We start from the raw sequence: 288,358 nt of genomic DNA on the forward strand, positions 1-288,358 counted from the left end.
TGTTTATATTCACTAATTATGAATGTAACAAAAATCTAGAGTACATCTAGATTTTTGAGACACTCAATAACTTTACTTTAAAATTAATATGAAATAAAATTCTGCAAATAGCTAAATCACCTTTGGAAAAGAAGAACAAAGAGGAGAGTTATCCACTCAGATATTAAGGCTTACTGCAAAGCCATAGTAAGAAAAATATGTTGTGATACTGGCACAAGAAGAAATAGACCCACAGAATGGAACAGAGACCTCAGAGATGGACCTTGTATATGTGGGAATTTAATATGATGAAAATCACACCAGAAATAAATGGGAAAATGATGGGCTGTTTAGCAGATGGTATTAAGAACACTCACTAAATGAAGAAAAATAAAATGGGGACCCTACTTAATACCATGTTCAAAGTGGACTCTAGATGCATGAAAGATGTGAATGTGAAAGATAAAGCCATAAAGTTAATGGAAGATAATGCTGGAGATTTCTGTGTGGCTAAAAGGGATGGGACATCTTAAACTCAAAAACAAACAAAAAGATAAATTTGATTATATAAAAACTAAGGATTTCTGTTCAATGGGGAAAATATGGACAAAGTAAACAGCTGATAGACTGGGAGAAAATAAAACTCCTGCAAATAAAGAAAAAAATACTCCAGTAGAAAAATACGCAAAAGGAAAAGAAATAACAATTCACAGAAGAGGAAAAAAAAAGACCATATCCGGTATATGAGGATATACTCTTAGTCATTAGTAATTAGAGAAAAGCAAACTAAAGCAAGGCATATCATTTTGCACCTATCTAAGGTTAGCAAGCATTAGAAAGGTGGATCACATCAAGCTTGTGGGAAAATAGGAATTATTATTATACGTTGCTGAAGGGAATGTGGAGTGTAGACTGTTGTGACCATTCCAGTGAACAATCTGGCAACATTTAGCTAGACTGTAAATTAAAAATCTGTATACATTGTAACTCAGCAATTCCATTTCTAGTTAGGTATCCCTGCGACATTCTCACAGAGTTCTGTAGGGTAACAGTGTTTGGAAGATGCCCATCACAGCATTATTTGTACTAGTAGGAGGAGGGGGCATCCAGATGTGCAGCACCAGGGACTGAGTAAGTAAAATGTCAGGGGTGCAACTCACAGAATACTGTGCAGTGATTGTAAGTGTCTGACTAGTTGTACATAGTCACACAGATATCTTGAAAATATAGTGTTGAGTAGGAAATATTAAGGAGGGAATATGAATGAGCATGGACACTAAGACTAAAGGAATAAAAAAATCACAAGAGCTGGGCTTTGCATGGACCAATGATGACAGCATGCCATGAACACAAGAATATAATTAACTCAATCCTCCCCCACCAATGTCCTTAGCCGAATGCCTACTGCCAACTTCTCTCAGCCCCACTGCCTCTGACTTTGTTCCTCTGCTGAGCTTCTATGGGAAAAGTCTCCTTGAAAGGTCTGTGCTTTTGCTGGGATTGGAAAGGGTTAGAATTTCCTAGGCTGCTCAGCTCTTTTGGGTGTCACTGTCAGTCTGATCCAATTGAATTTACAGCTACCAGATATTTCTTTCCTTTTGGATCTATTGCTGACACCCATCACTGACTCCCAACAGACTGTGGAATGATTATTTTGATATTTCTTCTTCAGTGGTTTTTGTAAGGAGAGGTAAATGTCTGTGTTCACTCACTCAATTATCTTGAATCAGAAGTCTGAAAGATTTATTATTTACTTTTTAATTTTGTGCTTCAACACTCCTAATCTAAATTTCAAACTCAGGGTTGTTGAAATAGCTTTCTTAAATATTTTAAGCCTCGCCTCTGAGAAAATTGCTTTAAACTCAGAACTCCAACAAGTTTAGAGAGATCGACTATTTGTGAATTTTCACTATGCCCTCATGGTTAACATCCTAGGTGCAAATTTGAGAAAACTAAGCTATCTTTAAATTGTTTCAGTACTTGAAGTGAAATTAAATTCATAAATCAATACAGAAAAGAAAAATGTGCAGTAACTGTGATTTATTTATGCATAGATGCTAATTTTGACACATCTTACACTTTTTTTAATTTCAAGAATTTTCTGCATTTGATTATTTTAATCTTATTGCCACTGTGCTTGTAAATTTAGTTTTTATAAATTAACTTTTAAATTAAAATATAGCATTTTAAAAGGTGCACGAATTATAAGTACACAGCTCAACGAAGTTTTAGAGTAAACAGACATGTACAATCACCAACTAGGTCAAGAAGTAGAACTTTACTAACACCCTAGAATAATGGAATCAAGTAATATATATTCTTTTGTGTCTGGTTTCTTTCATTCAACATTATGTTTGTGAGATTCATCCACGTCACTGTGTGTAGATGTAGCTCATTAGTTTCCTCTTGCTGTGTAGAATTTCACTATAAACAATGTGCTGTAATTTGTCTATCTTTATAACATTAATAAATATTTGGGTTATTTCTAGTGTTTTGTTATGAAAAAATGTGCTGTTATGAATATTATTCTGCACTTTTAAAATTAATATTATTTTCAATTGACAAATTATAACTGTACACATTTATGGAGTATATGTATACAATGTAGAATGATTAAATCAAGTTAATTAACATATCCATTACTTCACTAACTTATTTTTTGTGGTGAGACATTTCAAACATACTCTTTTAGCTACTGTGAAATATATGGTTCATTATTATTGTCTATAGTTACCCCACTGTGCCATAGATCTAAAACTTATTACTCCTGTCTAGCTGAAACTTTGTACCCTTTGACCAAAAATTCCCCATTCCCTCTCTACCCCAACCTCTAATAACCACCATTCTACTTTGTACTTCTGTGAGTTAGACTTTTAAAATATTCTTGACATGTCTTTTGGTGCACATATGTACTCACTTCTGTTGGTTATGAACCCAAGAGTGGAATTTATGGGTTATAGAGAATGCATATGTTCAGTTTTAGTAGATGCTAGTTTCCCAAAGTGATTGTATCAGTTTACAGTCTCACTAGTAGTGGATGAGCAGTTCAGTCTCTCCACATTCATGCCAATACTTGATATTAAATGTTAGTCATTTTATTGGGTGTTTAGTTGTATCCCATTGTGGTTTTAATTTGCATTTTCTGTTGACTAATACAATTGAGTACACTTTTACATTTTTTTTTTTTTTTTTTTGAGACGGAGTCTTGCTCTGTCGCCCAGGCTGGAGTGCAGTGGCGTGATCTCGGCTCACTGCAAGCTCCGCCTCCCGGGTTCACGCCATTCTCCTGCCTCAGCCTCCCGAGTAGCTGGGACTACAGGTGCCCGCCACCTCGCCCGGCTAGTTTTTTTGTATTTTTTTTAGTAGAGACGGGGTTTCACCGTGTTAGCCAGGATGGTCTCGATCTCCTGACCTTGTGATTCACCCGTCTCGGCCTCCCAAAGTGCTGGGATTACGGCCTCCCAAAGTGCTGGGATTACATTTTTATGTTAATTATTTGACTATATACTTTTTGCAAATGAGTATTCAAGTCATTTGGTCCATATTTTCCATTATATTTTTTCTCTTATGAATTTGTAGAAATCTTTCTTTTCTTCTCTCACTTTCTTTTCTTGTTTTTTTGTCTTCTAAAAATATGCTTTGGGTATTAATCCTTTACCATTTGTGTGTGTTGGAAAATATTTTCTCCTGGTGTGTGGATTTCTTTTCACTCTTTTAATGATGTATAAATTCTTAATTTTAATGTAGTTCAATGTATGGGTAGTGGGTTTTTTTTTTTGGTTATGTTTAAGACATTTTTTCCTATTCCAATGTCATGAAGATATTTTTCTATGTTATTTTCTGGAAGGTTTATTGTTTTATCTTCAACATTTAAAATTACAATCCATTTGAAATTGTCTTGTTTTGTGTAAAAGTCAAGTTTTTCCCTCCCTCTCTGTCTCCATCCTTTTTTCCCTGCCCTTCTCCCTTCCGTTTTCCTTCCCCTCCCTTCTCCTTCCCCTTCCCTTCTCCTTCCCTTCCCTTTCCCTTCCTTCCCCCTCCCTTCCTCTTCCTCTTTCTTCCCTTCTCCTTCCCTTCTCTTTCCCTTCTTTCCCCTTCCCTTCCTCTTCCCCTTTCTTCCCTTCCTCCCCTCCCTCCCTTTTCCTCCTTCCTTCCTTCCCTTTCCCTTCCTTTTTCTCTCCCCTTCCCTTTCTCTTTCCCTCTCCTCCCTCCCCTCCCCTTCCCTCCCTCCCTCCCTCCCTCCCTCCCTTCCTTCCTGCCTGCCCTTTTCTTCCTTCTTCCTCCCCTTTCTTAATTTGGATATTCTGTTGACCTGAAATTATTTATAAGAATATTATTCCATCCCCATTTCTTTGCATGTAACTTTGTCATAAATGAAGATGTGTGAGTCTATTATGCCCATTAGTTTTTGTCCATACTTGTATATAGCACACTGTCATAGTTGCTGTAACTCTATGATACATCTTGACATTCATTAGCATATATTTTTCCATTTTGTTCTTTAACATTGTCTTGTCTATTCTTAGCCATTTGTATTTCTATAAAATTTTATAATTTGCTTGTCAATTTCTACAATAAGTCCTATTGGAATTTTGGATTGGAATTGCATTAGCTATTGTTCAATTTGTTAGATTAATATTTTTATAACATTGAATATTTCAATCCTTGAATATAATTTATCCTCCACTTATTTAGCTCTCTAATTTCCCTGGGAAAAATTTTGTAGTTTTCTATGTAGAAGGCTTGCACATCTATTATATTTATTTCTAGTTATTTGATGCTATTGTGAATAGTATCTTTTAATATTTCATTTTCTTATTGCTTATTGTTAGAAATAATATTAGCTATTGTACATGAATCTTGCATCCAGTGACTTGCTAAATTCAGTTATTAAATCTAATATTTTTATTTATAGATGTTTTTGGGTTTGTTTCTAGGTACAGGGTCATCTTGTCTTCAATTAAGTACAGTTTTGTCACTTCCTTTACAATTATAATTTTATTTTTTCTTGCCATCTTGCACTGGCTAAAATTTCTAGTACAAAGCTCAATTGAAACAGTAACAGCAAGAAACTTTATCTTGTTCCTAATCCTAGGGGAAACTTTCAATATTTATTAAGAATGATATTTTTGTCCAGCTTTTGATAGTTACATTAATAGGATTAATCAAGGTCTCTTACATTTCTTGTTTGCTCAGGCTTGTTTTATCTTTTAATCATGTGGAAAGTTTGCATTTTTATCAAATGCTTTTTTAGTGTGTATCATTTGAGATTATTATATGATTTTTTTCCCTTTTTCTGCTAATGTGGTAAATTATATAGACCGATTTTTGTAATATTAATGAAACTTTGCATTCCTGGAATAAATACAACATTTCATCATATATAATCCTTTTTACCTGCTGCTTGATTTATTTTGTTATACTTTTATTTAGAATTGTTGCATTTATCTATAGAAGAGAGATTAAGCTACCATTTTTCCCTTAAAAAATGTCCTCATCAGGTGCCATGGTTTGAATGTGTGTTTCCCTCCAAATTCATATGTTGAAACCGAATACTCAATGTGATAGTATTAAGAGATAGGCCTTTTGGGACGTGTTTAAATCATGTGTGCTCCACCCTCATGAATGAGATTAATACTCTTATAAAAGGGCTTGAAAGAGCAAGTTTGGTCCTTTTACTTCCACCATGTGAGGGTGAAGTAGGAGCCATTTTGGAAGGAGAGAACATCCTCTATCAGTCACTAAATTTGCTGATGCCTTTCTTGGACTTCCCAGCTCCCAGAACCATGAGAAATAAATTTCTGTGCTTTACAAATTATCTAGTCAGTCTCAGGTATTTTGTTATAGCAGCACAAATGAATTAAGACAGAGATTGGTACTGAAAAGCTGGGTGTTACCATAACAAATCCCTAAAATGTGGAAGCAACTTCAGATCTGGATAATAGGTAAAGGCTGGAAGTGTTTGGAGGTGCATACTAGAAAAATCTTGATTTCTGTGAATGGAGTATTAAGGGTGATTGTGGTGAAGACTCAGAAGAGAGCTATAGGGAGAGCCAGAGCCTAAATCCTCTTAGAGATTATCTATGTAGTTGTGAACAGATTGTTGGTAGAAATATGGACAGTAAAGGCAATTCTGATAAGGTCTCAGATAGGAATGAGGAACAACATACCATTGTTAGGTAATATAAACTGGAGGAAAGGCCATCCTTGTTAGAAAGTGGCAAAGAACTTGGTTGAATTGTGTCCATGTTCTCTAGTGTTTCATGAAAGGCAGAATTGAAGAGCAATAAATTAGGATATTTGGCAAAAGAAAATGCTAAGCAAAGCGTTAAGGGTGCAGCACTGCTTCTCTTGAAGGCTTATAGTAAAATGTGTGAAGAAAGAAATGAATTAAAGACAGAATTTATAATCAAAAGGGAAGCAGAACTTACTGAGTTGGAAAATTCTCAGCCTGGTCATGTTGTAAAGAAAGAAAAGGCATGTCTTGGAGAGAAAACGAAGGGTGTGGCCAATAGAATGTTTGATAAGGAGATTGATATGGATAGAAGGAAGCCAGATGCTATTCATTAATACAATGGGAGAATAACCCAGAAAGCATTTATAGATCTTTGAGGCTGCCACTTGCATTATAGGCCCAGAGTGTCAGGGCCTTGATGACAGAAGGATTTAAAGGAAAGGGCCCTGGGCACTGGAGGGGCCCAGGGCACTTGTGGGACCTTGGAGCTCACTGCCTAGGGTCACTTCAAGTTTCTGTTCCACACATTCTGGCACAGTGCTCCCCAGCTGCCCTAGTTGTGACTCAAGCTGGCCCAGGTGCATCTCAGGCTGCCCTTCCAGAAGCTAGAAGGGGTAATCCTTGGTGGTGTCAACATGGTGCTAACTCTGCAAGTGCACAGAGTTAAGAGCCATGGGAACATGGCTACCTCTACCTAGATTTCAAAGGTTGCCCTGTAGAGCTTCAGAAGCCCAGGGAGAGAACTGCCACATCAGATATCAAGGTTATGCTGGCCCCTTAAAAATATATGGGTGTAATATTGTTATATTTTCTTACTACAATTTTAAAGATTGTGAGATCTGTAGTAATATCCCACTTTTAATTCCTTATGTTGGGTATTCATGCTCTTTTTTTTCTTTTTCAGTCTTGGTAGAGGTTTATACATTATACATTAGTGTTTTAAAGGACAAACTTTTTGTTTTTGATCATCATATTGAATAGGTGCCTGTAGCCTCTGTTGCCCCTGCTGTTTCTGTTTCTCTGACTGCCACTGCAGTATTGTCTCAGGGCTGGAGGGTGTGACAATAGAGACAACAAGAAAAATGGGGAATTTCTTCCTTCTTGTATAGTGCTATGAATAGGTTCCTCTCATTAAGCCAGAATTTAAGGGATTCTCCTAGAGCTCATTCTGTCCATTCCTGGGTGCCTACTTCCTGGTTTCAGGTTGACTTGAGACCTCAAGAAGGGACAGCAAAGGCAAAAAAGGGAGAACTCACTGCTGGTTCAGTCGTACTTTTTTTTTTTTTTTTTTTTTTTGAGACGGAGTCATGCTCTGTCGCCCAGGCTGGAGTGCAGTGGCCGGATCTCAGCTCACTGCAAGCTCCGCCTCCCGGGTTCACGCCATTCTCCTGCCTCAGCCTCCCAAGTAGCTGGGACTACACGCGCCCGCCACTTCGCCCGGCTAGTTTTTTGTATTTTTTAGTAGAGACGGGGTTTCACCGTGTTAGCCAGGATGGTCTCGATCTCCTGACCTCGTGATCCGCCCGTCTCGGCCTCCCAAAGTGCTGGGATTACAGGCTTGAGCCACCGCGCCCGGCCGTGTTCAGTCGTACTTTTAACTCTGATCTTTTTCCTCCATCCATCTCCCAAAATTTACTTTTCAGAGTCTTCAAATAGCTGCTGAATGCATTCTGTCCAGATTATATAGCTTCATTGAGAGAAAAAGACAGGATGGAGTGTGCTGACTTTATCTCACCCAGAACCAGAAATGCATAAGTTTCTTTTCTGTAGTTTCCAGTTCCCTATCAAATTTCGCCACTCGTGGTTTAATTTTTGAACATATTATTATGACCATTTTAAAGTCTGTGTCTGTTAACTCCCTTCAGTGGATTTCTTGTGGGTCCTTTTGCTATCGTCTTTTTTTATAAAATCTTGCGTTTCAGTTACATTTTATCTTCTCAAATGCCTGATTATTTTTGATAGAGTGCCAGATATTTGCATTAAATTTTGACAGTTATTGTGATGCAACTCTAGAAAGTAATGAAAACTTTTTAGAGAGAGGATTAATTTTTGCATTTGTTAGACAACTAGACATGGGGATGATCACCTTTATCTGGTCAGGAATTGAGATGACTTAAAGCTGGGTTTTAATCCTTTTGAGGGCTGTTATATTTCTAGTTAATCCTTCCTCCTAGAGTGCACCCCTTTGTGGTCCTCACTGAGGTATTTACCAGGGCTTCTTTTCCTTGGCGGTCTGAAGTTAATTTTTTTGTCCTCTTGTGCTTTGTTATGCTTAGCTTTTCAGCCTTTGCACTGCTGCTTTCACTTTTTAAATTGGCAATTGCCTCAATGGTAAAAGTATTCCCAAGTGCCTGTCTCAAGTCTCTTGGTTTCCATTTTCTTCTGGATCTCAACTCTGCAAATTTTCAATGCCTTGGTAGTTCTGTGATTCATTCAAACTAGGGTTTTTTATGTTCCCACCCCCTCACCCTGCAGCCTTTCTAATTGTTCTCAGAAGGATTATTGGTCTGAAACAACCTAGTCAGCTATTGCCCCAGAGGGAATTTTTAGAGGTAAAAATCTGATCATGCCACTTCTCTCCTCAGAAACCTCTAATATGTCCTAGTTTCTACCCTACTCCTACTTTGATGTTGCATCTTTTTCTGAATGATACAATTTTATGCTTCTATGACTTTTCCTATAGTTTGTCCCTTTACGTAGAGTTCTCATCTCTTCTCTGCCTCAAACATTAAGTATCTTTCTTCATAACCCATGTTATATTTTATCCCCTTTGTTAGACTCTCTTTTGTGTTTGGCCTCTGTATTTCATACATGCTATTCTAGTTGTAACTCTCACATAGCCTTATAGTTACTTGTCTACACATCTGTCTTCCTCACTAGAATGTGAGCTCTTTTGTGGCTCAGACCATATATTACTCGTTTCTTTATTTCTGAGTGCCAAATGCAGTATTTATTGCCATAGACGTTTTGAATAAATGTGTTTGGACTGAAATGGAGTGAGCTACAAAAACATGTTCAACTGTAAGCATGGTTTGGCTCTGAGGTTACCTCCCAGTCTGTCTTATCTCAGGGATTGGTAAAGGCCTTACCTAGGAATGACCAATTGAAATGCCTCAGGCTTCTTCCTTGTCTAGGTGGTTATCTTCTTTTATAGTACTGGTTAATTACTGTCCCTCACTATCTGTTGTATCTAATGATATCACAGACTGGGCAACACTGAATACCAGGTCTTGTATTAACTCTAGCAACCTCACAGCCTCTATCTGAATTATTCAAAATTTAAACTTTAATTGTAGAGCCCTACTTGTATTTCTTTGTTTCAAGCCAATTTATTCTTATTAGATCTCCCAAGTTCTTCACAAATATTCTTAGGCCATCCTGGTTATAAGCAGAAAATGGAGATCTTCCAGATTGAGTGTTACCTGAAAAAGTCTTTCCTACTGTGTAGATGTTATTTTCTCTGTTCTTATCCCCAGGATCTTGTTATTAAATGTGGCCTCCTGCACCCCTTCAGCCTACAACCATCTGGGTGATTTGCTATTCCATTGTTTCATGGCATATAAGCAACCCTGCTCTTGAAAATCTTGGATATTCATCAAGACAATAATAAATATTGATGTTAAAATGTGGTTTAATATTATTCTTTATTGATTCATTTATATTCTCCTAATCTTCAAAAATGGTTTGAGGGAGGCTGCATAATATTATAAAACAATGATCACAAAATAGAAATAATTTTCAAAATCAGAAAAGAAGAAAAACTCCGGCAAGAACTCCTTGCTGTAAGAAGCTATAGATTTCACATACCAAATTTAGCTCTGTGCCTCCTGGTGGCTAGGGAAAAAAAGAGAGAGAGAAAAAAAACTCAATAAGCTTTATAACTTGCATTTTTTTTTGTTAGAGCCACTTCAGTTTCTCCAGAGAAACTAACAATATCTTTCTGGGCAGAACTGAGAGAAATTTATCACTGGATTCCTTATGCTAAGGGGATTTTTGGTAACAGTAGAAAAATTTGTTTAAACATTTTATTAAAAATGATAGGATTTCTTGATTTATTTCTTTTTTAGCACTCCATGAAAACCAATATTTAGTGTTAAAATATTATTCTATACAGACAGCTCTAGAGTTGGAGGAAGGTAGGCCAAGCATGTATGTTTCTGATGATTTAGCATAACCCAAGGATGGAACTCAAAGAATTTTGAGAAAGGCCTGTTGACATCTTTCAGTCCATTAGTTTCTAATCCCAGATAAATCATCTGAGTTTTTTTTTTTAAGTTACAAATGTTACAAATATCCATTTTTGGAAAAAGTGATATAAATATTTACATAGGTGACTTTAAAAAGCAATTGAGTCAAATCATAATAAATTAATTTCCTTCTCTTGGCACGACAATGAATGATGTTAGATATGGTTTGGATTGCTATTGTGCTTTCTGTAGGGTTTGAATTAACATTAACAACAACCATCAGCACAAACAACTAGGCAGATGGCACTGTGACAGATGCTGAAGATGGGGAGGTGAACAGGACATTTGGAGCCTACAGTCCTGTAGTTAAATATAAGAACATATATGAATGTTAAAAAGAATGTACAGTGTACTAGTTTACTGTTGACACTGTAACAAATTGCTACAAACTTGGTGACTTCAAACAACACAAATTTGTCATCTTACAGTTCTGGAGTCTGGAGTCATCTTACAGTTTGGTCAGAAGACCAAAATAGGTCTCAGTGGGCTAAAGTCAAGGAGTTAGCAAGGCTGCATTCCTTCTGGAGGCTCTATAGGTGAATCTATCTCCTTGTGTTTTCCAGCTTCCAGAGGCTTCCCACATGTTTTTTGGCTTGTGGCCCCTTCCAGTATTGTATTGCTCTGACTTCTGCTTCTGTCATCACATCTTCTCTGATGGACTCTATTTCCTCCCTCTCACATAAGAATCCTTATGTGAAAGGATTCTTATATGGGCTTACCTGGATAATCTAGAATAATCCTTAATTGGTCACACATCTCAAAGTCACTTTCACCATTAAGGTAACACATTCACAGGTTCCAGGGATTAAGACATGAACTTTTATCTTGGGGGTGGGTATTATTCTGCCTACTACATATTATAAGCATACAAAAGTGGGCATGGCCTTTATAAATGTGATCACGTTATTTAAACTCTAATTTTCAAAATTTTCATCTCTAATGGGACAATAATGGCCCCCTAAAAAGATGGTTAAGAAGCTTAAATAAAGTGTGAACACTATTGCCACTATAGCTGGCACACAGTAAGTACTCAGTAAATATTAGTTAAATGAGAATTTAAATCTAATACCTAATACCTGTATACTGCAGAAAGTTTGAATCCAACTTATCAAACTCTTTGGACAGAGAAAAAGTTTTTATTCTTCTTTTAGGTCGGTGTACATTTTCAAGAGAAAATAGAAAATGTGGCTCCAGATAATACTAGCTTTGTGTCCCTTATTTGAGAACTAATCATATGGTGAAATATCACATGCTTTGGCATTATCTTCCACAAAACATAAGGGAGAAAACTTAAAAATAGAAAAATAGAAAATCTCAACAATAATTCTGGTAGAAATGACTTGTAACTATTTAGCACCTTATTTTTATTTCTGGAACACTTTCCGTTTGAAGAGCTCAGATTGCTTGGGACATGCTAGCTAATTCTTATGGTACCAGATGTATCTGGTGCAATGAGGGGGTAGGTACTAGCAACGAAGGGAAAAGGGGGAAATGGGGCAGGTGTGACAAGCTAGGGTTTGTGTTTGGAAGCAGTTCTTGGCAAAGGTGAGCATATTTTTAGGTAATCTTTTCTTTTTCCTGTGAAAGTCTGTAATACTCTAAAATTTGCTCCATTCTTACAGCCTAGAAATAGAACCCTGGAAATAGAATGACTGCACTTTGGTGGTTATTGTGGGCTGGGAAGTGAAAGCCAAGAGTGGTGGTTCTAAAACTTTTACTTTGTAATTTCTATCCATCATCCTCTCTGGCTCTTCTGAGGCCCAGTGGCACATAGCAACAATTTTCTGCTTCTTTCCACTTTTTTTCTGATGCCCCTCCCCCATGGCAAAATAGCTCTCTTTAAACTAATTTGGACCCACCACTGCCGACACCAGTTCAGAGTTTTATTGTGCTGCTTTCCTCTCTCATAAGATCTCAGCAGATTTCAAACCTTGGTCAGAAGACAGTACTGGTGGATGATTCAGATGGCAAAGGAGGCCCATTTCCTCCATTCTTATCGTCTACAAATTGCTACTTTTGCTACTTTAAATCATTCGTTTAAAAAATATTTATTAAGAATCATCTCAATAAGCTATTAGTGCTAGATGCTAAAGATATAGCAGTGAACAGCAGTCTCTGCTGTCATGAATCTTGTAGTCTAGTGAAAGAGACAAGTAATAAATAAGGAAACCAAATGTAAATGGGATACTTATGGTAGCCATAAATACAAAAAATGAAATAAAGTAATGAGATGGAATGAGCTGAGCAAGTTTAGAAGAAGTGGAGTCTCGGTCTAGCAGAAGAACAGAAAGAAGGCCAGTGTGGCCAGAACATGTTCAGGTGGGGTAGAATTTTATGAGATGAGTTTAGGGAGATAGACAATTTTTAGTGATGCTAAGTAGTTTGGATTTATTTTAAAAACAATGGGAAGTCGTGGGAGAGTTTTAAACAGGACAGTAACATCTGATTTATAGTTTAAAAATTACTCTGACATTCTGAGTGAAAAATAGTGTGGAAAAGAGAAAGAGTGGAAAAGAGAAATCTGCTATGAGGTATTGATGGTGAGAGATGATAATGCTGCAGGTCCGGTGGAATCAGTGTCGATGGAGATAAATGAACACTTTTCAGATATTTTTGATATAGAGTTGGAAGTACTTGCTGCTGGATTGGTTTTAGGGGTTGATGGAGAGAAAGAGCGATCCTAGGGTTTGGCTTGACCAACTAGGTGACTGACGGTGCCATCTACTGAGATGATAAAGACAGGTAGATAAATGGGTTTTGTTTCCATCCACATTAGTAATTTAGAGAATCTTTTAGCCAGCAGCCTACCAAGAAGAGATGTCATGTCAGCAGAAGATATAGTTTGGGAGTCATTAGAATATCAATGGTATTTAAAACTATAGCACTGCATAAGCCCATCAAGGTAAGACAGAGAAGTGGACTCTTGTGTTTACAAACATTTGGAGATCAGTTGGAAAAGGAGGAACCAGCTAGGGAAAGTGTGATGTCACTGAAACCATGAGACATAATTATCTTAAGAAAGAGTGATCAACTGTGTTGAGTGCAGCTGACAGGACATTAAGTATGAGGACAGAGACCACTGGATCTATCAAGATGGAGATTATTGGTGAACTCGATAAGAGTGATTTCAGTGATTTTGTGGGGGAGATAAGCCACATTCTGGAAGAGTGAATGGGAGAGGAAGAAATGAAAAAATCAAATATAAACACCATTTTTGGCCTTCCTACCCTTAATGCTGTTACTCTGTTGAAGTTTATTAGAATATCTTGGGACAATCCTTGGGGGTGGATGATTATAGAGAAGGAAGGTTTTATATTCCCAATTTGAGCAACATTTGTCAGAAAACACAAATTATCCTTATCAATCATATTTCTATTAGGGGCTCTCATTACCTTATTTTTAGGGTGATGAGTGAATCTTGTCTTCTCCCTTTACTTTCCTCTGTCTTCTCTCTTTACTTTCCTAAGTTTCCCCAGTCATCCCTTGAATAAGTTATTTTTGTCATGTTCGCTCTTCTGTGCTCTATACTTCTTATAACTACTCTGATTTCTTTTAACTATTCAGTTTTCTTCTCCTTTTATAAACCTAAATGCAATTTTCTTTCTTGTGGTTGACTTTCTGTGTAATCTTTTGTCTGATATTTTTCTTCTTAGGTTTTGTGCAGGGTTTCCTTTGCTAGGTAATTTTTCTATACCCATTGTATTGCTCAAATAAGTCACATTTTCCCAAACAAGAACACAATGCTGGAGTAAGTAGCCATTTGTGGAACAGACTGTAGGTGGTTGCTAAAACTAGGGTGACTATTATGTTTGATTACTACCCTTTCAGTCAACTCTTGCCATCATGGTCAGTGATAAATTACACCTTAACACTAGAACAGAACTGTAAGAGGAGAATAAGAGCTTTCTATGGCATGTAGAAGAAGTTCTGGTTTGAATGCTGCACTTGAGACCTCCTTGTCTTTTCCTCCCAGGCACACTGCTAGATTACATTTCCAAGCCTCCTTTGCAGTTGTATGTAGTAGCCATGGTTTTGAGTTCAGGCCAGTGGATTAAAGGTGGAAGTGAAGTGAGCAAGTTCCAGACTTGACCTATATAAATGAGAATGCTGTTCTGGGTTCTCTCTTTCCTTGTCTCCTGGCAAGTTTCAGAGCATCCAGCAGTACACCTAAAGACTTTGGAGCTAATAAGCCACAAGATAGAAGGAGTCTGGGTCTTTGAAGGCAACCATATACCCAGGAACATAGTCTCAGAAGTCTTTTTGTTACAGTTGCTGGTGTTGCTGACCCTAACTAATAGACATTCCTTGTGTGAGTTTTCTCTGTGCATTTGGTCATTCCTCCTCACTGTCCTGGAGTGCCCTCTTCTCACTTTAAGAAATCTGACAGCTACTTTGCTGACCTGTTTTCTATTTTTTTCTGGTATAAAATATTTTCTGACTAACCCAGCCTGGGGCAATCTCTTCCTTTAAATTTCTAAAGTGACTATTAGCTTTGTGGTCTACTGAGTGAATGTTGAAAAGATCATAATCTCTTAATATCTGAGTTATTTTGGGTAAGGTAGCTAACCTGTTTACTTTTCCTTAAAAAAGACATAACAATCCATACCTCATAAAGTTGTTATGAGGTTTAGATGAGGAAATATATGTAGAGAGATTAGAACAGTACCTGGAATGTAGGAAGCGCTCTATTATTAGACTCTGTCTCCTATTAGTTTACTTTTTTTTATATACTGTGCTCCTATGTCAAGCCCTGGCCTAGTGGAATGGAGATCACAGTGAGTGATATGCTGTTGTTCTTATAGTTTTTTCATCTGTAACACTTATTAATACATAATGTAACTTGCCTTCAATGGCATTTATTGAGTATCTACTATGTGCCAAAGATTGGGTAACATATTGTTGGGATATGACTATCCCCAAGGAGGTCAATTAATTTTACTATCTCTATAAGTCAGCAGATCAAATTAATTAATACTATTTGAAGCAGTGCTTAGGAATATTTTATTTTCTTCTTCAAAGCTGGATCCCTGGAGTTTAATAAAACTTCTTACCTCATAGGGCTATTTTGCAGATCAAATGGTAGAATATGTGGAAGTGCTCTGCAAACTTAAAGTATAGAGCAAATGTTTATAAAGATGTCAATTTCCAACTCTTCACAGTTTTTTAAAATAAGTTTTCACCTTTGTATGATTTTTCTCTTCCCTCTAAATTGAATATAAGTTTGTTGATGGTGAGGTTACGTATTATTAATCTCTGGAAATCCCTAGTATCTACCTCCATGCTAAGGGCAAGCACTAAAAACACTTTTATGGTTCAAAATTTTGCACAATGTTTACCATGAAAACCCTTAACCTCTTCCCTTACCTGGTGGTTTTCTGCAAAGTTGTACTTATGTATTGGGTGAGAGATTTGGCTATGGTGGTTTCAGAGAAGAAACCTGTTTGAGGCATGTTGCTAAGTGGAAAATATACTTTAAAAATGTATATTTAGTTCTCTGAGCAAAACTATCTTGAGTTTTAAGCACCAATTTTCAATGAAGCTGACAGGCAAGAAATGATTATTGAGTTGTTGGTCTGCTCTGTGCATCTGTACACACAGTGTTGAATAAGCTGTTAATCTTTCCATCTTTACAGGATATTTTAGGAACGCTCATGGTGAGGTCATACATATCCATTTCTGTAGTGTTCTCCCACTCTACCCACTCACCATGTGTTCTGGTACTGTGATATTTTTGTCCACTCTCATAGTACTCTCTTTTTCTTACCTTACTTCCCTCCCCCAAACCCAGAATAAAGAAAGTTGATTCTTCAAATTTTTCCCAAATTGAAAATGTGACTTAGATTAGGAAGAAGGGCATTGCTATTTTTTTCTTCCCCACTTCAGGTTGGTGTTGAAATGACTCAGAGTAAACAGTTTGATATTCTGTAAAAACAAGTCTTCAATCGAAGAAAAAATTATATCAGTGATAAAAAACAATGTTTTTCTGGAAGAGGTTTCCTTGTATTTCTAACTTTCACTTCTAAATTCTGCTGTTACTGCCTTTCATGCAATTTCAGGTCAGCAGAATGACTTTCTAAAGGAAAATATGATTAAGTCATACTTTTTACAATGGTCCAAGGTGTGATTTTAATTACAATATACTTGTATTGAATTTAAGAAAATCTTTGTTGTTGGTCCAGCACCATGGACAGAGAAATGGCTTCTATTCCCCCTAGGTTAGCTAGCAATTCACCTATACAGTTTAGGTCCTCAATTCATCTAAATACAAATTTAATTTGCATTAAATAATTTCATGTCATGTCTTAACCCAGGACTACTGCCTTTTAACATTTACTAATCTTTTCTTGAATATTCTAGGTACCATGTTTCTTCCATAGCTATAGGTAGTTTGAGATGGTCTAGGCTCCAGTTCCATGAGCCAACTCTTTGCAAACTCTACTCTCGCACTTTTAAAAACTACTATTTTTTAGCTGGGCATGGTGTGCGTGCCTGTAGTCCCAGCTACTTGGGTGGCTGTAGCAGGAGAATCACTTCAGCCCAGGAGTTCAAGTGATCCTGGTGAGCTACGATCTTGCTGCTGCACTCCAGTCTGGGTGACAGAGACCCGATCTCTAAAACTAAAATTCTGTTTTGAAATAATTATAGATTTATAGAAAGTTACAAAAGTGGTACAGAGAAGTCCTGTTTATCTTTTACCCAGTTTCCCCCAACATAGGGTTTCCAAATAAGATACAGAATACTTTGTTAAATTGGGAATTCAAACAATGTATACTTTTTAGTAAAAGTATTTTTAATATAAACATGTCCTATCCAATGTTTGGGACATACTTATACTAAAAAGTGATTTTTATTATTTATCTGAAATTCAAATGGGGCTTTTTTGTCATTAGGATATATCTCAGTAGGGATGAAGAGTCAGATTATAGTGTTTTAAAGTCACTTGGAATAGTTCATCTCTGTCTGATTATGACACCTGGATACATAGTTATGTTCCTTTGTGTCATTTTACTTTTGAATATTTTAGAAATTGTTTTAAAATTGAATTTTGTTTTATAGAATATTTACATGGTTCTAAAGTCAAACTTACATGAATATAATTTTAATGCATTTTCTCTCCGAACTGAAATTAGTTTGCTTATTTTAATTTTTAAAAACAGACGCAATATTGTTTCCCTAAGTACCACTCTTTAATGATTATTTCATAAAACATCTTTCTCAAACAGAATAATGCCAGAAAGACAGTCTGTATAACACTTGGTGATCTTTTTTGGGTTGCTTTAAAGCAAAGTCACCTCATATTCAACCTAAAGTAGAGAGAAACTGGAATTTCATGCTAATTAGCCTCCTAGTTCCTTTCATTTTGTACATGTATAAAAATATTTTCATGAAGTCCCTAAATGGAAAATCAACAAGGGAGTTTTGCAAATGTAATCCTAATTAAGGTACTTGGCTTTTATTTTTAACTCTATATGTAGATTTTATATTTTGGAATTTTGAAAACAAGCAATGAATTAATAACATTTCTTTAAAAAGCTATTTTGGGGTGGGAATGAACTGTTATTCAATGTTAATTCAATTAAAGAAATTAAACATGAGTTGTTAGTACAAGTCCTTGGGATATTTATGAATATCTTAATTTTAACAAGAGAAAAATGACAGTTTAGGCCAAGCCAATGCTTGCTATTTTCATTTTGGTGTTAGTTTTGTGTCTGTCTATATTCTTGACTTCCATCTTTGCCTCTCTATTTTTTCTGTCTTCTTAGAAAGATAAATCTTAACTTTAACAATAAAAGTATATTTGTAGTTTTCTGGTTATTAAAGTAATATATGATTACAGAAAAATTGGAAAGTCATGAAAAGGGAAAACAAAATCTCTTACAATAGTTCTATTACCCAAAGAAAATCAGTTACTATAGATGTAATTCTAATATTTTTCTATGCTTATTTTACATAATTGGGATTACATTTTGCATATATTCAATTTTATTATCTTTTTCTGTTTAACATTAAAACATAAGCATTTTGCATATTATTAAAAACTTTGTAAATAATTTATTGGTTATTTAAAGTTCTATCATGAAACTTGAATGAACATTTTAAATCATTCATCTTTTGATCCAATTACTATAAACCAGGTGTAAAATATTTAAAGGCATTTTAAAATATGATTATGATCTTCCAAAGAAAAATTCTAGGGGAAATATCTTTACTTATTATTTCCATCTGGGGTTTTTATAAGTTGTGAGGAATTTGTGGAAATTCTTGTGTCATTTTACATTATGTAATTAATCCATATGTCTTTACACTAGTGGTTCTCAGTGGGGTCCTTGGACAAGAATCATCAGCATCATCTAGGATCTTGTTAGAAATGCAAAATTTTGGGCACTATTCCAGGCTTACTGAATCAGGAACTCTGAGGGTGAGCCTCAGCGATCTGTGATTTAAGAAGTCCTTCTGGTGATTCTGACACATGCATAAGTTTGAGAACTACTGCTTTAGAGTAATTCTTAACAAGGGGGTTCTCTTTTATCATTTCTTTAAAAGGTATTAATTAACTAGTCAGTTAATTAATTCACCAATCATTTACTGTCTATAATGACAAGCACTGTTCTAAGATATACAGGAGAAAACAGAACAGAAAGAGTCCCTACCCTCATAAATCTAATACTCTAGTGGTGGTGGTGGGGTTAGACAATAACCAGATAACTAAAATACACAGAATGTCAGTGGTAATAAGTGTAATAGAGAAAAATAAAACAGGAAAAGGGGACAAGGAGTGCTGGGATGGTTCACAATTTAAGTGGAATGGCCATGATAGGTTTTACTGAGAAGGTGATGTGAGGCTGCCAATGATGCCTAGATTTTTGGAAAAATATTCTAAGCAAAAGGAGCAGTAAGTAGAAAAGCTCAGAGGTGTGACAACACTAACCTGTTTCAGGAATGGCAAGGAGATCAGTGTGGCCAGGAATAAGGAGGGTAATTGGAAATGGGGTCAGAGGTGAGGGAGTGATGGGAAAAAATAATGCAGGTGGTTGTCGAGTAGGATACACAAAACTGTAATCATGGAGGGGCTGTAGAGTGGATGCCGTGGGTGCCCCATCCAGATCTCCTCTGCCAGCTGATACATCTATTCCCGAGCTTCTGGGAGTGTTGCTTGCTAACAGCTCACAGCTGCTACTTTTTGCAGTGAATTGACCTTGGCTGAGCAGGACCACCTAGGAAGCTTATTCTTCTCATCTCCAACCAGGGGTAGTCTACACAGCTAATGACTCACTGACACACAAGTACAAAAAGCTAGCCCCCTAGCTTCAAGGTGGAACTAACTTTATGGTACTACTTATGCTTCAGAACACCCTGTGGGATCAGGCTGAAGCAAGTTTTCAACTCAGAATGCATCCTTGCATAGTGGTGTTTCCTCCTGTTCCAGCCTGTTTCCCTCACCTCCTTTCTCCTGAGAACACTTCTTTAATAAATTCTGTGAACAACAATCCTTGTCACAGCTTCCAATTCTAGAAATACCAACCTAAGCAAAGGGAGCAGTAAGTGCAGTTGGTACTAACAGTGGTCCTAGAAAGCAGAATCTATGAATGGGATTCTGGCATTGGATCATTCACTGGTTCAGTGGTAATGGGGACCTCATCCCTGGTGGAAGGTGGAGTATTGACAGTCCATGGCATGCTGGAGCAAAATCTTTAGCCTGAAGTGAGCTGAAGCAAAATCTTTAGTCTGAAGTGAGCTGGGCTAATATACAGGTAGAAGGGGATTCCCTTGCTTGTACAATGTGTCTGGCACTTGGGAAGTATGGGGAAATAGAAACGATAAGAACTGGAGTTGCTAAGCACCACTGATGCATTGGAGAGAGAACATGACAAACTGAGATCCCATTAATCAGCAATTAAAAGTAAAGCGTGAGAGTCACAGGTCTTCCTTGGCAGCATTTAAGAAGAGCCTCATACCTGAAGCTGAAGAGCAGATAGCCTTAAAAATCTGGCATAAGACATAATTGTAAGAGTGGCAGAACTTCAAAGGAGGCTGAATGTCAGCCTAGGCAAGTCTCTTATGCCAAAGTTAGGGCCTTGACTGGGAAGGGGCTCTGAGACTTGGCATGGAGATAAGAAACCCTGAACTCTCTGAGTCTGCAGAAGTGCTGTACTGCATCTTGCTGGAAGATAGAGTTACCTTTCTCTTGAAGAATATGCAGAGGGCTCAAATGAAGCAGATGCCTTACAAGTCAAAGCCTATCCTCCTCATGATCTATGCCTACCAACCCTAATCACCACCAGACCAATAACTAGGGTCAAATCTCAACATGACCTAAGAGGCAGTGCTGAGCATATTCAAGGAGGAGAGGGATTGTATATGAAAGGAGTTGCAAGATTAGCTAACATGTACCAGCAGTTACTGAGAGAGTATGCTTGGAAGTGATCCTGGAGGTGCTGGTCCAGGGAGGCAGACTATAAAGCTGTTAAGGAAAATGTGTTGATTATGTTATTATATATTATATATTATTAGTTTTTTATTGTTATGTAACAATTATCACAAACTTAGAAACTCAAAATAATACCCAGTTACTACCTCTTAGGTCAGAAGTCCAAGCATGACTTGAACTCTCTGTTCGCAAGTTTCAAGACTGAAATCAAGGTGTCATCTGGGATTGCAGTCTCATTTGACAGTTGGGATCCTCTTCTAAGCTTATTGGTTTTTGGCAGAATTCAAGTTTTTGCAGCTATAGAATTGAGATTCTCAGCTCTTAGAAGCTGCCCACTGTTCCCTGATACTGTTCCTACTGTAACCCTCTCCACAGTATAGCACTTTGCTCTTTCAAGGCCTACAAGAAAGTGTCTGCTGCTGCTTCTTATCTCTTACCTTCTTTAAGGGGCTTACCTAATTTTGTCAGGTCTACCCAGGATGAACTCCCTTTTGATTACTTCAAAATCAACTGATTAAGGACCTTAATTTAATCTGTAATAGCCCTTCACCTTTGTCATGTAACATAACATAATCACAGGAGTTAGATCCCATTATATTCACAAGTCTTGCCCACACTCAACTGGAGGAATTACATAAGGCATGAACCTTAGGGAGCCAGGATCTTAGGGGCCATCTTGTAATTCTGCCTACATCATCAATATGGGAGCACTTTCCTGTGACACATCTTTTGACACCCTAGTGTAGTTCCAGGGGAACTTTTTTTTTTTTTTTTTAACATGTTCTTGGGATAGCACTTGGAGACTTGTAAAAAAGTGATAGTCTATATTAAATAAAGTAGAAATGCCAGGATTGCCAAGCAACTGTGGGGAAAGGGGTCAAAAGGCTTCCAGAAGGGGACATTCTAGAATGGCTCTATTATATAACACAAAAAGATCCAACAAATTGATTATGTTATTTGGGAGGGACTTATTTACTAAGGCAATAAGGAATGCACTGGCAAAAGGGGTACACACTTCATTGATAAGCTTAATATTGTCTGTTCTCTGTAGGCCAGAACTGATAGTAGAAAATGCTGTTTACAGAACTAGCTCTCTAGTAGCAATGGGGATGATGGGATCACAGAATAGCAAAGGACAGATGGCAGTGCTTAACCATCAGAAGGTGAGCATAATGATCATAATGGACAGCAAATTCAGAATGGTAGCTAGGGGATCCTGACTTTCAGGGATCTATGGAGATGGCTAATAGAACATGTTGTTTTCAGAGGTATCATAGATAGGCAGCCAATTTGGGTATTGCTTACCATATACAATTAAAAGAGATCAAGAATGGATGGTCAGAAGGCTGCTGTCAACAACCCAGTGGAAAGTCACAATCCTATGACGAGTTTCAAGATCCAAGATAGTTTTTAGAAGAAATTGACTGAAGACTGGGTGCCCATGAGGAAGGACCTTACCACACCATAGCAATTATATACAATAGTAATTCCCCCCAATTCTTATGGGGACTTAGGGACATTTCCTTGAGTAACCATGTGTGGGGGAAAGGGGAATCCTCAGATGTTTCGAGATTTGTTAGATACAGGGTCCTAGTTGACACTGATACCCCAGGACCCTAAATACCATCATGACTTCCTCATGTTAGTGTACAGGCCTAAGGGGCCAGGTAATAAATGGAGTTCTAGCCTGCTTGGGTATGACTCATAGTGGGTCCATTGGGTCCACAGACTCACCCAAAAGTATAATCAATATGGACCTACCTAGCACTGGCAATCTTCATATTGGGTCTCTGACCTGTAGAGAACCCCTGAAACTATCCCCACCCCCACACCCCAGCCAAAACAGTCAATCACAGACATTATTGCAACCTTAGCAGAGTGGATCAAACTGTGGGGAAAGGAATACGAGTCTTTTTTTGATCTTTTTTTGGCAGGTGAGACTGTTTTATTTTGTGAGGAAAGCGCTGATAGGGCATCAGTTGCTTTTTCTCTTCCTTTCCCATGATCCATCTGCTTTGTACTTAGCTGCAACAGTAAGGTTCTGCCAATTTTTGTTCTCTATGGTGTGTGGGTATGTGTATGTGTATATATATGTATGTTCCTATGTTTTCATAGATATTTTCATGGGAACCCGAAGGATGCTGTCTACAGACAGGATTGTTAGCCGGATGTCATTTAAAAATATGTAACTGAAATAACTGTTAAAATAATTTAAATTTGACAGGGTGCAGTGGCTCACGCCTGTAATCCCAGCACTTTGGGAGGGCAAGGTGGGTGGATCACTTGAGGTCAGGAGTTGGAGACCAGCCTGGCCAACATGGTGAAACCTCATCTCTACTAAAAATATAAAAAATTAGGTGGGCATGGTGGTGCACACCTGTAATCCCAGCTACTCTGGAGGCTGAGGCAGAAGAATCGCTTTAACCCAGGAGGTGGAGGTTGCAGTGAGCAGAGATCGCATCACTGCACTCCAGCCTAGGTGACAGAGTGAGACTCTGTCTCAAAATTTTTTTTTTTAAATTTATTATTAAATCACATAAAAGAATGAATTCTGGCAGGTATAAATAGCTGTAAAATTATATTTGACATGCCCAAACAAATCTTCAGGGGGCTTAATTCACCATAGGGTAGTTCCTGTTGAATTCCTTGGGCCCACATTTACCTAACATTTTTGTAGGACTGTAACAAAATGTCTTAGAAATATGGTCAGAAAGTCAGTGATTATGCAATAACACCAAATGTGGGGGAATATATGGACATTATTTTGCTGTGACTTTCTACTTGGAAGCAGCTTGGACCTTGAGTCATTCTCATATGACTTCCTATCCTGGGTTGGAGGTCTTCCTTCTTTCAAAATTGCTGAGGGCATGGCTATGACAGATAGTCTGTACTTAGAGGGTAGTTGATCCTGTGTGCAGACTGTGACCAAACAGAAAGTATAAGCCTTTTTGAAGGTGATGATTTGCTGGAAATAGAACTTTATAATTTCTATGTGAACATGTGACAAAATGTTTCCAGGTCGAGTGCCTTCTGTGACTCTATTCTTGGCATTTAGTCAGTCACACCATGAAGTTAATGTAACATGGTTGTGAGGCCACTTAAAATCATTATGAATCTGTATTGGTTTGCTGGGGCTGTCATAAAGTATCACAAACTGAGTGGTTTAAACAACAGAAATTTATTTTCTCACAATTCTGCAGGCTGGAAGTCTGAGATCAAAGTGTTGGCAGGATCATGCTCCCTCTGAAGGCTCTAGGGAAGGATATGTTCTAGGCTTCTTTCCTAGGTCCTGATGGTTCCTTGGCCAATCTGTACATGATATTCTCCTTATGTTTGTGTCTCTGTCTGAATTTCCCCCTTTTATAAGAAAACCAGTCATGCTGGATTAGGAGCCTACCCTACTCCAGTATGACCTCATCTTAACTAATTGTATCCACAACAGTCCTGTTTCCAATAAGGTCCCATTCTGTCATACTAAGAATTAAGATGTCAATATATGAACTTCGGGAGGACACAATTCAATCCTTCTCTATATTTGGGCCAGTAGTTCTCAATCTTGATTGTACATTAGGACTTGCTTGGGAGATTTAAAACTCCTGATTCCCAGATTGAGCCCAAGACCAAAGACATCCAGAATATGTGTGGGACCCAGGAATCAGCACTTTAAAAACCTCTCTAGGTGATTCCAATGTGTTGACAGGGTGAAGAACCACTCTATTTGGGCGTTCCTCATTAAGAATGAGGAAGAACAGAAATTCACCCAATTCTACAGACAAAATGTTAGGAAAATAAAATTCCAGTAACATTAAAAATTTTCTACTTGTTAGTAGTATGATTAATTTTAGAATCAGGACAGCATTTTTTTGAAAACTGGAATTATAGATGAGTTTTTTTCTTTTCAATTTTTTCTTGTGCTATTTAGAAAATCTTCTACAATTAATGTGGAATTCTTGTACAAAAACCCAGCAATAAACTTTTTTAAAAATGGAAAACACATCTCTTTTTCTTATTCTTCACAACCATGGACTACTATATAGAAAAATATGGGAAAGCATTCCTTCTGGATTTGGTGTCATAAAGGGGCTTGATAAACTCTTGGCCATCATATTTAATTACTGTCAAGTCAAAGAACTATAGGTGGCTCCTTTTAAAACAAAATGGTCATTTATGGTGGCAATTCACCAATGTTTAACTGATTTATCAGTAACAAATGTGTCGCAAATTAGCTCAGATACCTTGACATGCATTTCAAAACCAATTAATCTTGAAGGTTATGACAGAAAATGATGTTGCTCAATCTTAAACACTCTAAGGGTGCTCCACCTTAAGTGGTTTGGGATTTTTGTTAAATCCAAGGTAGGGTTTGATTACATACTTTAAATTTTTAAGGATTTATTGTGGTCTAGAATTTGGGACATTTTTGTCTTTTCTTTCTTAGTTAGTGGTGACCCAATATTATTTCTCAAGATAAATATTGGCCCTGCCTGTGGGTAGTCCCCTTGGCCGCCTATTCACACTCTCTAACTTTCATAAAAGGTTATGAATCCCTACTATCTGCTCAGTTGATTGTTAAAACACATTGCCCTAACACTCAAATGGCAACATAGGATGTACTAACACCAAGATCTCATATGGAAAGAGGAATCTCAAACCTGCTGTCACTCAGAACTTATCTAAAGCTTGGTTGGCTTCTGGCAATTGATCCTTTAGATATAATTGCACACATGTGGAATGGCATATGTTCCAGGTTATGCACTACAGCAATTTTTTAAATATAAAAGATTGAAAACCAATTCATCATTTTTTTCTTTTGTGGATCATACTTTTTGTGTTGTATCTAAGAAATCTGCCTTACCCAAGGTCACAAAGATTTTCTTCTGTTTTTTCTTTCAGGAATTTTAGATTTTAGGTTTTATGTGTAGGTCTATGATCTACCTTGAATTTTTATATACGGAGTATATTGTGGATTGAAGTTCATTGATTTTGCATATGGACATACAACTGTTTTAGGAAAAGAATAGTCTTTGTACCTTTGCCAAAATCAGTTGTTCATGTGAATCTATTTCTGGATTCCCTGTTTTGTTCTGTTGATCTGTCTATCTTGATACCAGTACTACACTGTCTTGATTACTCTAGCTTTATCAAAAGTCTTGGACTTTATTAAAATTCAAAATTTCTGCTTTTTGAAAGATACAATTGGAGAATGAAAAGAGAAGCCACAGATGGGAAAAACATTTGCAAATCATATAAGCAACTTGTGTTCAGAATATATAAGGAATCCTAAAATTCAAAAAGTAGGCAAATGATCCAGTAAAAATGGGCAAAAAATGTGAATAGATATTTACATCACCAAGAAGATATAAAGATGGCAAATAAGCACGTGAAAAGATGCTCAACATCATTAGTCTTTAGGAGAATGCAAATTAACCACCATGAAACACCACTATTCTTCCTGTAGAATGGCTAAATTAAAATGACTGACCATACCAAGTGTTGGCAAGGATGCGAATGAACCAGAACTATCTTACACTGCTGGTAGGAACGTAAAACAGAACTGCTTTAGAAAACAGTTTAATAGGCCAGGTGCAGTGGCTCACGCCTGGAATCCCAGCACTTTGGGAGGGTGAGGCAGGTGGATCACCTGAGGTCAGGAGTTCAAGACCAGCCTGACCAATATGGTGAAACCCTGTCTCTACTAAAAATACAAACATTAGACAGGCATGGTGGCATGTGCCTGTAATCCCAGCTACTCGGGAGGCTGAGACAGGAGAATTGCTTGAACCTGGGAGGCAGAGGTTTCAGTGAGCCAAGATCACGCCACTGCACTCCAGCCTGGGTGACAGAGCGAGACTCCATCTCAAAAAAAGAAAAAAAAACCACACACACACACACACACACACACACACACACACACACACACACACAGTTTAATAGTTCCTTAAAATGGTAAATATATATCTACCATATGATCCAACTGTTCTACCTCTAGGTATTACTACCCAAGAGAAATATCTTGTCCATAAATGTTCATAGCAGCTTTATTTGTAACAGCCAGAAACTGGCAACAACTCAGATGTCTGTCAACAGGCAAATGGATAAACAAACTGTGTTATACAATGGAATGCTAGTCAGTAATAAAAAGGAATATTCGATATACATAACATGGATGAATCTTAAAATAATTAGTCTAAATAAAAGCAGACCTACAAAAAGAGTACTCACTGTATGATTTCATCTATATAAAATATCTGGAAACTTCAAATTAATCTATAGTGACAGAAGGCAGATCAACGATTACCTTAGGAGGCTGGGAAGAGACAGGCAGGGAAGAATGGGCAGGAGGAATTACGTAGGGGCTAAGAATGGTTTTTATATTTTTAAATGGTTGAAAAAAATCAAAAGAATAATACTTTGTTGATATGTGGAAATCATATGAAATTCAAATTTCAGTATGCATAAAGTTTTATTAGAACATAGCCCATTAGTTTATGTGTTATCTGTGGTTGCTTTTGCACTCTATTCATGGAGTTGAGTAGTTGCCTCAGAGGCCATATGGTTTGCAAACATGAAAATATTTACTACTTGGCCCTTACAGAAAACATTTATCAATCCCAGCTCTAGACAATGCATAGTTTTCCATTGAAGCATGCTTTCCCTACAAAAGATATTAATATTCCTAACTTTCTCTTTCTTCCTTCCTTTCTCACCTTTCTTCCCTCCTTTCCTTTCTTCAACAAACATTTATGGAGTGCCTACTGTATACCAGTATGGTGAGCCTTGGCAGTAGAAAAGGAAGAGAAAACATCACCTCCGTGCTAACACAGTTTGTAGTGTTACGAGAAGAGAATCATTCATCAAATAGTCACGTATAGATGTATAATAATGGGCTGCGAAGTTCCCATAAGGGAAGGAATAGGGTGTTATAACAATATGTATGAGAGGCCCAGTCTTGGTGGAGTGGAATTGGGGCAGGGAGAACTTCCCCTCAAACAACTGAAGATGGAACTGACTGATTACTACGTAGGGTTTAAGTGAAGAAGGAGTGGTGACCTATGGCAGGGGATGTATCTTTAGTTGGGGAGAAGAGATTTTCAGACAGAGGGAATAGCACATGTTTCAAAGGCTTGCTGGCAAATCAAGAGCAAGAAGCATGAATGGAATGTAAAGAAAGCCCTTGAGTCTGGCCCGGCCATGGTGAGTATTTGAGAGAGTAAGATAAGAGATAAGGCTGGGGAAGAATGTAGGGGATAGCTCACACAGGGATCAGTGGGCCTTGTTAAGGGTTTCAGTCTTCGTCTTGATGTCAGCAGGTGACCACTAAAGAGTTTTTAATGAGAGTGATGATATGTCACTTGGACCTACAGAGCAGATAATAGATAAAGGGGCAGAAGTGGATGTAGGAGATCAGTTGGGAGGCTACTGCAATAGTGCAAGTAAGTCCAGGATTTTTGTCTTACAAATCAAGGCATGTTTGGTTTCTAGGATGCAATGCAAAACTATGCTTGTAACAGTGCCAGCGGCTCATGAGAATTCTTTGCAGATTTTGCTTGGAGAGATTTCCTTTATAGGTCTTTAGTGGAGATTCATAATATGACTTTTTCTTTGTAAAAATGATTCACCTAAAGAACTCTTCTTTTGAGTTGCAAGGTTCTTCTACATCCTGTACACACACACCACCACCACCACCACCCCTCCCCTCCTTGAGAGCAAAGGGAGTAAGCACAGCCTTTCAGATAATGATCTTATTCCAGCTTGAAGGCATGCTTGAAAATAACTGTGAAGCCTGTTACTTCTTTTTCTGCAAGACTAAAACATTTATATAGGGTTTTATTTGTTTTTAATGCTTTACAATTTCCTACTGATGGTGCTTCAGGCTATGGGGAATGCTTTTAATCATTAGCATTCTCACCTGCCAGGACTTTTGAAAAAATTAATTTCTGTGGGTATATAATAGGTGTGATGGTTAATACTGAGTGTCAACTTGATTGGATTGAAGGATATGAAGTACTGATGCTGGGTGTGTCTGTGAGAGCATTGCCAAAGGAAACTAACTTTTGAACCAATGGGCTGGGAAAGGTAGACTCACCGTTAATCTGGGTGGCACCAACTAATCAGCATGGCTAGAATAGAAAGCCGGCACAAAAATGTGAAAACAGAGATGACCTAGCCTCCCAGCCTACATCTTTGTCCTATGCGGGATGCTTCCTGTCCTTGAACGTCAGACTCCAAGTTCTTCAGTTTTGGAACTCGGACTGGCTCTCCTTGCTCCTCAGCCTGCAGATGGCCTATTGTGGGATTTTGTGATCATGTGAGTTAATACTTAATAAATTCCCATATATATATATACACACACACACATACACATATATCTACCTATTCTTCCATCAGTTCTGTCCCTCTAGAGAACCCTAATACAGTAGGCGTATATATTTATGGGGTCCATGAGATATTTTGATACAGACATGCAATGTGAAATAATCACATGATGGAAAATGGGGTGTCTATCTTCTCAAGCATTTATCCTTTGTGTTACAAACTGTTTGATTATACTCTTTCAGTTATTTTAAAAGGTACAATTAAATCATTATTGACTATAGTCACCCCATTGTGCTATCAAATACTACGTCTTATTCATTCTATCTAACTATATTTTTGTAACCTTTAAATATTTCCACTTCCCCTACCCACCCTGCCCCAGTTACCCTTCCCAGCCTCTGGTAACCATCCTTCTACTCTCTATCTCCATGAGTTCAATTGTTTTGACTTTTAGATCCGACAAGTGAGAACATGCAATGACTGCCTTTTTATGCCTGGCTTATTTCAGTTAACATAATGACCTCCAGTTCCATCCTTGTTTATGCAAATGACTAAATCTTATTCTTTTTAAATGGTTGAATAGTACTGCATTGTGTATATGTACCACATTTTTTCATCCATTCATCTGTTGATGGACACTTAGTTGGCTTCCAAATCCTGGCTATTGTGAACAGAGCTGCAACAAACATGAGAATGCAGATATTTCTTTGGTATACTAGTTTCCTTTCTTTTGGGTATATACCCAACAGTGGGATTGCCAGATCCTATGGCACCTCTATTTTTAGTTTTTTTGAGGAACTTCCAAACTGTTTTCTATAGTGGTTGTACTAATTTACATTTTCACCAACAGTGTACAAGGATTCCCTTTTCTCCATATCCTTGCCAGCATTAATCATTGGCTTTCTTATGGATATAAGCCATTTTAAGTGGGGTGAGATGCTGTATTAGTCCATTTTCATGCTGCTATAAAGAACTTCCCAAGACTGGGTAATTTATAAAGGAAAGAGGTTTAATTGACTCACAGTTCAGCATGACTGGTGAGGCCTTAGGAAACTTACAGTCATGGCAGAAGGCAAAGGGAAAGCAGGGCACCTTCTTCACAAGGTGGCAGGAAGAAGTGCCAAGCAGCATAAGGGGAAAGAGCCCCTTATAAAACCATCCTGAGAATTCACTCACTATGAAGAGAACAGTATGGGGGAAACTGCCCCCATGATCCAATTACCTCTACTGGGTCTCTCCCTTGAGAGACCGAGATTGAAGATGAGATTTTACAATTCAAGATGAGATTTTGGGTGGGGACACAGCCAAATCACTTCAGATGTTATCTCATTGTAGTTTTGCTTTGCATTTCTCTGATAATCAATGATGTTGAGCACCTTTTTACATAACCGTTTGCCTTTGGTATGTCTTCTTTTGAAAAATGTCTATTCAAATCCTTTTCCCATTTTTAAATTGGATTATATTTTTTTTCTTATAGAGTTGTTTGAACTCCTTATACATTCTGGTTATTAATCCCTTGTCAGATGGATAGTTTGCAAATATTTTCTCCCATTCTGTAGGTTGTCTGTTTACTTTGTTGATTGTTTCCTTTGTTTTGCAAAAGCTTAACTTGATGTAATTTCATTTGTCCATTTTTGTTTTGGTTGCCTGTGCTGGTGAGGTATTACTCAAAAAAATCTTAGCCCAGACTGATGTCCTGGAGAGTTTCCCCAATATTTTCTTGTTATAGATTCATAGTTTGGAGTTTTAGATTTACATTTTTATTTCATGTTGATTTGATTTTTATATATGGTGAGTGACAGGGGTCTAGTTTCATTCTTCTGCATATGGATATCCAGTTTTCCCAGCTCTATTTCTTGAAGAGACTGTCTTTTTCCCAGTGATCTTGGTGCCTTTGTTGAAAATGAGTTTACTGTAGGTGGGTGGATTTGTTTCTGGGTTCTTTATTCTGCTGCATTGGTCTATGTGTCTGTTTTTATTTCAGTACCACACTGCTTTGGTTACTATAGCTCTGTAGTATAGTTTGATGGCAGATAATGCAATTCCACCAGTTTTATTCTTTTTGTTTACGATAGCCTTGGCTATTCTGCGTCTTCTGTCATTCCATATAAATTTTAGGATGGCTTTTTTTTTTTTATTTCTGTGAAGAATGTCATTGGTGTTTTGATAGGGATTGCATTGAATCTATAGATTGCTTTGGGTAGTATGAACATTTTAACAATATTGATTCTTCCAATCCATAAACATAGAATATCTTTCTATTATTTGGTGTCCTCTTCAATTTCTTTCATCAATGTTTCCTGGTATCCATTATAGAGATATTTCAACTGCTTTGGTTACTTCCTAGCTTTTTAACTTTATTTGTGGTTGTTGTAAATGCAATTACTTTTTAAATTTCTTTTTCAGATTGTTCACTGTTAGCATATATAAATGCTACTGATTTTTGTGTGTTGATTTTGTATCCTGCAACTTGACTGAATTTGCTTATCAGTTCTAATAGTTTTCTCATGCAGTCTTTAGGTTTTTCCAAATATAAGATCATATCACCTGAAAACAAGGATAATTTGACTTCTTTCATTCCAATTTGAATGTCCTTTACATCTTTCTCTTTTCTGATTGCTCTAGCTGGGACTTCCAGTGCTATGTTGAGTAACAGTAGTGATAGTGGGCATTCTTGTAGTGTTCCAGATCTCAGAGGAAAAGCTTTCAGTTTTTCCCCATTCAGTATGATACTAGCTGTGGGTCTATTGTATATGGTGCTTATTGTGTTGAGGTATTTTCCTTCTATACCCAGGATTTTGAGAGTTTTTATCATGAAGGGATGTTGAATTTCTTCAAATCTTTGTCAGCATCAATTGAAATCATGTGGTTTTGTCCTTTATTTTGTTGATAAGACATATCACATTGATTTGTGTATGTTGAACCATTTTTGCATTTCTGGTATAAATCCAACTTGGCTATGATGAATGATCTTATTAATGTATTGTTTAATTTGGTTTGCTAGTATTTTGTTGAAGATTTTTGCATCAATATGCATCAGAAATATTGGCTCAGAGTTTTCTTTTTTTGAGTTGTCTTTGTCTGGTTTTGATATCAGGGTAACACTGGCCTTGTAGAATGAGTTTGAAAGTATTCCCTCCTCTTCTGTTTTTAAGAATAGTTTGAGTAGGCTGGGTGTGGTGGCTCATGCCCGAAATCCCAGCACTTTGGGAGGCCGAGGCGGGTGGACCACGAGGTCAGGAGATCAAGACCATCCTGGCTAACATGGTGAAACCCTGTCTCTTCTAAAAATACAAAAAATTAGCTGGGTGTGGTAGCGGGCACCTGTAGTCCCAGCTGCTCGGGGAGGCTGAGGCAGGGGAATGGCGTGAACCCGGGAGGCGGAGCTTGCAGTGAGCTGAGATTGCGCCACTGCACTCCAGCCTGCGAGACTCCGTCTCAAAAAAAAAAAAAAAAAAAAAAGAAAAAGTTTGAGTAGAATTGGTATTAGTTCTTCTTCAAATGTTTGGTAGAATTCAGCAGTGAAGCTATTGGATACTGGGCTTTTTTTTTTTTTTTTTTTTTTAACTAGAAGACTTTTATGGCTTTGATCTCGTTACTTGCTATTTAGGGTTTCTTCATGATTCAATTGTGGTAGGTTGTATGTGTCTAGGAATTTATCCATTTCTTCTAGATTTTCTAATTTATTGGCATATAGTTGCTCATAGTGGCATTAATTATCCTTTGAATTTCTGCAGTGTCAGTTGCAATGTCTCCTTTTACATCTCTGATTTTATTTATTTGGGTCTTCTCTCTTAGTCTAGCTAATGATTTGTCAATTTTGTTTATCTTTTCAAAAAACCAACTTTTTCTTTCATTGATCTTTTGTGTATTGTTTTATTCATTTCAAATTAATAGTTTCTGCTCTGATCTTTATTATTTATTTTCTTCTACTAATTTTGGGTTTGGTTTGCTCTTGCTTTTCTAGTTTTTTAAAGATGAATCATTAGATTGTTCATTTGAAGTTTACCTCCTTTGTCGTCTTGGATAAGATCCAGAATTGCCTGGATTACCAGGCAGAGACTTTTGTTCTTTTCCATTACTTTCTCCCAAATAATGGAGTCTCTCTGTCCATGCTGAGCCACCTCAAACTGGGGGTGAAGTGATGCAAACACTCCTTTGGCCATCACCACTGGGACTTTGCTGGGTCAGATTCGAAGCCAGCACAGCACTGGACCTTGCCCAAGGCCCTTCCCTTCAGGGTGGCAAGTTGCCCCCAGGCTCTAGGCATGTCCAGATATGCTGTCTGGGAGTCAGGGATTAGTGTCAGAAACCTTAGCAATTTACCTGATATTCTGTTCTACTGTGGCTAAGCTGGCAGTCAAACCACAGAACAAAGTCCTTCCTGTTCTTCCCTCTTCTTTCCACTGGCAGAGGAGCTTCTCCGTGTGGCCACTACCAGCACTGGTCCACTGAGGGTTCTGCCAGCTCCCTGCCGATCTTCACTTAAAGCCCAAGGGCTTGTGATGAATGCTGCCAGGTCTGGAACTCACCCTGTTCAAGGAAGTGGGCTTCTCTTTGGCCCAGGGCAGGTCCAGAAATGCTCTCCAAGAGCCCAGGCCTGAATTTGGGGTCTTCAAGAGCCTACTTAGTGCTCTACCTCACTGTGGCCGAGCTGGCACCTAGTGTAGAAGAAAAAGTCCCCTTTAGTTTTCCCTTTGCTTTTCTCAGATAGAAGGAGTCTTTCACTGTAACCATCACAGCTGGGAGTGTGCTCGGTCATCCCTGAAGCCAGCACTTCTCAGAGCCCCAGGCCCATGGTGTACTCCCTGGGTATCACTGCTGGTTATTCGGGGCCCAAGGCTTCTTTAGTCAGCAGGTGATGAATCTTGCCAGGACTGTGCCCTTCCCTTCAAGGCAGTGGGCTCCCTTTTGGCTCAGGATGTGTCTAGAAATGTCATCCATGAGTGAAGGCCTGGAATGGGGGCCTCATGACTCTGCCTAGTACCCTATTCTACTATAGCTGAGGTAGTATCAAAGATGCAAGAAAAAGTTCTCTTTACTCTTCACTCTCCTTAAGTAGAAAGGAGTCACTTTTACTGCTGTGAGCTGTGCTGGCTGGAGTTGAGGGAGGGATAGCACAAGCACTTCCTTAGCTGCACTGGCTGGTGTCTCCCCAGGTCATATACCACCCTAGTCCACTAGCTGGCCTAACCTAGCACTAGGAGTTGTATAGGAATTGCAGTCCTTATGTTCTACACTGCCTTTCAAGTTTACCTAGGTCCCCAGAGCACTTTAGCCTGCCATGGCGAAGCTTGCTGAGAAACTCAAGTTTTGACTACTGGGATGTATGAGTCTTTTCTGGCTAGGGCTTCTCCAAATGCTCCATCTGTGTGTGAACACTGGCTGAGCCCAGCATGGCTTTATGCTCCACTGTGACAGGGCAGCACTGAGTTCAATGTAAAGTCCCCCAGTCACTGTTCTCTTCCTCCCCAGCGTGTACAGATTCTCTCTCTGTGCAGCAAGGCCACTGCCAGGGAATGGGGGAGGGGTGGTATCAGTAATTGAAGACAGTCTCTCCTGTCCTCCTCAGTGCCCCTTTTGGTGATAAAAAGTTAAACCCAGGTAGTATGATTGTTCACCTGATTTTTTTTTTTTTGGTTTTTGTGACAGTGCTTTTCTGTGTACAGACAGTTGTTAAAATTTGGTGTTCCAGGCTGGGCATGGTGGCTCATGCCTGTAATCCCAGCACTTTGGGAGGCTGAGGTGGGTGGATCACGAGGTCAAGAGATCGAGACCATCTTGGCCAACATGGTGAAACCCCATCTCTACTAAAAATACAAAAATTAGCCAAGTGTCGTGGTGCACGCCTCTAGTCCCAGCTACTCAGGAGGCTGAAGCAGGATAATCACTTGAACCCAGGAGGCAGAGGTTGCAGTGAGCTGAGATTGCACCACTGTACTCCAGCCTGGAGACAGAGCGAGACTCCATCTCAAAAAAAAAAAAAAAAAAAAAAAAAAAAATTTGGTGTTCCAACAGGGGAACAAAGGGTACAGGCTTCTACTCTACCATCTTGCTCCACCCTCCCCACCCACCTGCCAGGATTTTATATCTTTTAAAACCTGGCATTTGCTTTCTAGGCTGGATCTGATTCTGCAAAACTAGCATGGCTAGTGAGATTTCTACAAGACTCCCAAACAGTTTCATTTTTTCAGAGGGAATCTCCAGGTTAAAGAGCAACTGATAGAGTATCCACTTCACTCTTTGGATTTCAGATTGGCTTGGCCATTTGGATCTTTCTTTAGCAAGAACTGCCTTGGGGACCTTACATTAGTAAAACCCTCTGGGTATGTCTTAGTGATTCACATTGGTTACTCCTAGTGTTACCAGTCAATCATCTTATTTTGTCCATGAATGAGAGATGTTCAAGGATATGGGACTTTGAGGGCTAAAACTGGACAGTCAGCCACCTGTTGTGCTAAACCCCTATCAACACCAATGGGGATGGCACCAGGTTCAAAAGGCCAAAGAAGAGACAGAGAGCCAGCAAATGAAACACGGAATTTTATTTACTTACAGGGAGAAAGTCTTGCTGTGGCAGCCTGGACAGGAAAACCACATGGCCCAGTGGCAGTGGGCTGGGCAGGATAATTGCAACCTTCATTCAACCCAAAGCTCTGGACCTCAATCCCCTGTATAGCCGGTGTTCCATGGGGCAGGCCGAGGGCTCAGATGTTCGTCATAGACATGGAATGAATCTCCAGATTAGCTACTCCTGGGTTCCCTAGCTCAGAACATACATTCAGGTGCATCTGCCATACAGGGTCATTCTCAGGGTATGCTTAAGTTATTGCTATCAAGTGCGTTTAACCTATACCACCTTTCTTCCTTTGATCATATAATCACCTTGAAAGGCAAAAGTGATATATAAGATGATGTTTATTTGAGAGAAGACAAAACCAAGGCTCAGAGAGGTCACACAGAGCATTCTGGGTAGAGACAATAGGACATAGTTTTTTGGCTCTATCTATTGAGGAGGCATGAAAAGAATATTCAGGGATACAGGTCCATGTCACACCCAGGTGGCTGCTTAAGGAAAAGCACTTTGATTTTTTTTTTTGATATGGATCCCTGCTGTGTTGCCCAGGCTGGAGTGCAGTGGCGTGATCTCAGCTCACTGCAACCTGTCTCCTGGGTTCAAGCGATTCTCCTGCCTCAGCCTCCCGAGTAGTTGGGATTACAGGCATGCACCCCAAGGCCCAGCTAATTTTTAGTAGAGATGGGGTTTTGCTATGTTGGCCAGGCTGGTCTTGAAGTCCTGGCCTCAAGTTATCTGCCCACTTCGGCCTCCCAAAGTGCTAGGATTACAAGCATGAGCCACCGCGCCCAGCCTAGCACTTCGATTTTTAACTGTGAATTTAATTAACATACTTATGATGCCCATATTTCATGGAGAGAGAGAGAGAAAATGATAACCTGAGAAACAACCCTTCCACTCTTACATACCCTAGGTCATAGCTTTCAAAACTGACTCCATCAGAAACACCTGGGAGGTTTGACAACCCAGTGATAATTAAGTCCCACCCACAAACACTGATTTAATTACTTTGGGGGCGGGACCTAAATATTCACAAGATTAAAAACTTCAAGTAAGTCAGATATGCAGCTAGGATTAATAATTACTGTTCTACATCAGTGTTTTTAAAACTTCCACGAGCATATGAATCAACTAGGAATTTTGTTAAAATGCATATTCTGACTCAGCAGGTCTAGGGAAGGACCTAGCGTTTGTATTGCTAAGAAGTTCCCCAGAGATGCCGATGCCCATAATGATTGCATTATTGTCGTTCCTTAAATATAGTCTGAATTCATAGTAATTGCTGAGTTCCTGGGCATTGAGTCTAGTCAGAAGTAGTGCCTTCCCATATATATTTAAATGGATGGGTTCAAACCCCCTCTTTGTAGCCTTTAAATTGAATTTTTAAAGCATTCTGTCTTTAAGTTACTGGTAGTTCCAACATGGTGTCCATTGTTCTTTGGATTCTTGTGTATGTAGAGTCGATTCTGCTTTTGCTACTACTGAAAAGCATGTGGAATTGTACACATTGCTGAGATTCAGAACTCCTGCTTCTCATTTGGCTAATTGTCTCAGAGTTGGCCTTTTCCCCTGGATACCACAGAGATGCTGAAGATCCTGGAATGAATTGTGTTAACTCTTCTGAGACTAAAATCTAGGGTGCAAAATTTGATCACTTGACCCAGATGCCTTCTCCCAAAGACAGAATTTGTTGGCATTCTCAGTACTGTAGACATCCTTTCCCTGTTCTTGGTTCCATAGGGAACTTCAGGGGCCTCTCACTCCTCCACCGGGTCTTTTAGAATAAAGCTATTGGGGGGTGATTCAGAGTGGTGCTTTTCATTTTCACACCTCACCAGTATATTTGCATAATGGGTGTAATTCTGAATATGTCTAAAAAGAGAAGGAAAAAGTGAATGGCACTGCATTATAATGGAGGTGCAGCTCAGCCATTTGGGAATCCTTCGACCCTGTTATGTATAAAATAAGAATTGAACTCAATAATGTTTACTTATTAGTAAGCTAACTAAAGTTAATCACTATTTTCCGCTTAGGCTTTCATTTTAGTATCTTCTGGAATATTCAGTATGTTTGACATAGAAGCATTTGCTAGTTTGCCCGGTGATATACATAACAATTTCTAATTTGGGTTAATTTAAATCTCTATAATGCTATTCCTTTGTGTCATCCTCCCCCACCTCCCATACTCTTTGCTTTCTATGTGGGACAGGGCTCATTTTGCTCAAATCTTGCTTTTTAAAAGTAATATTGCTCCCGAGTATGTTGGTTGATACCAGTTTCAGGGCTTGACCTCTGCCAGCCATTTCCAGGAAGCACAAACACCAGCAACAACTCTCTGCAGTGTCTATTTTCCTCTTGGCTGAATCATAGCCAGATGTATATCTTCAGCTGACATTTAATAACAGCAGAATGTTCTTATGAGTAGGAGGAGTAGGTGACTGCTTCTGGGGACATGACTCAGAGGACTGGGAAAACCCTCCTTTTACCAAAATGCTTCCTACATTCTGTCTGATGCCTATAATTCTCACAAGAGAACACTCTTATTGTGGTTAAGGTTCTAGTTCTTGTTAAATGCTCTAGGAGGGGGTAATGCTCCAAACCAGAGCTTTCCAAACTTGAACATGCATATGACTTACCTGGGGATCTTGAGAAACTGCAGGTCTGGTTTCAGTGGGTCTATGGCAAGGCCCCCGAGTCTGCAGTTCTGAGAAGCTTGCAGGCACTGCTGAAGTTGCTGGTGGGTGGAGTGCATTTTGGGTAGCAAGGCCAGATCAGCATTCTGAAACTTGGCTGCACATCAGAATCTTCCGGGGAGTTTTACTAATCCCGAAATCCAGGCTGTACCCCGGACCAATTACATGAGACTCTGGGGGTGGGACCCAGACATAAGTAGTTGTTGAAGCTTCCCAGGTGATTCCACTGTGAGGCCACATTTGAGGAGAAGTGCTCCAAAGCAGTGGCTTTCGACCCTAGCTGCTGATTAGAATAATCAAGGGAGCCTTTAAACATACCAATGCCTGGCTCTACTCGAGATCAATTAAATCTGAATCTCAGCTGGTAAGGTTTAGGCATTTGGATTTTTTAAAAAGCAGCCTGAATGTTTCTGGCATGCAGCCAGGTTTCAGAACCACTGCTCTGCTAATCAGTGTTTGTAACTTCATGTGGATGAAGTTTCCTCTGTGTGAAGTTTGGTGAGAGGAGACAGACAAGAAGTGGAAGGTTCAGAGAATTGGGAGCCCCAGGAAGAGCAGAGATGTGAAGAAAGCTGTGAAACGGAGGAAGATGGGGAAGCTGACCATTTTGCACACTATGCAGTTTTGCCCAGGGCTATCCTGGAGAGTGTCCACATCAGAGGATTTGGGAAGGTCTGATCATGACACTGTCTCAATGACTGATTGGCCTGAGTAGTGGGCAGGGTGCAATGTGAAAGCCGAGCCTGCTAACTCTTTTCATTGTTCTCTGAATTAGATGCCTCAGTGAAGGTGACCAACTGCTCCAGTTTACCCAGGACTGTCTTGGTTTTAGCACTGGAAATCTAGCATTCTGAGGAACTCCTCGGTCCTAGTTAAACTGAGATGGTTGTTCATCCTAGTTTTGCCTCTCCTCTGAAGTGGTGACCCAGATCTCAGTGTGTGGCCACCACAGAGGAGCAGGTTTGTTCTTCTGGCTGGTCAGTTGGAAGAAAATGGGCCTCACTGAGTTTTTAAGTGTATTTCATTCATTGTTGGTGAGTAGGGTCAGGTATTGTGAAGATGGCAGAGAATTTGGATAAACCTGATCCTGGATGCATGGCTTAAGGACAGTTTGAATGGCTTCTCTTAATTTGTTTTTTAAACATGTGGTCCCAATATACCCCCTCCCTCCACACACTCATGCATGCACACATATATGTATATCTCTGTTTGATTGGCAGAGCACTGACCTACATAGGTGCAGAGGCCAAATAGATTCCAAGGAAATGAGAAAAATCATGGTCTGTGCCGAGCTCCAATCTGACAGATGGATGTAACCTACTCAGAGAGTATTTTCAAAGCATGTGGCTTGAATGCAGATTAATGTCATGCAAAATGAATATGAAAATGTTAAGGCACCAAGTCACTGAGTAAAATGCCACATCAGAGGAAGATAGGGTTAATCAGGAAAGACCCTTTTGAAGATGTGAATGTCTTTTTATAAAATGAGGATAATGTCACCTTTCTATGGGAGAAAAGAAAAGGCCAGAAACACCAAAACCCAAAACCACTCAAAGTGCTCATTTAAAGGGAGGAGTGAAAACTGGATGATTCAGTGGTCCATGTTCTAGTTCACAGACTTTAGAATATAATCTCTGAGGTAATCCACTGTCAGCACAATTGAAATCTGCTTTTGAAGCTATTGCAATTTGTATTATCAGGCCACTGGTAGCTGGTTTCTTTGACTTAGAAGCCATCAGGAGTTCTTTGCCTGAATCAAGACTTTGGATTAGACTCTTGAGCAGTGGTTCTCACATTTAAGCATGTGTCAGAATCATCTGGAAGACTTCTTAAAGAGAGGCTGATCCCCCGCCCCCCAAGTTTCTGATTAAGGTCTGGGGTGGAACCTGAGAATCTCCCCTTTTAATAAATTCTCAGGTGATGCTGATGTAGCTGGACCAGAGATCACACTCTGAGAAAGAATGGACTAGAGTGTTGTCCTTGAGCAGGTTTATAGACATAGTAACATGGCTCTTTCTAGAACAGACCTTGCCATTGAGAACATCATGACCAAAACCAAAGAGGTCAAAGGGATGAAAATTGGAAGCCAAGAAAGCTAGATGCCATCTGGGGAAGCAAACAGAAAACATCCCAGTTTTTCTTTGTGGCTAGCACTACAGCTATCCACTAAAAACATGGTGTTTCTGGATTTTATACATGTGCAATTAAAATGAATCCTCACCATTGTGACTTAGAGAGAATGCTAGTCTTTGGAATGAGAAGACACTGTTTTCTCATGAGTGATAACAGTCACCAAATTCTATTCTGAACATAGCTGTTAGAATATGTCATGAAGTCTATTTTCTTCCGTGACAGGGTCATCTTATTGAGTAACCACTGGGACCAATGAATTTCTTAGCAGTTTAGCTATGTCGATGGTGTAATTCAATCAGTGGCTTTAGGAAACACTGCCCAATGTGTTTTAGTTAAAACTGTGTATTTTGAGTTAATGCAAGATAGATAGCTCTACTTACTTTCAAAGGCTAGCTGAACTACAATGCCTAAAGCAAATGCTTCAAACTTCTGCAGGAGAAATGCAAATAAGTTGTAGTGGACTCTGTTTATGACTGATCCATCAACCATTTTCTCTTTTCTTTTTATTCCCAATAGCATCCCAATTTTGTTCGGGTATCTGCAAGTCATTTATTTACCAGGTAATCTTAGCAAAAAACTGTTAGGCAGTGGAGAGAAGGGGCAGGGAAGCGAAATAAGCCAATGAAAGGTATGTTATGTGAGTTACCACTGTGGGCTACGGGAGCTCAGGCCTGCTGGGGAAGTGTGGTGATATTAGGTATGCTGCTGGGAGACAATTCTTCATGTCTTTATACCTCTTGTGACAGCTGTTGTCCTCATCTATGTTTTCAAGGATGTTTGCATAGCAAACAGCCTTGGAATATAGACATACTGTCTCCATTCAAGGGCAAAGTGCTGATTTGTTTCCTGACCAAGATGATAAATATAATGTCTTTCTTGGGAACAAAGGTTGGGTAGGTTTGCTACTAGCCCTTATAAGATTGAACGTTTCTAAGCTTGGAGTCTTTCAGCTATGACACAGATCTACTGTGTGCATAACATCCACTGAGACTCCTCAACATCACCCTGTGAAAATTGGGTGTCAAGGGGAACAAATAAGGACATGAAGCTCACGCCGCCTGCTATGCCATGAGTAATAATGTCCTTTGTCGCTGGCCCTGAGGTCTACTATCTTCTGCCAGCATGTATGAAACTGTGGCAGTCTAACCTGCTGGTTTTCGGGCGGTGTAAAATCTCAGAACCTTCACGTCCTTGACAGATGTCTCAGCCTTATTCCTTTTGAGGGATGATGAAGCTGGGGTATTTAATAACCATTGGTCATTGGTTGAAGGCTACTCCCATGAGGCATTAAATCTCCCATGAGGCATTAAAACATTTCCAGCTTTCTGCACGAACAGGCTGAGTGACTTTCCGCAATTTTGTTGAAAGCTTCCAGACAAAGAGATGTAGATGCTGTCATTTAGAATTGACAAGGGCATACTGTGAAATGGTAAAGCCTGAAGAATATAGGCAGGGCACAAAAAAGGTCTACTATTTCTTCCCTGGTGTCCATGTGCCTCACTTTGGAGACTACTAGTGAAGATCATGAGAGGGACATGTTACAAGATGAAGCCATCAGAAGTAAGGGGCACCAGATCACTGAAGATCTTTAGGGCCATGTTAATTAATTTGAGCGTGGTGGGGAACCACTGGGTTTTTAAAGCAAGGTAGTTACTATTTATTGAGCATCTACTATGTATTAGGCATCATGCCAGGGACTTTAAATGTATTAACATAAATCTTAACCTTCATACCATTATTTTTATTATTTTATGTATAAAAAATTTTAAAGACAATTTAAGAAACAAACTCAGTATTATATACTAATATTAGTTTATCCATTTATTTGAAAAGTAAATGTGGCAGTCCTCAAGCCCAGCTGTGTTTGCTCTGAGGCCAATGGTGTTTTCATTATGCCATAGCTACTGCTTTTCTTCAAACATTTTCTACATATGAAGAAAATGCAATTCCCAGTGTGAAATGATTTATCTCAGGTATTGGATTGGTTTTTGACTTTTCATTTTATTATTGAATAAGAGAAAGTTTACATCTTCATTAAACTAGTATATATAATGACTATGAAATAACAACTTATTATTTATTTAACATAAAAATTATTAAGTTAAAGCCAAAACCAGTTTGTAGTTGATCAATAAGTTTCTTTAATTAAAGTGCTTAATGTTTTCCATAATTCAACTTTATATTTTTGAGAATCATTCCAATCCAAGTTACCTTCTAATATTTAAAAAAGTCTATAAATGAATATAATACATATTCAAGTAGAAAAACTCCAAATATATTGAAGTTTCATGTTTATGTAAGCAAATCCTGTGTTTTTATTACCGTGTAACCATATCCTATTATTTAAAGTGGATGATTATGTCCGAAGAGCCATTTGCATTTATGTTACTAATTGTTCATAAATAAATCTCTTCTCCACTCTTAAATCACAAAATAATCTTTTGAGATTAAATCTTCCATGATTTATCTTAGCTCCCATGCAACAGTATTGAGAAATGTTGGCAAAAATAGTCTAGTTATATTTTGAGCTTAGAGATGAAAGTAAAGAATGTATAATTTTTGAAAGCTAGCTAGGTGTTGATTTTTTTTTCCTGTAAACATTTATCCTAGATGTTTAAAAACAATGTGGAAATTTGAATGGAAAATTTTTCTATATAAATATGCTTAGTACAGGGATTTTGGACTTTTGAACGAAAGCCTTTCTCAATTACGAAGTATTTCTTGGAGCATTTTTTCCTCTATGTTTTCCTTAGACTGACTAAATGTCAGTGCTACATTGAAAAGGAACATGAAGAATAAATTTCAGGCCTTAAAATTAGGCTATTGAAAGAGTTATCTGATCCCCTACATATTTTTGTAAAGTCACATTCTAAAATTATGTCTAACAAATGATAATATGCCTGGACTCTATTTAGGAATATTTATCTATTTCATACTTAAATATAACTGCACATTTATGGCAGGTTCCAGCATTCCTTTGGTGACCATATTTACAGTAGGCAGGCATTAAGACCTGCCTTAAAAATTCATTCTCATAATGACTGTGTTTGACTCATCATTTCTAACTCTGTCAAGATAGGGACCTGGAAGTGATAGAGCTGTAATAATTCAGCTTTCAAGGAAGACAACATATCTATTGTCCGACTTTAGTTAAAATTTATTTAGAAATGCCTATAGAATTTGGTTGAAAACTACATCTTCAAATAAAAGTTAATAATCTATGTTGTAAAATGAAAGGTTAGAGCTTCTTCAAGAAACTGGGGGGTCATGATCAGCCTCCAAGAATACCATCTTCCTCAGATTCCCTAGGTCCTAGGAAGGAAATAAGATGGGTACTTGGGGACCTGAGATCAATTCTCCAGACATTGGGATTATCACTTCCTCACTAAAGGAAGGAAAACTAAGGCTGCTTTTTACCTGTTGGGCCAACTGTTCTGGAAAGGTTGGAAGTCACCTGAGGGAGGGAAGAGTTGAAGGATAAATGTCTGACTTTCCAGCCCAACATCGTGTTTGGGGAAGGAGGGCCATTAACTAAGAATACAAGGTGTGGCCATCTGAAGAGCATTCTAGGTGGTATCCTGGGACCCCCGGCTTAAATGCCTGAGAGATAAAACTACATACATCCAGAAGAGGGAATTACCTAGGGTCTAGGCCTGCCAAGGCTGGCCAGAGCAGCCCTGCCTTCAGAGGAAGTGTCCTTCTACTACAGAGTTATGAGTGCAGGTGGAAACTGACAGAATAGCAGTAGAGACTTTCTTTTTTTTTTTTTTTTTTTCTTTTTTTTTTTGAGACGGAGTCTCGCTCTGTCGCCCAGGCCGGATCTCAGCTCACTGCAAGCTCTGCCTCCCGGGTTCACGCCATTCTCCTGCCTCAGCCTCCCAAGTAGCTGGGACTACAGGCGCCTGCCACCTCGCCCGGCTAGTTTTTTGTATTTTTTAGTAGAGACGGGGTTTCACCATGTTAGCCAGGATGGTCTCGATCTCCTGACCTCGTGATCCGCCCGTCTCGGCCTCCCAAAGTGCTGGGATTACAGGCTTGAGCCACCGCGCCCGGCCAGCAGTAGAGACTTTCACACAGAGGAGGAGTGAATGAGTCTGATCAGTAGTGCCTGGCTAGGACTCATCCTGTTTCTTCTCTTAAGTGAGTGGAACTGTGGAGATTCTTATGCTTATATGCAACTGCCCAGTCCCTAAGAACTCTGAAATTCAACATTCTCAGAAGTAAATTGTCACCTCAATTAACTTTTCTCTTCTGTATTCTCCAACTTTCTTGGTAGCTGGCCCAGCCATCTACCCAATCAACTTGTCCATCATTCCTCAAAAATGAATTTGTCAGTTTTTCCATCCTTCATACCCCATGTCTGATACCACTTTCTTGGTTTAGGCCCTTATCTTTCCCCACATAACATAACTATCAAGTTTTTGGATGTAAAATACAAATCTGGCTGTATCACTCCATTGTCACTGCTAAAAACAGTCAATGCCCACCCCTCTTGCTGCCTATGGGATTAAAAAGAAACTTCTCTGCATGGCAAAGTGGTGTGCTGATAAACCAGTTTATCAAAACAAGAAGGCCCTGATTTTGACTGTTTGCAAATTTCCATGGTGTAAATACCTCCACTATGGCCAATTCCAAACCACAGTTTATCAACCAAATCACACAATTTCTGAATAATTAACAATTAGCTGCTAGCTGGCTCTAGCACACCAAATGCATCAAACTCTTGAAGATGTGGTGCCTGACCACTTCTCTCCTCAGTAGCCAATCCTTTCTCAAAGCTATGCTCTGGGATGTGCTTGTAGCTCCCTATGTATTCCAGGCTGCTTATTGCTGGCATGCTTTTGTTCATGCTGTCTGAAATGTCTGTCCACAGCACCCCTTTTCATCACCTCCTTGGGTCGAAACTCTTATCTTCATCTTGCTAAATTCTTCCATCCTGGCTTAGGTAAACTTTCAAGGAAGACTTTTTTCCTTCACTTTGTCTTCATTTGCATAGCCCAGAAGTAGACTCTGAGTTGAAAATTCATGCGTAAGTGATTTATTAGTAGATGTTCCCAGGAAAAAGCCAATAGGAGAGTGGGGAAGAGAGACAGACAAAGAAAGGAGGCCAAGCAAAGATGTGATGTTCCCATGGAGAGTAACTTTGGTGCCTTCTCATAGGGGACTTTTGCGGAAAGTGTAAGTTACACATTAAAGTTGCCTTGATCAAGGGCAAAGGAGCTGGCGTATTTATATTGCTATACTTGTCGGTCATAAGAGCTGCCCCGGGAAAGTAAATTCCCAGGCACTTCCAGCTCTCTGTGCATGTGCACAGACAAAATGGGCTCTTGCAGCCTGAGAGCTGTCCTCCAACAAAGAGACACAGTGCTGGCTGCTGGGAATGAAAGTGACCTGAAGCTGATATGCATGAAAATGCAAAGGGGTTCCACAGTATATGGGCAGGGCACTGACAGTGCATGAAATATACCCTACTCTCCAAAACACACATGCATGTGTGTGGGCACATGCACAAACACACACATATCCCTCAAGCTGGTTTGGGTTCCTGATATGGTTTGGGTCTGTGTCCCCACCCAAATCTCATCTTGAATTGTGCTCCCATAATTCCTACATGTTTTGGGAGAAACTTAGTGGGAGAGAATTGAATCATGGAGGCGGCTTCTCCCATACTGTTGTCGTGGTAGTAAGTCTCATGAGATCTGATGGCTTGGTAAGGGGAAACCCATTTCACTTGGTGCTCATTCTCTCTCTGGCCACCTCCATGTAAGAAGTGTTTCTCACCTTCTGCCATGATTTTTGAGGCCTCCCTAGCCATGTGGAACTGTAAGTCCATTAAACCTCTTTTGTAAATTGCCCAGTCTCTGGTATGTCTTTATCAGCAGCATGAAAATGGACTAATACAGTTCTCCTCCACAGTACTTCTGTCTCACCACCATTGCAGTTACTTCATGGTTTAGAATAATTTCTTCATGTATCAGTGTACTTCATTTTACATGACCGCCTTGAGAATAGGGGTCATTCATCTTTGTACAGTGCCAGGCATACAATACGTGTTCAATAAATATGTATAGATTAAATGCATAAGGGAAGAGACCACAGTGACAACTAATGGGAGCAACTGGGATGAGGGAAGGGACATAGGTGGAGCAGAGTCTCAGAAAGACTGGATAGGAAGTTGAGGCTCGTGAATTTTTGAGTATAGCCCAGGTCTTAAGCTTTCTTGTTTGCTGTAGTCTGCAAAGATAGAATTAGCACAACATAATCTTGCTAAAACTGGGAAATGGTTCTTCAGACCCCCTGGGGATTAGCTTTTTGCTATTTTTCCTTTTAAGAAGCATTCTAAATTATCAGAGACACTTAGAAATTACGGGTAAAATGTTGGCATTACAAAAGAACCTATGCCAGGCCTCCAAGCCAGAGGTTAGAGGATGCTTGAATGCATTGTTCGTAGGGATTTCCCTGAAGTCTAATTAGCATCTAAGAACACTTCAGACTGCAGCTCCATTGCTTGCAACATGTAATTATGGATATTACTAGCATGTCTAATTTGACAAGTAACGTAGAGGGCGAACATTAAGTGGGAGCTGTAACATTTGGCAACATATGCTGCAGAGTTCAGTTTTGCACTGACACCAGAATCATCTGTGTGTGCCAAACAAGCCTTTTGAAAATGACAGATATTAGGAAAGCAACAAGAGAGTAGTATTTCTTCCTCCTTCTCCTCTCTCCAAGTTAATAGTTCAATGCAATTAGTTAAACTATATGATCTATGAGGAAAATGGAATTCTAATTAGCATTGATAACAAACCATTCACCTGCTGCTCTTGAATATTAGAACGTTTGTTTCTGGCCAAATCTGTTCCCTTAGAATTCAGGGCATTTGAACCAATTGGGGTAATCAGTGGGCAATCGGTTTGTTTCTGGCCAATTCTGTTCCCTTAGACTTCAGGTCATTTGAACCAATTGGGGTAATCATTGGGCGTTTGAGTCCAAGAGGAAGAAAAGGAGGTATGATACTTATCTGGAAAACCTTCTACATATCCTAAACAAGAAAGGACTAAAAACCATAAAAGAGAAATCTGAGATAAGGCCTAAGAAAAATTACAGTATTATTAAAGTGTTTTGTTAAAATAACAACCCTGCATTTAGTAAAGATCCATCTCCTTTGCCTCAGTCTTTATGATTTTCTCAAGAACTCAGGGTTGAACATTTGAGGTCATCCACCTCTTTTAGCCCCTCTATCTGGTTATGGAAGTTCTCTTTTCTTATACCTTCAGAATGTCATGTACACGAACCTGTCTTTGGGATAGATGGAGCAGGTGTCTGTTGACGTGGGTTTGAGGAATTTCAGGGGGCACCATTGATTTGGGTCTAGAAGATTATTCAATCTTTAAAGAGTAGACAATCACATTCAGTTTCCTTAAAAGAGGACAACAAGTCAATTGGTTGCCACCTATAGGCTTAAAGGAATTGATTGACAGATCACACCAGGGGTTTGAATGTGGGTTGGAGGAGGCAGCAGGAAGAGAGAAAGAAAGTCAGAATGCAGAGATAGGATGCTGATAACAAAATATCTGTTTCAAGTTTTGATGAAGTCTGATTCTATGCATAGCATCCTCCATCCTCGATGATATTTGTAAGACTGCATCCCTCTTTAGCTTTTTAGACCCATCAACCTATGCAGAGATGTTGAGCTAATTTATCTCCATACTTCTCTTAACACCTTTCATAATTTCACTCCCATGTTGAATGAACCAGTCTTCCCCTGGTTCTTTAGCTGGGTCTCTGTACCAGGCACTGGCCACTAAAAATAAAAAAAGATGCCTTCAATCTAGAGGAGCTATCTACCCTACCTCAAGATAACTCTTTAGTCCCACCCTTAGTTCCTTATTAAGACCATACCCCTGGAAATGTAAGTTAGTACAGCTACATGGAAAACAGTATGGAGGATCCTCAAAAAATTAAAAATAGAAATACCATACAATCCAGTCATCCCACTGCTCAGTATATATACAAAGGAAATGAAATCAGTATGTCAAAGAGATATCTGCACCCCCTCTGATGTTTGTTGCAGCACTATTCACAACAGTCAAGATATGGAATCAACCTAAATGGCTATCAACAGATGAGCTGATAAAGAAAATGTGGTATATATACACAATGGAATACTACTCAGCCTTAAAAAGAGAAGAACTTCTGTCATTTGTGACAACATGCATGAACCTGGAGGACATTATGCTAAGTGAAATAAGCCAAGCACAGAAAGGCAAATACCACATGATCTCACTCATATATGTGGAAGCTAAAAAAGTCTAACTCATGGAAGCAGACAGTGGAATGTTGGTTGCCTGGGCACTGGGAGTGGGGTGGTCAAAGGATACAAAATTTCACTTAGGATGAATAAATTCAAGAGATCTATTGTATAACACGGTGATTATAATTAATAGCAATGTATTATATTCTTGAAAATTGCTAAGAGTAAATTTTAAGTGTTCTCAGCACAAAAAAATAAAAATGTGAGGCAATGCATATGTAAATTAGCTGGATTTAGCCATTCCACAGTGTCTACCTGTCCCAAAACATCATGTTAGATACCATAAATACAAGTTTTATTTGTTAATTAAAAATACATTTTAAGAAATAAAATAAAAATTAAAAAGACCCTACCACTTGGCGTGTCTCTGGTCCCAGGCACCTGGTAATGTGTTACCCTCCTTCCCCCTCTTGCAGTTTTGTGCCCTTATGTTCCCTCTGGCATTCATATCTTGGCACCCCTTTTCTGGTTTTAGTTTTGCTTACTCCTGGCCTCAGAAGTGCTCCCTGCTGCCTGCTCCAGCCCCCATCCCTGCATCTCAAAGGAAAGGAAGGAGAAAATGTTCTTGTCTAATTCCCACTGCAAATCTGGGAGCTGATTCTGCCAAAAGAACCATGTGGCATTTATGGGAAAGATTAAAAGCATGAAGGGGAAGCATGTAGTGTTCAGTAGCTGGTCGTGTTGAAATAGCCAACTTCATAATTAGAGCTCTGGTCCTTGTAACACCTGCCTTTTGATCTCGGTACAGAATATGTTAGGTTTAATAAACAGCCATTTTGCTGCCTTGTTTTCAATATTCACTAAAAACTTCACATTTTATGGTTCGTATTTGTAGCCCTGTTTTATTTCTCAACCTGTTTCCTATTAAGAATAGAACCTGACGTAAATGACCTCCTCAAGAGAGAGGATCTAGAGCAGTGCTTCTCAAATGTGAAAGGGAAATTCCAATCACCTGTGGGTCTTGTTAAACTGAGATTTTTGGTTCAGCAGGTCTGCCTGAGATTCTGCATTTCCAACAAGCTCTCGGATGCTGCTGATGCTGTTGATCCAGGGATTACCCTTTGAGTAGCTAGGATCTCAATGATTCTTGATGCTAGATTTTTTAGCCATGATTAATGAGCAATAATCGGGTTAATAGAGGTTGGGTTTAAGACCCAGCATTTTCCACAAGCATGTACATTATATATACTTCATTGTAAAAAGCATCTGGTAAAACTTTAGACCCTCAGGCAATAATGGTCCACTTACAATTTTTTTTTTGTGCATCTTCTTGGACACCTCTTCTGATGAGTCTGAAAAAGTGGAAAGAAGATCAGAATCTTGATCCAGAACTATTCCTGTCTGTAGTAATATTTTAGGTTCATGTTGACTGCAGAGCTAGCACTGAACTCGAGGCTTCCTCAGGGGAGGTGTTCAGGTGTTGTAGATCTGAGACCCTAAGATACAAAAATAATCAGTATCAGTTAAAGCTTCCTAAATGCAGCATTCTTTCAAACTGTAAAACCATTCATGTATAATTAACACTGGTGGCAAATAAGTCAGTGACTGCTTCTCATCTCCTATTTCTGATTTCTCATCTCCTCCCTTGAGATGCTTCTTTTGATTTCAGTTATTGATGCTTTATCACAGATGTTTTCAAAGTCACTGCAGAGAACCTAGTAAATCCTACCTTTTGTTAGTAGTAAAATTAGCCTTAGGCTGGTAACTGCCCTAGCAAGGTGCTAGCTGCTGTCACCAGGTGAAAGCAATGGAAATTCCAGGAGACAGAATATGACCCCAAGCTGGCCACAGGGCCCACTGGTCATGACATTGTATTATAACCGTTTTTCTCCACCTAGCCTCCCCTTTTCTCTCCTCTTTTCCCATCCCATTCTCATTTCCAAGTTACCTTTCTCTTTTTATCTTCTTGATCTCCAGCAGATAGCACAGATAGCACATTGAAAACTGACTCAATGAAAGTGTGATGGCGAAGTCAGGGTTTTCCTCCAAGTCCTTGCCTAAGGTGCCTGAGAGTGCCCAAGGCAAAGGTGTATTGTGCAGCACCCAAGTAGAAACTCCTCCCTTGTTTCTGCCTTTATCCATCACTGTCAAGAAGGGGCCTCATAACAGTTTCAGCATTTGTGTTTTGGTATTTAGGTTCATATTTGTCATTTAATGAACTGGTGTTCCCTGCCAGAGCTTGAGCTAATAGAAAGTGATAGATACAGGAAATAGAAAAAATAGCAACTCTAGTTGTGGGCAGCATAAGTGAAAGTTGAGAAGCTTAGAATTTAAGGTAGCTTTGCTGATCCAGCTTTCAAAATCCTAGCAGTGATTTACAATTGTAACTCCCCCCCACCTCCCTCCAGGTTGCTTTATCTGTTTTTCTTTTTTTCTCCCAAGCTTTAAGCAGGAGACTGAGACAATATGAACTCACAAATATTTAGCTTATTATTTTCCATGACCATGACTAAAGTCAGTGGAAGAAGATGCCATAGGTGTGCAATACTCAAAGAATTCCCAAGTAAGCAGATCCTGTTCAATTCAGATTCTTCCCTTCCTGAGCTCATCTTTTATCAAATTTACAAAGCCCTCCAAAACTTCTACAGAGATCATTGTTCCATGCCTAGTTATGATTTAATTCATTTGCATGTGACAATTCTATTATCATCTCAGTACCACGAGGAGCAAGTCCCAGGGCAACAAGAAGTGGTTCTATCTTTAAGGAGGCCTCAGGTTTACTTGCTCAATTTCCAGCCAAGTTATTGACTCATCTCATTGTTATAATTGCAAGATTACTATCTTTCTGTAGCATTACACCTGCTGTTTCTAGATCCCTCAGACCCATACATTTATCTCCAAATCAACTTTATTTATACTAAATAATCTTGACAAGTTCCCCTCCTTTAATAAACTAAACTCCTTGTCAGATCTGCACTCAATAGCATTCATTTGGAATCCATCTTGGACTTTTGGACCAAATGCCACTCCCTGTAGGCAAGCCCAACCCGGACATCTGTTGTGGGGCCACATAACTACATGTCCGTGCAACTCAGGAAACATCCATGATTCTGACCACTGAGTGTGTGAGTTTCTTGAATAAAGGGGCTGTATCCTTCCATAATCTGTCCTTGTAGCATTTTAGCACTGTGACCTCTTGTTTTCTTCTAAATGAAAAATGGCTTTATTATTTACTTCTGTTTATAAAAATAATCCATGCTTGGGGTAAAACTTTCAAATAGCACAGATTAATATACTGAAATAAGAAAAACATTAAATTCTACCAATTAGGGATTAATATGATTCACAGCCTTCTGGACCCTTATCTGCACATAGACACAATTTAATGCAATTGGAAGGCACTCTTTTGGCTGAATAATATATTCTTGTTGTTTCAGCAAGTACAGATCTCAAAATAGGTATTTATTTATTTCCGCTGGACTGAATTGCAATATAAACAGAAGCCTATGGCTGTTTGTAATTCTCATGCCCTTCCTTATTTTTCTCCCTGACTCCACAATTTCTCTGAGTTCCTCTCCCTCTTCTTTAACCACGGCTCTCAGCATCCCCTGAGGGGCAGCCTTGGCTGCGGCAGTTGCCAGGGAGAGGAAGAGAAGGAAGGATGTGCAGGTGGTCAGGCAGCAGGAGGGACGTTCCATGCTGTCAATTACAAGAGAATTGGCCTTATCTACTCCTGCCAGGTGGGAGTTGAAGTGATGTCAATCTCCCATTTTATACAGTCCCCTTATTTTTTATACTCCATCCACCTCTTCGCCTCCTTCCCAAGCAACAGAAGGAAGGTATCTGCACTGTCATCGAGCTCCTTTGGCAATTCTGAGTTAGAAGGTGCACAGCTACTCTTTGAGACATGCCGCTCTGCCCATTGCAGACCAGGTGCATCTTATGGCTAAATAGGAATTAACTGGGGAGGTGGTTAATAAAACAAACTCCTGCACCTCATCCCCAGATATTTTGACCTGTAGGGCTGGGATGTGGCCCAAGACACTCTCTCTCTCTCTCTCTCTCTCTCTCTCTCTCTCTGTCTCTCTCTCTGTCTCTCTCTCCCTGCCCCCCCCCGCCCCCCGTGTGTGTGTTTTCTTCTTTTTAAAAATGATCCTGATGAGCATCCCCGTTGGCACCTGCTCTACTTTCTGGCAACCAAAGTGTGGTTCATGGACTGGCTTTATCACCACTTGGGAGCTTATTAGAACTGCAGGATTTCAGGTATCACCCTAGACCTGCTAAATCAGAGCCTGTACTTTAATAAGATCCCCAGCTAATTCTATGATTGCAATTAATGTTTGAGAAGCACTGCTCTACTCCAGTGCTATGGAATGGGCAAATCCTTCTTTGTGGCATTTAAGTAAAACATTGTGACTTGATTCCCACCTACTTAACTGATAGTGAGAGTTCACAAAATGCACTCACAACCTGTGAGAACATTTTTATGAAAGAGATGGGGTAAACAATACTAATAATTCTAACCTAAAGGAAACTCTCCATCATTTTGAATCTTGGCCTATCCCTGATTTTATGCCAGGAACCAATATTTACATGAATATTTTAGATTAAAGGTTGAAAGCCAGATTTTAGCTCTTAAATCTACTCTTCTGCCCTTAGTGTTGAGTTCTTGTCCTTGGGTTTGCAAGATGGCTCCTGTGCCTCATGAAGTATCTCCACCTTCCATGAAGGAAGAATGGAAAATGGAAAGGGCCATTGTGTTTAGAAGTCTGCCTCTTTTAACAAGCATTCTAAGCAGCTCCTCCCAACGATTTCCACTTATATATCATAAGCCAGAGCTGGGTCACATGACCACCCCAGCTGAAAAGGAAACTGGGCATGCTGCTACCTTACCCCCCAAACTGGGGTTCTGTAACCAGATAAAAGGGGAACATGGACATTAGGTAGGTAGTTGACAAGACCTGCCACTATCACTAAGTTGTAAACAACTCACGAGATCTTTGCATTGTAAAGGGGAACAAAGCCTTAAGCCAAAGGAATAAATCTTGAATAGTAGAATTTCGAGCATTAGTTGCTGTGTACTTAGTTTTTGTGTTTTAGGGTTGAGAAATTCCTATTTACTCTCTTCTCTCAGTCTGCAGAACATTTGCCTACTCTGTCTGGGTTTAAGTTGCACCTTACTTAGATAAGAAACCACAGACTCCACAGTGTGAGACTTACCTCTGCCCCAACTGTGCTCTGTTCTGCTTTGGAACATGATGTTCCTAATCAGAGTCCCTAAAACAGAAACATCCTTTCAAATACCTGCTTTTATTTAAAATGGTGTTAGCATAGTTATCTTGAATTGTGTTTTTTATAATCAGTTAATTGTTTTTATTTGATCGAGATTCTAATACAATCCATACATGCTTCCTTTTTAAAGTGATGACATTTATTTAAGGTAAGGGTTTAATAGAATCAAATTATTATAAAACCTCATGTTTTAATCGAGGATGCTCTGCTTTTCTTGTCTGGACAGGCCCTTGATCTAGCACTTATGCCATCTCTGGTGGAGAGGAAGGATAGATGCCCTCCTGACCTCATGCTTACTGTTGAGAGACTATGAGGCAGGTCCTTAGGGCAGGTGAGCTTAGATATCTATGAAAAATAGTGACTTCAACTAAACTAGAGATCTATCTTTTTTTTTTTTTTTACTTTTGCAGGCCAGAGGGAGGAATATGAAGAATGAGACTGCTAAGTCCTAACCACTCGACCACCAGGAAACTAGAACTGAGAAGAATGAACGCAGAAATCTCAATGGTTCCAGGAAGGGTCAGATGGACTGAGGATGCTTTGTGTGATTTAGACAAGGTACCATGTAGAAATAGATACTGAAAATTCCTAATAGAAAAAAGTGAAAAATTATTGAGGCCAGAGTTTTTGAAACAAAACCCAGATCAGAGTTGGCCAGAGTCCTGGCTTTCTGCTCCCCTGTAACTTCAAGGGATCTAGTTGGCACTCATGGGGTCTCCATGAGCCTGGGGAACTTTGTGGGATTGTACGTTATCACATGCATACAGAATGTCTAAAGTTTACGGAAAGTTCCTTGTTCCAATTACTATTGTCATACAATATACCATCCCAAATCAGTGGTATAAATAACAACCATTTTATTAAGCTCACAAATTCTGGGAGTCAGAAATTGAGGCAAGGTACAGTGATGATGGTTTGTCTCTGACCCATGATGTGTAAGCTCTCAGCTGAGAGGACTCAGATGGTTGTGGGTGACTTGAATGACTAGGGGCAGAAACCATTTGGAGGCTTCTTTTCTCACATGTCTGGAGTATGAAGTGGAACAACTCAATGGCTGTTGACCTGAGGATCTATGTGTGGCCTCTCCATGTGGCTGGGTGAGGGGCCAAGGAGTCTCTGGAAGATGTAAATGCTCCAAGAGAGTCCAGGCAAGCTGCAGAGCCCTTGTGAACTAGCCTTTGAAATCTCACAGCATCACCTTCACTTTTCCCTTGTGGTCAAAGAATATAGAAGCCTTCCTGGATTCAAGGAGCAGAGTCATAAAGCAGCCACCTCTTGATGGGAGGAATGGTAAAAAAAATTTTGAGGCCAAGAAGCAAGCAAGCAAGCAAACAGATTCCTAGTCCCTAAACTTGGAACCTTGACTTTACATTTTCTAGCTGTGTGACCTTGAGCAAAAGACTCAACTTCTCTGTTGTCTACTTTTCTCATCTACCAAATAGTAGGTACCCATTTCATGGGGTTTGGATGACAACTAAGTGAGATAAACTTACACTGAAGCATCTAGCACATTGCCTGGAACATAACTGTTCAATACCACTTGAGCCTAAATCTGAAGAATGTTTGGCAGAATACCAAGTCTAAAGTTAGGCTTATTTTCTCAGGTTCAGAAGCAAGGATTAAGTTGAAAAAGGAATTGTGCTTTTGACAAATGTAAAGACCTACTACATGCCAGGCACGTCCTCCTAGTCAGGTAGAAATAGATACTGACAGTTCTAAGCCAGAAGCAGTTCTAATTCAAGAGTTAGACTTGCATCCAAAACTACCAGAGAGGGCATTTCAGATGATTATGGACACAAATATTACCTAAGCATCTTATCATTTCTTTGACCATAAATTCTTTCCAGAACTGAGCTTTAGAAAATCTCTCTGTACATGCTCAAGCTCTTCTCTGTGCTGGTTTTACAGATATTTTATTTGTCTATTCTTACATCTATTAAGCTTCTTGTATCCTTAAATATTGAATTGATTCAGCTGGATTTCCTGGAAAAAGAGTGAATGCTCTGTCCTTGGATGAAGTCCTCATTAGGAGATGTTCTTTTCTGAGAAAATCATTGTGGTTCCTGGGTACTGTGCCATTTAGTTGACTTGGTGCAACACTTTTAATTAATCAGTGAGAGGGATGACATGAGCCTTCTGAGGAGGCTTTCAGGAGTGTCTGATAAGACAGACAGCAGTTCTTGATGAAATATCACACACATCTTGCCCTGTGAGGAGCAGTGATCATGGGTACACAGTGAAAATTACTGACAGCAAGAGCTACAGTGGATAACAGAGAATTCTCACAATCCAACAAGTGATCTTGCTGATGAAAATAAAGGTGGATTAAGAGCTGCAAACTGACCTTTTGTTCACGGAGCAGTTGGGTTCTTCTCATTTTATGGGTTCATCATGCCATGTTGTGGATAATATCTTTCTAGCAAAGTTCATTTAAATATGTGGAAAAGGAAAGCTTAGTAATAGAATATGAAAGTATTGTGATCATTAGATTTGAAAGTAGTTCTTAAAATGTAATTTATTGTGACCAAATGTAGCTGATTCTTTTTGTGTCCCAAAGCATATTCCCTCTACCTTTATGCGACTTCAGCCATAGCTGTGGTGGCCATTTCCTGTGCATGCTGAGGGATTCTCCCCAGTGCCTGCTGCATCTTGTTCAGCTCTCACATAGAACAGCCTGGGATATGGCAAGGAGTGGGGTATAGGAGTCAAAACCTCTGGATGCAACTCTGAAACAAAGGAGGACAGGAATGGGTCCATAATGGCTTCCTCTCCTATGGAGGAATCATTCTGAGGTACATTTTACATCATTTCCAGTGTGCTCCCAGCAGGATTAGTCTCCAGCTGCCCACAGGATTAATCATTTCAAGAACATACCCTTCCTTAACTTTCTTCCTTGTCTGCCTTACTCTCCCTGCTCCTTCACTCCTGATCCCTGAGCTCACCTCCCCAGTGAGATACCTGGAACCTCCAAATTAAAATATCAAATATCCTGGCTTAGTTGGACCTGAAATTCAGATATGCCCAGAGGAGGAAGGGGGTCTCTCATTCCAACTTTAATATATATTGCCTTGCACTGATTGTCATAGGAGCCAAGGCCATATATGAACAAGGGACTCAAGTAGTGTCCTCAAAGTGGAATGGACTGGGTTAGGGAATAGGGCTTCTGAGAGAGACAGAGAGACTTCACCTAAAAGGAAGAAGGAGCCTGCTGTGATTGATTCATTTATTCAACGGATATTTATTGAGAACCTTCTATGTTTCAAGTACAGTTCTATATGCTGGAAATGCATCAGTGAATTAAAGCAACAGAAATCCTTGCACTCATAAAGTTCGTATTCTAGTGGATGAAGACTGGCAATTAAAATAATAAAAAGTAAATTTTAATAAACATGGGAGTAAAGATATCTCTTTGATATGCTGATTTCCTTTCTTTCGGGTATATACCCAGCAGTGAGATTGCTGGACCATATGGTAGCTCTATTTTTAGTTTTTTGAGGAACTTCCCAAACTGCTCTCCATAGTTGCTGTACTAATTTACATTCCCATCAACAGTGTATAAGGGTTCCCTTTTCTCCACATTCTTGACATCATTCATAGTAGCCAAGGTTTGGAAGCAACCTAAGTACACATTGACAGATGAATGCATAAAGAAAATATGGTACATATATACAAGGGAGTACCATTCAGCCATAAAAAGGAATGATATCCAGCCATTTGCAACAAAAAGAATGATATCCAGCCATTTGCAACAACATGGATGGAACTGGAGGCCATTATGTTAAATGAAATAAGTCAGACACAGAAAGATAAACATAGCATATTCTCACTTATTTGTGGATGCTAAAAATTAAAACAATTGAACTCATGATGATAGAGCATAGAAGGATGCTTACCACAGGCTTGGAAGTGTTGGAGGGGCAGGGAAGAAGTGGGCTGCAAAGTATAGTTAGAATAAATAATATATAATATTTGATAGCACAACTAGGTGACTAAAGTCAACAAATAATTTATTGTGTATTTAAAAGTAATTAAAGAGTATAATTGGATTGTTTGTAACACAAAGGATAAATACTTGAGGGGATGGAGACCCCATTTACTCTGGTGTGATTATTATGCATTGCATGCCTATATCGAAACATCTCATATAACCCAGAAATATAGACACATACTATATACCCACAAAATTTAAAAATAAAAAATTAAAGTAAATTTTAGATTATTTTAGAAGAGGTTAAGGGCTAGAATAGAATAATATAAGGGGGATTAGCAGTACAGGCAAAAAGGGGGATGGTGTTAACTTATGAATGAGGTGGCATGTTAGTCTGCTCAGGCTGCCATAACAAAATCTCACAGAGTGGGTGCCTTGAACAACAGACTTTTATATTCTCACAGGTCTGTAGGCTAGAAAGCTATGATCAAAGTGCCAGCAAACTCAGTTTCTGATGAGGGCTCTCTTCCTGGCTTGTAGATGGCCACCTTCTTGCTGTGTCCCTGTGAAAAAGCTCTGGTGTCTCCTCCTCTTCTTATAAGAGCACTAGCCCTATTGGATTTAGTTCTCACTCTTATTACTTCATTTAACTTTTATTACCTCCTTAGAGGCCCTATCTCCACATACAGTCACATTGGGGATCAGGGCTTCAACATCTGAATTTTGAGGGGACACGATTTAGTACATAACAGATGGTTTGAGTAGGTATCCTTTACAAGGTGACATTTCAGCAAAAACATGAAGTAAGCAAGTTATCCATATGGCTATATGAAGGAAGAGAATTCCAGGAAGAGGGAATGGCCAGTACAACTGTCCTGGAGGGAAACTGGTCTATCCTGGCCAAAGTGTTCAAGAAATAGTAAAGATATCAGTGCTGAAGTGAAGGCAGCCAAGGGAGTTGTAGGAGATGAGATTGGACAGGTAAAGTTGGCCCATGTCCTGTACAGCCTTCTAGGGCATTGTAAGAATTTTTTGCCTTCTGGAGTGGAAGACCTGGAAAGCCAAACCCAGCAACAATGTCTAATGGGTGGATGAGGAGCAGTGATTTTAGGAATAGGTGGCACGGTGACCTACCTGACAGTGTCCTGATCCAAGCACCCTTGTGGCCTGATGTTGAATGGATGAAGTATATGCTAGGAAAAATAAAACATGATTACTGGTCAAAACAAAAATGAAAACAAAACAGTCATTAAACTATGTAATTAGTTGAGATCCCAGCAACCTCTTTGTGGGTGTCATGTAATAAGGACTGGAAGTGCCAGCAGAAAACTGCAGCCATCACTGAGACTGCTCAGTATGGGTGGAGCCCAGTGTTGACAGATGATCAGCACAGTGAAGGAGAGTCTTGTTGCGGATAGGATCAATAAGATAGACCAGGGGAGAAATATAGGGAGTTGAGAAATACAACCCCATGAGGCCAGATGTGGTGGCCCATACCTATAATCTCAGTACTTTGGGAAGCCAAGGTGGGAGGATAGCTTGAGCCCGGGAGTTCAGGACCAGCAACATAGCAAGACCCTGTCTCTCCAGAAAAAAAAAAAAAAAAAAAAAAAACCAAAAAGAAAATTAACTGGGCTTGGTGGTATACACCTGTAGTCTTAGCTACTCTGGAGGCTGAAGAAGGAGGATGGTTTGAGTCCAGGATATCAAGGCTGCAGTGAGCCATGATCACACCAATGCACTCCAGCCTGGGTGACAGGGCCAGATGCTGTCTCAAAAAGGGAAAGGAAAAAGAAAAAGAAGCACACCCTCACATATATAGAAATTAGAATATGTGAGAAAAGTCACATTTCAAATTAGTGATTATGCTGACACTTGGTTAATAATGAGGCAAAAAATTAATTTGGAGCTCTATTTAAATCCACATAGATTGAATATTTGAAATCAAAAAAGTTGTTGCAGAATCAATATTTGTCTTAGGTTGGGAAGGGCTTTTTAACCATTACCTCACTGGCAGAAATCAGAAGGAAAAGACTGGCTGGGCATGGTGGCTCATGCCTGTAATCCCAGCACTTTGAGAGGCTGAGGTGGGAGGATGGCTTGAGCCCAGCAGTTTGAGACAAGCCTAGGTAACATAGTGAGACCCCATCTCTACAAAAATAAAAAAACTTTAGCCAGGCATGGTAGTGCACACCTGTAGTCCCAGTTACTTGGGAGGCTGAGACAGGAGGATCGCTTGAGCCCAGGAGTTCAAGGCTGCAGTGAGCCATGATCATGTCACTGCACTCCAGCCTAGGTGACAGATTGTCTCAAATAAATAAAAAACTAAATACATGAAATTTAAAAAAGATGGAAATATTTGACCACAAAGATGTTTAGAAGTTCTATATGATAAAAAACACTATATCTGTAAAACTGAAAAAATATATTTATAACATTTATGACAGAGAAAAGATTAATAGTCTCAGCATTTAAAGAGCTATTATAGACCAATACAAAAAGAAAAACTAATAAAAAATGAATTAAGGTTGTGAATAGTAAACTTACTAAGCCTATGAACATTAAAATATGAAACAAATAAATGCAAATTAAAATAATGAGATATATTTTCTCAGAATAGTAAGGATTAAAAAGATTGCAGACACCAAGTCTTGGCTAAGATTTGGAAAAATAGGCACTCTTTCCTATAATACTGGTTGTTTCTGATGAATTATTCTGCTGAGAAATTTTGTAATATATATCATATCTAAGTATATATTATTTAGCTCAAAAATTCTACTTCTAGTCATTTATCCTAATTCAATGATTCAATATATATGTAAAGATGAGTATCAAGAATGTTTAATTTTTGTCATTTATGCAAAATAAATAGAGGGAATAGTATAAATGTCTCATGATAGAGATGCCATAAATTATGGTGTGTCTAAAATAAATATGATACAGCAATTAAGATTAATGATAAAGCTGTATATTTATTAATATGAAAGTTTTCTTTCTTCTTATCATGGTGACTAGTAGACATCACTCACAAATCTCTGAGTAAGTACTCTGTAATCTCATATGCTTGTGTGTATATACCAGCATAATAAAGTAAAAAAATGATAAGTTACCTCTGGGCAGTGTTATTATGTGTGATTTTTAAAAAGTTCTCTTTTTGCTTATCTGTATTAGTTATTTAATTGATAATGAAGTTGTATAAATTGAATAATAAATATTTTTTAAAATTAAAATTTAGGTTATGTATTTAAATTGCTAAGTTCTTGAATATCTGATATTGAAAGGTGTCTGGTGTTTTTCAAGTTAAAGTTTTTCAAGCATGGCTAATTTAATTTTTAAAACAGTATTTATGTCAAGGAAGTGTTGTATTTTACATAAATTTATTATTTCCTTTGGCTTTCAATTTCACCTCTATCTTATTATTATGACAAATATATATTCTTATCTCTGACATTTGACATTTTAATAATACTGAAATGACCAAGAGAAACAATTAGAACAGAGGCCAGGTGCTGAGACCAGCTTGGTCGGGGAGACCCTAACCCAGTGGCGCTAGAGGAATTAAAGACACACACAAAGAAATATAGAGGTGTGAAGTGGGGAATCAGGGGTCTCACAGCCTTCAGAGCTGAGAGCCCCAAACAGAGATTTGCCCACATATTTATTAACAGCAAACCAGTCATTAGCAATGTTTCCATAGATATTAAATTAACTTAAAGTATCCCTTATGGGTAATGAAGGGATGGGCCGAATTAATTGCAGCAGGAACACGCCCTTAAGACACAGATCGCTCATGCTTTTATTTGTGGCTTACGAATGCCTTTAAGTGGTTTTCCACCCTGGGTGGGCCAGGTTTTCCTTGCCCTCATTCCCATAAACCCACAACCTTCCAGCTTGGGCGTTAGGGCCATTATGGACATGTTACAGTGCTGCAGAGATTTTGTTTATGGCCAGTTTTGGGGCCAGTTTATGGCAGGATTCTGGGAGGCTTGCTCCCAATAGCCAGGATTATACTTCTACAGAGGCTGATTGAGATAGAGTCATCTGTGGGACCATGGGTTTTTTTGTTTGTTTGTTTGTTTGTTTTTTGGTAACAGCTTTATTGAGATATAGAAGGAATTCACATGCTGTACTACTCAGCTACTGCAAGTATACAATTCAATGGTTTTTAGTATATCCACAGAATTGTAAAATTATTACCACACTCAATTTTAGAACATTTTAATTGCTCCGGATGCAATCCCCAAACCCTTAGCAGCCAACCCTCATTACCCTTCATGTTTTCCAGCTTAGGCAACTACTCTATAGATTTGTCTATTCTGGACATTTCATGTAAATGAAACCATAAAATATGTGGTCTTTTTGTGACTAGCTTCTTTCATTTAGCATAATGTTTTCAAAGTTCATCCATGTTGTAGCATGTATCAATATTGCATTCCTTTTTATTGCTAAGTAATATTGCATAATATGAACACTTTACATTTTATCAGTTTATGAACCTTTGGTTTGTTTGCACTTTTTGACAATTACAATAATTCTGTCATGAAAATTTGTGTACAAGTTTTTGTGTTGAATGTAGGTTGTTTTGATTACTAATTCAATCTCTTTATTGTTACATATTTATTTAGATTATTTCTTTTTGAGTCATTTTTGGAAGTTTGTGTTTTCTAGGATTTTGTCTATTTTATGTAAGTTATCTAATTTATTGGAAACCATGGTCTTTTGAAAAATATTTGGAGTGTAAAGGGAAGAACAGGAGAATAGTGGAAGATCGTGTAGTAGCCCTGAGATCCTTCTTGTAATCTCTTAAATCTTTAATGAAGTGACTGAACTCACAAAATCTTTAGTGTGACTTGTTTTTTTGTTTGTTTGTTTGTTTGGTGTATAGCAATAATAACAACCAAAAGAAGAAACAGTAGCAACAACAACCAAAACAGGGCAACAGGGCTCAAAGTAATTTTAGATTGGGCTGAATTAATTAATGAGACTGCCCTTGCCATATATTCTGAATTCAAGCAGCCAGTTCTGTTTGTTTCGTTTGACTAAAACTTGTACTTAATGGCGGCCTATGTGAAATAAAGTTGTGATGCCAGAAATATCAATGATGTAAAAGAGGGAATTCAAAGGCTTAGGATGATAAAAATATTGGAGTGTATTTATCATGTGCAACTGGCTTACCTAACCTACAGCTATGTCTTCTGAGAGAACTTAAAAGATATTTTCCTTACCGTGGCAATAAAGAATAAATTGGTGAAGGTGGAAGCAGCATCCTGGAAAAGCATAGTATTGATGTTTTCTGTAGGCAAGGGACAAAGATGGGAAATGCAAATATTGAAATGGGGTGGCTGAGGCAGAGGCTGAGTAATAGCACTTAGTCACTAGAAGCCAACGGGTATGGTTATCATAATAGGCAACAAACCCAAATGCTTGTCATACTGGCTTGACCCACAGGGATCTTTGGCAGTAGCTAATTGATTATAGTTTCTCTAGAGCTGAAATAAATGACTAAGCGTGTGATCTAACATCTTCTTTGTCTGGTGAACAGAGACTGAGTCATAATGTTAGAGAATATGGGATCCTCTTCCAATTCCCAGCGTGAGTCAATAACAGATCTAGAGCCCCTTCAATAAAAAAGATGCTGGGCACTCTCGTGGGACTGTAAACTTGACACCTGACCTTTTTCCAAGGGGTCTGGAGCTATTTAATTAGGTAGCTTCACTAGGAAAAAGTAAAATGCATTGAGTTAATAATAATTCTTGGAAACCCAGAATACCAATGTGGTCTGCCTATCAGTGTCGGGGCTAACAGTCATTAGATGATAAATGAAGTTTTGGCCTAAGTTCATCTCACTGTGGCTCTGGGAGTTTTGTAAGCCCATCTGTCTGCTAGGCCTGCCAACAAAATATCACAGTTTGGGTAATTTAAACAACAGAAATTTATTTTCACACAGTTCTGGCGGCTGGAAGTCCAAGATCAAGGTGCCAGCAGGGTTGATTTCTCTTGAGGTCTCTCTTCTTAGCTTGTGAATGGCTGTGTTCTCTATGTGTTCTCACACATACCTTTTCTCTCTCTGCATGTGCCCCTGGTATCTCTCCCTCTTCTTATAAGGACACCATTCCAATTGAATTAGGGCCCCACAATAATGACCCTGTTTAACCTTAAATATCTCCTTAAAGTCCCTATCTCCAAATACAGTCACATTGGGAGTTAAAGCTTTGTCATCTGAATTTTAGGAGATGCAGTTCAGTCCATAATACCATCTTATTATTTCCACAGTTCCTGAGCAGATAGGTGCAAGTGAAATACTGAACAACTTTCAAAATTCTCCCTTAACCTATGAAATGAGGACACATCCTAACTTTAACAAACTATTTAATCAAAATCAAACCCCTGGGGTAACTAGATATGAGTGCTGTCCACAAAGACTTGATAGATTCAGGGGTGGTCAATCTACTCCTCTTGAGGACATAGTTGTGGTTGGGTACGCCAGTTATACATGATAAATCCACTCCAACTTTCCCATTTCACTGAGTCTTTGAATTCCTGTTATTATACTTTCTCCAATTAATTTACCTATACAAAGGCCTACGGTTGGGTTGGTGTGGTCCTAGGTCTCTCTTGAAATATGTGTTATTATGAGATCACAGAGAAAAGAAATGGATGACATGACACTCTCCATTTATTAGTATTGCTAAGGTGGGTAGAAACTGTTGGTATTTCTAGGGACTTTCATTCCACACAGAGTATTAAGCCCAGTGATTATGTATAGCCCCAAGGCCTTAAGAACTATGTTTGGCAGGTTGCTATGAACTGTCTATGATCCATGTCTTAATAACCCTGAGGTAGCCATTGGCCCACATTTTTTTTTCTGCCTATTCCTGTGCTGGAGTTTCCAGCATTGGTTTAAGAAGTTTTTTTTTTTTTTTTTTTTAAACATTTCTTTATCCACCAACTAGAGCTCAAACTGAATTCATATGGGCCAAGGGGCCAATCCACCTCTGAGATGTTGAATTTGTTCAGATGAGTGAAACTTGTCTCTGAGATACCTCTTGATTAGATGGCAGTTGCTTGGTATATCTGCACTTTTCCCATTTTTTTTTTTTTTTTTTGAATCGATGTACCACAATCTGTAAACAAATGGTAGGGACAATTTAAGTTGGTCACTTTTTGGAGCCTTATCTGTTATGGGCTCATGGTTTCAAGAGCCTTTCAATAAGACCACCTCAACATTTAACACAGTGATTTGTACACAGCGGGTGATCAGTAAATGTTTGTTAGTTCGTTATCTATTTTAAAAATTATTATTATTTTTTTGGGGGATGGAATCTCACTCTGTCACCCAGGCTGGAGTACAGTGGTGTGATCTTGGCTTACTGCAACCTCTGCCTCCTGGGTTCAAGTGATTCTCCTGCCTCAGTCTCCCGAGTAGCTGGGATTACAGGCGTGAGCCAACACACCCAGCTAATTTTTGTATTTTTAGTAGAGACGGGGTTTCACCATGTTGGTCAGGCTGGTCTTGAACTCCTGACCTCAAGTGATCCACCAGCCTCAGACTCCCAAAGTGCTGGGATTACAGGCACGAACCACTGTGCCCCTCTACCATTATCACTTTAAAATAGGACCATGTTAAAATCTTCTCAGACAACTCCAAACTTGTCCCAGTTTCAAAGTAATATATGCTCTTTTTAATATAAGGAGTGCATTCTTATCATTGAAAACTTAAGAAATAAAAGGAACCTAAGGAAAAAAATAACAATAACTCATATAACACACTGAGAGATAATTACTATTAAGTTTAAGTTTTTGGTATATATTTCATTTTAATCTTTGCTACCATCCTCCCCCAATCACAAACCCTCACAGATTATAAAGTATATTTAGGTCTGTACCCATGAATTCTGACAACAGGAAACAAGTTCCATGAAATAATAGTTCATCACATAAATACACTTTAATTTTTTTAAACGTAGTATTCTATTGTTGAACATACAGACATTTGCCATGAATTAAACAAAATTTAGATAAAAAATCTTTGGACATAAATCTTGTCCACATTTTTAATATTTTCTATGGGATAAAACTGTAGAAGGAGAATTATCTAGTCAGTGTATATAAATATGTTTAAGATCTGGATTAATATTGCAACATCATTTTCCAGAGAATTTTTACCACTTGCACTCCCAGCAATATGGAATTTCCCTAACTGTTCCTTAATTAGTAACTAGTTTCTTCTTTTTTCCTTTAATTCTTTGGTAAAATGAAAATTTCTTACATCAGTTATCTACTGTTGCATAACAAACCACTCCAAAACTTAGTAAATTAAGACAAAGATAATTTATTATTTCTAATGATTCTATGGGCTGGTAATCTGGGGCTAGGTAGTTTTTCTCCCGGTTTCAGATCATTTATGCATCTGCAGTCCTCTGACAGCTCAACTAGGGCTGAAGGGGCCCAGATGACCTCATTCACATGTCTGTCTGGAAGTTACTTCTGACTGCTAGCTGAGTCATCTTTTTTACCCCCATCATGGTCTCTTATCCTGAAATATATGTGAGACTGAGCTTCTTCACAGTTTCAAGGTTCCAATGATAAGAGTGAAAGATGTACTAACCTCCAGAGTAATTTCCACCACATTCTTTTGGTGAAAGCAAGTCACAAGGCCGTCCCAGCTTCAAGGGGTGGGAAAATAGATGGTACCTCTTCATGAACAGAGATCAATGTCATATTACAAAGGAGTATGGACCCAGAGAGGTGTGATTCATTGGGAGTCATTAGTATTACTCTCTATCACGTTTATCTAAGTTGATTTTATTTTGATTATGAATGAGGTTACTTTTTGGCCATTTGCGTTTTTTCTTTTTGTCTTTTGACTCTTTTTCTATGATGTCTTAAGATTATCTTACCAATTTTTAAGAACTCATTGTATATTATGGATATGAACTTTAGTCTATCATATTTATTACAAATATTTTTCTCAGTCATTTTGTTGATTTACTTTTTAAAAAGAATATAAATGTATTATTACCACTCAACCGTACCCTTTAAAATGATAAAGATGGTACATTTTATATGTATATTTTACCTTAATAAAAATTAAATTAAAAAATTGCTTTTAAACTTCAGAAACCTTTCTTCAATCAAAAATCAGTTGCTTATAAATAGAAGACTAGCTTTTATATGGCTTGACTATTTGTGTTTAATTTTTTAACCTATTAAAAATTTATTTTGGCATATAATATAGTGATAATTTAATGTGATTTTCTTCATAGATGTTCATTTCTATTCTACACTCCTTAAGAAAAAAATCCATCATTTCTCAACTGTCTTCTATGCCTATTCAATCATTTGGTAAATATTTATGCATTCCAGAATTTGTTCCTGTATTATTTTTTCAATTTTATTGCTCTCTTTATAAGAATCTTTTATCAATGTCTCATTGTTTCAATTGAGATTTATAAATAATTTTAATATCTGGCAGAACAAGCACTCTCATTTTTCTTCAATAGTTTTCTTGGTTTGTTTTTTGCCTGTTTATTCTTTCAGATGAACTTCAGAGACATATTATTCAATTAAAATCAATCCCCATGAGATTATGATTGAGATTGCATTACTCCTCATTTGGGAAAATTGGATATATTTACAAGATTAAATCTGCCCAACCAGGAGCATGGTATTCAAATCTTCTTTTAATTCTCTTAATACAGAAATCTGTATCTATACTATATATATATATATATATATATATATATATATATATATATATATTTTCACACACACACACATACATACACACACACACATATTTATGTATGTATCCCAAACATTTATTATTATAAGCTATTTCTATTGTATCTTCATAATATTTCTAGCTGCTTATTACCTAAACTATCGATTTCTTGATAATTACCCTGCACTCACCAACTTTTTTGAATGTGTTTATTAATTCTAATAGTTTTCTTATTGATTTTCTTTCCTTAACTATGTGTGCATCTTAATGTCTGCAAATAATACAAATTATTTCCTTTGCCTGCCAATAGTCAGACTTCTTGTTTTGGTTTAATGTCTTATTTATTGGCCAGAAATTCCAGAACAATGTTAAAAAGAACTTGTCTGTTTTTTAAGCAAGAGCAAAGAAATTTTGTAACCAGAAACTCATTCCAATGTTTCAAATTTCGTGCTGGAATATGTAATATGTTCTGTTTTGCCTATCTCAATGCCTATCCTGTTGCTTATGTCAGTTTACTAAAGTTTTATTATTCCTCTGAGTATATGGCAAATAATATTGATAAATTCTCTGTGAAAAAGCCCTACAGTTGCATGAGAAGAATAATTAAATATTTCCATAATTTCCCCTTCTTTCTTTTTCCTTTTGCTTTTCCTGTTAATCAAAGCCTCTCATATTTGTGATTTTCCTTGAGTCATTTCCAAATTTTCCATGTATCTGTTTAACTATGGAATGTGGAAATAGGCTAATCACTTGGGAAGAGGTTAAATCCTGTGACTAATTGGAAGGATTAGTCCATAGTTCTTACTAGTTACTTACGTGTTTTGTCTGATTTTTAGTGTGCCTTTTGTTATGGAAATTAGGTCCCTGTTAGATATAAAATCACATCTCCTGATTCAACTGAGATTTACTTCCCAGTGGTGACCAGGCACATTACCAAAAGCCCTTCCTGGAACTACCGTCTCCCTTCTACTCCACTTATCTATTACTCCTCACAACAAAACTTCCTGAAAGGTTAGTTTATACTCATTATCTCTGTGTCCTCAGTTCATATTATCTCTTTAACCCATTCCACCATGCCACTGAAACTACTCTTATGGATCCCATACCCTACATTGCTGAACCCAGTTGTCAGTTCTCAGCTCTCATCTTACCCAGGGTTTCAGCAGCATTTGCAAGTGTGGTCATTTTTACCTTCTCAATTGTTTCAAGGGTCCACACACTCTTGTGAGTTTTGTCCTGTCTCTTGGGCTGCTCCCTCTTAGTCTCATTTGTGGGTTCTCTTCAATTTCTTGACTTTTAAAAAAGTCATGGTAAACAAACATAACACAAAATTTGCCATTTTAACAATTTTTCCCTTTTTATTTTATTTTGTCATTTATATTTTTCCATAAGTTATTGGGGTTACAGGTGCTATTTGGTTACGTGAGTAAGTTCTTTAGTGGTGATTTGTAAGATTTTGGTGCACCCATCACCAGAGCAGTACACAGTGCAGCATATTTGTAGTCTTTTATCCCTCTCCCCACTCCCACCCTTCCCTCAAGTCCCCAGAGACCATTGTATCCTTCTTATGCATTTAAGTCCTCATAGCTTAGCCCCCACATATTAGTGAGAACATATGATGTTTGGTTTTCCATTCCTGAGCTATTTCACTTAGAATGATAGTCTCCAATCTCATCCAGGTCACTGCAGATGTTGTTAATTCATTCTTATGGCTGTGTAGTATTCCAGTGTGTGTGTGTGTGTGTATGTGTGTTATATCACAGTTTATCCACTTGTTGATTGATGGGCATTTGGGTTGTTTCCATGATTTTGCAATTGTGAATTGTGCTGCTATAAACGTGTGTGTGCAAGTACCTTTTTTGAATAATGACTTCTTTTCCTCTGGGTAGATACCCAGTAATGTGATTGTTGGATCAAATAGTAGTTCTACTGTTAGTTCTTTAAGGAATCTCTGCACTGTTTTCCATAGCAGCTGTACTAGTTTACACTTCCACCAGCAGTGTAGAAGTATTCCCTGTTTGCCGCATCCACGCCAACATCTACTGTTTTTTTTTTTTTTTTTTTTGATTTTTTGATTATGGCCATTCTCGAAGGAGTAAGGTGGTATCATATTGTGGTTTTGATTTGCATTTCCCTGATCATTAGTGATGTTGAACATTTTTTCAAATGTTTATTGGCCATTTGTATATCTTCTTTTGAGAATTGTCTATTCATGTCCTTATCCCACTTTTCGATGGGATTGTTTGCTTTTTGCTTACTGATTTGTTTGAGTTCATTGTAGATTCTGGATATTAGTCCTTTGTCAGATATATAGATTGTGAAGATTTTCTCCCACTCTGAGGGCTGTCTGTTTTTGCTGACTCTTCCTATTGCCATGCAAAAGCTCTTTAGTTTAATTAGGTCCCAGGTATTTATCTTGCTTTTATTGCATTTGCTTTTGGGTTCTTGGTCATGAAATCCTTGCCTAAGCCAATGTCTAGAAGGGTTTTTCCAATGTTATCTTCTAGAGTTTTTATAGTTTCAGGTCTTAGGTTTAAGTCCTTATTCCATGTTGAGTTAATTTTTTGTATAATGTGAGAGACGAGGATCCAGTTTCATTCTCCTACATGTCGCTAGCCAATTATCCCAGCACCATTTGTTGAAAAGGGTGTCTTTCCCCACTTTATGTTTTTGTTTGCTTTGTCAAAGATCAGTTGGCTGTAAGTGTTTGGGTTTACCTCTGGGTTCTCTATTCTGTTCCAATGGTCTATGTGCCTATTTTTATACCAGTGCCATGCTGTTTTGGTGACTATGGCCTTATAGTATAGTTTGAAATCAGGTAGTATGATGCATCCAGATTTGTTCTTTTTGTTTAGTCTTGCTTTGGCTATGCAGGTTCTTTTTTGGTTCCCTGTTAATTTTAGAATTGTTTTTTTCTTTTTCTAATTCTGTGAAGAATGATGGTGGTATCTTGATGTTGATTGCATTGAATTTGTAGATTGCTTTTGGCAGTATGGTCATTTTCACAATATTGATTCCACAATATTGATTCCACAATATTGATTTCCACAATATTGATTCCATGAGCATGGGATGTGTTTCCATTTGTTTGTGTCATCTATGATTTCTTCTTTCAGCAGTGTTTTGTGGTTTTCCTTGTAGAGGTCTTTCACATCCTTGGTTAGGTATATTCCTAAGTATTTTGTGTTTCTTTTTTGCAGCTATTGTAAACGTGGTTGAGTCACTGATTTGATTCTCCACTTGGTTGCTGTTGGTGTATAGAAGAGATACTGATTTTTATACATTAATATCATATCCAGAAACTTTGCTGAATTCTTTTTATCAATTCTAGGAGCTTTCTGGAGGAGTCATTAGGGTTTTCAAGGTAAATGATCATATTGTCAGCAAAGAGTGACAGTTTGACTTCCTCTTTACCGATTTGGATGCTCTTTATTTCTCTCTTGTCTGATTGCTCTGGCTGGGACTTCCAGTACTATGTTGAAGAGGAGTGGTGAGGGTGGACATCCTTGTCTTTTTCCATTTCTGAGAGTGAATGCTTTCAACTTTTCCTCATTCAGCATTGTATTGGCTGTGGGTTTGTCATAGATGACTTTTATTACATTAAGGTATGTGCCTTGTATGCCAATTTTGCTGAGAGTTTTAATCATAAACCGATGCTGGGTTTTGTTGAATGCTTTTTCTGCATCTATTGAGATGATCATGTGATTTTTGTTTTTAATTCTGTTTACGTGGTGTGTCACATTAATTGACTTGTGTATGTTAAACCATCCCTGCATCCCTGGTATGAAACCCACTTGATTATGGTGGTTTATCTTTTTGATATGTTGTTGGATTTGGTTAGCTAGTATTTTGTTAAGGATTTTAGCATGTATGTTCATCAAAAATATTGGTCTGTAGTTTTCTTTTTTTGTAGTGTCCTTTCCTGGTTTTGGTATTAGGGTGATGTTGACTTCATAGAATGAATTAGGGAGGGTTCCTTCTTTATCTTGTGGAATAGTGTCAAAAGGATCAATAGTGTCAAAATTGGTACCAATTCTTCTTTGAATATCTGGTAGAATTCTGCTTTGAGTATGTCTAGTCCTGGACTTTTTTGTTATTGTTGTTGGTAATCTTTTAATTACCATTGCAATCTTGCTGGTTGTTATTGGTCTGTTCATGGTATCTAATACTTCCTGATTTAACTAGGAGGGTTGTATTTTTCCAAGAATTTATCCATCTTTTCTAGGTTTTCTAGTTTATGCGCATAAAGGTGTTCATAGTAGCCTTGAATGATCTTTCGTATTTCAGTGGTGTCAGTTGTAATATCTCCTGTTTCATTTCTTAGCGAGGTTTTTTGGATTTTCTCTCTCCTTTTCTTGGTTAATCTTGCTAATGGTCTATCAGTTTTATTTATCTTTTCAAACAACCAGCTTTTTGTTTCATTTATCTTTCATATTTTTTTCAATTTCCTTTAGTTCTGCTCTGATCTTGGTTATTTCCTTTCTTCTGCTGGGTTTGGGTTTTGTTTGTTCTTGTTTGTCTAGTTTCTTGAGGTGTGATCTTAGAATGTCAGTTTGTGCTCTTTCAATCTTTTCAACGTAGGCAACTAGTTAGGACTATGGACTTACCTCTTAGCACTGCCTTTGCTGTATCCCACAGGTTAGGCAGATTGTGTCATTATTGTCATTCAGTTTGAAGATGGAAATTTTTAAATTTCCATCTTGATTTCGTTTTTGACCCAATGCTCATTTAGGAGCAGGTTATTTAATTTCCATGTATTTGCATGGTTTTGAAGGTTCCTTTTGGAGTTGATTTCCAGCTTTATTTCACTGTGGTTTGAGAGAATGCTTGATATAATTTCAATTTTATTAAATTTATTGAGGCTTGTTTTATGGCCTATCATATGATCTATCTTGGAGAAAGTTCCATGCACTGTTGAAAAGAATGTGTATTCTGTGGTTGTTGGATGAAATGTTCTGTATATATCTGTTATGTCCATTTGTTCCATGGTATAGTTAAATCCATTGTTTCTTTGTTGACTATCTGTCTTGATGATCTGTCTAGTGCTGTCAGTGGAGTATTGAAATTCCACTATTATTGTGTTGCTGTCTATCTTATGTCTTAGGTATATTAGTAATTATTTTACAAATTTGGGAGCTCCAGTGTTAGGTGCATACATGTTTAGGATTGTGCTATTTTCCTGTTGGACAAGGCCTTTTACCATTATATAATGTCCTTCTTTGTCTCTTTTAACTACTGTTGCTTTATAGTTAGTTTTTTACTGATATAATAATAGCTACCCTTGCTCACTTTTGGTGTCCATTTGCATGAAATGCCTTTTTCTACCCACTTTAATTTTATGTGAGTCCTTATGTGTTAGGTGAGTCTCCCGAAGGCAGCAGATAGTTGGTGGGTGAGTTCTTATCCATTCTGCTGTTCTGTATCTTTTAAGTCCAGCATTTAGGCTATTTACATTCAATGTTAGTATTGAAATGTGAGGTACCGTTGCATTAATCGTGCTCTTTGTTGCCTGTGTACTTTGGTTGTTTTTTGTTTTTGCTTTTTAACTCACATTTTTGTTTTATAGGTCCTGTGTGATTTATGCTTTAAACAGGTTCTTTCTTGATGTGTTTCCAGGATTTGTTTCAAGGTTTAGAGCTCCTTTTAGCAGTTCTTGTAGTGGTGGCTTGGTAATGGCGAATTCTCTCAGCATTTGTTTGTCTGAAAAAGACCATATCTTTCCTTCATATACGATGCTTAGTTTCGCTGGATACAAAATTCTTGACCGATAATTGTTTTGTTTGAGGAGGCTGAAGATAGGGCCTCAATCCCTTCTAGCTTGTAGATTTTCTGCTGAGAAATCTGCTGTTAATCTGATAGGTTTTCCTTATAGGTTATCTGGTGCTTCTGTCTCACAGCTCTTAAGATTCTTTCCTTCATCTTAACTTTGGATAACCTGATGACAATATGCCTAGGTGCAGATACTTTTGTGATGCATTTCCTAGGTGTCGTTTGTGCTTCTTTTATCTGGATGTGTAGGTCTCTAGCAAGGCTGGGGAAGTTTTCCTTGATTATTCCCACAAATGTTTTCCAAGATTTTAGAATTCTATTCTTCCTCAGGAACACTATTATTCTTAGGTTTGGCCATTTAAGACTTCTTGGAGGCTTTGTTCATATTTTCTTAGTTTTTTCTTTGTCTTTGTTGGATTGGGTTAATTCAAAGACCTTGCCTTCGAGCTCTGAATTTCTTTCTTCTACTTGTTCAATTCTGTTGCTGAGACTTTCCAGAGCATTTCACATTTCTAAAAGTGTGCCCACAATTTCCTGAATTTTTTATTGTTTTCTTTTTTTCTCTAAGCTATCTATTTCCTTGAATATTTCTCCCTTCACTTCTTGTATCATTTTTTGGATTTCTTTGCACTGGGCTTCACCTTTCTCTGGTCCCTCCCTGATTAGTTTAATAACTAATTTCCTGAATTATTTTTCAAGTAGATCATGGATTTCTTCTTGGTTTGGATTGATTGCTGGTGAACTAGTATGATTTTTGGGGGGTGTTGAAGAACTTTGTTTTGTTATATTACCAGGGTTGGTTTTCTTGTTCCTTTTCATTTGTGTAGCCTCTGTCAGAGGGAAAGTCTAGGGCTGAAGGCTTTTGTTCAGATTCTTTTGTCCCATAGCGTGTTCCCTTGATGTAGTACTCTCCCACTTTTCCTCTGGATGTGGCTTCCTGTAAGCCGAACTGCAGTGATTGTTGTCTCTCTTCTGGGTCCAGCCACCTAGCAAGTCTACTCAGATCTGGTGTGGTACTAGGGGTTGTCTGCACAGAGTCCTGTGATGTGAACCATCTATGCATCTCTCAGCACCTGTTCCAGAGGAGGTGGCGGGAGGGGGTGTGCAATGGACTCTGTGAGGGTTCTTAGCTTTGGTGGTTTAATGCTCTATTTTCTTGTTGATTTGCCTCCTGCCAGGAGGTGGTGCTTTTCAGAAAGCATCAGTTGGGACTGGCAGTGAGTGGGGCCCTAGAACTCCCAAGATTATGTGCCTTTTGTCTTCTGCTACCAGGGTGGGTAGGGAAAGACCATCAGGTGGGGGGCAGGGCTAGGCATGTCTGAGCTCAGATTCTCCTTAGGCAGGTCTTGCTGCGGCTGCTGTGGGGGATGAGGTTGAGATTCCCAGGTCACTGGAGTTGTGTACCTAGGAGGATTATGGCTGCCTCTGCTGAGTCATGCAGGTTGTCAGGGAAGTGGGGGAAAGCGGGCAGTCACAGGCTTCATCCAGCTCCCACACGAACCGAAGGGCTGGTCTCACTCCCTCTGTGGCTGCCCCCACCCCCCAACTCCAATAGCCCTGAGTCTGTTTCCGGATGGAGGGTGAGATGGGTTTGAAAACTTGCCCCAGGCTACCGTCTCCCAGCTGCGAAAGAAAAGGGCTTGGTTCTTCCCTCACCTGTGGAGTCTACATATTGTATTTCCACCCTCCCCTAAGTTCTGGCCGGGAGGCTTCTCACCCCGTTCAAATTGTTACAAAGTTCAGCTAGAGATTTCCTTCTCCCTGTGGAGTTTAACCACCTGCTCCTCTGGCTGCCCTCCTGATGGATCCCTGTGGTATCAGGCAGGAATAGTTTGCTAGGGACCTAGCGAGCTCCCAGGGCCTTTCTGCTTTCTCTACCCCTGTATTTCATTGATCTCTCTAAACTGACGCAGCCCCAGGTGAAGTTGGAAACTTTTCCCACAAACAGACCTTCAGTTTCTCCAGTGGGCGTGTGTGTTTGGGAGAGAAGAGTCTCCCTTTCCCACTTCTGGAGTTGGGGCACTCACAGTATTTGGGGTGTCTCCCAGGTCCTGCAGGAGCCATCTGCTTCCTTCAGAGGGCCTATGGGTCCTCTTAGGATTGCTGGTTTGTTCTTGGAATTGATCTGGAGCTAAAATTCACAATGTGAGCCTCCGCCCACTGCTCTGTCTGGAGCTGCAGTTTAGTCATGCCTCCCGTCCACCATGATGATCCAATTAAAGATTTTTCATTTCTTGGCTTCAGTGGTGTACTGGAGTCTGAGCTATGAATTGTCCAATACCAGCAGGTCACAGAGCGATGGAGGCTGAGGCTGTGGCAGAATCACCAAGGCCTCCTGAAGCAGAGGTCCTGGTGCAGTGAAACCCTAACCCTGACCTCTGACTGGAGAAAGAGACTAAGACTGTGCCAGATCCTGGAAGCCACCCTTCCTCATTTTTAACCATTTTTAAGCATACAATTTAATGGCATTAAGTATATTCACAATATTGTGCAGCCATCACTATTATCCATTTCTAGAACAATTTCATCATCCCAAGCTGAAACTCTGTACCCATTAAACACTAATTCCCCATTTCTACCTTCTTCTGGACCCTGGTAACCACCCTTGTACCTTTTGTCCCTGTGAATTTGCCTATTCTATGTACCTCAGATAAATAAAATCATACAATATTGTCTTTTTGTGTCTAGCTTAATTCATTTAGCATAATGTTTCAAAGGTGTATCTACGTGTGGCATGCATCAGAATTTCTTTTCTTTTTATGGTTGAATAATATTCCATTTATAAATGTATATGTATATATATCAACATCAGTGTATATGTATATATATCAGATTTTGTTTATCCATTCATCTGTTGTTGGACATTTGGGTTGCACCTGCCTTTTGGCTATTGTGAATAATGCTGCTATGAATGTTGGCGTATGAGTATCTGTTTGAGTCCTTTCTTTCACTTTGTTTGGGTGTATTCCTAGGGGTGGAATTGCTGGATAGTAGAGTAACCTTATGTTTAACTTTTTGAGGAACCACCAAACTGTTTTTCAAAATGGCAGCAAAGCACGAGGGTTCCAATTTCTCCACATCCTCACCAACATTTGTTATTTTACTTTTTTAGTATAGCCATTCTAATGAGTATAAAAGGGTAGTCATTGTAGTTTTAACTTGTATTTCCCTACTGACTAATGATATTGAGCATCTTTTAATTGCCATTAGCCATTTGTATAGCTTCCTTAAAGAAATGTCTAAGTCCTTTGCCCATTTTTGAATTGGGTTGTTTGTCTTTTGATGGTTGAGTTGTAATTTGGTTGCTGAATCCCTTACATGATTTGAAAACATTTTCTTCCATTTTGTAGGTTATCTTTTCACTCTCGTGACAGTGTGCTTTGATGTAGAAAAGTTTTTATTTTTATGAAGCTCGGTTTATCTGTTTTTTTTTTTTTTCTTTTGGTTGTGGTCGTTGTTGGTGCTTCTGGTGTTATATCCAAGAAATCATTGTCAAATCCAACATTGCGAATATTTTCTCCTATGTTTTCTTCTAAGAATTTTGTGATTTTATCTTTTAAATTTAGTTCTTTGATCCATTTTAATTTAATTTTTGTATATGGTGTAACTAGTGGTCCAATTTTGTTCTTTTACACATGAATATCCAGTTTTCCCAGTATTTTTATAACTTTTGAATATATTGGAGTATGTCTCAGCACATTCTTTGGTCCACTTCTCTATACCTAGATGACCTATCTTGGTGATCTTATCCAGCCTCATGGCTCTAAAAACATCTATATGCTGGTAATTCCTGGATTATATCTCCAACTGCAATATCTCCCCTTAAACTCAAGATTCATATATTCAAGTTCTATATCATTTCTCCCCTAGAACTTTAGACTCAAAAACTGAATTTTACACTACCAGTTTGGGCATTAAAATTCTTTACATTTCCAAAAATTAACTTAGGACCCTCTTCCTCATGCCAAATCTACACCTCCTCCAGTCTTTCTTATTACATAAAATGGTACCACGAGTCCCCTAGTTGCTTATGCCAAAAACTAACGTGCCACTCTACTCCTCTCTTTCTCTCACACTCCACATGTAATTCATCAGCAACTTCTCTGAGCTCTACTTTCCAAATATACTCTAAATTCAACTACTTCTCACTCCTCTGCTGCTATCTTTCTTGTTCAAGCCCCCATCCTCAATTTCCAGGATTCTGCAGGAGTCTCATAATGGTTTCTACCTTCACTCCTATAATCCTATAGTTTCTTTTCTATACATCAGCCAGAATAACTCTTTAAAACTGGAAATCAGATCACATTATTTTCTTGCTCAAAACTCTCCAATGGCTTGCCATAATAGTCAGAATAGAAAACAAATTCTTAGTGTGGCCCAAGAGTGTCAGTTCCGGTTACTATTACTGTGTAATAAATCACTCCAAAACTTAGTGGCTTAAAACAACAGTTTTTAGAAACTCAGGCAGATATTGGCTAGTTAGTTCTTCTGTTCATGATGGAGTCAGTTGAGGTTACTCAGGGGGACTCAGCTGGCTGATCTGGAATGGAGGGTCCAAGATAATTTTTTTTTTTGAGATGGAGTCTTGCTTTGTCGCCCAGGCTGGAGGGTAATGGTGCGATCTTGGTTCACTCCAACCTCTGCCTCCTGAGTTCAAGCAATTCTCCTACCTCAACCTCCTGAGTAGCTGGGACTACAGGCACGTGCCACCATGCCTGGCTAATTTTTATATTTTTTAGTAGAGAAAGGATTTCACCATGTTGGCCCAGTTGGTCTCGATCTCCTGACCTCAAGTGATCCCCACCTTGGCCTCCCAAAGTGCTGGGATTGCAGGCGTGAGCCACCACGCCTGGCCAGGTCCAAGATAATTCTATTCACATCTGGCTCCTTGGCAGGGTGGCTGGAAGGTTGGGTTCAGCTGAGACACTTGACTGGAGCACCTACATGTGACCTCTTCAACATGACAGTCTTAAGATAGTTAAACTTATATGGCATCTGGCTTCCCTCAGAGTGAGCACCCAGGAAATCAGGAGGAAACTTCATGGGCTTTTTATGACCTTGCCTCAGAAGGCATCTAGTGTCACTTCCACAGTACTTTATTTATGGAGGCAGTCAAAAGCCTGCCAGATCCAAGGGGAGGGAATTTAGTCCTCACTTCTCGATGGCAGGAGTGTCAAAGAATTTGTGGCTATTAAAAAAACAAAACAAAACAAAACAAAACAAAACAAAAAACTGCCATAGCCCTGCATGCTATAACTCCTATGATGTCCCTGCCCTTCTCTCCAGTTTCTCTCCACCTTGTTCATTCTGCTGGACTTGCACTGGAACACTCCAAGCTCTCTCATGCCTCAGAGCCTTTGCTCTTGCTGCTCTCTGTGCTGGGAATGACTTTCCTTCAGATCTGTGCATACTATGCCTTTTTCACTTCTTTCAGGTCTCTGCTCCAATATTCCTTTCTTATAGAGCCTTCCTGGACTACCCTGCCTGAAATAGCACCCTCCTCTCAATGACTTTGTCTCCTTACCCTCCATCATTTTCTTTACAGACATATGCAGCCCTGTATCATATTTACTTATTTTTTTAGTTGTCTATTAGTGTCTCATTCACCAGCATGTGAACTCTATGAGGACAAAGACTTGGACTGATGTGCTCACTTGTACACCTTGAACAGAGACTGACATACATAGTTACTCCATCATATTTGCTAAATGAATGATTGAGTTCTTGTGCATGTTTTCCATTCTATCTTATAATCCTTTTTTTTTTCATTCTACTCTGAGGAGAAAATGCATTTTCCATTCCTTTCTCTCTGGGGGTTGTTTTCTGCCACTTGTGGCTCTTTATTAGCTGTTTGTTGGGGATTTGATTTTGAAAAACATTTGATGCACCCATTTAACTTTTGGACAAATACTAGATTTGAGCAGCAGACTTTATTTCTATGGTCTTTTAAATTAGTTTTTTAGCTTGTGCTTCTTTATTAAGCCCAGGCTAGATAATAGCTTCATGTTTTCTATGTGTCAAACTAAAAATCAGGAGGTGATTAAAAATTTTTCATTAGATATATGTTTACAAAAATAAAACCTTACAAGAATTGATTACATAAGACTGTGCTACTTAAGTGGCCTGGTATAGCATGTGCTTTCTCTTACCTGAAGAATCTTAGGAAAGAATGTGTATATTTATATCCTACTTCTTTTCAGAAGAGGACTTGAGGCAGAGTGTATATACAATAGAAAAAAATTAGTAAATTGTGGCAAGGCAAAAATAAGTTTTTAAGAAGTGAAGATTTCTTCCCATAGAAATATGCCAGTTCTTACATTAAAATGTGAAAAATGAGAAGCTTCCAATAGGATTTTTTTTAATTGCAAAAGTGCCATTTGAGTGTTTTAATCACAGGAGAAGGACAATGGTAAAAATGAATTTATCTGTGCTCTTCTATATTAGGCCATGATTAGAGTAGACTAATTAAAAAAATACTTGAGAAATACTGGGCCTTTCAATAGATTTTTGGGTATTTTTATTTGCTTATTCTTGGTGGATCAATTGATAACATTTTTATTAGCCTTCTGAGAATTAGCATTCTGAATATTTTGAGTGCTATCTCTGGATCCAATATTATTTTATTGTTCTGCACTAACATTTGCATTTCTGTTGTATGAGTCTTTATTGTTTCCTTTGTGCATCATTTTTTTTTGCTATTGCTCTATTTGTGGATTGAGGTATCATAGAAGTCAAAAGAAAATTCAACAAACAAACCATAGCATCAAGAATGTTTTCAATGCATTCAGTTCAACCACCATTTGTTAGATACTTACTGTATGAGTTTTGAACTCAAGCACATCTAGAGACCAAGCAGATTAATTAGTGAAGCAGGGCAGGCATACAGAAAATCAATTGCCAGAAAAGCAATCAAGCTTTCTTTGTTTCTATTGAAATATGGTGTAAACAGATAACATAATAAACACAGTTATGTGAATGGGGATTATATTTTACCATGTACATGAGGAAATGTAAATTGAAAATAGACATAGTTAATAAATTATTAATCATTTTCTTTCATGTTTCTTTTTAATTTGGAATTAGAAAATGGGTGCCTTAACTTCTGCAAAAACATTAAGTGTCAGTTTTTATATTTCACATTGTGAGGTACAGGGCACCTTAATTCAGCGTTAAATCCTCTAATTGGTTTTCACATTTAATTTATTATTTTTTATTTTTTTAATTTATTTATTATTATTATTATACTTTAAGTTCTAGGGTACATGTGCATAACGTGCAGGTTTGTTACATATGTAATTTGATTTGATTTCAGGTTCATAACAGAATGAAGCTCTTCAAAAATTGATACTTCCCTTTGAAGAGGATTGTTGCACAGTGTTTTTATAAATAGATGATGTTATTTCACTTTTAGTATTATATTGCACTGCAGTTCAATAACTTCTATTTGGATCTCTCAATTCACAGTATCAATAGTATTTGAGGAAGATTAACTGAAAAAGTCTAGCTTATTTTCATAAAATTTCAGATTAAGAAAACATATTGGAATTTGGGATTCAATTTCACACTTTCGGGAATATAAATCCAGCTATGACTTCCATTTCTTTTAATAAAGGAAAGTAGATGAGATTATTCTCTGACAAATGAAATTCCCAGAGATCCATTTTTGTGTAATTAATGAATAAAACTAATTCCTCTGTTTGCTAATGCCCTTGATGAGAGATATTCAAAATATTTAGAAGGTAATAATGTCAAGTGTTCCATCCAATTTTTGCTGCTAAATTGAGATGAGCATTTTTCCATGGGTAACATGAATCAGCGTCTATCATGAATTAAAAAGAATTCAATATCCATTTATCATTTTAAAAAAACAGACTTTCAGTAAACCAGGAAACTGTACTGAAGCAATACAGATCTCCTTGTCCCTGTAGTTCCTTAACATCATTTACATAATGCTGGTGACATTGTTACATACTAACACTGCATCATCCATCCTGCTGCTCTGGCTCTTTCTGATGTTGTAATTGTGCTTTGTTCATGATGATCAGAAATGCAAGTCCTACTTAGAGTATGTGGGAAAATCTGAATAAGCCATTTTCTGATCATGTTAAATTTACTACCCATAATTTTATAGTGCAAAGGTAGAACAGCACATCAAACAACTATGTCTTTTCTTGAATTCTTTAGGCCATCATTGCTGCATCCCTAGAATGCGATATCTTTCAATGTTGACTAAGCCCATGCTGTGCACACTCTGATACCAGTAGGGAGGACAGTGAAAGGTAGATGAAGGGCTCATGGGCTGAGCCAGAAGAGCAGTCCAATTTACACAAGGAATGGCTGCCTCTCATTCCACATAACTTTAGATTGACCTGGAAGAGCACAATGTCACCACATCAATCAAAGGCAAGAGTGGACCTGGATGGTGTTGTAGAGTAATGGTTTCAAAAGCCCTCAAGGACACAGGCAAGGCTTCTCTTTGAGTACCATTGACACATAGGTCTTTGGAGGCTTCGACAGGGGATCACACTGGATACCAGCAGAGTGACACACAGAGTAACAAATACCTGCTGCCAGTCCTGCCACCCTGAGGTGCTGTAGACTGGAAGTGGCACAGTCCAGTGGTGGACCATTGGTAGCTCAGAGCTACTTGTCCTGTGTCTGATATGAGTGAGAGCCACCCTAAACCAGCAAGTTAGCACCAATCTTGTGCAATGTAATGAGAGAAATACCATGAAGGCTCTTGGGAGAAAAATGCTTGCCAGACTGTCTTCCTAGAACTGGGACCTTAAGACCAGTCTATAGATATGATTCCTGGAGCTCTTCAGGGCATCTGGGTGCCCCTGTGCAAGGGGTGCATAGGTGAGGTAGCAGCTTAAAGAGCACCTGGAAGGCAGAAATGGCAACTGGTGACCAGGTCACACATACAAGTTCCAGTCTGGGCAAAGTAAGTGCACAAAGTAAGTGACTACTGATGCCTGAGGGGAAATTAGAAAATTTCCAGGAAGGTAACCCTGAGGACAGGTCCTCTTATATTGAATACACATGCTTTATAAAGTTCGTAAATGTAAGGCCAGGAGTGGTGGCCCATGCCTGTAATCCTAGCATTTTGGGAGGGTGAGGCAGGTGCATCACCTGAGGTCAGAAGTTCAAGACCAGCCTGGCCAACATGGTGAAACCCTGTCTCTACTACAAATATAAAAATTAGCCAGGCGTGGTGGCTGGCGCCTGTAATCCCAGCTACTTGGGAGGTTAAGGCAGGAGAATCACTTGAACCAGGGAGGTAGAGGTTGCAGTGAACCGAGATCACGCCATTGCACTCCAGCCTGGGCAACAGAGTAACACTTCATCTCAAATAAATAAATAAATAAATAGTTCCTAAATGTAAATGGTTGGTGTCAGGCAATTAAATTAATATGTAGCTGTATTTCATAGCAGCATTGTTGATTTTATTCCTATTCAAAATAAATTCTATTGCAATTGCACTCCTTTTCCAGTTCTCTAAATATTTTCTCACACAGAAAGTTGGTCAAGAGCATAAGTCCTGAAAGTAGAAGGCTGGGATACAAACCTCAGCTCTCCTACTTATTGGTTCTGTGACTTTGGGCAAGTTACTTAACCTCTCTGTGTTCCAGCTTCTTCATCTATACAAAAGGGAAAATAATAGTACCTACCTCACAGAATTGTACTGAGGACTAAATGTGTGAATATATGTAAATACCTGGAACCCTGTCAGCTGCATGATAAGGACTCTTTAAGTGTGTGCTGTTATTATTGTATGCCAGCGGTTCTCAACAGAAGTAAGTTTGTCCTTCAGGGACATTTGGCAACATCTGGAGATAGTTTGGTTGTTCCAACATGTGGTGGAGGAGGGTATGGGGAATGCTACTGGCATCTAGTGGGTAGAGGCTGGAATGCTGCTAAACATTATATAATACACAGGAAAGCCTCCACAATAAAAACATTATTCGGCCGTGAATGTCAGCAGTGCCAAGGTTGAGAAATCCTTATTATATACTATTGACAGTTCTTACTGTGGTCTGTTTCACGATGGTGTCTTCAGGTGTATACTTTTGACATAGGTACACTTTCTTTGCAAAATAAGCAAGTTACAGTCTTAGTTTCTACAGGAAATATACACTTTCCCATTTACCTTGAAGTAGATTATTATAGAAGTAGGGGGTACAAGAAATATTTCCTGATCGTCTTTACTCTATTACAAGTGCAACTGTAATAATTGAGAGCCAACCATTGGCTTCAGTGACAGGGAGAAAAGAGAGAGTAATGGGGTGATAGGGAGGTAGCAAACTGGCTTTAGGTCCTTGAAACCATCAAATCTAGAAAGAGACCACTTACTTTCTTTCCTGTCCACTCTTTCTTATGTGTCAGAGGGCACAGCATCAGTTATTGTTTGAATGGGGGAAGTAGCAGAGGAAAGGGTAAACTAGTAGACAAAAATCCTGGCAGTTGTTATTTCAAATATAGTAACTGTTTCATGCAATTGTAAAAAAAATCATGAGAATGAATTGTAACAACCACCAAAAATCGTATGTGAATCAAAAGGTTACGCAAATTTCTGGTGGGAACTGTGCTCTTGAATGAAGCTTCCTTATGGGGTTGTGGGTTCTCTATGTCTTCAATACTCAAAATGGGGTCCACAGACCAGTAACATCACCCAGAGTTTGTTAGAGAGGTGGACTCTCAGGCCCCAACCTCTTCCTGATGAATCAGAATCTGCATTTTCACAAAATTTCTAGGTGGTTTACATGCACGTTAAAATTTGAGAAACAATGGAATGCGTTTTCTGTCCCTAGCACTCATGGTGTGCAGCTTAGCTTTTAATTCAGAAATAGGCCTATTAATAGGCTGAAGGTGACAGGAGAAAACATTTTTAATCAATGAGAAAGCTATTTCTCCCTTCCATTAAGTAATTTACACGCCATTGAATTTATTTATAGATTCTCAAATGATCTGATTTTATAAGATATGATCTTTTCATTAAACAGATGTTATGGTTAATGATTTGTTTTATATATACAATTTAAAAGTTAAGAATGAAGAGTATCAAAGCTTTGAAAGGTGTGTTCTGCTATCTTTGTAATTTGCAAACGGGAAGAACCACACTTGCTATCCAGCAATGGCATTCTATATTTTTGATCTCTATAGTGTATATTCATTTGCATAAGTCTAAATATGGTAACTCTCATCTCCCACACACTTAGCTGACTGTCACAGGCTGAGACCAAAAAGGCAATTACAGTAAAATTGAGTGGTGTTAGAAGTAAAGGACACATTACTTCAATTAAGTGCACTTCCATATTAAATAAATTGGACTGGTAGGCCAGGACACTGAAAACTGTGTTTCTAGCAGAAACCCAAGTGGGAACAGAGAAAGATGTGTGAGGGAGGCACCACCCACACAGTGTCTCAGGGGCATTTGAGCAATCCTGGGATGCCCGTGTCTGGCCTCACCCTCAATTTTTATCCTATCCGCATCCCAGAGAAAGAAGTATCTTATTCTCTGTTAAAGGAGCCAAAGGGTGGGTGAGCAACTGATGTAGAGCTTTACCAGCTGCATATTTACAATTCTCGCTTTCTCCTGTAAAGTTCCTGTGAACCCTCCTGAGTCTTTTCTCATGCTACCTACTAAAACTCCAGTTGATCCCGGAGAGCTTGATACAATTGGAAAACTTAAGGCAGACATAGAACTGTGGCTTTCTCTGGAAAACAAAAACATTCCCATGCCCTTCCATATTGGGTGATTTCCAAAGTACTATAATCTGTGTGCCTTCGAAATGGTCGGGTGTTTTGGGCCACAAGCCACCAGTAGGAATACACTTCAATTTTATCTGCTGCTGGTGAAGGATAGTGAGCATTTTCTTATGAAATTTTGGGCCTTCTTTCTCCCCAGCAACTTATGCACTTCTATTGTGCCAGATTCCATATACTGTCATTATCATTATTAGACACAACAACATCGAAAATATCATCAAAATAAATCTTATCTCAAATTGCCTTCCTTAAGTGAGCTGAGGAGATTCTGGCACCTATAAACACAGAAATGTACACTGCAATGGGCTGTATGTTGTATCAGACCAAAAATGAAATGAGGGACATATCAAGCTTCAAGTTTATCAGAAGCTTCTTGATAATTCTGCCACTGTTTCAACTTAAGTAGTTTCTTATGAAACATTGGATCTCATTAGGCTTTCGGTTCTTGAACCCCAGGATGCATTGCATTTAGTTAACTCTTCCTGGCATAAAACTTCTAAGAAGCTCTAAGTACTAGTGAACAAATAAAATACTCTCAAAGGTAATCTCATAAATCCCTTGATATACATATATAAAAATACAAATATATATACATATATGTATACAAATATATATACATATATTATATATACATATATGTATACAAATATTTAAATGTCATTTACTTTTCAATATGCAAGCTCAGGTGTAGTTGCAGAGATAGAGACGTCTATAGATATCCGACTTACAGCCAATATGAAATCTGGCGTAGACAGAAATTAATCTTATTGTTGTTCAGTGGTTGTAAGCAAGATGCATGCTCACTCTTAGACTGGATTGATGGCATCAGTAAAACTTGTGGAAACACTTCTGAAATAACAGAAATTTGGGCTGAATATGCTGAAGTTGTGGTATGTCAATATTCATGGAATTTTCATCATCTCTTTGCAATGAGTTCTTTTCCTGGTTTGTCCATTTGACGTTGTCACAGACTGAACTGTTATTTGAATATGAGGTTTTTAGCAAAAATGAGCAATACTGAGCAATAATAAGCAATATAATAAAAATAAAAAACAATAGTGGTTATTTCTGTTGGCTTTTGAACCTATTTCACAGGACACAAGAGATGAGAAAACTCCCTTTTCAATCAGGGTATCTAAAGTAGAAACTTCAGAGGAGAGTGTGAAAAGCTCCCCTCCCCAAAACAATTCTTATGTCTGAACATATTAATCAATAGGAGATTAAAGGGAACAGAGTGAAGGAAAAGCAGTGGGGATGATGGTGACCTTTGGTGGGGGTAGTGACAGGAAAGAGCAAGACAGCAGCTTTTGAGATACTAGCAATGTTCTCTTTCTTGATCTGTGTGCTGGTAACGTGGGCGTGTTCAGTTTATGAAAATTTATTGTCCTGTGCACTTATTATCACTACACATTTCTCCATGTATGTTTCAACAAAAAGCTAAAACAAAAAAATGAACAAACAAACAAAAAACCCAAACATGTAGTTTGTGAAAGTGGTCCAGGTAGAACCAGGTATCCAGAAGACATGGTGAGGGTCAGAGTGGGATAATGTTACTTGAAACAGAGACAGGACACATTAAAAGGACCTGGCCCAACCAGTAGCCTGAGTGTCTGGAGGAAAGTTCAAGAGGGCTGGATGGAAGATGGTGATGGCGGCTAACCGTAAGAAGAAGGATAGTGAATCAGGATGTTAGAATCCAAAGGCAATTGAAACAGAAAGCTGACACAGGAGCTAAGTGTGTATAGATCACAGAATATTGCTAAAAGGAGTTCAGCAGGAATTAGCATAGATCTGGGCAGCAGAGGAAGTGGGGGTGGACTCTCCTCCCCAGCGCATAAAGTGGCAGAGATCCTAGACAGGCTCTTGGATGAAACCCAATACTCATTTAGAAAGTGGAATTATCAATTACACAGAAAACACTGGTTCCCTAGAGAGTACGTCCTCTGAGGTTCAGTCTTCCAAATGAGGAAGAGTCCCTTTTGAGTACTGTTTGATTCACCATCCCAGTCAAGGATTAGATTTTGTGGCCATACATAGCAAGCCAGATGGTTGAATGGATCTATGAATTGTTCATTCAACACATAGTTGTTGAGCACCTACTATGTGCCAGAAGCTGTTCTAGGTGTTGGAGAGGCAATGAATAAGCAGAGAAAATCCCTGCCCCTTGAAGCTTGCACCATATTGCTTATGTTTAATATACCAGACCTGAAGGCCTTATGCAGAGTTTTATAAGCAAAGAAAAAAATCTGTTGAGAATCATCAAAAATCATAATGGCTAAAATATACATAAGTGTGTCCAGTAGGTAACCTAGGCACATAGACACATAAAAAAGATACTACACATAGGCATGTTCTTTATTAACTCCAAGCCCGAGGAAGGTACATTTAATGGATTGAAAACACCCTGGGGTTAAGGTTTAAGAATTCTCCCTCTTTCTTGCCAGGTGAATGTGAGCAATTTGCTTTACTTTCTCAAGGTCCCAATTTTCTCATTTATGAAATGAGAATAATTTGAGTACCTATATGCTAAGGTTGTGATAAGGATTAGCATGTTTATCTTAGTTTCTAACTTACAATAATTCTCTCTCTAATTATTTAATAAAAATCAATGCATTCTGAATGCCTAAATATTTCCAAGTCTTCTAGCTTTCTTGAGTCTCTCTTTTATTTGTAAGCCATGTGAACTTTATGAAGCCCTCCTATCTATATTGTAGGATGGCCAGGGTCTGTCACAATATTTATAAGGATTGATGAGGTGGGGAGACTTCGTGTCCTGGGAATCTCTTTTTCTGAATTCCTACTCCATCTAAATTCTTGATCCCCACTCACAAGGCCATGATCTGGCCTCCTGCCACTTGGCCCCTGCACAGGTACTTCCATTTCACCTTCCTTCTCTCCATGTGTAACTAACACAGGGCTGTTCGGTGTAATAGACTTTGATGGAAGGTTTGGAGACAACCAAGGGAGCCCATGGCATTGCCCAGAACAGGAGCACCCTCTTCATGGAGATTTACTTACTGACCATCTTTCCTTCCCCAAGATTTGACTTCATCCCTCATTTCTCTTTCTCTTCATATACAACTTTTTTCAGGAAATCCTGTTGGCTCTACTTTCAAAATATGCAAAGGAGAAACCTTTAAAAAAACTTATTTTTCAAGTGCCTATGACAATGTCTGGCATAGAGTAGGTGCTCATGCATTATGTGTTGAGTGAATGAATGAAAATATGCTTACAGCAGTGCCTGGCATGTAGAAATATTATAAACATTTAAACTTATTAATATGATTGTTTATGATCTGTAGTCTAGCCTTTCAAGTGCTTATTGTGAGAAGTAAGTTTTCTCTGTAGAAAACTGACTGTCATCAACCTCACACTTCAAGTCAATTAATTAACACTTGGGTGTAGTAGCCATATCTTGCTTCCCAAGGATTGATTTTCTTGAGTATTTGATAAAGTCAGTTTCCTAGGTTTGTAAAGCTGCACAGGAGACAGTGAGCCCTTAATGACCACCATAAGGGCAGGTATGTTGTGAGGATCAGCTTGAAACCAGATGAACAGCCTCTCTGTCTTAACCACAAGTGTCATATCCCTCTATTTAAATAGCATCAGGTTGATTGAGGAAAGGGAACCATCTGAACTGTTAGGTGTTTGCAATGAAAAATAAAATTGCAACAGCCAAGAAACCATTACCACAAGTTCTGCAAGTGTTAGACATTTCAGGTTTTACTAAGTATTAATACATTGCAAGAGGTATCAAGAATATCAGAAATGTACACATTTGAATTTTAGTTCAGTGAGATGCTTTTCTTATTGCTGCCTCAATAAAAGCACAGTTTTTAGACACATATTAATATATCTGTTCTGCTTAAAATCTTTTTTATGATTCTTCATAAAATATATGAAACACACTCCCTTAGTCTAACATTCCAGGAACCCCATATCCATTACAGGGATGGAAAATACTGGGCCAAAAAACTCCAGCTGTGTTTTCATTTCTTCCATGCCCACAGTGAGTAGGTGGTGGCCTTCTTTCCTGTTGAGTCTGAATTTGGTCTCAGCATTCTTCTCCACACAGCATTCTAAGTAGTTGTTACTGATTAATCTTCTGCCTTCCTACAGTCTACTCTCAATATGGTAGGCAGAATGAGCCATTAATGTGTAAGGCAAATCACTGTCCTCCTCGGTTCAATGTCCCTACCCCAATCCTTTACCTCAAATGACCTGGTTTTCCCACTTTCTGATTTTATTTATCTCTTAGTACTCTGATTCACTGTGTCAGCTGTGCTGGCGTTCATGTTCCTTAAACACACTGGGAATCCTTTGGCCTTACAGCCTTTGCACTGGCTATCTTTTACCAGAACATTCTCCGTAAATATAGCTTTATAGGTAACTCCCTTATCTTAAGGTTTAGCTCAAATCTTACCTTAATCAATGAGGCTTACCATGACCGCCAATTGCAACCCTCCTGTGATAGCAGAATAATGTCCCCCCAGGGGATTATCCCCCTGGATTATACCCCACAGGGGGAATTACACTGGATTATCTGGGTAGGTCAGATGTAATCACAAGTGTTCTTGTAAGAGGGGGACAGGAAGGACAGAGCTAGAGAAGATGTGACATGGAAACAGATCAAAGAGCAGAGAGATTGGAGGATGCTACCTTGCTGCTAGTCTTGAATAAAGAGGAAAAGGTCATGAGCCAAGGAGTGTAGGTGTCCTCTAGAAACTGAAAGAGGCAAGGAAATGAATCTGCCCTAAAGCCTCCAGAAGAAATGCCTGTCCTGTACAAATCTTTATATCAGCACTTCTGACTTCCTAACTATAGGACAGTTTGTGTTGTTTTAAGCCACTATTTGTAGTAGTTTGTTATAGTAGCAAGAAGAACTACATCCTCCCTCCTAGATTTTTCTTTTTTCATTTCACTTACCAGCCTCTATTGTACCAGTTAACATGTTCATCATGTCGATTTTTTATTGTCTCTCTGCTGCCTTGCCCTCTGCCCATCACTATAATGTAAGCCCCATGAGGACAAACATTTTCATATATTTTGTTCATTGCTGAAAACCTGCACTTAGAATCAGTGCTCAATAGACATTTGTTGAATTAACTAACTGGTTAGTCAATTCTGAATCTATTTTGACACTCTAAAATTACTTCCCACCATGTTAAAAATGAATCTTTTTATTTGGCACCTGGTTCTTTTTCTCTCTCCCTCTGTCACTGTCTGTGTCTCCATCTCTTTCTCTCTCTCTGTTTCTGTCTGTCTGTCTCATATACACACACTCTCTTTCCCTGTCAGGGTGGGTCCAGCTCAGGTTATAGGTCTTCCATGAAGCCCTCTCTTGACTCAGTAGTCCACATTTAAATTTTCACTTTCTGAACTCCTAGAACGTCTCTTTTTATTATCCTCCAGTTTTGCACTTATATTCTCTTACTTTTTGTATCAGCTAGGTTTCTGTCAGGAAACAGAAACCATACAGTAATTAGAACAGAGAGAGTTTAATATAAAGAATCATTAACTAATAACAAGGGATTAGCTACTATGAGGTCAAGGATAATTCTAAAGAATACAGAGATAGCAGATATAGGGAGCAGCCACTACCTCTAGGGTTGAAGTGGAGCACCTAGGGAGGAACACATTTGGAAGAGCTTCCCTCAGCCCCCACCAAGGCTGAGATTCAGACCTCAGCTAAGGCTGCGTGGCTGTGACCCACTGATTAGTAGTGAACTTCACTGAGGTGCTGCAGACAGGGGCTGGCAAGCAAAACATTGCTGGCGGAAGTGCCTACTAAACTCACCAGGGAGCTATCCATGGAGATGCTGATGAGACTCACCAAGAAGTTGCCCAGGAATGCTACTAAGACTCTGGGAAGCAGTCCTCTAGGTTGCTAGTGGAACTTGCTGGGAAGCTGCCTGTGAGAATGCTGCTGAAAGTGGCTGAGAAGCTAGCTGTAGGGGTGCTGCTGAAACTCACTGAGGGGTGAGTACCTCTGAATGATCTGCATGGCCCTGGCCACCTGTGCTGCAGAGGCAGGCAGAAAACCAGAAAAGCACATTAGGAATAGAAGTCTCTTTGCCCTGCCATGCACTTCCAGTGCCTAGCACTGAACCAGCTTGCAAAGGAGAAATATTTACAGGGTCCAGCTCCAGTATCATGAAGCAGGGTAAAGAAGGGTGGATTTGCCACCAAGAGGCAATACATTGATAATTGGCACACCTTTGTATTTGTAATTTTCCTTGAGTGTTTGCAGTATTGTAAGCCCCTTGAGGGCAAGGACAATGTCACGCTTCTTCCTCTCCTCCCCCTCCCCCTCCCCACCTTCACCATGGTTTATATAGCATTTTTAACATGAAGTTGACCACATGTAGTGAGTACTTGGTCAACTGTAAATAAGATTTCCCTGAGGTCTTATTTGCTCAATAACCTGGGAAGCCAATGACACCATCCTCTTCCTTTGTGTTACCTACTCTGAAATCTAATGACAGAGAAGTTCAACCATGAGTGAACAACAGCTGCCACCAACCTAGCAATTTCCAAGTGCAAACAAGACTGTGATTTTCTCCTCAGTGATTATGCCATCTTGGATGTCATTCTCAAAAACACTGAAGCCAAGCTGAGACCAATTGTGATTTTGTTTATTAAACTCTCACTTGGTGTGAAACAGCCCTGTCAGCTGCTGGTTCTCTTAAAGTCAGCTGTCATTCAGGCTTCTGAGGCCAACCAATCAAGAAAGTACATTCCAATGTATCCCACCTTCTCTTTTTCTCATAAAGACTTAGAAGCTTCACAGATCAGTCCTTTCACAATCAGAATGACTCAAGCTGCACACATCTGCTTTGTGGCCAAAAGGAAAAGAATATAGTCTAAAAGTTGTATTCATTTTAATATATATATTTCTTGGCTTCCGTATTAGTCAGTTTTGTGTTGCTATAAAAGAATACCTGAGACTAGGTAATTTATAAAGAAAAGAGGTTTACTTGGCTCACAGTTCAGCAGGCTGTACACAAAGCATAGTGCTGGATGATGAGGGCCTCCGGAACCTTAGAGTCACAGCAGAAGGTGAAGGGGAGACAGCGTGTCACATGGTGAGAGAGAGAGAGCAAGAGAGATGCTAGGCTCTTTTAAACAACCAGCTCTTGCATGAACTCATAGGATGAGAACTCACTCATTATCTCAAGGACAGCACCATGACGTCCATGAGGGATCTGCTCCCATGACCCTAACACCTCCCACTAAGCCCTCCTCCAACACTGGGGATCACCTTTCAACATGAGATTTGGAGGGGACAAAACACCCAAACCATATTAGCTTCTAAAGGCCTTCAAAAATCTTATTTTGTGTGAATCTAAGAATTTCTCACTCCAGGGCCTCTGTTAAGAAGCCCAGCCTAAAGATAAGGTTGCCTAGCCCTAATGTTAACACTAACTCTACCCTTCTTTACTCCTCCCTGGCCTGTGGTTAATATGTGATGGTACTCTTTCCTCACACTGAATATAATGAGTTTGCCTCAAACTTTAGCCCAACATCAGTAATTGTGGCCCATATAGTTTCTTGAGAGCAAAACCAGTTCTGAGTCCTTGAGTTAGATAAATTTGTACAAACTCAGGGTCTGTTATTTGTTATTTGTGTGACCTTGGATATGTTACTTACCCTCTTTAAATTTGGATTCCTCCTTGGTAAATCAGGGGTAGATGATGAAAATAAGTAAGTTATCTTCTTTTAAAAATCATTTTTTCTCCTTAGTAAATAAATAGGGGCTAATGATGGTACTTATGCCACAGAGTGGTTATGAGGATAATGTTTGTATGACCCATAGGAAGTGAGTGTTCATTAAGTGTCAAATGTGATTATATCACAAACCTGAAAATGTCAATCTTTCTAGTCCAAGCCACAATTATCTCTTCCCTGAACTGTTGCAGTGGCTTCCTAACTGGTGTTCCTGCTTACAGTCTTGCCTAGAGTCTATTCACCCCACAGAAGCCTGAAGAATCTTTCTAAAATCAGGTCTTGTCACTCCTTAACTCAAAGTCCTATATTGGCTTCCCATCATACTTTGAACCAAATCCCAAGTCCTTACCAGGATCTAAAAGACCCTATGTGATTTGGCTTCAGCTAATGTCTCTGATCTCCTCTCTTATTGCTATCTTCTATCTCTCACTTTCATCTGGTTACAATTTTCTTGCTGTTTTTTGACCATGTAGGCATGTTCCAGCTGAGAGACTTTTTATATGCTGATTTCTCTCATCTGAATGCTCCTTAACCCAGAAATTCACATTGCACATGGCTTATTCCTGCATTTTATTCAGGTCTCCTCTCAAATGTCTTCTCATCAGAGAGGCCTTCATTGGTCACTATGTGCAAATTGGGTCCTACCTCCTATCCATTGGTCTCTAGTCTCTCACCTTCCCTTATTTTATTAATGACACTTATTGGTACCTAACATTGTCTTATATACTTACTTATTTATGAGCTTTGGTTTTCTTAAAATGTAAGTATCATGAAAGCAATACCTTTGCTTTGTTCACCATGGTCCAGTGCTTGGCGTATGTTAGGTGCACAATAAATGCTTGTTGAATTAATGAGTATTGCTGCTATTATTATCGATGACTTTGACTCTTGTGAAACTTTGAGTCTTTTGTGATGCTCTTGTTGGAGTGCTAATACCTCTAACAGTGGCTGACTCAGCTTTTTCTTGGTGATTAGTATAAATCTTAGCTGAGATTTTCAGAAATGAGATTCCTGGCTTGACTACAAGTATTTGGGGAAACATAAAGTGAAGAAACAGTAAGGAAGGGAAAGAGAAGCTCCTCGATAGGAGATATGGGAATATCTCAAATAAAAATCTTCACCCAGTTTATTATTTTGTCTAGAGCCATCTCTGGATACTTGTTCAAATCAGGATCTTATATGAGAGAAAAACTCCTTTTCTCTACTTCCCTTTCCTAAATCTACTTGTATTCAGCACACACAACATAAATGTAATGTCAATTGCTAAAGATGAGCCAATTCTAACATTATTCAAGCTGTCTGAAGACAAAATGAAAGCATTCAGTTTCGTTGTTGCTTTAGTAATGAAAACCATGCTCTATGTTATCATCAAATAAGAAAAAGTAAATACAAGGCCATAGTGAAAGTATACACCTGGACTTTTGCAAGCCCACTCCTAGGAATACTATAGCTGATGCTCAAAAGCACTTTGGCTTATAGTCCATTTTCCCAGTTAAGGAGTTTAGAGCTTCTATTTTAAAGTTCAAGTTGAATAGTGACTATTTGTTCTAAGTTGGCTCTACCATAATTTTAGGGAATGATTAACAATGACTATATGGGTGAAGGGCAAGCCGTGGGGCTACTAAGAACTACTGAACAAAATACAGTAACTATCATGATACCAAGACCTACAACTACTCAGATTTGATTAATGACAGGCACTCATTCTCCTCCCACCCTTGTTTTTCACCCAAAAGGAGGCTAAATTTATTATTCTCTCGAGAATGGGAGTGGGTGAAAAGTGTTATGAAGGGAAAGATGAGGACTGGTGGAGGAATGGCAGGCTGCCCTGTCTAGGGTAACTATGAGGTGAAGAGTGGCTGCCTTAATTTCTAATATTCTTCTGGCCCTATTTCTCCACGTTGGGGTGACACAATTTTTGCCAATTAACAGGGGAATGCTTGGAAATACCACTGCTCTATGTATTCACAGGACCCAGAATTACTCCCATGAGCTATTAAGTAGACGATGAAATTAGAAGATGCCAAAACACAGCCTGAATCAGGATAGAGATTCAGATCACACACCTGAACCCTTGGAAATTCTGGCAGGCTGGCTGCATAGGCTCACTCCAAAGTTTTCATTAATCTTGTGATAACACGGCTTTTCATTTTATACATTAGATGTCATTACCTTATTCATTTACTTGTTATTTGTTAAATGCCAGTTTCACCCCCCTTAAGAATGCGAGCTCTATCATGGTAAAGAGTGTGTTCCTTATGTCTAATACATGCCCAGGACATGGTGGGTGCCCAATTTATATTGTTGAATGAATAAATGAATGAATATCCATGAATGAATATATTGAGGTATGAAGGTGAGTTAAACAGGCTTTTCTTGCACTAATGAAGTACACCAGACTGGAAGTGGGGAACTATTGACTAATAAATGACCCTAAATGTTGAAATTCTGGAGCTAAAACCAGCTAGTGGGGCTAAAGAGAAGCTGTCCTCTTTATATGGGGGCTGAATTGTCCAATTTGCCATATCCTGCTTTACACATTATGTACCTGCCTGGAGTTTGAGGACATTTGAGTTTGTGTGACTGCTGCTCTTGTTACATAAGATCTTAGATGGCCTGAAAAACACATAAATAGCAGAATTAATCTGAGGCCCCTAAGCAGTGCACCATGGATGGCTCTGAGGATCCCATGAAAACCAAATTGTCAATCCCTTTCTCCCTGAATCTTTTGGCATGCTGGAAAAGCCTTCAAAACTTTGACATGACCTAGGAGAAAGGGAAAGGACACCAAATTACTTAAGATTAAGATTTGGTGGAAGAGCGAGGGGCTCAAGGTCGAAATTAAGTCGAATTATAGAATGAAGGTCCATTTCATGCATGCCTGAGTTTGTGGTCTGATAGTCTCAAACTTACTACATTTATATGATATATGCACTACAGGACTGAGGAGAAAGAATTATATTTTAAGATATATCCTCATTACAATTGACCATGATTCAACTTACAACTGAAGGTAAAGAGAAATACCACTGACAAAGAATGATAGTTGATATTTTGGTTGATATTAACTTTTCTGCTACATCCATTAATATTTTATGTTCGGGAATCTTCCTGTTATGTATCACCTCTTTTTCATCTTAACGAAGTCATTTTATTCCTAAATTCTTTAGAAAAATGTATGAAGTCTGAGAGGCAGACAAATCATTTACTCTCTTTGGATCTTAGTAACTTCATGTGTCAAATAAAGGAAGTCAACTAGACCAGTACATCTCAAACTTTAATGTACATCACCTGGGGGATCTTGTTAAAATGAATATTGATTAGCAGGTCTGAGGTTGGCCTGCCATTCTGCATTTATAACAAGCTTCCACCCAGGTGATGTCAGTGCTACTGGTCCGGGGGACACACTTTGGGTAGCAAGGGCCTAGTTGACCTACAACATTCTTTTTCTTTGTGTTTCTAGGTTATTTATGGAACATAATTTAATTGGCACAGAAAAACTCAGTATAAACACACACAGACACACACTCACAGTGAGTTTTTCTGTGCCAAAAATTAAGCCAACCGGGAGGCACTACTTTAGTTTTTGTAGCCCATGAACTTAATCATATAATGCGTTATGGGGATAGCTTATCTCTCTTAGTAAAATTTGAGGTCATTAAAAATATATTGGAGTCTTACATTTTCATATTGTTTAACATCCTGTGCCAAAGGATTAATTGGGTAGTAGGGTGAATAGTTGCAACTTAGTCACTAAGTGAGCAACGTGAGATTGACATAAAGCATGATGTGAATATTATTACTGTGTCTATCTCAGTTTGATGCCACAGGGAAAATAAGGATGATCTGTGTCACATTAGCCATTGTCAAATGGGAGTCATGTTAAGGGAAAGCATGTTTTAATGCTTTCTGAGCAGGACATGAAACCCTGTATCAGCCAGTTTAAACAGCCATATCTGCATATATAATATATATTTTATAGTCTATAGATGAGATTAATATCACCTTTATAGTTCCCAGACTTTCTTTGGTTCTTCCCAGTGCTACTAAGATTTATCCTAAAGGTCTCTGGGAGTCCTAAGAGAGTGTCTTAGGTTTATACTGAGAATGACACCTCTAGAGGTATCTATTATTTCCCTTCTATCACAATTGCTATGAAGAGAATAAAATACCTAGGAATACAGCTAACAAGGGAAGTGAAGGACCTCTTCAAGGAGAACTATAAACCACTGCTCAAGGAAATCAGAGAGGACACAAACAAATGGAAAAATATTCCATGCTCATGGATAGGGAGAATTAATATTGTGAAAACGGCCATACTGCCCAAAGAAATTTATAGATTCAATGCTATTCCCATTAAACTACCATTGACATTCTTCACAGAATTAGAAAAAACTATTTTAAAATTCATTTGGAATGAATAAAGGGCTCATATAACCAAGACAATACTAAGCAAAGAGAGCAAAGCTGGAGAAATTACACTACTGAACTTCAAACTATACCATAAAGCTACAATAACCAAAGCATCATGGTACTGGTATAGACACAGACAGATAGACCAATGGAACATAATAGAGAAATCAGAAATAATATTACACATCTACAATCATCTGATCTTTGACAAACCTGACAAAAACAAGCAATGGGGAAGGGATTCCCTATTTAATAAATGGTGCTGGGAGAACTGGCTCTCCATATGCAGAAAATTGAAACTGGACCCCTTCCCCACATCTTATGCAAAAATGAACTCAAGATGGATTAAAGACTTAAATGCAAAACCCAAAACTATAAAAACCCTAGAAGAAAATCTGGGCAATACTATTCAGGACATAGGCAAAGGCAAAGATTTCATGGTGAAATCCCAAAAAGCAATTGCAACAAAAGCCAAAATTGATAAATGGGATCTAATTAAACTAAGGAGCTTCTGCACAGCTAAAGAAACTATCTTCAGAGTGGACAGGCAACCAACAGAGTGGGAGAAAACTTTTGCAATCTATCTATCTGTCAAAGGTTTAATATCCAGAATCTACGAGGAACTCAAACAAATGTACAAGAATAAAACAACCCCATTAAAAAGTGGGCAAAGGACATGAACAGACACTTCTCAAAAGAAGATATTCATGCAGCCAACAAACATGAAAAAAAGCCCAACGTACTGATCATTAGAGAAACGCAAATCGAAACCACAATGAGATACTATCTCATGCCAGTCAGAATGATGATTATTAAAAACTAAAAAAACAACAGATGCTGGCAAGATTGCAGAGAAATAAAAATGCTTTTACACTGTTGGTGGGAACGTAAATTAGTTCAACTATTATGGAAGATGGTGTGGTGATTCCTCAAAGACCTAGAGGCAGAAATATCATTTGACCCAACCATCCCATTACTGGGTATATACCCAAAGGAATATAAATTGTTCTGTTAGAAAGATACATGCACGCATATGTTCATTGCAGCACTATTCACGATGGCAAAGACATGGAATCAACCCAAATGCCCATCAACGATAGACTGGATAAAGACAAGGTGGTACATATACACCATGGAATACTATGCAGCCATAAAAAGGAAGGAGATCAGGTCCTTTGCAGGGACATGGATGGAGCTGGAAGCCGTTACCTTCAGCAAACTAACACAGGAACAGAAAACCAAACACTGCATGTTTTCACTTATAAATGGGAGCTGAACAATGAGAACACATGGATATAGGGAGGGGAACAACACACACTGGAGCCTCTAGGTGGGGTGGGGGGATGAAGAGCATCAGGAAAAATAGCTAGTGCATGCTGGGCTTAATACTTATGTGATGGGTTGATAGGTGCAGCAAACCACCTTGACACGTTTCCTTATGTAACGAACCTTCACATCTTGCACATGTACCCCAGAACTAATAATAAAAATTAAAAAGAAGTAAAAGGAAAAGAAAAAAAAATCTACCCCTAAACATTTCTTAAAGCTGCTCTTTTTTCTCATTGGTTTAGAACACATGAAAACACTTGCATTTTTATTTTATTTTTATTTTTTATTTTTTTGAGATGGAGTCTCGGTCTGTCGCCTGGGCTGGAGTGCAGTGGCCGGATCTCAGCTCACTGCAAGCTCCGCCTCCCGGGTTCACGCCATTCTCCTGCCTCAGCCTCCCGAGTAGCTGGGACTACAGGCGCCCACCACCTCGCCCGGCTAGTTTTTTTGTATTTTTTAATAGAGACGGGGTTTCACCGTGTTAGCCAGGATAATCTCGATCTCCTGACCTCGTGATCCGCCCGTCTCGGCCTCCCGAAGTGCTGGTATTACAGGCTTGAGCCACCGCGCCCGGTCAACACTTGCGTTTTTAAAATGATCAGTGGTAACACTCCTCTGGACCTCTCTTCACATTTAAACCAAGAGTAGGATTGGATGATCTCTCAAAGACTTTTTCTACCTCTGTATATATTTTACTTAAGCATTAATCAAAATTACTTGATGCTTTTGTAAAGATACTTTCAGGTTCGCAGTGTTCAAAAACATAGAGTATATTCATTGTTTAATCAGAATGTGTGTCCGTTGCTGGGAAATTCAAAGAGTTCTGTCACCCTTGAGAAGTAAATCACAGTCATCAGAAGCTTCTGTAATTAAGTTTATTACAGAGAGTATAATATAATTTACATCTGCAAACTCTGGGCTAACTAAAGTAATGGGATGTCAATGTTCATGAAGTGCCAGCGAAGGCACTTTTGTTGAAACAACAATAATACAAATGAGGGCTTGTAAGGTCTGCATGTCAGACTAGAAGAGTTGTAGAGTAGCTCTTGACAGTGTAGATCTAGATAATTGGGGATGGAAAGCTAGCCAATCAAGTAAGTATTCTTTATTCTTCTTTAAAATAAAATTTTATTTTTTAAAATTTTAATAATTTTGGGGGTCCAGGTGGTTTTTGGTTACTAGATAGTTCTTTAGTGGTGATTTCTGAGATTTTGGTGCACCCATCACCTGAGCAGTGTATGCTGCGCCCAATATGTAGTCCTTTATCCCTCAACCCTCCTACCCTTCCGCTACCAAGTCTCCAAAGTCCATTATATCATTTTTATGCCTTTGCATCCTCATAGCTTAGCTCCCACTTATAAGTGAGAACATATGATATTTGATTTTCCATTCTTGAGTTACTTCACTTAGAATAATGACCTCCAGCTCCATCCAAGTTGCTGCAAAGGCTTTTATTTCATTCTGTTTTATGGCTGAGTGGTACTCCATGGTGTATATATACCACATTAAATAAGTATTCTTAATTCAAGAAATGATTCAGAAATATCCTTCTTGAAATGGGCCAAGCATATTTCTGGGTAATAGTTTATTCTCATTCTACTCCTATGCCTGCCAGCCCCCAGCCCACCACCATAGTGCAGTAAATTCAAATATCCCTCCATATTTTCTGATTGCATTCTGGGGGTAGTATAAAGTTAAAACCAAAATATTTCTGGAAATTATTTTCATTGTACCAACTAAGAAAGCAAATAATATATCTTTGTATTTCATTTTTTTTCCCTGTTACTTTCTATATTGGTTAGTAGTGCTTTTAGCTGCAAGTAATGGAACATTTGTCTAATAATATCTACTACCAATAAGACTTAGTTGTTTACAGAAGCCCAGAACTAGGTGGTTCAGGGTTAGTTATGCAACCTGTGATGGTGTCAAGGACTCTGGTCTTCCTTGGGTTCATCTGCTCTGTCATCTTCAGTGTATTCAGTGATGTCTCCTCCCATGGGCATGGCTGCCTCAGTTTTGTGTGACACCATCTTAAGCAAAACATATGGAGAGTGGTAGAAAAAGAGGCTTTCTCTTCATTATCTCTCTTTCAGAGGAAACAATTATTCTTCGAAGGCCCTAGCAGGATTTCTTTATGTTTTATTGATCAGAATTGGTCCATATCCCCACCCCTAGAACAATTACTGACAAACGGATATAGGAATGCCACAAATGTCTGAGATTAATCAGAATTAATTCTCTGGAGCTGGATACTGTCAAACCATAAATTTTAAATGGTTAAAAATATGACTCTCATACAAGCATAGGATGAGCACATGTCAAAGATAACTCCTTAATGAGAGAGCCATCAAAATAGTAAAGCTAGTTCAAAGGTAGTTAGGAGAAAGTGACAGATAGTGTCAAGGAAAAAAAGAATGCTGAAATGCAATTGCCAAAATAGATACAAAACTGATTATTACCCTACAGGACTATAAAATTGTAACCTTAGGGATTATTATTTTTTTTTTACCAGACAGGAATTCCTTGCAACTTATTAATGTTCTACAAGTTAATATCTATCTTTAATGAATCAATAGTAAATTGGAAGTAAAACAAAAGTACATTTCCTTAGATAATTAGATAAATACTCTTTGGCTGGGCCTGTTAGACATTGAAGGACAGACAGTCATTATTTTGCCTTATTTCCACATTTGGAATACTATTTCTTAACAGCATCTAGCTAAAGGACTCTAACTGAGGTTTTCTTAGCAAAGATGAAGGAGAAAATGTTTTCTGGGTAAGCAATCAATACTATCTGCCACAAACCTCTCATTTCAAATGAGTAAAATTCATCAGGTGTTTAAATATTTTTTTCTAGGTAATCATCTTAAACATGGATAACAATGCCAAGCATTTTCAAACTGTTAACATTATATCTTCTATTTCTGATATTATTAAAGCATTTTATTTTGAGCAGTACTTCAGTGTCACCAGGAATAATTTTTATTGACATTTTAATCTAGGTTCCAATGTTAGATGGATATGTGGATTTCTTCAGTCAACTTCTCTGAAAGTAAAGCATTGTCACTGGTGAAATAATTATGTCAATAGGTGGCATTTTCTTGATTTTCTCAAGAGGGTGTTTTCTATTTGTGATTTATTTTCGTTGAAGTTGGTCCTTATAATTTATCTTGAAGAAGATATTACTTCTTTCTTTTCACGAGCTTATCTGTGGGTAACTAAATCCCAATGGCACTGTAGTAGACTTGTTTTTATTTAGTTATTATTATTTTTTCTATTGACTCACTAAAGCCAGATCTAGAGCTGTATGTCAAGAATACCTGTGAATTCCACAGTAAACATTTTGATCTTAGGGAAAAGCAAAGTTTGCCTCCAATTCCAAATGGCCCAAGCAGTACTGGGATACTAGCTATAAAAAGCCAATACTGTAATACATTCCATTTGGAATAAGAGTCATTGTTAAGGCATTTGTCTTATGGTGAAGCTTGGAAATAGCAGTTATAATTAAACAGGTGATGCTCTCTGAAACAGTTTCACTTGCAAGTGAGTCATGCTACAAGAGATCTATGGAAGTACATCAGAAGCAAGTCTTGTGCTCAGCATTCCCTCTGTGGCATCTCTTGGGTCTGTCATTCTTTTTGGCGGCTTACAAAGAAGATTCCAACAAGTGAGAATTTCAATCCTCTTTCAAATGCCAAAAACAAGTTAGACAGCATTTTTGGGAAGGAAACAGGAACAGTGACTGATATGGTTTGGCTGTATCCCCACCCAAATCTCATCTTGAATTCTCACATATTGTGGGAGGGACCTGGTGGGAGATAATTGAATCATGGGGGCAGCTTCTCCCATACTATTCTCATGATAGTGAGTAAGTCTCATGACATCTGATGATTTTAAGAATGGGAGTTTCCCTGCACAAAATCCCTCTTCTTCTCTTGTCTGCCACCATGTGAGACATGACTTTCACCTTCTGCCATGATTGTGAGGCTTCTCCAGCCACGTGGAACTGTAAGTGCATTGAACCTCTTTCTTTTGTAAATTGTCCAGTCTCAGCTACATCTTTATCAGCAGTGTGAAAATGGACTAATACAGTGACTATATCCTAAAATCATATGTTTATATTTACAAGCTAGGGTGTTTTTTCTCCATTGATTAAATTAAATTTCTGCCTTTAATTAACTTTTTCCTGAGATGTTTGCTGTGTTATTTATAGTTGGAACTTCCTTAGTAGGTCAGGAGACTATAGTGTAGAACAGAAGTGCTGAGAACAAAATAGTGAATGATTTAGGTTTATCTCAGCAGGGCCAAGAAAGTAAGGAGAGAGTTGACCTGGAGAAATAGTTTCTCAATTGGCCAAATCAAGAGAAATGAATGTTTAATTTGCTAGTATCTGATTTCTTTTTATTAATTATAACTATGTTAAAACCAGTATTATGAACTTAAAGCTTTCCTTTACTTCAACAGTTCTATTTTGGTTTTCTAATGTTTTACCTTAAGAAATGTATTACTTAAAGGGAAGTATTAATTTGATGTGATGGGTATGGGAAAAGGATAAATTTTAATACATTCTTTTATAAACAACATCATAAAATAACAATGTTGCTTCTGCCTTTTTATTCCAACATTTATCAAAACACTGGTTTTACTGTTTTTCCAGGTCTCTTTATAGTTCAGTATGGGTGCTTTATTTTAGTATGCATGTCAAAGAAGATAGCAGTTTGTAATTTGCTTTCTCCCTTTAATATTGTATCATAACTGTTGCATTTATTTTAATAAGCAGCCTCACTATCTATTAAGTTGCATAATAGCTTATTTGACTGTGTTTTGGACATTTATTATCTTAATTCTTTTTAATGCTGCAATAAAAACCCTTGGATACAAAGTGTTTTTTTTTCTATTTAAAATTATTTGTTATTTGGCAGGTATATTAGCCAGGATGGGCTAGCTTATGTTTCAATAACAAATTGATCCCCAAGTACCAGTGGCTTAATGCAATAATGACTTGTTTCTTGTTCATGCTACACATTCATCGTGAGTCACTGGAGGGAGGAGCACCCAGGCTGATGGAGGTTTCACAATATGATAGCTGTTGTCTGGAACGTGAGTCTAGGCAAAAGAGAAAGGACTGGAAAATTATGCACAGACCTTTCACTGCTTCTACCTGGGAATGACACATGTCCCCCTGTTAACAGCCATCAATCAGAACTAGTCTGGAAGGGGCTGGGAAATAGAGTGGAACAAATGGAGTATTCAAAGAACATTACAAATTCTTCAACAGCAGTGATGTTGGAGCAGGAAGAAAGATTATTTTCTTAGAATAAATCCATGATTTGTTGGGCTCAAACAAAGGAGACATATGTGTACTTTTTGAAACTTTTTTACAGAGAGCTTTACAAAAGGATGGGCCTTCTTCATGGTTTCTAGTGGTATAGAGTAGTGACAAAGAGCACGGGCTTGGGTCAGAGGCATATTTGTGTTTGTATCCTGACACTTAGTAGTTACATGTCCTTGGACAAATTACTTACTCTTTCTAAACCTCATTTTCCTGATTTACAATATGGGTGTGAGTGTATCCACTACACTTGGATAGTATTAAATGATTGATTATATGTAAAATATTGGCCCAGTGTGTCTGGTTCATAGTAACTACTCAATAAGTGGTAAATATTATTGTTTACCACTTTTCATATGTTTCCATTATGAACATGTCTTTCTAATTTTATATGTATCAAGTATTAAAATTTCAAATTTGGAATAATTAGTAGGGTCAACAATTAATGGATTTTAACAACATGGAGGTTCCTTTAAAAATTAACAATAAATCCACTGCATGATCCAGCAATCCCACTACTGGGTATACATCCAAAGGAAATGAAATCTATGTCTTAAAGAGATACCTGCACTCTCATGTTCATTGCCACACTATTCACAATAGCCAAGATATGGAATCAACCTAACTGTCTACTGACAGATGAACGGATAAATAAATTATGACACACACACACACACACATACACAAACACACACACACACACACAAATATTATTCAGCCTTGAAAAGAAGGAAATCCTGCTATTTGCAACAACATGGATGAACCTGGAGGACATTATGCTAAGTGAAATAAGCCAGACACAGAAGGGCAAATACTGTATAATCCTACTTATATGTGTAATCTAAAAAAGTTGAATTCATAGAAGTAGAGAGTAGAACAATGGTTTCCAGGAGTTGGGGAGAGGGGATAATGTGGAGATGTCAGTAAAAGGGTACAAAGTTTCAGTCATAAGATGAATATGTTCTGGGGACTTAATGTACAGCGTGGTGACTATAGTTAATAATACCACATGGTATACTTGAAATTTACTAAGAAAGTAGATCCTAAGGGTTTTCACCACACACACACCCACCCACCCACACACACACACCCCTTAAGTATATATATTTTTTATTTGTCAATTAAACCTCCATAAAGTTGGAGAAAAAATTAATGTGTTTAGATGTGGTAATTATTTGTATTTTCCTCTCAACAAAATGAAGTGAATGATCACACTTATTCCCTAGTAAGAGAAGATCTGACTAGGAGGCTCTCTTTAGTTTCTCATCACCAAACTCAGCATTGTCTCTATTATCTTTTCTTTAATCCTAACTGGAGATGTAGTGATGGTGGGGGCCTAGAAAACCAAGGAAGTTGTGCTGTGTGTTATCAAGATTCTGGTTCTTGTTTATAAGGCTAAGCCATTATGTGTGTATTTATGCAGGTTTTGAGTATCCCATTCATGAGATTTGGAGGAAAAACAGTATGTCATGATGGAGACAGGAAGAGATGCATATAATATTTTACAGGTTGTAGTATTAAACACATATGAGATCATTTGCTTTTTTCACAAAAGATAAAAATTCCTTATTTAAATATTTCTTTGTGATTTTATCAAATAAGTTTTATTTATATGATACACCATCTGGATGTCTGTTATTGAACAAATGTTAGTGTTCTTTCTATTTTCGTGGCACTAATAAACATATTGACAAAATAGTTTTGAGAGATTTTTATGCAGTTTCACTGTGCCAGGTGCTACAGTATAAAAAAATTATGGTTCTGAGCTAAAAGAAATACATCTTACAGCTGTGTAGATGAATATGTACGTACATAGACAACAATTGTATGCACATACAATATGTATGTACATAGTCAAAAGTGTGATAGGGTAAGAGCCAAAAGGAAAGCAGAAATGTAGGCTCTGGGAACATAAGAATGGGCCAATTTTACCTCGGTGTTTTGGAGAATCTTCAGGGAGGAGAGGCGTTTGAGTTGGGCCTTGAAACCTGTGGAAATCTTCAATTGGAAGCAGAAAGAAGTACACTCTAGGAAAAAGGAACAAAATTAGCAAAGGCACAGAGAGGAAAGAATAGGGCCTGTTGTTTATGTGCTCTTGCATAGGCACTAGGAAGCCAAGACAGGATTTTTAGCAGGAGGTTGACATAATTTGATGTGTCCCAGCCTTATGGAGGCTGGATGAGATGGGAGAGCCTGGGCAACAGAACCCAGTTAGGAGGCAATTGTAATGATCCTGGAGAGAAGAGCAAGATAAGGATAGGTCTGCTGGCACTGCTGAAAGAGCCAACCTTGGCAAGGTAGAAGACCTGGCTCTGTCTATGATTTAGCATAACGAGTGGAAGATGAATGAAGATGAAGGGAGATGAGTTGATAAGGCAGAGCTTGTTGGGTGAGCCCCATGTTTTTAGACAGGTAAAAGGCTATTCGCTGAGAGGAAGAGAGTTGGTTGGAGACCTGAGGAAATTTACAAGTTTAGAATTGCAATTTCAGTGAATGGGTTAGAGATGTGTTTAGGGATGAGTAAAATATTGGTCAAGAAGCAGTTGGAAGGAAGTTGGTAGTACTGTTAATCGGGGAAATTGGCATCTCAGACACTGTTGGTGAGAGTGTAAAGTGCTAACATATCTTTGGAGGCCAATTTGGCATTATCTTTTGATATTTAACCAGTGCTTTCACTTTGATGCAGAAGTTCCTCTTCTGTGAATTTGCCATGTAGAAATAATTTCACATATGTACAGAAGTGAACATGTGAGGCTGTTCACTGAAGAATTGTTTAAAAAAACATCAAATTGGAAATAACATAAATTCCTAGTCAATAGACAATTGATTGAAAAAAAAAAAATACGGGGGCGGAGCAAGATGGCCGAATAGGAACAGCTCCAGTCTCCAACTCCCAGCGCGAGCGACACAGAAGACCGGTGATTTCTGCATTTTCAACTGAGGTACTGGGTTCATCTCACTGGGGAGTGCCGGACGATGGGTGCTGGTCAGCTGCTGCAGCCCGACCAGCGAGAGCTGAAGCAGGGTGAGGCATTGCCTCACCTGGGAAGCGCAAGGGGGAAGGGAATCCCTTTTCCTAGCCAGGGGAACTGAGACACACAACACCTGGAAAATCGGGTAACTCCCACCCCAATACTGCGCTTTAAGCAAACAGGCACACCAGGAGATCATATCCCACACCTGGCCGGGAGGGTCCCACACCCACGGAGCCTCCCTCATTGCTAGCACAGCAGTCTGTGATCTACCGGCAAGGCAGCAGCGAGGCTGGGGGAGGGGCGCCCGCCATTGCTGAGGCTTAAGTAGGTAAACAAAGCTGCTGGGAAGCTCGAACTGGGTGGAGCTCACAGCAGCTCAAGGAAACCTGCCAGTCTCTGTAGACTCCACCTCTGGGGACAGGGCAATAACAAACACAGCCAAAACCTCTGCAGACGCAAACGACTCTGTCTGACAGCTTTGAAGAGAGCAGTGGATCTCCCAACACGGAGGTTGAGATCTGAGAAGGGACAGACTCCCTGCTCAAGTGGGTCCCTGACCCCTGAGTAGCCTACCTGGGAGACATCCCCCACTAGGGGCAGTCTGACACCCCACACCTCACAGGGTGGAGTACACCCCTGAGAGGAAGCTTCCAAAGCAAGAATCAGACAGGTACACTCGCTGTTCAGAAATATTCTATCTTCTGCAGCCTCTGCTGCTGATACCCAGGCAAACAGGGTCTGGAGTGGACCTCAAGCAATCTCCAACAGACCTACAGCTGAGGGTCCTGACTGTTAGAAGGAAAACTATCAAACAGGAAGGACACCTACACCAAAACCCCATCAGTACATCACCATCATCAAGACCAGAGGCAGATAAAACCACAAAGATGGGGAAAAAGCAGGGCAGAAAAGCTGGAAATTCAAAAAATAAGAGCGCATCTCCCCCGGCAAAGGAGCGCAGCTCATCGCCAGCAACGGATCAAAGCTGGACGGAGAATGACTTTGACGAGATGAGAGAAGAAGGCTTCAGTCCATCAAATTTCTCAGAGCTAAAGGAGGAATTACGTACCCAGCGCAAAGAAACTAAAAATCTTGAAAAAAAAGTGGAAGAATTGATGGCTAGAGTAATTAATGCAGAGAAGGTCATAAACGAAATGAAAGAGATGAAAACCATGACACGAGAAATACGTGACAAATGCACAAGCTTCAGTAACCGACTCGATCAACTGGAAGAAAGAGTATCTGCGATTGAGGATCAAATGAATGAAATGAAGCGAGAAGAGAAACCAAAAGAAAAAAGAAGAAAAAGAAATGAACAAAGCCTGCAAGAAGTATGGGATTATGTAAAAAGACCAAATCTACGTCTGATTGGGGTGCCTGAAAGTGAGGGGGAAAATGGAACCAAGTTGGAAAACACTCTTCAGGATATCATCCAGGAGAACTTCCCCAACCTAGTAGGGCAGGCCAACATTCAAATCCAGGAAATACAGAGAACGCCACAAAGATACTCCTCGAGAAGAGCAACTCCAAGACACATAATTGCCAGATTCACCAAAGTTGAAATGAAGGAAAAAATCTTAAGGGCAGCAAGAGAGAAAGGTCGGGTTACCCACAAAGGGAAGCCCATCAGACTCACAGCAGATCTCTCGGCAGAAACTCTCCAAGCCAGAAGAGAGTGGGGGCCAATATTCAACATTCTTAAAGAAAAGAATTTTCAACCCAGAATTTCATATCCAGCCAAACTAAGTTTCATAAGTGAAGGAGAAATAAAATCCTTTACAGATAAGCAAATGCTTAGAGATTTTGTCACCACTAATCCTGCCTTACAAGAGACCCTGAAGGAAGCACTAAACATGGAAAGGAACAACCGGTACCAGCCATTGCAAAAACATGCCAAAATGTAAAGACCATCGAGGCTAGAAGAAACTGCATCAACTAACGAGCAAAATAACCAGTTAATATCATAATGGCAGGATCAAGTTCACACATAACAATCTTAACCTTAAATGTAAATGGACTAAATGCTCCAATTAAAAGACACAGACTGGCAAACTGGATAAAGAGTCAAGACCCATCAGTCTGCTGTATTCAGGAGACCCATCTCACATGCAGAGACATACATACGCTCAAAATAAAGGGATGGAGGAAGATTTACCAAGCAAATGGAGAACAAAAAAAAGCGGGGGTTGCAATCCTAGTCTCTGATAAAACAGACTTTAAACCATCAAAGATCAAAAGAGACAAAGAAGGCCATTACATAATGGTAAAGGGATCAATTCAACAGGAAGAGCTAACTATCCTAAATATATATGCACCCAATACAGGAGCACCCAGATTCATAAAGCAAGTCCTTAGAGACTTACAAAGAGACTTAGACTCCCATACAATAATAATGGGAGACTTCAACACTCCACTGTCAACATTAGACAGATCAACGAGACAGAAAGTTAACAAGGATATCCAGGAATTGAACTCATCTCTGCAGCAAGCAGACCTAATAGACATCTATAGAACTCTCCACCCCAAATCAACAGAATATACATTCTTCTCAGCACCACATCGTACTTACTCCAAAATCGACCACGTAATTGGAAGTAAAGCACTCCTCAGCAAATGTACAAGAACAGAAATTATAACAAACTGTCTCTCAGACCACAGTGCAATCAAACTAGAACTCAGGACTAAGAAACTCAATCAAAACCGCTCAACTACATGGAAACTGAACAACCTGCTCCTGAATGACTACTGGGTACATAACGAAATGAAGGCAGAAATAAAGATGTTCTTTGAAACCAATGAGAACAAAGATACACTGGGACACATTTAAAGCAGTGTGTAGAGGGAAATTTATAGCACTAAATGCCCACAAGAGAAAGCAGGAAAGATCTAAAATTGACACTCTAACATCGCAATTAAAAGAACTAGAGAAGCAAGAGCAAACACATTCGAAAGCTAGCAGAAGGCAAGAAATAACTAAGATCAGAGCAGAACTGAAGGAGATAGAGACACAAAAAACTCTCCAAAAAATCAATGAATCCAGGAGTTGGTTTTTTGAAAAGATCAACAAAATGGACAGACCACTAGCAAGACTAATAAAGAAGAAAAGAGAGAAGAATCAAATCGACGCAATTAAAAATGATAAAGGGGATATCACCACCGATCCCACAGAAATACAAACTACCATCAGAGAATACTATAAACACCTCTACGCAAATAAACTGGAAAATCTAGAAGAAATGGATAATTTCCTGGACACTTACACTCTTCCAAGACTAAACCAGGAAGAAGTTGAATCCCTGAATAGACCAATAGTAGGCTCTGAAATTGAGGCAATAATTAATAGCCTACCAACCAAAAAAAGTCCAGGACCAGATGGATTCACAGCTGAATTCTACCAGAGGTACAAGGAGGAGCTGGTACCATTCCTTCTGAAACTATTCCAATCAATAGAAAAAGAGGGAATCCTCCCTAACTCATTTTATGAGCCCAACATCATCCTGATACCAAAGCCTGGCAGAGACACAACAAAAAAAGAGAATTTTAGACCAATATCCCTGATGAACATCGATGCAAAAATCCTCAATAAAAACTGGCAAACCGGATTCAGCAACACATCAAAAAGCTTATCCACCATGATCGAGTGGGCTTCATCCCTGGGATGCAAGGCTGGTTCAACATTCACAAATCAATAAACATAATCCGGCATATAAACAGAACCAAAGACAAGAACCACATGATTATCTCAATAGATGCAGAAAAGGCTTTTGACAAAATTCAACAGCCCTTCATGCTAAAAACGCTCAATAAATTCGGTATTGATGGAACGTACCTCAAAATAATAAGAGCTATTTATGACAAACCCACAGCCAATATCATACTGAATGGGCAAAAACTGGAAAAATTCCCTTTGAAAACTGGCACAAGACAGGGATGCCCTCTCTCACCACTCCTATTCAACATAGTGCTGGAAGTTCTGGCTAGGGCAATTAGGCAAGAGAAAGAAATCAAGGGTATTCAGTTAGGAAAAGAAGAAGTCAAATTGTCCCTCTTTGCAGATGACATGATTGTATATTTAGAAAACCCCATTGTCTCAGCCCAAAATCTCCTTAAGCCGATAAGCAACTTCAGCAAAGTCTCAGGATACAAAATTAATGTGCAAAAATCACAAGCATTCGTATACACCAGTAACAGACAAACAGAGAGCCAAATCAGGAATGAACTTCCATTCACAATTGCTTCAAAGAGAATAAAATACCTAGGAATCCAACTTACAAGGGATGTAAAGGACCTCTTCAAGGAGAACTACAAACCACTGCTCAGTGAAATAAAAGAGGACACAAACAAATGGAAGAACATACCATGCTCATGGATAGGAAGAATCAATATCGTGAAAATGGCCATACTGCCCAAGGTTATTTATAGATTCAATGCCATCCCCATCAAGCTACCAATGAGTTTCTTCACAGAATTGGAAAAAACTGCTTTAAAGTTCATATGGAACCAAAAAAGAGCCCACATCTCCAAGACAATCCTAAGTCAAAAGAACAAAGCTGGAGGCATCACGCTACCTGACTTCAAACTATACTACAAGGCTACAGTAACCAAAACAGCATGGTACTGGTACCAAAACAGAGATATAGACCAATGGAACAGAACAGAGTCCTCAGAAATAATACCACACATCTACAGCCATCTGATCTTTGACAAACCTGAGAGAAACAAGAAATGGGGAAAGGATTCCCTATTTAGTAAATGGTGCTGGGAAAATTGGCTAGCCATAAGTAGAAAGCTGAAACTGGATCCTTTCCTTACTCCTTATACGAAAATTAATTCAAGATGGATTAGAGACTTAAATGTTAGACCTAATACCATAAAAATCCTAGAGGAAAACCTAGGTAGTACCATTCAGGACATAGGCATGGGCAAAGACTTCATGTCTAAAACACCAAAAGCAACGGCAGCAAAAGCCAAAATTGACAAATGGGATCTCATTAAACTAAAGAGCTTCTGCACAGCAAAAGAAACTACCATCAGAGTGAACAGGCAACCTACAGAATGGGAGACAATTTTTGCAATCTACTCATCTGACAAAGGGCTAATATCCAGAACCTACAAAGAACTCAAACAAATTTACAAGAAAAAAACAAACAGCCCCATCAAAAAGTGGGCAAAGGATATGAACAGACATTTCTCAAAAGAAGACATTCATACAGCCAACAGACACATGAAAAAATGCTCATCATCACTGGCCATCAGAGAAATGCAAATCAAAACCACAATGAGATACCATCTCACACCAGTTAGAATGGCGATCATTAAAAAGTCAGGAAACAACAGGTGCTGGAGAGGATGTGGAGAAATAGGAACACTTTTACACTGTTGGTGGGATTGTAAACTAGTTCAACCATTATGGAAAACAGTATGGCGATTCCTCAAGGATCTAGAACTAGATGTACCATATGACCCAGCCATCCCATTAATGGGTATATACCCAAAGGATTATAAATTATGCTGCTATAAAGACACATGCACACTTATGTTTATTGCGGCACTATTCACAATAGCAAAGACTTGGAATCAACCCAAATGTCCATCAGTGACAGATTGGATTAAGAAAATGTGGCACATATACACCATGGAATACTATGCAGCCATCAAAAAGAATGAGTTTGTGTCCTTTGTAGGGACATGGATGCAGCTGGAAACCATCATTCTTAGCAAACTATCACAAGAACAGAAAACCAAACACCGCATGTTCTCACTCATAGGTGGGAACTGAACAATGAGATCACTTGGACTCAGGAAGGGGAACATCACACACAGGGGCCTATCATGGGGAGGGGGGAGGGGGGAGGGATTGCATTGGGAGTTATACCTGATGTAAATGATGAGTTGATGGGTGCAGCACAGCAACATGGCACAAGTATACATATGTAACAAACCTGCACGTTATGCACATGTACCCTACAACTTAAAGTATAATAATAATAAATAAATTAAAAAAAAAAAAAGAAAAAAAAATACAGTATAACCCCACAATGTGATCCTATTTAGATGGAAGTCTGTGTTAGGTGATGGCACAGATAGGTGTTGGTGTGGAGAGATAGCAATATTAATTTAAAGTGAAAACAATGATATTTATGGCATGCCATTTTTCTTTTGGAAAAATATCACCTAACAAAACTGTGTGCTTATATAGGCAGATCTATAATTTTAAAGATTTGTATATGTATAGGATATATCTCAAAGGATACATATTGGATGTTACTAATGATTTTCTTCCAGCACAGAGTATCTTTGCTTTTTTCATAAAAATCAAACCAAAACTAAATTTCTGTATGTGAATACATGTGTATATGTTCGTGTGTATATTTGCACCTGCATCCACATATGCATGCATCTGAAAAAAAAATAGTCTAGAAAGATACAACTAATCTTCACATTTAATTTTACCTTTTCATTTCTGTTGACTTTTTTATTTTAAAAGGAAATATTAATTTGTCAATTTAAAATAATAATTACAACGTAAAATATTTTTAGACAATGAGGTCCTCATAAGATATTGTGAAGTCTAGATTTTTAGTACAGCCTATCATTACAATGAAACACTTCTTACCTCTAGCTGTGCTTGGCAGTCTACGATCTGGGGTGGAGAAACAATTGGAGGGATTTATCTATGTAAGCTGAGGTTACATAAAGTAGATGCAACAGGATGTCAAAGGCATTGATTAATCTAGAGAAGTGATAAGGGAAAAGTTGAGGTTGTTGCCTATAACATTCAAGTTGGGTAGCCTGCAATCCCATTAAGCTGTCATACAAGAGAAAAATCCTACACCACATACTTCAGTTTTGCACTTCACTTCATCCTGTCCTCTCTTTTTTGGCTACCACCCTGACTTTTCATCTTTTCTTTTAATTCTTATCACGTTTTAAGAATACATTGGATGCAAGCAACAGAAAATTCTCACTCAAGTGGCTAAAGAAAAAAGAAATTTATTATGTCCAATAAAATAAAATGTATTTTCATGTAAGAACAAATGTATTATCTCACATAACTGGAAGTCCTAAGGTAAGGAGTCTCCAGGGCTGGTTGATTTAGCAACTTTGTTGTTGTCATTAATCCAAGTTCTTAACATCTCCAGTTCTGAGTCCACAGTGTTGGCATTATCCTCAGACCGGTAGCATCATAGTGAGAAAAATGAGATGAAAGAGACTATGTCTTCCTGTGGTTCTCTCCTAAGAATGTGTAGAGGTCCCCTTTTCAGAGGTGCCCAATGAGAACACTCCTCAAGAATCATTGGACAAAGTTAGGTCACATGCTCCTTTCTGAACCAATCCTTATCAAGGGAATTGAAGTATCCCAAGATCACTTAGGTCTTCTTCTGGAGTTGAGCAGTGGGCCTCACTTCTCCTGAAGGGCATGTCTGCTCGAAGGCAGGCTAGATCCTCAAAGTGCAAGTTGTACTATGAAAGAAGAAGAAAGGCAGAGGCAGAAGGATCACTTTAGGCCAAGAGTTCGAGACCAGCCTGGGCAACATAGTGAGACCCTATCTCTACAGAAATTAAAAAAAAAAATAAAAAAAAGAAAGAAAGACAGAAGAGAGAAGTGGAGCTTGTGTAGGACAGCAGTGCATATTACTCTTTCATCTTTAAATCTGACACTTTGCATATTTTCCCTGAGGACAAAATAAAAGCAGCCTCTGCCTTTTGGGAGCTGGCCTGGTACCATCAGCTGGTCTTTGGCATTACTTTGAGCTGACCTGGCACTAACAGTTTAGCCTTGGTGTTTTCTTGTTGAACATAAACCATTTCCTAGAACACCAACATCAGCTGAGGCTGCCCGATGGCCATAATGGATCAAAACAAAAACAGGACCATTTCATAACTACGTTTAAACACAGACAAAACAAACATTGTCCAAGCCACATAAATGATAAAATATGTCTCTCTCCAAGTTAATATAAATGACTGCTGCTTCTTTACCAATCATAGATTTAGCCTCATTTTAGCCTTCCTTCTAGATAAGATTTATTAAGACATTCAATCATAGAATTACCCCTGTTTCCTTTCCATTTCAGAGCAAAGCACTGCTTCCTTAAACCCTCCCCAAAGCACCTAGCAGCCCCAATCCTAAGACAAGTCTTTTCTAACATCCTCTTACTGAGATGCCCCATGGTTCCCCAGCGTGTACATTTTCTCTCACTGCAATGAATAATAAATCCAGCTTGTTCAAAATCAGGAGTGTTCCTTGTGGTCTTTGACTGGAATGAAGGCCCAGCTTTATTCTGGTCTTGGTCCTTTTTGGCCACAATTCCCATGTGGACTTCAGCTGTGCTACCCTAGGTTGCCTTGAGGCAACACCATTCTGAATTACATACCTTAGGTTTAACCTGTCACTCTGCTTGCCATAGACCCAGAAATGGACTAACTAGTCAAACAGAGAGACAAGTAAAGTTGGAATACATTTGACAGAATGGAAGCATGGAGAGGATCAGGGGTGCAGGATTCTTGAATTAATCTACATAATGACGTGGAACAGTGTCTGTCACATAACAAATCCTCTATAAACCTTATACTTTCTTATTATACTTATCATTACCTCTGTGATGATAATGGCAAAATGCTGATTTGCTCCTCTGGGGAGGGGGGATGGGGCAAGGACATTACACTTGTCTCCAAGAGCCTGCTAGGCCTGGATGAATTATTTCTCTGAGGGAGGCCTGGTCCAGACAAGGAACCTGCAACCTTCTGCACTGCACATTAATTACTTCATTGATTTATTCAATTCCATTCAACATTTAGAGAATACTGGCTATGTGCCAAATTGAATTAGGGACTACCATTTTATCAACAACAAATGCACAATTTGCCATAAGGAAAGCAAGTGCTAACATACAGAAAAAAAGTCGACATTGTGTCACCACAGAATTCTTTTTTGGAGAATAGATTCATGGCAGGGTTCCCTTAAAATTTTAAACAAAATTGTGTGTTTAATATGATTTTATTTACCAAAAATGTGCTTTGGATGACTTTTTTGTACCTATCTTTTGTGAAGAGACACCTTCACATGACATAGGCTCCAACATTGGCTTTCTTTCCTCCACAATCCTGTAAGGGGCATATATTAAAACAAACGTGGTGAAGGAGCTTCACATGGCAATTGAGAGCACAGACAAGAGCCAGGATGAGTCTGAATCTGGCATCACTATCCACCAGCTATTTGCCTTGGGCAGGTTAATTTGCCTCTCTATGCTTCAGTGTCTTCATCTGTAAAATGGAGATAATAACATTGCCTACATCACAGAATTGTGAGGATTAAATTAATTCTTGCAAAATGCTCAGAGCATTAAGTGTTAAATATGTGTTAAAAATGGAACATATAGGGAATTTGCAAGCAATAGCAGAAATTATGGGCCTCCTGTCCCAATCCACTGTTACTTAAACGAAGAAAGAAGTTTTGACATTCATTTATTTGTCAATCATTTGTCAGACTGCTGTGTTGCAAATAGTGAGTTAAATAGTGGGCAATATAACAGGCAGAGGCACAGAATCTGACCATGGTGAGGAGGGGGGTGAGGGATGGTGGGAGGTGGCAGTGGCCATTCTTTTCTTTTTACAATACAGAGTCTCCCCCCATCCTCCACTCCCAGTGCTGTTTGAGAGCAAGAGCAGGCATTGTGCTTTGTGGAGGCTGAATAACAAGATTCTAATTTCAGGGGTGATGTGAGGATAGCAGACAGATCTGAGTGTGTTCAGCGGGAGCATTCCCTGGGGCCTGCCGTGTCTCCATTCACGGACACTGATGTACAGTGACTGCCCTCTCTTCTCCTCCTTAACCAGTGGTAACTTTCTTGGGCTGAGTGTTTGGGGAGCTGTGAAGGCCTTTATGTCAGCACATCTGCACAATGAATATCACAAGAAAAAAAGAAAGAAAAAGTAACTTAACAATAGAGACACATAACCTAATTTAGAAATGGGCAAAGCATTTGAAGAGACATTTATCCAAAGAAGATATACAAATGGTCAATAAGTACATGCCAAGATGTTCAACATCATTAGCCATCATGGAAATGCAAATCAAAACCAAAAGATAACACTGCATAACCACTAGGATGGCTGTTATCCAAAAGGACAGACATAGCAGATGTTGGTGAGGATGTGGAGGAATTGGAACCCTTATACACTGCTGGTGGGGATTAAAATGGCACAGCCAGTTTGGAAAACAGTTTGACATTTCCTCAAAATGTTAAACATAGAGTTACCATATAACCCAGCAACCCCATTCTTAGGTATATTTCCAAGAGAAATAAAATGTGTCCATACAAAAACTTGTGCACAAGTGCTCATAGCAGCATTATTTATAATAGCCAAAAAGTGGAAATAGTCCAAATATCCATCAATGGATAATTGTATAAGCAGATTGTGGTATATATATGTAAATAGAACATTAGTCAGCAATAAAAAGAAAGGCAGTCCTGATACATGCTACAATGTGGATAAATCTGGAAAACATTATACTTAGTGAAAGAAACCAGACATAAAAGACCACATACTGTGTGGTTCCATTATATAAACTCTCCAGAATAGGCAAATCCACAGAGACAGAGAGTAGATTGATGGCTGCCTGGTGGAGGGGAGGGCTGAGAAGAAATGGGGAGTGAATACTAATTGGTACAAAGTTTCTTTATGAGGTGATAAAAATGTTCTAAAATTAACTGTGGTGATGGTTGTACAGCTCTGTAAATATACTAAAAACCACTCAACTCTACACTTTAAAAGGATGAATTTTGTAGTATGTAAATTATGTCATTATATCTAAAAAGATAAACTCTTAATAATAAAACAACAGGAAACATTACATCTGCTGACAGCCATGTCAGACTGTCATCCATAAAGTTTAGAAATCAAAGCTCTCACCATTTGCCTTCCTTGTTCTTATCTGGGGGAGTATTAGAGAGTGGAAGAAATCTAGAAGTGTCCTTTACTCTATTCTCCTGCTCCAAGGCAGAGAGGTTAACAGTCAGGGCTATAGATTTTAAAATGCAGCCCTCCTAATTTTAATATTCCCACATGATTATATTATGAAATTTCCCCAAGGCAGTGGAATGTAAGAACAGGGTAATAAGAGTATGGGGTGCACTTAAGGTAGGGAATTCCTCAGGAGATACTTCATAGGTTTCTGCTACTGGGGAATTGCACTGCGAAAAAGTTATCCTGTTGCTGGGCAACACTGCCGCTTGGATTGAATTCATGGTGATCAGAATTCCTCACGTAAAGTCACAATTCATATTCCTATCTCCAGTAACAAGAGTGCAGATGAAAAACATTCTTTAAATTAAAAAAGGATATTATCACAGCATTGAGAAAAATTTTAAAAATACAGGACTCACTCATATACCCCTCATTTAAACAGAACGATTACAATTTCTGTATATTTTATTAGATTCCAATTGTTCACAAGCATACATTTTTACAGGATTATAATTGTAATGAGCACACCACCTAACAATCTTCTTTTTCCTTTAGTGTATTATAAGATCTCCCTATATTCCTAAAGTTTTGCTAATTATTATTTTAAATAACCACATAGCATTCCCTTTGGTTGATATCCCATTGTTTGCTAAACCTTTGCTAAATGTTACTGGACATTTACACTCTTTTTCATCTTCCTGTTTTTATTGAGAAATCCAGAGCACATGGCTTCTTTGAGAAGAATGTATAACACAGGAACTTGACAAGTTAAGTACTGCTCTCAATGACTATATTTAATTAGCCTCCTTTTTTTTTTTTTTTTTTTATATAGCTGTTTGGAAATCACTTCGGAAGCCCATTTAGTCCATCCAATCAGTCATTTCTCCAGAGTGGGAACACTGTCTAAATGCTTGGTTGAATCTTAAAGCTGCCTGTGTGCCTGGCAAAGACCTCTCTGATGGAAGCTTTGCATTTTTGAGATTGCCAATTGCATGGGATGTAGCTGGGGGAATTAGAAAACTTATTTGAAAAATATTCCACAGGAAAGAAAAGGAATTCTCTCTACTGTAAAAAATGTACTAAAAATGTACTAAAAATACAAAAAATTAGCCGGGCGCGGTTGTGGGCGCCTGTAGTCCCAGCTACTCGGGAGGCTGAGGCAGGAGAATGGCATGAACCCGGGAGGCGGAGCTTGCAGTGAGCCGAGATCGCGCCACTGCACTCCAGCCTGGGCAACAGCGTGAGACTCCGTCTCAAAAAAAAAAAAAAAAAAAAAAAAAAAAAAATTAAAAAAAAAAAAAAAAAATGGGGCTCCCTCATCACACGAAATTAATGTGCAAGAAACTGGTCAAATGTAGGGATAAAAAAGGATTTAAAAAGTAAAAGGAAATTTATTGTCTTCAGCTTCAAGATTGTTATAGTGGCTAATCAGAGGACTCACAAGGTTTAAGATTGCGGCTTCCCTTATACATATTTGAATATCTAATGGATTTATTTCCTTGCTGAATTGAAAAAAGGTACAGATTAGAAATCTAATGAAAATGTTGTTTTATTTAAGAATGTCTGATGGTTGGGGGTTTTAAATTCATAGCTTCAATAATTACCATTATCAAGACTTTCAAAAATAAGTATTTGAAAGCCATGTAGAAAAAATTGAAATAGATTTCCCAAGTTAACACACACAAAAAATGAAAATCCTCATTCAAAGAATGTGTGTTATTTTAAAAAAATATACTTCAGATCAGAAAGGTAATGTAGTTCTGTTGTCTAAAAACCTAGCTCTTATCCTTTTGGCCTTTACCTTTCAAAACTGAAATGTTGCAAATTGATTTTGAGATAGGAAGCCCTGCTAATGTTAGTTAATGCCTACCCTGGAAAATTTTGCCATTTCCAATAGAAAAATCTCTGTAGGCTTTCTTCTGATTCAGCAGCAGCCTGCTTAGCATTAAGGAAGGGCAAGCCAGACTCCAGATCCGGGTAATTATGGCTGAGCTCTTGGATATTCTCTTCGGGAGATAACAAGGTCCGTTCTTCCCATATTACAAGATGCCAGGAGGAGCTTGTGCCTGGCTGCATCCTGCATTTTGAAAGTGGTTCAGCTTGGAATGCTTCTGAAGCATCAAGTTAAAGGTACAACCTTTGCCAAACAGAGATTGCTTTAAAAAGAAGCTGACCGGGAATATGGCTCTCAGCAAAGAATCTGCAAAGATCTTTGAACAGGAGGCCATATTAATCATTCATGATCACGAAGATGCTGTCTAACTCAGAGCAAGCATTTGTTCCAAAGGAACTAAAGCATCTTGTGTATCAGGGTGCAATGGTTCCTCAAAATAATCAAATCAGAATTTTATAACTAGTTAGAATTAAGTGTTTGGCACCCTCTTCTACTTTTTTTAAAAATTCCGGTTTATTGAGGTATAATTCACATTTTTATGTATACAATTCCGAATACTCTGACAAACACATATAGTCATGTAACCACCACCACAATTTAGCTATAGTATATTTCCATCAGTCCTAAAGTTATTTTACTCTCCTTTGTACTCAACCCTTTCTCCTACCTCCAGTCCTTGGCAACCACTAATCTGTTTTCTGTCATGACAGTTTTGCTTTTCTCAGAATGTCATATCAATGGAATCATACAGGATATGGCCTTAGAGTTTGCCTTTTTTCACTTAGCATAATGCATTTGAGATTAATCTATGTTGTTGCATGTATTAGTAGTTTGTTCTTTTAAATTGCTTAACAGTATCTCATTGTAGAGTTGTACCACAGTTTTTTTTAATCCACTCATCAGCTGATGAACGTTTGAGAGGTTGCCCACATTTTACTTTTATTATTATTTTCCTTTTGCATGATGGTGTACAATTTACAAGACACTTTACATTTGCTTATGTCATGTAATGGAAATATTGCAATTCTAATTTTCTGATGATAATTCAACAGAGTCACAAGGAGCTTAAATGGCTTTCAAGATTTAGCAGCTGAGGTCATAGCTTCGAATTTCACTCTCCCAGGCTAACCCTCTTTCCAGTATACAATACCACATCTCTGGTGTGAAATGGGTATTATTGATTGAAAATCTTTATGCATTGGGACATAATGATGTACTGTATATTTAACAGTCTTGAAAAAGTAGAGACTCTAATTTTTTAAAAGAAATAAGAATCCTAATTATGTCAATGCAGTGTGGGAGGATGAAAATCAAATTTGGAATCAGACAGTTTTAGATACAAATCCTAGCTATGCCAGTGATTAACTCTGTGACCTGGGGAAAATTGCTTAGCCTCCCTGAGCCTCAGTTTCCTCAGTTTCTTTATAAGAACAATGCTTTCCACCACACTGGCCTCTAAGTGATGATAAAGTCTTGTGATGATAAAGCGAAGTTATGTGTATATGATGCATCTCACAGAGCAGCTGGAACATACTAGGCATTTCCTATGTTACTTTACTTCTCTCTCTGCCACATGCACACACACACACACACACACACACACCCCTATCCACCGGTGTGAAAACAAAGTGCTGGCAGAATGGTGCAGTGAGGGAAAAGAATTGGAAAGGAACTAAGCCTATGATTGGAGAGAGGAAGGAATGAAATCAGGGTACCAGTCTGTCTTAGAGTTGCAGTACTGATTGATGTGAAGGCCTCCTCCAGCAGAGATGGCCTCAGTCTGTTCTAGTGACCAATCCACCTTGGAGAAAACCCTCATGGCTGCTCTCTCTGACTCCTTCCCATCTTCTCTTACCCACAGTCTTTGTTTTCTGCAGAATGAGGATCTGGGCTGATCTTGGATGAAATTGTGTGAAAGGCTCGGTTTGCTGTGGCTCTGCTTTCATGCTTACAGTGCCTTCTCCTCCCAGGTCCAAGGAGGAATTTAGGATTCCCTGACTCACTAGAGCATATCTCTTCCTTTAGTCTTATTCCTGGGAAGCCCCTGGTGCTGTCCTCAGACCTTCTTTTTCTACCATTAAAACTGCTCAGTTCTATTATTAGAAAAAACCTGATAGTGCAATTTACCAGAAGCTCTCGACTTCCTGAACATACCTTTCTGTAATAACTAGTGCTAGGTTTAAGTTATATCCTTCTCAGGAATACTTGCATTTTATCAGTAGACACTTCTAAAAAACAGAAATACTAATGTAGAATTTCAGGCAGCATATCACAGTAGGAAGAGCACTAGATTAGCTATCAGGAGATCTGAGCTCTTCTCTTTGTGTTTTGACCAAGTTACTTTAGGACTGGAGACAAGTATCACTTCCTGTCTGAAATGGTCACATAATATGTGTTCTACCCTTTTCCTGGTTCTTTCCGGAACATTTCACATCATCCCATATGTCAGCCACTATGCAGCCCATTCCCAGACCAACTCTAATTATTCAAGTACCTAAATGCTCCTGGGCTGTGCCATTTTAATTCATGATTACCCCTTTCTGAGCACTAAATTCTGCTTCTTTGCTTTGTGTGGGTAGCTCTGTGTAGCCTAAGGGCCGCATTTACCATGGTGTTTGGCTTCTCTTCTATGCAGAAGTTATGGTGCCATGCTACAATGCCATTGGCCACTGCAGGGAAACATTGGTCTACCTGCTGTTATTCATTAGCTGTGACCAAGTGTCCCAAGTCTCATCTGACAGAGTCTGGGGCATTTCTACCCCCATTCTACCAAAGGAGCAAGGGTTTTGTACCACAAAGAATAGTGACTGATTGAAAAATAAAAATAAAAATAAAAGTTGACATATCAGGGGAATTTTGATTTTTAAAAAACGGAGGATTAGTGGAATAAATTTTTTCATAAATCTGTGATAACAGTCTTAAAATTCATGTTAGAAAAATAGAGACTTTGTGAAGAAAGATCAGTGTGCTCTTAGTACATTTTTCTGCATAATAAATCCTGTCCTTTTGAATGGAATGTAATCTAATACATTAAAAAAAGTCCTGAGGCTTTTATTTTAAAGGCAGTGATACTGCTACAGGCAAAGTAATTATAACCATTAACTCCTCAAAATGTCAGTGGAGGTTTTGGCATCAAAATCCCAGAGGAATCCCAAATTGCCTAACCAGTTTTAAAATTTTGAGAATTGTATTCTTGGAGGAAAAAAGTACTCAGAGAGGGAACTCAGAAGTCTAAATTATGCAAGAAAGTCACAATAATTTAAACTTATTTTTCAGAATTAATTCTTATGTTGCTTTGGGGCTTTATCTTTACGGTATGTTTTATATAGTTTGAAAAGAATTCACATAGTCGGGGGTGGAGTAAGATGGCCGAATAGGAACAGCTCCAGTCTCCAACTCCCAGCACGAGCGACACAGAAGACCGGTGATTTCTGCATTTTCAACTGAGGTACTGGGTTCATCTCACTAGGGAGTGCCAGACAATCGGTGCTGGTCGGCTGCTGCAGCCCGACCAGCGAGAGCTGAAGCAGGACGAGGCATCGCCTCACCTGGGAAGCGCAAAGGGAAAGGGAATCCCTTTTCCTAGCCAGGGGAACTGAGACACACAACACCTGGAAAATCGGGTAACTCCCACCCCAATACTGCGCTTTAAGCAAACAGGCACACCAGGAGATTATGTCCCACACCTGGCCCGGAGGGTCCCATGCCCACGGAGCCTCCCTCATTGCTAGCACAGCAGTCTGTGATATCGCAGCAAGGCAGCAGTGAGGCTGGGGGAGGGGCGCCCGCCATTGCTGAGGCTTAAGTAGGTAAACAAAGCCGACCTGGGTGGAGCTCACAGCAGCTCAAGGAAACCTGCCAGTCTCTGTAGACTCCACCTCTGGGGACCGGGCACAGTAAACAATGAAAGCAGCAGAAACCTCTGCAGACGCAAACGACTCTGTCTGACAGCTTTGAAGAGTGCAGTGGATCTCCCAATACGGAGGTTGAGATCTGAGAAGGGACAGACTGCCTGCTCAAGTGGGTCCCTGACCCCTGAGTAGCCTACCTGGGAGACATCCCCCACTAGGGGCAGTCTGACACCCCACACCTCACAGGGTGGAGTACACCCCTGAGAGGAAGCCTCCAAAGCAAGAATCAGACAGGTACACTCGCTGTTCAGAAATATTCTATCTTCTGCAGCCTCTGCTGCTGACACCCAGGGAAATGTATAGCACTAAACAGGGTCTGGAGTGGACCTCAAGCAATCTCCAACAGACCTACAGCTGAGGGTCCTGACTGTTAGAAGGAAAACTATCAAACAGGAAGGACACCTACACCAAAACCCCATCAGTATGTCACCATCATCATCAAAGACCAGCGGCAGATAAAACCACAAAGATGGGGAAAAAGCAGGGCAGAAAAGCTGGAAATTCAAAAAATAAGAGCGCATCTCCCCCGGCAAAGGAGTGCAGCTCATCGCCAGGATCAAAGCTTGACGGAGAATGACTTTGACGACATGAGAGAAGAAGGCTTCAGTCCATCAAACTTCTCAGAGCTAAAGGAGGAATTACGTACCCAGCGCAAAGAAACTAAAAATCTTGAAAAAAAAGTGGAAGAATTGATGGCTAGAGTAATTAATGCAGAGAAGGTCCTAAACGAAATGAAAGAGATGAAAACCATGACACGAGAAATACGTGACAAATGCACAAGCTTCAGTAACCGACTCGATCAACTGGAAGAAAGAGTATCAGCAATTGAGGATCAAATGAATGAAATGAAGCGAGAAGAGAAACCAAAAGAAAAAAGAAGAAAAAGAAATGAACAAAGCCTGCAAGAAGTATGGGATTATGTAAAAAGACCAAATCTACGTCTGATTGGGGTGCCTGAAAGTGAGGGGGAAAATGGAACCAAGTTGGAAAACACTCTTCAGGATATCATCCAGGAGAAGTTCCTCAACCTAGTAGGGCAGGCCAACATTCAAATCCAGGAAATACAGAGAACACCACAAAGATACTCCTCGAGAAGAGCAACTCCAAGACACATAATTGCCAGATTCACCAAAGTTGAAATGAAGGAAAAAATCTTAAGGGCAGCCAGAGAGAAAGGTCGGGTTACCCACAAAGGGAAGCCCATCAGACTCACAGCAGATCTCTCGGCAGAAACTCTCCAAGCCAGAAGAGAGTGGGGGCCAATATTCAACATTCTTAAAGAAAAGAATTTTCAACCCAGAATTTCATATCCAGCCAAACTAAGTTTCATGAGTGAAGGAGAAATAAAATCCTTTACAGATAAGCAAATGCTTAGAGATTTTGTCACCACTAGGCCTGCCTTACAAGAGACCCTGAAGGAAGCACTAAACATGGAAAGGAACAACCGGTACCAGCCATTGCAAAAACATGCCAAAATGTAAAGACCATCGAGGCTAGAAGAAACTGCATCAACTAACGAGCAAAATAACCAGTTAATATCATAATGGCAGGATCAAGTTCACACATAACAATCTTAACCTTAAATGTAAATGGACTAAATGCTCCAATTAAAAGACACAGACTGGCAAACTGGATAAAGAGTCAAGACCCATCAGTTTGCTGTATTCAGGAGACCCATCTCACATGCAGAGACATACATAGGCTCAAAATAAAGGGATGGAGGAAGATTTACCAAGCAAATGGAGAACAAAAAAAAAGCAGGAGGTGTAATACTAGTCTCTGATAAAACAGACTTTAAACCATCAAAGATCAAAAGAGACAAAGAAGGCCATTACATAATGGTAAAGGGATCAATTCAACAGGAAGAGCTAACTATCCTAAATATATATGCACCCAATACAGGAGCACCCAGATTCATAAAGCAAGTCCTTAGAGACTTACAAAGAGACTTAGACTCCCATACAATAATAATGGGAGACTTCAACACTCCACTGTCAACATTAGACAGATCAACGAGACAGAAAGTTAACAAGGATATCCAGGAATTGAACTCATCTCTGCAGCAAGCAGACCTAATAGACATCTATAGAACTCTCCACCCCAAATCAACAGAATATACATTCTTCTCAGCACCACATAGCACTTATTCCAAAATTGACCACATAATTGGAAGTAAAGCACTCCTTAGCAAATGTACAAGAACAGAAATTATAACAAACTGTCTCTCAGACCACAGTGCAATCAAACTAGAACTCAGGACTAAGAAACTCAATCAAAACCGCTCAACTACATGGAAACTGAACAACCTGCTCCTGAATGACTACTGGGTACATAACGAAATGAAGGCAGAAATAAAGATGTTCTTTGAAACCAATGAGAACAAAGATACAACATACCAGAATCTCTGGGACACATTTAAAGCAGTGTGTAGAGGGAAATGTATAGCACTAAATGCCCACAAGAGAAAGCAGGAAAGATCTAAAATTGACACCCTAACATCACAATTAAAAGAACTAGAGAAACAAGAGCAAACACATTCAAAAGCTAGCAGAAGGCAAGAAATAACTAAGATCAGAGCAGAACTGAAGGAGATAGAGACACAAAAAACTCTCCAAAAAATCAATGAATCCAGGAGTTGGTTTTTTGAAAAGATCAACAAAATTGACAGACCACTAGCAAGACTAATAAAGAAGAAAAGAGAGAAGAATCAAATCGACGCAATTAAAAATGATAAAGGAGATATCACCACCGACCCACTACCATCAGAGAATACTATAAACACCTCTACGCAAATAAAGTAGAAAATCTAGAAGAAATGGATAATTTCCTGGACACTTACACTCTTCCAAGACTAAACCAGGAAGAAGTTGAATCCCTGAATAGACCAATAGCAGGCTCTGAAATTGAGGCAATAATTAATAGCCTACCAACGAAAAAAAGTCCAGGGCCAGATGGATTCACAGCTGAATTCTACCAGAGGTACAAGGAAGAGCTGGTACCATTCCTTCCGAAACTATTCCAATCAATAGAAAAAGAGGGAATCCTCCCTAACTCATTTTATGAGGCCAACATCATCCTGATACCAAAGCCTGGCAGAGACACAACAAAAAAAGAGAATTTTAGACCAATATCCCTGATGAACATCGATGCAAAAATCCTCAATAAAATACTGGCAAACCGGATTCAGCAGCACATCAAAAAGCTTATCCACCATGAACAAGTGGGCTTCATCCCTGGGATGCAAGGCTGGTTCAACATTCACAAATCAATAAACATAATCCGGCATATAAACAGAACCAAAGACAAAAACCACATGATTATCTCAATAGATGCAGAAAAGGCTTTTGACAAAATTCAACAGCCCTTCATGCTAAAAACGCTCAATAAATTTGGTATTGATGGAACGTACCTCAAAATAATAAGAGCTATTTATGACAAACCCACAGCCAATATCATACTGAATGGGCAAAAACTGGAAAAATTCCCTTTGAAAACTGGCACAAGACAGGGATGCCCTCTCTCACCACTCCTATTCAACATAGGGTTGGAAGTTCTGGCTAGGGCAATCAGGCAAGAGAAAGAAATCAAGGGTATTCAGTTAGGAAAAGAAGAAGTCAAATTGTCCCTCTTTGCAGATGACATGATTGTATATTTAGAAAATCCCATTGTCTCAGCCCCAAATCTCCTTAAGCTGATAAGCAACTTCAGCAAAGTCTCAGGATACAAAATTAATGTGCAAAAATCACAAGCATTTGTATACACCAGTAACAGACAAACAGAGAGCCAAATCAGGAATGAACTTCCATTCACAATTGCTTCAAAGAGAATAAAATACCTAGGAATCCAACTTACAAGGGATGTAAAGGACCTCTTCAAGGAGAACTACAAACCACTGCTCAGTGAAATAAAAGAGGACACAAACAAATGGAAGAACATACCATGCTCATGGATAGGAAGAATCAATATCGTGAAAATGGCCATACTGCCCAAGGTTATTTATAGATTCAATGCCATCCCCATCAAGCTACCAATGAGTTTCTTCACAGAATTGGAAAAAACTGCTTTAAAGTTCATATGGAACCAAAAAAGAGCCCGCATCTCCAAGACAATCCTAAGTCAAAAGAACAAAGCTGGAGGCATCACGCTACCTGACTTCAAACTATACTACAAGGCTACAGTAACCAAAACAGCATGGTACTGGTACCAAAACAGAGATATAGACCAATGGAACAGAACAGAGTCCTCAGAAATAATACCACACATCTACAGCCATCTGATCTTTGACAAACCTGAGAGAAACAAGAAATGGAGAAAGGATTCCCTATTTAGTAAATGGTGCTGGGAAAATTGGCTAGCCATAAGTAGAAAGCTGAAACTGGATCCTTTCCTTACTCCTTATACGAAAATTAATTCAAGATGGATTAGAGACTTAAACGTTAGACCTAATACCATAAAAACCCTAGAGGAAAACCTAGGTAGTACCATTCAGGACATAGGCATGGGCAAAGACTTCATGTCTAAAACACCAAAAGCAACGGCAGCAAAAGCCAAAATTGACAAATGGGATCTCATTAAACTAAAGAGCTTCTGCACAGCAAAAGAAACTACCATCAGAGTGAACAGGCAACCTACAGAATGGGAGACAATTTTTGCAATCTACTCATCTGACAAAGGGCTAATATCCAGAACCTACAAAGAACTCAAACAAATTTACAAGAAAAAGACAAACAGCCCCATCAAAAAGTGGGCAAAGGATATGAACAGACATTTCTCAAAAGAAGACATTCATACAGCCAACAGACACATGAAAAAATGCTCATCATCACTGGCCATCAGAGAAATGCAAATCAAAACCACAATGAGATACCATCTCACACCAGTTAGAATGGCGATCATTAAAAAGTCAGGAAACAACAGGTGCTGGAGAGGATGTGGAGAAATAGGAACACTTTTACACTGTTGGTGGGATTGTAAACTAGTTCAACCATTATGGAAAGCAGTATGGCGATTCCTCAAGGATCTAGAACTAGATGTACCATATGACCCAGCCATCCCATTACTGGGTATATACCCAAAGGATTATAAGTCACGCTGCTATAAAGACACATGCACACATATGTTTATTGCGGCACTATTCACAATAGCAAAGACTTGGAATCAACCCAAATGTCCATCAGTGACAGATTGGATTAAGAAAATGTGGCACATATACCCCATGGAATACTATGCAGCCATCAAAAAGGATGAGTTTGTGTCCTTTGTAGGGACATGGATGCAGCTGGAAACCATCATTCTTAGCAAACTATCACAAGAACAGAAAACCAAACACCGCATGTTCTCACTCATAGGTGGGAACTGAACAATGAGATCACTTGGACTTGGGAAGGGGAACATCACACACCGGGGCCTATCATGGGGAGGGGGGAGGGGGGAGGGATTGCATTTGGAGTTATACCTGATGTAAATGACGAGTTGATGGGTGCTGACGAGTTGATGGGTGCAGCACAGCAACATGGCACAAGTATACATATGTAACAAACCTGCATGTTATGCACATGTACCCTAGAACTTAAAGTATAATAATAATTAAAAAAAAAAAAAAAAGAATTCACATAGTCCCTGAACTTCAGGAGCAAACCAGTATTTGAACTGTATAATTGAGAATACTACTTATTTTTCCATAAAGTGGGGGAAGTATTTATTATTATTATTATTATTTTAAATGTCTTTAATAGCTTTAGGGGTGCAGGTGGTTTTTGGTTACATGGATGAATTGTATAGGCATGAAGTTTCAGATTTTAGTATTCATATCACCCGATTAGTGTACATTGTATCCAATGGGTAGTTTTTCATCCCTCACCCCACTCCTACCCTTCCCCCTTCTGAGTATCTAAATTCCGTTGTACCACTCTGTATGCCTTTGCATACCCACAACTAAGCTCCTACCCATAAGCGAGAACATGTGATATTTGGTTTTCCATTCTTGAGTTACTTCACTTAGAATTGTGGCCTCCAGTTCCATCCAAGTTGCTGCAAAAGACATTATTTCATTGTTTTGTGTGACTGAGCAGTATTCAATGATATCTATCTATCTATTTCTATATCTATATCACATTTTCTTTATCCATTCATCAGTTGATGGGCACTTAGGTTTATTCCATATATTTGCAATTGTGAATTGTGCTGTGGTGAACATACACATGAAGCTGTCTTTTCGATATAGTACTTGTTTTTCTTTGGGTAGATATCCAGTAGTGGGATTACTGGATTGAATGGTAGATCTACTTTTAGCTCTTTGAGACATTGCCATACTGTTTCCAATAGAGGTTGTATTAATTTACATTCCCAATAGCAGTGTATAAGTGGAGAATATCACTTTCTTATTAACAATCTTTCATCACAAATATTAGTAAAATAAGGAAAATATATTATGCACAAAACTGAAATTTTAAAATAGGAAATAGCTATAACTCAATTATTACTGTCATTAATTACACTTCTTTATGATTTGTTGCCCCATTTAAGTAATGATAAACTGAAATAAAATCAGTGATTAAAATTGAGGTGGGAAAGAAAAATTCATCTATTAACTTTATTAGGCATTTAACTAAATATGAAGGTTGATGTAAAAGCAGGGTGAACCACACATGTGACTTACTAGGGACTTCCCTGGTCTTAGTACTGAAAGTCCCATGTATGGGAACTTCCTCTGTCTGAGGCAAACCGAGAGCATCGATTACTCTAAATAAGGTAAAAATGCCTTGTATAATCCTAATTTCAAGAAATCTAGTCTACTAAGGGAGATGAGATAGATATGAGCAGTGAAAAGTTTAATAACAAAAGAAGAATTGAATAATAGTACAGTTTTTGCTTCATGTTGTTGATATGTTCTTGGAAACTTCGACTTTAAGTGAAACAATATAGTATAACAAAACCAATTTTAAATTGACATAAACAAGAGTAAGTTCCTACAACATATTTTTGGTCACAAAAACATCACTAAACTTCTAAATAAAGATCCAAAACAGTTCTAATATTAAACATTGAAATAAATGTGAGCTATACATACATTTAAGAAAGATTAATAAAAACAAGTAAGATAATTTTTATTTGCATAAATTTAAGGGATACAAGTGCTGTTTTGTTACATGAATATATTGTGTAGTGGTGAAGTCTTGGCTTTTAGTGTATCCATCGCCAGAATAATGTAAACTGTACCCATGAAGTAATTTCTCATCACCCATCTCCCCTGCTGCTCCCTACCCTTTGGAGTATCCAGGGTCTATCATTCTACACTCTATGTCCATGTATACACATTATTTAGCTTCCACTTATCTGTGAGAACATGTGGTATTTCATTTTATGTTTCTGAGTTGTTTCATTTAAGATAATGATCTCCAGTTCCATCCATGTTGTTGCAAAAGACATAATTTCATTCTTTATTTTTGGCTGAGTAGTATTCAATCATGTGTATATACCACATTTGCTTTTTTAAACTTTTATTTTAGGTTTGGGGTGAAGGTTTGTTATATAGGTAAACCTCTGTCATAGGGGTTCGTGTACAGATTATTTCATCACTCAGGTACTAAGCCTAGTACCCAATACTTATTTTTTCTGCTCCTCTCCCTCCTCCCAGCCTCCACCCTCAAATAGACCTCAGTGTCTCTTGTTCCTTTCTTTGTGTTCATAAGTTCTCATCATTTGGCTCCCACGTATAAGCGAGAACATGTGGCACTTGGTTTGGTGTTCCTGAGTTAGTTTGCTAAGAATAATAGCCTCCAGCTCCATCCATGTTCCCACGAAAGACATGATCTTGTTCTTTTTATGGCTGCACAGTATTCCATGCTGTATATGTACCACATTTTCTTTATCCAGCCATCCACTGATGGAAACTTAAGTTGACTCCATATCTTTGCTATTGTGAATAGTACTGCAATAAACATATGAGTGCAGGTATCTTGTTGATATAATGATTTCTTTTCCTTTTGGTAGATACCAAGTTATGGGATTGCTGGATTTAATGGTAGTTCTATTTTTAGTTATTTAAGAAATATCCATACTGTTTTCCATAGAGATTGTACTAATTTAAGTCCCTACTAATAGCGTATAAGCATTCCCTTTTCTCTGCGGCCTCACCAACATCTGTTATTTTTTGACTTTTTAATAATAATTATTCTGACTGGTGTAAGATGATATATCACTGGGGCTTTAATTTGCATTTCTCTGATGATTAGTATGTGAAACACTTTTTTTCATATGCTTGTTGGCCATTTGTATGTCTGCTGTTAAAAAATATATTTTCATGCCCTTTGCCCACTTTTTATTGGATTTTAAATTTTATTGTTGCTGAGTTGTTTGAGTTTTTTGTAAATTCTGAATTTTAGTCCCCTGTTGGATGCACAGTTTGCAAATATTTTCTCCCATTCTGCAGGTTGTCTGTTCACTCTGTTGATTATTTCTTTTGCTGTGCAGAAGCAAAGTCCCATTTGTCTATTTTGTTTTTGTTTCCTGTGCTTTTGAGTCTTAGTCATGAATTCTTTGCCTATACCAATGTATAGGAGAGTTTTCCCTAGGTTTTCTTCTGGTATTTTTAGTTTGGGGCCTTAAACTTAAGTCTTTAATCCATCTTCAGTTAATTTTTGCATATGATGAGAGACAGTGGTCCAGTATCATTCCACATATGGCAATCAAATTTTCCCAGCACCATTTATTGAAAAGGGTATCCTTTCCTTAGTGTATGTTTTTGTTGACCTTGTCAAAGGTCAGTCAGCTGTACATATGTGGCTTTATTTCTGGGTTCTCTAGTCTGTTCCATTGGTCTATGTGTCTATTAAATAGTGCTGTGCTGTTTTGGTTACTATAGCCATGTAGTATAATTTGAAGTAAAGTAATGTGATTCCTCCAGCTTTTTTCTTTTTGCTTAGGAGTTTTTTGGCTATTTGAAACTTTTTGGGGGATCTGTATAAGTTTTAGGATTTTTGTTTTCTAATTCTGTGAAAAATGACATTGGTATTTTGATAGGGATTGAACTGAATCTGTAGATTACTTTGGGCAATATGGACAATATTTTATTTTAATTTTAAAAATATTTATTCTTCCAATCCATGAGCTTGAGACATTTTTCTGTTTGTTTGTGTCATCTACAATCGCTTTCATCATTGTTTTATAGTTTTCCTTGTAGAGAATTTTCACCTCCTCGGTTAAATATATTCCTAAGTATTTTATTTTATTTGTAGCTATTGTAAGTGGGATTGCCTTCTTGGTTTGGGTTTCAACTTGATCATTATTGGTGTATAGAAACGCTACTAATTTTTGTACATTGATTTTGTATCCTGAAACTTTACTGAATTCATTTATCAAATCTAAGAGTTTTTTTTTTTTTTTTTTTGTGGAGTCTTTAGAATTTTCTGTATATGAGATCATATCATCAGTGAACAGAGATAATTTCATTTTCTATTTTCCAATTTGGATGCCTTTTATATCTTTCTCTTGCCTGATTTCTCTGGCTAAGACTTCTAGTACTATGCTGAATAGGAATGGTGAGAGTGGGCATCCTAGTCGTGTTCCAGTTCTAAGGAGGAATACTTTCAACTTCTCCACAATTATTCTAGTTCATTGTTGTGCATGGCTGGAGCCTATCCCAGTAGCTCAGGAAGCAAGATGTGATCCAACTCTGACCCGGATGCCATTCTATCACAGGGTGTACTCTTTTCCTCTTTCTTTCTCTCTCTTTCTTTTCTTTTCTTTCTTTCTTTCTTTCTTTCTTTCTTTCTTTCTTTCTTTCTTTCTTTCTTTCTTTCTTTCTTTCTTTCTTTCTTTCTTTTTCTTTCTTTCCTCTCTCTCTCTCTCTCTCTCTCTCTCTCTCTCTCTCTCTCTCTCACACACACACACACACACACACACACACACACGCTCTCAGATTGGGACCATCTAGACATACCAATTTACCTGACATGCACATCTTTGGGATGTAAGAGGAAACTGGAGTACCTGGAGAAAACCCATGCAGACATGAGGAGAATGTGCCAACTCCACACAGGCAATTACAGATAATCCCCAGCTGGGAATTGATATTTTCCTCATCAATCTTACAATGAAATGGGTTTATTTGAAGACCTGCTTTACCGATAACAATGTATTGTCAAAATTAGTACAAGTTATTATTATATAAAGTAATAGTTTTTTAAAATATTGAATCTTGGGAAAGACATTCAGAAGTTGGACACCTACCATGTAGTGAGGTGGTTATTATCTTTCTCAGAAAAATCTTCCTGAGAAAATTGAACTTTAGAGAAATTTAGTAACTTGCACTAGATTATAATGACAGTAAAGGGTTGAGATGGAATTTGAACTCAGGTCTTTTGGATTTTGAAATTCACAATTTCTCATTGTCCCAGAATAATTTGGAGATCACAATCTTAGCTTCTTTTCTTATACCTGAAACAGCTGAAGCCTGAACTAGTAGCCTGTGTAGCATCCTAGAACACTGCAATGACAGAGTTTGGATATAAATCCAAATTTCTTGGCTTATGGTCCAGGGCTGATGATACTATCTAGTGACAGATCATATGGTGTGGAGTCAGCTACTGCCAGGTCTAACACCATCTCAGAAAGTTAAGGTTTTAGGAAAATTTTATTCGCTAAAATGATGTCGACTCTAGTCTTCTCCCATTTCTGCCGCATCTCACCCCCTCAGCAATCCTTCTAACAAAAGTAGCAGCAGGAAGATAAACGTTGATGTGTACTCCCTCTAGGGGCTTCATCTTCTGTATTAGACAGCAGCAGGTCAGGACAACAGAAGCCACTTCAGATATCACAACAGAGAGGAATTTTACAGAGAATCAGGTTGATGATTCTCTAGTGTTGGAAGGAATGGAAACTGGAAATGGAGAAGGTGGAATAGCCCTGGAGCCAGTGCTCTTTGGCCTCTACACTCCTGTGTCTCAGCACTGCTATGTAGCCACCTCTGGAACCCCTGGTCATCTGCTGACTGCCACGCTTCTATGAGCCCCTACTCTTCAGAAGGTCTCAAGTATTCAGGGTCACATGCCGTCATATGCTGTTGCCACTGCTGTCAAGGGAACCAAGCATGCCGTTCCAGGAATCCTTGGCTGCTTGCTTGCTGCTGCCACCATTGCTGCTGCTGCTGTTGCATGCTGCCTTAGCAGCAGAATGGTCTCCACCTTCTTCCTAATTCCTAATCTGCTATGAGTGTCTCCTTTTGGTAGAATCTGAGCAGAATCCAAATGGCAAGGGTATTTAGGATCCTTTCCTATTCTATTTCGTATTTCTTTTTAAAAAATCCTCTCTCTCTCATATAAATCTTTTCAAAGGATCAGTTTTTTATTTTCTCAATATCCTGTTTTTCATTGATTTTCAGTGTATTTTTATGTGATCTGTAATTTTTTGAATTGAATTCTGTGTCCAGTATTCTACATATATGTATGTTTGTATGTATATGTATATATGTGTGTATATATAGAGAGACACTATAGTTATAATCTCCATCTATAATTCATTTTAGCTATGTACCATGTATTCGTTCTATAGGGATTTTAATGTTGTCACATCTTAGTATTTCCTGACATCCCATGAAATCTTAACTCAGATATTATTTAATAATATTCTCTTTAAGTTCTAGACACATGGAATCAGTTAAACTATCTTTTATTATTGATGACTAATTTTCTTATTTTATTTTATTTTATATTTTTTGTAGAGACAGGGCCTCACTATGTTGCCCAGGCTAGTCTTGAACTCCTAGGCTCAAGCTATCTGCCTGCCTCAGCCTCCCAAAGTGCTGGGGTTATAGGCACTAGCCACCGTGCCCAGCTGATGACTAATTTTCTAGTCTTATGATTAGAGAAAGCTGTACACACAAGATGTAGATTCTTTGGAATGTATTAAGGCTTCCATTTGGCCTAGAACATAGTCAACTTTTGTTCCAAATGTGATTTAAAAAAAAAGCATATGTATTTTCTGCCTACTTCATAAACTTAAATATATGCTGTATATGCACCAAAGTTCACTTCTGCCATAATCCACAATTCCATTTCGACTTTGACCTCAGCCTTTGGGAAGCCCAAATGGTAGAATGCCTATCTAAATATAGTTTCTATCAACTCTGAATTTTGGGATAAATGATTTCCAATCACTCAAGTTACTCTCACATCTAATAACCACATCTATTATATAAATTTGGCACATTGTTTAAATTTATTTTTAATTTGTTCCCTTTAAAATACAGGTCAGGTATTGATATGAACTGTAAGAAAAATATCTCCTTATGTGCTTTATGTATTGAAATTCTAACAGCTGGGTGAGCTATAATTGCATATTTATTATTGAATAAAGTCAATGATGTGATAATAATTGATGATTGTGAAAGCTACTAATTTATATACAAAATAAATTATTAAGGCATTCCAAATAATTGAGTAAATAAGAAAATAGATTGGTAGTATTTAATACAAATATTATACATTAGTGCATGATATGGTTTGGCTCTGTGTCCCCACGCAAATCCCACCTTGAATTGTAATAATCCCCATGTGTCATGGGAGGGGCCTGTTGGGAGGTAATTAAATTATGGGAGTGGGTTTTTCCCATGCTGTTTTCATGATAGTAAATAACTATCATGAGATCTGATGGTTTTATAAAGGGGAGTTGCCCTGCACATACCCTCTTGCCTGCTGCCATGTAAGACGTGGCTTTCTCCTCTTTCACCTTCCACCATGATTGTGGGGCTTCCCCAGTCATGTGGAGCTGTGAGTCCATTAAACCTCTTTTTCTTTATAAATTACCCAGTCTGGGGTATATCTTTATAATATAGACTAATACAGTCCATTAAGAAGATAATGTTAGGAAGAACATTATACCTTTTTTGAGCTAAACTTTAGAAAAATTTAAATAAAATACAAAGCAGAATAATAGAGTTAAAAATAAAATAATTTTTTGTCTAATTCAGCTGCATTAGATGGGAAGGAAGGTTTAAGACCTTGAGGAGACATCACCAACAACAATGCTCTGTACAAGATGAACGAACCAAAAATCACCTTGCTTCTCCCCCAAAGTTGATTGTAACTAAGTGTACTGGGTTGAATAGTGTCCCTCCAAAGATCCATGTCCACCCAGAACCTCAGATTGTGACTTTATTTATACATAGCGTGTTTGTAGATATAATTAAAGATGAGGTCACACTGAGTTAGGGTGGCCTGATGACTGTTGTCTTTATAAAGAGGGCTGTTTGAAGACATACATATGCCCACAGAGACAAGATGGCCACATGAAGATGGAGGCAGAGATTGGAGTGATGCAATTATATTACAAGCCAAAGAATGCCTAAGATTGCTGGCAACTACCAGAAGCTAGGACAGAGTCAAGGAGGATTCTCCCCTAAAGCCTTCATGGGGATCATGGCCCTTCTGACACCTTGATTTCAGACCTGTGACCTCTAGAACTGTGAGAGAATATGTTTCTGTTGTTTTAAACTACCCTGTCTGTGGTACTTTGTTGCAGCAGCTTTAGGAAACTAATACCTTGAATATCTATTTCATCTCACAATTGTGTATAATAGTCACTGCAGGAGCAATCTAGTGCTGATAAAGTTAAGAAATTATTTTAGACATTTAATATTAGAGTATATTTTTTCATAATAAAAATGAAATACTAATTACATTTTATTGAAAGCATTTGAGATTTAATTCTTGTGTTCTAGTAGTTCATTCTATGATGACTGATTTTAGGTTTTGGTCAAATATTGGTTTAAATTCTGTTACAACTGATCATTTATTTGCTTTAGCTATGGGTTTTGGAGAGAGGCTTGTTAACATTGCTAGTTATTGTTATATATATTACAAGTGTCTATGTTTAGGTATATGTATATATGTTAATGATAGTTAAATCTTGATATGTTTTCTTTTTATAAGTATATAACATCCCCTTTGTGTTTTATGGCTTTTTTTTTTTTTTTCTTTTTGAGACAGAGTCTCACTCTGTCACCCAGGCTGGAGTGCAGTGGCTCGATCTTGGCTCACTGCAAGCTCTGCCTCTCGGGTTCATGCCTTTCTCCTGCCTCAGGCCTCCTGAGTAGCTGGGACTACAGGCACCCGCCACCATGCCCGGCTAATTTTTTGTAGTTTTAGTAGAGACGGGGTTTCACCGTGTTAGCCAAGATGTTCTTCATCTCCTGACCTCATGATTCGCCCGCTTCGGCCTCCCAAAGTGCTGGGATTACAGGCGTGAGCCACTGTGCCCGGCATAGCTTTCATGTTTTGTATTTGCTTTGTATATTTTTCTTCACTCCTTTATTTTAAACCTTTGTTATTCTTTTAAGTGTGACTTCTGCAGTAACCATGTGGTTAGAATTTTTTCTTGTCCAATCTGAAGGTTTTTTTTTTTTAAATTTCTGAATGGTAAATTTACCTTTTTACATTTCTTGCAATTACTGTTATATCTAGACGCATTACTGCCATTTTTTTGCATTTTTTATTTACTACAATTTCCCTCTGTTTCCCTTTTCTCTCTTTTCTTCATTCAATTGGATACATCTTTTTTTTTTTTTTTTAGACAGAGTCTCACTCTGTTGCCAGGCTGAAGTGCAGTGGCATGATCTCAGCTCACTGCAACCTCTGACTCCTTGGTTCAAGCGATTTTCCTGCCTCAGCCTCCTGAGTAGCTGGGATTACAGGCACGCACCACCACGTCCAGCTAAGTGTTTTTGTATTTTTAGTAGAGACGGGGTTTCACCATGTTGGCCAGGATGGTCTCAAACTCCTTACCTTGTGATCCACCCACCTCGGCCTTCCAGAGTGCTAGGATTACAGGCGTGAGCCACCATGCTTGACCTCAATTGGATACATCAAATTTTCTTTTACTGGCTTAAAATCATGCATTCTAGTTTTATTTTGGCTATCCCTAATTTTTGTAGACTCATATTTAGGTTTGTTCTCCCCTTTTAGTATTATTAAAAATTTAAATGTCTGTGTTTTTTCTTAAAACAAAGCAGGTACTTTATCTCTGGTTCCTCTTATTTCCTCTTGTTCCTTGGCTTCCCCTGGTGACACTGAACACATTCTTCTCCCCTCTATGAATTCTCTAGAGCTGCAGTAAAGGAGGGATATTTCAGACCGTGCATGCTACTTTGCAATCTTATAGAACCACATATGTTTTGTAACCCAAAACTTAAAATACATAAAATAGACAATGAGTTGCTAGAAAAATAAAGGGAGGGATTAGTAGCCACAAGAATAGTATTTGCTTTCTATGCTTCTTTTCCACTGGAACCATGTTTATAAATTTTTTTAACCATGATCAAAATAAAATCATTTTACATTACAACTGGGAACACACATTCATATTAGAAATAAGAAATGAAGCAAAATTTTCATGAAACATTATGTACTATTATGTTTTCTGTTCTATTGTACTCCAAACAAACAAACACACACAACACTTGGCATGACTCACTACATTGATTTCATGACCCACTCATGGGTCATGACCTGCAGTTTAAAATCACTAATCTAGACAGTGGGATGCTTTAGGAGATACATCCTGTTTTATCCCTTGGCATACTGTGCATGCTTGACACAGTATATGATTTAATAAATGCGTGTTGAACGAATAAAACAAAAAGCGGGAGAAAAGAGGGGAGACTGCAGCTCAGAAGTTGTGAGGTCTAGGCTCTTCATTTTCCCTTTGTGTATTAAAGTCAGGTGAAAAAATATATTTAAACATAGGCAGTCAATTATTTCTCTGAGGCAGGAGATGTGAGTCACATGAAAAGGGCCAAGTGTTGTGAGTAAAGCTGGCTTGTAAGTAGATGCTACTTGTGGAGCATCATTGAGAGAACGTAGTGTATCAGCCCAGCCCCTAATAATGCCGCCACTATCATCTGGCTTTTGGGGAGTCCCTCATTTGAACGCAAACACTACTAGAGAAAATTGTAAATGATCTCAGACATTTATCTGGAAGAACAGTGAAAACTGGGGAGGTAGATGAAGACCAGAAGGAAAGGAAGGGGTTAATGGAAGAAATGAAAATTGTTTGGTATGTTTTGCTGTTTTGCCTGCTGGTTTTATGAGATTCTTGTAAATATTTTTCCATTCCTGTTTTAGCGCTGGCTTCGCTTTTGATTGCTTAGAATAATCGGTTGTGATGTGGGGAGTGAGTGACAGGAGTATGTGCAGGGCTGATGAGGAGTCATGGTTTTCACAGTGGCTGTAGAGTGAACACTTATGCAGAGGCATCTCCATGGCATTTGTCAACTGTGGCAGCAGTAGTGGCTGCTGATAATTATGATGAAAGATTATACATTGTACTTATTTAAGCCTCAGAAGTCCTGTAGTGTAGATGTATGTTTTTGGGTGGGTGCAATTTATTTGCTCTCCCCCACCTCCCAGTTTTAGATAGAAATCAAGAAAAACACTGAAGCTAAAAACTAGTGGTTGGGAAGATGTAGAAAAGACTTCAAGATTGATATTTGATTTCAAGTAACTCAAACACAAGTTTCTTTTATTTCACAACGGTGTGCCAACAAGAATTCTATCATTGTCTGATGAATGAACCAAGCTATAACTTTATACTGTTCTTACTGGGGTTTATTGATTCAACATACCTGTGGCAATGTCTATAGTGCTCACCAAATAGTTCATGTTCTCCCTTTATTTTCCAGTCTCCCTGGTGGTTAAATTGAAGTTGTGCAACTATTTCTGGCCAGTGGGCTGTGAGTGAAATGATGTGCGCAATCTCCATTCTGAAGCATTTAAAAGTCAGTGTGACACTGTCAAACTCATTCTTTCCTCATCTCAGGGCCCATGGGGGCTATATGTTGAAATGTTGGAGTCACAAGATGTAAGAAGCCTTGATTTCTGAGTCATTGCATGGAGGAAATATCTTGAAACATCTTTTTATCTGAATCAGTCTCCGTGGGAGTGATAAATAAACCTTTGCCACTGAAATTTGGGGGGTTATTTTTTACTACAGCACAGTTTATCTCATTCTGACTAAGCTAGGTACTTTGCTAGGTACTGGGGACAGAGAGATTAATACAATATAATCCATGCCTGTAAAGAATTCAGTCTGTTATAGGAGATAAGTACATACTCTTACCATTATAATACAATGAAATAAGTGCTATGATAGAGATAGACAGGGTTCAGTGGGTTTACTCAGATGCAGCACCTATCCCTGACTGGGGTGGGGACTGGAAAGTCCTCCAAGCAAGGTGACACCTAAGCTAGGTAAAAAATTAAGGGAAGGGTGTCTAGGCGAGAATGAGCTGTATGTGAAACGAGAGAGCAAGGCACATTTGAAGAGCTGTGAGTGATTCTGTGCAACTACAGCATGAAGTTGCTGGGCATGGGGTGTGGAGTGATGAGAGATGAGGCTGGAGAGATAAATGAGGATGGATGATAAATACTGTTGGACTCTATTCTAAGGGGGGTTGGAATTCATCCTAATGAAAGATTAAAGCATTAGCCAAGAAGGGATATAATCAGATCTATGATTTCTAAAGATCACTCCAACAACAGAGAAAAGAGAAGAGAGCCATGGACCAACAAGGTCTCAGGAACCCTAAGGGAATATCAATATTTAAACCACCAGCAGAAGAAATATGTGACAGAGATTACAAAAGAGGAGTCAGAAGGTTAAGACAAAAAGCAAAACAGAACGTGAATGCAGTATCCAAGGGAGTTGAGGTTTCAAGAGGAAAGTTGCTCTCCAAAGAATTAAAGTACTCTAATAGTATAAGATAAATTACAGTGAAGTGGAGAGGCATGGGTGAAGTCAAATTTAATAAGTGGAGGAATGAACAGGAGTAGAGAAAGTAAAGTCAGTAAAAAAGGTTCTTCTACTAGTCCCGAGTGAAGAGAAGGAAAGCCCTGAGGCTATTACTTGAGAAAGACAAAGTATAGAAGGAGTTTATTTCTACGTTTGAATGTCCTTCAACCAATCTTTCACAAGGGGAATTGTTCACTCTGTAAAACACACACACACACACACACACACACACACACAAACACACATACACACACCCAATAAAGAAAAGAAAAACTATTGTTATAAACCCGAACCTCTCAACTAATTTCTTCTTTAGCTTTGTTGTTGCAGAAAACCACAAATCTAGAGGATTCTAATTCTTTTTTTGGATATTCCTGTATTTAGGTACCTGGATATTGATTAGGAATGTCACAGAAATTTTGGGCTTATACCATTAGAGATTTATGGTCTCCAACTCAGCTGGGCTAGATTAGCCATTCAACCATTTCTCTCTTCTCCCATGGTCAAAGTCATTGGTAATGGCTGGCTGAAGACCTTGTAAGAACAGAGAGATCTAATGTTCACTTCGAGGAGTTTGTGCTGCTACAGAGGGAACCCTCCTTTTGTTTCCCAAGATCTTCAGAAATATCTACAAAATATACAAATTGCTCTGTGGGAGTGGGGTTTTTTGAAGGTATGAAAGAAGGAATTGAGTTTCATGTCTGGATTAATGTGGTACAGAAAACATGTAGTATCTGTCAGATGGGAAAATAAGTCTACAAACTAAGTTGAGTTGGCACAAGCAAGAAGGAGCTCAGAGATGGAGACGGCCATGAGAATGCAAGTTGTGCATTTGGAAGTCACAGAGGTCCACAAAGTCCTGTGGAAGGACTTTGAGAATGCACAGCCCATGAAATAAATAGTCCAAGTTTATCTTAACAGGCCCTAAAGAGACAGGGAGATCTCAACTGATATCTGTAAACACTCCCCAACTCCCACCCCCATGTCCCACACACAGAAGTGTTTGTGTGTGTGTTTCTTTTCCAAATGTGCATAGATGGAGTTCTACAAGGGCACTTTCTTCCAGTTAGTGAGAGCAGGGCCAGGGACTACTACTCTTTATGCTAAACATTTCTGTATTATTTTGTGATTTATTTATTAATTGTTAAACAATTATGGGAATATGCAAATGTTTACTTAATATTAAATAAATTACTTATGATTTATTATGAACATATATTTCTTTTGTAATTAAAAAAGGAACAAAAGTTTGGAGTAGAAGGCAGTAAATGGCTAGCTCAGTGAGTGTCCCAATTGGATTTAAGAGAGAAGGGACAGCTCTCTTCTATGCAGAGAGATCAGGAATGGCTTTGCAGAATAGCTGGGATTCAGGTTGTGCCCTAAAGCATGGGCAGGATTTGAAAAAGCAGAGTGCTTGAGAGAGACTTTTCCAAGTGGGGCAAACAATGTTGGCAATGGCAAGGAGTGTGAAAGTAAGGGGAGAAAGTGAGGTAAGGGGTGAGAGTGGAAGGGGAAGCCTGCTTTAGCTGTCTTTCTGCTTTCATCTTATGATTTGGGAAATATCTTGCTGTAATTACTCTTTCCTATTGTTTTCTCTTTTCTCTTTTTTCTTTATCCTTCCCTCCCAACAAAATTTCATCTTTTCTTCCTAAAGTTTATTTTGTATTAATACCACCATGCTTCCTCACTTATCCCTCCAGTCTCGACTCAGTCCCCTTCCTTCCTTCCTTCCTTCCTTCCTTCCTTCCTTCCTTCCTTCCTTCCCTCCCTCCTTCCATGTTTCCTTCCTTCTCCCCCTCCCTCCCTCTTTCCTTCCCTCCTTCTTTCTTTTTTTAAATTTTATCGTTAGAAGTAGCACTTCTGTATTAATACAAAATAAGTTTCCCTGCTCTGGTCTGATACATTTACAAAAATGAATTTTCCCGAAAAAATGAAAAGTAGATTGATTTTGGTCTGTTTGGAGGAATGCCAGAATGGAAGAAACAAATCGTTATTACAACACCACTGTTTTCGAGTTTTCTGTAGATTATGTTTCTTCTTCAACCTCTGAGAAACATCATGTTTGAGGAAATCAAGTTGGTCATCTGGAAATGTCCTTGAGTCAGGATGTGGACCAGGGTAGGAAATGAGAAGTGAATAACACACATCTGTCCTTATATCTGGGAGAAGAACCCACAGGGTTTGACCCTCTTAGAATTTCATGACCAGCATCTTGGCATAAAGACACCCTTGTGATATTATTGGTCAAAGATATTTTAGTCTAAACAACTGCCAAGAGGGGCAGAGATTCTGGGTGTATCCAGGGAACAGACAGAGAATTAGACTAGGGAATGGAGCCCTATGGTTCACTCTCTGTTCTGTCTCAAGTGTGCTTTGGGCAAAGAAATAAAAAGGTGATGGGAAGATCCAGTTTTGACCATGTGCTGGGCCTTGTGCCATCACATATGAAACCCTCAACCACTCTGTGATGGAGATGTTAGTGACTCCAGCAAAGGAAACACCACAGATCAGGGAGTTGAGGAAGCCCTGGAGCATTTCCAAGGTGGTCACTGATTACCTGAGATTAGCACTCATGTTACCCTGATGCTAAAACTTATGTTTTATTTATACCATGCTTCCTCACTTATCCCTCCAGTCACAATTTTCTGATCTGAAAATAAGAAACATGGGAAACTCTAAGACCCCTTCCATCTCCAATATTCGGTGGTTTCATAAGTTAGCAAATTCTCTGCCCTTTGCTGAAGGAGTCAATCACTTGCTCTACTTACTGAATGGAAAGCTTTAAATGAACCCTTATTTTGGCGTCGCATCTCTTTAGATGTTTTCTGCTCCATTTTTTCTTTTATTTTCATCTTTAGACAAAATTAATGAAGTTTGTCAACAGGACTTTACCTCTTTAAAATTTGCCTGGAGATTCATTGCATTAGGCTATGATTTAATACAATAATTTTAAATTTGGTTGCTTGAAATCCCAGAAAAGTGCCAGATACAGAATCCATTTCCATAATTCCTTGGAACAGAAACTGTGGTGCTGCTCTTGTGTTAACAAGCCTATCTCTCCTGCAGGAGAAATGCAACTATGGAAGCTGAAAGAATCTGAAAGTGTGAGCTCCAGTGTGCTTAGGCATTGAGCATGACTCTTGGCAGAAAAACATTTTGCAGATAGGGAACTAAGACCAATTAACAAACACACTGAGTGAACCACTGCTTGAATACTGTTGGAAAGGTGACATAAAGGCATTGAGATGGTTTTGATCAGAGATATGATCTTTGAGACCTCTGGGAGGCTCATGACTTTCATTATTTGCATTTGTCTGTAGCCAGTAGGCATCAGCTCAGATGGTCTTCATATATCTTTTTGATATAAGTGGATGTTAGGAAAGAATCGGTAGGCATAAAAGAGGCCACTGGGTTAGTTTCAGAGCATGTCTCAGTTGGGTCCACAGGGCTGCTGCTTCTGGGGTAAAGTACGTATCAGAGGGAGCCCTGGGTTTCTTATTTCACATTGATTTTCATGTGGTACTTGCTCTTTATGATAGCAAATGTTAAAAATCCAGCCTGAAAACTATGACATCATCGAAAAGAATGTAACAATCTGATGATGAAACCAAATTATCTCAAGCTAGTAGTTCACATGGTATCTGATAGATGCCACAGTGTTTCACAAGAAAATTAAAAATATCCCATAGTGCCTCTATCAATTTGCTGTGGCACCTGGGATACATTGGCACATAGTTTGTCCCCACTGAAACTCATGTTGAAATTTGATTCCCTGGCTGTGTGCGGTGGCTCACACCTGTAATCCCAGCACTTTGGGAGGCTAAGGCGGGTGGATCACCTGAGGTCGGGAGTTTGAGACCAGCCTAGCCAACATGGAGAAACCCCATCTCTATTAAAAATACAAAATTAGCCAGGCGTGGTGCTACATGCCTGTAATCCCAGCTACTCAGGAGGCTGAGGCAGGAGAATCGCTTGAACTCAGGAGGCGGTGGTTGGGGTGAGCAGAGATTGCGCCATTGCACTCCAGCTTGGGCAACAAGAACAAAACTCTGTGAAAAAAAAGAAAGAAAGAAAGAAGGAAAGAAAGAACGAAAGAAAGAAAGAGAGAGAGAGAAAGAAAGAAAGAAAGAAAGAGAGAGAGAGAAAGAAAGAAAGAAAGAAAGAAAGAAAGAAAGAAAGAAAGAAAGAAAGAAAGAAAGAAAGAAAGAAAGAAAGAAAAGGAATTTGATTCCCATTGTGGGATGGAGGTGGGGCCTAGATGGTGATGTTTGAGTCATGAGGGCAAATCTCTCATGAACAGATCAATGACCTCACACAGAAGTGAGTTCTTGCTTTCCTGGGGATGGATTAGTTCCCATGAAAGCAGGCTGTTAAAAAGTCTAGCTTCCTTGCTTTCTCTTTCTTGCTTCCTCCCTCACAGTGTTTTCTGTCTTCTGCCTCAGTGACTGTCCCTTTGTCTCCAATCAGCAAATACACAGCATTGGGTGATTCCAAGAGACTACGTTGCGTGTCAATGCAATTCATCAGTGCCTGGCTGATAGCAAGTTCTCAAAAAATACTAATTGTTATTATTATTATTATTATTATGACATAGCTCAAGCTATTTTTGAACTCCTGGGCTCAGCCCAGCAAGTAGCCGAGATTACAGGTGTGAGTCATTGTAAATAGCCCGACTGTCATTATCATCACCACTCTTTTTTTTGATATTTTGATTTTTAATTGTTGTGGGTACAAAGTAGGTGTGTATGTTTATGGAGTCCATAAGATATTTTGGTACAGGTATGCAGTGTATAATAATCACATCCTGCAAAATTGAATATCCATCCATTCAGACATTTCTCCTTTGTATTACAAACAATCCAATTATATACTCTTTTAGTTATTTTTAAATGTAAACTTAAATTATTATGGACTATAGTCTCCCTGTTGTGCTATGAAATAGTAGGTCTCATTCATTCATTCATTCTATTTTTTTTGACACCTTAACCATCACCTGTCCTTCCCCCCACCACCAATTTCCCTCCCAGCCTCTGATAATCGTCATTCTATTCTCTATCTCCATGAATTCAACTGTTTTGATTTTTTAGATCCCACAAATAAGTGATAGCATGTTATTTTTGTCTTTCAGTCCCTACCTTATGTCACTTAACATAATGACCTCCAGTTCCATCCATGTTGTTGCAAATGACAGTATCACATTCTTTTTTATTACTGAATATTACTCCATTGTGTAAAAGTACCATATTTTCTTTATCCATTCATCTGTTGGTGGACACTTAGGTTGCTTCCAAATCTTGGCTATTTTGAACAGTGCTGCCATAAACATGGGAATGCAGATATCTGTTCAATATACTGATTTCCTTTCTTTTGGATATAAACCCAGCAGTGGGATTGCTCAATCATATAGTAGCTCAATTTTTAGTTTTTGGAGGAACTTCTAAATTATTCTGCATAATGGTTGTTCTAATTTTCATTCTCACAAACAGTGTACAAGGGTTCCCTTTTCTCCACATCCTTGCCAGCATTTGCTATTGCTTGTCTTTTGGAATAAGACATTTTAACTGGGGTGAGATGCTATCTCATTGTGGTTTTCATTTGCATTTCTCTGATGATCAGTGATGCTGAACACCTTTTTATATAATTGTTTGCCATTTCTGTGTCTTCTTTTGAGAAGTGACTATTCATATATGTTCCCCATTTAAAATTGGATTATTAGACTTTTTTCTTACAGAGTTGTTTGAGCTCCTTATATAATCTGGTTATTAATCACTTGTCAGATGGGTAGTTCGCAAATATTTTCTTCCATTTTGTGGGTTGCCTTTTCACCTTGTTGAATGTTTCATTTGCTGTATGTAATCACATACTTATATGTTATATCATCATTTAATTAACTCCTTTTGTGAGGGCAACATCATCCTGATACCAAAAGCCTGGCAGAGACACAACAAAAAAAGAGAATTTTAGACCAATATCCCTGATGAACATTGATGCAAAAATCCTCAATAAAATACCGGCAAACCGGATCCAGCAGCACATCAAAAAGCTTATCCACCATGATCAAGTGGGCTTCATCCCTGGGATGCAAGGCTGGTTCAACATACGCAAGTCAATAAACGTAATCCAGCATATAAACAGAACCAAAGACAAAAACCACATGATTATCTCAATAGATGCAGAAAAGGCCTTTGACAAAATTCAACAGCCCTTCATGCTAAAAACTCTCAATAAATTCGGTATTGATGGAACGTATCTCAAAATAATAAGAGCTATTTATGACAAACCCACAGCCAATATCATACTGAATGGGCAAAAACTGGAAAAATTCCCTTTGAAAATTGGCACAAGACAGGGATGCCCTCTCTCACCACTCCTATTCAACATAGTGTTGGAAGTTCTGGCTAGGGCAATCAGGCAAGAGAAAGAAATCAAGGGTATTCAGTTAGGAAAAGAAGAAGTCAAATTGTCCCTGTTTGCAGATGACATGATTGTATATTTAGAAAACCCCATTGTCTCAGCCCAAAATCTCCTTAAGCCGATAAGCAACTTCAGCAAAGTCTCAGGATACAAAATTAATGTGCAAAAATCACAAGCATTCTTATACACCAGTAACAGACAAACAGAGAGCCAAATCATGAATGAACTTCCATTCACAATTGCTTCAAAGAGAATGAAATACCAATCATGGAGAAGCAGAGATATATGACCTTTCAGACAGAGAATTCAAAATAGGTGTTTTGAGGAAACTCAAAGAAATTCAAGATAACACAGAGAAGGAATTCAGAATTCTATCAGATAAATTTAACAATCAGATTAAAATAATTAAAAGGAATCAAGTAGAAATTCTAGAGTTGAAAAATGCAATTCACATCCCTAGTAAGTTGGATTCCTAGGTATCTGGGTTGATTCCAAGTCTTTGCTATTGTGAATAGTGCCACAATAAACATACGTGTGCATGTGTCTTTATAGCAGCATGATTTATAATCCTTTGGGTATATACCCAGTAATGGGATGGCTGGGTCATATGGTACTTCCAGTTCTAGATCCTTGAGGAATCGCCACACTGTTTTCCATAATGGTTGAACTAGTTTACAATCCCACCAACAGTGTAAAAGTGTTCCTATTTCTCCACATCCTCTCCAGCACCTGTTGTTTCCTGACTTTTTAATGATTGCCATTCTAACTGGTGTGAGATGGTATCTCATTGTGGTTTTGATTTGCATTTCTCTGATGGCCAGTGATGATGAGCATTTTTTCATGTGTCTGTTGGCTGTATGAATGTCTTCTTTTGAGAAATGTCTGTTCATATCCTTTGCCCACTTTTCGAAGGGGTTGTTTGTTTTTTTCTTGTAAATTTGTTTGAGTTCTTTGTAGGTTCTGGATATTAGCCCTTTGTCAGATGAGTAGATTGCAAAAATTGTCTCCCATTCTGTAGGTTGCCTGTTCACTCTGATGGTAGTTTCTTTTGCTGTGCAGAAGCTCTTTAGTTTAATTAGATCCCATTTGTCAATTTTGACTTTTGCTGCCGTTGCTTTTGGTGTTTTAGACATGAAGTCCTTGCCCATGCCTATGTCCTGAGTGGTATTACCTAGGTTTTCTTCTAGGGTTTTTAAGGTATTAGGTCTAACATTTAAGTCTCTAATCCATCTTGAATTAATTTTTGTATAAGGAGTAAGGAAAGGATCCAGTTTCAGCTTTCTACTTATGGCTAGCCAATTTTCCCAGCACCATTTATTAAATAGGGAATCCTTTCTCCATTTCTTGTTTTTCTCAGGTTTGTCAAAGATCAGATGGCTGTAGATGTGTGGTGTTATTTCTGAGGACTCTGTTCTGTTCCATTGGTCTATATCTCTGTTTTGGTACCAGTACCATGCTGTTTTGGTTACTGTAGCCTTGTAGTATTATTTATATGAGGATATAAATTGATATGTTATCTGTAATTTTCTGCCTAGGACCACTATATTATACTGTAGGACTAGGAAAGGGGTAATTTTATAATTCTAATAAATAACAATGATGATGATTTGTTGTATCCCACCCTGGGAGTGTATTAAACACCTCGGGGGTGACATTATCTCCTGTGGGTCACCAATAAGCACAAAGAGGCAGTCTGTTACTAATTGGTAGCCTAGTGGTTCAAGGAAGTTAATGCACCTTCTAAAGTGATTTGCTCCTATAGAGTAATTGATTTATTGGCATTCCATGTCTTAATGTTTGTGAAGCCCTTGTTGCTAATCAGAATAAACATGCTGAACTAATCTTTACTAAACTGCCAACAACATTTTACATGCCCCACTTTTAAAGGCAAGGCTTCCAAACTATACCCAGTGGGCTGGGAATTGGGAAACTTTCTTTTCTGAACTCTATTGATAATTAGTTACATGGCCTTAAACAAAATACTGACTTTTTAAGAATACAATTTCCTTCTCCATAAAGTAATAACAAATTTGTAGAGAATTTCTGGAATTTAAACTGGATCCTAAACATACAATTATTTAATTTAAGGAATCTTGTCATTCATTCATTTATTTTCTTGTTTTTCAAAAAATATTGATGGAATTATTTCTATGTCATCAAATTTATAGTTGATTGCAGGGAAGAAATGGTGAATATAATGGCGAGATAAAAGAGAGGTCCTTGTCTTGGAGCAGACTAGGGTGAGGGCATTCTCATCTTTTTCTTTCAGGAAGTTGTCTTAGTCTTTGGAGAAGAGATTGGGCATGATAGATGAGAAATGTTAGCAACATATGGCAAGGTGGTGAATGATCCTCAAAAAATGGCACCCAGACTACCCCCCTGGGGACTGATGCACTTCTGAGGGTGAAAACCTATTGTCTAAAGCATGACTTTTGGTATTCATTAGATCTATGTGTCTTTAGATAGCGCTGATTTGGTAATGGAATTCAGTGTGGGGATGGTAAAATTCATTCAAAAGATAGTAGCAAGCAAGGCAGTGTTAGTTGCTCACCAAAATCCATGTCCTCTTTTCCTTCCCAAGCATACAAGTAGGCTACATTTTCCAGCATACTTTGCAGGTAGGAGTAGTTATGTGACTTCTAGTCAATGAAATATGAGCAGGGTAGCCTGTGAACAATTCCTATATACATTCCTCTATGCTCTTTCTCTTTCTGTCACAGGGTAGACAACCATAGAAATCTTGAGAGTCACATACTGAAGATGACAGAGCCACAGGATAGAAGGAGCCTTGGTTCCTGAATCATGCCTTGGAAGATCTATTATATTAGTTAATGTTCTTCAGAGAAACAGAACCAATAGGATATGTGTGTGTATACATGTGTGTGTATACATGTATGTGTGTGGGTGTATATACATATAGATGTATATATACACAAATATATACATATGTCTCTCTATATATTTATATATGCACACACATATGTAAGTATTTGGAAGAGATCTATTTATTCGTTTATTTATTGATTGATTTTAAGAAATTGGCTCATACATTTGTGGAGGCTGACAGTCCAAAACTTGCTGAGGTAGGCCAGCAGGCTGCAGACTCAGGAAAGAGTTGATGTTGCAGCTCAAGTACAAGGGCAGTCTGCAGTAGAATTCCCTCTTTCTTGGGGAAAGTCAGTCTTTTTCTCTTAAGGCTTTCAACTAATTGAGTGAGGCCCACTTATGTTATGGAGCATAATATGCTTTATTCAAAGTTTCCTGATTTAAATATTAATCTCATCTTACAAATACCTTTACAGCAGCGTCTAGACTAGTATTTGACCAAACATCTGGGTACTTTGGTTTAGCCAAGTTGACACATAAAATTAACCATCACAGAAGACAACCACCTGTTGATTAGGGGCAGCTCTTTTAGAACATAGATTTTTGAAAAATGACTTCCATAGCATCTGAGCCATTTTACTTATTCTTGTTATCAGCAGCTAGCATTACCTTAACTAATAAACTACAAAAAACCCATCAATTACTTTTTGTAATTTCAACTTACTTATTTGCAAACACTTTAGTTTTGCACTGGCTCCCTGATGTGTAGGACTAGGAAAGGGGCAATTTTATAATTCTAATAAATAACAATGATGATGATTTGTTGGATCCCACCCTGGGAATGTATTAAACACCTCGGGGGTGACATTATCTCCTGTGGGTCACCAATAAGCACAAAGAGGCAGTCTGTTACTAATTGGTAGCCTAGTGGTTCAAGGAAGTTAATACACCTTCTAAAGTGATTTGCTCCTATAGAGTAATTGATTTATTGGCATTCCATGTCTTAATGTTTGTGAAGCCCTTGTTGCTAATCAGAATAAACATGCTGAACTAATCTTTACTAAACTGCCAACAACATTTTACATGCCCCACTTTTAAAGGCAAGGCTTCCAAATTCAGTAATTTACAGTATGTTTTACTGCAGATGAAAGCATTTGTTTTTCTGATGTGAACTGTTGTAAAGGATAATATTTTTCACAGGAAGGTGATGATATATATAACAAAAAAATCAGTGACCAAAATGTCTAATTATTTAAAGACAAATGTGGAGGCTTAAACAGGAAGATGGTGGATAGGAGGCAGGACTAGCTTGTAGCTCTCACTCAGACGGACAGGGCAGCATGTGGAGATTCACAGTGTGAACTTTTGCTCCAAGAACTATTGTAGGAATACACCAGGAAAGCCTGGAAAATCCACAGATCCTTTGAAGGAACTGGATCACCACTGCAGGCTCCCTGAGACACTAAAAACTGTGAGTCAGCTTGCTTTCTCAACAGGGAGGCTCGTGATCTGGTGCAAGTTCTCAGCCTTGGTCACCAGCTGCCTGGAAATAGACTCAGTGCTGTTGGGGAGGGCACGGCCAGTAGGCCATGGGCTGCAAGGGAGCCAGTAGGACTGTGGGTTGCAAGGGAGCAGGGTGAGGCTTGTGGACTGCAGGCTTTCCCCTACTTCCCTGGTGACCTGTATGACTCAGCAGAGGCAATCATAATCCCCTTGAGAGTATAATTCCACTGGACTGGGAACCATACCCCCATCCCCCACAGCAGTTGCAGCAAGCCCCGCCCAAAGAGAGGCTGAGCTCAGACATGCCTATTCCGGACCACCACCTGGTTATCCTTCTCTACCTACCCCGGTAGGTGAAGACAAACGTCATAAACTCTTGGGAGCTCTATGGCCCTGCCCACCACCTGAGAAACCTGAATACTTAACCAGGTGTCCCTAGGGCATCCTCCCTATAGGACCACAGCTGATGCACTCTTGAAAGTGCCACCTCCTGGCTGGAGGCCAACCAACACAAAACCAGCACACTAAACAAAAACACAACGAAGGATCCTCGCAGATTCCACCTCACTCCCCTTCCAGCTCCACAGGAGCAGGTGCTGATATCCATGGCCTCAAGACCTGAAGACAGATCACATCACAGGACTCTGCAGACACTCCCCAGTACTAGCCTGGAGCCCGGTAGCTCCACTGGGTGGCTAGACCCAGAAGAGCAAAAACAATCACTACAGCTCAGCTCTCAGGAAGCCCCATTCCTAGGGGAAGTGGAGAACACCACATCAAGGGAACACCCCATGGGACAAAAGAATCTGAACAGCAGCCCTTGAATCCCAGATCTTCCCTCTGACATAGTCTACCCAAATCAGAAGGAATCAGAGAAAATAATTATGGTAATATGATGAAACAAGGTTATTTAACACCCCCAAAAGATCATACCAGTTCACCAGCAAGGAATCCAAACCAAGATGAAATCTCTGAATTGCCAGAAAAAGAATTCAGAAAGCTGATTATTAAGCTAATCAAGGAGGCATCAGGGAACGGTGAAGTCCAACTTAAATAAATCAAAAATGTGATACAGGATGTGAAAGCAAAGTTCTTCAGTGAAATAGATAGCATAAATAAAAAGCAATCACAACTTCTGGAAATCAAGGACACACTTAGAGAAATGTAAAATGAATCGGAAAGCCTCAGCAATAGAATTGAACAAGCAGAAGAAATAACCTCAGAGCTTGAAGACAAGGCTTTTGAATTAATCCAATCTGTCAAAGACAAAGAAAAAGAGAATAAAAAGAAATGAACAAAGCCTCCAAGAAGTTTGGGACTATGTTAAACATCCAAACCTAGGAATAATTGGTGTTCCCAAGGAAGAAGAGAAATCTAAAAGTTTGGAAAATGTATTTGAGGGAATAATCGAAGAAAACTTCCCTGGCCTTGCTAGAGATCTAGACATCTAAATACAAGAAGCTCAAAGAACACCTGGGAAATTCATCGCAAAATGATCATTGCCTAGGCACATAGTCATCAGGTTATCTAAAATCAAGACCAAGGAAAGTATCTTAAGAGCTGTGAGGCAAAAGCATCAGGTAACCTATAAAGGAAAACCTATCAGATTAACAGCGGATTTCTCAGCAGAAACTCTACAAGCTAGAAGCGATTGGGGTCCTACTTTTAGCCTCCTTAAAAAAAACAATTATTAACCAAGAATTTTGTATCCAATGAAACTAAGCTTCATAAATGAAGGAGAGATACAGTCTTTTCTAGACAAACAAATCCTGAGAGAATTTGCCACTACCAAGCCAGCACTACAAGAACTGCTGAAATGAGCTGTAAATCTTGAAACAAATACACCAAAATAGAACCTCCTTAAAGCATAAATCTCATAGGACCTATATAACAATAACACTATACTATACTATACCATACTATACTATAAAAAACAAAAAATACAAGGTATTCAGGCAAAAAAATAGCACAGTGAATAGAATAGCACCTCACATCTCAATAGTAACAGTGAATGTAAATGGCCTAAATGCTCCACTTAAAAGATATGAAATAGTAGAATGGATAAGAATTCACCAACCAAGTTTCTGCTGTCTTCAGGAGACACATCTAACATACAAGGACTCACATAAACTTAAGGTAAAGGGGTAGAAAGGGTTTTCCATGCAAATGGACACTAAAAGCGAGCAGGAGTAGCTAATTTTTTTTTGTTTGTTTGTTTTGTTTTGAGGTAGAGTCTCACTCTGTCACCCAGGCTGGAGTGCAGTGGCGCAATCTTGGCTCACTGCAAGCTCCACCTCCCATATTCATGCCATTCTCCTGCCTCAGCCTCCCAAGTAGCTGGGACTACAGGCCCCTGCCACCACACCCGGCTATTTTTTTTGTGTTTTTAGTAGAGATGGGGTTTCACCGTGTTAGCCAAGATGGTCTTGATCTCCTGACCTTGTGATCCACCCATCTTGGCCTCCCAAAGTGCTGGGATTACAGGCGTGAGCCACTGCGCCCAGCCAGGAGTAGCTATTCTTACATCAGAAAAAAAAAAAAAAAAAAAAGAAGAAAGAAACTTTAAAGCAACAGAAGTTAAAAAAGACAAAGAAGGACATTATATAATGATAAAAGGACTAGTCCAACAGGAAGATATCACAATCCTAAACATATATGCACCTAACACTGGAGCTCCCAAATTTGTAAAACAATTACTACTAGATGTAAGAAATGAGATAGATGTCAACACAATAATAGTGGGGGACTTTAATACTCCACTGACAGCACTAGAGAGGTCATCAGGACAGAAAGTCAACAAAGAAACAATGGACTATACCCTACAACAAATGGAACTAACAGATATTTATAAAACATTCTACCCAACAACTGCAGAACATACATTCTGTTCATCAGCACATGGAACATTCTCCAGGATAGACTATATGATAGGCCACAAAACAAGTCTCAGTAAATTTAAGAAAATTGAAATTATATCAAGTACTCTCTCAGACCACAGTGGAATAAAATTGGAAATCAATTCCAAAAAGAACCCTCAGAACCAGGCAAATACATGGAAATTAAATAGCGTGCTCCTGAATGATTGTTGGGTCAACAGTGAAATGAAGAGGAAATTTAAAAATTATTTGTACTGAATGATATTAGTGGCACAACCTATCAAAACCCCTGGGATACAGCAAAAGTGGTGCAAAGAGAAAATTTCCTAGCAATAAACACCTACATCAAAAAATCTGAAAGCACACAAATAGACAATCTAAGGTCACACCTTACAGAACTGGAGAAACAAGGACAATCCAAACCCAAACCCAGCAGAGCAAAAGAGATAGCAAAGATCAGAGCAGAACTAAATGAAACTGAAACAAACAAACAAAAAATACACAAAAGGTAAATGAAACAAAAGCTGGTTCTTTGAAAGATAAATAAAATTGATAGACCATTAGCAAGATTAACCAAGAAAAGAAGAGAGAACATCCAAATAAGCTCAATTAGAAAAGACATGAGAGATATTACAACTGATACCACAGAAATACAAAAGATTATTCAAGGCTACTATGAGCACCTTTACATGCATAAACTAGAAAACCTAGAGGAGACGAATAAATTTCTGGAAATATACAACCCTTCTAGATTAAATCAGGAAGATATAGAATCTCTGAACAGAGAAGTAACAAGCAGTGAGATAGAAATGGTAATTTAAAAAATGCCAACAACAACAAGAAAGTCAAGGACCAGATGGATTCACCACTGAATTCTATCTGACATTCAAAGAATAATTGGTACCAATCCTATTGACACTATTCCAAAACAGAGAAAGAGGGAATCCTCCCTAAATCATTCCATGAAGCTAGCATCACCCTAATACCAAAACCAGGCAAGGACATAACAAAAAAAGAAAACTACAGACCAATATCCCTGATGAACATAGATGCAAAAATCCTCAACAAAATACTAGTGAACCAAATCCAACAGCATATCAAAAAGATTAGCCACCATGATCAAGTGGGTTTCATACCAGGGATGCAGGGATGGCTTAACATACATAAGTCAATAAATGTGATATGCATAAATAGAATTAAAAACAAAAATCACACGATCATCTCAATAGATGCAGAAAAAGCATTTGACAAAATCCAGCACCCTTTATGATTAAAACCTTCAGCAAAATCAGCATAGAAGGGACATAGCCTGAGGTAATAAAAGCCATCTATGAAAGACCCACAGCCAACATTATACTCAATGGGGAAAAGTTGTAAGCATTCTCCCTGAGAACTGGAACAAGACAAGGATGTCCACTCTAACCACTTCTGTTCAACATAGTATTGGAATTTCTAGCCAGAACAATCAGACAAAAGAAAGAAATAAAAGGCATCTAATGGTAAAAAGGAAGTCAAACTGTCGCTGTTTGTGGATTATATGATCATATACCTAGAAGACTCATCCAAAAAGCTCCTACAATGGGTAAGTGAATTCAGCAAAGTTTCAGGATACAAAATTAATGTACAGAAGTCAGTAGCTCTGCTATACACCAACAGTGACCAGGCTGAGAATCACATCAAGAACTCAACCCCTTTCACAATAACTGCAAAAGAAAAATAAAATAAAATACTTATGAATATACCTAACCAAGGATGTGAAAGACCTCTACAAGGAAAACTACAAAACACTGCTGAAAGAAATCATAGATGACACAAACAAATGAAAACACATCCCATGCTCATGGATGGGTAGAATCAATATTGCAAAAATGATCATACTGCCAAAAGCAATCTATAAATTCAATGCAATTCTCAGCAAAATATCACCATCATTCTTCAGAGAACTAGAAAAAACAATTCTAAAATTCAAATGGAACCAAAAAAGATCCCGCATAGCCAAAGCAAGACTAAGCAAAAAGAAAAAAATCTAGAAGCATCACATTACTCAACTTCAAGCCATCCTATAAGGCCATAGTCACCAAAACAGCATGGTACTGCTATAAAAATTGGCACATAGACCAAAGGAAGAGAATAGAGAATCCAGAAATAAACCCAAATACTTACAGCTAACTGATCTTCAACAAAGCAAACAAAAACATAACGTCGGGGAAAGGACACCCTATTCAACAAATGGTGCAGGGATAATTGGCAAGACACATGTAGAAGAATAGAACTGGAACCTCGTCTCTCACCTTATACAAAAATCAACTCAAGATGGATCAGAGACTTAAATCTAAGGCCTGAAACCATAAGGATTCTAGAAGATGACATCAGAAAAACCCATCTAGACATTGACTTAGGCAAAGAATTCATGACCAAGAACCCAAAAGCAAATGTAACAAAGAGATAAATAGATGGGACTTAATTAAACTAAAAAGCTTCTGCACAGCAAAAGAAATAATCAGCAGAGTAAACAGACAACCCATAGAGTGGGAGAAAATCTTCACAATCTATACATCTGACAAAGGACTAATATCCAGAATCTACAAGGTACACAAACAAATTAACAAGAAAAAAACAAATGATCCCATCAAAAAGTGGGCTAAGGACATGAATAGACAATTCTCAAAAGAAGATAAACAAGTGGCCATCAAACATATGAAAAAATGCTCAACATCATTAATGATCAGGGAAATGCAAATCAAAACCAAAATGCTATACCACCTTACTCCTGTAAGAATGGTCATAATAAAAAAAATTAAAAAAATAATAGATGTTGGCATGGATGTAGTGAAAAGGGAACACTTCTACACTGCTGATGGGAATGTAAACTGGTACAACCACTATGGAAAACAGTGTGGAGCATCCTTAAAGAACTAAAAACAGATCTGCCATTTGATCCAGCAATCTCACTACTAGGTATCTATCCAGAAGAAAATAAGTCATTATACGAAAAAGATACTTGCACGTGCATGTTTATAGCAGCATAATTTGCAATTGTAAAAATATGGAACCAGCCCAAACGCCCATCAATCAATGAGTAGATAAAGAAAATATGATATATATGGTATATGAAAATATATATACATATACATATATAAATTATATATCTATACACACACATACATACATACATACACACACACACACACACACACACACACACACACACACACACCATGGAATACTACGCAGCCATAAAAAGAAATGAAATAATAGCATTCACAGCAAACTGGATGGAATTGGAGACTATTATTCTAAGTGAAGTAACTCAGGAATGAAAAACCAAACATTGTATGTTCTCATTCACATATGGGAGCTAAGCTATGAGGACACAAAGGCATAAGAATGATACATTGGACTTTGGGGACTCAGGGAAAGGATGGGGGGTGGCGAGGGATGAAAGACTATACATTGGGTACAGTGTACACTGCTCGGGTGATGGGTGCACCAAAATCTCAGAAATCACCACTAAAGAACTTATTCATGTAACCAAACACCACCTGTTCCCCCAAAAACCAATTGAAATAAAAAAATAAAAATTGAAAAAAATAAAGAGAAATGTGTGGACATAAGAGAAGGGATAAGGGCTTAACACAGATATCATATTTGTAAAATTGTGATGTTTTCTATTGTCTGCTTTGTGCAGGGCTGCGATGATAACACTGCGGTTTTATATCATTTAAATTAAGTTTTCAACTCAACTCCTTAGACAGAAGCTTCCTCCAAACCATTCACTGTGCTGTTAAGATTGCACAGAGATTTCCATAGTGACATGGTAACTATTACTTGCCAGTCACTGAATATGTGTGAACACATGTTAATCCTGAGATAATTTCTTTCTTTTCTTTTTCTCGGTCTGTTGGGTAAGGTGTCACTCGTGGGCCTGGCGGTTACATAGGTCTCATAAGCAGTAATGCAGAAATTGAAGGCAGTTGGACATAGAGTTCTCTTTCCTGGTGGGAGAAGTCACTTAAATAATAGGTTGATTCAAAGATTTTCTTTTCTCTGGTGTCCGTGGAGGCAGAAATGGAAAAATCAACTCCACATTCCTCTTCTAGCCCAAAAAGACAATAACCAAAGCACTGTGGTCAAAACTAGTGATACATTAAAAATAATTATTTTTCCAAGTTGGTGACCTCACAGATGGAGGTTATATATAGTATAGTGTGTAGTTCTCAAAGTTGGTTCTTGGACCAGCACCATCGCCATCACTTGGGAACTCATTAGAAATGCAAGTTCTTGGGCCCCATCCTGGATGTACTAAATCAGAAACTCCAGGAGTGGGGTACAGCAATCTGTGTTTTAGCAAGCTGACAAGGGATTCTGATGCCTGCCTAAATTTGAGAACCAGACTTTTTACTTCAATGAATCTGGGTTAGAATGCAGCTCCATCACTTAATACATGTATAATGGTTTTGAACAAGTTACTCCCTCTCCTCACCCCCTTTTTAATTTTCATGTGGTATTTTAAAACTGCACATAGTAAAATTCTAAACCACATTAAATATCTTATTGAAAAATAAAAATTAACTTTCCCCCTGCTACAATTCCCAGCCCTTTTCCCCAGAGGTAAACACTTTGAACGGATTCCTTTGTAAAAGTATTTTTCTGGTGTTAAATGGTATTATTTTAAATAATAAGCATGTAATTGCATTCCTTGATTTATTAGACTGATATATAGTCTGTTACTGTCCCACTCTGAAAGGTGAGGAATTTGGCTCATACCAGCTGATATCACCTGATTTTGTTAAATTATTGTTTTTACATAATCTAGATTTATGCAATTTTATTTTGTAACTAAAATTGTCTTTGGCTTTGCTTTTAGATTAATTTTAAGATATTAAAACAAAATAGCACTTGCAGTATTAGGTTTATGTGACTATTTTTCACTACAGGGAGTTCTTCCTATAGAAATGTCCATGCTACCAAACTTGAGAGGATTTTACAAGCATCAAATTTCAGTGCTTCTTTCAGGTTACAGTCAATTGCCATTGCTTCTTCTATCTCAAGTTTTCATGTATAATATTCTTTTTTTTTGTTAGATTAACTTTTGTAAAGCAGTTTTCATACAGATGTATGCAAATTATCTGCATTTTTGCGTGTCTCAAAATGTATTTTGTTCTTACACTTGTAGTATGGCTAAGCATAAATTATAGGTTCCTAATCACTTTCCCTCAGAATTTTAAATGCTTAATTCCTGTTTCTTAAAGTTATTTTAATTTTTTTTAGTCTTGGAATTCTGAAATTATGATAATTCATTTTCCTCACTACTGTTTCTGCCACCCAATTCCTGTCCCAGAGGTAACTGCTACCCCTCTCATATGTATTCTTCCAGAGTTATTGTATACACTACTAAACACATATGTAGTAGCAAATAATATCTTCTATACCCTTCCCCATTTTTAATTTTTTTTTACAAATGGCAGTGTGCTTTCTTTTACTTAGCATTATGTTTTGATGATTTTTTTCAGATCACCACCTAAACGACTTCCACATTATTTTTATAGCTGTATACTATTGCTTTGTATGGATGTACCTTAATTTATTTAACCAATGCCTCTTTGAATGTTTTGAGTGTTTCCAATCATTTGTAAACACAAAAAATGCACAACAAATAAGGGAGTATAAATGTCCATATGATAAATTCCCCAAAGTCGTGCTGTTGGCTCAGTAGGAATGCAAATTTGTAATTTTGATTAATATTTCCAGGCTACCTCCATGAAAGTTTATCAGTTCATACCCTCAGCAGCAACATCATGAGAGAACGACTTTTTTCTCATCACTCCAATAGACCATGTTATCAAACTTCTCAGTATCACCAATCTGATAGAAGAACTAGTATATATTAGTATAATTTTGCTACACTTTTCTTTCATTATGAGTGAGGCTGAGTCTTTAAAATATGTTTAAAAGCCACTTCTATTTCCTTTTCGGTGAACTGTATGTTGATATTCCTTCTTATTTTTCTATTGGTTTCTTTTTTTTGGTCTTGTTTTGTAGGAAATTTTTACATTTTAAATAAATTAGCATTTTACAGTATGAATTGCAGATAATTTCCCAAGTTGATATTTGTCTTTTGGATTTGCTTGTGGTGGTTTCTGCTAAGCAGACTTCAAACAAAAAATTAGGTTATAGATTTTCCCAGTATTTTATCTTACGGCTCCAGGATTTTTAATATTTAGAAAGACCACCCTCTCCCTAAAATTATGAAGGTATTCCATTAATTTTCAGTTTTATTTAATTTTAAAATGAAAATATTTTTTCAAGTTGGAATTTATTTTGGTATAAGATGTGATATGTGGGTCCAATTTTATTGTTTAGATGGCTACCTAACTGCCTAACTAAAATTAAGAACAGTCCCTCTCTTCCCCATGGTTATAAACTATCACCTTTATCAGAAAGAAATGTTCATATGTAGTTGGTCTACTTCTATTGTGCCCCACTGATCATTTAAATGGTTTTTATCTCTATAACATCTTTTAATGTCCAGTAATGCTATCTCCTTCTTATTTGTGTCTATTTTCTGAGTTTTTATATATAATTTTGCCTTATTCTTTTCCAGATAAACTTTAGACTCTGCTTGTGAGTTGTGAACAAAATTTCTGTTGTTATTCTTAACAAGATCACATTACTTAGGGACACTTGACATTTTTATGATAACCAACCTACTAATCATAGAATATGGTTTGTCTTTCCATTTTTCAAACTTTCTTTTGCACTTTCTACTGGCATTTGAAAGTTTTCTATTACAACTTTGTTATGTTTATTTCTAGGTATTTTGCATGTATGTAAGACTACCTTAAATTGTGGTATTTTTTCATTTATTCTAATTGGTTATGGTTTGTAAATGGGATGATTATTTGTGTACATTAATTTTAGACCTAGTCACATGTTTGCATTCTATTATTATTTATGAATGTTTTGCAGTTAATTCTTTCATATTTCAGAAATATATCCTGAAACCAGCTCCAAATGATGGTAATAAAAACATTTTGCAATTTTTATAGTTTTAATTTAACTTTCTCCTCTGTTTTTGTGCTGTCAGTGCTCCAGAGCAATGGTAAATAATTGTAGGAATAGTAGACACTCTGGCTTTGTTTCAGACTTTAATGACAATGTTTCTAGTTCTCCATTATGGTGGGATAGATATATTTGATCTTGACTTTTAAAAATTCTTGATGAAAGTTCTGGAGATGGATGGCGGTGATGGCTGCACAACATGTGAATGTGCTTATGTCACTGAAGTGTACACTTAAGAATGGTTAAAATGGTAAATCTTATATCATGTATATTTTATCACAATAAAAAAGTAGCCAAGAAAAAATAATTCTCGATGGAGGTTGACTTTCACCAAATGTCTTTTCAGCACCTATACAGATGACAATATTACATTTTCCTTATTTTTTTTAACAAGAGGCAATATAGCATTGTGGAGAAGTGCACAGGCTCTAAGCTGCCTTGCCTATGTTCAAATCCTAGCTCTGCTACTCTTTAGCTCTGTCACCTTGAGGAGGCCACTTAAGGTTCTTATGCTTCTGTTTCCTTCTCTGTAACTCATAATAATAATGCCTATCTTATAGGTCTTCACTGAGGATTAAGTGAATTTATATATATATATGTGCATATATATTGTACATATTATATATATAGAGAGAGAGCACTTAGAACAAAAGCTAGCACATAGGAAATATTACATGAGTTAATACGGTAGATTATAAAACCTTCATTGGCAATGGAGAATTGTCCTGCTGAAAATCATATATCCATATCTCATTTAGAATTTTTCATTACTAAATCAGATGTGATATTAGTATCTAGTTTTCTTTCTTGCATAATCTTTGTTGGGCTTTGATATCAACATTGGCTTAGTTTATAAAAAGAATATGGGAAGTTTTCTTGCTTTTTTATGCAGTGAGGCATTTAAATCGTGTTTAAGTTATCTGTTCTTTAGATGTGTTATTCCTCTGTAAAGTCATCTAAGCCTAGTGCTTAGTTGACAGCTTCCTCAATTTTTTCTACTTAGATTTTGTGTAACTCCTGGTGTCAGTTTGGAGTAAACGATATTTTCTTTGAATATTATTCCTGACATCCAGTATTCACATGTAGTTTTGGGCCTTGGTCAGGTGGCCTTGTCTGTGAGGAACCCTCCCTTTGCCAAATGAGGGGAGATTTACTTGGGTGGTGGAGTAATTTAGTTATTTTCCTGCTGGGAGGCAATGCCTTGGTTGGGTTTATTTTCTCCACATCTGTTTTGGGAATCTGGATTTCTCTCATACTCTATTTTGCATTTCTCTTAGACCTCTATACCCAAATCAGGGGCTCAGGACAGACAGGGTGTTCCTTTATTCAGACTTCAGTTCTTAGTGTTGGCTGGTGATATGGTTTGGCTCTGTGTCCCTACCCAAATATCATCTTGAATTATAACTCCCACAATTCCCATGTACCATGGGAGGGACCCAGTGGGAGGTAATTGAATCATGGAGGCAGTTCTTTCTCATGCTGTTCTCGCAATAGTGAATAAGTCTCACGAGATCTGTTGGTTTTAAAAAGAGGAGTTTCCCTGCACAAACTCTCTTTTTGCCTGCTGCCATCCATGTAAGATGTGACTTGCTCCTCCTTGGCTTCCACCATGATTGTGAGGCCTCCCAAGCCACGTGGAACTGTAAGTCAATTAAACCTCTTTCTTTTGTAAATTGCCCAGTCTCAGGTATGTCTTTGTCAGCAGCGTGAAAACTTGACTAATACAGTTGGCTAGGTGTCAGAAATCTCTGAGATCTCTTTCCTGTGTTGTCCGCATTCTGGAGGGCACCCAGCTGGCCTGGCTGTTCTGAATGCAGCACCATCATTGACCAGCTCTATTCTTACTTCTTGGCCCACACCTGCTCTTTGTGGGTGCCCCCTCTGGGTTTGAGTTCCTCTGGCTCTCTCTTATAAAGAGCTACTTCTATCCCTAGTGTTTTGGGCTATGGCTATCCCTGCTTAGTTTTCTCCCTTTGTCTGTTTCTAAATGATTTAAATTTTCTAGCATTTCCTCAGAGTTTCTGGGCTACTTTTGGTTTCTTCTCTTGTTTATATCACAGGTATGCCCTCCTCCTTGAAATACATTCCTTTTCCTGTTATCTTTAGGATAACAGGCCATAATAATTTTAGGTAACACTTACAATATGCTGCTTATCCTTCTAAGCCTTAGCAGTCTTAGCCTTCCAAGTGGTTGGATAGGCATTAACTAATTTAATCCTCACAAAACCCTATGAGGGAGAAATTATTGTTATCCCTATTTTATAGATGAATAAACTGAGGTAGGGAAAGAGTAAGCAAATAGCTGGGAAATTGTACTATGAACTTGGGCATTGGAGCACCTAAGTCCCTACTTTTAGCCACCATGCTGTACTGTGTCTTACTATCAAAAAGTTACAAGTTTTTGTCTCTTATACTCATGGGATGTCAGTTTACCTATCTGCAAAATTGGATTAGTAATATCTACCTCCTAGGTCTGTTGCAGGAATCAAATGTTTGGCATAGCGTGATATACTCCATAAAATTTAGCCCTTTTTCTTTGATTTGACTTCGACTCAGAGTCACTGTAGACTTAGAATTCCTAGGCTCTTTTATCCCCCATGGTAGACCTTTCTCGCTGAAATGTGAATATTCAATCATTTGAACAGCATTTTCATTAATATCATGTGATCACATGTATCATCCCTCAATTTCATGATCCTCGCTGATATCAATGGTATATTTAGCTCCAACCTTCTCACTCTGCCATAATGTGTTTACATATTTCCTTATTTAGTTTTAGCACTTTATATTTCTATGTGTTTTCATTACATTTTATCTTTAATGATTTTTTCCTTCCAAAAATCAATGAGGTAATTTCTTCAAGATATAGCAGCGCTCTTTATTAGACTTTCAATGTGCAATGAGAAGAGCACTGAGATCCCTTCTGGTGTTTGAAAACATGTCCATTTCACTGACAGATCCCTTCCTTGTTGGAGAAAATCACACATACTGTGTGTCTGTCTCTTTAATTTACACCTAGGGTACTCAAGGAGCTGGGAAGAAGGTCATCTGGATAAACTAAACTGATCAGAGAGATTTCAAGTCTTCTGGCTGCTTGCCTATGAAAAAGGTGAGTACCACCCTGCACTTAGACTCTGCAGGACTGTTGAGGAATAAAAAAGTGAGTACTTACTCCTCCTTGCCAGTCCAGGGCCATTTTGAGACCAGTGTCCCACTCAGTGTTTCTCAATCCTAGTTGCACAACAGTATCCCCAGGAGTTTTAAAAAATCCTGATATTCAGGAACATCAACATTGAATTCCTGAAATGAATCTCACTTGGTGGTATATTATTCCTACAATATATGTCTGAAATATATTTCTACTAATTAAAAATTTTAACATTGAAAAAAAATCCCGATATTCAAAGCCAGGTCAATTAAATCAGAATCTGTGAGGTTGGGCTACAGGCATTAGTATTTTATTTTTTGTAGCTCTCAGGTGATTCAACTGTGCAGTGAAGGTTGAGAATCACTACTCTTAACTCCTTGGTTCTGTCGAATTTAGTATGACGTTAAGATGCTACAGGAAAATATTAGCACTGATGACTAATAGGTGGGGGAAAAATCAATTTGCAAATCTGAATATTTCTCAGTACCCACCTGCTAAGGACAGAGGGATAGGGAATTATGTCTCTTCATCATGCCTTCTAGTTGGAGGGCAATCTGGCAGCTTTAAAAATCTTTGTTTTAAATAAGGTCATTCAGAGTGCAAATGCATTAGCAGTAATTTTGGGAAAAATAATGTTTATTTCAACATGTTATTTTCTGAACTTTTCAACACTTGCTCACTTTATGTTATTTTAGCTGCCTTGACCTTATTTCTTGTTTGGGGTGGCCTTTTCCAGGCACCTTTTCTTTCATCAGGGAGTAGAGGCCTGCTCACAAATCTGGCCCCAGATGTCTCTTATCTCCAATACCTGCCTTGGGCTGTGCTTGTAGGTTCATCTGTGAATACAAGTCTAGCAGACTTCCCAAGTTTTGAGAAAATTCTGTGTATGCCATGTATCATTCAATATGAGAGCTCAGGTGCACCCAGGGCCAATGTTTGTGTTCTATTTTGAACGGTAATGCCTCTATATCACATATTTTGAGGTAAACCATACTGCTTTTCAGCTGTAATGATTTGCTTTCTAAATATTTCTCAAATCCATCTCTTCCTCCTTATCTCTGAAGCAGGCCCACATGATCTCAAACCTAGATTATTATAAGTCTCCTGAATGATCTTTCTTAAATTGGAGTCATCTAAGATGTTGGCAGGGTGGTTGGTTTCAAATGGAAATCTGTGTCTATTGTTCTTCCCATGCTTAAAATTAACCTGCTAACAGATGGCCTCCAAAGATATCCAAGTGTTTTAACATGTCGCTCAAGGCCCTGTGTTATCTCCCTTTGTCTACATCTCTACCTTCATTTCTTCTCACTTCTCACCTTGTACTTCATGCTTGGATCTCAGGGCAATTTACCCCACCTAGCCTTACCTTTGTCCTTTCTGTCTGCAGTGACTTTGCCTAACAAACCTCTGCCTTTACAGAGTCACTCAAGTGTTACTACCTCTCTCTGGCACCCTCACAAGAGTAATTACTTCTCTGTGTTCCTAAAACATACTGGACATATTTTGACAACGACATTTACCAGATTGTTTTATACTGATTTCTTTGTGAATCTGACTTTCCTCTCTTAGTGAGTTATCTCCTTGAAGCAAGGAATTATGCCTTACTCATTTTATTTCCATAGTGCCTGAAGGTAGGTACTCAAAAAAATTTGTTGACTTAATCCCTAAAAGCATAGATATAAATTTTGCATTTTATGTATACAATTAAAATGCTGTGTCTCCTGTTTGAGGCCCCGGGGAAGTCATTTTTCTCAGGTCTTAATAGGAAGAAAAGCTGAGCTACTCCTGTGAGATAAATTTGTCTTTATCTTATGCATAATAACATCATATAGTTGATCATAACCTTCATCAGACTTCAGAGTCTTTTCTCTGCCTAGGTGTAAGCTCCTTGAAGGCAGGAACCATATCCCTCCTGATCACTACCATATTTCCACCCCTAGCTCAGTGCCTGTTACAGAGAGGATATTTGATAAGTATATAGAAATAATAAATTTCATCTCAAATTACAAACCATAGTATACAATAGGGGAGGCCAAGAAAGTAACCATCTTAGGTTGGGTTCCCAAGAAGCAGAGCCCGAGGCAAGGCTTCATGTAAAAGTGATTTAGTAGAAACTGTTTCTAGGAACAACCACCAAAGAAGCAGGACAAGGAAGGGAAGGAGGTCAAGCAAGTGTATGCTATCAAGTAATATACCACAGGCAAGGTTCTGGAAACAGTGTAGATACACTTCAGAGTTTTCTATCCAGTGAGCAAGGGAGCTGGAGTATATTTGTTCTCTCCACTTAGTCAGACATGAGTTAGAGGGCTGTGGATGAGGGATATAAATTCTCAGGCATTTCTGGGTTTCCATGCACGCAGGCAGAGCAGGTTATGACAGCCGGAGGGCTGCTGGCCAACAAAAGACACACAGGTGCTGGCTGTTGAGAGGAAAAGCACGCCCACCAGGAGCAGGTGTGCATGAAAATGGTATGAGCACCGCACTGTGAACACATGCTGTAGTGATTATTATCTAAATCTAGACATGGAAATTTCCTCCAGGACTCTGGATTTCTCAGACCATGCAGGGATCATTCATAGACCACTCCTGAAAAATCAAATGGCCTTGACTCTCCCTGAAGCACGAAAAGTAGAAGGGAAGGGGCCAAAGTTCAGTAAAAGCATTTTGAATATGGGAAAGTTGTCACATTTCCCTCAGTTATGAAAATCAGGCCCTTCAGTTGGGAGTCATGGAATCACAAGAGTTCCCAAGATAGCTAAGCTCATGTTTTAAAGCAAAGGATTCACCTGCTCTCCCATAGAGTAAAAACCCCTGGCTTAGAGCACGGATACCATGTGGTATAAAAAATCTCTGTTAGCAAGCCATTGAGTATATGAAAATCTAATAACTTTACTCGTTACCGTCAGTTTTACTTCCTAGGGCATATGAATCACTTGGTCATTATGTTAAAATGCAGATTCTGATTTAGCAGGTCCTGGGTGGAACCTGAGATTTTATATTTCTACATGCTTCCAGGTGATACTGATATTGCTGGTCCAAGGATCACACTTGGAGTAGCAAGGTTCTGAGGCACAGTTAAAAATGAAAATACAACACAACAAAACCCACCACTAAATATGTGACTTGATATTTAAAAAGAAAGAAAACTGAAGGAGGCTGCCACCACCTCTTTTTTAGTTTTATTCAGTTTTGCAGATAGAGCTGATATTCTTGTTTCCCAGAAGAACTTTAAAAAAAGAAGTTCTCAGGGGACCAGTAATATATGGAGTTAAAATCCACTTAGTGCACCATTTGCTAATCTGTCCCCTTCCCAAATGGACAGAGAGTTAGTAAGGTTATAATTTTAGCAAATTGTGTTTTATAGTCTCCACGTTACCCATCTGCAAGGCCTCAGAGATAGTAATGATGCAAAAGAAGCCTTGAGGTTTGCCTTCTTCAATGTGGGTAAAGGCTCATGTGGATGAAGCTTATGTGGATTGGACTTCAGGCTATTTTCATAGGAGCTACTTTGCTTTCTGACTCGGATACCAGAGAATAAATTCTGCATCATGGTGGCGACAATTGTAGGGTGTGCCTGGGTTGATAGGTGCTCATTATAATGGATAATTAAGTCTAAAGGCAGGAAAGCTAACCATATGCCACATATTATTCCTAGTTCCTCTAAAGTCTGCCACTCCTAAGCCCACTTGCAGGCTTTTGTCTCTTTTCCATAAACATTGATCACAGTGGGTTGAGCCAAAGCTATTGTACATGGAGAGGACAGATATGCCTATTTTTCCCAGAGGTTCTTCTCAGAAACAGGCTTATGTAGAGAACAGAAGGGCTTTGAAGCCACCTGAAGTGGGGAGAGATAAAGAGATCAGACCATGACTCATAGATTTGGACAGATAAGCCTAATTGGTTGGGGAGTTTGCTGGATTTTCTGTGTCAACTTGTCTCAGCACTATTGCCATCTAAGGCTGGGAACTATATTTCCCAGAAAATTCTTTCCTGTGCAATTCTGGATTGAATTTTGCCGATGACAGGTATTTTTGTAAAATTTGGAAGGTGGAGATACAAGGTATAATTGTAGAGCTAACATACAGCAGCTTTGTGAAACGCAGTGGCTTTTGCTGATTCAGCGGCTTCAAAGATCTCTCTTCAAGCTCCTATTTTGGTGGCCAGAATAGTGGCTTCTTGGATTTCCTCACTTTCTGCTTCTTGGCCCACTTCAATGCTTCCGGTGAAGTCCTTAAACCTTCCATCCTCTGGCTACAGCCCCTTCCGTACCTTCACTCCTCCAACTTCTCCCATGTTCATATGAGTCCTGATTTTTATGTTAAACTTCTTACTTGTAATAATGTGGTGCTGCTGTTTTCCTGACTAAACCCATATGGGCACAGGAGTTCTTAAATTTATTGGATTTCTAGTGGATTAGCAAGCTATTTAAATGTTTTGATAAACTTGTGACAAATAGGGGGAAGAGCACTCATTCACAAGTTTATCAAAACATTTAAATAGCTTTCTGGTCTTCCAGAAATCCAATCAATTTGACAACTCTTGTGCCTATAGAGGTTTAGGGCCAGAAGTGTCACAGATTGCGTTCCTGGAGAAGCAGACCCTGAGATGGAGTTTAGTAGGCAGGTTGTTAAAGAGTGTCTGTGGGATCAACACTTGTGGAAGGGAGGGAAAGGAAGCAATGTGCGTAAAAGAGAAGTTAACTGCAATGCAGGCCAGGGGAAGCTGTGGCAAACTCCATGAGGAGGTCTGGAGGATATAGGGTTTGTCATGGTTGTCCCAGTTATGGCCAGGCTTCAATAGTCCAGCACTAATCAGTCGTTGGATATAGGCCACTGCAGAAAGGAGCATGAACTTGGGCAAGGGGGCTCTCTTCTTGTGAAGCATGACCTGAAGGGGCTGCCAGCCAAAGGCTAGTATGACAGTGCTCCCAGGAGCTGGGGCAATGAGTGCTTCTTTGAAGGAGAATCTGAATGACATGTCTTAGGTTCACCCCAAGAAGTAAGTTACGCTGAGTTTTAAATCAGTGTTGGAGCTGGAGTTGGGAGTGAGGAAAGGAGAATGACAGTTGTGGTAGAGGGAGCAACATGCTTAAAGGCTTGACATTTCAAAAAGCAAAGAGTCCCATCTGACTAAAGCATGAGGTGAAAGAGATTTAGGCACATTCCAGAAAGACAAAACATGATTCTTGGAAAATCAGGATCTGGATCCAGATGTTGAGCACGTCTGTGGTCTGCTTGTTTCTGGGTCACTGGAGTAAAAGTTAAGTCTTTCTGGAGGCCAACCCAGACCATCAGTCCCACCTTTGTCAACTCCAAGCTTGCTACATCATGTCACATTTCCAAGTTCTCTCAACCATGGAGTGTAGTAGACACAGGGCCACTATCCTTGGTGAATTCCTCCAAATTCAGTGTGTTTCTTCATCTTCCCAATTAGCCGCCTGTCTCTGACCCCGTGCTTCCTAACGAAGACCACCCCAGAATGTGGCTCTTGTGTCGCAGTTCCTCAGTGTTTTCTGGACTTCCTTGTTTCATCATAAGCAGGCTCCTTTTCTTTCTCTTATACTTTCCTTCAGCTTTTGCTGACAACCACACTTTCTTTTAATTAAGGATATTTTCCCTTGATGCAGTGCAAGAGTTCTCACTCCCTTGCTTGGTCTAAGCCTCTCCTAGTCTCATTTTATCTCACTCATTTCCTTAGACACAAAGATGTGTCATGTAGTGGAAAGAACATGGACTTTGGATTCAGATGGACCTGGACCAGAATCCCAGGAGACTCACTTTCTACTGATGTGATCTTGGGCAATTTCTTTAACTTTTCTGAGTTTCAGTTTACTTATTTGTAAAATAGGGAGGGATATTACAAATATGACATAATACATGATGAGTTAATGTCCCTTTCCCTTTATAACCTGGAGTTTTAGAAACTGACCCTGAACTTGGGCTAGATGAGGATGGGCTCTCCTTTCCTGAGAGCTATTGGCCCTGTTGCTTTTGTCTGGCTAGTTTTCCTTCTCTCAATGGCCATCAACAGAGCACAGCTCACTTTCTCTGTTGAAGTTCATATTACCAGCTTTCTGACATTAATCCTAGCTGCATCACTCAGTTGGCTTTATTCTCCAGTCCAGTTCTGCTAACAGAATTACTTTAGGCATTTCCTAATCTTCATGTGTAATCAGTAACTCTAGACATAAGCAATGCTAACTCTCCAAATGAGACATGTACTACCCAAGTAGCACTTCAAGTCTTGTGAAGGAGAGAGAACATGTTTGTATTCTATGACCAGATAGGCCATGATGGTTCTAATTGGCCCTCCTGAGTGTTCTTGCCAGCTAATGTTCTTCAGAGTACTGCGAAATTACAGTCTAATTGAATTTCCCCTCTGATCTGTTTACAGATTTTTATAAATGCAGTCTGGACAGATCAATGTTAATAGCTGCTGGTGCTTTGAAGCTAGACAAGTGGGAAAAACAAACTGGAGCTTTACTTTTCATGGGTATTGTTTAGATTTCCTTGGCACCTTTCAGAGGATGCTGAAGTTGCAATTGAATCTTACTTCTTGCTGCTTTTATTAGTCATGGATTTCCAGAGAAACAGAACCAAGAGGTGATTGATTGATTGATTGACTATAAGGAATTGACTCATGTGATTATGGAGACTGAGAAGTCCCAAGATCTGTAGGCAGCAAGCTGGAGACCCAGGAGAGCCCACAGTGTAAGTTCTAGTTCAAAAGCTAGCAGGTTCAAGACTCAAGAGGAGTTGATTTTTCAGTTTAAGTCCAAAGGCAGGAAAAACCAATGTCCCAGCTGAAGTTGCTGGGAAATTTCCTCTTACTCTGACTTTTTTTTTTTATGTGACTTATTATTCTTTATTATCTACTTACTGAAATTCTTTATTACTTCCATAAGATACCTTACCCTGATGTCAAAAGTAGTAACTGATCCCGAACTAAACTATGCTGTGACACAGTTTGGCACTATTTAAGTTGTTATTTTATGTGACATGCAGATAGAGTTTTATTTTATAAATATATATATATTTTATATATATATATATATACTTTATATATATACTTTAAGTTCTAGGGTACATGTGCATAACGTGCAGGTTTGTTACATATGTATACTTGTGCCATGTTGCTGTGCTGCACCCATCAACTCGTCAGCACCCATCAACTCGTCATTTACATCAGGCTTACTCTGACTTTTTGTTCTATTCAGGTCTTCAACTGCTTGAATGAGGCCCACTCACGTTAGAAAGAGCAATCTGCCTTTCTCAGCCTACTGATTAAGACAATCTTATCCAAAAGCACCCTCACAGGCATATCCAGAATAATGTTTGACAAAATGTCTGGGTACCCTATGGCCCAGTCAAGTTGACACAAAATTAATTATCACACTGCTTCACTCCCACCCCAGTAGTGGCAATTGCTTAAGGAAATTTTCTCCCATGAGAGAAAGCCTTTCCTCTAAGTTGCGGGTGAGTTAAAAGTAAGCCTACCTTTAAAATGTTCTTTGCTAATTAGAATTGAACCAGCAACATCATTTGCACAATCACTTCTGTTAGCATGAATGACTAATGCTTACCAACAGACAGGCAGCTTTGACTCCCCACCAGTTGTTTTTTTCCTGTTTGTATGTCTACTGTGAAGACTGCATATTGGGAGTGATTAGAAGTCAATTGACTAATTCTCATCAGAAATATAACCATCAATGCATCCTTTCAGATAATCTCGGTTAGGGTACTTTTAGTTGAAATTGGGAGATGTGGTAGATTACATTAATGGCTCCATTCTTCACCTCTTTCTGTATCCATGTCCTTTACTCATACCTTTGCTGTTCCTCCTATTAAAGAGACAGAGTCTCTTTCCCTACTCTTTGAATCTCGGCTCAGTCACGTGACTTGCGTTAGTCAATAGAATGAGATAGGAATTATGGTGTGCTAGTTCTGAGCTTGAGCCCCCAGAGGCTTTCTGTGTTTTTGCTAGCTCTTTTGTACTTCTGTCATCAATGTGAGAAAAATACACTCAGGACATCTCACTGGTCCCAAGAGGTAGATGAGAGATACATGAAACAGAGCTCTCCCCTAAGGTTCCTAGCCTAGTGCATTCTAGAATAGAGTCTCCAGATGACCTGCAGACATATGAGCAGACCAGTCAACTTGCAGATGCATGAGCAAGTCCAGGCAAGATCAGATGACTCATGACCTACCCTTTATTATGTAAGTTGTAATAATAAAGTGAATGTTCTTTCAAGTCACTCAGTTTTGGAGTGGTATGTTATGCAGCAATAGCTAACTGATACAAGAGTGCTATTTTATACTCTGTGCTTCAGGAGTGGAGATTTCAAGTCAGTGTGCAATGCTTAATTTTTGTTTTATATTGCTTTCCTGGATTAGACACACATTTATCATCTGCATTTTTTTGGTCAATTGTGACACTGCTGCTTGATCAACAGCTTTGTTCTCTCTCTCCCTGTGGCTGCCTCTTTCTCTTCCTCCTTCCTCTATTTTTATATTTTGAGCACAAATACTAATTTCCTATCCTCCCTTGCAGTCATGTGTTGCCATGTGATGATTTAAAGCCATGGAATATATGTCTCTGTACCAGGCCTGTATTAGTCTGTTCTCATGCTGCTATGAAGAAATACCCGAGACTGGGTAATTTATAAAGGAAAGAGGTTTAATTGACTCACAGTTCTGCATGGCTGAGGAGGACTCACGAAACTTACAATCATGGTGGAAGGCACCTCTTCACAGGGCTGCAGGAGAGAGAATGAGTGCCGAGCAAAGGGGGAAGCCCCTTATGAAACCATCAGATTTCATGATAACTCACTATCACGAGAACAGCATGAAGGAAACCACCCCCATTATTCAAGTATCCCCACCTTGGCCAGCCCTTGACATATGGGGATTATTACATTTCAAGGTGAGATTTGGGTGGGGACACAGAGCCAAATTATATCAAGGTCTGATCATCAAAACCTCCTCTCTCTCTCTCTCTCCCTCTTCACATCCCCACCCCTTGTCTACTGGCTGGATGTTGATATTCAAGGACCTTAAAAGCCATATGTAAATCTGTCAGGGTCTATATCATCCTGGTTCCTGAATGACTGCAGGAGTAGTGCCCCCTTCTGCCTAGGAGGAACAATCATATTGGGCTGCTGTGTCAACGAGAACTAAATTTTAGGACGTTATACCATTGAAATGTTAAGATTCATTTGTTAGACAGCTACCTTTATTCATACGCCAGTTAAATAGGTATGCTCAGGAAAACTTGCACTTTTGCTTTTATCTCCCTCTTCTCCACTCCCTTGTTAGTATGTTATATATGAATTTTAGATCTTATTCAATATATTGATGTCCAATATGCTGATGGAAAAGGATGGGCATGAAATACTTAGTTTTGAAATCTTGAATCATACCCAGATACTACCCCACTTATGTGCTGGGTATGTACTGAGTCCTAAATGTTGTAATATATCAAGAGCTTGTGAACAGAAGGTAAGTAGAGACCTCAGAGAACAAGAATTTCTGAATTAGGAGGTGGTCAGTAAGCTGACCCTAATAATTATGTTGTTCTGGGATTGGCAAAAGGGTGAGGCCAAGGGATTTTGAAACATGACAGTATGAAAACATAGAGTTTTGTTCAAGATGTATTCCTTGTGAGTGAGGTTGCTAAAACTCCTGATTTTGATCCCATGGTAAGTACAATAAGCCAATATCAATGCACTTTCCTAAGTTATTGAACCAGCCTGTATTTTCTTTTCTCTCTACCTCTGCAAGATCTCAGTGTGCTTCTCAAAGGGGATTCTGTTTCCAGTTAAATACAGCCAACTTGACATTCACTGCATTGTCACAAACATGTGCATTTGGAAGATAAGCCCAGTAGTATTTCATTTTTCTCTCTCCTGTTTGGATGCTGCCCTTCAATGAAAATGGAAAACTTCCTCTGTTAACAAAAGGCCTGTATTTCCTTGCCTTCCCCTCTGCATTAGAAAACACCAGATGTGTGTGAGGCAGCGGGAGGTCCAGTGCAGTTCTAGGATGGCTAGTCATTAGAAAACAGTGAAAAGGAGTCTGAAAACCCAGCTTCCCAAATAATCCCAAACAAAACCTTTGTTTTCTTAACTACAAAGCTAATTTCTTACCAAATATAGTAGCAGCTATTTCCAATTAGAACTACAAACTAGAATCTTCAAAACTAAGTTTTGTGTGTATATGTTGGAGATAGTATAGTGGGTATCTTGTCCATTTTCTGTTGCTATGACAGAATATCACAGACCAAGTAATCTATAAAGAAAAGAAGCTTATTTGGCTCACAGTTCTGGAAGCTCCCCTTTATAACAAAGCCACTCCCTCAATAAATCATCCACTCCCTCAATAAAGACATTAATCCATTCACAAGGGTGGAGCCCCCATTACCTAATTATCTCTTAAAGGCCCCACCCTCTCATCACTGCTGCTTTGGGTATTAAGTTCCCAACACTTTGAAACTTTGAACTTAGGGAGATATATTCAAACCGTAACAAGAGGTCACCATGATTTTTTAATTATAGTAACTGTACTCCACTGGAAATGAAAGGATGCATTTTGCTGTGTGAATTAGGGATAATGTAAATAATCTTTTCATATCACTGAAAAAATTCATACTCTTCTACTAGAACATGTATATGTGTCTATCTCTTCATACAGTGTTCTTTTATAATAATAACACAAGTCATATTGGATTAGGGGCCCGTCCTACTTTAGTATGACTCATCTTAACTAATTATATCTGCAACAACCCTACTTCTAAATCAGGTCACATTCTGAGGTGCTGGGTTTTAAGACTTCAACATATGCATTTTTGGGGAAAGGGGTTTTGCAGTTCAACCTATAGTAGATAGTATCTATCTCAGTAGGCTACTGTGAAGATTAAATAAAATGATGTCTAAAAAATGTTTTCATGGGACTTCCATGGAGTAGTGCCATGGTTCAGAAATGTTCACTCTTATTATTATTATTGTTGAGACTTTGCATTTTGTTGACCGGAAATGGCAGAAAATACCAAATTTTAGTCATTTTAAGAAAAGTAAGCTGGTTGGCATCTGTTTCCTCAGTCTTAACTGTCCATTCTTTCTGCTACTCCAGGTCAGTGAGAATAGTCAGAGATGGTTGGAGACAGTCCTGTCTAGGGCATCGCAGTGGGAAGCTCCAGACATTCAAAAGGCTGCACTTCCATTGATTATTTATTTGAAGGAGATATACATGACATGACCATTTGAGATGAAATCCACTTCAGACTTGGTGAATTGATTTCTATTTGGCTCCCGTTGTACGTGACTTTGAGCAAATTAACCAACCACTAAAAGTCCTTCTAGGAAATCTTAATGCTGGAAAGAAACTTAAACAATAAATTTTATTTTAACAAGTTTATTCAGGTTCACAGTCACAGCCACTCCAGACACATGAGAATCAATTTCATTTCAAGGGAAGTCTAGAGAAGGAGATTTTGTAACCTCTCTCATTGTCAGAAAATGTTAATTTTAATCTAAATCACTCAAGCTTTGGTTTAAACACAAGTTTTGTTTGTTTGTTCCCAGTTTACAAACAGAATAACTGGTCATTGTAAATTGTATTAGTCCTCTAGGTACATGAGTTGTGTCTTCTGTTTTGGGGGTCTCCTCTCTTTATACTACTGGCCATCTATTCACTCAGTTGTATATATATATATATACACACACACACACCCCCATATATATATTCTTTCTTTCTTTCTTTCTTTTCTTTCTTTCTTTCTTTCTTTCTTTCTTTCTTTCTTTCTTTCTTTCTTTCTTTCTTTCTTTCTTTCTTTCTTTCTTTCTTTCTTTCTTTCTTTCCTTCTTTCTTTCTTTCTTTCTTTCTTTCTTTCTCTCTCTCCCTCCCTCCCTCCCTCCCTCCCTCCCTCCCTCCCTTCCTTCCTTCCTTCCTTCCTTCCTTCCTTCCTTCCTTCCTTCCTTCCTTCCTTCCTTCCTTCCTTCCTCTCTCTCTCATTCTTTTATTAGAGATGAGATCTTTCTCTGTTGCCCAGGCTGGAGTGCAGTGGCACAATCATGGCTCACAGCAACCTCGAGCTCCTGGGCTCAAGCAATCCTCCTGTCTCTGCCTCCTGAGTAGTGGGATTACAGGCACGCACCACCATGCCTGACTTTTGCTTTTAGTATTATTTTCCTCTCCTGACCATAGGCAATTTTTATTTGAACATTCTACCAACATGTTAATCTAAAAACTGAGCTTGGATGACTCATATGCAGTTTTTCTCCCTTCTCAGATTCGTAAGACTAGAGTAATGGCTTTTTCTCTTTTCCTTTGTGCTTATATTGATATCCAGGTACTAAAGATTCTTCTATTTTCCCCTTTTTCCATTTCCTTACCAACTCTGTAGTTAGTGCTGAAGTCCAGAGATTGCTTGCACTCAGGAGATAGCTCCTGGCTGTCTCCAAGCTTCCCATTTCCCTACCACATTTCCCAAAGCAGGAGAAAAAGTATACCTTCTTCTGTAATCCTGGCTCCTATTATTATGAACCTACTATATTTCTGAATTGTCACACACAAATAAGACTTAAAAAGGCAAGATTACTCAACTTCTCTGCACCAACAAAACAAACTGGCTCAATCTTTGAGTTCAGTAATTAACCAAATATTTATTGATCATCTCTGTTGTTCTAGGCTTTGTTCTAAGTGCTGAGGAGCAGCTTGATGATGAAGAGCTACTGTCCTAGTTCCCATGTACTCATTTGTTCCACCATTAGAGCCTATGCAAATACCATTGCCTACACCAGAAATGACCTTCTTCCTTCCTCCTCCTCCTCCCTGAAAGATTATGTTACTCATCCCCTAAATTAATTTTCTTCCTGAAGTTTCTCATGAACTGGCTGTGTGGCTTAGATTATTCCAGCCACAGCTGGCCCCATTCTTTTTTTTTTTTTTTTTTTTTTTTTTTTTTTTTGAGATGGACTCTCACTCTGTCTCCCAGGCTGGAGTGCAGTGGCACGATCTCGGCTCACTGAAACCTCTGCCTCCAGGATTCAAGCGATTCTCCTACCTCAGCATCCTGAGTAGCTGGAATTACAGGTGCGCATGCCACCACACCCAGCTAATTTTTGTATTTTTGTTAGAGACAGGGTTTCACCATGTTGGCCAGGCTGGTCTCAAACTCGTGACCTCAGGTAATCGACCCACCTCGGCTCCCAAAGTGCTGGGATTACAGGTGTGAGCCACTGCACCCAGCCAAGCTGGCCCCTATTCTTAAAATGTCTGTGTAGCCATTCGTAGTAATATGTATGTGTTATGAATCCACATGGCTTCAGTTATGGTTAGCCCTCTGTATCCATGGGTTCTGCCTCTGTGTATTCAACAAAATTCTGGTCAAAAATACTTGAAATCAAACCAATGAAAAATAATAATAAAGAAAATGTGGTACATATATGCCATGGCATACTACACAGCCATAAAAATGAACAAACTCATATCCTTTGCAACAACATGAATGCAGCTGGAATCCATTATCTGAAGTGAATTAACGCAAGAAAAGGAAACAAAATGCTGTATCTTCTCACTTGTATGTGGAAACTAAATATTGGGTATTTATGGATATAAAGATGGCAACAATAGACACTGGAGGCTGATAGAATGGGGAGGGAGGGAGGTTAAGGGCTGAAAACCTACCTTTTGGATACTATTCTCAGTACCGGGGTCATAGGATCATTCATATCCCAAACCTCAGCATCATGCAATATACCCACATTGCAAAGCTGCACATGTGCCCCCCTGAATCTAACATAAAAGTTGAAAAAAGAAAGAAAAATAATAATACAACAATAAAAAATAATACAAATGAAAAACAATACAGTATAACAACTACTTACCTGGCATTTACAATGTATTAGATATTACAAGTAATCTAGAGGTGATTTAGAGTATACAGGGGGATGTGAGTAGGCTATATGCAAATATGACACCATTTTAGATAATGGAATTGAGCATCTGAGGATTTTGGTATCTGCAGGGGTCCTGGAAACCATCCCCCACGGATAGCAAAGGACAACTGTATTTGTCTGGTCTCCTCGATTACGAGCTCAGCTGTTAGGAGGGAGGACAGTTGCCTAATATGTCATAATAATAATGTACCCTTCACCTTTTTGAGACTGAATTGTCTGACTGTATCTGTCAGGTCTAGTTGGGAGGCAGAAATCACATTAGCTGTTTTAACAGAGACAACTTGATATAATAAATTGTTAGCCTGGTATTGGAGATCCAGAAAGGCAAAATGGGGACACTGAGATATTTCGGAGGTTGTAACTGCTGCAAGTTGCTCTACCCCTAGGACTGGGGAACACAGGAAAGAGCTTGAAATGGTTAAAAGTTAATAACTTGGAAGAGGAGGTGCTGCTCAGCTGGTGTTGATATCTCTGAGGGAGCAAATGTCACTGCCAGGGTGAAAAATCCTTGCTGGGGTGACACTGACAGAAACAGTAAGCAAATGTGGATGAGCAAGTCCCTTCTCCTTCTTCTATTCTCACAGCCTTCCTAGTGTTCTTGTTGGCAAAGTATAACAGGGAGCATCTGACCAAGCAGAAATGTACCAAGTACTAGCTCTTGATACCTCTGAGAGCAGAACTGAGCAGGGCAGCTTTGGAGGCAAGAGAGAAGAGTTTGATAATCAAAAGGCTTACTTGGGCAATGGGTCACAGAAATCTAAAATCTTCAGACACTTAAACTGAATCCCACACCTACCTCTGACTTTAATGCATTTTCTGTGCATTTTACTTTTCCAAAGAATTCCATTATGCTTGCGGTTTTTAGAGAATGAGTAATGTTTAAAATCAGCGCCCAGTAGGAAACTTCTAGAATTTGTTAATGGAGTTTTCATGTGTTCTCCTAAGCAGAGGTAGTTGGGGGTGACCCACAAAGCTTAACCTTACCTGCTACACTGCACTACACGAAAACCGTGTCCTGGGTGAGCCTGGGAGAGTCTGGTATCACCTCGCTTCAGTGAGCCTGGGATCAGGCATCTTAAGCTGAGCAACAAAGAGAAAGTATGTGCTTTTCTGCTGAGTCAAAGTAGCTGTTGGAGAATTTCACTGAGACTTCATTTGTTGGAAGTCCTTTTCATTTTTATGTTGTGTGTTAAGGGAAAGTGATGATTGTTTATTCTTTGTAATTTCTTCCATTTCTGGTTATGCTCTATTCAGAAGACTGCAGTTTTCAATTACATAGGTAGGAGGTCTTTAGAATACTTTTAAAAAGACTTTTCTTAGTACAAAAGGGATACATGCTCATTGTAGGTAATTTATTAAACAGTCAAGCAAAAAGAAAAGCATAAAAATCACCTGTAGTTCTGCTTCCCAGAAATAATCACTGTTAATATTACAAATGTTGTGTTACTCATTATTACGTATGTATATTATATATGTATGTGTGTTTTATATACATAATTTAAAATATATACTTAAGAGTAGCATATATGTTACTAAAAGGGGACAATTCTTTGCTAACTGTCTTAGTCTGTTTTCTGTTGCTCACAATAGAATACCTGAAACCAGGTAATTTATAAAGAAAAGAAATTTATTTCTTACAGTTTTGAAGGCTGAGAAATCCAAGGTCAAAGGGCCACGTCTGGTGAGAGCCTTCTTGCTGGTAGGGACTCTCTTCAGAGGCTGGAAGCGCTGTGGGACATCATATGGTGAGATGAGGAGTGTGCTGGCTTAAATCTTTCCTCTTATAAAAAAAATCAGTCCCAATTCCATGATAACCCATTAATCTCATTAACAAATTAAGAGCCCTTATGACCCAGTCACCTCTTAAAGATCCCACCTCTAAATGTTGCCACATTGGGAATTAAATTTCAACATGAGTTTTGGAGAGGATGAATATTCAAATGATAGCATTACCTATTTTGTAATCTTTCATTTAACAATCAAGTTGCTCCTGCACTAAAATTTCTAAATTGTTGTCTGTAGTAAGCGTTCCCATTCAGTCCTCTCAGTTACATCCTGCTGGCTACAACATGGGAATAATCACACACACTCATCTTATGTATCCCTTAGTTACTTAAAAAGATTTGCTTCAGTAATTGTCTACATATCTCAACCATGATCTGGTATCCTGGAGAATCAAGAAATAATGTAGATGGCTGGGAATTTTCAAAAGCATTAAGGCATCACAACTTAAATTGGTCTTAAGTCCTCTCTTATTGGTTAAGACTTTACTCACTTCAGGCTGGGCGCGGTGGCTCAAGCTTGTAATCCCAGCACTTTGGGAGGCTGAGACGGGCGGATCACGAGGTCAGGAGATCGAGACCATCCTGGCTAACACGGTGAAACCCCGTGTCTACTAAAAAATACAAAAAACTAGCCGGGCGAGGTGGCAGGAGCCTGTAGTCCCAGCTACTTGGGAGGCTGAGGCAGGAGAATGGCGTAAACCCAGGAGGTGAAGCTTGCAGTGAGCCGAGATCCGGCCACTGCACTCCAGCCTGGGCGACAGAGCAAGACTCTATCTCAAAAAAAAAAAAGATTTTACTCACTTCTAGTCTTCATTAGGATTTCTCTATTTGGGGCTACACTAAGCATAAGCAAACAGTGAATCAGCAGGTACAAACAAGTTTTGATAACCTATCTTCGTGATAAAAGGCCTGCTCTACTGTGTCTGTTCATTGTAGTTTTTTATACACAGAATTTTGCTCCTAGTGTCTCCCTTAGCTACAGGAGATCAAACACTGAAATTAATCATTATAAAGAGGAAAAGAAAACAGGTCAAATTAATTTAAATAGCATAATTTATTTAACCAATATATCCAAATATTATCATTTCAAAATGTCATAAAAATGAAACATATATTATTGAAATATTTACATTCTTTTTTCAGTATTGAGTCTTTGAAAACTTTTTTTTAAAAAAACTTACAGCATATCTCTTTTTATGTACTACATTTTCACTGAGAACACTTGATCTGAATCTAGATTTCATATAATTTTCAGTTGAAAAAGTTGGTTCACATACCCAAGGGTTTTCAAACATACTTCAAAGTTTTCCAATAAACTAAATCAAGTACTGAAAATCATATTCCTTTAATATTTGCATCCACATTGACAAAATGATTTATTGTTTTGAAGAGAATTATTTTGACTTTGAATAAAAAGGGTATCAGTGTATATTCCGGAAGTCTGGTTTCACCTCAGTATGATTAAGGAGTTTAAAGGGGTATTGCATACATTGAAAAACAGCTCTTATCAAATAGAATTCTTCAAATTTTTCCAGTCGTTCTGTTTTGCAACCAACTTACCAATTACAATTTAAATCCTCTGCATATTGTTTCCATGTCAGAAAAATGTGAAAAATCATTATTAGTGATTTCTATTATGAAAAGATTCAATTTCAACCTAAATTCTTATACCTGTTTGGCTTACAAATAAGCTTTTCTTTTTCTTGGAACTTCAAGTTGAGCTCATTCCTCAACATCATTAGCCATCAGGGAAATGCAAATCAAAACTACAATGAGATACCACTTCACACCCACTAGGATGGCTATGTTAAAAAAGACAGATAGTAACAGTGTTGGCAAGGATATGGAGAAATTGGAACTCTCATACACTGCTGGCAAGAATGTAAAATGGTGTAGCCACTTTGGAAAAGAGTTTTACAATACCTCACAAAGTTAAACATAAAGTTGCCATATGACCCAGCAATTCCACTCCGAAAATCTAGAAGAGAAATGAAAACATGTCTACACAAAAACTTGTACATGAATGTTCATAGCAGCGTTATTTATAACAGACCCAAAGTGGAAACAACACAAATGTCATCAACTGATGAATCCATAAATAAAATGTGGTGTATCCATATAATAGAAAATTATTCAGCAATAAAAAGAAAGGAAATACTGATATATGCTACAACATGATGAACCTTGAAAGCATTAAAATAACTGAAAGAAAGCTGTAACAAAGGACCACATATTGTATGATTCCATTTATATGAAATGTCCAGAATAGGCAAATCTATAGGGATAGAACATAACTTGGTGACTGCCAGGAACTGGGTGGAGTGGAAAGCTGGGGAGAAATAGGGAGTGACTGCTAATGTGTGTGGAATAGTAAGTGTTCTAAAATTAGATTATGGGGGATGGCTATACAACTCTGTGAATATGCTAAAAGCCCATTGAAGTATATCCTTTAAATGGGTGAATTGTATGGTATGTGAATTATATCTCAATAAAGCTGATGTGAAAAGTTTAGTTTATTCATGTGCAGTGTGATATCAGTGAAAAAATGTCAATCCCCCTGCCATTTTTGTATTTGATTATTGAATATTTGGCAAGTATTCCTTTTCCTCTAAGAATATCTTAAACTTGATTTAAAAGTACTTTACAATAAATCTTTGCAAAGCCCGTTCACAACTTAGCCAATAAGCATTGGCAAAGAACAGAAGATCATTGTCTTCTATTTCTGTCAACAGTTCCATAAACTGCCGATGATTCATAGCATTCGCATGTGTACAGAACGATTTTAATAACTGTATCCATGACATTTTTTCCTAGGTTTGCTTCAGAAAACTCAGCACAAATATTTAAAATATGTATTATACAGTGGAACAAAGCAATGAGGGAAACATCAGTCTTTAGTTTAAAAATTTAATAAATCCATATTTTTGAAACTAACATAGTTGGAGCATCATCTATTATGATGGAAACTAATGCTTTTCATATCTCACTGAATTCTTCTTTGACAGGTGTAACATATTCAAAAATACATCATAAATTTGATTTTTAAGCTACTAATCAACATCTTTTTTTTTTTTTTTTAGTAAATTTGTGAGTCTTTTGAGACAAAATGTACCCAAAACATTACTTAGGCAGTATCATTTACATCACCTGACTAATCTAAAGCTATGGAAAGTACATAAAGTTTTTCAAATTTTGAATCAATTGATCCTTAAAATTGTTAGAAAGGCCTTGGTACTCCATGGACAATTGTTTGGTGGCATAACTGGCAAGCTTCTACGCTTTATAAAATATCATTTTTAGTCTTATTCTTCTAATTTTTTAACACAATTTCCACAACTGAAATATTAGATATCTTATTAGTTTTCTACTTAAAAATGGTTTTCTTTTGGTGCAAGGATCCAAACCATTATATATCTGGCCAAAGTTATAAATCAATTAAAAATTGTTGTTGGTCATTTCTTTCTGATTTCAGGTGACCAATTTCATTGATTATTTTTTGACTATTGATACAAATTTTTAATCAAATTCCCTATGTATTTGCTGAAGATGTGTTTTAGTATTGTCCACTTCATTACCTTTTCAATTGTTTACACAATTATTTCATTTTACTCTGTTGCAGCATGTTGCAATTCCCATTAATTTGTGACATACCTTCTTTCAATTTGTTTCTTTCCTGTTCCTATCATAGTATCAGTTTCTGCATCTTGTCTCAATATTGTATCAGTTGTATGCCTTCATTTTAAACTTAAAAATTTGTCTATACTTTTTTGGAGACTAGAAAAGTAATTAAATTGTATTATAATTAAGAGAAACATTTCAATTTTAATACAAATTATGATTTACATAGATATTACTGTAACTCACGCTGTCTATATAAAATATTCAAGTAAGCATCACAATGACACATTGGCACATTCAAACTGAATCAATCCATTGACATTGATTACATTGGTGAGGTAATAATGTGTAATACTCACTAGAAATGAGACACACGCCCATGCGCACTAAAAGACAATTATAATAGCTTATGTGATGCAGTGGTTAATGTGAAATGTAGTCCTTTTCCTTTTCTACTTCATTGCTGACACTATCATTATTATCATCTTTACTTAGAAAATTATTGCTTCATTAGTTAGCCCTCAGCCTTAGTGTGACTTCTTCAAGGAAGATTTCTCTGCTTCTTCCACTAGGCCGCACCAGTTATACTGTTTAAATATTACAAGAGTAGCAAGGTCCCAGCTTGAGTTTCAGAAGCTTGAAGAGATATCTGATTATTACTTTCTAGCTTCTGTGGAGGTCCTCTTGTGACCCAGATAACTTGAAGGAAGAAGAAATTAGGCCCAATAAGTGTAGCTCAATAAGTAATAGCTTAGGCATTCCAAGGACATGGGCATTTTGAGTATAGCATGGTGTTTGCCATTCAGATTTGTCCCTTGCATGAGTATGAGTCCCATAGAGAGCAGAGTATTTGGATAGCAACTAAAACTGGAATCCTTAAATATCCATAAAACATTGAAGAAACCAAGATCTTACCTAACAGAATGTTATCCACAAGGGATATACTACTGAGCAGCTCCCACAAAAACTCCAGTACATTGGTCCAGGACACAGTGGTTCTTGGTCAGAGTGCGTATCTTCCTGAGTAAGTGTGAGATAACCCTGGGGACTTCCAGAGAGCTCCAGGACATATTTTAAAGGAGTCTGAGGTTTTCAATGAGTATGTAGGAGTAAGATCCAGTGAAATCTGCACCACTGTTAATATGCCTCCCTTTAAACCCCGGCTTCATTCTTTAATAACAGATTTTCAATGTGTGTGTCTGATCAGATGTGTGGATCCTAAGCTCTATCTATTTATGTTTATTCTCCCTTCTTGACTCTTTAACTCCTGAAGAATAGGGATTTTTAAAAATTAATCTTGGTATCCTTAGTGTCTGTCAAACAATGTGTCAGGATCACAGGAGATGAACAATAAATAGTTGTTAACTGAATGAATGAATGAGCACATGTTTTAATTGGAGCCATTTGAAGCAATGTCCAGTCTTATTGTTTGATCCAGAGAAGCTACTATAATCTTGGACATTTCAAGCTATGCAGGAAGGCAGATTATCAATATGACAGACCAAGAGAGGGATATATTTTTCCATAGGATTGATTTGTCTAGATCTGTAAGTTTTCTACCTACACAAAAAAGCTATCCCTGATTATTAATGATGGAAGGGAAGAAAGACCTTGTGTATATTGTCTGCACTAAGGTTTTGCTATCTGCACCAAATATACTTTGTTTGAGAAAAAGAGGACTCTATCTGCATTTCATTTTTGTAAAACCCCTTTCTATTAGTATACAATGGCTTTATAAAAAACCAAAAACAATATAAATGAAAGTCTTATTTTTTATTTCATAAGTGCCACGACAAAGGACAGCCATAATGCCTGTGCACTTTCTTACCCTACCTATGGGTGTCTTTGAATCACAACTGTAAGGTTGCCTCAGCAATGATCTCAATTCCAGACTCCGTCTCTGTGCTTTGCACTGAGGTTGGAAGAAAGCCTCATTCACAGGGATGAGTTTGATGATAGGATTGAAAAAGGTATTTTCCACATGATACCAGCCTGGTTCTACCAATTTGAATTCCCAGGTCTTGACAGTTGCCAGGTAGTAACAGCTGTAGTTTCCTCTTGACAATAAAAATGGAGGATTTCTGCAAAACTGCTGTGGATTATGAAGCAGCCTCATTTTCCACTGCTTCAGTAATTGAGGGCTTCCAAATTCTCTGTGGGTGTTAGAGCTTCTGTTTTCTAATGGTAGAGAAGGGAATGTTTTGTTTTGTCAGAATTAGCTTTTGTGGGGGCTTTCAAATCCTTAGCTCTGAATAGGTTAGGAAGACAAAACTCATTTTGCTGGGATTAGGTTACTGGTTCCTTGGTAATTCCTAGTTGGCCTATTTCTTTTAGATGACTTTGTTCTGCCAGAACATCACCTGTCTTAACTAAGCATAGTTAACATTTAAAAAATTATTTTATATCTCATTCATTAATTCATCCACTAGCTAGTTATTAATGCTACTCTGTGCAAAGTATTGCAGGATCTCAAGATGTATTAGAAACTGTCCCTACTCTGTAGTACTTTGAAATTCATTGAGCCATAAGAACATATGCACAATAAGTATTCCAGAAAAACGAATGAGAAATACCTGCAAGGAAGTGTTATAAAAATGCCAGGAGGGAGGAATTATTCCTAGCTAGGAAAGCAGGGAAACTTTGTGTAAAATACGGTATTTAAAAGGTGAGGGGGCCAGGCATGGAGCCTCTTGTTCATAATCCCAGCACTTTGGGAGGCCGAGGTGGGAGGATTGCTTAAGCCCAGGAGTTCAAGGCTGCAGTGAGCCGTGATTGCACCACTAAATTCCAGCCTGGGCAACAGAGCTAGACCCTGTCTCTAAAAAATAAAAATAAAATAAAAGGTCAAGGAATTTCACTTGGGTAGAATGGCATGAGAAGTGAGACTGGCAGGAACCATACAGGGAGGAATATGTAATGACCGGTTTGACTAATGTATAGATTCAGTGCTATGCTGGAGCTAGCTGGTACTGGGTGTGAGAGCCCATGGTGTGCATCTCTTCTCAACTTTGTGTTCAGTGATATCATGTTGATAGCTTAAAATCAACCACGGTGGTGGGAATTTTTACACCACGGAAATTAGCAAATGCCATAAATCAGGGGTTTGCTCTTGTTTTTTGAAATCTGGTTTAACAGCACACCACTGGATATATTGCATTATTATTCACATAAACTCTCCCTGAATCTCGAACCCTTGCCTTGAGAGTTTAATGTTTCTGCCACTAGAGGCAGAAGATATTTCACTGCCCCATTGATTTTGGGTTTGGTCAGGTGATAGTTGCTTTGACCAAAGGGATGTCAGAAGATGTGATGTCAGCAAATGCTTGAAATGTACTTGCTTAGTTAGGCTTGTGCTTTGGCGCTCTTGCCTTTCACCATGAGAAGGATATTTTATGGGCAACTTTCTATTTCCAGAAGAATGAGAGATGCATGAAGCAGAGGTGAACTGAACTGATAGCAGAACACCAAGCCCAGCAGAACCCATCCAAGATCAGCAGAGCCCAAAACACATGTAGATATGTGAACCAGAAGTAAATGCCTATGTTTGCATGCAACTGAGATTTTGCTGTTGTTTTTTATATAACAATAGTTAATGAATTGGATTAGGCTCCTATTACTGCTATAATGGATTACCACAGACTTAGTGGCTTAAAACAATACAAGTTTATTCTCTTATGGTTCTGGGGATCAGAAGTTTTAGATGAATCTTATAGAAGTAAAATAAAGATGTTAGTAGGTCTGATTCCTTCTGGAGGCTCCAGGGAATAATCTCTTCTTTGTCTCTCCCAGTTTCTAGAGGCTGCTGGAATTCCTTGATTCATGGCTGCCTCATTTCAAATTCTGCTTCTGCCCTCACATCCTCTTCTCTTGTCTCTGACATTCTGCCTAGGACTCTTATGATTACATTGGACTCACCTGACTAATCCATGTTAATCTCTCCATCTCAAGATTCTTAACTTAATCACACCTACAAACTCAATTTTACTATGTAAGGTAACATATTCACAGGTTCTGGGGGTTAAGACATAGACATTTTTGGGTACCATTCTTTAGTCCACTGCACTGATACAGATGGAGAACAAAGCATATTTTCATCATTTCAAATGGTGAAAATTTCATCATTGCACCATTTGGAATGGGGAAAATATGCTGTAAAGATATTGGGGTCAACTGGTAGGTGCTCAAGGTCACTAATGATGAATGGCTAGCTTTCCCCTGCCACTAATCAATTTTTTTGGTCCTTTTTCAATTGTCATTCTTACTGACATTTATCCACAACACTTAACATTACCGATGTTGATATTGCTCCTTGTCATCTAGGATGCTACACTGTCCTGATTTCTTCATTTTGTTGAGTCAACAGCACCACTAATCAGAATAGGGAACCATGGGGCCTCTCATTTTAAAGAAGGGGAAAACACCAATGGTAGTTAGAAATAAAATAAGATGGTACATTTAGTGGGGAATGTGTTTTGGTGAGTAAATCATTGAAGACAAACAAACCAAATACAGAAAAACAGAGTTAAGGTCCCAGTGGAAGCTGAAACTGTATATGCTCAACCCCAGATGCCCTGTTGCTCACCACTTTTCAGTAATGCCATCACGTTAAATTTAAAAAAAAAATACAAATAACAAAAACAGTTAGAAGTAAAACCATCATTGGTCTGGAAGGAGTAGGATATACATTTAGTGGAATCTATGATGGTTTTGATGTGGAGATTGATAAATTTAGCATTGTGCTTGAAGAAAATTAATTTGGTAGCCTTGGGTAGGATGAATTGAACCGGGGAGAAACTAGAAGCAAGGAGGCTAGAAAGAACACTAGTCCAGTAGAAAATTAACGAGGATCTGAACCAAGGGTACAGCAGTGGAAAAGGAAGAATAGGGATGGTTGTTTTAGGAATTGAGTAATAAATCTATAGTTTCAAGCTTGGGTGAGTGTTGGTTGCCTGTAATAGATATAGAAAACTCAAGAAGAGGGGCTTGGCTGGGTAAGTGTTGGGGGTGATGAAGATTACAATACATGATTTTTTGGTCCTTAGTGTTGAATTTAAGGTGCTTTTAGGATATACATTTTCCTCTAGATCATAAATTACTTGAGTCTGGTTATTAGTCTCATTAATTTTTGTACTCTCAGTGTCTAACCAGAGTAATTGGCATTTGTTAGGCTCTCAATAAATATTTATTGAAGGATGGAAGGAAGGTGGGAGAGGAGGAGAAAAGAGCTGACTGCCTGTTTTTCTCCCACTCTCCACTCTGGCTGACCCAACCTAGATGGGTGGCTTACAGGACAGGGAGTGCAGTCTGAAGACAGGTCCTCCAGTTGCTCTGATCCCAGACTGGGAAAATGCTCTTCTGTCTTTTTTTCCAGACAAAGTTTCCTTATAGGCAGCTAGGCCAATGAGCAGAACAGATAAATATGCAACCAGATGATACTTTACCAACTCTGACTTTATCAGTACAAAGGGAGAAAAAGCAGATATGTGTTATTCCCAGAAGATACAACAAGTGTGCAGGCCCAAGGTGTTCCTTATATGCACTTCACCCATCTCTCACGATCTCATCCTTTGCCTGAGGCACAAACTCTTTCTAAACTTCTTCCAGACCACTGATTGCTTTACTTCTAATTATTTTGTTTGTGTTTTGAAAAATCAATGTGAAGGCATTGCTGAAGGGGGCGACGGGAAATCTGGTGTTGAGCATATACAGTTTCAGCTTCCACTGGGACCTTAATTAACTCTGTTTTTCTGTCTTCAGTTTGTTTGTCTTCGATGACTCACTCACCATAACACATTCCCCTCTACATGTACTGTCTTATTTTATTTCTAATTACCATTGGTGTTTTCCCCTTCTTTAAAGTGAGAGACTCCATGGCTCCCTACTCTGATTAGTAGTGCTGTTGACTCAATAAAATGAAGAAATCAGGATAGTGTAGCTTCCTTGATGACAAGGAACAATATCAACATCGGTAATGTTAAGTGTTGTGGATAAATGTCAGTAAGAATGACAATTGAAAAAGGACCAAAAGGTTTGGTTAGTTTGAGGAGAAGTCTAGCCATTCATTAGTGACCTTTAAGAGTGCAGTTTCAATGGAGGTAGGGGTTAAAAATTGACTGAAATGAAGTGGAAGCCAAGGGAGGGATGGTACTCTTCTGAGATGTTTGATGTTCAAAAATGAATGAGACAGGACGGTAGTTTACAGTTGTAGCTAAGATATTTTTTGGAAGATTTGAGATCATGTTTTATAAACATTATAGTTAATTCATAACTGAAATTTCTAATTTATTTCACAACCAGTGAGTAAGGGGAACTGATTGTGAGGGGAACTGATTGAAATCTTGACAGAACTCAAGATGAAGTAATTTGTGTCACCAATAATTTGTATGTTGTTTCTTATAAAATAGAAATATCACAACATTTTAAACCAGATGCAATTATTATTTATTTCCTATATTAAAGAAGTTTTGAATTAATACATTTTCATCTATAAATCTTTACGGAGCTCCAGGTCTATTTCTCAGCAATGAAGAACTGAGGTGACACAGATATTTATTTGAACACACATGATGAATGTAATTCCTCTTCAAAAGCTTTAAACAAAATAAAGTACAAATTAATCTTGCCATTTCTTTGGTTAGCTTTGTACTTAAAAATAAATAAACACCTTGTTTATTATTTTCTACTGCTTCAGGGAAAGTTGGTTTCTCTGATTTAAGTTTGAGGGAAGGTTAAATGAGAATGCAACCTAAGACTGAACTTGTGAAGTTTTCATCAAATTAGCTCTATTCCACTACAGAAAAGTCTTTCTCAGTACAATATAATTGCCAAATAAGTTATAGTTGGTTTCATGTTGAAAGAGATGAACATTGATTGAATATTGATGTTAGAAGAAATTGAACACTTATTAAAAGATGAACATTTTCCTTTCTGGAAAATACTAATTTAAAAAACCATTATTTCTTCTCACTCTATGAGGCTTGTTAGACACTCCATGAGGCTTGAAGCACAACGAAGTTTTAGAATTATTAAATGTGGTAGAATGAGTGGAGCCTGGGTATCTGGAAGCAGAGATCTTATTCTGACTCTGCCATACAATTTTGGGCAATGATTTCTGAGCTTTACTCTCTAAGTTTTCAAAATAAGAGGATAGGACTAACTTATCTCCAGATTTAATCCCAAGACTAAATATCTTTGACTTTGAATTATTCATTTGTTACCTGGTAGAGACAAATTGTTATGTAGCATCACTCTCTGTTTTTCCCCTTTTGAACTCTTGGTAAAAATAATGAACTGTCAGCCTTACCCAAAGCAGCTGAATATGAAAATAGAGACATTATAGAAATGTCAATAGTAATTAAGATTTCTGCTCATACTTGCACTCTTATGTCTGCATTAAATGAGACTGAAGATTATAATTTTGGAAGGGATAACAAATTACACATTATTTCCATTTTGATTAAAATCAATAACGTAAGAGCAACTTGAGTTTGCTTGAGAGATGTCTTAAGCAGAGTTTATTTGATCAGCCTCAGACATAAGTAAATTAGCAACCATAAGAAAAAAGAGGTATGCTTTCTAAGAGAACATTATGATCTGACTTCACTTATCCACAAGAAAAATCAGTGCACTTTGTACAATTTCCTTGAAGGAATGCTTTTACCTCCGATTTGGTTGTTTCAGTTGGGACATCAGATGGCATCTGACAGTGGTTCAGAAAAGGGAATATGATTAATTTGGAAGGGAAACTACTTTGGGGTCATTTTTATTTTTTACTTTTATTTTAAAAAGAAAGACCTCCTCAAATATTAATGGTAACAATTTTGGAAATCCACTAACATACCCTTAACACACAACCCAACTGGATTTCTTTACCTATGCCATTTCTTCTATTTGGAAGACCTATTTCTTTCACAAGGCAGGTTCTTTCCTTCTCTTCTAAATCATTTTCTAAATACATTTCCTCTCTAAAAGCACATTGCCATCCTTGCTCCTGCTCCTGACACTTGATTAGTTCTAGGCCTTCCAGATATACCTGTATTCATTAATTATGCACATGGGTTTTGAAAGCAAGAATTGGCTTGTATTCATGAGCCATGGTGGAGAATGCCGGGGCTGTGAAAAGTAACCACCGATGCTGGGATAGCAGGTTTCTTAGAACCCTTTAAATTCCTTGTGGGCAGTCAAATGGCCCTGGCCAGCCATTTTGTTTGATCATTTCTTTCATTTTTAATTCTTTGGCCATTTCTCTCTCACTTCTACCCTTGTTAAGAGGTTTCCAGGTTGCTCCTGTGTCATCCTCTACTCTGAAATCCAATCAAACTACAAATTGTGTTGATTTTACTACTTATCACCACTAGGCTCCATTTGCTTCTTTCCATTTCTATTATTTTCACCCTCATCCAAACCACCATAATTTCTCACCTGGATTGTTGTTATAATGTCCTTATTTGTCTCCCTGCATTCATGATTGCTGCCTTCTTATCTATTCTCCATATTATAGCTAGAGTGTTATTAAAAATAATAATCATAACAAAACACAATTATATGTTCCCTTCCTCCTCATTTAAAATCATTCAATGGCTTCTTACTGTTTTTAGGCTAGAAAATGAAATTTTTCCAAGGCCAATATTAAGATCACCATCTGTCCCAGTTCACCCAGTTTAATACCTGTTTATGCCTTTTGTCCTGGCTTAAGTATCAGCACTGCTTTCATTTTCAAAAGTGTCCTGGTTGCCCTATAAGTCATGTGATCCCTGTCAGCCACCCCTAGCTCTTTGCATGCCACTCTCTCCCTCCTTCATTGGCCCCAGCCCCACCAGCTCCTCTCAGTGTCTTAGATATTTTTTTCTTACCTCAGAGCCTTGGCACATGCTTTCCTGAAATGTGTTTTCTTCTTCATCAAGATAACTGTTACTCATCCTTGAGATCTCATTTGATCTCATTTTAAATGTCAAGTCCTCCATTATATGCTCTTATAACTCTCAGTACTTTCCTTCAAAGCATTTGCCACCTTTGTAATCACATGTAAATGTGTGTCATTATTCAAGTAATGTCTGACACCCCTTCCCCCTGCCACAAGACAGCAAAGAAGGTATCTGTTTTACTCTCATTAAATTGCCAGTGTCTTCCACAGAACCTGGCACAGACTATGCAATCAATATCTGTTTGTGGAATGAATAAGTTGGTGAACATGCTCAGGGCACTCTGTATATAACACCTCCTACAAGGTCTAGATTATGATTGAAATTAAATCATTGCAAATATGATTAATGTCTTATATAAGATCTTCTTAGCTCACGAGAATATAAACTCCAAGACAATAGGGCAATAGGGGCTATGACTGGGAGGCAGTGGATTGTTGGGTTCAAATCCTATGCCTACCACTGGCCAGTTGCATGGCCTTGGGCAAGTCACTTAGGCAAGTCACTTAACCTCTGTGCCCCATGTCCAAAAAGGGGATGACAATGATACCAATCTCATAGGCATGTGTGCGAATCTTATAAACAAGAACAGTGCCTAGCACATTGTAAGTACCATGTGAGGGTACTTTTCATCACTGAACACTATATCTTTTGTACATAGCATAGTATTGTGCTGTTACATGTGTATGCTAAATAAATGTTTATTAAATTATTTGGGAGACTAAATCCTCGCTGTTTGATATGTCTAAAGCCACTCCTGCATTTACCCAGTCATTGAGCGCAAGTGAGAGCAAATGCTGTGGTTGTATTTTTATTCTGTCTTAAGATAGATCTTCACTGTTCTCTGAGGGTTTTAGAATCATGTTAGAGAATTAACTCTCTTGTCTTGTTTACTCTTACTTATAATGTCCTTTTCATGGGAAAAGGTCTCCAATGAGTTTTTCATGGTCTGGTCTCCGATGACGGATCCAATCTAGAAGGTGTTGTGACGTTTATTCTTCTATGAGAAACCCAATCTCTCTTTCCATTCAGCTATGAACACTGTTCTTGGGCCAAGGATACACCTAAACTCTCTCTCATCAGAATGAGATTGTTATTCTGAAAAACCCTCACTCTGAGGGCTTAAGGGGTTGTTCTAAGGGCTCTGATACCTTTATAGCAGGGGTGGAAACTGTTCATTAGGCTCTACTTTCCAAGCATTGTCCTGCCATAAAGGTCTTTCAGGCCCTCAAGGAAAGACCTGCAAGTGGCTCCCTCCACTGGCACTCTAGGCATTAACACAATTACCTACTTTATAGCGATTATATGCCATAGGCCTATGATATTCATTATTTATTAAAAATAAATATAGATCTTAGACCTATAATATAAATTATGATATTTATCTTCTGTAGAGTAGTGCTAGTGTTATTTCTGTAATTGCTCCTATGTATAATATGATAAATACCACACAGTGGTTGGCAGGTAGCATGTTGCTCCAAACTGTGTGGGTGGAATATAATCTTACATAAAAAGTGAATTTTTATTACCTCTTACAGCCTGAGACTCTGCCTTGAGTATATCATCATGTCTAGAGATCCTTTTGTTTGAATTAAATTTCCTCAATTGTTTACCCTGTGCCGACTGATCCCATTAGATAGAAAGAGGACTTTTTTCATAGAAAGGGGTGCAGCTTGAGAAGGAGCTGTAGTTACCAGTTACCCTTTCTCTGTTATCAGGGATGTTCTAGCCTCTACTGTAGTTAGCAGACATAATACACCACAACTCTATTTTTGATACTGGTCATGTGTGAAAGTGAGTAGAAGATTGTCTTAGTTGGGTTCCGACAGAGGCAGACCGTAAGACAAGAATTGAATGTATATAGTCTATTAAGGAGGTACAGGAACACTGGCTGAGAGTGGGGAGGTAATATAGGGAAGGAAAGATGCCAATAAGAGATGCCTTTTAAAAAACAGTTATCATGGTTGTCAACTAAAATTTACTCCCACTGGGAAGCTTTGAAAATGGAGTAAAACACACATCTCAGCATAACCCACCCAAAAATCTAGGTATCTGAGGTATTTATACCTCTATACCCATCAGCCATCATTTTAAGGCTGCCCTGAAGGAATGTTGGTTCTCAGACACTGTTGTGTGAGTGTGTGTGGAGGTGGGCACAAAGCTGTTTCTGGCAGCCCCAGATCAACCCTCTGGCAAAGATGTACATACCAGCCATTGGAAGTCAGGCTGGTATGCACTGATATGGTAAGATGATCAAAGAGGATGTGGGAGGAACTTTGACAGCATCTGTTATATAACCAAAAATCTTTTCAATGGGCTGTCCTTTTGATGAACACATGGCGGGGTAGATATAATGTGACTGTGGCAGAAAGACCCCTCTCCTACTCTCAACACTACTGTGTTTCTAGCTCTTCTTGTATACACTGTGCCACTTTCCTCACTGCCACTTCTCTTTTATCTCTTTATCCCAGTCTTGGACTCCATGTGTCCTCTTGTTTTCCACCCCCTACTGGCATGCTTGGCCTGCTTACATCTCTTTTCTCCTCTTGGTTTTTCCCAAATCAAACTCCTAAGCCTTCTGAGTCTTCTCTCAGAACAAACAGTATTATAATGGATGGTAACATGATTATTATTGCAGTGATGATAACATTTGTTGACTGAATGCTCCACTGGTCACTGCTCCCGGCTGTCACAAAGACAGCTGAGGAACCACTAAGTCAGGATAATGAGTAATCAAAACTGAAGGGCTCTTTTCAGCCTGGCTTCCTTTGCCCATCCGACTGTTGGCCTCACATGGCTCTGCTCTGGATCTGTGCCATTCTGCCTCATTTATCTGGCACTGCCTGGAGGAAGACTGCCTCTTGTGTCAGATGAAACTGATGATGATTCTTGGCTAGGAAAGTAAGATTCCTGAATGATTAGGATACTGAGGCTCAAGTTCATATCTGAAACTCCTTTATCCAGGCCTTCTAATCTTCATTCTACTTTTAGGTCTGTGACTTCTGTTAAAATGCCCTTGGGTTTGAGTTTCATCCTTTAAGCATGCTGTCATATCTGTTTGCTCAAGAATACTGACCCTGTTTAGAAATTGCAGTTGCAATGTTACCCGATGCACATACAAATAGTACACTACTCAGCTCACTACAAATATATAGTGCTCACTTGTTTCTTAATGCCTAAAATTTCTTAACAAGAAATAATTCATTTCAAGCTACAATTAGAGAAAGGAAGCGGAAGCTAGAGAGAGAGAGAAAGAGAGAGAGAATCCAAATTGTAGAATACTTCTGAGAGGGGTAATTTGTTGACTTGCGTGTATTTTAACTTTTACCAAACTAATAGATTAATTTAAGTTTAAAAACACAATTAGCATTACAAGCCCTAGCTACTACTCTACCACTCTCTATCTTCAGGAACCACTCCTTGGAGAAAACCACTTTGTCAAGTCTTTTAGTTATTTTTTCTATTTACCTACATAATTATATACAAAATGTTTATAGTGTGATTTCTTTATCGATTTTATACATTATAGATTGACTTCCTACAATGGAAGATCAGAATTTAGTACTCTTACACACACCCATACACCCGTGCGGTCCCTCTCCTTATTGTCCCAATATAGTCACATCATAACTTTTCATTAAATTAATATTCTGTGTTAAACATTATGACTATTTTAGTTCATTTGTGTTGCTAAAAAAGAATATTTGAGACATGCAACTTATTTAAAAAAGAGGTTTATTTGACTTATGGTTCTGCAGGCTGTGCAAGAAGCATGGCATGGTGCCAGCATTTGCATCTGGTGAGGTGCTCTGACTTATTCCACTCATGGCTGAAAGCAAATGGGAACCAGCATGTGCAGAGATCATGGGGTGAGAGATGAGGAAGTGCCAGGCCTTTTTCAAAAATCGATTCTCCAGGGAACTAAGTGAGATCCCACTCATTCCTGAATGAGAATGGCACCAAGCCATTCATGAGGGATCCATCTCCAGGATTAAAACACCTCCCACCAGACCCCACCTCCAACGTTAGGAATCAAATTTCAACATGAGACTTGGCAGGGCAAAACAAACCATATCCCACCATAGCAATGACTATGTAAAATTATTCACAGCTGAGACAAATATTATGCAATAATTCCATTTCCTTCATTATATATTTTTTTCTCTAGGTAATGGTTACACTTTCTTTCTGTTTACTTAGTTTTATATGAACCAGTCACTAATTCTTTCTAAACTCTGAGATCGTGTCCTTTGCAGCAACATGGATGGAGCTGAAGGCCATTATCCTAAGTAAACTAATGCAGGAACAGAAACCAAACACCACATGTTTTCACTTATAAGTGGTAGCTAAACACTGAGTACACATGAACAGAAAGAAGGGAACAATAGACACTGGGGCCTATTTGAGGATAGAGGGTGAGAAACAAAAAACGACCTATCAGGTACTATACTTATTACCCAGGTGATGAAATAATCTGTACACAAACCCCTGTGACATGTCATGTCTTGCAATTTATCTATAGAACAAACTTGCACATGTACCCTTGAAACTAAAATAAGTTTTAAAAAATACTCTCCCACAAAGCTATAAGTGCTTCTCTATCAAAAATATCAAGCAATCTATCAGTTCCGTCTCCCCTTCACTCAGTCACAAGTCATCTGTCCTAGAGTCTCCTTTTATCCTGACTCAATCTGCACTAGTTGTTCTGTAGAACAGCTATGTGGCTGTTTTTCTATCACAATTTCCTCTATTCATAAGGAAATTCTGCTTTCTCTCTTCTGTGTTGAATACCCTGCTTCCTGGATCCCAGGCCCTCCACTTTCCCTTGTGTTAGTTAAGCATGTCCTGGAGTAGCTTTCTGCAAACACATTTTAGAATTTTTTCATGACTGAAAAAACACTTCTTTCGACTCTTGAATGTTAGTTTGGTTGAAATTGAAATTCCAGAATGGAAATAATCTTCCATCAAAATGTTGTGGGCATTGCTCTAGTTTCCAGTGTTGCTGCAGAGAAGTTAGATTGTAAACTGATTCCTGATAGTGTGCAACCTTTTATTTTTTTCTGGGATTTTCTAGTGTTCTTCTGTTTATCGCTGTTAGTCTAGCTTTTAAAATGATGTGCCTTGTTGATATTTAGCTTTTGTGTTCTATACTGTGCTTGGCATTTGGTGAACTCTTGTACTCTGGAAACTTTTTTTTTATTATTTGAGGGAAATGTTCTAGTATTACCTCCTTTATAATTTCTTTACCTCCTTTTCACATATTTTTATTTTGAAATTCTTAAGAATCAGTTGTTGAATGTTCCAAGCTGATCATCTAACTTTCTTATCTTTCCCTTCCTACTTTCTAGGTCTTTCTGTTTTGCTTTGTGAGAGATTTTCTCATGTTTACCTTTTAATCCATCTATTAAATATTTTCTCTTCTGGCTATCATAATTTTAACTTCCAAAAGCTCTGAAGTGTTTTCCCATATTTTTTGTAACCTTATATTATTGATTAATGGATGCAAGGTTTTCTTTTACCCTCTCCTATTATTTTTTCATTATTATTGCTCTTATTTTAAAATTTCTTTTTCTCCATTAAAAGATGGTATGTTTGTTTTGATCTCTGACAGTTATGTTAGAAGTTACTCAAAACATCTATTATCTTAACATGTTTTTTCATATTTAAGAATAAAATGCTGAAAAGCTAATGAAAAGCTCTGTGTGATTAGAGAGGGCCCAGCCATTTTGTTGGGGAACCCTCAAATATGAGCATCTATAGATCTTTTCTGTTGGGATTGTTTCTTTAGAAAAGAATCTAATTTCCTGCCTGGAAGGTTAGAAACCTGTCTGAGAGTGTTCTAGAAGACAAGAAAGGGAACTTTTAATATTTCAGTCCTGCTACTCTTCCATACCCTCTACTGTGCCAGGCTCTGGAGCCTCTCAGTCTTGGCTGTTCCAGAGACAAAACCTCTTGGCTTCTGTTGGGTTGTGGAGTGGAGATGGCTGGCTGGGCAGGGTTATAGAGAGGATCCGAGGGGTCTACTTTTCCCTCATATACATTTTCAATCAGTTTTCCTATATTTCACCCTACCTTCTGAGGTATTTATGCCTCTGATTTCTCAGCCATTCTAAGATTCTACCGGGAAAATTAGCTTGTTTCTTGTTGGCATTTTGCTTTGTAGACACTTTGTTTCAGCTTTCTGCTCTAGATGTTGCCTTTATAGAGACGGTCAAAGCTGTTTTCCCAGCACCACATATGCATTTCCGCACAAAGCAAAGGAACAAGGGAGGCAGGTAAGGCAGACAATTTCCTTTTAAAGAGGGGATATGGAGGTATATACATCCTCTTGTTCACATTCTATTGGGATAATTCAGTATCATGGCCACACTTACCTGCAAGGCAAGATGGGAAATGTAGTCTCTAGCTAGACAGCTATATTGCCTGATAAATCTCTATATGTGGTGGGAGGTTATTACAAGGAAGAAGGGGAGAATGGATACTGGAAAATGATAAGCAATTTTTGACACAGATAGACATAGTGTCATTTTCTTCAGCATTACAGTAGTCCCTCCGCCCACAAGGCAGAGGTCTTCTAAAAACAGACATGTAGTCAGCAGTATGTGTGCTTCTATCCCTCCAGTGCCCAGGGTTTATAAGTGGGCAATACTGACAGTCTTTACTCATGATTCCTCACACTTCTAGCTTTCTTGTAAGCCATTCATTTTGCCTTTGTTTTTTCTATTTTTGAGATGGAGTTTCACTCTGTCACCCCGGCTGAAGTGTAGTGGCAAGATCTCGGCTCACTGCAGCCTCCGCCTCCCAGGTTCAAGCAATTTTCCTGCCTCAGCCTCCTGAGTAACTAGGACTACAGGCCCATACCACCACGCCCTGCTAATTTTTGTATTTTTAGTAGAGATAGGGTTTTGCCATGTTGGCCAAGCTGGTCTCGAACTCCTGACCTCAAGTGATCTGCCTGCCTCAGCATCCCAAAGTGCCGGGATTACAGGTGTGAACCACAGTGCCTGGCCTCATTTTGTCCTTTTGACAGAACACAAATAAAGAGATAAAGCCTCTGGCCACATAAGGAATTTTATTAGGCTGTATCTACTCATAACCTGGTTAGGTGCAGGAACTTCTCTTCTCTGTGGTTAGAGAGGGTTAGAGCACAGCCTCCAAACTGGTACCTATTTTTCATGCTACAAGAAAGAATGTGCTATGTTTAATACAAAATGGGAAACATTCTTTGTCTACTGCTTAGAGCAGTCAAGTATTTTCTGTATACTCTACAGCAGTGCTTCTCAAACATGAATATAATGAATGTGTGTGTGTGTGTGTGTGTGTATATATATATATATATATAAACACATACACATCATACACCATCTAGGGACCTGCACAGTCTAATTCAGTAGGTGTGGGCAGGACCCAAGAGACTGCATTTCCAACAATCTCCCAGGCAATGTCAACTTTGCTATCCAAGGATTATACTTTGGTTAGCCCAGGCACTATGCCCTTCCTCTGTTAATATTCAGCAACTATTCTCTGCTTGGGGTTAGACAGCTCAACTTGGACACAAAATCCATATATGTCTAAAGGAAGCAACAACAAATGCATTTCTTCTGATAAGCATAAACAAAGAAATTTCATAGATTTTTCTGGTTTTTGCTGTACCTAGGAATTTTGAGCAAACAGCAAAACTGAATGATAAACAATGATGGGTGGGTTACAATCCTACAGGGAACTGCTTTGCTGTGTGAGTGAAAAAAAAATCATAATTGCCTAAAGCATTCAAAAAGAAAAGCTTCAGCTGGCTACTCTCTTGTCTTAGGATTTAAGTTGCATAATTGATGAATATGAAGATGTATGGAAAGAGCAACACATTTCAAACTGTTTTAACCAACTGGTCTCTGGTTTTAGTGTATATACACTTACTGGTAGTTTTAATGACTGTTGTGGCTGCTGGGTTTTGGAGGCTGTAGTTCAATATAGGGAACATTACTTACCAGTGGAGGCAGGCCAAGGTCAATTATTTTTTTTTCTTAGCAAACTGAATTATAAAACAAAACAAAATGAAACCCTTTTAACACTCGTGTTGTTTGCTGCTTTGCTTTATGCTGACTGCAGGTCTTGCTGGGTGACTCATTCTCCAAGCCTGCCCCCTTTAGATTACCTTGTGAGAGGTACTCATTTCTACCTAAAGACACTGTTGAGTGCAAGTCTCACATTTTTATTTTCAATCTTTACTTTCTATTCTCACATGGAGCAACAGGAAGGAAGGGACGTATGCATTTGATTGTGGTAGAAGGAATTTTGTTAAGTCCTTACTGTTGGAAAAACTGGTTTTATCTGTTTCCCACAAAGCAATCTTTGAGTGGATGCTGAAGAGAAGGGTCAATGAAAGAAAGCAACACTCTTAGCAGCCTTGCAAAAAGTTTTGGATTTTGGTGAGGAAACAGAGTGAAGGGTTAATTTCTTTTGAATTTTTAAATTGAATTATAATATAGAAAACTGCAAAAATAAATAACTATGCAACTTGATGAATTTTCACAAATTGAACACTAAGGTAACCAACATCCATATAAATAGAACATTACCAGAACCTTGCTCATGTCCCCTTCCAGTCACTTATACTGCCCTCCCAAAACAAACAAGGAAAACCATTAATCTGACCTTAAGTATCACAGAGTACTTTTGCTTGTTTGTGAACTTTATATAAATGAAATTGTCCTCTATACGCTTTTTTGGGTTTTACTTCTTTGGTTCAATATTATGTTTATGTGACTTTTGCATGTATTTGCTATGTGTTTTTGTACATAGCTGTAATTTGTTCATTTTCATTGCATGTATTATTTTTGTATGACTACAACATAATTTACTTATATACTTTTGATGGTCCTTTGTTTTGTCCCTCTGCCCCCATTCTGTAGCCGCTACCACAAGTAACGCTGCTATGAATATTATAATACATTTATTTTGGTGAATATAAGTATTCATTTCTGTTAGGTATACATCTAACAGAAATGGAGTGGCTGGATTATAGGATAGATGTATGTTCGACTTTAGTAGATACTGCCAAACAGTTTTTCAACTAGGTAGGCATCTACCTCTTTGAGCAGCATTTCAGGTACAAAGCTTTTCTGGAGGAGGCTTAGACACTACTATGGAGTAATCAAGTGGTAAGGTGATTTCTAAATAGAACATAGGAGACAGGCGAGGTGCTGGAAATAAGGAATTATTTCTGTCTATGGTTTGTGTTTAGATGCTAACAATTTACAAAACAGAATAGAGCTCAAGCAGCTGAAACACAGAGCAAAGGGGAAGCACTCTATCTCTTGAGTGGCTTAATAAATAGCAGGTAACAAAGTATTGTGACAATCTGAATGGATTTATGATAAAATGTACTTATATTCACTGTTAATCTTGTTAGAATGTGATACCAGACAACAGAATGCTTAAACACTTGACCCTTATAATCACATTACCTGGATTTAAATTCCAGGTCATCACTCATTTGTTATGTGATTTTTTTTTAGTTTTAAATTCAATTTAATTTTAATTGATGATTTTATAACTGTCACAAAAAGAAGTTAAGATTATCTTCCAAAGAATCTAAAATATTTGACAAAAAAGTAGACTAAAATTAGGATGGCACACATTAATTTGTAACATAGGTACATAATACTTAGTAAACCTCTTTTAAGGCTAATATTTGTTTCTTTTCTTTTGTTCTAATTTTTAATTTTTAAGTTTTGTGGGTACACAGTAGGTGTATATATTTCTCAGTTACATGAGATATTTGATACAGGTATGCAGTGTATTACCACATCAGGGTAAATGGGGTATTTATCACCTCAAGCATTTATCCTTTGTGTTACAAAAAAAATCCAATTACACACTTTCAGTTATTTAAGAATGTACAGTTAAATTATGTTTTACTATAGCTGCCTGTTGTACTATCAAATACTAGGTCTTATTCATTCTTTCTAACTATTGTTTTGTACCCCTTAAGCATCCTCACTGTCCTCCACCCCACCCTTCCCAGTCTCTGGTGAGCATCTTTCTACTCTCCATCTCATGAGTTCAATTGTTTTAATTTTTAGCTTCCACAAATAAGTGAGAACATGTGAAGTTTGTCTTTCTGTGCCTCACTTATTTTACTTAATATAATGACCTCTGGTTCTGTCCACGTTGTTGCAAATACAAGATCTCATTCTTTTTTATGGCTGAATAGTACTGCATTGTGTATATGTACTGCATTTTCTTTTTCCATTCATCTGTTGATGGACAGTTAGTTTGCTTCCAAATCTTGGCTATTGTGAGTAGTGCTGCAAAACCATGAGCATTCAGATATCTCTTCAGTATACTGATTTCTTTTGGGTATATACCTAGGAGTGGGATTGCTGGATTGTATGGTAGCTTTATTTTCAGTATTTTGAGGAACTTCCAAACTATTCTCCATAGTGTTTGTACTAATTTACATTCCCACCAACAGTGTACAAGGGTTCCCTTTTCTCTATATTCTCACCAGCATTCATTATTGCCTGACTTTTTGGATAAAAGTCATTTTAACTGGGGTGAGATGATGTCTCATTGTAGTTTTTGATTTGCATTTCTCTGATGATCAATGGTGTTGAGCATCTTTTCATATGCCTATTTGCCATTTGCCTGTCTTCTTTTGAGAAATGTCTATTCAGATCTTTTTCCCGTTTTAAATCAGATTATTAGACTTTTTCCTATAGAGTTGTTTGAGCTCCTTATATATTCTGGTTATTAATCCCTTGTCAGATGGGTAGTTTGCAAATATTTTCTCCCATTCTGTGGGTTGTCTTTTCACTTTGTTGATTGTTTCGTTTGCTGTGCAGAAGCTTTTAAACTTGATGTGATTCCATGTGTCCATCTTTTCTTTGGTTGCTTGTGCCTGTGAGGTATTATTCAAGAAGTCTTTGCCCAGACAAATGTCCTGGAAAGTTTCCCCAGTGTTTTCTTTCAGCAGTTTTATAGTTTGAGGTCTTAAGTCTTTAATCCATTTTGATTGAATTTTTGTATATGGCAAGAGATAGAGGTCTTGTTTCATTCTTCTGCATGCAGATATTAAGTTTTCCCAGCACTATTTATTGAAGAGACTGTCCTTTTCCTAATGTATGTTCTTTGTTCAAACTTTGTTGAAAATGAGTTTACTATAGATGTATGGATTTGTTTCTGGGTTCTCTATTCTGTTTCACTGGCCTATGTCTCTATTTTTATGCTGGTAACATGCTGTTTTGGTTACTATAGCTCTGGGATATAATTTGAAGTTAGGTAATGTGATTCTTCCAGTTTTGTTCTTTTTGCTTAGGATAGCTTTGGCCATTCTGGGTCTTCTGTGATTCCATATAAATTTTAGGATAGTCTTTTCTATTTCTGTGAAGAATGTCATTGATATTTTCATAGGGATTACATTAAATCTGTGAATTGCTTTGGGTAGTATGGACGTTTAACAATATTGATTCCTCCAAACCATGAACATGGAATATCTATCCATTTTATTGCATCTTCTTTAATTTCTTGCATCAGTAGTTATAGTTTTCATTGTACAGATCTTTCACTTCTTTGGTTAATTCCTAGGTGTTTAATTTTATTCATAGCTATTATATATGAGATTACTTTTTTGATTTCTTTTTCAGAGTGTTCAATTTGGCATATAAAAATGCTACTGATTTTTTATGTTGATTTCATATCCTGCAACTTTACTGAATTGGTTTATCAGTTCTAATAGTTTTTTTTTTCTTTTTTTTTTTTTGGTGGAATCTTTAGGTTTTTCCAAATATAAGATCATATCATCTGGATATAATGATAATTTGACTTTCCCTTTTCAAATTTGGATGCTTTTTATTTATTTCTCTTGTCTAATTGTTCTAGCTAGGACTTCCAGTACTATGTTGAACAACAGTGGTGAAGGTAGACATCCTTGTCCTGTTCCCAATCTTAGAGGAAAAGCTTTCAGTTTTTCTCCATTCGATATGATACTAGCCATAGATCTATCATATATGGCTTTTATTATGTTGAGGTATGTTCCTTCTACACTCAGTTTTTTGAGGGTTTTCATCATGAAGAGATGCTGGACTTTGTCAAATGCCTTTTCTACATCAATTGAAATGATCATATGGCTTTTGTCCTTCATTCTGTTGATATGATGTATCACATTAATTTATTTTCACATGTTGAATCATCCTTGTATCCCTGGAATAAATCCCACTTGGCCATGATGAATTATCTTTTCAGTGTTTTGTTAAGTTTGCTCGTATTTTGTGGAGGATTTTCTTATCAATATTCATCAGTGATATTGGCCTAGAGTGTTTGATGTATCTTTTTGTTGGTTTTGGTATCAGGATAATACTGGCCTTGTAGAATTAGTTTGGAACTATTTCCTCCTCTGTTTTTCAGAATAGTTTGAATAGGATTGGTATTAGTTCTTTTTTAAGAACTAATATTTTCTAGAATTCAGCAGTGAAGCCATTGACTCCTGGGCTTTCGTTTTTGGGAGACTTTGTATTATGACTTTGATCTTGTTACTTGCTGCTGTTCTTTTCAGGGTTTGGACTTTATGGTTCAATCTTGGTAGGTTGTATGTGTCTAGGAAGTTATCCATTTCTTCTAGATTTTCCAATTTATTGCCATATAGTTGCTCATAGTAACCACTAATGATCCTTTCAGTTTCTGCAGTATCAACTGTATAATTTTCATCTCTGATTTTATCTATTTGTATTTTCTCTCTTTTTTTGTCAATTTTATCTTTTCAAAAACCAATTTTTTGTTTCATTGATTTTTTGTATTGTTTTATTCATTTCAAATGTATCTGTTTATGCACTCATCTTTATTATGTATTTTCTACTAATTTTCAGCTTCGTTTGCTCTTAATTTTCTTGTTCTTTAAGTTGTACTCTTAGGTTGTTTCTTTGAAGTTTTTCATCTTTTTTGATGTAGGCAGCTATAGCTGTAAAGTTCCCTCTTAGTACTGCTTTCACTGTATCCCATAGGTTTTGGTATATTGTGTTTCCATTATCAATTGTTTCCAGAAAATTTTCAATTTCCTTCTTAATTTCTTCATTGACCCACAAGTCATTCCGGAGCATATTGTTTAATTTCCACATGTTTGCATAGTTTTGAAAATTCCTCCTGTTATTGATTCCTAGTTTCATTCCAATGTGGTCAGAGAAGATACTTGACGTTATTTCAATTTTTTGAATGTTTTAACACTTGTGTTGTGATCTAACGTAGGGTCTTTCCTTGACAATAATACATGTGCTGAGGAGAAGAATGTGTATTCTGTAACCATTGAATGAAATCTTCTGTGCATATATATTAGGTTCATTCATTCTATGGTGCAGATTAAGCCTGATGATTCATTGTTGATTTTCTGTCTGGGAGATCTGTCTAGTGCTGGAAGTTGGGTGTTGAACTCTCCAGCTATGATTGTTTTGGGATCTATCTCTCTCTGTCGCTCTACTAATATTTGCTTTATATATCTGGGTTCTCCAGTGTTGGATGCATATATATTTAAAATTGTTATATCCTCTGGCTGAATTGACATCTTTAGCCTTATACAGTGACCTTCTTTGTCTCTTTTTATAATTTTTGTCTAGAAATCTATTTTGTGCCATATAAATATAGCTAGCCCTGTTGTTTTTTGGTTTTCATTGGCATGGAATATCTATTTCCATCCCTTTATTTTCAGTCTATGTGTATCTTTATAGACCAAGTGTGTTTCTTGTAGGCAACAGATTTTTGGTTCTTATTTTTTAATCCATTCAGTCACTTTATGTCTTTTGATTGGAGAGCTTAGTGTATTCACATTAAATCTTATTATTAATAAGAGCATACTCCTGCCATTTTGTTTTTTGTTTTCTAGTCTTATCTTCCTTCTTTCCTTCCTGTCTTCCTTTCAGTGAAGGTTATTTTCTCTGGTAGTATGATTCAATTTTTTGCTTTTTATTTTTTGTGTATTCATTTATATGTTTTCTGATTTGAGGTTACCATGAGGCTTTCAAATATTATCTTATAACCCAGTATTTTTAGCTGATTGCAACATCACACTGCTTGCATAAACAAAGAAACAAACAAACATGCTAAAAGAAAACTAATAAAATCTCTATACCTTAACTTAATCCCCTGGGCTTTATAACTTTTTGTTGTTTCTATTTATATCTTCTTGTACTGTCTATGTTTTGAACCGTTGTTATAGATACTATTTTTGATTGGTTCATTTTTTAGTCTTTCTACTTATGATAAGAGTAGTTTACATACCACAGTTACATTGTTATAATATTCTGCGTTTTTCTGTATACTTACCATTACCAGTGAATTTTGTACCATCAGATGATATCTCATTGCTCATTAACCTCCTTTTCTCTCTGATTGAAATACTTCCTTTAGCATATATTGTAGGACAGGTGATAAAATCCCTCAGCTTTTGTCTGGGATATTCCCTTTTTTGTTTGTTTTTGAGACAGGGTCTTGCCCTGTCACCCAGGCTGGAGTACAGTGGCATGATCTCAGCTCACTGCAACCTCTGCCTCCTGGGTTCAAGTGATGCTCATGTCTCAGCCTCCTGAGTAGCTGGAATTACAGACATACATCACCATGCCCAGCTAATTTTTGTATTTTTAGTAGAGACAGGGTTTCCCCATGTTGACCAGGCTGGTCTTGAACTCCTGGCCTCAAATGATCTGCCTGTCTCAGCCTCCCAAAGTGCTGGGATTACAGGTGTGAGCCACCATGCCTGGCCCAGATATCCTTTATTATTGTTATCTTTCATGTTTGAAGGATATTTTCACTGGATATACTATTGTGCGATAAAAGATTTTCTCCTTCAGCACTTTAAATATACCATACCACTCTTTCCTTGCCTGTAAGGTTTCCACTGAAGAGTCTGCTGCCAGATGTATTGGAGCTCTATTGTATGTTATTTGTTTATTTTCTCTTGCTGGTTTTAGGATCCTTTCTTTGTCCTTGATCTTCAGGAGTTTCATTATTACATGCCTTGAGGTAGTCTTCTTTGGGTTAAATCTGCTTGGTGTTCTATAACCTTCTTTTACTTGTGAAGTGATCTCATTGTCTGGGGTGATACCCAAGGTTCTAGGTCTCATGGCCATAAAGATCAAGGATGTGTACACACAAAGGGTGAGGTTTAGAGCAGCTATTTAATAGGCAAAAGAAAGAAAATAGCTCTCTGATACAGAGAGAGGTCCTAGAAAAATAGGTTGCCAATGTACAGTGAAATGCAGGGGTTTTTATAGACGAGCTACTGGGGAGATGGTACCTGATCTACATAGGGCATGAAAAACCAGTCAGAACCAGGTGTGCCATCTGCATAGGGCATAAATCTCTGGCAGTCCCCACCCCAATCTTTTATTATGCAGGCTACAGGTAGCCACTCCATATTGCTTATTTCTTTCCTACTGTGCATGTGCTTAAAGAGAGAGAAGGTGGAGCTCCCATGGTGCACATGCCCGGCCCCAGGTGGCCCTTTCTATCTGGGTAGCTGCAGGTAACTCTCCTTGCAAGCTTCCAGCTTCCTTATCTACGTTTGCAGCCTGATCTTTCAGGCTGTTCTTTAGAAAAGAAGTGATTTCTTGGGCTGCTTTTTGTTAGAAGGGAAGCTCTACTGAGGACTCTTTTGCCCTCACTATCTGCCTAAATTTTTTTGTATCTCCTGTATCACTTGGTCTCTACAATCAGCAGGGTTTGAAGCCAGCCAGGCGTTTTCCCTTCTCTTCATAGTGACAAATTCCCTGAAGCCCTAGATAGATATACAAGTGTCATCTGTGAGCCAGGGACTGGCATCAAAAAACTAAAAAGTCTACTTGGTGTTCTATTATACTGCAGCTGAGCTGGCAAGCAAACCTTGAGAAACAGCCATTCCCATGCTTCCCTTCCCTTTCCACAGGCAAAGGAAATTTATCCTGTGGCCACCACCATCCCAGGCCCATGGTGAATACTGCCAGGCTAACTGCTGACATTCATTTAAGGCCTAGGTTTTCTTCAGTCAGATTGTGGTGAATGCTGCCAGGCCCAGGACTCACTCTTCAGGGCAGTGGGCTCCCCTCTGGCCCAGGGAAGCCCCAGAAATGCTGTCCAAAGCCAAGGCCTGGAATCAGGGATCCCATGAGCCCACTTGATGCTCTACCCCTCTGTGGCTGAGCTGGTACCTAAGGTCCAAGACAAAGTCCCTGTTATTTTTCTCTCTGTTTTTCTCAAGCCAAAGCTGTCCCTCCCCATAGCCACCACAGCTGGTAATGTGCTGAGTCTCACATGAAACCAGGAAGTCTCAGAGTCTCACCCAAGGCCCATGGCATACTACCTGGATATTGCTGCAGGTTATTCAGGGCTCAAGGGCTCTTTATTCAGGAGGTAGTGGGTCCTGCCTGGACTAGGTCCTTCCTTTCAAGGCAGCATGTTCCCTTCTGGACCAGGGTGTGTCTAGAAATGTCATCTGGGAGCTAGGGCCCAGAAAGGGGTCTCATGATTCTACTGGTGCCCTATCCTACTGTGGCTGATCCGGTGTCCAAAATGCAAAGCAAAGTTCCCTTTACTCTTCCCTCTTCTCTCCTCAAGCAAAAGGAAGGGGTCTCTTTTGGAGCCACAAGCTTTGTAGCCTGGGGTTGGGGGAGGGGTAGTGCAAGCACTCTCTTAGCCACTTCAGCTGGTGTCTCAGTAGGTTATGTGCCCCCAAAGTCCACCAGCTCTGAGTTCAGTTCAGCACTTAGGACTTCCCTAGGAGCTGCAGTCCCTGTGGCCCAGATTGCCTTTTAAGTTTATTTAGCACCCAAGAGCACTTTAGTGTGTGGCGGTGAGGCTTGCCAGAACTCAAGTACTGACTGCTGGGATTGGCAATTTCCTTCTGGCTAGGGCTGGTTTAAATACTCCCTCTGTGGGTGGATGTTAACTGAGTTCAGCCTGGTTTTACTTCCTGCTGTGGCAGGGCAGCACTGAGTTCAATGCAATGTTTCATAATCACTGTGCTCTCCCTCTCCCAAGTGCACAGATTCTCTCTCTGTGCCACGGGACTGCTGCTGGAGGATGGGGAAAGGGTGGTGTTGGAGATTCAAGACTGTCTTTCCTACCCTCTTCAGTGCCTTTTTCAGTGATATGAAGTTAAAATCAAGTACTATGAGTGATCACCTGGTTTTTGGTTGTTATAAAGGAACTTTTTTTGTGTGTAGTTCTTAAATTTGGGGATCCTGCAGAAGAGACAATCAGTGGAACCTTCTAATTGGCCAGCTTGCTCTGGCTCCTGCTGTGTGATTTTTGAGCAAATCATTTAACCTGTCTTAGTCACAGTTGCTCATCCACAAAATATATATATATTGAATACCCACATTTCAGAGTCATTGGGAGTATTAAATAAGATGACAAAAGTAAAACTCTTAGCAAGTCTCTGGCAATAACCTTAATAATATATAGATTATAATAATATACAACATTTATTGGGCATTTACCATCTGCTGAGGTCTTTATATCCATATGTCATTTGAACACCAAAACAACACAGTGAGGTAGATTTCTTTCTTATTCTTATTCTTATTTTTCAGATGCAGAAGCAGATTCAGAGTAAAAAACTGAAGAGCCCAATGTCAAACCTTACTATGGACTAGTTTGCTGTGAATTGCTGTCTTCAAGCAAATAAAATGGATGTTACGAAGTATTCACATAATTGGAACTCTCATACATTGTTGGTGAAAATGTAAAACAGTACAACCACTTTGAAAAATGATTTGTCAGTTTCTTGTAAAGTTAAGCATATACCTATAAAATCCAGCCATTCTACTTCTAGATATTTACCTAAGAGAAATGAAAACACATATCCACAAGGTGACTTGTATGCAAATATTCATGGCAGCTTTAATTATAAAGAGAAAAAAACCTGGAAACAATGCAAATGTCCATCAACAGGTAAACAGATAAACTGTAGTATACCTACATAATGGAGTACAACTTAGCAATGAAAAGTAATGAACTACTGATACATACAACAATGTGATGAAACTCAAATACCTTATGGGGAGTAAAATAAGCTATACAGAATAAGAATTATATTGTATAATTACATATATATAAAATTCTAGAAAGCGAACTAATATAGAAATGCAAATTGATCTATAATGATAGAAAGCAGATCAATGAGTGCCTGGGACTGGGGATAGAAGGAGAAATGGACTGCAAAGGGGTATAAGGAATCTTTGGGTGGGGAGGTGGAAATATTCTATATCTTCATTATTGTGGTGGCTTCCCATATATATATATATTTGTATATATATGTAATAAAAATGTATGGAAATATATGCTTTAAATAAATGCAGTTTGTTGTATATAAATAATAACTCAATAAAACTTTTTTATATAAAAAAACGTTTCTAGGGGCCCAGTATTTACTTTGAATCTCAATCCATGATAACGGTAAAATTGTGGCAGGGCGATTGGTGCTGAATGCAGGATGAAATAGACAATTTTACTGGGGTTAAGGAGGAAAGTATTTTGCAGTATGTAATTTATTTTCAGATATCTGCTGCAAAGAAGTCCCCAGCTTCTTATGAGAGAAAAAGGCTTATCTATTGAAGGAAATAAGAAAAACAAAAGAGATATTCTCTGTGATGTAACCCATGGTCCTGTCAAGTAGTGTCCAGTGTTTGAATTTTATACATTTTGCTGTGCATGTGGGAAGATTAGAACTGATTACAAGTGTCTTCCAGCCTATGTGTGTCCTTTACCCTCTGATAATATTTATGCACATGCAACACATTTTTATTTTCCAAGGGTAAGCAAAATGCTAGAATTCTTTCTCATATGAAATTCAAATTAGCTCATAAATATTGCATTCTGGATTAGGTACTTTACCTCTAAATAACTTGTGCCTTTTTATGGCTTATTTTGAAGAAAGAGATGAACTGTGATGCTGAATTCCATACAAGATAGGCATAAGGTACTTGTGCTTCAGATGCTGTAAAAAGGCAGTTGGAATAATGCTTTCTTTCCCTTCAAATCCTGTCTAGAACAACTACCATATGGCAGTCATTGCAGTTTTGTCTTGAACATTTTGAGAAGAAGGGTTAGATCCACAAAAGATGAAAAAAGTGACAAGTATAGAAGAGCTATTAAGTACCAAGCATTACATCATTTGCTTTACAAAAGTTATTTTATTAAAGAGTCCCAATAACACTGTAAGGTCCTCATTCTATGGATAAAGAAACTGTGGCTTGGAAAGGTTAAGGGACTTATCAAGAGCCCCTGAGGCATTTATTGATTTGGCAGAGGTTGAGAGATTGAGACACTGCACAGAGGATTTAGAAATCTAAGGGATTGAGGGGACAAGAGCTAAAGTTCAGGGCCCTCTAAGGAAGAGGAGCCCCCTTATAAATACACATGAGTTTTAGTTGGAACCCTGTTTAAAAATAACTTTAACTTTTATTTTAGATTCAGGGGGTACATGTACAGGTTTGTTATATTGTGTGATACTGAGGTTTGGGTATGATTGATCTCATTACCCAGGTAGTGAGCATAGTACCCAACAGCTAGTTTTTCAACACTTGCCCTCCTCCCTCCCTCCATCTTGTAATAGTTCCCAGTGTCTGTTGTTGCCATCTTTATGTCTACGAGTACTCAATGTTAAGTTCCCACTTAAAAGTGAGAACATGTGATATTGAGTTTTCTGTTCCTACATGAATTCACTTAGGAAAATGGTCTTCAGCTGCATCCATGTTGCTGCAAAAGACATGATTTCATTCCTTTTTATGGCTGTGTAGTATTATGTGGTGTATATGTACCACATTTTATTCATCCAATCCACCACTGATGGACACCTAAGTTGATTCCATGTCTTTGCTAATGTGAATAGTGTTACAATGAACATATGAGTGCATGTGTCTTTTAGAATGCTTGAAGGACTACACCTTAGGTAAAAGAGTGAATTCATAATAGACCAGTTCTCATAACGATTGAAGCTAAGTTTCAAATCAGCTCAATCCCAGACAAAAGTAAAACAATGTTCCCCTACCCTAACTTCTTGCCAGAAGCAAAGGTAGATCACTCTGGGGGAAGATAACACCATTCAAAGATTCAACTTCTAACATCTTTCAAGCACAATGTCTAATATTCAGTTAATAAAACTGAAACCAAACATGCAAAAGGACAATAATTTATTTAAAAAGAAAAAAAAACCAGGAGTTAGTAACAGATCTTCTGGAGATCCGGATATTGAGTTATTAATCATATACTTTAAAATAACTTTAATTAATATGTTTAATAAATTATATGACAAGAGGAGGAATTTCAGTAGAAATCTGGAAGCTATGAGAATCAATTGGAAATTCTAAAGTTGAAAAACGTATACACTGAAGTTAATAACTCAAGAGATAGGATTTACATTACTGCTTTAGAATTTGTTAAATTTTATATATTTCTTCCAGCTCTCAAATGGTAATGCCTGCAGAGGTTAAAATAATTTCATTGTTTTAGTTCATCCAAAATAATCCAATTGTATAGTGAAGCTTCTGAATGTTAATTTTTCATATTTTGAGCATTGGAGCTAATTGCATTAATGCAACTTTACTTGAGTGGGAAAATAAAATGTGTAATCATAAACACATTTAAAAATAACTATTTTCTTTATCAAGGCTTCAGAGGTTTGTCTTCTCTGTCTGGTATTTTGCTGTTGGTTTCAGCACAGAAATGTGAATTACTTCACACAATGTGAATTACTTCACAACATAGGGAGACTCCATCTCTACAAAAAAGAGTTAAGCAAGAAATTAAGGCCATAATAAATAGAGGGAAGGAATAAAATGAGAAAGATAAGAAATAAATCTACAAAATAAAACACAGGCAAATAATAGAAAAATTAAGAAAGGCAAAATTTGATTACTTCAAGAAATAATAAAATCACAACATTCTAGGAGGATGATCAAGAAAAAAGAGGAAAACCAAATTGTTAATATCACAAATAAAAAAGGACTTCACTAAAAATAATATAGACATTAAGGGGATACTAAGGTAATACAGGTGAGTACCCCTTATATGAAATGCTTGGGACCACAAGTGTTTGGCATTTTGGAATTTTTCAGATTTTGGAATATTTGCATAAACATCATGAGATATTTTAGGAGTCAGACCCAAGTCTAAACATAAAATTCATTTATGTTTTATGCACACTTTATACACATAGCCTGAAGATAGTTTTATACAATATTTCATTTTTTTGCACAAAACAATGTTTTATACATGAGGTTAGGTGTAAAATTTTCCACTTGTGGCATCATGATGGTGCTCAAAAAGATTCAAATTTTGGAGCTTTTGTGTTTTTTTTTTTTTTTTTTTTTTTTTTTTTTTTTTTTTTTTGAGGCGGAGTCTCGCTCTGTCTCCCAGGCTGGAGTGCAGTGGCGCGATCTCGGCTCACTGCAAGCTCCGCCTCCCGGGTTCCCGCCATTCTCCTGCCTCAGCCTCCCGAGTAGCTGGGACTACAGGCGCCGCCACCACGCCCGGCTAATTTTTTTGTATTTTTAGTGGAGACGGGGTTTCATTGTGTTAGCCAGGATGGTCTCGATCTCCTGACCTCGTGATCCGCCCGTCTCGGCCTCCCAAAGTGCTGGGATTACAGGCTTGAGCCACCGCGCCCGGCCGAGCTTTTGGATTTCAGATTTTTGGAGTAGGGATGTTTAACCTGTATTATATACGAATTTATTTCAATTGAGTTTACATTTTTGATAAAATGAAAAATTCTATTAATTTTTTTTTGAAAAATTCAAATTACTAAATTGACAAGAGAAGAAATAGAAAATCTGAATTGTATTATATCTAAAGCACAGGAAACTGAAGAAAAGTTGACCAACTGGATCACATTAAACTAAAAACCTTCTCCATAACAAAGTAAACAATCAACAAAGTGAAGAGACAACCTACAGAATGTGAGAAAACATTTGCAAAAAGCTGAATAAGCTGACAAGGGATTAATAACCGGACTATAAAGGAATTCAAGCAATAGCAAAAAATTCAATTATAAATCATTTTGTTATAAAGACAACATGCACATATATGTTTATTGCAGCACTATTCACAATAGCAAAGACGTGTAATCGACCTAAATGCCCATCAGTAATAGACTGGATAAAGAAAATGTGGTACATATACACCATGGAATACTATGAAGCCATAAAAAGAATGAGATGATGTCCTTTGCAGGGACATGAATGGAGCTGGAGGCCATTATCCTTAGCAGACTAGCACAGGAACAGAAAACCAAATACTGCATGTTCTCACTTATAAGTGGGAGCTAAATGATGAGAACACATGAACACACAGAGGGGAACAAGAAACAATGGGAGCCTATTGGAGAGTGGAGGATGGGAGAAAGGAGAGGATCAAGAAAAATAACTAGCCTTTCCTAGCCAAGGGAAGCCATGACAGATGGTACCTGAAAACTCGGGACACTCCCGCCCTAATACTATGCTTTTCCTATGGTCTTAGCAAACTGCACACCAGGAGATTATATCCCGCATCTGGCTCGTCGGGTCCCATGCCCAGGGAGCCTTGCTCACTGCTAGCAAAGCAGTCCGAGATTGAACCGTGAGGTGGCAGTGAGGCTGGGGGAGGGGTGTCCACCATTGCTGAGGCTTGATGAGGTAAACAAAGCGGCCAGGAACCTCGATCTGGGTGGAGCCCACCACAGCTCAAGGAGGCTTGCCTGCCTCTGTAGCCTCCACCTCTGGGGCCAAGGCATAGCTGAGCAAAAGGCAGCAGAAACTTCTGCAGACTTAAACATCCCTGTCTAACAGCTTTGAAGAGAGCAGTGATTCTCCCAGCATGGAGGTTGAGATCTGAGAATGGACAGACTGCCTCGTCAAGTGGGTCCCTGACCCCTAAGTAACCTAACTGGGAGACACCTCCCAGTAGGGGATGACTGACACCTCATACAGCCAGGTGCCCCTCTGAGACCAAGCTTCCAGAGGAAGGATCAGGCAGAAACATTTGCTGTTCTGCAACATTTGCTGTTCTGCAGCCTCTGCTGGTGATACCCAGGCAAACAGGGTCTGGAGTGGACCTCCAGCAAACTCCAACGGACCTGCAGCTGAGGGTCCCATTAGAAGGAAAACTAACAAACAGAAAGGAATAGCATCACCACCAACAAAAAGGACATGCACACAAAAACACCATCTGTAGGTCAACATCATCAAAGACCAAAAGTAGATAAAACCACAAAGATGGGGGGAAACCAGAGCAGAAAAGCTAAAAATTCTAAAAATCCGAGTGTCTCTTCTCCTCCAAAGGATCGCAGCTCCTTGCTAGCAATGGAACAAAGCTGGACAGAGAATGACTTTGACGAGTTGACAGAAGTAGGCTTCAGAAGATTGGTAATAACAAACTTCTCTGAGCTAAAGGAAGATGTTCAGACCTATCACAAAGAAGCTAAAAACCTTGAAAAAAGATTAGATGAATGGCTAACTAGATTAAACAACATAGACAAGACCTTAAATGACCTGATGGAGCTGAAAACCATGGCATGAGAACTATGTGATGCAAGCACAAGCTTCAGTAGCCACTTTGATCAAGTGGAAGAAAGGGTATCAGTGATTGAAGATCAAATGAATGAAATGAATCAAGAAGAGAAGTTGAGAGAAAAAAGAGTAAAAAGAAACGAACAAAGCCTCCAAGAAATATGGGACTATGTGAAAAGACCAAATCTACGTTTGATTGGTGTACCTGAAAGTGATGGGGAGAATGGAAGCAAGTTGGAAAACACTCTGCAGGATATTATACAGGAGAACTTACCCAACCTAGCAAGGCAGCCCAACATTCAAATTCAGGAAATACAGAGAACTCCACAAAGATTATCCTCGAGAAGAGCAACTCCAAGACACATAATTGTCAGATTCACCAACGTTGAAATGAAGGAAAAAATGTTAAGGGCAGCCAGAGAGAAAGGTCACATTACCCACAAAGGGGAGCCCACCAGACTAACAACAGATCTCTCGGCAGAAACTCTACAAGCCAGAAGAGAGTGGGGGCCAATATTCAACATTCTTAAAGAAAAGAATTTTCAACCCAGAATTTCATATCCAGCCAAACTAAGTTTCATAAGGGAAGGAGAAATAAAATCCTTTACAGACAAGCGAATGCTGAGAGATTTTGTCACCACCAGGCCTGCCTTACAAGAGCTCCTGAAGGAAGCACTAAACATGGAAAGGAACAAATGGTACTAGCCACTGCAAAAATATGCCAAATTGTAGAGACCATCGACACTAGGAAGAAACTGCATCAACCAGGGAGCAAAATAACCCGCTAACATCATAATGACAGGATCAAATTCACACATAACAATATTAACCTTAAATGTAAATGGGCTAAATGCCCGAATTAAAAGATGCAGACTGGCAAATTGGATAAAGAGTCAAGACCCATCAGTGTGCTATATTCAGGAAACCCATCTCACTTGCAGGGACACACATAGGCTCAAAATAAAGGGATGGAGGAAGATCTACCAAAGATATGGAAAACAAAAAAAAGCAGGGGTTGCAATCCTAGTCTCTGAAAAAACAGACTTTAAACCAACAAAGATCAAAAGAGACAAAGAACGCCATTACATAATGGTAAAGGGATCAATTCATCAGGAAGAGCTAACTATCATAAATATATATGCACCCAATACAGGAGTACCCAGATTCATAAAGCAAGTCCTTAGAGACCTACGAAGAGGCTTAGAACCCCACACAATAATAACGGGAGACCTTAACACCCCACTGTCAACATTAGACAGATCAACAAGACAGAAAGTTAACAAGGATATCCAGGAATTGAACTCAGCTCTACACCAAGCGGACCTAATAGACATCTACTGAACTCTCCACCCCAAATCTACAGAATATACATTCTTCTCAGCACCACATCGCACTTATTCCAAAATTGACCACATAGTTGGAAGTGAAGCACTCCTCAGCAAATGTAAAAGAACAGAAATTATAACAAACTGTCTCTCAGACCACAGTGCAATCAAATTACAACTCAGGATTAAGAAACTCACTCAAAACCGCACAACTACAAGGAAACTGAACAACCTGCTCCTGAAGGACTACTGGGTAAATAACGAAATGAAGGCAGAAATAAAGATGTTTTTTGAAACCAATGAGAAAAAGGACACAACATACCAGAATCTATGGGACACATTTAAAGCAGTGTGTAGAGGGAAATTTATAGTACTAAGTGCCCACAAGGGAAAGCAGGAAAGATCGAAAATTGACACCCTAACATCACAATTAAAAGAACTAGAGAAGCAAGAGCAAACACATCCAAAAGCTAGCAGAAGGCAAGAAAGAAATAACCAAGATCAGAGCAGAACTGAAAGAGATAGAGGACAAAAAAACCCTTCAAAAAATCAATGAATCCAGGAGCTGGTGTTTTGAAAAGATCAACAAAATTGATAGACAGCTAGCAAGACCAATTAAGAAGAAAAGAGAGAAGAATCAAATAGACACAATAAAAAATGATAAAGGGGATATCACCACTGATCCCAGGGAAATACAAACTACCATCAGAGAATACTGTAAATACCTCTAAGCAAATAAACTAGAAAATCTAGAAGAAATGGATAAATTCCTGGACACATACACCCTCCCAAGACTAAACCAGGAAGACGTTGAATCCCTGAATAGACCAATAACAGGCTCTGAAATTGAGGCAATAATTAATAGCTTACCAAACAAGAAAAGTCCAGGACCAGATGGATTCACAGCCGAATTCTACCAGAGGCAGAAAGAGGAGCTGGTACCATTTCTTCTGAAACTATTCCAATCAATAGAATAAAAGGGAATCCTCCCTAACTCCTTTTGTGAGGGCAACATCATCCTGATACCAAAGCGTGGTAGAGACACAACAAAAAAAGGGAATTTTAGACCAATATCCCTGATGAACATCAATGCAAAAATCCTCAATAAAATACTGGTAAACAGAATCCAGCAGCACATCAAAAAGCTTATCCACCACGATCAAGTTGGCTTCATCCTTGGGATGCAAGGCTGGTTCAACATATGCAAATCAGTAAACGTAATCCATCACATAAACAGAACCATCGACAAAAACCACATGATTATCTCAACAGAAGCAGAAAAACTCTTTGACAAAATTCAACAGCCCTTCATGCTAAAACCTCTCAATAAACTAGGTATTGATGGAATGTATCTCAAAATAATAAGAGCTATTTATGACAAACCCACAGCCAATATCATCCTGAATGTGCAAAAAACTGGAAGCATTCCCTTTGAAAAGTGGCACAAGACAGACATGCCCTCTCTCACCACTCCTATTCAACATAGTGTTGGAAGTTCTGGCCAGGGCAATCAGGCAGGAGAAAGAAATAAAGGGTATTCAGTTAGGAAAAGAGGAAGTCAAATTGTCCCTGTTTGCAGATGACATGATCGTTTATTTAGAAAACCCCATCATCTCAGACCAAAATCTCTTTAAGCTGATAAGCAACTTCAGCAAAGTCTCAGCATACAAAATCAATGTGCAAAAATCACAAGATTCCTGTACACCAATAACAGACAAACAGAGAGCCAAATCATGAGTGAACTCCCATTCACAATTGCTTCAAAAAGAATAAAATACCTAGGAATCCAACTTACAAGGGATGTGAAGGACCTCTTCAAGGAGAACTACAAACCACTGCTCAATGAAATAAAAGAGCACACAAACAAATGGAAGAACATTCCATGCTCATGGATAGTAACAATCGTGAAAATGGCCATACTGTCCAAGGTAATTTATAGATTTAATGCCATCCCCACCAAGCTCTCAATGACTTTCTTCACAGACTTGGAAAAAACTACTTTAAAGTTCATATGGAACCAAAAAAGATCCCGCATTGCCAAGACAATCCTAAGTCAAAAGAACAAAGCTGGAGGCATCATGCTACCTGACTTCAAACTATACTACAAGGCCACAGTAACCAAAACAGCATAGTACTGGTACCAAATCAGAGATATAGACCAATGGAACAGAACAGAACCCTCAGAAATAATACCACACATCTACAACCATCTGATCTTTGACAAACCTGACAAAAACAAGAAATGGGGAAAGGATTCCCTATTTAATAAATGGTGCTGGGAAAACTGGCTAGCCATATGTAGAAAGTTGAAACTGGATCCCTTCCTTACACCTTATACAAAAATTAATTCAAGATGGAGTAAAGACTTAAATGTTAGACCTAAAAACCATAAAAACCTTAGAAGAAAACTTGGGCAATACCATTCCAGACATAGGCATGGACAAGTACTTCATGACTACACCACCAAAAGCAATGGCAACAAAAGCCAAAATTCACAAATGGGATCTAATTAAGCTAAAGAGCTTCTGCACAGCAAAAGAAACTACCAACAGAGCAAAAAGGCAACCTGCAGAATGGGAGAAAATTTTTGCAATCTACCCATCTGACAAAGGGCTAATATCCAGAATCTACAAACAACTTAAACAAATTTACAAGAAAAAAATCAAACCACCCCATCAAAAAGTGGGCAAAGGGTATGAACAGACACTTCTCAAAAGAAGACATTTATGCAGCCAACAGACACATGAAAAAATGCTCATCATCACTGGCCATCAGAGAAGTACAAATCAAAACCACAATGAGATGCCATCTCACACCAGTTAGAATGGTGATCATTAAAAAGTCAGGAAACAACAGGTGCTGGAGAGGATGTGGAGAAATGGGAACACTAGTTGACTGTAAACTAGTTCAACCATTGTGGAAGACAGTGTGGCGATTCCTTAAGGATCTAGAACTAGAAATACCATTTGACCCAGCCATCCCATTACTAGGTATATACCCAAAGGATTATAAATCATGCTGCTATAAAGACACATGCACATGTTCAACCATGGTGGAAGACAGTGTGGCGATTCCTCAAGGATCTAGAACTAGAAATACCATTTGACCCAGCTGTCCCATTACTAGGTATATACCCAAAGGATTATAAATCATGCTGCTATAAAGACACATGCACACGTATGTTTAGTGCAGCACTATTCACAATAGCAAAGACTTGGAACCAACCTGAATGTCCATCAATGATAGACTGGATTAAGAAAATGTGGCACATATACAACATGGAATACTATGCAACCATGAAAAAGGGTGAGTTCATGTCCTTTGTAGGGACATGGATGAAGCTGGAAACCATCATTCTGAGCAAACTATCGCAAGGACAGAAAACCAAACACCACATGTTCTCACTCATACGTGGGAATTGAACAATGAGAACACTTGGACACAGGATGGGGAACATCACACACCAGGCCCTGTTGTGGGGTGGGGCAGTGGGGAGGGATAGCATTAGGAGGAATACCTAATGTAAATGACGAGTTAATGGGTGCAGCACACCAACATGGCACATGTGTACATATGTAACAAACCTGCATGTTGTGCACATGTACCCTAGAATTTAAAGTATAATAAACAAAAAAGAAAAATAACTAATGGGTAGTAGGCTTAATATCTAGGTGATGAAATAATCCATACAACAAACCCCTATGACACAGGTTTACCTACGTAACAAACCTGCACATGTACTCCTAAACTTAAAATAAATTTAAAAAAATAACAAAAAATGGGCAAAAGATCTGAATAGACAGTTCTCAAAAGTAAACACACTAATGGCCAACGGCTATATTAAAAAAAAGTTCAACATCGCTAATCATCAGGGAAGTGCAGATCAAAACCACAATGAAACATCATTTCACCCCAGTTAAAATGGCTATTTATAAAAAAGAAACAAAATAACAAATGCTGGTGGGGATGCAGAGAAAGAGGAACATTCATACACTGTTGGTGGAAGTGCAAATTAGTACAGGCACTATGAAAACAGTATGTGGGTTTCAGAAGAAAGGCCTTGAAATGTTCCCAATGCATAGAATTGATAAATACTCGAGATGATGGATGTCCAAATACCCTGACTTGATCATTACACAGTCTATGCATGAAACAAAATGTCACGTGTACACCATAAATATGTACAAATATTATGTATCAATAAAAAAACTAAAAATTGAACTACTGCATGATCCAGCAATTCCACTGCTGGGAATATATCCAAAAGAATGGAAATCAATTTATTGAGAAGATATCTAAACTCCTATTTTTAATGTGCACTATTGATGATGGCTAAGCTATGGAATCAACCGAAGTTTCCATCAGTGGATGACTGGATAAAGAAAATGTGGCATATATACACAATGGAATATTATTCCACCACAAAAAAAGAATGAAACCCTGCTATTTGTAAAAACATGACTAGATCTGGAGGACATTATGTTAAGTGAAATAAACCAGTCACAGAAAGACAAGTATCACATGTTCTCACTCATATGTGGGAGCTAAAAAAGTGGATCTCATGGAAGCAGTGAATAGAATGGTCGTCACCAGAGGTGAAGGAAAAAGAGGGTTTAGTTGATGGGTACAAACAAACAGTTAGATAGGAAAAGTATGATCAAGTGTTTGGTAGCACAATAGGGTGACTATAGTTAACAATAATGTATTGTATATTTCAAAATAACTAGAAGACTAGATTTAGAATATTTCCAACATAAGGAAATGATAAATGTTTAAGGTAAATGTTTGATGGATATCCCAGTTACCAAGATTTGATCGTTACACACTATATGTTTGTTATGTTTGTTTTTTAAATGTTTTAAAATTATTAAAAAATATTTGTGGGTACAGAGTAGGTGTATAGCATGTACCCCATAAATATGTACCATAAATATGTATGCACGAATTTTTTAATTTAAAAATGAAATTCCTAATAAAAATTATGCACACAAAAACTTCAGACCCCTGTGGCTTACCTGTGGATTCCATCAAACATTTAATGATGAAATAATGCCAATCCTTTGTAAACTGTTTCAGAAAATAGAAGGGGAAAGAATACCTCTCAATTTAAAACCAAGGCCAGCAACAAAACTAATAACAAAATTTCACAATACGTTTGAAGAAAAGAAACTTACAGACTTATATGTCTTATGAACTTAGATGCAAAAGTCCTTAACTAAACAATAGTGAATTGAACTTAACATATATAGCAGTATATAAAAAGGACAATATATCATGAATAAGTGGGATTTATCTCAAGAATATAAGATTGGTTTAATTTATAAAAATCAGTCAACATAATTAACCATTAGCGGAATAAGACAAAAAAGATAATATTATCTCAATATTATTGATGAAAAAAAAGCATTTGACCAAAATTTTACATCTATTTCTCCAAAACCTAGAACTAAAAGGGAACTTCATCAATCTGATTAAAGATATCTGCAAAAAAACTACAGTTAACATCATAGCTAATGGTAAAATATTGAGCATGTTCCCTTAAGTTTGGGAGCAAACTAAAGATATTTTCACCATTTCTACTAACCAATGTATTCGATGGAAGTCCTGCCCAGTGTGATAAGGCAAGAAAAAAAACGGCATACAAATTGGGAAGGGAGAAGTAAAAGTATTATATTTGTAGACAACATGATTTTCACATTCAAAATGTTGTCATTTAAAAACAACTGCTGTGACTAATTCATGAATATATCAAAGGCACAGGACACAGGGTCAATATTAAAATCCAATTTTATTTTTAGATACTTGCAGCAAGTCATTGAACAACAAAATTTAGGGATTCCATTTGTAATAGTATCAAAAAACATAAATATTTATTAGTACATTTCACAAATACTAGCTAAACCACTACACTGAAAACAAAATATTGCTCTAAAAATTATAAAAGGGCTAAATAAATGGAATAATATACCATGTTAAATGGATTGTAAAACTTGAAATTGTTAAGATGTCATTTTTGTCCAATTTGATCTATAAATCTGATGCTGCTCCAATCTGAATACTAGCAGGCTTTTAAAAATAGAATTTGAAAAGCTGATTCTAAAATTTATATGGAAATGCAGAGGACTATGAATAGTCAAACAATCCAAAAAAAGACACAAAGGCTGGGCCCTTGCACCTCCTAACTTCAAGGCTTGCTATAAAGCAATATTAGTCAAAGTGGTGTCATATTGGCAAAAAAGTAGACAATTAATGTAAGAAAATAAAGAATGCAGAAATAGAACTACACTTATAAGTCCATTGATTTTTAATATATACACTAAAGCAACTCAATAGGAAAATTAACCTCAGTGTATGATTCTTGACAAACTGGATATCCATATAGAAAATAATGAACATTTGCCCCATACACAAACACCAACTCAAGTTGCACTATAGACATGAATGCAAAAGGTAAAATTTTAAAGCTTCTAGAAGAAAGTTACTAGAGAACATTCTTGCTATCTGGGAGAATGAAAAGATTTCTTAGGGCATAGAAATCAACAAATGTAAAAGAAAACAATTGATAATTTAGACTTCATCAAAATTTAAAACTTCTGCTTATTAAAGTAGACAAGTTAAGAAAGTGTGAAGGCAAGCCATAGTCTGGTAGAAAATTTTCACAATACAGAGATCTGACAAAGGACTTGTAGTAAAGATAAATAATGTTTTGAATGCATATATAAAGCATATATAAAGGCAGTCAATCCAATATAAATGGTGAAAATACCAGAACAGACACTTAAAAATGGAAGATACACAAATGCCCAATAACACATAGAAAAGTGTTCAAATTTATTAATTATCAAGGAAATGGAAGTTAAAACCACACTGAGCTTTTAAAAGCATTATTCAACCACAAGAATGGTTAAGTTAAAATGACTGACAGCACCAAACTTTGTTACTGATATGGGGCAACTCATATATTACTGGTGGGAACGAAACATAATAAAGTCACCTTGGAAAACTGCTTAACAATTTTTTATACAGTTAACTATACATTTACTATGGGAGCCAGTAATCCTACTCCTATATATTTATTTGAGAGAAATGAAAGCATAGTTCCAAAAAACCACTTGTACAAGAAACTTCCTAGCTACTTTATTCATCATAGCCTCAAACTGGAAACAACCCAAATTGGTGGTTATCATCATACAGTGAAATATTCCTCAGCAACAAACAAATAGTGAGCTAGGGATACATGAAGCACCATGAATGATCTCAAAATCATTATGTTGAGTGAAAAAGGAGAGTGTATACTTCATGTCAAGAACAGACAAGCATAATTAATAATAAAAGTTAGAACAGTGATTGTCTGTGAAAATGTGGGAATTGATTCAAGGGGGCATGAGGAAATTTTCTAAAGTGATGGAAATGTTCTGTATTTTGACTGAGATATTGGTTGCATGAGTGTACACATTTGTCAAAACTAATAAAATTGTACCTTAATACAATTAATATTTCACTGTATCTAAGTTTTACCCCAATTAAGAAAATCTTTAGGGAAAGGTTATTTTTTGGCTATTGGTTCATTAGTGATGAACCCTGCAAGCCAGGTTAATGAGTTTGGACTTTATCCTGTATCTGACAGGTCTTCACTAGAGATTTTTAATCAGGCACTGAATATATTTATTTTTTAAGGAACACATTTCTGAGAAAAGTGTAAAAGACAGATTGGAGAGGGGAGTATCTGGAGGCTATTGCAAGTCCAGGCAAAAAGTGGTGTAGCATGAAACTAGGGCAGTGGAAGTGGGTGTGAGGGAGCTGACAGATGGGAGAAACATCACAGAGTTAATATCAATGGAAATATATAGTGAGGTTGGTGAGAGATAAAGAGGAGTTGAGGATGCCTTACCATTTGCCAAAGCAAATATCATAGTTGGGTTTTTATTAGTGAAAGGGCATGAAGAGTTGAGGGGGCAGGAAATACGTTGTCGTAGATGAGATCAGACTGCCTGCAGGGCACCCATGTGGAGTTTTCCAACCAGCACTGGCAAGTACGGATATGGAACTTAAGAGAGTGACCATTACTGCAATCAGGGGTAGACATAAAAGTTAGGTGACTGGAGAAAATAAGCAGCACAGGAGACGAGAAGAGGATTAAAGGCAGTACTACATAAGGGATCTCAGACTAGGTAGCTTGTACTAAGCTTGAGAGTTCAGATAAAATCGTGCAAATCTTCTAAACAGTAAAAATACGACCTTCTCACATTCACAAAACCCTAAATGCCCTCACGTTTAAATCCTACGGACTGCTGTCATTTTACCTCCTCCCTACCACTGATAACACCTACGAAGAAGGACAAAGGAGGGTCGATTTGATGATAACTAATTGGTGTCAATGCTCAAAACCCTGTCAGGAGCCACTGTTGGCTTGAAGGAATGTAACAGAGGTCATAATACAGGGCAATGCAAGTGGCACATTTAACTCACTTTGGGAACTTGGAGCTGAGAGTTACAGAATGTTAAGTGGCAGGTAGCATTTTGCGACTTTTTCTATTTTAGTGACATCTTATTAGTCATTTAAATATCAGATGAAAACCCACGTAAAAACCTTTTTGCTTTTCTTTCTGCTGAGGATTGTGGCAGCAGCTGGTAGTGGTTGTGGTGAGTCCTTTAAGTGGCATTCATAGTGAAAATGGTTGAATGGGTCCCTGAGTTCCATGAGTCCTTTTGGTAGTCCCCTTCCCCACAGCTTCAGATTGAAGGAGCAGCCAACAGAACCTATAGAACAGCTAATTTTAAGGTAAAACCAGAGAACTGGGCTCAGTGAAGTTTACAGAAAAAGAGATGGGAAAAATGAGGAAGGAAGAGCAGACAAACGCTAGGAAAAAGCATCAACGCAGAGTATGCTCAACAATACTGAATACTGCCAAGAGGTCAGTAGGATAAATACTTAGCATTGATAATTACATTTGGAAGTTAGGGTGCTGTAGAAGAGAATTAAGGACAGTTTCCTTATGAAAACCAGATTGCAAGGACCGATGAGTGGAGAATAAAGTGTAGGCATCAAGTGCACCTCTTATTTTGAAAAGGTCACAGGAAAGAAGAATGTGTGTGGGTGGGGGCGCGGGGGAGTGGTAAGTACAGTGTCTTGCAGAAGAACCATCCCTGGGAAGGAATTATTTAGGAAATTAAAATCGAAGTATGCTTAATGGATAAGGTGAAAGATCAAGTGGAAAATCAGACTGAAACTGAAGAAAGGAGAAAGAAATAGAAATGCAAGGAGCAGGAGAAAAAATATGAAAGCTGACATACGGCCTGTCCCTCAAATTCCAGATACACCATGGATCAGGACAGGAGGAAATTCTCTTTATTGACAAGGTTCTCAACTTTCCTGCCTTCCTTCTTTCACTCTAGGCTACATTGACAACTATCTGCTATTCAATTACTCTTGAGTGGTCCAGGCACCCCTCAAACTCAACATACTTGTAAATCAACAATCATTATTTCCAAAATGTATTCTCTCTCCTGCTTTTCATATTTCAACTAATCACACCCTCCTCCTTGCATTGATAAAGTCCTACATCTGTATGTGGCACACCAGAAGTATTCAAACTTCGTAAGACTCGAGTTAGATAATAAACATTCTATAGCTCTAGGGACCAGGTTCTCTGATTCAACCACCTGGCCTCGAACCACTCTCAAAGAACCTGTTTTCAGTAGCCTGGGGCCTATATCCTCGCCCATCGAGCTTCACAACCAATGCAGACCTCAACTTACTCCTACAGAAGCTGGAAACTTCCCTTTTGACTTGATCTATCTTGAAAGTGCAATCCATCTGTGTCTTGGCTAATGCCTGAAGGCCCGCCTCATTTACCAGTGGAATGATTAACTTGGTAGAACTATGGACTGCTAAATCCACATACTTTTTTTTTTAAATTGAGACAGAGTCAAACTCACTCTGTTGCCCAGGCTGGAGTACAGTGGCATGATCTCAGCTCATTGCAACCTCTGCCTCCTGAGTTCAAACAATTCTCATGCTTCAGCCTCCTGAGTAGCTGGGATTACAGGCACCTGCCACCATGCCCAGATAATGTTTGTATTTTTAGTAGAGATGGGGTTTCACCATGTTGGCCAGGCTGGTCTCCAATTCCTAACCTCAGGTGATCCGCCTGCCTCGGCCTCCCAAAGTGCTGGGACTACAGGGGTGAGCCACTGCGCCCGGCCTAAATCCACATACTTTTTTTTTTTTTTTTTTGAACTTTTATTTTAGGTTCAGGGGTATATGTGCAGGTTTGTTATATAGGTAAGTTATGTGTCGTGGGGGTTTGGTGTACAGATTATCTCATCACCCAGGTAATAAGCATAGTACCCAATAGGTAGTTTTTCAATTTTCTCCCTTCTCCCAACCTCCACCCTTAAGTAGGCCCCAGTGTTTGTTGTTCCCTTCTTTGCATCCATGTATTCTCAATGTTTAGCTCTCACTTGTAAGTGAGAATATGTGGTATTTTGTTTTCTGTTCCTGTGTTAGTTCACTTAGAATGATGGCCTCCAGCTCCATCCATATTGCTGCAAAGGGCATGATCTCATTCTTTTTTTATGACTGTGTAGTATTCCATGGTATATACATGCCACATTTTCTTTATCCAGTCTACCACTGATGGGCATTTAAGTTGATTCCATGTCTTTGCTATTGTGAATAATGCTACAATGAAAATAAGCATGCAGGTGCCTTTATGGTAAAATGATTTGTAATACTTTAGGTCTATACCCAGCAATGGCATTGCTGGGTCAAATGGTAATACTATTTTAAGTTCTTTGAGAAATTGCCAAACTGCTTTCTACAATGACTGAACTAATTTGCATTCAGCATTCCCTTTTCTCCACAACCTCTCCATCATCTGTTATTTTTTTATTTTTATTTTTTATTATACTTTAAATTCTGGAATACATGTGAACATGCAGATTTGTTACATAGGTATACACGTGCCATGATGGTTTGCTGCACCTATCAACCCGTCATCTACATTAGGTATTTCTCCTAATGATATCCCTCCCCTAGCCCCACAACCCCAACAGACCCTGGTATGTGATGTTCCCCTCCCTGGGTCCATGTGTTCTCATTGTTCTACTCCCACTTATGAGTGAGAACATGCGATGTTTGATTTTGTATTCCTATGTTAGTTTGCTGAGAATGATGGTTTCCACCTTCATCCATGTCCCTGCAAAGGACGTGAACTCATCCCTTTCTATGGCTGCATAGTATTCTATGGTGTATATGTGCCACCTTTGCTTTATCCAGTCTAGCATTGATGGGCTTTACCCAGTCTATCATTGATGGGTTGGTTCCAAGTCTTTGCTATTGTGAACAATGCTTCAGTAAACATACAGGTGCATGTGTCTTTATAATAGAATGATTAATAATCCTTTGGGTATATAGCCAGTAATGGGATTGCTGGGTCAGATGGTATTTCTGGTTCTAGATCCTTGAGGAATCGCCATATTGTCTTCCACAATGGTTGAACTAATTACACTCCCACCAACAATGTAAAAGCATTCCTATTTCTCCGAAAACTTCCTATTAAGACACATGTACTCTAAAACTTTACTAGAAAAAAACACAAAAACATCTTCCAAAATGTTCATTGCTAGTTTCTTTAGATATGCACAAGTGACAAAGTATAGAAGACAGTATATTTATGCTCTTGGATGAACAATTTAACAATATGAAACATAAATCTGAATAACTCAAAGTACTGAGTATAATTTTACTAAGCAACAAATCTAGAAGTATAAATTCATGCTCATTAAAGGACTAGAGAGTTTTAACTTTTCATACAAAGATTGAGAAGACACTATTATACATTAATTTCTAGCTACAATGCTTAAAGTACCCACCAAATTATTTTTCTTTTTAAGTCATTTTTAAAAAATATTTTTCAGTTACATTATTCAACATATACATTCCCTTGATGTGCTTCCCTTTAATAAAGATTTATTGTGCCTAGATGCAAATGTTAACCTGCCTTATTTTAAATATTTTTAAAAAAATTATGTCTCAGAGTACATCTGTTCTCCATAATTCAACAGTTTTAACATTTCAGTTTTATTCTTCCCAAATAGGCAAAATCCCTTAAAACTGGGATCATTTCGATCTATTTTAGTTTTAAAAATCCATTCTTACTACCCTTGGTCACCTCTAAATATATGAAACCACGAGTCTTTTGCCATACTCACATCTCCAAATTATTCTTTGCCCTCTAACTCCCATTCCAAACTCCTAGAAAAACAAACTTGCCCATGAGCCTTCAATAACTCTCTTTTATGGGTACAACTTTCCCACATTCAAATCCTCTTCTTGGAGATTTCCTCCATCTCCTTGTTGATACTGACAACCAGGGCTTTCCCCAAAGACTCAGCTTCACCTAAAATCCTCTCAAGTGGGAGCAACTCTTATTTTCACACCTCTTCAGTTCCCATGCTGCTTTTAAGATACTGTTCTTTCATATTTTTGGAGAAACACTTCCCATTGATGTTCATGCCATTGGCTTATTATGGAAGAATGAAACTCCACTCTGTTTTTAGTTATTCTGTATGGTCACTTATTTTATGTGGAAAATAACTTTTCTATAAGAAGTCTTTACACTTGTTCCTAGTTGTCAGAGGATCTACATCGTCTTTTATAGTGGTTAAGCAATTAAGACTGGATCAGTACAGTTATAATGACAGTTAATTATTCCAAGGATGATGAATAAATTCAACCTCCAGCAGTTAATCAATGTTAAATATAGAATCCAGAATTCACAATTATTCACCATGAGCCATTCACAATTTTAAGTGAAAAAATTTGGCTTTCTACCCAAACTCTTAACAAATGTAGTTTCTGAAACCAACAATGATAGTCTAAAGGTTATGAGTCAATAGTTCTTAGAACTAGTTTAAAAAATCTCTCAATGTTATATGGAGCCTTCCTGCCAGTTTTAGTAATTGTAACTAGACAGAAATTTGACTTCATGATGAGAATATATTGCATAAATACATATTTAACTCAAATTTTATGCTAGTTGGTTTATAGTTATTCCCTAACCTTGATTCTTCTCTGTCTAAATAAAAGCTAATGGCTAACCTAGTGCATTGTCTGTGCAAACTACTTGTGTTAATGGCTTCTTTAATGTTTCCCATTAAGAGCTGCTAAGGACTTGGAGCCCATGAATAATTTTAATACAGGCTGAACAGTTAATGTGCATATATGATAAATTATGAGATATATATTATTAAACATATAATATATATTTTTATATATTCATTTTAATTGCCACACAATAAACCATTCTTTCCCCCTCTTCATTGTTGTCATCTACAAAATCCCTTCCCTTCCCCCCAATCCATTGAAGATATTAATGTAAGCGTTACTGACTTCCTCTGTACCCAAACACCTGCCATTATCCTGGACACTATGTAAGCCACAAACATGCAGTGTTATGCACTGAACTGTATCCACTCAAAGTTTACATGTTTGAAGTCCTAACCCCCAGTACCTCAAAATGTGACTGTATTTGGAGATAGGGTCTTTAAAACAGTAATTAAGGTTAAATGAGGCAATTAGGATGGGCCTTAATCCAATATAACTGGTAACCTTATAAGAAGAGGATATTAGGACACAGACACATGCAGAGGGAATTCCATATGAAGACACAGGAAGAAGATACTCATGTAAAAGCTAAGGGGAGAACCCTCAGAAGTAACTGGCCCTGCTGACACTTTGAGTTCAGACTTCTAGTCTCCTGAATTTTGAGAAAATAAATTTCTGTTGTTTAAGCTACGCAGTCTGTGATATTTTGTTATGACAGCCTTAGCAAACTAATACATGCAGTATCTAGCATGTGCCAGACATGTTCTAAGTGATTTACTTCTATTAACTCATTTAATCCTTACAAGACCTATATGAAGTGGGCAGATGAGGAAAATGTGGCACAGAGAAATGAAATAGCTTCCTAAACCAACACAGCTAGTGAATGGCAGAGTTAGAAGCCAGGTTGTCTGATTTCAGTAAAGAAGTTAGTGATCACGGTGCTTGAAGCCTGCATGCACTGGATATGCTGTTAGTCTTTATTTAGCTGGGAAGGCATAAAAGTTAGAAGCTATTTACAAAAGTTATCCCCTGCACTTTGCCCTGTTGGGTGACTTCAGTATCTATGTGGAGGTTTAGCCCTTGAGTTCCATGACCTCGGGTTCACCTGTGACTACAGTCCTATTACTCTTCTTCCATTTAGGGCCAAGGGGCGTTAACAGTTATTCCTATTAGAATGTGTCCATTTACTTCAGTATTACTCTTTAACCCATTGCAACATGGTTGCTTTGCCTGCCATGCCCCTGAAACAGCCATTACTAAGGTTACTTGCAATTTCCTTTCTGCTGAGTACAATAAAACACTTTATATTTTATTTTGCATTTTTGAACAGGTAGTAGATACATATATAAAACAATATTTTAAAAGTATAAGAGTAGAAGTGAAAAGAAAGTTTCTCCCTCCCATTAGTGTTTTCCAGCTTAGTTCCCATCTCAAGAAGCAATGGCTATCACCCGTTTTTTGTGTCTCTTTCTAGAGCTATTTTATGTAAAGATGAATATAAGTGGTTTTTAATTTTTACAAAATCATAAGTTGAGCATACTAAAACACGATTTCATTGTTTATTGTTTTTACATAATGACAGAGGTCTTTCCATATCAGTACATATAGAGCTCATTCATTCCTTTGAACAACTGCATATAATTCTATTAATTTTATTAAATAGATATATTATGATTTATTTAACTCATCTTCTATAACACTTAGATTGTTTTAATATTTACAATCAATATTGCAATACATTTCCTCAAACACATGTGTCAAGAATAGGTTGGGTAATACTTAGAGGTGGAATTACTAGGTCAAAGCAATTTTTGATAGATGCTGCTACATTGGACTCTATAGCAATTGTACCAATTTACACTCCCACAAGAAATATTTCAGAGAATGTTTCCCAATGCCCTCTCCAACATAGTGTATTGATAGTGTCTTCTTGAAGTTTGAATTTGCATTTAAAAAATTTTAAGTAAGGTTGAGCATCTGTTTGTATATTTGAGACATATAAGTTTCCTTTCAACTGGCAGTTCCTAGCAATAAACACTGTTTGAGAATTACCTTACATGATTCCTGTTCAGAGTTGAATGACAATGATCACTGTGTCTTTCTTTTGTTTTTTTTTTTTTGTTTGTTTTTTTTTTTTTTTTTTTTTTTTGAGACGGAGTCTCGCTCTGTCGCCGGGGCTGGAGCGCAGTGGCCGGATCTCAGCTCACTGCAAGCTCCGCCTCCCGGGTTTACGCCATTCTCCTGCCTCAGCCTCCTGTGTAGCTGGGACTACAGGCGCCCGCCACCTCGCCCGGCTAGTTTTTTGTATTTTTTTAGTAGAGACGGGGTTTCACCGTGTTCGCCAGGATGGTCTCGATCTCCTGACCTCGTGATCCGCCCGTCTCGGCCTCCCAAAGTGCTGGGATTACAGGCTTGAGCCACCGCGCCCGGCCTTCACTGTGTCTTTCTTTCCCCCAGATGTGCCCTCTTTTCTTGGCCTTCATAACACTGCTGTTGCATTTTTTCTTCATATTACTGACTACTTGTTTTCAGTGTCCCCTATGGGGCTCTCTTCCTTTGCATATCTCTTAAATGCTGTTTTTTTTTTTTTTTTTTTTTTTTTTTTTTTTTTTTCTGGGCCCTGTCCTGTGCAGAGCAGGGACTAGAGTGAGGCAAGCAAGACTCCTAGGGCACCAAGTAAGAAAGTTCTCACTGTCAGGGTCTTCAAATGCAAGTCCAGCACTTGTACAACCCAGACAGTGAATTCAGGGAAGGACAGGTAAGCATAATAGTAAGTATCCCCTGGTAGTTACTTGCAATTTTCCCCCTTCATTTGCTGTTTCTTGAATATTTCTTTAATACTGTTTTTTTTTTGTTTTTTTTTAGCTTTAAGCGATAAGCACTTCTTATATTAAAAAGAAAATGAGAGATTTGGATTCCTAGTAACTGTGTGTTATGTAACTCTAGGTGAGTCATTGTTCTGTAATAAAAGAGGATAGTCTCGAAGCTTATTACAGGCTGTCGAGGGTAGCAGTAGATGAAAATGATAACATAATTCCTTTTCCCTTTTCCATTTGTGAGAAAAGGAACATATTATGATACTATATGGCACACAAATTCGAAATAATTCAATTCTTGAGCATGGGTTTGGTAAAGACCTCAGAGTGTACGTTTACTAATTATATTATGTCATATAGTTTCATAATGTTATAGATTAATAGTGTGTTTCAAATAATAGTTTTCTTACATTTTTTTCTGAACACTACAGGTTCTTTTAAATACAAATAATTAGAATGATTCTGGAATTTGTTTTTATGTTACAGGTTTGGACTCCATGGGTTAATATTTATACTGCTGCTATATTTTCTTAGACACCAAAATGACCAAAATTTGGAGAATTAGTCATGAGAACTGATACACAGTATGATGGTTAATTTTGTGTCAACTCAGCTGGTTCATGTATGTTCAGAGTTGAATAGACACTATTTCTGGGTGTATCTGGGAGGGTGTTTCTGGACAAGATTAGCATTTGAATTGGTGGAGTGAGTAAAGCAGATGACCCTCCCCAATGTGGATGAGAATCATCCAATTCATTGAGGGTCTGAATAGAACAAAAAAACAGAGGAATGTTGAATTAACTCTGCTGGCTGCATGAGCTGGACCATCAGTCATCTCCATCCCCGAGTATTCCATGTTCTCAGGCCTCAGACCCACACTGGAATCTAAACCATTGGCTCTCTGGCTCTCAGGCTTTTGAACTATACCACTGTCTTTTTTGGGTATGCAGCTTGCAAATGGCAGATCAGGGGACCTCTCAGCCCCCATAATTGCATGTGAGCAAATATCTTATAATAAATATTTTCCTAGATAGGTAGATAATTGCAATACGTTCATGATTACATACATATATATACATATGTATATGTGTACATATAGATCTATCTATATCTATCACATATATATCCTATTGGTTCTGTTTCTCTGGAGAACTCTGCTAGGATAGCAAAATTCAAAGGGTCAGGTTCTTGTGACCTTTTTAACTAGACTGTCAGATTAGATCATATATTACATATATTAGTGCTTTTCAAAAATATAGTTTCTAAAATTCAAACAGCAAGTGGTTAATATTTAATAATTAATTATTATAATAAAGGATTGATTTAGCATAAGTTTATATCTGATCACCTTTTGGTATTTTTTATTAATATTTAGTCACTAAAATCTATTGCTTAACTTTACCTTGATTCTCCCTCCAGAACTAAATAAACATTGTGAATATCTTCTTTGAGCCAAATGGCTTCCAGACCATATGACTCTCCTTTCTTATGATTTCCAAGAAGTTTGATTTGAAAAATTCTTGCAAGTGGTTTTACTTTCTTTTAAATTCTTCTCATTCTGCAAGTTGATCTTTTGTAATTTAAGTACTTTTAAATTTTTCTATTTTTTGCTTATTTAATGGGTGCAATATCTTTTCCTATTTCCTAAGAATATTATGACAGCTTATTGAACTTTTACTCTATTTGCATAGTGTATGCTTTTTTTCAGGTCGTATTTTCTCTTTGTTGGCTTTGATCGCTCACTCTTTTATATTCAATTGTTTCCAGAGTTGGGTAAACTTTTATTGTCTTTCTGTTTTCAAGATGGGCGACTAAAAGCCAATTGGGAGGAGTTCTGTTTCTAAAAATATTGACTAGCTTGCGTGAAAACAACATCCTGAAGAAAAGAACTAGCAAAACTGGATAAAACATGAGAAACATCTTTTTAAAGGCATCAGAGTCACCAAGACAGAGAGGACATGCAGAGCCAATATTTCAGAGAAAATAAAAAAGCCCAGAGAGGAAAGATAAAGAGATTTTGTGACAATTTGAATGACAACAAAATAAAGCCTAGAACATACTATGGAGGGATAGCCCAGGTAAACACTCTTGGCCTTCATTTCTGACCCCAAAAGGCTCCCTAAGAGTGAGGGGAAACCAGGAGTATACCAGCTCTCACAAAGCTAGAAGTTTAACTTTGAATCAGCTGAGTCTTTGATTGGATCACAGTGGTCTTTTAGACCAGCTGACTCCCAGAAGCAAGAATAAATTCTCTGTGGAGGAACAGAACATCCAGAGCATCAAATTATCTCTAAAAATTTCATATACATCATCTAGCATTCAGTGGAAGATAATCATGCACACAGCAATATGAATTGATCAAAAACTAATGTAAAAATAAACACACAGGAAAACTGGAAAATGTAGTTACCAGGCATGGACTTTAAAATAGCTGTGATTAGTATTTTCAATAATTTAAATGACAAGACGAATATCAGCAAGGAACTGGAAAGTATAAAGTGTTACCAAATGGAAATTTAAGGAGTGAAATATGAAATATCTGAACTTAAGAACTCAATAGATGGATTTAATAGCACATTAGGCACAGCTCAAAAGAGAATAATAAAATGGAAGGTAGATCAGAAGAAAATATCTAGACTTAAAATGGAGAACAGAAGGATGGACAATACAGACAAGAGCATAAGAGACACCTGAAACACAATGATAAAGTCTAACCCACATATGATTGAAGTCACAAAAGGAGAGAGAGAATAGAGCTGGAGTAATGTTTGAAGAGACAATTTTTGAAAACTGATAAAAGACTTCATGTTATAGATTCAAGAAATGATGCAAGTCCAAAGCAGGAAGAAAACAAAAAAAAACATACTGAGGTATTTAGTACTAAAACTGCTGAAAACCGAAGTCCACGAAAGTATAATTTTTCATATGATTTAAAATATAATTAGAATTAAACTATGTAACAATAACACAAAATTGGAAAAGAAGTAGATGGAACAAATGACTTCCATGGTGTTTTTATTTGCTGGGAAGTGTTACCACTTTTCATTTGACTTTTGTAAGTCAAGGATATATGTTGTAATTTTAAGGGTAAACCCTGACAAGTAGGAGAAAACACATTGCTAAAAAGCAATAGAAGAAAGAAAATAATAAAAATGCTCAATTCAAAAGAAGGCCAGAAGGAGATAAAAAGCAAAAGAGATAAAACACAGGAAACAAATAATAAGAAGGATTAGACACTTAGGCTCATGTTACCATCTTTTCTGGAAGCAGAGCCTGCTTTTCATGAAAATCTCCAACGTAATTCAAAAATCTTGCTATCTCCCAGAATATTCGTGTACTTACATAATTATTAGAGTATAATTATTTGATGTTTATCAGTACTTTTGTCCTGAATGCCCATCACATGCAGTTTTAAAGGGAAGTATTGAAAAACAATCTTTACCTTTCAATTTTATTTTTTGTGAGAACTGATTTACTATAAAGGATTGTTTAGGACCCAATTGTTACCTGAATCTATAGGTATGCTTTTTGAGGCTTCCCTGTAGGCCAAGCATTAATAAATTGATCCCTCATATAGTCTGGATCAGGCTTTTCTTATATCTTATATTCTGACATTTCCTTACTATTATTTTGTAAGCTCCAATAGAGCTCTTTCATATTTGAAAAAAAAATCCCCTATCATCGCAATTATTCTAAGGAAAGTAAATACACTCAAAAGTGACTTTCTAGGTTATAGAGCTATTTTATTGTAACTATACTATAAGAACTGGTTTGTACAGTATGGAATACTTTGTTCTACAATTGCTTTTCTAACATATCTACAAAACAATGAAAATTGATATTTGTAATAATGACTCCAAGGTCATTGTAAAGAGGTCATCATGAAGAGAAAATTCAAAATATGTTATTTTTTGTTTTAGTACTCAGTTTATTTTGTTGCAGCATAATTCTTTTAAAATTGACAACGCAGGAATTGACTATTATGCCAAAGCACTTAATTCTCAGACCACACTCTACACTAGGGACTGTACTACACTATTATTTGCAGTTATTCTTGAGGTGCTGGTGATAAAGATTTTTATAATCCTTGGGAATCTCCCATTTATTCCACTATCATAAAAATCATTTCAGTACCTAAAGATAGGACTAATGTTCAATCACTATACATTGGTAGGACTGTGTTGATTGTTAAAATGGTGAAATATTACCCTACTGTTTAATAAATGACCTCAATCCAGAGACCAGCTATTGTTCCCTCCACAAATGCCCTGGTCCCACCACTCTTGACATCTTTCAGGACCCTACTCCAGGGCTTATGCTGTTGCAACTAGTAAATGTTTTGAGTAATATCCCACATAAGGATACTAGCATTGCTCAAGATGGAGTATAAGCCACTCTTAATCACTTAGGTAAGCATATATAGCAACAAGAGGCACCTAGAGACTTCTTGCAGGGTTCTACATCCTCTCTTAGGAGTATAGATGCACATTTCAAATGTGGCTTTTGGTTATGCAGTTTATCTGTGACTCTAGAAGTTGTAATTTTGGTTTAGCCAGACATCTAAACTTGTCTTCCTCCATAGGGACAAGGATCCTGGCACAAATAGTTTATTAGGGAGGTGATCCCAGAAGATCCCAATGGAGAAGTGGGGAGGTAAGACAGGGAAGGAAAGGCAGTCAGTAAAGTGTGTTTAAAAAAAAATTTTTTTTTTTAATTTTCATTTTACTTTAAGTTCTGGGATACATGTGCAGAACGTACAGGTTTGTTACATAGGTATACACGTGCCATGGCTGTTTGCTTTGCTGCATCTATCATCCTGTCATCTAGGTTTTAAGCCCCACACGCATTAGGTATTTGTCCTAATGCTCTCCCTCCCCTTGCCCCCCAACCCCCAACAGGCCCTGGTATGTGATGCTCCCCTCCCTGTGTTCACGTATCTTGCTTGATAAAACACACTTAATTCTCAGCAAGCTAACACAGGAATAAAGTGTGTCTTATCAAGTAAGATACCACTGTGAAACTAGTACTTCATCTCATTGGAGAAGTCTGGAAGCCAGTATAGAATGCACATCTTAAAGTTGTTTCACCTGCTATGGTTTGGATATGGTTTGTACTCATCAAAACCCACAGTTTTATTCCCAATGTAGTGGTGTTGGGTGGTGGGACCTAGTGGAAGGTGTTTGGGTTATGAGGGCGGACACCTCATAAATGGCTTGGTGCTATTCTCTTGGTAGTGAATGAGTTCTCGCTCTAGCAAGACTGGATTGGTTTTCATGGGAATGGATTAGTTCTAATGAGAGTAAATTTTTATAAATACAGGAAGTCCCTGAGGGTTTCCCCTTTTTGCATGTATTCACTTTCCCTTTGACCTTCTTTGCCATATCGTGACACAACATGAAAACCCTTGCCAGAAACCAGGGCCATGCCCTTGAACTTCCGAAGTTACAGAACTGTGAGCTAAAAATCCTCTTTTCCTTATAAATTATCCAGTCTCAGGTATTCTTTTATAGCAACATAAGATAGACTAAGACACCACCTGAGGGGTTAGAGATCTAAGGAATAAATACTCATAGTTCTGTTTGTCATGAATTGAGGTCTTCAGGGGCATTAATTCTATAGTACTTGCTGTGAAGTAGGCAGAGCTGGCCCACGTTACTAGAGAAATCTCTCTGTCAAAAAGACGTAGATATTGGTAATTGGAAATCACTGGGACAAGACTGAACTATAAGAGTTAGGTCCAACAAGACTTGCTAATCTAGGCTTTAGCTAAGAGATGCTCACAGCACACTCCTGTTGGTGCCATCACTACCTTACTTGGTGCCTCACCTTACTCCCAAGGTGAAGAAGAAGTGTGTTAGGATTAATCAGCTTCAAGAGGCCCATTTTCTCATGTTGACACATTATTGAGGGAAGGAGGCCTTAGTAGAAGGGAAATAAGTTAGCTTGCATTGGAGTAATATATCCCTCATATTTCTGAATAATCTTCTTCCAGGTACTTTTAGCAAAAGTGAATTGGGTCTGCATTTCCCTCCTTTAAGAGAAATCTCAACCATTATTTTCTCTTTACAACTTCACTTCAGCTCTTCAAAAGCGTTTTCTTTCTTAAAACAATAGTGGTCACGGGGAACTATGGCTGCTGTCATTTGGGGAAAGATCCAGCTATCTCTTTTTCTCTTTGAATCACTTTACTCCTTCCATTCTCTTTCATGTGGAAGGGTAGATGGGTGAGAAGCATACATCTCTTTGCTAGAGAGCTTAGAAGCAACTCCATCCTGGAAAGACATGAAGTAAACTCTCTATGTAAGCTCTCTTTTGATACTGGGGCACTCTCTGCTTCTGGATTTCACACTCTTGGCTTTGCTACTTCTTTATATTGGTCATCTGATTATGCAAGTTTGTGATTTGGGTATGGTTTTTGTGGAAAATAAAAACATAAAAAAATAAACCATTTGGCCTGCTTCGATTCTTCTTTGTGGTCCAGTGGTATGTGTTTTATTTTTTATTCAATCCTTACAACAACTCTCTGAGGTTGGTACTATTCTTATACTCATTTCATAGATGTGTGCTTCATTGGGTCCATCAGATTTCTCTAATAAAGGTGAAAACCTTTCCCTTTGCAATTACTAAGTAACCCAAGGGTGATATGTTGATATCACCTGAGCATCCTGTTTCCAATAACCCTTCACTTAGTGGCTTTAACATTCCTATATCAAATAATTATTGCATTATAGTTGCAAAAAGTTTGTTTTTTGTTTCTCTCAGTCCTTCTATATTTATTAACTGGCATCCTTCTGAAGAAAAAAGCATACCTGTTTCCCCCTCTCTTGCCCTTTTCCCTGAGCATCACTTGGACCCACAGAGTTTATTTACTCAAACTTATAATAATTTATGGCCTTTTTTGATGCTCAAATTGTTTCAAACTTGTCCAGGAGGAATTCCTTCAAGCTGGCCTCTATGTCTTTCTAAAACTCTTTGAGTGCTTTTTAACTTTCTGGTTCAGTGAAATATTTCAGGCTCACTCCCATACTCTCTATGCCCCATGTTTGTAATTAGCCAGTTATCAAAAGAACCCTGTTTTCTCTAAGAGAGAAATAGTATGTAGACACCAAATCGGAGCATTAGGTATGTTCACTGCCACTGAGTGTCACTGCCTTCAGACCCCTTCAATGGACAGAGCCAGAAAATTTTTCCAAAAATAATGAGTTCATTTTGAGATTTTTACTTTCAGTATACCAATGGATAACCCAAAACAAAGCTGGATTTGCAGCTCTCTGTGCCTTCTGTGCTGTGCCCATTATGAGGTCTCTTCTCTATGTCTCTATTGGCCATTGGAAAATATTGCTATCTTCAGTTTTACCTCTGTCTTTTCTAGACACCTTTTCTGACATCTTTGGTTTCAGAAAAAAATTCCATGACTATTTTCCAAGCTGGCTTTTTCTGCTGCTCTTATTTGCCCCCATTTCATATCTAGGCAAGGGGTAGACACCAAAAAACACTGAGTGCCATCTCAGAACTGCACTATGTACCTGGTTGCTAAGAGCACATCATATTTCAAAGACATAGTTTGGCTATTTGGAAGATGTGAAATTGTCAATAGCTTCCAGCCAGAATTATTTTCTGTTCAAAAGCAAGTGATATTGTTTGGCTGTGTCCCCACCCAAATCTCATCTTGAATTGTGGTTTCCATAATCCCCACGTGTCATGGGAGGGACCCAGTGGGAGGTAATTGAATCATGGGGGCAATTACCTCCATGCTGTTCTCATGATGGTGAGTTCTCACGAGATCTGATGGTTTTATAAGGGGCTTTCCCCCCCACTTTGCTCTACACTTCTCTCTCCTTCTGCTTTGTGAGGAAGGGTGTGCTTGCTTCCCTTTTTGCCATGATTGTAAGTTTCCTGAGGTGTCCTCAGCCAGCTGAACTGTGATTCAATTAAACTTCTTTCCTTTATAAATTACCCAGTCTCAAGTATGTCTTCATTAGCAGTGTGAGAATGGACTAATACAGTAAATTGGTACTGGGGAGTGGAGTGCTGCTGTAAAGGTACCTAAAAGTGTGAAGCAACTTTGGAACTGGGTAACAGGCAGAGGTTGGAACTGTTTGGAGGGCTCAGAAGAAGATCAGAGGCCGGGCGCGGTGGCTCAAGCCTGTAATCCCAGCACTTTGGGAGGCCGAGACGGGCGGATCACGAGGTCAGGAGATCGAGACCATCCTGGGTAACACAGTGAAACCCCGTCTCTACTAAAAATACAAAAACTTAGCCGGGCGAGGTGGCAGGCGCCTGTAGTCCCAGCTACTCGGGAGGCTGAGGCAGGAGAATGGCGTGAACCCGGGAGGCGGAGCTTGCAGTGAGCTGAGATCCGGCCACTGCACTCCAGCCTGGGTGACAGAGCGAGACTCCGTCTCAAAAAAAAAAAAAAAAAAAAGAAGATCAGAAAATGTGGGAAAGTTTGGAACTTCCTAGAGACTTGGAGGGCTCAGAAGAAAGGAAGATGTGGGGAAGTTTGGAACTTCCTGGAGACTTAAATGGCTTTGATAAAAAAGCTGATAGTGATATGGACAATGAAGTCCAGGCTGAGGTGATCTCAGATGGAGATAAAGAACTTGTTGAGAACTGGAATAAAGGTGACTCTTGCTATGTTTTAGCAAAGAGGCTGGCAGCATTCTGCCCCTGCCCTAGAGATATGTGGAACTTGGAACTTGAGAGAGATGATTTAGAGTATCCGGCAAAAGAAATTTCTAAGAAGCAAAGCATTCAAGGTGTGACTTGAGTGCTGTTAAAAGTATTCAGTTTTATGTATTCACAAAGATACAGTTTGGAATTGGAACTTATATTTAAAAGGAAAGCAGAACATAAAAGTTCTGAAAATTTGCAGCCTAATGATGTGATAGAAAATTAAAAAACAAACAAACAAAAAACATTTTCTGAGGGGAAATTCAAGCTGGCTGCAGAAATTTGCATAAGTATAGAGGAGCCAAATGTTAATTGCCAAGACAATGGGGAAAATGTCTCCAGGGCATGTCAGAGGAAGCCCCTCCCTTCATGTCATAAGACAGGAGGCCAAGGGGGAAAAAGTGGTTTCACGGGCTGGGCCCAAGGCCTTGCTGCTTTGTGCAGTCTTGCTGCCCTGTGTCTCAGCTGTGGCTAAAAGGCACCAACGTACAGTTCAGGCCATTGCTTCAGAGGGTGTAAACCCCAAACCTTGGTGGCTTACACATTGTGTTGGGCCTGCAGGTGTACAGAAGTCAAGAATTGAGGTTTGGGAACCTCTGCCTAGATTTCAGAGGATGTAAAAAAATGCCTGGATGTCCAGGCAGAAATTTGCTGCAGGGGCAGGGCCCTCATGAAGAACCTCTGCTAGGGCAGTGTGGAAGGGAAATGTGGGGTAGGAGCCCCCACACAGAGTCCCCACTGGGGCACGGCCTAGTGGAGCCGTGAGAAAAGGGCCACCATCCTCCAGACTCCAGAATGGTAGATTCACTGAAAGCTTGCACTGTGTGCCTGGAAAAGGCACTCAACGCCAGCCCATGACAGCAGCCAGAGGAGGACTGTACCCTGTAAAACCGCAGGGATGGAGCTTCCCAAGACCATGGGAGCTCACCTCTTATGTCAGCATGACCTGGATGTGAGACATGGAGTCAAAGGAGATCATTCTGGAGCTTTAAGATTTGACTGCCCTGCTGGATTTTGGACTTGCATGGGGTCTGTAGTCCCTTTCATTTTGGCCAATTTCTTCCATTTGATTGTAGTTCCCATAATCCACATGTGCCATGGGAGGGACCCAGTGGGAGGTAATTGAATCATGGGGGTGGTTACCTCCATGCTGTTCTCATGATAGTGAGTGAGTTCTCATGAGATATGATGGTTCTTTAAGGGCTTTCTCCCTTCTTCACTTTGCACTTGCACTTCTCTCTCCTGATACTTTGTGAAGAAGGATGTGTTTGCTTCCCCTTCTACAGTGATTGTAAGTTTCCTGAGGCCTCCCCAGCCATATCTTAAACCTCTTTCCTTTACAAATTACCCAGTCTTGGGTATGTCTTTATTAGCAGCATGAGAATGGACTAATACAGCAAGATACCAACTTATTATCCTCAAGGGTTCTGCTTATAAAAAGACATCTTTGCTAGCTTTATCTCATCTTGCTTTTGATTTTTGTGGACATCTCATTTGAATTTTCAAATTAATATACAAAACGAGTGTAAAATAATATTGTTAACTGTCCTCATATTTATTGTGCCATGTTATTTAAATGCAATTTATTATTTTTGCAGTAGCAATAATGATATTTGGACCAGCATTAGCTCATATATAGTACTTATTTAGATTCCATTGGCCTGGTGGCTTTTCTTTCCAACTTATCCTTCCCTATGGTGGCAGGAAAAGGGGTTGGATAATTATGAGTTCTCTTTTTCTACTCTTGGGTTTTGTTGTTGTTGCTGTTCTCTTTAGTTTGTTCAAAGGATATGGAATGTTCAGGTCTAATTCACTGTTTAAAGGCCTGTTTTCATCTTCCCTAAAGCGTTTCTCACATTAATTTCTTTTGTGAACATTTTATCTTGATTCCCATCAACTATTCCCTCTTTCTATCTTTAGCATGGTAGTTAAGATCTTGGTTTCTGGAGATAGTCTCTAAGTTTGTAGTCTGGGACAGGCTACTTAATCTTTCTGTGTCTTTGGTTCCTTATCTGGAAAAAAGTGATAATAATAGTACCTACCTCATAATGTTGTTGTAAGGATTAATTGAATAATCCATGAAAATTACATAAAATGGTACCTCATATAGAGAAAGCCTTGATAAATGTGAGCATCTATTATTATTTACTATGCCTACAGCCTACATGTAATCATGAAAAAGACATCTGTTTTCTTCCAAGAGCAGAGATGCCTGTTCCTCATTCCTCCACAGATAAATTCAACAGGGTCTTAACACCTCCACTCTTCACATAAAGGGCAAAGTTGTTTCACCTGAGTAAATGACAAGTGGGAGATACGAGCAAGAAGGAAGAAGGGGGTGGGCAAGTGAACCACTGTTTCCTTCTAGACACATTGACTTTGTTGTCTCTCTGTCATGTATTTCTGGAGGTAGGGTTTGAACTTAGCCTCCTATATTCTTATGACCCTATCTAAAGGTCCTGTGACCAGGGACCAGTAGGACATTCTCTGTCTGAGGATCCCAAGATTTTGTACAAACAGGAGCTGTATTAGATGCTGTCAGTGTGCTGCTGTCTCCCTTGCTCCCTTGGCCCTGACTCACCAACATGTTCCAGTTCACCTCCAGCTGCCAGTGTCTGCTTCTCTGGGCCTGAGGGCTTTTTCTGAAACTGGAAATGCCCATAGGAAATGCTAGTGAAATAATCACTGTCCCTCCACCTCAGTAGTCCTCAACCATTGACTACCAGAAATTGTGGTATAAATGCCTCAGCTCCTTTGCCTCTTGGGTGGGATGATTCTGAAGCATTTATTTTACACTATTTCCTAGAGCTTTCTCTCAGGATTAAACTCCAGTTGTCACTGTGGTGTTTGGTCTTATAATGACCCTCTCCTTGAACATGTTGCCCTCCCCTTCCAACATTCCTTTCTCACTACCCTATCAGTGGTCTCTGTGCCTCCCAAATACACAGCTGGCAATAGAGTCCTCATGTCAGGGCCCGACTCTTGGACACTCAAATAAAATATAAGCTCTTAGTTTCTTGTTTGTTTCCAGAAACTTTCTGACGATGCTTGTATTGTGTTAACCCATTTAGTCAATGCCACCACTTGAGTGGAGTAAATATTAAAAATATTCTTTCTAATTGCTATATTGTTTCATAAAGGTGTTTCACTTTTCATGCCTGGCTTGCATTTCAGTAATTGTCTGGTCTGCTTTTTTGACAATGAATAATTTGTTTCTTTCTCCAGGATGCCAAGAGGTTGGCTTGGAATTGGATATTAGGACCAGCTCTGGCACAACAAATGAAAGGCCTTCAACTGCTGCTTGTGAGGAACTCTAACAAAGGTAAGATAATATGCAGCAAAATTACTTGCCTCTTCGAGCTGGCAAAGAATATAATTAAAATAAAGAACTGACATCTTATGTGACAGAGTCTGAGTAGGAAGCATAGCATTTATCACCTCCTGTTCACTAGCTTTTCTTTGGGGGAAAAGAAGTCAGCAAGATTTTATCTTGGATGACGCCTACTCACCTGGCTTGGCTTAAGCTTAAAAAAAAAAAACATGAAAATGGTGGAGTATGAAATAACATGTCAGATATACAATTTGGCCATGTTATGGCTTAAATACTAAAACCAGATTTTATTTTCCCAGAAAAGGATTGATTAGTAAATCTGTAGTGCATATTGAAAACTAATAAAAGTGCAAACACCATTAAAGAAAATGGGGCATGGATTGTTGTCAGTGCCTAAGTGTGTGGAGAGATAACAATGTCTGTTCTTCAGGGTTACATCAGGAAAGTCCTGAGGGATAAAACTCAATTTGTATACAGATTCTTAGGACCAAACCTATTGCATGAAACATCATATATGTGAATAATAAAGTAGGTTATACAGGGATTTTACTGTGTTTACCTTAGAGTGAATATTTTTATCTCCTATAATTATTCCTGAAGGGAAACCTTCTGAAAACATTGACCTGACTCTCCACAAAGCAGTAAGAATTAAATCTGCTGAACTCCAGAGTCTTGCTGAAGAATTCATCCAGGAACTCAAGATCCCTCAAATCTAGGCCTCAGCTGAGACCACAGCATCCTTTCTTTCCTAAATACAGTCTCTGAGTGGGAGGTTCTCAATGTAGTACTGACGTAGGTGTGAACATTCAGTGTTTAAAGTCATGGGAAGCAACTTAAATTAAATTGCCTTGAATTTTTTTAAGCTTTGAAATTTCTATTTTGGACTTTTAGAAAAAGGGGTGGGGAGAGAAAGAGAAACAGCTTGTTCACTGGGTAGCTTTTTGTCCACCTGCTTCCCCTACCCCCAACTCTCTGGGAACCAACAATCATTTTATTGGCACTAACACAAGTCTGTCAATACTGGAGAAAATGTAGTTTTTGGTGTGTGCTTTTTGTATTGGTGACTATAGTGAATAAACCTCTTATCAGTAAGGTCTTCTTTTATACCAAGTAGAATCACAGCCATTATCAAGAGAAACTATATTTACAAGGCCATGTTCCCTTGCAAGCTTGCTTGTACAATCTGCTCCTGAATGTCCCATCTGGCATGGATTGAAGAAATTCAAGACATGGGCTGACTTAAAGCAATGCATTTTTTTTTTCAATCAGAGATTCATGTCCAGAGGAATGAAATATTTTACTCTTACTTCGAATAAACTTTCAGAATTCCTTTATTTAAGTTATTGATCTGAATTGATTTTGATGTCCAGAAAAGCAGCAACAAAGATGTATAATCTAAAGAAGAATGGTTCTGAGCTGAAACCATCAACCCATCTGCAAATAATGTTTTTCAAAATGTTGTTTGCCAAATCTCAAGCTTATATGGATTTACTTTATGTCTTGATTCTCCTAGTTGTTTTAGTTTACATTGATCAGTGGATGAGATTGGGTCTGTCTCCTCGAGTATATCTATAATGTTCATTTGAAAAGTGAACAGCAGCAGTACTTGTGTCTGGCAAGTAGTGGGTGCTAAGTGAATATTTGTTGAATGAAAGAACACTTTAGAACATCTTAGTAGCATTATGCAGTTTTTCAAGTGCTGCAACAATCGTTTTATTTAATTCTCACAACTAGATAGGAAAGAAACTGAAGCACTGATTCTGTATCTCTGACTAAAGTCTCCCAGCTTGTAAGTGGCAGAGTTAGGATTTAAACTCAGAGTATAAACATGGAAGAACATACCTTGACTCTACCAGTCATGGAGGCATGGGATACAAGGCACTTTTGGGGAAGAACAACTAGTTCAGTTTGATGGCAACTTAGAACGTGTTATATAGGAGAATAATAGGTGACTATTCTGGGATAGTAATTTTTGGCCATCTTGAAGAGGGCCTTGAATGGCAGGCTAATGTATTTGGATTCTACTGCAAAGTCAGTGAGGAACCATTTAAGCTTTTTGAGCAAGGGATTAGTGTTGTCCTTTAGGCAGATTCTCTTTTGCTATAATGGATTGGAGGAGAGTAAGAATGGCAGCTAGAAGAGTTCTTTCTTTCTCAGAAACAGGAAAAAAGAGAAGTTGAGATATAAAGAGGGTTTGAAGTAGAGAGAAGGGAAATTGGGATGCTGTGTTTGAAGGGATTGACCTTCATAGTTTCAAGGTACAATTGAAACTTGAAGTGAGGGGAAACAGGGTAGGGACTGAAGACTTGTGAGGGTGCTTTAGAACCTCTCATTTGAGCAGAAAATAAAAGGGCTTCTATAGAGCAGTTAAGGCTTCCCTAACACTAGATAGCATAAATTGTGGTGAATCCAACTAACAAAGCGTTGAGCCCTTTGGTAGTACAGTTTTCCCACACTGGGAAAGTGGGAAAACCAGAAAACACAGAGATCAAAGGGATAAAGCATTATACATATGGGGGTTTTGCACCTAAGATACGCTGAATTAATGTTGTTAACTAAAAATTTGGGGACTGGGCGCAGTGGCTCATGCTGTAATCCCAGCACTTTGAGAGGCCAAGGAGGGCGGATCAAGAGGTCTGGAGATCGAGACCATCCTGGCTAACACAGTGAAACCCCGTCACTACTAAAAATAAAAAAAAAAAAAAAAAAAAAAAAAAAAAAAATTAGCCAGGTGTAGTGACACACGCCTGTAGTCCCAGATACTTGGGAGGCTGAGGCAGGAGAATCACTCGAACCCGGGAGGTGGAAGTTGCATTGAGCCAAGATTGTGCCACTGCACTCCTGCGTGGGCAACAGAGTGAGACTCTGTCTCAAAACAAACAAACAAACAAACAAAAAAATTCAGGTGACAAGGCAGAAGAATTGGAAAGGATGAGAGGCTTGAAAGTAGTCATGAAGAGAGTAAAGCAGCTCAGGCTGATTATGTGTGAGAATGTAGGAAAGGGAATTGTAGAGCCAGAGGAGGGAATTTGAGAGTTTGGGTTCTTAGAGACTTTGAGAAGTAAAAATTTCAGAAGTATAGTGAATGATTAAAATGCAGTGGAGATGGAGGTCATTGGGGTTTAGGGAATCAGTGTAATAGAGACCAGGATAATAGAAGAGTCATCAAGAATGGTGACCTCACTGAGGAGAGTATAAAGCAAAGGGCCAGAGAAGAAATATAATGAAGCTCAATTTAGACAAAAAGCCTTTACTGAGACAAAAGACAAAATCAAATTGAATATCCTCATTTGTGACTATTCATCTATCTCCCTGCTCTACCCCACCCTGCCCTCACCTTTCATTGTCAGATTACAGATCCTTTATGAACAAAAATTTACTCTTCAGCAAGGTCTTTAAAATAATAGGAAAGCCTGTTTGCCGTTTATAGGACAGAAGAAAAGAAAACTCCTCTTTTCACAAATGAATTTTTTGAAAGATTGAACAGAACAAGGTTTAAACAGTGCATTAATGAAATTCTTGACAAGAAGGAAATTGAGAGGTATGGCCTGCAGGTGTGTAGCTAGAGTAAGCACAAGGATAGGTAAGACAGCAAACTGGACTGGAACAGACTCAGGAAGATTTTGCCGAGAAAATGCCAATGGTTGTTTCTTATAGTAAATGTAAACTTGCTTAAAATTCATTAGAAAGAAAATAATAGAATTGTAGGAAAATCATAGATAATATGCCCAGCATGACTAGATAAAGTTCCAAAGCCTAGACAATGATTCTACTACAGATTAAAGCAGGGTGTGATCCTCTGCTTTCCAGCAGGCCTTTTACGGATATTGATGCCAATTTCCATAGTGCCAAGTCTATTCTCCTTAAGTCCTGAATTCCTCATCCCCTGCTTTCCCTGTCTCCCTAACACATCCATTCTTATCTGGCTTTGCTGCCACAGAAAAGAAATCATATGACATTAGCTTCTTTAGCTTTCCTCCACTTCACCTTAAATTTTCTCTGCATCCTTACTCACCTTCAAGTTTTTTCCTCCCTTCCACTTCAGAGAAAGTTTCCTTCTCACTAACCGAGCTAAGGCTCACTCCTCCTATGTGCCTTTGTTACATCTCCTCAAGGCTCCTCTAAACTCATCATCAAGATCCTCATTCCAGAACAATCCATCTCTCCCTCTGCCATATCACTCCTTTCATCCCATTGAAGTAAGTCTCAAGTATTCTATTTCCAATAACCCTATTTTCTGTCCACCCATTTACTTCCCAACTTGTTGTTACCTAAAACCTTGAATGCATTGCTACAATCACTTTCTAGGATGTTACTCTAAACAGCTTTTTTTTTTTTTTTTTTTTTTTTTTTTAGATTCTTGCTGTGTCACCCAGGCTGGAGTGCAGTGGTGTGTTCTCGGCTCACTTCAACCTCTGCCTTCCCAGGTTCAAGCGATTCTCATGCCTTAGCCTCCTAAGCAAGCTGGGACTACAGGTGTGCACCACCAAGCCTGGTTAATATATTTTTATTTTTAGTAGAGACAGGATTTCTCCATGTTGGCCAGACTGGTCTCCAACTCCTGGCCTCAAGTGATCCCCCTGCCTCTGCCTCCCAAAGTACTGGGTTTACAGGCATGAGCCACCACGCCTGGCCTAAACATCTCTTAATTAGGAAGCACAGTTTCTCTGCATTTTCCTTCCCCTTGACTCATTCTCAAAATTTTCTTTCTTTGGCTTACAAGACTCTATCCTCTCCTGATTTTCCTCCTCTTATTCAGGCCATCTATTTGCTATACCTCTTTTTCTACTTCTTCCTATATACAGATATTCTGAAAAGATATGGTGTTTGCCTTCTTTTATCTATATCTTTCTTCCCGTCTTATTTAATACCTCACCTTTGCTCTTGCCTCGATGGAGATTTTCAAATGTATAGCTTTAGCCTTGGCCTCTTTTATGAGTTTTACTTCCATATTTCCAACTGTCTCCTGGACACATCCATCTGAATGTCTCCCCTGTATCCCAAATCAATACTCTGAGTCCAAAACTGAACCAAGCCTTCCACTCTTCGGGAAGCTCTACTGATGCCTCAACCAACCCCCAAGACGATCAGTCTTGAAACTTCTGAGTTTTCCCTGGCATCTTTTTCTCCCATACCCCAACATGTTAGTTCTGCTTTCTAAGTTTTTGTTGCACTCATTCCCTTATTTTTATTCTCATCATTACTATCCAAGCCCACATTCTATCTATTGCTAACCCAGGCTAAGGAAAAGCTACCTCTGTTATCTCTCTGGCCTCCAGAATCTCTCTGCTCCCATCAATTAATGCACTTCAGTTTGACCAATATTCTGGAAACACAACTATCAACACTGGATAATTTAAAAAAACAAAACAAAACAAAACAAAAAAACCTTCATTCTTTCATATATAAAGTTCAAGCTTCTTAGTCTGATATCCAAGATCTTTTAAAAATTTGACTCCATCTTACATTTCAAATGTAATGCCACCTCTTTAGATATATCCTATTCTCCAGACAAACAGAATCATTTGCCATACACATTCTAGTCTTCCTGACTTCTGGTCTTTTGCTCTTGCAGAGCTTCATCCTTTGCCAATATTTCTACACATCCAAATCCTACCTATCCTTCAAAACTCATCTCAAATGTTGTTTACTTAATGATACTTTCCTGATCACCCAGCTGATAATAATGTCTCTCTTTTCTGAACATTCATAAAATTGTAATTATAGTATACACCACCTCTTATATTTTAGTATATTTATTTGAGTGCATGTCTTATCTGAATCATGTTTGAATTGCCCACAGTTTTACTCACAACAAATTCTAATTAATTATGTGGTAAGTATATTAATGTAAAATATACACTAATCGATGCATGGATAGATCAGCATCAAAGGGAATTTGGGAATGAAGAGATGGCAGGCATGGGAGGGTAGACATAAATATATCCTAAAAATTTGTTTGCATCCCTAATGCAACTTTTTAAATAGAAATAGCTTTATTGAAATATAACTAATATGCAATAGAATTCAATGGATTTTAGTATATACACAGGGTTCTGGAACCATCACTATAATTTTAGAACATTTTCTTCCCATAGAAGAAACCCCATACCAATTAGAAGTCAATCCCCATTCTCTTCCTGCCCCTCACCTTAGCCCTGAGCAGCCACCAATTTACTTTCTATTTTATAAATCTGCCTGTTGTACACATTTCATAGGCGTGGAATCATACATTATGTGGTCTTCATGTGATTGGCTACTTTCACTTAGCATTGTGTTTTTGAAGCTCATCTATGTTACAGCATGCATCAGTACTTCATTCCTTTTTAAGGAAAACAGCTGAATAATATTCCACTGTATGGATATACCACATGTTATTTATCCATTGATCAGTTGATGCATATTCAGGTTGTTTCCCCTTTTGAGTTATTATGAATATTCATGTACAAGTTTTTGTGTGAATATATATTTTCATTTCTCTTGAGTATATACCTAGAAGTGAAATGGCTAGGTCATGTGGCAACTTTGTTTAACATTTTGAGAAACAAGACCATTTTCCAAAGCAGCTTCACCATCTTACATTTCCACCAACAATGTATGGGGTTTCCAATTTTTCCACATTCTCAGCAACACTTTTTTCTATCTTTTTTATTGTAGATACCTTAACTGGTATGAAGTCATTATGGTTTTGATTCGTATTTCCCTGATGACTAGTTGTGTTGGGCATCTCTTCATGTGCTTATTGACCACTTGTATATCTTCTTTAAAGAAATGTCTGTCCAAATAATTTTCCCTTTTTAAGTTGGATTATATGTGGTTTTATTATTGAATTGTGAGGATTCTTTATATTTTCTGAATACAAGTCTATTATCAGACAATAATTTGTAAATGTGATACAACTTTGATAATACAGCTGAATCTGTGATAGATGACTTTTTTGTGTGACGATATTAAAGATAAAATGAAGAGATTTATGAAAAGGAAAATAAATGAAATCACTGAGATATATCAAGGCAGAAATAGAAGGAAAGATTCAAGGATCTAAATCAGAGCATACAATGAGGAGGAGGAGGATGTGGTGGAGAAGAAGAAGAAGAAGGAGGAGGAGGAAGAGGAGGAGGAGGATGAAGAAGAGAAAGAAGAAGAGGAGGAAGAATTATTCCAAATCACCACAAACTATTTAATAAGAATCTGAAATACTATTGTTGAAGAATAATTTTCAGAGTGATTATATTTAGGAGAATAAAACTAAGTAAAGTTTGTATGAATAGAAATATCAAGTGAAATTATAGAATTATTACATAGTAGTATAAATTCCTTTACACACACACACATAAATTGGAGCAAAATTCTGGGTGAGTTCATGGTTCCATCCTGACTTGCAATGGAAACCAAAACGAATATTAACTGAGACTTGAAGGTTGTATTATACCCTGTTTAAAACTAGAGACTAACTCTGCTCAAAATAAGTTGATGTTTGGCTGTTTAAAACTGCAACCAACATCTTATACTTTTAAAAACAGTTAAGAATTTTCATATAAATTTTATGATTTAGCTCTGTTTAGTAGGAGTCCAGATGAAAATCAAGTCTTGCTTAGTTTGAATTTCACTTCAGTTTTGGCATCTGATTCAATCTGAAGAATGTTAGCCTGAAGTCAGAAAAGTCTTAATTGCTTTTGTAAAAATTGAGACAATTTTGACAGAATAAGCCCTCATTTCTTTGGCAACTGATAATTGGAAACCAGAAGTGTTTTTCACATTGTGGTAAGGACTGTTTCCAAAATTCTATTTCCAGAGACTAGAGATAAGACAAATTGGGGGAAGGGTCGTTAGGTGGTGTGTTTTGTTTTTATTTGTATTTGGAGTCAGACCAACTGATTTCTCACACTTACATATCGAAAATATTGGAGCATTTTTTTAATTGATAAGGGGTAAGCTTCCTTGCCACTGAAGTTAGAATGACATGATAGTGGCAAACATATTTTTGGTCTAGTAGACGTGAAAATCAGTAAAAAAGGAAATATAGCATTTAAGGAGCAGATGGCAGTGCTTTCAAAACTTTTTGAGCTTTTTCTTTGCTTTTTTTCAAACTCTTGTAATATAACCAATTAAAATTACTAAAATCAGATGGTATAATGATGGTGAGCACCGTAGCACCTAGCAGAGTGTTTGGATCAATGTGTACGGTGATGCTAATGGTATAACCCATTAGTTAAGACTGGATAAATGGGTATTACAGATGATGACAACATTTAAATCACATTATCCTGATTAATCCTATTTTGACCACTCTATCATGTGTCTCTACTCACTTATCTCTGAAAGGTATCTTTGAACAAACATGCCATCAGATTTTTGAAAACATTTTATTTGGAACTAATTTTAGATTTACATGCAAGTTACAAAAATAGTATAGAGTGTTCCCATATACCCTTTACCCAGCTTTCTCTAATTAACATCTTATAAGACCATGATACAATTATCAAAACCAAGAAGCTAACACTGGTATAATACAATTAACTAGATTTAAACTGCAAATCACATTAAAGTTTCATTAGTTTTTCCACTAATTTTTTTTTCTAGTCTAAGATTTAAACTGGGATTCCACATATCATTAACATTGGTATGTCTCCTTAGTCTCTTTCAATCTGTGACTATTCGTCAATTTTTCTTTGTTTTTTATGACTTTGACACTTTTGAAGAGTACTGGTCAGTTATTTTGTAGAACGTCAACTAATGTGTGTCAGATGCTTTCTCATAATTAGATTGAGGTTAGCATGTTTGACAGGAACGCCACAGAAGTGATGTTGTGTCCTTCTCAATGTTTCTTATCAAAAGGTTCATGATATCAATTTGTCCCATTACTGGTAATGTTAACCTTGATCACTTGGTTAAGGTGCTTTCTGTTGGGTTTCTCTACTATAAAGTTGGCATCATTCTATTTGTTCTTAATAAATATCTTGAAAGACTATGATTTCAAAGGGCATAGTGGGGCAAGATTGCTCATATGTTTTCAAATGACTCGGCAACCCTGAAGGGTAGGAGGACTAGTAATATGACTTAGACTACAGATAAATTTGTTTGGGAGAAAGAAGGACTTCTTCTGCAGGAAAATTTTCTTTATTCCATCTTCTCTCCCCATTTTCCACTACCCTTTACTGCTAATTCATTTATTCCAGAAAATAGAGAACTTCTACCCATATTCAACCCCTTTTTGGGGAAATGGCAGTCTTCTACTTTATTCTGGTTCTACTGATATACATTTCACATATGGCATCAGATAAAAGCTCTTAGGAGTCCTTTGGGTTAGAGATTTTCAATGTTTCTATTTCTTATTCATCATTTTCTGAGTAGCATCATTTCTTTTCCTATGTGTGTAGAAGCTTTACAGGAAGTAATCAATTTTTAATTTTTAGATTATATCTAAATCTGATCTTAATTAATTATAACAGTATTAGTCATATTGACCAAATTTTAAAGTTCTCTTGCAATAAAAACGGTGGAATGGCATAATTTATCCAAGTTCTTTCTAAGTTGATTTTCAGTGTCATTGATATCCTGTTACTTATCCTCCTCGACTAATTTGTTTATTCCTTTGTTTGCACTTACTCTATTGGTTGAGTACATACTAAGTAAAAAGCACTGCACTAAATAATTCAGAATGTACAGAGAGGGTAAGAGACTGTGTCCTCAAGAAATTTTCTATTTACCATTCTCATAGCATAAAAAACTATAGTATGCTATTATATTATGGTTATTGAGGATTCTCTGTTTCTAATGTAAGTATACAACTTCAAAAGAGAAAACACTATGGGTTCCACCCTTCCATCTAATCTTCAAATTCCTTGGAAATAAAAGTGATGAGATATTCTTTCATGTAAATGAATCTTTGAGACTAAAAGCAAAGAGCTGTATAAGAAGACGGAATAGATTGTTAAGAGATCTCTTCCATTTCCATTTTCCCAAAGTAGTCAGGCTCTCAACGGACACATTGATATGCCATTAGAATATTCAGAGAGACCCTGTCTGGGAAAGCTCAGTATTTCCTCATAAAGTCTCCAAGTGTCACACAAGGACCAGCTTGGAAAAGACACTGGGTTACTCCCTTGTTAGTGAAGCACTTAGAGAGAGTCTGGGGTTGAATGGATCTAGTATGACAGCACAAAATGAGAGGCACTAAGCAAGATGGACAGATACACGGATCAATAACCAACCATTTGTTCACAGGCATGTCTTTCTTGCTAGACCATGAGTTCCTTGAAGGAGGGAACATGTCTTCAGCAGCATGATAACCCTAGTACTTGGCACCAGGCCAGGCCTGAAGACACGGTTCAGGGAAGGTTTGTCCTATGAATGGGCAGCTTCAAATCTTTGTTAACCTCTGGGGGACTCTTACATATACTCACTGTGGACCCAGTGCTTATCCACATTATTTGCATTGGAGTCATATGCTTTCCAAAGTCCCATGCTATGCATGGATGTGAGTGGGTTGCTCTGGGCTTTCCAAAACAATGCATTTCATCTCCTAGGACTCAAACCAAGTAAAGTATAACCGAACCCTCAAGTCATATAACTTGATCCCTTTGGACCAAGGACAGACATTTCTGACCCACTGAAGGTAGAGACATAACCTGCTAGTACACCAATATCATCCTGTGTTTTCTTATTTATAGAATTAATCGTTTTTGCAATTCTTTCCTTAATGTCTATGTTTCCTTAGAGAATGTGAGCTTTCTGAGAACCAAGATCTATAGGGTTTCTTATTTACTGCCATTCCTAGCACATATAACCTAGCACAGAAGAGACATTTAATAACCATTGTATATATGGGTGAACAAAAGGAACACAACACAGAACAAGAGAGTATGGGGAAATGGAGAAGGGTGAGGCTATATTGAGTCAGGGGGAGTGCATTAAATCTGAGTCCAGAAGGGTGAAGAGGATTTAGAGCTCTGAAGATGGGTGTGTGGAAAAGGAAAGGTGGTGATAGGGCAGGGAGAGACTTTGGATGAAAGGAGCAATAGCAGCAAAAGCACATGATGGGGACAGGTGGGATTTGGTTATTTGGGTAGGAAAGTAGACGTTACGAAAGTAAGCAGGCAGAAATAGGGTCAGAAAGGAAGTATAATCAATAGATATATGAGTGAAATATTGAGAATTTAAATAATAAAACTATAATAATTAAAAAGGAATGATTGTTATCATAGCTCAAGTGTAGTATGATACTCTCTTATTACTTTTTATTATTGTTTGTTGTCATATTTTGAAAGCTTCAGTGTGTGTGGTTTCATTCAGAAATGTACAAGTTTCTTCTAGAGAGGAGTGATATTGAGGCATGATACATTTTATTATAATATAAAACCATTTTTAATAATAATCAGAACTTAAGTATAATTGAAAATCCAGGGAAGTATGGCTAATGGTGAATACAAGATTGTTACACTTGTTTGAAATAACTGTTTCTGATTTTACTTCATGAAATCACCTCTTTGCTCTAAAGTCTCAAAGGTTAAAAAAATCTTAAATGCTTTCAAGCCCATCTTTGTGACTAGGTTCTCAAATTTACATGGGCATCATCTTCCCTTTTTTAGACTCTCTAGAGAAAATATACTATTTGACAAATCTTAACAAGTTAGTGGGTTTTTAAAATGTAACCTAAATACCTCTTATTTAAATAAATTAAATTTATTTCCTTCACTCTTTTGGGAAGATGGAGGGTCATCATTTTACAACTGTCAATAGTGTTTTCCATGTACATGTTGCCCCTGTGTTTGTTACCCAACATACCATCAAACCACCTCCCAGTTTTAAATAGCCTCTTAATTCAAGAGACTCACAGAGAGAATCAATATGACTTTCTGTTTTCATCTCTACTTGCTTCATCTAAAAATGTACAGAGAAGTATATACTTTGTATAGATTCCCGTCACAGCATGTGGAGTTTAATACCCACCCACCACCCTACCCAAAAAGGTGAATAGCCATACAAGGAAATGGAATAAGCCACTCAGCACCACTCTATGAGCAGTTTAAAATGACAGCTTTGCAGAGCATATGTGAGCTCAGAATAAGGACCCTTGGTAAATTCATGCAATATGCTTTGTACACTAATAAAATTCATCATGGTCTCTTGGAATGCAACAATTATTCATGCTCTTCTCATTTTATTTTTTTGGGGAGCAGGCAAATGGAAATAGTTCTACAGAGCAGCATGTTGAGATAAAGGTAAGTAGGATGTGATTTTTCTCTGGTGTGCAGTTCAGAGAAAGATAGCAGCCTGAATATGAAGGTAGGCAACAGTATTGCTTTTTCCTGTCAAAGCACTGGAATTAAGTGAAATGGATTTGAAATAGAAGAACATATTGTACTGTACTTCTTATGGAAGAAAACATATCCCTATAACACTTTGTACAAGCTAACATTAGACATGGTAATTAAATTCAGTGGTTGTTCCAAAATTAATAGATGCTTTACTTCAAGTACTTTGCTAGCAGAAGAAAATCAGAAGAAAGCAAAATGAAAGAAAAATGAATCTCGTCTTTTCCATTTCACTGGTCTGTAGGAAAGTATTTTGCAGCTAACCCTTCACAAAGACCCAATACACAGTCTCATGAGGTGGTCCCCTTTCCTTCTGATGTATGCACTTCCCAAGTAAAGCAATATCCTTTGGCCACCAGCTAAGTTCTGTCTAGGATTTTGAGGGGATATAGCATCAAGCACATTACTTTTCAACACAATTTACATCTGAATTCGAAACTCTCAGCTCATGTCAATAAAGGTGATGTTCAATAGCTTATGTTGATTAGGGACTGATTTTCTTTTCAAATAAAAATACTGTGTTTAGGTCAAATCAACTCACATTTTTGCTTACTTATGAAAAAGCACCAAAACTGAATAGTATGTTTTATTGGTTTGGGTAAGTTTGCTTTTCCTAGATTATTATTTTTTTTGGGGGGGTGAGGATATTCTCTCTAACTAATAATGGGATAATACAATATCATGCACCTCTTGATGAGATGTACTGAGAAGGGCACACCATGACTTTTGTGGTATTCCTGCCAAAAATGCATAATCTGAATATAACTATTAGAAAACAGCAGACAAGCCCAAATGGGGATCATTCAATTATTCTTCAAAAATATCTGTTGTCATAAAAAGAGAAAGGTTGCAGGGCTTTTTAAGATTAAAGGAGACTAAAAGGAACATGACAACTAAATGTACTATGTGGCCCTGGACAAGATCCTGGACCTTAAAAGCATTGTTATGAAGGACATTGTTCAATTGGCAAAAATGAAATATGGATTATAGATTAAATAATAGTATTCCATCAAGGTTAAATTTCCTGATTTTGATACTGTAGTTATGTAAGAGAATAATCTTGTTCTTAGAAAATACACCTTGATGTATGTAGGGGTATAGAGGCATGATTTCTGCGAGTTAAAAACGTGTCATTATCTATCTATCTATCTATCTATCTATCTATCTATCTATCTATCTATCTATCTATCTATCCATCTAAAGAAATAATAATAAAACAAATAGGAATAACAACTGGTGAATCTAGATAAAGAGCACAAGGAAATGCTTTATACTATGTACATAACTCTTATATAACATTAAAACTATTTCCAAATAAAAACTTTAAAAACACTTTAAAAAAATATTCGTTATACTTGGCATTCAGCTTCGTTTGTCTCAAAAGTCTTGCCTTGCCTGGCTTTCGTCTTGTGTGCACTAAAATTATTAGCAATGACACAAAAAATCCATAGCATTGTCAAAGAATTGTAAAAAGAAAACTACAATCTGTTTTAAATGATGCCAAATTCACCTAAAATCTTGAATTTGAAATAGAATGAACTAGTGTCAACTTTAGATCTGTGGTTTGAATGTGAATTTCACACAGAAATCAACTTTACATACTTATTCAGTGGATATTGCAAATACTCTCTACCATTGTTGTGCAAGTGTTTTCTCTTTGGTTCTTCAGCAAATTCAATGTGTCCCATTTTGAGGAATATAAAAATAGAAATATTTCATCTAAGTATTATGTTTTTAAATGACCTTCAGTTTTGTTTTTAAATGAAGTCATTTGAAATAATTGCTATTCTAAAGGAAATTTTTGGAAGTATGGTCTCAATATTTGTTGGGGGCACTATTGACATTTAGTGGGAGGAGGTCAGGATTGATAGACAGTGTGTGGGATAAACCTCCTCTATGAAAAGTTGTCTTCCTGCATTACTTTGAAATCTCTTGCTGGACATTCCTGATGGTAAAAACCTATAAAGAATGACCATAATCAAAAAATAAAAAATAATAGATGTTGGCGTGGATGCAGTGAAAAGGGAACACTTCTACACTGCTGGCAGGAATGTAAACTAGTACAGCCACTATGGAAAAGAGTGTGGAGATTCCCTGAAGAACTAAAAGTAGAACTACCATTTGATCCAGCAATTCCACTACTGGGTAGCTACCTAGAGGAAAATAAGTCATTATATGCAAAAGATACTTGCACATGCATGTTTATAGCAGCAGAATTCACAAATGCAAAAATGTGGAAGCAACCCAAATGCCCATCAATCGAGTGACTAAAGAAACTGTGAGATATATATGTATGTATGTGTGTATGTATGTATGATAGAATACTACTGAGCCCTAAAAAGGAATGAATTAATGGCATTGGCAGCAACCTGGATGATATTGGAAACTATTATTTTAAGTGAAGTAACTCAGGAATGAAAAATCAAACATCATATGCTCTCATTCATAAGTGGGAGCTAAGCTATGAGGATGCAAAGGCATAAGAGTGACACAATGGACTTTGGGGACTAATGGGGAAAGGACGGGAAGCAGGTGAGGGAGAAAAGACTACAAATTGAGTACAGTGTATACTGCTCGAGTGATGGGTGCACCAAAATCTCAAAAATCACCACTAAAGAACTTAATCATGTAACCAAATACCACCTGTTGCCCAATAACCTATGGAAATAAAAATTTTAAAAAAAGAATATTGCCTAGCACACAGTAGGTACTCAGAAAAAAACTATTAATAATTACCTAAGTGCATGTGAGGCTGGTTCACCATATGCAAATCAATAAATGTGATTCATCACAAAAACAGAACTAAAAACAAAAACCACATAATTGTCTCAATAGACACAGAAAATATTTTCGATAAAATTCAACATTTCTTAAAGTTAAAAATCCTCAACAAACTAGTCATCAAAGGTACATACCTTAAAATTATAAGAGCCATATATGACAAATCCACAGCCAACATCATACTGAATGGGCAAAAGCTGGAAGCATTCCCCTTGAGAACGGAAAACAGACACTACTCCTATTCAACATAGTACTGTAAGTCCTAGCCACAGCAATCAGACAAGAGAAGAAATAAAAAGAATCCAAATAATCCAAATGGGAAGAGAGAAAATGAAACTATTTCTCTTCACGGTTGATTCTATACCTAGAAAACCCCATACTCTGCCCAAAGACTCCTAGATCTGATAAACAACTTCAGCGAAGTTTCAGGATACAAAATCAATGTACAAAAATCAGCAGCATTTCTATACACTAATAACGTCCAAACTGACAGCCAAATTGAGAATGTAATCCCATTTACAATAGCCTCAAAAATAATGAAATACCTAGGAATATAGCTAACCAAGGAAGTGAAAGAACTCACCAGTTGGAGTGTATAACTATTCTGTTTTCTCTACAACCTTGCCAGCATCTGTTATTTCTTGACTTTTTAATAATAATAGCCATTCTGACTGGTGTGAGATGATATCTCATTGTGGTTTTGATTTGCATTTCTCTAATGACAAGTGATGTTGAGTTTTTTCATATGCTTTTGGCCACATGTATGCCTTCTTTTGAGAAGTGTATGTTCATGCCCTTTTGACCACTTTTTAATGGGGTTGTTTGTTTTTTTCTTGTAAATTTATATAAGTTCTTTATAAGTTGTATAAGTTTGTATAAGTTTCTTATAGATTCTGGATATTAGACCTTTGTCAGATGCATAGTTTGCAAAAATGTTCTCCCATTCTGTAGGTTGTCTGTTTACTCTGTTGATAGTTTTTTTTTTTTTTTTTTTCCTGTGTAGAAGGTCTTTAGTTTAATTATATCCCATTTGTCAATTTTTTCGTTTGTTGCAATTGCTTTTGGCATCTTCACCATGAAATCTTTGCCCATGCCTACGTTCTCAATGTATTGCCTAGGTTGTCTTCCAGGGTTTTTATAGTTTTGGGTTTTACATTTAAATCTTTAATCCGTCTTGAGTTAATTTTTGTATATGGTGTAAGGAAGGGGTCCAGTTGCAATTTTCTGCATATGGCTAGCCAGTTACCCAGCACCATTTATTGAATAGGGAACCTTTTCCTCAGTGCTTGTTTTTGTCAGGTTTGTCGAAGATTAGATAGTTGTAGGTGTGTGGTCTTATTTCTAGGTTCTTTATTCTGTTCCATTGGTCTATGTGTCTATTCTTGTGCCAGTACTGTGCTGTTTTGGTTACTGTATCCCTGTAGGAATCAACCCAAATGCCTATCAATCATAGACTGAATAAAGAAAATGTGGTACATATATGCCATGGAATACTATGCAGCCATAAAAAGGATCAAGATGTCCTTTGCAGGTACATGGATGGAGCTGGAGGTCATTATTCTTAGCAAACTAATGTAGGAACAGAACACCAAATACCACACATTTTCACTTATACGTGGGAGCTAAATGATGAGAATACATGGACACAGAGAGGGGAACAACACACATTGGGGCCTATCAGAGGGTGGCATGTGGGAGGAGGGAGAGGATCAGGAACAATAACTAATGGATACTAGGCTTAATACCTGGGTGATGAAATAACCTGTACAACAAACTCCCATGACACATATTTACTTATGTAACAAACCTGCACATCTCATACATGTACCCACCCCTAAGCTTAAAATAAAAGTTAAGAAAAAACACACACACAAAAAATAAAAAATAAAACAAAAAAAACCCACAATGAGATACCATCTCACACCAGTCAGAATAGCTGTTACTAAAAATTCAAAAAATAACAGGTGCTGGCAAGATTGTGGGGAAAGGTAAAAACTTACACACTGCAACTGGTAATGTAAATTAGTTTAGCCACTGTGGAAACAAGTGAGAAGATTTCTCAAAGAAGTTAAAACAGAACTACCGTCTGGCACAGCAATCCAATTACTGGATTTTGGGTATATATACAAAGGAATATAAATTGTTCTACCATAAAGACATATACATATGTATGTTAATTGCAAAACTATTCACAATAGCAAAGGCATGGAATCAGCCTAGCTGCCCACCAATGGTGGACTGGATAAAGAAAATGTGTTACATATACACCACAGAATACTACATAGCCTTAAAAAAGAATGAGATAATGTTCCTTACAGTGAAATGGATGGAGCCGGAGAATATTATCCTAAGTGAATTAATGCAGGAACAGAAAACCAAATACTGCATGTTCACACTTTTAAGTATGAGCTTAGCATTGTGTACATATGGACACAAAAAAGGGAACAATAGACACCAGGGCCTACTTGAGGGTGGAGGGTGGAAGGAGAATGAAAATTGAAAAACTACCTATCAGTTATTATGCTGATTTCCTGAGTGATCAAATTATCTGTACACCAAACCACCATGACAGGCAATTGACCCATGTAACAAACCTGCACATGTAACCCCTGAACCTAAAATAAAAGTTGGAAAGAAAAAAAAGAGTAAAAAGAAGCTCCAAGAGAAAGAAAAAAAAGTATCAAGTGCAGAACATAATTCCATTTTTTTTATTTACTTGGTGTTTTACTAGGAATTACTTATCAATCTGGAAAATCATGCCACTAATGGTAATGTCATTCACATTTGTGTGGCCAACACAACACACCTGAATTAGTCTGCATATGTACTTGTCTCTATTATGAAGCTCCCAGGAATATAGATGAATATAACTATTTAACCTTTATTTCAAAATTTCAAAAAATTAAAAATATTTCAACAATATTCAACTGAATATTGCCTTATTTTTTCATTGAAAATTACCTGGATTTTGCTCTTGACTTTTAAAATTATGATGACTAATATCTACCTCATTTTTAAAACAGCTTTAGGTTCACTGCAAAATTGAGCAGAAAGTAAAGACAGTTCTCATATATCTCCTCCCCTACATAGTCTTTTCCATCTTCAATATCCCCCAGCAGAGTGGTACATTTGTAATAATTGGTGAACCTACATTGACACCATTATTATTCCCCAAATTTCATAGTTTATATTAGGGTTCATGATGTTGTCCACATGACTGGACAAATTTATAATGACATGCATCTACCATTATATTATCATATGGAATAGTTTCACTGCTCTAAAAAATCCCCTGTGTTCTGCCTATTCATCTCTTCCTCCTCCTACTGACTTTTTTTTTTTTTTTTTTTTTTTACCGTCTCCATAGTTTTGCCTTTTCCAGGATGTCATATATTGTAGTTGGAATTGGAATCCTAATACATACAGTATGTAGCCTTTTCAGACAGTCTTCTTTCATTTAGCAATATTCATTTAAAATTTCTTATTTTCTTTACATTCTAATTTATTTATTATGAGTAAAAGTAAGCTGACTTTCTAGTGTGGTCATGCCCAAACATTTACATTTAAAATATATTTTATATTATGAATTGTGTTCCTTTTATTTCTCCTTTAGGTCATAGGATATTACATAGATTTTAAAACTTACCTGTGAAGAGAGATATTAGCCATGAGTTTCATTTCAGTGTAGCAAAGGAGACAATATAAAATATTTCTTTAAAACAGGGTAGGAGTTCTGGCAAACATTAAAAATAGAATTACCATATAATCTAGCAATTCTACTTCTGGGTATATACCCAAAAGTACTAAAAGCAGGATCTTGAAGAGATGTTTGTATCTCCCTACTCACAGCATCATTATTCACAATAGTCAAAGGGTGGAGGCAACCCAAACGTTCACCCACAGATGGATGGATAAACAAAATGTGGCATCCACATACAGTGGTATATCATTCAGCCTTAAAAAGAAGGGTATTCTTTTACATGCTACAACATGAATGAACATTGAGGACATTATACCAAGTAAGATAGCCAGTCACAAAAGGACAAATACTGAATGATCCCACTTATATGAGGTACCCAGAGTAGTCAAAATCATAGAGACAGAAAGTAGAATGGGAGTTTCCAGAGACTGGCGGCGGGGGGGGGGTGGCGGGGAACTGGGGAGTTGTTTAATCAGTATAAAGTGTCAATTTTGCAAGATGAAAACAGTTCTGGGGACTGGTTACACAACAGTGTGAGTGTTTGAAACTACTGAACTGAATACTTAAAAATGGTTAAAATAGGAAATTTAGTATTATGTATAGTTTACCACAATTTTAACAAACAGGATGGAGGGCACTGGGTATGATACAGTTGAGATCTACTGCTCTGTAGGCTTGAGGGAGAGGCATGGTGTATGGTCTGCCTGACTATACTTTCCTCTTTCCAGAAGGTTATACCTCCTCAGGTATTGAGACAAGGAATAGTGAGAAGGAAAAGTTTTCTCCTTATGTGACCACCAATGACAAGTTGGTTGATCCCATTGTTTAATTCTCTAATGAGCAATCATCATGTTGTTTAAAGACTCAGTCTGTGCAGTTCATGATCCCAACAGCCCCCGCTCCCCGCCCCCCCGCCCCCGCCGGATGAAGCAATCATCTCCAAGCAACTCCTCTGGGAGATTCAGCACATCTAGTCGACTCTTAGCTGGAGCCTCCCACTGCATCCACCTCCACTTTCCTCTGAGCTACTTTGTTCCAAGTGATCAGTATCTTAGCAATTCTGCAGTCCTGCCTCTAGGACCTGTTGGTACAGAAGGGACCCATCTTCCCATACCTTGCAGAAAGTGAAACTGGGAGCTTGAGTGGGCAGGCATTTTTTTTTTTTTTGATAAGAGATATTGTCTCTTATGCTTCATATCTCTCCTCAGTACCTTCAGAAACACAACAATATGCACAATGATAAAGATGTCTTCTCCCCCTTGTAGACGTGCCCAAATATTGACTGGTTTTCTCAATACTGGGGGAGTAATGAATAGAGTGATCCCCTCCTCCTCTTTCTCTCAGAAAGGTGAAGTAAAGGGATTTCTTTTAGAATACAGAAGGAACGCAGAAATAAAGAGACAGTGATACAGGAACGGTGCTCAAGGTTTGTAGTCACATGTCCATTATCTGATGGACCCTAGGCATGCCCTCAAGAAGCCAGCTCTCCTCTCTGCCAGTACCCCTAGTTTATCTCTTTATGAAAAATGCCAGGGAGGCATGGAATCTTTGAGCCAATAACAGTCTTATTTAAATTCAGTCTGAGATAATTTATCTGTTCTAAATAAAGCTTGATCTCAGCCATAATCTCTACTGTATTCTACAATCTCTATGGTATTCTACAATCTTTAGAGACAAGAAAAGATCTCAAACAGTCCTTCATACTACTTTGTCACACAAACCTTATCAACAGTGCTTTGCTTACAGACAACCACCTGTGCCCTCCTAGTTACACTCCTTCATCCTGCTCATGCCTGAATTTTTCTCCATACCATAGCCCCCACCTCTGACCGCATATATTAGCTTTCACAGTTTCCCACTCTAATTCTACTAGTCTGATCTTGCTTTAGACTTTGTTTTTTGGGTTACTTTTACATTGGATCATTTATTTATTTACTGACACAAGTATATTCAATACTTTCTGTGTGCCATGCCTTCCCAATTCTGGTAATTCCAATGCCTGTGTCGATCCCTATGATCTCAGGAAACAAACTCTATTTCAACCCTGGACCTAATAAACCTATATAATCAAGTTAGTGCCACTTCTGGAACATCCTTCTCCACTCCCTACCCCCAGATCTGATTTCATTGCTAGGCAAAAATGCCTGCTTAGGGCTTTTGAGCTTTCCTACATAAAGGGCTACTCTAACTATTTAAGATCCTCAGCCGCTTCCTGACATCTTTCTATGAATGGATAAATAACTCCAAATTATAAGAAGCCACTCTTTGTATATCAAGTTTCTGTTGCTACATAACAAACTACCCCAAAATTCAGTGGTTTAAAACACCAATCATTACCTATTATACCACATGCATCTGTGTGTTGCTTGGGGCTTTGTTTTAGGTTGGGCAGTTTGGGGCACCTTAGCTGAGGCAGCTGTGCTCCGCATGTCTCTCATCCTCCCCCTGGGAGTAGCAGACTAGGTTAGGCATGTCCTTCTCATGGGAAAGGTATAAGCACATGAATGAGTGAGCCAAATTGTGTGAGCATTTTTCAAGATTCTGTGTCACATTTACTATGTTTCGTTGGACAAACATATCACATAGCTAAGTCCAGAGGTGAGGAATTATGCTCCATCCATGTTGGAAAGGACTGCAAAGTTACATGGCAAAAGGTATAAATACAGGGAGAAGTGAAGAATTTGGGTCATTGATATAGTCTGTTGAACTTCTCATTCCCCCTTTTAATTTCTGCTGCAATTTTAGACTGCATCTGTATATTTTCCCAAACCACACCTTAGTTTCGTCATGACTTTTGGACATTGTGATAGGTGTCTTTCTCTGGGTGAATTTTTCCTAAGTGATATTTAGGCTTCTCAAATTCAGTTTGCTCACTTCACAGTCATATTCACATCTTTGTCCTATGTAGTGAAATGCCAAAGCATATTCTTAATAAACACACAATTGTTTTGTACAAGAAAGAAGCTTGCAGAAATAAGATTATTAGAGAACAAGGGGTATTCTAGATTTGAATTTTAAAAATCAGCTAATGTACTATTTGATAAGTAGATGGCTTTCTGATCAAGTCTATGTCTTTGAGTCAGCTTGAAAAATGTGAACACTCCCAGGACATGTGAGGAAACGTACAAGTTTGAATGACACGATTTTAGTGGACACGTGGCTCCTCATGCATTCATTCATTGGGTGGTGATTAAAGAACTGGTAATTCTGAGATGGTGTAAGCAGTTGTCATGAACTTGAAGTCTTGAAGTCTCTTGAAGACTGATTCAAAGAAGTTAATAGAGCATCTCCAAACTAATACTCTTGGTAAGTTGGCAATGAGATGTTTTTGTGTTGCACAGATAACAGTAGAATCAAGTGTGACCTCAGACTTATTATTACTAACTCATATTAGCTAGAGTTACCCACTTATTGTTTCCCAGTGTATTTGGTTGGTGGTATGGTGGAGATCTTTCCATGCTATCATGGAAAGATCACTAAATTGGCAGCTCAGAACCCTGAATTCTAGACCCTAATGAGCCAGCACTTTAACTAGGTGTGCTTGGATAAGTCTCTTAATCTCTCTGAATCTTAGCTTTCTCACTTGCAAAATATAGGCTGCTACTAGATATTTTTAAGACTGTACTAAGATAGAAGATGATAGGACCAAGGAAGCATTATATATATAACAATTAGAATCCCTTTTCAATTGATTCTAAGCATATCATAGTTGCTAGAATAAAATGCAGGGATTTTCCAATGCCCTAGATAAAAGCAATGATATTGCCCCACTATTTATTAATCACGTATGGTGAAAAGATAAACTGTACCATAAATATATTACATCCTTAGTCCTGTTGTGCCTTGAAGCTAGGCAAGAACATATGGTTTTCTTAATACAAACTCATATTAACTACTAGAGAAGCAGCTCAAAATGTATGCCTTAGTGATCATGAGTTAGCATTATCATGTTTATATGTAGAGACTCCTTTTTTTTCCCATTTAACACATGCCTGCTCTAAATGATATAGTAAAGGCCTTACTAATGAATGGTGACTGGGGTGTCTTTCACCACCTCGAGAACTGAGTTTTAAGAAATCAGTGATGGCTTATTTTTCCAATTCACAGTGTTGTTATTTTATTTACAAACAGAAAGGAATTGCAAAGATACTGTAATTGATTTGCTGGCAAGTTTACAGCCTCTGTAAGTAATTTATCAGGTTGATATGGCTCCCTGTGAATCTCAGCAGACAGAGTTATCCACTTATTGTCTCCCAGTGCATTAGGTTGGTAGCATGATAGGCTGTCTTCAGATGTAGGTTATGTCTTCTATCTACTTCTTACTACCATTAGTGAGTTAGAAGTTTTTAGACTATAATTACTTTTGGAATCCATATATTCACTCAATTGTTCAATGGAGCTCCATTACTAGAAGCCAAGCATTTGGACACCTGGGAGAAAACAGTCATTATGAAAAAAATAAGTTTGACCTATGTTATTCTGTAAATAAACGAGATAATCTCAGAGCAATTTGTGATTTTTTAAAAGCATGTAATAATTCTTTTTTATTTTTCATTTTCTGTTGTTCAGAATGGTAAAGGTAACACAATATTTATCAGTCCAGGAATAAATACTAACTACTTCAGTTTTCACCACCAGTCTGATGTCCCTAAATTCCATCTTTAATTAGAACACTGTAGTTGTGATATTTGCTCTTTGGGTCACAACACTCCTTTCCTTCCTATTTGATCTTTTTGTATGTTTGTGTCTCTCTAAATAAATAAAAGCCTCACAATGCAAAATTGTCACCATTCCCTGATTGAAACCCTTTTTTTTCTTTTTTTTGGTCCTTTAATTAAAATCTCACTCTATTCAAATCCATTAAGTTCATTTTTGTTATCTCTTGAATTTTAAATGACCAAGAGTTACACCTGTGGAATGTTCTTTGAATCGAGTTCTCTTATAAGTGTGGATGCTGGCATGACCCCCTTAGTCTTACATTCAGGCCTAGAAAATGTGTAATGTTTTGTTCTTTCTTAAAACAAATTTCTCTATTTGTTAAAATCCTTCTTTTTTTTTTTTAATCTCTAAGAGTCTGCTCTATAATCACTTTTGGTTTTTATTTTTAAGGAGACATTGTATCAGAGAAATATGCTATGGGTATATGGGTACCCAGCCAGTTTTTATTTTTTCTATCAAGCAAATCTCTGTTAAGAAAAACCCACTGTTTTTTTTTTGTTGTTGTTGTTGTTGTTCTGTTTTGGTTTGGTTTTGGTTTTTTGAGACAGGATCTTGCTCTGTCACCCAAGCTGGAGTGCAGTGGCATGATCACAGCTCACTGCAGCTTTGACCTCATGGCTCACTGCAACCTTGAGCTCCTGGGCTCAAGCGATCCTTCCACCTCAGCCTCCCAAGTAGCTGAGACTACAGGCATGCACCACTACACTTGGCTATCTTTTTTTTCTCGTAGAGACAGGGTCTCACTTTGTTGCCCAGGCTGGTCTCCAACACTTGAGCCCAAGCGATCTTCCCGCCTCAGCCTACTAAAGTGCTGGGATTACAGGAGTAAGCCACTGCACCTGACCCCAAACCCACTTCTACATCAGACACCCTCAATAGTTCTATTACAACATGAGCTAAGTTGGCATTCTAGTTTATGCCAATTACCTTAGACAAGGGTTTATATTTTGGACAGATAATGCTTTGTTGTAGGGGGACTGTCCTGTGCATTGCATGGTCTTTAACAGCATCCCTGACCTCGACCTACTGTATGGCAGTAGCATTTTCACCAAATATTGATAACCTAAAATGTATTCAAATGTTCCTGGGGGACAATCAGGTGATTTCTCAGCTCAGTTTTTATATTTTTAAAGGTGAAAGCTTTGACTTGCTCAATTTAACCTGTGATATGTGATCATTTTCTGTTACTAAGACTACAGGAGCTATGCTATACTTAGAGCAAACTGTTCACCTGCAGTAAAGGCCACCTACTTACACAGATTTACTATATATTATTTATGTTATTAAGTGCTACTTATACATTATCTCATTTAGTTCTCTGTTTTACATAAGAATAAATTGAGGCAACAAACACAATTTCCTGGGAAGTTTTAATCCAGATTCCAGATAATGGGAATGTTCTAGGCCTTTAAAACCTATACACTGTTTCTACATTCTTTGTTATGCTCACTTCATGATCTTGAGGCTTATTAAACTTCCATGTGCCTTAATTTTGTCAATAGTGTTAATTATTATTACTATTACCTATTACCTGTATAAACTATAGTTTGAGAAAAAAAATTTTTTTGAGACACTTTCCCTCTTGTCGCCCAGGCTGGAATGCAATGGCGTGATCTTGGCTCACTGAAACCTCCGCCTCATGGGTTCAAGTGATGCTCCTACCTCAGCCTCCCGAGTACCTGGGACTACAGGCATGCGCCACCATGCCCAGCTAATTTTTGTATTTTTAGTAGAGACGGGGTTTCACCATGTTGGCCAGGATGGTCTCAATCTCTTGACCTCGTGATCTGCCCACCTCGGCCTCCCAAAGTGCTGGGATTACAGGTGTGAGTCACCATGCCTGGCAGAGAAAAAAATATTTTTTGGCTTTGAACTCTACTTGAAATCCCCTTCAAAAGAACTTGGATTTCCATGTAGTTTGTTGACCTGCTGTTTTATAATCCTGGAGTTGTTCCTTTTGCTTTCCTCTTCTTGAGGCTTTGGACATACTGGACACATAGACACTCAATAAAGCCTTGCCAACTGACTGCATAAAAAGCCACAAATTGCTTATCTATAGAAATTCAATGTATTTTTCCCAAGAATACTAACAATTCCTGTTATACCAGCAGTTGATGATTCACTGTAAATATTTGTGTGTTTTGACATATTCTAGTAGTTTATTTATCTAAATTGAATGGTTCTTATCAACATTTCTTTTCAAAGTTTTATGCTATCAGCAGTAACTCTTCCTTACTTAGACTTTGATATATATTACCTTTAAAATATGAGACAATTTGCAGACAAGGGGGAAAGAGAGATAAAGCAATCATCAACTCAGTTATGTGGGATTAGCCTTATAAAATTGTACTACATCTTGAATGCTTCTGTTGCCACTTCCTTAGACTGCTGTGTGTGGTCTGTTGTCTCAGAATGATTAATCACCTTCTGAAGGCAAATGAGACATCACCATGTCACTAGCAAGGTGAATGGCTGGTCACAGGAAGTCAAACAATGGCCAGCAGCACTGGTTACTATTTAATAATTGACAAATGGGACTATTTTATTTTCTCTGAAAGTTGAATGAGAGGTTACTTCAAGACAATGGCAGGAAGGGTAAACATCAAGAAGAAAGGGATGGAAATTTAGGACTGACTTAGGCAGGAAATGAGTTTAGCTGCAGTGACATCCAGATTTGACAGTGCCTGCACAGTATGTGCCTGGTGCAGAGCCTGGAGAGAAAAAAACATTTTGACTACATTTCTTTGAAGGAAAATGAGGAGCATTAGATTGTATTCACAGAGGCAGATCTACAATCTATCTTCTCAGAGGGACTAATATGCATATGCTTTCAGTTTGGACTGCATCTGGATCTCAGCTGCCTGGTTCTATATTGATTATTAAGTGGGTTTTTTTTTTTTTTTTTTTGTCTAAATGAAGCTACTTTTTAGAACTACATTGTTAAATCAGTATTTCAAGATTGGAGCAATATTCATTAAGAAGAGCTATGAGCTTTTTGTCCTCAAATAAATTAATGTTGTCCCTTAACACCACCAAGAATAAATCATGTGAAGCTAATTAAGATAGTGTTCACTCTTCTTGCACAGACAAGTGGAAGCCTTTAGGGTCAAGAAAATGAATATTATTACCTCTTAAAATGACTATTATAGAAAAGAGATACACCAAATCTTATTTCCAGTAGTTCTTCCTTGAATGGGTTAAAAACAGGAAATATGAACCCAAGCACCTATCTGATAAAGAATGACCAACCTTTCTGGTAAGATGTTCACAGACATATATTCATATTAAAAGTAGTTGTTTGACCAGGTGCAGTGGCTTATACCTGTACTCCCAGCACTTTGGGAGGCTGAGGCAGGTGTATCACTTGAGTCCAGGAATTCGAGACCAGCCTAGGCATCTATACAAAAAATACAAAAAATTAGCTGGGCATGGTGACACGCACCTGTAATCCCAGATACTTGGGAGGCTGAGGTGGGAGGATCACCTGAGCCCATGAGGTAAAGGTTGCAGTGAGCCATGATTGTACTACTGCACTTCAGCCTGGGTGACAGAGTGAGACATTGTCTCTAAAAAGGAAATAAATAAAATAATAAAAGCAGTTGTTTATTAAGACACCTTTTCCAATTCCCATAAATTGACATTTAAAATCCTTGCAAAATACACCATATGCTAATCTCCTCAAGCAACCTAAGGGGCCAGCTCTTGAAAAATAAAGCCAGCATTGGTTAAGCCAAGAAGCATTGCTGTTAAATGCAAATGCCAAAAATTGATTTATAGGACAATCAAAAGCTGAAGATTGTAGTATAATGGTCATGTGAAATTTTCTTATATGCAAAATGAGAAAATTGAAAAAGATAAATGTTGAACTCTGAACACATGGAATAAAAACTTGTGTGCAATTACCTCAAATAAGTTTTTTCACTGAAATTGAAATATATTTTATGTATAGTTAACTTTTGATATTTCTGGACTATAAATATTTGCTATAGTATTTTATAGTTAATTGGTGTTTGTCTTTCCTATTTGATAGTTTTAATTAAGAAACTTTGGCTTTTTTTTAGTAACTAATAGATGCATAATGTCTACATTGATTTAACTTTCAGTAAGAGATTTGGGAGTTAGTCTATATGACTATAAGACAGAAATGCTTTAAGGTAAATTTCCAAAGCAGTGGTTTCCAACGCACTGAGATTCTCAAATGTAAGTTAATGAAGATCATGAGATGTGTTGGATTAAAACAATGTGTCTGTATAGATTAAAGCAATGGAAAGAATATTGTTCAAGAAGATAAACACAATGACCAAGTGCTTTGGGATTATTATGAGAAGTAGGGATTTGGTGAGTGCATGTAGTGTGACTTTGGGTCTGCAGGTTTTAAGATTAGAAGATAATACTGACATACATTATCTCTTGTTGATTTCCATCCCCCCAACGTTAGTATTTGGAAGAAATTTCCTAAACGAAATGAAAAATGATGAAGTTTGTAGTCAGTCTCTCTAGACTCTCATTTTCTTTTTCATGAGTTTTTTCTTCAACATAGAGATGTATGCAGTTGGCTTTTCTTATCTAATTTCTCCCTTCTTACCCTAGCCCTCCCCTCCCACCTCCATTCCAAAAAAAAGACCTGAAAGAAAAGTATTTGTAATTCAAAAAGTAGGCTCATGTGAACATTACTCAGGCACCCCCACTAGGTTGCCTGGACAATAAGGTGATTGCAATCCGGGAGAATCTTTTCCTAGCAGGAGGGACAGGGCCCAAGCTAAGCTCGCAATGGCACTGGTGGCTTCCTGTCCAACTTCTTTCTCCTTCCACCTTCAGACACACAAGGAGAACTGTAACTTCTCAAGGGCTCCACAGGCGCCAGGTATTGGATTAGCTAGCATCCTAAATCCAGATTCCTGTTTCCAAACAGCCTATTTATTTTATTCAGTAGCAAAGCCACAATTTCACACTTGTGTCATAAGAAGACAGACCCAAGAGCAAAAGGTTGTTATCTTCGTTGGAGTCAAACTCCAACCAGGTCCTGAAAACGTTCCCCCACAGGAAGATGGTCAAATTGGGGAACCACAACCACTTCTGGAGGCTGACTCTGGCCTTGTGATTTTTCTCTTTTCTCACTGATACTTATTCCTTAAACCAATACGGTGTGGCTTGTGAAGTTTGTTCTAACCCATTATATGGCAGATGGCAACCCTGAGGAGAACCACCTGGTTCAACGGCTTTCTTATTTATTCCTCATTCACCTATAATTATGGCACCACAATATTGCGTTTGAAGCCTCATTTCTAAGTGTGGAAGGAAAGATTTTTTTTTTCATTTAAAAGATAATTTTAGTAGCAAGTAATATACGGGAGGGCAAGTATTTCAAACTTTTATTAGGAAAAACTTTCTTGGTATTTTAAACTCAAACTACATAAGTGGCCATTCTCGTGTGAGGCTGTCTTGATTACTATAGTTTTATAAAAAGTCTTCAATCAGATACTATGAGTTCTCCAAATATATTTTTTTAAATGGTACACTGTATATGTATGTTAATGTTAACAACCACCTAAAACACCATACAGAACTATTCCGTCACCACAAAGATCTTCCTTTTGGTGCCTCTTTATAGTCATACACACCTTTTTACCACCCCCCACCATCCCTAACTCCTGGTGACTACTAATCTGCTTTCTATCTCGATAATTTTGATATTTCAAGAATGTTATATGAATGGAATCATATAATATCTTTTGATATTAGCTTCTTTTTCATTCGGCACAATGCTCTTGAGCTCTATTCAACTCTTGTTTGAATCAATAGTTTGTTTCTTTATGTTGCTGAAAAATATTCCATTATATATATGACATATATATATTAATACACACAAACACACACACACACACAGACACATCACAGCTTGTTTAACCATTCACCTAGTGAGGAACATTTTGGTTGTTTCCAGTTTTTGACCATTAAAAATAAAGCTGCTATGAACAATTGTGCACAAGTGTTGTGTGGACATAAACTTCATTTCTCTAGAATAAGTGCCTAAGAGTTCAACTGCTGGGTCACACGGTAGGTGTATGTTTCTCTGCATCCTTGCAAACAGTTGGTGTTGTCACTGTTTGCTGTTAATATTTTAGCCACTCTAATGAGTATATAGCGATATCTCATCATGATATTAATTTGCATTTCCTTAATAGCTACTGATGTTGAACATTTTTCATATGATTATCTGCCATCCCTTCATCCTCTTTGGGGAAATGTCTCTTCATGTCTTTTGCCAATTTTCTAATTACGTTGCTTTTTTTTTTTTTTTTTGACTGTTCAGTTTTGAGAGTTCTTTTTATATCATACATATGAGTCCTTTGCCAGGTATGTAGTTTGCAAATATTTTCTTCCAGTCTGAAGCTCATCTTGTCATCCTTTTAGCAAGGTCTTTCACCAAAAAATGTTTTAAATTTTGATGAAGTCCAATTTTAGTATCTTTCTTTTATCAATTACACTTTTGGTGTCATGTCTAAGAACTCTTTGCTGTCTTAGGTCTCAAACATTTTTTTCCATATTACATTCTAAAAGTTTTATAGTTTTAGGCTTTATATTTACATTTGTGACTCATTTGGAGTTACTTTTAATGTAAAGTATGAGGTTTAGGTTGAAGTTCACTTTTTGCCTATGGATATTCAATTCAGCATCATTTGTTGACAAGAATGTCCTTCCTCCGTTAAATTGTTTTACTGCCAAAAATCAGTTGGCTATATAGGGCTGTGTGGGATTATTTCTAGGTTTTCCATTCTGTTCCAATGACCTATGTGTCTACCTCTTCAGCAATATCAACACAGTTGTGATATCTGTAGCGATTCTACAGATATCTGTAGTAATTCTTGAAATAGGGTAGCTTGATTCCTTCTACTTTACTCTTCTTTAAAAAGTTTTTCTTTTTGCTATTCTATGTTATGTGGTCTTTCCATATGAATTTTAGGATAGTCTTGTCTATATCAACAAACAAGTCATGCTGAGATTTTGATATTTATTGTATTAAACCTGTATATCAAACTATGAAGAATTGACTTTGTTTTTCTATTTTGAATTTGCCCAGTCATGAATATGGTACATCTCTCCATTTATTTAGAACTTTAATTTCTTTCATCAGCATTGTATAATTTGCAGCATGCAAATTCTGTAGTTGTTTTTGTTAGATTTACACCTAAGTATTTCATTTTCTTAAGAACAATTGTAAATAGTATTTGTTATTTTGGTTTTCACAGTTTATTGTTAACATAGAGAAATGCAAATAATTTTGTATATCAATCTTATATCCTGTGACTAGAAATTTTGTTGTAGATTCCTTGGGATTTTCTATGCAGACTATCATGTCATCTACAAATAGGGACAATTTTATTTATTCCTTCCATATATGTGTGCCTTTTTGCTTTTTTTGCCTTATTGTGCTGGCTAGAATTTCTAATATCAAATGAAGAGCAGTGATGAGAGCAGACATATTTGCCTTTCTCATCCTAGAATAAAATTATTCCATCTTTCAAAATTGTGTTGTTAGCTGTAGGTTTATTTGAAGAGTTTTCATAGATGTTCTTTGTTAAGTTAAGAAAGTTTTCTTCTATTACTAGCTTCCCGAGAGTTTTAATACTGCATGAGTGTTGAACTGTGTCAAATTTGCTCTTTCTGCATCAGTTGATATAATCATGTGATATTTTCTCTTCTTTAGCCTATTGGTACAATTAACTTTAACTGAATTTTGACTACTGAATCAGCCTTATTTCCCTGGAATAAACTTTATTTTGTCATGAACATACGAGTGCATGTGTCTTTTTGTTAGATTGATTTATTTTCCTTTGAATATATACCCAGTAATGGGATTGCTGGGTCAAATAGTAGTTCTACTTTAAGTTCTTCGAGAAATCTCCAAACTGCTTTCCATAACAGCTGAACTAATTTAAACTCCCATGAACAGAATATAAGCATTCCCTTTTCTCCACAGCCTCACCAGCATCTGTTTCTTTTGACTTTTTAATGATAGTCATTCTATTAACAACTAGTTTAGATGATGTCTCATTGTAGTTTTGATTTGCATTTCTCTGATGATTAGTGATGTTGAGCATTTTTCATGTTTGTTGGCTACTTGTATGTCTTCTTTTGAGAAGTGTCTGTTCATGTACTTGCCCACTTTTTAACGCAGTTTTTTTTTCGTGTTTATTTGCTTAATTTCCTTATATATTTTGGATATTAGGCCTTTGTTAGATGCATAGAAAATATTTTCTCCCATTCTGTGGGCTGGCTGTTTATTCTGTTGATAATTTCTTTTGCTGTACAGAAGTTCTTCAATTTAACTAGGTCTCGCTTGCCAATTTTGTGTTTGTTGCAATTGCTTTTGAGGACTTAGCCATAAATTCTTTGCCAAGGCTAATGTCCAGAAGGGTATTTCCTAGGTTTTTATATTTCTAGGTCTCACCTTTAAGTATTTAATCTATTTTGAGTTAATTTACATATTGTGAAAGTAGGGGCCTAGTTTCATTCTTCTGCATATGGCTAGCCAGTTATCCCAGCACCATTTATTGAGTAGGGAGTCCTTCATTGCTTGTTTTTGTCAACTTTGTTGACTATCAGATGATTGTAGTTGTATAGCTTTATTTCTGCATTCTCTATTCTGTTCCATTGGTCTATATGTCTGTTTTTGCATGAGCACCATGTTGTTTTGCTTACTGTAACCTTATAGTATAGTTGGGTAATGTGATGCCTTGTTCATTTTGTTTAGGATTGCTATGGCTATTTGGGCTCTCTTTTGGTTCCAAATTAATTTTAGAATAGTTTTTCTCAATTCTGTGAAAAATAACATTGATAGTTTAATTGCTAGGAATAGCATTTAATCTGTAGATTACTTAGGGCAATATGGTCATTTTAACAATATTGATTATTACTATCCATGAACATGGAATGTTGTTCCATTTGTTTGTATCATCTCTGATTTCTTTGAGAAGTAGTTTGCAATTCTTGTTGTAGAGATATTTCATCTCTCTGGTTAGCTATATTCTTAGATATTTTATGTTTTTTTGTGGCTATTAGAAATGGGATTACGTTCTTGATCCTCAGCTTGAATATTATTTTCGTATAGAGATACTACTGACTTCTATTCACTGATTTGTATTCTGAAACTTTAATGAAGTTGTTTATCAGCTCTAGGAACCTTTTGGCAGAGTCTTTAGAGTTTTCTAAGTATAGAATCATACTGTCAGAGAAGAGAGATAGTTTGACTTCTTTTTCGATTTGGATACCTTTTATTTGTTCCTCTTGCCTGATTGCTCTGGCTAAGACTTCCAGTACTATGTTGAATAGGAATGATGAGAGTGAGCTTCCTTGTCTTGTTCCAGTTCTCAAAGGGAATGGTTCCAACATGCCCATTCAATACGATGTTGGTTTTGTTGGTTTTGCATTTGTCATATTTTGAGGTATGCTCTTTCAGTGCCAGTTTGTTGAGGGTTCCTATCATAAAAGGATGTTGAATTTTATTGAAAGCTTTTCTGCATTTATTGAGATGATCATATGTTTTTGTTATTAATTCTGTTCGTGTAGTGAACAACAATTATCAATTTGTGTGTGTGGAAGCAACCTTGTATCCCAGGAATTAAGCCTATTGATTGTAGTAAATTAACTTTTTGATATGCTGTTGTATTCACTTTGCTAGTATTTTGTTGAAGATTTTTGCATCTATGTTCACCAGGAATATTGGTCTGTAGTTATCTTTTTTGTTGTGTCTTTGCCAGATGTTTGCATCAGGATGATGTTGGGTTTGTATAATGATTTAGGGAGGAATCTTTTCTCTTTGATTTATTGGAATAGTTTCAGTAGGATTGGTACCAGCTGTTTTTTGTACGTCTGGTAGAATTCACCTGTGAATACATCTGGTCCAGGACTTTTTTTGGTTGACATGTTTGTTTATTATATTTTAATACTGATTCAATTTCACAACTTTCATTATTGGTCTGTTCAGATCTTAAAGTTCTTCCTGATTCATTCTTGGGAGGTTGTGTCTTTCCAGGAATTTATCCATTTCCTCTAGATTTTCTAGTTTCTGTGCATAGGGGTCTTCATAATAGTCTGTGAGGGTCCTTTCTAATTCTATGGGATTGATTGTAATGTCACCTTTGTCATTTCTGATTGTGCATTTCTCTTTTTTTCTTTGTTAATCTAACTAGCAGTACCTCAATCTTATTTATACTTTCAAAGGAACCACTTTTGGCTTTGTCAATCTTTTGTATGGATTTGGGGGTTTCTATTTCATTTTGTTCTGCTTAGATTTTGGTTATTTCCTTTCTTCCACTGGCTTTGGGGTTAGTTTGTTCTTGTTTTTCTAGGTCCTCTAGGTGCAATGTTAGATTGTTTCCAGAGTTTTTGCATTGACTCCTTCTTATCTGAGGGGGCTGATGTTTCTTTAGCTTTTTAAATTGCTGTCATTCGGATGGGACTTTTTGTTTCTCTTTGTTCTTTTTTTTTCCCTTGAGGGTTTAATTGTGGTGTATGTTATGTCATTTGGCCTTATTTCTGGATGTTTTCAGAGGATGAAGGCCCTGTGTGGGCTCCTTAGTTGTGGCTAAATTCCTGCATTAGGTTTCACAGGCTATGTGTGCTGAAGGCATTTATTTTTGTTGGGTGGTGTAACTCAGACTGCAATACAGTAGATGACACTTAACAGTAAGAGCTGGTAGATAGGCTCTTACTCAGCTGCACATCTCTTTTGTATTTAAGTGTGTTTTAAGCAGCGATCTGAAGAGGGGTAGATGGCAGTGGGGGGTGGGTGAGAGACAACCCTTTCACCAAGTCCATTCCCAGGACTTGTTGGAACCCCCTGCCAATGTCTGGTGCTATGCCTGCGTTTCCTTAGCCCCAAGAGTGGCCCTGGTGGGTTGTGCTCCCTCCCAAAGGTTAGGTCACCAAGAGACCCACAACTGGCCATGGGCCTGCTGGTCCTTTGAGCTTGGACAAGTCATAGCAGGCTGTGGGGTATGTCTGCACGTGGTCTGATGATGCAGTGGGCCAAGGGTGGAGAATCTCTAGGCAGAGATGGTCATGCCATGGGTGTACAGCTGGTGTGGTGTTCACAGTCTGAGGTTCTTTGCCCAGCAGATGACTGTGGAGACCTCCCAGCTCGCACTCTCTTGACCGGGTCTCCCTCCAGTGTATGTCCCAGGAATAGGGCCGATCAGCTAGTTTTGTCCCAAGTCCTGTGTACCCAGATCCCTGGGCTGTTCCAGGCCATGGCGCTCTCTTGGGTAAAAGCTGCAGTTGACCAACAGGCTACACCCTTCCTGGACCAGTCTTGCAGAAGAAGGGATGCCCAGCCCCCATGCCAGCACACAAACCTGTGCCTCAGTCTTTTCAGTATTCTTGGGTTGGGGGCTCCTTCCTTGATCAAGCTCGGGCCACAGACTTCAGCTCAATATCTCTTGGCAGTATGCTTGAACCCTGGGGGTTTGACACTGGGTCTGTGGCTTCATCTTCTGGCCCTTCAGGGTTGAGCACTGGCGGTGCTGGGGGGCTAAACTATTCCCAGGCTACTGACAAAACAGTCAGGTAGGGCAGCAGAGGCTGTGCTGTGTGCAACCTCTTGTGGGAATGGCCAGGCAGGAGCCTTTGCAGGGGTTGGTGGACAAGGGCACGCAGATCTGATGTCCCCTGGTCCCATGGGAAAGGCAGCCCTGCTCTCTCCTTGGTAGCACTTAACAGGGACTAGAGATACTCAGAGCAAGATGGAGAACCTTGGGGATGAGCACCTATGGTCGTGTTTTGCTGCAGCTTCCCCATGCACAAAACCTTTTGGGTTCCATGCAGTTTGAGCTCTGCATCTGCCTTTTTTCTAGGTAGTGCCCCTTGACAACTCAAACATCTATGGGGATCATGATATCTCTTCTAGCTAAAATCTTAGAGGTTCATGGCAGGAGTGTGGTGCTCTGGAGTTCCTTCACTCACCCCTTCTTTAGGAACTGTTGAGGTCCGGTAGTCAGTCCTGGTACTTGATGACTCCATGCAGGCTTCCCAGCTTTCTTCTTCTTCAACCCTGAAGGGCCAGAGGATGAAGCCACGGACCCAGTCTCAAACCCCCAGGGTTTGAGCATATTGCCCAGGGATATTGAGCTGAGGTCTGTGCTTTTCTATCAACTTTCAGTGTTTTCTCTTAAAAGATCTGTTCAAGGTGTGATAGTATACTTGATATTTTGGTTTCTGTCAGTAGGAGAGGTGTTTCCTGGATGTGTCTAGTCAGCCATCTTGTCCTATCTCCACAAAGTTTCTCTACTGAGTTCCTGGTCTCAGGACACAAAATGGGAAATTCCCTGGTGGGTCTTCCAAAGGTTGGGTCTGATCACATATGGCCTCTGTACCTGCAGGCTTCAGATATGGCGAGTCATTTCCAAACTTAGAAGTGAACTGTGCCAAGGCTCTGGAGGTTCGCTGCAGAGACCTCCTTTCTTTTTAGGGAATTACACTTAGGCATTCTTTTAGGGTTGTTATACTAGTGACAAATTCTCTTAGTTTTCTTCATCTTGACTTCACTTTCACCTTTATTCCTGAGGATATTTTCACAGAATGTAGGATTCTAAGTTGAAAATTCTTATCTGTCAGAACATGGAAAATGTGCCACTTTTTTCCTGGCCTCCATAGTTTCTGATAAGCTTTTCTGTTGATGAAATTGTTTGACCCTATAGAAAATGCATTGTTTTTCTCTGGCTGTTTTCAGGACTTTTCTTTGCCTTTACTTTTCAGGTGTTTGATTACGCTGTATCTTGGTGTGGATTTCTTTAAGATTTCTCTGTTTGAGCTTCACTCAGCTTCTTGAATCTGTAGGTCATTTTGCTTTTGTCAAGTTTGAAAAAATTTCAGCCATTATGTCATTGAATACTTTATTAACATAACTCTTTTTCTCCTCTCTTTCTAAGACTCTGATAACATAAATGTTAAGTTTTTTTGTTATAGCCCTACAAGTCCCTGAGGATCTGTTCGTTTTTTTTAAGTCTGTATCTCCTTGTCATTCAGATTGGGTAATTTCTATTCTTCTATTTTCAAATTTACTGATTATTTCCACCTTCTTCTTCATTTTTTTTGTTTTAAACCTCAACATACTTTGTTAAAATTTTTGCTTTAAATCATCAGTTATCTTCCAAAGAAAGCAAAATAATGAGAAAAACATTTTGTTATCCCACATAATTACTATTTCCAGTGCTTTTCATCCCTTTGTATAGATACAGATTTCCATCTGATATAATTTTCCTTCTGTTTAAAATACTTCCTTTAACATCTCTCATAGTTCAATTCTGCTGTTGATGGATGATTTCAGGTTTTGTACATCAAAAAGGTAATTATTTCATCTTCACTTTTGAAACATGTTTTTGTGCTTATAAGAGTCTAGGCTAACAGCGTTCTTTTTTTCTTCATTTGGTACCCGAGATATGTTGTTCCACTGTCTTCTGTCTTGCATTATTTCTAATGAGAAGTATGTTGTAGTTCTCATCTGTTATCCTCTATATAATGTATTTTTTTCTCAAGGGCTGCTTTTAAGAATTTTTAAAATCAATTATTCTCAATGATTTGATTATAGTGTACTTTGATATTTCTTGGTGTTCATGTTTCTTGTGCATGGATTCATTCAGCTTCTTGGAACTGTTTATATTTTTAGGCAGGCTAGTAAATCCAGTCCCTGATAGTCCACCTTGTTCAATAGCAGAAATCCTGCATTACTAATTTTTAGAGGTCTCCAGCCATTTCTTATGTGCAGTTAGGGTTGAGAACCACATGGTGATAGACAGAAGTGAACAAATGTCGAAAACAATTATAAAGTAAAATGGCCAGACTTGATCATTGAGTGGAGGTGTGGAGGTGAATGGGAGGTAAAATGTGGTTAAAGAAAATGAAGAGACAAATAGACTTCTTGCCTCAGTAACAGTGCATTGAGAAGGATGTTGAAATACAGAACTCTATCATCAATATAGTTTTAAGAAATGGAAAAAACTAAATTTGATATACCTGAAGTCTGTCCAAGCACAGTCATTTTTTTTAGAAATTAGTCTAAAAATCAGAAGACAAATACAAAGTGAAGGAATATATGTAAGTAGAATTCATATGCATGTAGATGGTAGGAAAATTTATAGGGTGCACAATATTGGCAAAGAAGAGTGTTCAAAGTGATACCCTCTTAATCTTCAAGCTTGTATTCCTTTTGAGGAACCAGGAATTTGATGACTCAATGCCCAAGTAGATATTTAAACATTGAAATTGAGAAATTTATTATTTCTTTTACCTTTATTATCTGTTTAAACTGTTTATCCATTTCAAAAGTTTGACTGAATGTAAAAAATACTTAAATGTATTACATTAAAAAAGTAGGGATTTATGAGATGCCAAGTAACCCTGGACCAACTTTTCTTTTCAAAGTAGGAAGACCTACCTTCGTATAACTCATGAGGATATATAGATATTTAATTTTAAAATATGAGGTCATCTACTTTTTCTAAGCCTATGATGAATTCTAGTTGGTGACATGTATGAAAGTTAATTCATTCTTGAAATTTTTGTAGCAGAATGGACCATAATGTGGAACTTATATTTTTTTTTGTGAGAAAACTAGTATGTTGGAATTTCTAGCAGTTTTGAGTGTAGACTTCAAGTCTCTTAATTGCGGATCTTTTTTAGCCTTGCTTTTGTTATACCTGTGCAAGGAAAATAGCCCTAATGAAGTAAGACGTCTCCCTGTAATGTGACTCTATGACAAGTTCTCTTTTTCTCTCTATTATAATTATCTTTCAACATCCTGAAGTCTTCAGAAGAGTTTGGAGTTAGACTTGTGTTTGTGATGCTTAGGAGACTGGAGAAAGGAGTTCTTCCCAGTTTTTGGGGTGAGAAACTCATAAAAATTGGGATAAATGTCATCAAAATGTCTAGACATGATTGGCGACTAAGTTGCAGCTGCAACAACCAGCATTGTTGCTTTTGGAAGAGTCCTCAGAAACAACGGGGAGAGAAAAAGATTCCACACAGTAATCATATTTGGAAAATCAAGAAAGGGAAAATCCCAGGAGGCTAAAAAACTTAGAGCACTGAGCTTACTTTTCAAAATCCTCTCAAAATGATGACTGTACAGTTCATCTTTGATGATCTGGCCATATAATTAATCAGTGTATCTTTTTGTAAACAAGCTGAGAAAAATAGTAAATAAATAATAAATAAATAAATGAAACAATAAGCTGCTCATACTTCCTTACCTTTAATTGTCCATAGTGCCCATGTTGTTGATTATAATGCATTTTGTTCAGGAGGGCTTATTGGCCTTTAGAACTGTTCATTCTTTGGGGATGTAAATACACACGTTTTTGGATTTTTTAATTATCTGCATTAGCTTTTAATCACTAGTGATTTTCGTCTTGGATCTCTGGAGGGGCAAAATTTGAATCTTCCCCGGCCTGCTATTATGGAAAGGGCACAGGCACCAGAGGCAGACGAACCTAAATTCAAATTTCAGCTTAATGATCTTGGGCAAATCCATTTGACCTGACATTGACTTCATCTTCCAGCTTTTCTCATTTTAAGCATCTTTCTCAAGCTACTCTCTAATATATCAGTCTGATACTTAAGGCAAATTAGAGATGTCTTTTCAAAGCACAGTTTTAATGTTTATGACAAAAGTAAGGTGCTAGATTATGGTGATAGTAATGTAAGTGTATACATTGGTTCACAGTCAACAAATTTTATACATTAATTATATGCAGTTTTTGACACATCAATTATACCTCAATAAAGTTTGGAAGGAAAGACTAAGATGCTGGAGAAAGACTTTGGAATAGGAGGATGTCCTGAAGCTCATTCTATGAACCTAGCAATCACTTTTTAAAAAAGTCTTACAGGAGGCTATCATCTTTAGTAAAGTAACACAGGAACAGAAAGCCAAATACCTCATGTTGTCACTTATAAATGGGAACTAAATGATAAGAACTTATGAACACAAAGAAGGAAACAACAGACAGTGGGGTCTACTTGATGGGGAAGGGTGGGAGGAGGGAGAGGAGCAGAAAAGTTAATTGAGCTTAATGCCTCGGTGATGTAATAATATGTACAACAAATCTCCACGACATGTTTATCTATGTAACAAACCTCCACATGTACCCCCAAACCTAAAATAAAAAATTTTTTAAAAGCCTTACAGGAAAAACAATTATCTGGTAATAAAATACAAACACACTCTCTAAAGACTTCCTTTAAAAGTATTTAAGGAAGTTTTTTTTAAAAAAGGTATTTATCCGTGCTTAAAAAATATGAGCCTTAATTGAAAAACTGACAGTTCTCTGACCTTAGTAAAATGTAACATCTCCAAACAGCCGGCATGGGAAAGTAAATTTTTTTTTTGTATCAGTGGATGGTTTAGCTTAGTAACAATATGGCTAAACAATTTCTGTAAAGCTTGAAGTGCCTGTTTTGAAATGTTTGAGACATTATTTGTTTGGTGGTGGATTGGGGGTGGGGTATATGGAAATCAGCTCTAAGGATGACATGACATTGTTAGTAATGAAGGTATTTAAAATAGGACTCAGGCAAGGCTATTTGCAGAGCTGCCTGACTGGTGTGAATCTGCACAGACCTATTTCTGGACTTCTGTTTGCAATTCATGGTAATTTACAGAGTAAATGGCTCAGGAAGTGCAAAAGGGAACAACAGCCTATACAGATTTCAGGGGACTAAATGGAAATCTTCCTCTTTGACACAGGAAAATTGGCATATGATGAATAGCTGATGGCTAGATTTTTATGCTCTTGCATAAAATTCAATTTAATTTTCTTTAGGTTTTAAATCAAGTCATTGATAATGTGTTAAAATGAAGAAAAGGAAGCATTTAGCCTTTGGGAATGTATTTACCCTTCAGTAGATGCTATTTAATAGACAAGATTTAACTTACTTGAAATATGAAATTACTTTCTATGACTACCATATTCACCACTACTGTAGAAATGAACACTAAAATGTTTGAATATGCACATAGTATATCAAACAGGTGCATTTATTGAGTACCTGGTATGCCTCAGGCATTGTGATAAACAATTTATATACATTAATTCATTTCATCTGTATTCCAGTTCTACTTATACTTAACAACTATTTCACCCTTAAGCGAATCATTTAAAGTCTCTGAATTTTTTTTTTGTTTTCTCATTCCTATAGTAGGAACTTTAATAAGTGTCCTGCTTTCTGGCTCACTCGTTTATGCATTCAGTAAATATTTACAGTGTACCTATTATATACCAGTAGTTGTACTAGATGCTGGGGATACAACAGCGAATAAGGCATTTTCCTGCCCAGAGTTTATTTGGTTTTCTAAACATGATATATGTAGAAATGTAAGTGTGCATTTTTTCCAACACTTATAAAAAAAATAATAATCTTTTAAGGTGGCACATCTAACAAGGTTGTTACTGAGATCAACTGAGGTAATGTCCAAGAAAAGTACTTGATAAGTGATAAAAGGATATAAACCTACTTTGATGAATATTGGAAAATGGGCTTAATATTAAATCAACAAATTCCTTATGGATAAAAAATACTTTCAGGCTAAATTTTTATATTAATCCCTGAAAAAGTGTAGTTATGATTTCATTAACTTGAACTGCAAATTGTTGCTGGGATAATTGAAATGAGTCTAATATTCATCAAAATTTGCTGCTCAGTAAGAGTATAACGTGGGATGATGTTAACATGATGGTCTTCCTTTACAAACAGACTTGTCATGCTAGTTGATGATACCATCAAAGTGAAGAAGTTTATGTATAATTTGGCTGAAAACATTTTTTATTCAAGGAGAGCTAATAATGCTGAATGTCAAACTCACAAGTTTGTGAAAAGGAACTTCTGAGTTGGAAGATGTACTACCAAATATATAGATTAATTTATTCATTGCTTCATTCATTCAATAATAAACTTCTTCAATCCAAAAATAATTTAGAGCCCAAGAACTGACCTCTTTAAATTCTTTAATCACCCCCTTTCAGGTAAAGGAAGGTCATGAAGGCTGTGGGCAGTTAGAAGATACAGAAAAATGAGATTATCTTTTATTGTTTCTTAATAAAAACTAGATTTTTGGTTTTCCTTTGTTTTGGACTTTCTCCCATTTCAGTTTTCTTAATTGTCACAGAAAGATTGTTTTTTGTTGTTTGGGTTTTAATAGTTGGTGTTCCTGATTTTTGCCCTTGACACACAATACTGGGGAATATGAGTAACCAGTGCAATTTTCTCCAAAGCTGAAAAACTTTTGCAAAATTTTC

General features: G+C 38.0%; 1 long non-coding RNA gene across 2 annotated transcripts; it reads left to right on the forward strand.

Annotated features, from left to right (window-relative positions):
• Positions 1-1,419: 1,419 nt before the first annotated feature.
• Positions 1,420-212,128, forward strand: LOC123571163 (uncharacterized). 2 transcript variants are annotated; one of them, XR_010584168.2, is made up of 4 exons: positions 1,420-1,460; positions 54,566-54,713; positions 165,383-165,472; positions 211,341-212,128. It is a non-coding gene; the product is annotated as an uncharacterized lncRNA (long non-coding RNA). The 2 variants fall into 2 exon arrangements; XR_012429801.1 differs by lacking the exon at positions 165,383-165,472.
• The last annotated feature ends 76,230 nt before the right edge of the window (positions 212,129-288,358 follow it).

This window comes from Macaca fascicularis, chromosome X (genome assembly GCF_037993035.2).
Source record: "Macaca fascicularis isolate 582-1 chromosome X, T2T-MFA8v1.1".
Classification (NCBI taxonomy): domain Eukaryota; kingdom Metazoa; phylum Chordata; class Mammalia; order Primates; family Cercopithecidae; genus Macaca; species Macaca fascicularis.